The sequence below is a fragment of the Larus michahellis genome, chromosome 18 (genome assembly GCF_964199755.1).
Source record: "Larus michahellis chromosome 18, bLarMic1.1, whole genome shotgun sequence".
NCBI lineage: Eukaryota > Metazoa > Chordata > Aves > Charadriiformes > Laridae > Larus > Larus michahellis.
In genome coordinates, this window is record NC_133913.1 from 1719971 (window position 1) to 1991088 (window position 271118).

General features: G+C 57.1%; 18 protein-coding genes and 1 non-coding gene across 42 annotated transcripts in view; 11 read left to right on the forward strand and 8 right to left on the reverse strand.

The window, feature by feature from the left end:
• Positions 1–1396: 1396 nt before the first annotated feature.
• TRNAI-UAU (transfer RNA isoleucine (anticodon UAU)) lies at positions 1397–1487 on the forward strand. Its single transcript is given in 2 exon segments — positions 1397–1434; positions 1452–1487. It is a non-coding gene; the product is annotated as a tRNA-Ile (tRNA).
• Positions 1488–4434: 2947 nt separating this feature from the next.
• CACNB1 (calcium voltage-gated channel auxiliary subunit beta 1) lies at positions 4435–17015 on the reverse strand. 4 transcript variants are annotated; one of them, XM_074561931.1, is made up of 14 exons: positions 16384–17011; positions 14566–14652; positions 12783–12902; positions 12109–12231; positions 11840–11976; positions 11671–11747; positions 11202–11347; positions 9456–9536; positions 9304–9362; positions 8366–8475; positions 7348–7499; positions 7139–7234; positions 6239–6424; positions 4435–4990 (listed from the first exon to the last, which is right to left on the reverse strand). In XM_074561931.1, exons 1-14 carry the CDS (start codon positions 16468–16470, stop codon positions 4598–4600), a joined length of 1854 nt encoding a protein of 617 aa, XP_074418032.1. In that variant the 5' UTR covers positions 16471–17011; the 3' UTR covers positions 4435–4597. The 4 variants fall into 4 exon arrangements, with proteins under 4 accessions (XP_074418032.1, XP_074418034.1, XP_074418035.1 ...); XM_074561933.1 differs by lacking the exons at positions 14566–14652; positions 16384–17011 and adding an exon at positions 14026–14163; XM_074561934.1 differs by lacking the exon at positions 4435–4990 and having other exon boundaries at positions 5282–6424; positions 16384–17015.
• Positions 17016–20268: 3253 nt separating this feature from the next.
• RPL19 (ribosomal protein L19) lies at positions 20269–23293 on the forward strand. The gene is made up of 6 exons (XM_074561951.1): positions 20269–20508; positions 20943–21049; positions 21491–21613; positions 21842–21962; positions 22326–22436; positions 23094–23293. Exons 1-6 carry the CDS (start codon positions 20504–20506, stop codon positions 23215–23217), a joined length of 591 nt encoding a protein of 196 aa, XP_074418052.1. The 5' UTR covers positions 20269–20503; the 3' UTR covers positions 23218–23293.
• Positions 23294–25085: 1792 nt separating this feature from the next.
• On the reverse strand, positions 25086–28954 carry STAC2 (SH3 and cysteine rich domain 2). Of its 3 annotated transcripts, none has more exons than XM_074561867.1 (11): positions 28865–28954; positions 28044–28254; positions 27832–27929; positions 27383–27464; positions 27163–27254; positions 26999–27068; positions 26845–26897; positions 26475–26572; positions 26302–26353; positions 25966–26055; positions 25086–25824 (listed from the first exon to the last, which is right to left on the reverse strand). In XM_074561867.1, the coding sequence occupies exons 1-11, from the start codon at positions 28934–28936 to the stop codon at positions 25729–25731; spliced, it is 1014 nt and encodes a 337-aa protein (XP_074417968.1). In that variant the 5' UTR covers positions 28937–28954; the 3' UTR covers positions 25086–25728. The 3 variants fall into 3 exon arrangements, with proteins under 3 accessions (XP_074417968.1, XP_074417966.1, XP_074417967.1); XM_074561865.1 differs by having other exon boundaries at positions 25966–26103; XM_074561866.1 differs by having other exon boundaries at positions 25966–26103; positions 28044–28236; positions 28865–28947.
• Positions 28955–30086: 1132 nt separating this feature from the next.
• Positions 30087–33917, forward strand: LOC141732706 (transcription factor CP2-like protein 1). Its single transcript, XM_074562003.1, is given in 15 exon segments — positions 30087–30169; positions 30282–30433; positions 30541–30614; positions 31496–31601; positions 31679–31785; positions 31870–32022; positions 32239–32349; positions 32436–32533; positions 32609–32663; positions 32803–32896; positions 33002–33092; positions 33210–33317; positions 33319–33508; positions 33694–33745; positions 33835–33917. Coding segments are annotated over 15 exon segments (1557 nt in total).
• Positions 33918–37571: 3654 nt separating this feature from the next.
• Positions 37572–80173, reverse strand: FBXL20 (F-box and leucine rich repeat protein 20). Its single transcript, XM_074561523.1, has 15 exons — positions 79970–80173; positions 63464–63525; positions 55367–55421; positions 52913–52987; positions 50421–50515; positions 49903–49971; positions 49655–49750; positions 48266–48392; positions 46129–46203; positions 43872–44002; positions 42381–42441; positions 41796–41840; positions 40336–40392; positions 39078–39290; positions 37572–38183 (listed from the first exon to the last, which is right to left on the reverse strand). The coding sequence occupies exons 1-15, from the start codon at positions 80009–80011 to the stop codon at positions 38076–38078; spliced, it is 1311 nt and encodes a 436-aa protein (XP_074417624.1). The 5' UTR covers positions 80012–80173; the 3' UTR covers positions 37572–38075.
• Positions 80174–80779: 606 nt separating this feature from the next.
• On the reverse strand, positions 80780–97460 carry MED1 (mediator complex subunit 1). 3 transcript variants are annotated; one of them, XM_074562553.1, is made up of 17 exons: positions 97267–97460; positions 95330–95436; positions 94419–94497; positions 93919–93973; positions 93661–93793; positions 92872–92900; positions 92422–92493; positions 92040–92114; positions 91393–91466; positions 90939–91028; positions 90084–90195; positions 89636–89760; positions 89307–89425; positions 88460–88661; positions 88169–88264; positions 87956–88061; positions 80780–87119 (listed from the first exon to the last, which is right to left on the reverse strand). In XM_074562553.1, the coding sequence occupies exons 1-17, from the start codon at positions 97292–97294 to the stop codon at positions 83870–83872; spliced, it is 4752 nt and encodes a 1583-aa protein (XP_074418654.1). In that variant the 5' UTR covers positions 97295–97460; the 3' UTR covers positions 80780–83869. The 3 variants fall into 3 exon arrangements, with proteins under 3 accessions (XP_074418654.1, XP_074418656.1, XP_074418655.1); XM_074562555.1 differs by having other exon boundaries at positions 92872–92971; positions 97267–97455; XM_074562554.1 differs by having other exon boundaries at positions 95349–95436; positions 97267–97440.
• Positions 97461–97694: 234 nt separating this feature from the next.
• CDK12 (cyclin dependent kinase 12) lies at positions 97695–125307 on the forward strand. Of its 4 annotated transcripts, none has more exons than XM_074562556.1 (14): positions 97695–99306; positions 105415–106299; positions 110140–110316; positions 111848–111987; positions 112653–112823; positions 113643–113832; positions 114755–114811; positions 115378–115479; positions 116881–116958; positions 117451–117567; positions 118168–118299; positions 119096–119310; positions 121086–121535; positions 123993–125307. In XM_074562556.1, exons 1-14 carry the CDS (start codon positions 98255–98257, stop codon positions 124688–124690), a joined length of 4464 nt encoding a protein of 1487 aa, XP_074418657.1. In that variant the 5' UTR covers positions 97695–98254; the 3' UTR covers positions 124691–125307. The 4 variants fall into 4 exon arrangements, with proteins under 4 accessions (XP_074418657.1, XP_074418658.1, XP_074418659.1 ...); XM_074562557.1 differs by having other exon boundaries at positions 124020–125307; XM_074562558.1 differs by lacking the exon at positions 123993–125307 and adding an exon at positions 122442–122883.
• A 20903-nt stretch (positions 125308–146210) lies between these two features.
• NEUROD2 (neuronal differentiation 2) lies at positions 146211–151121 on the reverse strand. Its single transcript, XM_074562276.1, has 2 exons — positions 150391–151121; positions 146211–149174 (listed from the first exon to the last, which is right to left on the reverse strand). Exon 2 carries the CDS (start codon positions 149167–149169, stop codon positions 148093–148095), a length of 1077 nt encoding a protein of 358 aa, XP_074418377.1. The 5' UTR covers positions 149170–149174; positions 150391–151121; the 3' UTR covers positions 146211–148092.
• An 11259-nt stretch (positions 151122–162380) lies between these two features.
• On the forward strand, positions 162381–168363 carry PPP1R1B (protein phosphatase 1 regulatory inhibitor subunit 1B). 2 transcript variants are annotated; one of them, XM_074562296.1, is made up of 8 exons: positions 162381–163742; positions 165001–165061; positions 165609–165631; positions 166113–166188; positions 166364–166492; positions 167368–167439; positions 167724–167873; positions 167973–168363. In XM_074562296.1, exons 1-8 carry the CDS (start codon positions 162381–162383, stop codon positions 168059–168061), a joined length of 1962 nt encoding a protein of 653 aa, XP_074418397.1. In that variant the 3' UTR covers positions 168062–168363. The 2 variants fall into 2 exon arrangements, with proteins under 2 accessions (XP_074418397.1, XP_074418398.1); XM_074562297.1 differs by having other exon boundaries at positions 163413–163742; positions 167371–167439.
• A 695-nt stretch (positions 168364–169058) lies between these two features.
• On the forward strand, positions 169059–189630 carry STARD3 (StAR related lipid transfer domain containing 3). Of its 3 annotated transcripts, XM_074562072.1 has the most exons (17): positions 169065–169139; positions 171086–171281; positions 171631–171801; positions 174606–174885; positions 177736–177813; positions 178100–178177; positions 178271–178324; positions 178427–178544; positions 179673–179771; positions 180522–180577; positions 181373–181465; positions 182882–182944; positions 183986–184081; positions 184654–184733; positions 185171–185275; positions 186627–186720; positions 188576–189630. In XM_074562072.1, the coding sequence occupies exons 4-17, from the start codon at positions 174670–174672 to the stop codon at positions 188678–188680; spliced, it is 1335 nt and encodes a 444-aa protein (XP_074418173.1). In that variant the 5' UTR covers positions 169065–169139; positions 171086–171281; positions 171631–171801; positions 174606–174669; the 3' UTR covers positions 188681–189630. The 3 variants fall into 3 exon arrangements, with proteins under 3 accessions (XP_074418172.1, XP_074418173.1, XP_074418174.1); XM_074562071.1 differs by lacking the exons at positions 171086–171281; positions 171631–171801 and having other exon boundaries at positions 169059–169139; XM_074562073.1 differs by lacking the exons at positions 169065–169139; positions 171631–171801 and having other exon boundaries at positions 171156–171281.
• A 955-nt stretch (positions 189631–190585) lies between these two features.
• On the forward strand, positions 190586–192103 carry TCAP (titin-cap). Its single transcript, XM_074562202.1, has 2 exons — positions 190586–190749; positions 191415–192103. The coding sequence occupies exons 1-2, from the start codon at positions 190601–190603 to the stop codon at positions 191668–191670; spliced, it is 405 nt and encodes a 134-aa protein (XP_074418303.1). The 5' UTR covers positions 190586–190600; the 3' UTR covers positions 191671–192103.
• A 769-nt stretch (positions 192104–192872) lies between these two features.
• On the forward strand, positions 192873–196805 carry PNMT (phenylethanolamine N-methyltransferase). The gene is made up of 3 exons (XM_074562203.1): positions 192873–193374; positions 193655–193862; positions 196230–196805. The coding sequence occupies exons 1-3, from the start codon at positions 193221–193223 to the stop codon at positions 196663–196665; spliced, it is 798 nt and encodes a 265-aa protein (XP_074418304.1). The 5' UTR covers positions 192873–193220; the 3' UTR covers positions 196666–196805.
• A 555-nt stretch (positions 196806–197360) lies between these two features.
• On the reverse strand, positions 197361–201614 carry PGAP3 (post-GPI attachment to proteins phospholipase 3). Of its 4 annotated transcripts, none has more exons than XM_074562263.1 (8): positions 201372–201614; positions 200410–200507; positions 200185–200337; positions 199684–199746; positions 199457–199518; positions 199211–199347; positions 198879–199083; positions 197361–198049 (listed from the first exon to the last, which is right to left on the reverse strand). In XM_074562263.1, exons 1-8 carry the CDS (start codon positions 201568–201570, stop codon positions 197986–197988), a joined length of 981 nt encoding a protein of 326 aa, XP_074418364.1. In that variant the 5' UTR covers positions 201571–201614; the 3' UTR covers positions 197361–197985. The 4 variants fall into 4 exon arrangements, with proteins under 4 accessions (XP_074418364.1, XP_074418363.1, XP_074418362.1 ...); XM_074562265.1 differs by having other exon boundaries at positions 197848–198049; positions 199211–199305; XM_074562262.1 differs by having other exon boundaries at positions 197722–198049; positions 198879–199305.
• Positions 201615–203303: 1689 nt separating this feature from the next.
• Positions 203304–214040, forward strand: ERBB2 (erb-b2 receptor tyrosine kinase 2). Its single transcript, XM_074561958.1, has 27 exons — positions 203304–203450; positions 206176–206327; positions 206418–206604; positions 207020–207157; positions 207278–207346; positions 207885–207997; positions 208091–208232; positions 208327–208443; positions 208627–208753; positions 208839–208912; positions 209001–209091; positions 209221–209420; positions 209521–209653; positions 209794–209884; positions 209974–210134; positions 210240–210287; positions 210431–210569; positions 210671–210793; positions 210874–210972; positions 211057–211242; positions 211322–211477; positions 211587–211662; positions 211757–211903; positions 212003–212100; positions 212177–212347; positions 212751–213024; positions 213130–214040. Exons 1-27 carry the CDS (start codon positions 203363–203365, stop codon positions 213471–213473), a joined length of 3744 nt encoding a protein of 1247 aa, XP_074418059.1. The 5' UTR covers positions 203304–203362; the 3' UTR covers positions 213474–214040.
• Positions 214041–214359: 319 nt separating this feature from the next.
• Positions 214360–217140, reverse strand: MIEN1 (migration and invasion enhancer 1). Its single transcript, XM_074561963.1, has 4 exons — positions 216968–217140; positions 216272–216369; positions 215707–215783; positions 214360–215268 (listed from the first exon to the last, which is right to left on the reverse strand). The coding sequence occupies exons 1-4, from the start codon at positions 217048–217050 to the stop codon at positions 215185–215187; spliced, it is 342 nt and encodes a 113-aa protein (XP_074418064.1). The 5' UTR covers positions 217051–217140; the 3' UTR covers positions 214360–215184.
• Positions 217141–218373: 1233 nt separating this feature from the next.
• On the forward strand, positions 218374–226635 carry GRB7 (growth factor receptor bound protein 7). Of its 3 annotated transcripts, none has more exons than XM_074561960.1 (15): positions 218374–218412; positions 221658–221811; positions 221953–222097; positions 222219–222375; positions 222471–222592; positions 222706–222783; positions 223256–223393; positions 223471–223581; positions 223700–223798; positions 224858–224938; positions 225026–225142; positions 225255–225315; positions 225459–225546; positions 225953–226046; positions 226124–226635. In XM_074561960.1, the coding sequence occupies exons 2-15, from the start codon at positions 221666–221668 to the stop codon at positions 226268–226270; spliced, it is 1584 nt and encodes a 527-aa protein (XP_074418061.1). In that variant the 5' UTR covers positions 218374–218412; positions 221658–221665; the 3' UTR covers positions 226271–226635. The 3 variants fall into 3 exon arrangements, with proteins under 3 accessions (XP_074418061.1, XP_074418062.1, XP_074418063.1); XM_074561961.1 differs by having other exon boundaries at positions 225258–225315; XM_074561962.1 differs by having other exon boundaries at positions 224891–224938.
• Positions 226636–227058: 423 nt separating this feature from the next.
• On the forward strand, positions 227059–230086 carry LOC141732755 (retinol dehydrogenase 8-like). The gene is made up of 6 exons (XM_074562093.1): positions 227059–227207; positions 227320–227481; positions 228264–228443; positions 228545–228638; positions 228744–228927; positions 229632–230086. The coding sequence occupies exons 1-6, from the start codon at positions 227078–227080 to the stop codon at positions 229869–229871; spliced, it is 990 nt and encodes a 329-aa protein (XP_074418194.1). The 5' UTR covers positions 227059–227077; the 3' UTR covers positions 229872–230086.
• A 4938-nt stretch (positions 230087–235024) lies between these two features.
• Positions 235025–271118, reverse strand: part of IKZF3 (IKAROS family zinc finger 3) — a 37051-nt gene continuing 957 nt past the window's right edge. Inside the window, exons 1-8 of one of the 6 annotated variants that reach the window (XM_074562189.1) lie at positions 269975–270114; positions 266759–266812; positions 265406–265516; positions 252357–252617; positions 251489–251656; positions 249662–249778; positions 243258–243374; positions 235025–238146 (exon numbers count right to left, since the gene is read on the reverse strand). In XM_074562189.1, the coding sequence (XP_074418290.1) occupies positions 237443–238146; positions 243258–243374; positions 249662–249778; positions 251489–251656; positions 252357–252617; positions 265406–265516; positions 266759–266812; positions 269975–269984 (1542 nt within the window). In that variant the 5' untranslated portion in view covers positions 269985–270114 and the 3' untranslated portion in view covers positions 235025–237442. Of the gene's footprint in view, positions 238147–243257; positions 243375–249661; positions 249779–251488; positions 251657–252356; positions 252618–265405; positions 265517–266758; positions 266813–269974; positions 270115–271118 lie in introns of those variants that run through there. The other 5 variants (XM_074562190.1, XM_074562192.1, XM_074562191.1 and 2 more) reach the window with 5 other exon arrangements.

Below are 271118 nucleotides of genomic sequence, written 5' to 3' on the forward strand. Positions count from 1 at the left end.
GGATCCCGGGGAGGGGGGGGGCGGGGGGCGCTGGAGCCCCCCAGGCGCCGGAGCCAGACTGCTGGCGGGGGCGGGGGGGGGCTGTTTACTTTGGGGCTGCGGCACCCAGCCAGGGGAAGGCTGGCAATTATGTTAATCCCTTAACCCCTGATTGCCTCCTCCTTCCCCATTAGGTGGGCAAACAGTTTTAGCAGCGGGGGACAAGATAGGCCATGGGCTACATAAACCCCAGGCCCCGGCCACCCAGTGCCACCCGCCAGCAGCATGCCGATGTCCCCAGCCGTCCTCTGCCTCCCGATGTCCCCGGCCACCCTCTGCCTCCTCGCTTCCCTCCTGCCCCTCGCCTCCGGCTACCTCTGGGCCTGGATGTACTCCTTGCCCCAGCACCTGCCCCACGAAGCCACGCTGGGCAGAAGCGCCGGCCCCGGGGACAAACTGGACGAGGTGAGTGGTGGGTGGCACCCCCCGGGGGGGGGGGTTCCTGGGGGAGAGGAGGAGGAGGAGGAGGAGGATGGGGTGCCATAGCAGCAGGGGTGGGAGCAGGGATGGGCGCCGGGTTTACAGGCAGGGGTGGGAGGTGGGTTTGGAGCAGGGTGGGAGCAGAATTTGCAGTGGGGGTTGCAGCAGGGGTGGGTGCAGGGGGTGGGAGGGGGGTTTGCAGCCGGGGTGGGAGCAGGAGTGGGATGTGAGGGTGGGAGATGGGGTGGGATCTGGGTTTAGGAGCAGGGGTGGGTGCCCAATTTGCAGCTGGGGTGGATGCGTTTGCCTTGGAGCTGCGGCAGGGCAGGGCTGGGCAGCTGTTAGCGTGTGTTAGACCCCCCCAACACCGGCTCAGACTTGCCCCCCCCCCCCCCCCAAGTTTAGGCAGAGTCCCTCCAAGGCAAACACATGCAAAGGGTGGGAGCCGGGGTGGGTGCAGAGTTTGCAGGCAGGGTTGTGGCAGGGTGGGAGCCGGGTTTGCAGCAAGGGTGGGTGCAGAATTTGCAGTGGGGGCTGCTGCAGGGGTGGGTGCGGGGGCGGTGGATGGGTTTTCAGTAGGGTGGGCGCAGGGGTGGGTGCAGAATTTGCAGTGGGGGGTGCTGCAGGGGTGGGTGTAAGGGTGGGAGGTGGGTTTGCAGCAGGGTTTGCAGCAAGGGTGGGTGCAGAATTTGCAGTGGGGGGTGCTGCAGGGGTGGGTGTAAGGGTAGGAGGTGGGTTTGCAGCAAGGGTGGGTGCAGAATTTGCAGTGGGGGGGTGCTGCAGGGGTGGATGTGGGGGTGGGAACCGTGTCGGCAGCCGGGACGGCAGCAGGGGTGGGCTCTGGGTGCAGAATTGGGAGCGGGGACGATCCCGGGGGGGGCGGCGGGGGAGCGGGGGGGGCCGGGAGGGAGCGCGGGCGCGGCGGGCGGCGCCGGGCGCTCCAGTGGCGCAATCGGTCAGCGCGCGGTACTTATAGGGCAGTACGCGGAGCAATGCCGAGGTTGTGAGTTCGAGCCTCACCTGGAGCAGGATTTTTACGGGCTTCGGCAGCCGCTCTTCCTTGCGTATCCCTGCACCGGGTTTTCTTTTCCCGAGAGAAAACCCTGGAACCCCTGTCCGGGGGGGTTTTCCCGCGGGGACAAGTGTCCCCAGCTTGGCAGAGCTGCTCGCAGCCTTCAACCCACCTAAAACCTTCCCACCTCCGGCCCTGTTTCACTTCCTAATGCGCAAACAGGCAGTTTTTGCCCCATGCTGCTGTTTCTGGCCTGGGATGGGGTCGGGGATGGGGTCTGGTCCCCTGAGGTGCTGTATGTCCCCCATGCAGGTGACGGCGTGCAGCCCGGCCACCCCCTGCGCCCACGGGCACTTCTGCGATGAGCACTTTGGGCTGTGCCTGCCCCGGCGTCCCGCGGGACAGTACTGCCGCCGCGACACCCACTGCGCCCACGGCCTCCTCTGCATGTTCGGGAAGTGCCAGCAGCCCGTGCCCGACGGGCAGGAGGGTGAGCAGGGGTTGGGGAGAGGGGGGGACACAAGGGGCAGCCCCCCCCCCCCCCAGCCTCAACCCTGGGAACTGGGGGACGTGATGATGATGGGGTGGGTGCCGACATCCAGCATCCCCCCCCCGCGATGGGGCAAAGCCAATGGGTGCTGGGCGCATCCAGCCACATCCCTGTCCCCCAGCCTGGGGACATGTTGGGGTCACCCTCCCTCTCCCCCAGCCTGGGGACAGAGTGGGGGTCCCCCCTCCCCTAACCCCGCTTTCCGCCCCGCCAGGAGCCCGGTGCCGGCGGGACGAGGACTGCGGCGCAGACAGCTGCTGCGCGCGGCAGCACGGCGAGCGGGTGTGCCAGCGGCGGCTAGCGCTGGCCCAGAGCTGCCACGTCCCCCCCGGGGGTCTGGCCTTCAGCATCAACCAGGTCTGCCCCTGCCAGGCCGGGCTGGTCTGCCGGGCCACCGCGCCAGGGCGAGAGTGAGTATGGGGACCCCCGAGCTGGGGGAGGGCAGTGGGGGACACCCGGGTCCGGATGGAAACGGGGCTGGGACCGAGGTGCCACCGACGTCCCCGTGTCCTCTCCGCAGGAAGGCGTTCGAGTACTGGCCGGAGAAGAGCGAGTGGAGGTGCCGGCAGCCCTGAGCCGGCAGCGCTGTATTTATTCCCTGTAAATAGCGTGTCCAGAGCCGGCCAAGCGCCGAGAAACCCGGCTGAGCACCGACGCTGAGCCCGCCTGCCGCAGGCGCCCGTCACCCCAGCAGCGGGGCGGCAGGAGCCCCCCCGAGTCCCACTGCGGGTCTTCGCCCCTTCCCAGGAGCCGGGCAGGTCCCAGTTCCGTCCCCATCTCAGCCTCACTGAAGGTCCACCCCAGGAAGAGACATGGGGGTCACTGCAGAGCTGAGTTGTGCACGGTCTCAGCGCTGGCCCCAGTGGCTGCGGCCCCCATGCACATGTGCCCCCCCCCCCCGCGCAGACCCCACCAAGCACCGCCGCGGGGCAGGTCTCACTGAAATGTTTATTACAAAGAACCAAGCGAGCGGGGCGAGTCCCCCCACACACCAACGAGAATAAATAAATAAAATACACTTTGTTGGGTCTTTTAAATAAAGTTTGTGGAGTGACATAAATACAGGACGTCCCTCTGCCCGCGGGGGGGCCCACTGCCCGGACCCCGGCCGCCGTGGGGGCGAGCACTGGGGCAGGTGGGTCTCAAAGCACTTGGCAGGCAGTGACACCGAGTGTGTGTGTGTGTCCCCCCCCCAAAAAAGGGGAAACTGAGGCACACAATGGGCAGAGGCAGTTTGGCAGCGGCAGAGCTGGGTGCCCCCGCGCCCCCCCCGACCTGGGCTGGCAAGGCTGGTGGTCTGGGTAAGGCAGTGATCCCGGGGACCCCCAGCATCACCCCGGGGGGGCGGGGCAAGGGTCTGCCCCATAAGTGGGACGAGCCCATCCCCACGGCGAGGGCTGGAAGTGGGGTGTCCCCACCCCGCCATGGTGTGGTGACCCCCGCAGAGGTGGGGGGGGACGAGGGACGCTCCAGGGCGGGCGCAGGAGAAGGCAGTGCCCCAGGGTGCTCGGGGTGGGGGGGGGGCAAAGGCAGCCCTGCTGGGCAGGGGGGGACGGACAGACAGGCTCACGGACGGACGGACAGACGGACACAGCTGGATGGGGCGAGAGCGGACAGGCACGGCGGGGGGGTTGGCACAGGGGGGGCTGGGGGTGGGAGAGGCAGGACCCTGGCGCTGCCCGGCACACCCCGGTGGTCCCAGGGAAAGGGGGGGCAGGGGGCGGCACAGGGCCCCCCAGGGCAGAGGGACCCTCTGGGTGCTGCCACGGCTGCGGCAGGCCAGGGCTGGGCAGCTGTTAGCACGTGTTAGACCCCCCCCAAAACTGGCTCAGATTCCGCCCCCCCCCCCCAAATCCAGGCAGAGCCCCTCCAAGGCAAACACATGCAAACTGCCCCCCCACCCCGGGCAGGCAGCACCCCGGGGCTGGGGGGGGGAACAGCCTGGAGCACCCCGAAGCCCTGCAAACACCACACACGCATGCACACCCCCCACCCCCCCCACCCCCCGATGCTGGGGGGGGCTGTGGGTCGCAGCCCTGCAGGGGTGCAGTGCCGGGCTGCAGGCACTGGCTGGGGGCGCGGGTGCGGGGGACGGACCGCTGGCAGGGACCCCCCCCCCCGCCTCGACTGCCACCACCAGCTCAGGGGTCCCCCTGCAGCCGGGTGGCAAACAGCACCATGGAGAAGCGGCGGCACCCGGGCCGGGGGGGGGGCAGCCAGCAGGCGAGGGCTGGGTGGGGATGTGGCCCCCCCAACCCTGTGCCCGGGGGACGGGGCCACCCCGGCTGCGGGCAGAGCCCCCGGGGTCCCCTTTGGTCACTTGCTCTCCCTGTGGGGCGGGGAGGGCCCGAGGCACCGTGAGATGCTTGGGGGGGGGTGGCTGCAGCAGTTGGAGGGGGAAGACCCCCCCCACACCGAGGAGCGGGGCAGGGGGAGCCCATGGGGTGAAGCGGGGGCTCCCCACGGCACGGTTGGCCACGCTCTGGGGGGGCACAAAGGCAACCGGTGGGGGTGTCCCCCACCCCAAAGCCAGTGCTGGGAGGGGGGGAGCCATCCCCTGCCTGCACCCCCTCACCCTAACGGATGTAAACGTCCTGGCCCCAGCCCTCCACGTCGCTCTGCTCGAGGGTCTCCGGCGGGTCGGTGCCATAGCGGTCCTGGCCCTTGGCTCGGTGCTGGTGGCCGGGGGGGCCACGGGGTCCGGCACGGGGGGGACCCGACGGCTCCTCATCGCCGGGGTCCGTCTCGATGTCCATGCAGCAGGAATCGCCGGGCTCCGTGCCGGCCGAATCCCGGCTGCCCGGGGTCTCCGAGTCAAAGGTGTCCTGGCGGGACAGGCTGCGGGGGGCCGGCCGGGCGGGTGGCGGGGGGGGGCGACCCTGCCCGTGGCCCCCCACCTCGCCCGGGCCCTGCCGGAGGTGGCCGGGCTCCCCCTCGCGCGGCGGCTCCCCGGGCACGAGGTACGGACCCTGGTTAGGAGAAGCAACCACACCGTGCAAGGAGGGACGGACGGACGGACGGGGGGGTTAGTGGGGGGGTGGGTTAGCCGTGGGGGTGGCGGGGGGCACATGCGCTCCTGCCCAGCCTGGCCTGCCCGCACCGCACCGCTCACTCAGGACACGACGGCGGCAGGTCTCAGCCCGTCGCCAAACGGTACCGGGGATGGGGGTGGGGGTGGGGGGGCAGGAAGGGGGTGATGGGGATGGGGGGGCGGGGGGGGAAGAGCAGCGCAGGGAGGGCTGCGGGGGGGGTGGGGGGGGTTGGCGCGGCAGCAGCGTCCCGCTCGCTGGAAAAATTAGCGACAGACAACACAGGACAGACGTCCCTCCTCTGCCTCCTGCCCCAGGGGGTGCTGCGGCTCCCCCTGGGCTCAGCACCGTGAAGCCCACCGTGGGAGGGGGGGCTCTGCACCCCACTTCCAGCCACCCCTCGCCCACACCAGGACACCCCGTGAGCCCTCAGCACTTCCACGGCCCCCCCAGAGCTCCAGAGAGACGCGGGAGGGGGGACTCTGGCACCCCGGCAGCCCCCAGGGAGGCACAGAGGGTACCCCCATACCCAGGGGGTCTTGGAGGGGGCAGATTCCTGGGGGGGTCCCAATTCCCGGGGGGGGTCTGGGCCTGGGATGGGGCACAGACCCCCGGGGGACCCTGACTCCGGGGTTGGCACCAGTCCCAGGCAGGGAGCGGATCCCCAGGGCTGGTTCTAGGGATGGCCCCAATCCTGGAGGTCCCCAGGGTGGCCCCGATCCCAGGGGCGTCCCCAAACCTGGGGAGGGGGAGCAGGTCCCCGGGGGGGGGTGTGATCCCAGGGACGGTCCCATCCCAGGGGGCTGCAGCTCCCCAGGGTGGCCCCAATCCCAGGGGTGTCCCCAAACCTGGGGAGAGGGAGCAGGTCCTGAAGGGGGGCAATCCCAGGGACGGTCCCACCCTTGGGAGACTGCAGCACCCCTGGGGGGGCCACAGGTCCCCAGGGGGGGTGATCCCAAGGATGGTCCCACTCCTGAGGGGGGGGGCCGCAGTTCCCCGGGGCATCCCCAATCCCAGGGATGTCCCCAGCGGTGGCGGGGCTTGGGGGGGGGGGGGGGGGACGGGGACATCCCCGCTGCCGTCTCACAGCGCGTGCTCCTCGAGGGGCGTGGGGGGGCTGGGGGTGGTCTCGGTGCCCCCGCGCCCCCAGAGGCCCAGGTTCCTGCGCAGGGAGGTGAGCACCTGTACCTGGAGGTTGGAGACGGGCGCGGGGCTGGCGGCCAGGGCGGCCGTGGCCATGGTGCGGTTCAGCAGCGGGTTGGGGGGGTTGCTGCTGGGGGGGTGCGTCGCCTTCCAGTAGGCCTCCAGGTACTCGGCCAGGTGCTCGCAGGCCTCCTCCAGCTGGTTCTCGTCCAGCACGATGTCGAACATCTCCTGGGGGCAGGAGGAGGCCATGGGGCAGGGCGGGGCAGGGCGGGGCAGGGCAGGGTGCCTGGACCCGGGGTGGAGCCGATGGACCAGGGCGGGGCCGATGGACCAGGGTGGGGGTCAATGGGACAGGGTGGGGCTACTGGACCCAGGGCAGAGCCTACGGGACAGGGCAGGGCCAATGGGAGAGGGCAGGGCCACTGGACCCAGGGCGGGGCTACCGGACACAGGGCAGGGCTACTGGACACAGGGCAGGGCTTCTGGACCCAAGGTGGAGCCTATGGACCAGGCTGGGGCCACCGGACCATGGTGGGGCTACTGGACCCAAGGTGGAGCCGATGGGACTGGGTGGGGCCAATGGACCAAGGCAGGGTCAATGAGAGAGGGTGGGACCACTGGACCCGGGGGGGGCTACTGGACCCAGGGCAAGGCCAATGGACCCAGGGTGGAGCCTATGGACTAGGGTGGGGCCACTGGGACAGGGCGGGGCTTCTGGACCCATGGGGGGGGCAACAGGAGAGGGCGGGGCCAATGGGACTGGGTGGGGCTTCAGGGCCCAGGGTGGGGCCTGTGGTCCCTGCTGGGGTGGTGGGAGGAGCCTGCAGGGGCGGGGCCTCTGACATCACTGTGGTGGTGGGTGGAGACTGGCCACGAGGGGGCTACAAAGGGGTGGAGCCCAGGGGTGGAGCCCTGGGGTGGGGCAGGGCGGGGCACACTCACGGGCGGGCACTGGGCCAGCTTGTCGGATGCCACCATCTGCACGTTGAGGTGCTTGGCCTGGGACTTGCCCCGGGACTTCACCAGCCGCTGCAGCACCTGGGGCAGGAGAAGGTGGCCCGGGGTGGCCGCAGGGACCCGACCTGCCACCGCCTGGCCCCACCCATACCCCCCCGGCACAGCCCCCCACCTGCCCCGGGGTCCGCGCCCACCTTGGGGGAGGTGATTTTGATGTAGACGATGATGGGGGCCAGGGACGTCTTGGCCAGCTGGGCCGGGTGGTTGATGGTGTCGGCGTCCAAGGCCACCAGCTGCAGCGTCCGGGCCAGCTCGAAGATGCGCTCGGTCTCGCTCTGGACCTCGGCTGCCAGGGCAGGGAGACAGCAAGGGTCAGGGGGACAGCGGGGGGGGGACGGGAGGGCACATGGGGGCTGTGGGGACAACCATGACAAGGGGAAGGGGATGGGGACAGGACCAGGAGGGGTCTTGTACTGGGACTTGGCCACTCCAATGTCACTCCACACCCAGGGACGGGGGGGTTCCCTGCAGAAGGGAGGTGGCAGAGGGCTCCCAGCGCTGGCACCGTCTGGGTGCGGGAGGGGCAAAGCCCCCCCCAGACCACACGCACTTGGGGAGGGGGGGTCAGATGGAGCTGTGTGACCAGGGTGTCCCGGGCCCCCAGACTCTGCCGAGGTTGTCGGGGTGGCCAGGCTCCGCGGTGCCCCAGAGCCTGGTCACAGCCAGGCTGGGAAGGTGGGGATCCAAGGGGACACGTCCCCCTCTGCCCCCCCCACCGCGGGCAGGGGGCTGCCAGGGGTCCCGGCGGGTCCAAGCTACATACCCAAGACATCTGTATCAGGAGCAGGGGAGGAAGGAGCAGCACGGAGGGGAGGAAACCCAAAGGAAAGGAGAAAGAGGAAAGGAAAGAAAAACACAACAGAGAGAAGATAAAAGGGGAGGAGGGGGAGAGAGACTGAGTCAAACCGGCCGGGGGGGTGGGCGCAGGGCCCCGGCCCCCCCCCGGTGTGAGTCACCCCATGGTGGCGGACCCCCACGTGTCACCCCCCCGAGCTGTGCCCCGGCGCGGGGCGGACGAGCACCCCGGGACGGACGGGCTGGGGGACGGGAGGCTGCGGGGCTGATACAGATGGAGGCTTGGGGGGTGGAGGGGGGTGTCACGCTGCCCGGCCGCTGTGGGGGGGTCAGCGTGGGGCGGCCGAGCCGCCTTACCCAGGCTGGAGCGCGTGCTGGAGCGCTCGATGATGGTGTGCTTGCTGGGGTTGTTCAGGACGGAGCGCTTGGCCAGGGAGATGTCGGCCGTCACCCGCGTGATGGAGATCCTGCGAGACGGAGGGGGCACGAGCGGGTGGGGGCAGCAACAGTGGGTGCAAACCGCCTCCTCCCCCCCCCATACGCAGCCACCTCCCTGGGGGGCAGAACGGGACCCTCCTTCCACCCCCGCCCTCCCACCCCACGCACGGGGCTGCCCGCAGCTGGAGCCACAGCACTCCTGCTCCTCGGGGCAGAGATCCCCCCCCGATGGCAGGGACCATGGGGCAGGGCTGAGGGTCCCCCCACGAGTTTAGGGGTCCCCCCATGGGGTTAGGGGTCCTCCACGGTCTTAGGGGTCCCCCCATGGTCTTAGGGGTACCCCCATGGGATGAAGAATCCTCCATAGGGTTATGGGTCCCTCCACAGGATTAGGGGTCCTCCATGGGGTTAGGGGTCCTCCATGGGGTTAGGGGTCCCCTATGGGGTTAGGGGCCTCTCCATGGGGTGAAGGGTCCCCCTGTGGTCTCAGGGGTCCCCCCATGGAGTTAGGGGTCCCCCATGTGGTTAGGGGTGCCTCCATGGGATTAGGGGTCCCCCCGTGGGATTAGGGGTCACCTTGTGGGATTAGGGGCCTCTCTATGGGGTGAAGGGTCCCCCTGCGGTGTTAGGGGTCCCCCCATGGAGTTTAGGGGTCCCCCATGTGGTTAGGGGTCCCTCCACGGGATTAGGAGACTTCCATGGGTTAGAGGTCGCCTACGGGTTTAGGGGTCACCCCATAAGATTAGGGGTCCCCCCATGGTTTTAGGGGTCCCCCATGGTCTTGGGGGTCCCCCCATGGTTTTAGGGGTCCCCCCATGGGGTGAAGGCTCCCCCGGCCACGCAGCCGCCTGTCTCACCTGCCGTCAAAGCGATGCTTCAAGAAGTCAAAGAGGGCTTTCTGCATCATGTCCGTGACCTGGGGAGGGATGGAGGGAGAGCGTGGGGCCAGGGTCCCCCCTGTATTCCCCCTGTATCCCCCACCCCCACCCCTGTGCCCCCCATTTCTCACCTCGTAGCCCTTCAGCGACGGCCCCACCAGGATGATGGGCCGCATGGAGGGCACCACGTCGTACGGGGGCACGTGCTCGGCCTGTGGGGCAGAGCGGGGCATTAGCAGGGCCGGGGGTGGGGGGGGGACGCCGGGGGACGCTCGGCTTCGCCCCTGCAGGGGCAGCTCTGGGGCTGGGGGGGGGGGGGGCTGCAAGCGGGGGGCACCCCACCCCCTCCCCGCGGGCCCTCCCGGGGGGGGTCCTGACGCTACTCACCGATTTCTGCTTCTGCTTCGCTACGTCCCGAGAGGCCGCGCGGGGCCGGGGAGGGGGGGGCGAGAGAAGACAAACAAGGCATGCGTGTTATCCGCGGGCGCGGGGAGCGGGGGCACCGAGCTGGGCTGGGGGGGCTGGGGATGTGCGTGTGTCCCCGGGGGGTACCCCAAGGGATGCGCGTGTGTCCCCCCCGGGGGCTGCCCCAGGGGATGCGTGTGTCCCCCCCCGGGGGCTGCCCCACGAGCGTGTTTCACACGAAGCATCGCCCTGCTTTTTGGTTAATTTGGGGTAAAGGGGGGTCTGAGGGGCTCAGAGAGCGGGGATGGGGGGCAGCGGGGGACAGCTTGGCCCCCGCAGGGTTGTTCGCCCCCCAGAAGCACTTGCAGCCCCCCCGCCCCGGGCTGTGGTTGCGCCCGAGCCCCCCCAGCTTCTGCCCAGTTTGGGGGGGAGGAACAGTCCATTCCCATCCGCGGGGGGAGGCGAGACACCGGCCGTGCTGGCACACACCATGCGCACACTGGGGGACCCCCGGCCACGGGGAGGGGGGGGGCCACAGGCTGATCCATCCCATGGACCACGGGGGGATGCAGCCACGGACTGATCCATCCCCTGGACCACGGGGGGAGGCAGCCACGGACTGATCCATCCCCTGGACCACGGGGGGGATGCAGCCACGGACTGATCCATCCCCTGGACCACGGGGGGAGGTAGCCACAGACTGATCCATCCCCTGGACCACGGTGGGGGGGATGCAGCCACGGGCTGATCCATTCCATGGACCACGGGGGGGATGCAGCCACGGACTGATCCATCCCCTGGACCACGGGGGGAGGCAGCCACAGGCTGATCCATCCCCTGGACCACGGGGGGAGGCAGCCACGGGCTGATCCATCCCCTGGACCACGGGGGGGATGCAGCCACGGACTGATCCATCCCATGGACCACGGGGGGGATGCAGCCACAGACTGATCCATCCCCTGGACCACGGGGGGAGGCAGCCACGGACTGATCCATCCCATGGACCACAGGGGGAGGCAGCCACAGGCTGATCCATTCCATGGACCACGGGGGGGATGCAGCCACGGACTGATCCATCCCCTGGACCACGGGGGGAGGCAGCCACAGGCTGATCCATCCCACGGACCACGGGGGGAGGCAGCCACGGGCTGATCCATCCACTGGACCACGGCGGGGAGGCAGCCACGGGCTGATCCAACCCCTGGACCATGGTGGGGGGGATGCAGCCACGGGCTGATCCATCCCACGGACCACGGGGGGAGGAAGCCACAGACTGCCCCCCCCCGGGCTCATGGGGGACAGCCCCGCTGCCCCGTCCCCTGCAGACGCTCATGCCCATGCTGCGGCGCGGGGACACGCCGTGGCGGCGCAGGCAGGTTGCTCGGGCAGCGCGTGGCCCCCGCCAGCCCTCCCCAGCAGTGTTAGGGCAGGCAGGGTGCAGCAGGCGAGCACGGGCCGGCGGGTGCCGTTACCTTCCTAAAGAAGGGGATGCGCTTGTTGTGGGCGGGGGGGGTGGTGACACTGCTCACGCTACTCTTAGGGGAGCGGTGGGTCTCCATGGCCTCCTCCTCCTCTAACTCATCGGGGTCAAAGGCAAAGCTAGGCATGTCCAGGGCACCTGGGGACGGAGGGGCAGCCGGAGCCGGGGAGAGGGGAGGGAGAAAAGAAGAGTGATAATGGCGATGGAAGAAGGGAAAAATGGAGATGGCGGGGGGGGCCGCTGGGAAGAGCGGGAGGGTGGTGGGGATGGGAGAGGGGAGAAAGAAGGGAGAGGGGGTCCCCAGGGGAGGGGGGGGTGCACCCGCCTGCCTGCAACCGGGGGCGGAGGGGCCGGAGCTGCGGATGAGGTGGGGGTTTACCCAGCTTGGGGGAGGAAGGACCCCCCCGGGCTAGACCTGCCCCGCTCAGGCCAGGGGCTGGGGGGACCCTGGACACCCTTACCGCTGGCCGGGGGGGTGGGCCGGCGGGTCCCCATCACCACATCGCCCAGGCTGGAGCTGGAGTTGTCCCCCGATTTGCTGGATGGGGAGAAGCACAGAGAGGGGGACGGGGGTGAGGGTGGGATGGGGGGGGCCATGGGGAACCGGGGGGGGTCGGGGACGAGCCTCACCTCGAGCTCAGGCGGTTCTGCCTCATCTTCTGCTCCTGCAGCAGCCGCATGTTCTCCAGCTTGACGGGGCTGGGGATGAAGCCCACCTCGCAGCCCTCCTTCACCAGCCGCCCGATCCACCAGTCGTTGTTGTACTTCTGCGCCGGGGAAAAGGAAAAGGGGGGGGGGGAAACACCTGAAACCCCCAAATGCCCACCCCCAGGGCTGCCATCCCCAGAGCGACCCCAGTCCCGTGCCCCCCTGCCGGTCCCCCCCAGTCCGCTCCCCACCTCCTTGATGTGCAGGAAGTCTTTGGGCTCGAAGCAGATGGCCATGCCCTGCACCGGCATGTCGTCGCTGGCGGATGGGTTGTAGCCGACGTTCGTCCGCACGGCAAATGCCACCGGCTTCGTCTGCCAACAGGAGAGGGCTCAGCATCTTCCCCCCTGCACCAAAACTGCAGAGACCCCCACCCCACCCCCAGCAAGAGCAGGTCCCCCCTCGGGCCAGGCAGGTGCTGGTGGAACCGGCCGGGCAGCGGGGCTGGCTCGGCTCCGATGGGCACCGCGGTGCGGCCACTCGCCGGAGCTGGGCTGGGGACACTGTGGCCACAACACCCTGGGAGCTAATGAGGGGCTCGTTAGGTAATTGCCCTGGATCCACAAGCGAGGTGCGATGTGTTCTCAGCCAAGGCAAGGACCCAGGCATCCCGGCTCCCAGCTCCACCCAGTAGACCCCACTGCCTTCCCAGTGCCACCCAGTGATGCCGAGACCACCACTTCAGGGGACAGGATGCCACGGGGATGGAGGGCAGGGGTGAGACCAGGGGGGTCCCCATGCCAGGGGTCAGCCCCTTCCCCCAGTGGGTCCCATCCTGCCAGGGCCGGGGGGGTGGCAGGGGTACCTGCCTGCAGCCGGGGGGGGGCGAGGGCAGGCAGGGGGGTCTCCAGCCCGGCTCTCCCACCTTGGCTTTCTCCAGCTGCGCCATGGCCTGGCGCTCGGCCTCTTTGCGCAGCGCTTCCCGGTCCTCCTCCAGCGACACATCCGAGTCCGAGGGGCGGCTGGTGTAGGATTCCGCCGAGCCCTGGGAGAGCAGGGAGAGGAGTCAGCCTGTGCCATCCCCCCACAAAAGTGGGGATCCCAAGCCCCACACCCCACCCCACAGCCGTCCATTGCCCCCAGGACCCCCTCGCTAGGGCTGGTGCCCATCATCATGGCCTCTGGGCACGCTGGGGACAAACCACCCCATGAAAGCTGCCTCCCCCCCAAGCGGGGCAAATCCTGCCCGGTGTCATCCCGGCGGGGTTACGGCAGGCCGAGGGCCGGCACAGCTGTTCCCACTGCTCCGGGAGGGAACGTGATACCGAGCCGGTGCCTGCTCCCATCCCGCTGCCGACGGGCCTCTCGTTAGAGCCGGGAAGGCAATGAGGACCCCCCCCCATGCCCGCCCGCCGCCCCCCAGCTGTCACCGACCCGAGGGGAGGCCAGTGGGGACATCACCGTCCCCCCCCAAGGGGTCCCACGGCAATGTGGACAGGGCGCTGTGGGGTGACTCGGGGTCACCCCAGGACAAGGCTGGAGCTGGGGTGGGGTGGGAGGCCCCCTGCTCACCCCCCAGCCCCTGGGGCCAGAGACTGGGCGGGGGACAGCGGGGACACCCCGGGCTCCTCCAGCCCCAGGGCAGTGGGTTCTGTGGGGGACGGCGAAGGCACCAACCCCCCCCGGGGGGTCTGCTCCCCCCCAGCCCCTCTATAATCCCCTAAACCCCAGCAGAGCCCCCCAGGAGCCCCCATCCCCAGTTTGCCCCGTCCTTTCCCAACACCAGGGAGGTGGGGGCCGCTCTCCTTTGCACAGACCCCTACCCCCAGCTGTGGGGCAGCAGCCCCCCAGGGGACCCCCCCTCCCCAAAAGCCATGGGGCAGAGATTGGCTGCCCCGTCTCCAGCTGCTGTTGGGGGTCTGGCCCTTCTTGAGCCCCCCAGCCCCATGGTGAGACCAGAAGGGCCTTTGGGAGGGTCACCTGGGGTCCAGGCACTGTGCCCTCACCCCACAGACCCCCATGGGTCCCACCAGCTCCTGGGACCACCCTCTCCAACCCCCCCGGAGGCAAGGGGGACGCTGCACCGAGGGCAGAGCCAGGACGGGAGGGTGCTGGGGGCCGTGTCCCGGGTGCCGGGGGGCTGCGGGGCTGAGGGGGGGGATGCTCACCGGGGCGGCGGGGTGGTCTTTGCCGGCTATCTCCATGGTGGCAGGGCCGGGGGCGAGTGGGTCGGGCGCTGGGCTGGGGCACCCGTGGGTCAGGTTTCAGCCCTGGGACGTTCGCAGCCGCCCCGGGTATATTTAGCCCGGTGCCGGGCAGGGGGTGGGGGCCGGGGGGGGGCCGCAGGGGCCGCTGCCAAGGCAGCAGGGCGGACAGGGCTGGGGAGGGCGGCTTCGATGCCAGCTGGGCGATGCCAGGGCTGTGTGCCCTGCCTGTCACCCCAGGAGGGGCAGGGAACCCCTGGGGGGGCTACAGGACCCCAAATGCTCCCAATACGGGGGGGACGACTCCCCCCAGCACCCACCGCAGGGCAGAGGGGGGACGGGGGGCACAGCCGGGTCTGGCTCAGCCATCGCAACGCTCGCACTCCCCCGAGACTGGGCTCGGTTACAAACCTGGACCCCCACCTCGGTCCCTGGGGGGACAAGGACCCCCACGGGCAGGCACATCCCCCGGGACCCCCCAGGACAGCTGCTCCCCCTTCTCACCTGCCGGACGAAGCTGTTGGAGGTGGTGTCGGACGAGGTGCTGCCATCCGAGCGCTTGAAGCGGCTCTTGCGCTTGCTGTACTTGCCCTGGGGAGAGGAGGGGGGGGGCAGGAGGGGAGCGCTGGAGCCCCAGGACTTGGGGGCAGCTCTGACCCCCCAGCCCCAGCTGCCAGGGATGCTCCATCCCCCTCTGCCCCCACCCCGAGAGCAAACCCAGCTCCTGGGGGACAAGAGAAGGGAAACTGAGGCAGGGACCTGGCATCGCGCCGGGTGGGCTGGATCTCCGATCCGCATGGGGAGGAGAGGGGGCTGGTGGGGCTGATCGGATTTGGGGGAGAGCCTGGCTGCAGCCCCCAAAATCCATGCCCCCTCCCCCAGCCAAACCAGAGCCCAACCAGTGCCCTGGGGAGGTGGCCGCTATGGGGGGCACCCCACGCCTGCCCGTGTCCCCACACTGCCACCCCTGTGCCCAAGCCCTGCACACGCATGTGCGTGTGTCCCCCCCCAAGCATGGGCACGCTCTGTGTAAAGGAGTGCACACATATCTGCACCCCCGCGCCCACCCCCGCCAGCCGGCACCCACCCTGAACCCCAACGGGACCCCCCCACTTCCTCCAGTGTCTCTTGCTGGGGTGGACTGGGGGAGACAGGGATGCCCCAGTGCCCCCCCTGCAGCACCTCCTGCGGGTGGGGGGGATATCGGAGCATGCCCCGGGGGGGGACGAGAGGCTGGGATATGCCGGGATGAGTGTGACTGTCACCCCCCCTCCCCGGTGTCGCAGAGGGACAGCTGGGCCCAGCTGCCACCCAGCCCAGGGATGGGTGGTCTCCACGCCGGGCAGCACCGGGTATTTTTAGGTCCTTCGCCCCCGGTCCCCCCCCGGTCCCCCCCCCATCCACCGTTCGCAGCAGGGAATGGACGTGGCTGGGCTGAGCGGTGAAGGTCCCTGGGGTGGCGACGGTGGCCCCGTTGCTGGTGGGGGGTTCACTGCAGCCACCCAGGGACACCCCCCCCCCCCGCCCCGAAGGTGGGGGAGAGACACCCAGCCCTGCCTGGCTGGATGTGGCCAGGGCCTGTGTCTCCATCCCCCGTCCCCCCCCCAAAACTGTAACCCCAGCTGGTCGACGCTCCCCAGGTCAGCACAGAGGAGGAGGGGGGCTGTCCCCATGGGGGTGTACAGGGGGCGGGGTGGGGGGGACACACGACACAGTACCCAGCCAGACCATGAAAATGAGCTGCTCCACTGGTCCACGGTGTCCCCCACCCCACTGGGACCAGCTGGGGGCACATCCCTTTCCTTCCCCCCCCAGGGTGAAAGGGATAATCTGGGGGCGGGGAGGGGGGACACCACCCCAGCGGAGTTTTCCCAATTCCTAAAAGTTTCCCGGTGCGTGCAACACCCCATCGCACCCACCTCCCCCCCCCCACCCCGGGGTGCTCCGGGGGAGCAAACCCCGAGGCGGGGGGGAGCAGTGACACAGCAAGCAGCACAGACACCCCCGCCCTGCTCCATGCACTCCCCAAACCTGGGGGCTGGACACCCCCCTCCCTGGGATGCTTGGTGTTGGAGGAGGGGGGGGACTGCATTTGGGGTCCCTCCTGGGGTAGCGTGGTCATGGGTGGGGGACACCGTGCTTTGCATGCTGAGGGGGGGGAATCACCACCGTTACGGGGTGGAGGGCTCGGGATGGGGGAATTGATGGGGCTCACCCCCCCACACCCCGCCCCGCCATGCACCCTGGGGCTGTGGGCGATGGTACCGCTGCAGCCTCCCCCCCACACACCGTCCCCCGTCCCCAAATTCCCGGGGGTGTCACCTGGAGGGTGGCGTTGTCAAAGACGTCCATCTGGATGTCCTGCGTGGAGCTGTAAGGGGTACGGGCCATGCCGCCTTCCCGCACCATGGAGCTCGCCGGGGTCGGCGGGTTTTGGGGTGGGGTGGGGGGACGCACACACACCCCCCGAGAGGGACAAGACGATGACGATGACGATGGAGCCCAGGCCTGGCCTCCGCCGTACCGGCCCCCGCGGTGACGGCGGCCCCGGCGTGCAGCGAGCGAGAGGAGGAGGAGGAGGAGGAGGAGGAGGAGGAGAAGGAGGAAGGAGGAGTGGGGATGGCGGCAGGGGGGGACGAGGGATGGCGGGCAGCCGCCTCCGCCGCTCCCACCGCCTTCCCGGGAGGGATGGGGGATGTGCCCCCCCCCCTCTTCCCAGGTAGGGTACCCCCAAAACGACTCTTTCCCCTGGGGGAAATAGAGGGGGGGGGTGATGAGGATTCCCTCTCCCCAAATGGGGGGGGCACAGCGGTGCTCACCGCGGCTTGCACACCCAAGCCTTTAGCCTGGAGCAGACTTGCTTGCTGGGGCTGGGGGGGAACCCCAAAGTGAGATGGGGGGGTACACAGGGCACCCAGCCTGTTCTGTGGCTTGGGAAGGGGGGGACATGCAGGGACAGCTGTGCCCCCAACCCCAAATGGGGCTCTCAGGATAAGGCTGCCCCTAAAACTCCAGCTTCTCCCCCCTGGACCCTCCCCAGCTGGGATCCCCAAAGCCTCAGAGTGACCCACCCCCCCCCCCCCGCCCCCGAGCCACTCTGCTCCCCAGGAACATCCACCCCCCCACCCCCCCCCCAACCCATCTGCATGCCCCATGTGAAGCATCCAGGGAAAGCATCCGGCAACCCTGCGGCAACGGGGGGAACGCCCGGGGCTGGTGGACCCCACGTGCAGTGGGGAAGGGGCTGCACTTGGCCCCCACTGCCCCCCTGCGAGGCTGCAGCTGCCCCCCAGGGACCCCAGCACCGTCCCTGCCTTCTCCTGCCGGGGGTCCGAGGGGCAGACCGCGCGTGCTGCTGGGCGAGGGCCGCTGGCAGCCTGCACGGGTGCTGGCGTGTGCCGGGCAGGACGCGACTTGCCTCTGCCCCCTCCCCAGGGAGCCCCCCGATAGCCTCCTCCCCAGGCAGGACCCGGCTGAGACCTCCCGCACTCATCTCACGGCAACTGCGCCGCAGGAGCCGCCGCTGCCGGCTGTTGGAAAGTTAAAAATTCCTTGCCCCCTCCCTGCTCCGCGCCAGCGGGTCTTTTCCTGCTCCAGTCCCAGCTCCCGCAGCTGTGGGACAATGCGCTGGGGGAAGCGGGACAGCTGACGCCACATTTTCCATTATTAGCCCCCATCCATCACCTACGACGGCACTGGCGGGCGCTTGGTGGCAGCCGGGCAGGTGGGGAAGGGAGGTTTGGAGGGGGACGAGCTGCCCAAGGTCACGCAGGCTGGCACCACCGACCCCGCGACACCGAAACCCCCACCGTGCCCAGCTCTGCGCCTTGTGCCTGGCCAAGCTCCGGGTGTCGGGGCTTCATCCACCCCCAGCACCAAAGCCTGCCCACCTCCCGCTTTGCCCCCCTTGCCCAGGCCTGGGCCACACGGCCGACGCAGGAGCATCGGGGGGAATGCGGGGGGAGAAGAAGGTGGCAGTGAGGGCGTTTTGGGGAGGCAGCGCCGGGTGCCAGGGCAGAGGCAGCGGGGGCCCTGCCAGCGGGGAGCCTGCCCGGAGGCGGAGGGCGAGCGCACCATTCCCAGGCAGCTGCGTGGGAGCGTAACGCAATTACTGCATCTCCCTCTTCCCGCTGACGGAGCTGCTCGGCTCCCCGGGCTCCCCCCCCTCGCTGCTGCCTGCGCTGCCAGGGGCACAGCCCCCCGCGGGGGCTCACCGGTGCCAGCTCTGCCCCTGCTCCTCGGCGGGCACAGAGCTACGGACATGCCCGTCCAGCGCGGGGGTGGGACGGCGCGGGCAGAGGAGGGATGGGAGGTCTCTCCGGACCTCTCTGGAGGGGCTCGTGCACCAGCAGCAGGATTGTTCCCCGGGGTTGAAACCTCTCCTTGAATTTGGGGCCAGATCCGTCTCCTCATCCCTACCCTCCCTGGAAAGCACGGAGCGCAAGGTGACGCTTCCACAGGGCTCGGGGACACGCACCCCGTGTCTCACACTCACCCTCCCGTCTCCAGCCCACGCAACCGGCCAAAAGCTCTGGAGGATGTCGATTTCCAGCGGCAAAACCCCGGAGCCGGTAACTAAAACCCAGCCGCTCTCCTGTCTCAGGAGCCTCCAGATTTTGCTATTTGTTTTATGAAAATGATGAGTCAGTTTTTAAACAGCAAAAGCCTGTGTTTATCTGTGTTTTTCTCTCAAAATGAACCAAAAATCTGTTGCCACCGGCTCCTCTTCTCACGCCATATGTTAGACTCTGCTACGGCCGCCAGATTCAAAAAGGAGCCGTTAGCATCTTGTCTTGGGTGTTTAACGAGGCGCCTTGGGGGGCCTTCACTCTCCAACCACTCGCAACCTTCAGCGGTCGAAAGGAAGGAAGGAAAAGAATTGCTGCAAAATGATGAATTTGGGCGCTATTTAACACTGGGGTGGTTAAAAAGCAACACTGTCGCTGCACAAGTTTGCTTTAAAGTGGGAATCGAGTCACAGAGAAACCCCTGTGTTTTTAGGCCAGTTACAATCTATACGTTACGATTTTGCAAGCTTTCCCTTCTTCCAGGAACTCGTCACCAATCTGTTCCTGGAGGGGCTCCAGCACTTTTCTGGGTCGTTTCTCTGACGCCAGGGACGCCAGTTGCCACCGGGCCCGTTTCAAGCTCACTACGGCTTTTTCTGGGGAGGCGCTTCTGGCTGGGAGAGCCACGAGACGCCGCTCAGCCTCGGTTTTCCAGCTGCAAACGATGCCACCGGCACGTCCAGACCTCACTTGTGTCTTTGACTGCAAATTGCTGGGAAAGGAAAATGCTTCCTGCCAACCCCAGCCCTTGCTGCAGCCCTGTTACTACCTGTATTAACAGGTTACTTCATCACAAAACACAAGTGCCCCCTTTTCTCAGCAGCGCCACGACCCAACGACCGCAAATGAAGTGGAACTTGATCCACATGTGGAAATGAAGCAGGACGCCAGCTCGCTGCTCTCCTGCACCAACCTCGGGACGTTCACGCCACCCTTTAGGGTGACTTCTTGGGAAACAAGGAACGACCGCAGGCGAACGCTGGAGAAACGGACATCCCACTTTTTACTAGGAAAAAGCAATGGGATGACGCTGCCGTTAAACTCTTCCCAACCTACGGCTGCCTGAGTAGGGTGAGGAGGGACAACCTGTGCCCAGTTTTCCTGGGGCACAACGAGGTGCCTGAAGCGGGGCTGGGGACAACCTCCTGCCGCCCCTGGTGTGAGGGGAGGCCCGAGGGGCCTGTGGGCCCGGGTGCGAGGGGAGGCCTGCGGGCCCTGGTGTGGGGAGAAGCCTGTGGGCCCTGATTGCAGGGGGAGGCCTGTGGACCCCGGTGCAGAGAAGGGCCTGTGACCCCGAGTGCGGGGAGAGGCCTGTGGACCCCGGTGCAGAGAAGGGCCTGTGACCCCGAGTGCGGTGGGAGGCCTGTAGGCCGCCCGTGTGAGGTGAAGCCTGCGGCCAAGGCAGGCCTTGCACCCCTGCCCGCCCCACGCAGGCCCACCGGCGGGGAGGGGGCATCTCCCCAGCTCCCTGCAGCCCCCCAGCCTGCCCCTGACCCCCAGCTCCGGCGCAGCGGCCCCCAGTCCCCCCCCCCCCCCATGTGCCTCCCGCAGCCTCCCCGACGCCACCGCGCATGCGCCGAGCCCGCCCGGCCCTGCCCACGGCGCAGGCGCGGGCTGTACCACCCCGCGGGGCCGGGGGGGGGGAAGCGAGGTGGGAACGGCGTCTCTTCTCCGCCGTCCCGAGCTGGGTCCGGTTCCGCGTCCGCCCTCTCACCCGTCTCACCGCCGCGGCTCTCCTCTCGCCGCCGTTCGGGCCACCCCGGAGCCGCGGGGACGGAGCGGGGCGGGCGCGGGGTGGTACGTGCCGGTCCCCGCGGCGCTGGCTGTGGGCGGGGCCGCGCCCGCCGCCTCTTCCTCTCCGCCCGGCCGCCGCCATGAGGTGAGGGCCGCGTTTCGTTGTCCGCCCTGCCGGCCCTGCCTCGGCCACCGGCGGGGAGCGGGGGCGACCGGCGGGGTGGCCTCAATAGCGGGGGATGCCCCGCCGCGCTATGGCGGGGCTCTGGGCCCTGTGAGGCGGCTGCGGCCTCCTCCGGCCTCGGGGGAAAATGGCGGTTGGGCCGCCCTGGGGAGGGGGCGAAATGGCGGCCGGGGCCCAGGCGCAGGGGTGCGGAGGGAGGGAGGGGAGCGCTGAGCGGGACTGGCCTCGCTGCTCGGGGGCCCTGTGGCCCTTGGCTGGTCCCCCTTTCCCCGTCGTGCTGTTCCAGCAGCGCGGTCTGTGCCCGGCGGGCTCCCTGGGGGCTGTCCCGGGCCTGGAGGCCGTCCCGGCCGCGGGAGGGAGCGTGGCGCTGAGCTGTGTGCGTGGTTCATCCCCAGTATGCTCCGGCTCCAGAAGAGGCTGGCCTCCAGCGTCCTGCGCTGCGGCAAAAAGAAGGTCTGGCTGGATCCCAACGAAACCAATGAGATCGCCAACGCTAACTCGCGTGAGTGGTCGTCTCTCGCCCACGGGGCCCTGCCATGCGTCGCTCGCGTTGCCCGGTGGAAGAGGGATGGGTTAGTGATATGGGAAGAGGCTTTTTGACTAGTTCCGTACAGCAATGAGGCAGGCTGAGGTAAAATTCTGGCATTTGAGCAACTGCTTTGCACTTCAAAGGACTTGCAAAGCTCCACAGTGCACTGACAACAATGAGTGGAGTGCGGGTGTTCTTGGTAGCGAGTTTAGTACGCGGTGTCCTGTGAGATAGCTAGTGAGGGGTGAATGGTAGGGTAAAAGTGCAGCTCCAGTAGGATGAGAGGCTTTGGGGGAAAGTCTGGCTTGTCCTTTGCATTGGAACCTTTCCATACAGCCTGGGTGTGAATCTGTACTTGCCTAATGTGTTCTCTCATTGCGCATAAGGTGTTGAACATGCAGTTTCTTTCCACAGGTCAGCAGATCAGGAAATTGATTAAGGATGGTCTGATCATCCGCAAACCTGTCACCGTCCACTCTCGTGCCCGATGCAGGAAGAACACCTTGGCCCGCCGGAAGGGCAGGCACATGGGCATCGGTAAGTGCTGGCTCCCAGAAATGTCTGTTTTGCATGGTATGGGGTCCACCTACAAGCTTATATTGGGCAATGATCTCCAAGAGTCTTGTGGCAGGGCCTAAAAATACATAGTTTGTATGTCAATAGTTTACTTATTGAAGTAAAGAGAAGGATTAAACTCTCCAGCAAAAGCGCTTTGTTCAACTTGCAGAGATTTGGCCTCATTCTCTTCCTGTTTTCCCTCTCTAGGTAAGAGAAAGGGTACGGCCAATGCTCGTATGCCCGAAAAGGTGACCTGGATGAGGAGGATGCGAATTCTGAGGCGCCTGCTCCGCAGATACAGGGAGTCCAAGAAGATTGACCGTCATATGTAAGCCTGCTGTGCTGCGTCCAGCTCTGGGTCGCGTCTCTGCACACTTAGATACCCCTGTGTTGCTGTATGCAGCTTCCGCAGCCAGCTCCTTGCTGTGCGGCTGGGTGAAAAATAAATCCTCTCCAGGGCGCACAGCTCCAGAGAGCTGCTCCAGAGTAATCCTGGCAGTTCTCCAGACAAGCCCTCTGCCTGCGCAGAGGAGGGAAGAGGCAGCGCAGGAGCTTCGGAGTGACCCTGCTCCTCGCAGCCACGCTTGCGTGTGTTGCTGCTCTGTGCCGGGAGGGGTGCAGGGCACCTGGAAGCTGCGCGGTGGTTTGATCTCCCGGGTGGCCTCATTGACAGTCCGTTCCGTTCCGTTAGGTATCATAGCCTGTACCTGAAGGTCAAGGGCAACGTGTTCAAGAACAAGCGGATCCTGATGGAGCACATCCACAAGCTCAAGGCAGACAAGGCTCGCAAGAAGCTCTTGGCGTAAGTGCTGCCCGGCTGTTACGATTTGCTCTTGCAGTTTGTGGAATCAATTTTCTTTAAATAACTCTACAGGCAGGTAATTCCAGGCGGCTGCTGCCACTGGTGGCTCTGTCTGGAGCCCTGGTGAAGAATCAAACCAAAACTGGGTAGGGCTGGCTGGAAGCAGAGAAATGGGCGATCCTGGCAGAGCTTGGTGCGTTCCACCGCAGGCGTAGCAGATGGTGGTTGCCCATAGAGCTGTAAACTGGTAGATCTACTGATCCAGCCACTGGGATCTGTAAATGATTGACAAGGGGAGGTGAGGAGGCATAAGAGCCAATGGATTTCAAAACGCTGCTGGGTGCTTGGTGAAAAAGCCGGTATCTTAACCTTGGTGTCTCGTAAAGCTGTGTGCCCCCAGCCAGCCCGAATGGGGCAGCCCCTGGAGCCAAGAACCCCTCGGGGAGGGCAGCAGGGCCCGGTGTCCTTCCTCGGGGCTGAGCAGGACCACGTTGGAGCTGTGGGTGGCCCATGAGCGCTGGAGCAAAGCTCACTTCAGCGGCTGGTTGGGTGGACCAGGCTCCTGTAGAGCGAGAGGAGACCAGGGCTGGTTAAAGGCTTTTTTCGAGGCTGTTTGAGGCGATTCCTGCGCATTCATGAACTCTTAACTTCTTGCAGCGACCAGGCCGAAGCGCGCAGGTCCAAGACCAAGGAGGCTCGTAAGCGCCGTGAGGAACGTTTGCAAGCCAAGAAGGAGGAGATCATTAAGACCCTCTCCAAGGAGGAGGAGACCAAGAAGTAAATGCTGGCTGTCTTGTGTACATAGTGTTTTCCATCCACAAGTGGTCAATAAAATGCCACATCCAGGACTCCTCCCACGCAGGCTTGCGCTCTCGCTCTCTCCGGGGTTTCTGGAACCGGGAGGGAAGGGCTGGGGTAGAGCTGCCGTCCCCCGTCTTGGTGCTGGGTCTGCTCTGCTTGTTGGGAACTGAGGGAGTTGGTCAGGCGGTTCCTGGTGTGAGGATGAGCCGGGCTGGTGGCAGGGGAAGGACACGGGTTGGAGTGTTGGTTGCAGGCTGCGGAGGGCCAGCGCCGCAGGCAGAACCTGGTTCCTGCGCCGGCAGCGCCTCTGCGTGCAGCCTGGTCTCCCAAAGGGTGGCCCTGGCTCCAAGTCTTCCCCCTCCTGCTGAGCTCCAGTGGGGGAAAAGGGGTCTGGGGGCTGCCACCGCCACCCACAGCACCCTGGAGCCCATCCTGGTGGCTCCCAGGGACAGGCAGCGTCTCCTTGTGGGCTGTGCTGGGGCTTGGGCACTCCCTGCTCAGCAGCATCTTCTGCCAGAGGTTCTGTCTCGGCAGGAGGGGCAGGTTGGGACTGTGGAGTTCCTTGGGCCCACCCTAATCCCCCAGGAAAGGGCCTGGCACCCCCTGGTCACCCCAAGTCACAGCGGGAGGTGGCCAAGGGCAGAGCTGGGTGAGAGGTGGGCACAGAGCCCCCACCCTCCTTTTAATGGCCAAGAACCATGAGCCCCTCAGAGCTGCCTCTGGGGTGACCTCGGCTGGGGAAGGAGCTGCCTGCGGTGGCCTTGCTGGGGGGGGGGAACGCAGCTGAAGGCAGCGCTGTGTCCCTGCTGCCCATCAAGAGACAGCACCGAGATGCCCAGGGTGGGGGCACAGCCCCAGAGGGGCTTCAGGCTGCGTGTGCGCCCCCAGGAGCAGGAGGCCACTGAGCAGGGGGACACGCTGCAGCCCCCCTGCCGCTGCTGGGCTCCTGTCAGAGCTGATGGACAGGGAAAGCTTTTTGGGGGGGGGGGGTCTGTTCCCACAGCTGCCCTTGGGGCAGCCCAGCCGGGAGCAGGGCAGGAATGTGCAGAGGGGGAGGACACTGAGGGCTGGGGTGGGAAGGGGTGGGGGTCTGCACACCCCCAGGCACTGGGACCAGGGACCACAGGTCACACCAGGGAACCCCCCCAAGCCGGGTCCGGCCCCCCCAGGACACCCCACACTCACCCAAGCGGCTCCTTACCAAACCCATGCCAGCGGGCGCTGCCATCTCCGCGCTGGGGACTGTCCTCGCAGCACGGAGGCTCATGGGGAGCCTCCCCCCCACAAGCTCTGCCCCATCCCTGGCCCCAGCCAGGGCTTTTATAAGCTGGGGGGCGGGTGGGTGTGTGTCCCCACCCATAGGAAACACAGCTGAGACCCTCCCACCTCATCACACAGGGGATGGGACCACCTGGGGACGGGGCTGGAGGGGTCGGGTGACCCTGCTGCTTGCCATGCGCCCCGTGCGATGCCCACGCACCATGTCCCAATGTGTCACCCACACCACACCCCCCCCAGTGCCAGCCCACCCCGATGTGCCCCCCCCCCCCCGCCCCGTGCCCGCTCCGTCCTTGGCCTCGCAGCCGCCTCCACCGACAGTGACTCACCGCGGCCAAGCGTGGGGTGACTCACGCGGCCGGAGAGCCCCCGTGTCCACGGCGGGTGGCACGTGGTACCCCACGGGGACGGCACCGAGACGAGGGGACGGGCACCCCAGCAGCGCTCGGGGGGGGGGGGTGTGTGTGTGGGGGTGTGTGTGCCCACCTGTGTCCCCTCTGCCCAGACACGTGGCAGCACCGAAACTAACTTCTCCGGTTGGCGCAGACAAATGACCTGGTGGCACCAGCACCGCGTTGGCAGCAGCGTTTAATTTCGCCTCTTGGGCTGGAGCATCCCGGAGCGGGGCCGGGGGCTGCCCGGGCATGGGGGGGGGGGGGGACGGTTATTGCTTGGGCGAGCCGGCTCCAGTGGCCGGGCAGGGCACACGCGTGTGTTAGTGCACGGATACAGGCGTGAACAGCTTGGGGGGGGGGCATGTGGGGCTGCACACGCGTGTGTTAGTGCACAGATACAGGCGTGAATGGATGGGGGGGCACGTGGGGCTGCACACGCGTGTGCTCGGGCAGAGGCGTGTGCCCTGGTGTACGCACGGGGATTTGCACACCCGTGCTGGTGTGCACACCCACACACACACCCCCCGCCAGCTCACACGGGGGTTCAGGAGCATCCATGTGTGTGCCCCATCCGTGTGTGTGCCCCATCCATGGGCAGTGCCACCCCGGGGGCCACCCCCATGTCCCCCGCCAGCCGGGCACATGCCTCAGGCCAGACCCCAAGGGATGGGGACACTGGGGACGGCCCCCGGGCACGGCTTGGGGTGTGGGGGGGGTGACGTACCACCCGGAGGGGACTTCCTGAGGTGCGGTGGTCCAGGGGAGTTGGCGACGCCGGGATGGGGACGGGAATGCCGGAGGTGGCCGGAGGTTGCCCCTCAGATCTCGGTGAGCGCCTCGGCGGGGACCAGCCCCCGCTTCCTCCCGCTGGTCACCCGGACGAGGCCCTGGGTCCTGCCCACGCCAACGCAGATCTGGGGCGGGCGGACAGACAGAGGGATGGCACGGCCCTGCCATCGTCCCCCCCTGCTGACGACGGACCCAACTCGGTGCACCCCAGGGCAGTGAGGTGCCGGCTCCGGCAGGGTTTCCCCCCCCACACACTCCCTCCCTACCTGGTTCTCCCTGAGGCTCATGCGTCCCTGCTCCCTGTCGCCCTGCACGGCCCGGCAGCTCCTCCAGACGCTCTCCCCGGGACGGACGCGCTGCACGAAGTTGGCCGGGAAGAAGCCCAGCCGGTCGCCCACCTTCCCCTGCGGCGCGGCCGAGCGGCGGCTGAGACCCCCCCGCACTCGCTGCACCAGTGAACGCACCCAGCAGGCAGCGGGGCCACACGCGGCCACCAGCCCCTGAGGCTCCCCTGGCCACCCATTGTGTCCCACTGGCCACCAGCCCCAGGGCTCCCGCGGCCACCCCAGCGTGTCCCACCACCCCCCAGACCCCCCCCTGACCTTCCACCAGTCCTCGTTGGAGTCGTCCACCAGCGTGACCCTGTCCCCGGGCCTGGGGGGAGGGAGGCGTGGGGCAGCGTGGGGTTGTGTGTGTCCCCCTCCCAACGCTGCCCCTATAGGTCCGGTGTGTGCCCCCCCCCCGCCCCGGCCCCGCTGGCCCCCTCCCCACTCACTGCAGCGCCAGGTCCTGGTGCTCCTGGGGCACGAACTTGTAGAGAGCCACGTAGGAGAACATGGGTGCCCCGTCCCGCCGCGCCGGCCCCCAAGCAGCCTGCGGACACAGACAGCCCTGCCCCACAGCCCACGACCCCACAGCCCTGCCCCATGGACCCCCACCCTGCCCCACGGCTCCCAGCCCTGCCCCATGGTCCCTGGCCCGGACCCACGGTCCCCAGCCCCGTGCCAGTGTCCCATCCCTCTGCCCCACAGCCCCCTTCCAACACCCCATCCCGCTGCCCCACATCCCCACTGCATCACCTGAGCTCCCCCCCCACCCCCAGGTCCCCACCCTCCATCCCCATCCTGCCCCCCCTGGATCCCCACCTGCTGCCCGGGGCTCTTCTCCCCCACATCGTCCCTCTCTGCTGGGGTGACAGCTGCTGGCACAGACAGACATGGTGGGGGGGACGGGACGGGATGACACAGAGTCAGCCCTGACCCCCCCAGTCCGGCCCCCACCCCAGTGCCACCCCCTTACCGCCATCCCTCAGGCTCCCTGCACCGCTCGGGGTGTCCCCGCTCTCCTCCTCGGCCGCCGCCTTCTCACCCTGGGGCAGAGGGAGGGTTTGGAGGTGGGGAGGGGTCCCGCACCCCTCCCCTACAGTGCCATGTGCCCCCCCCCGCAGCCCTCCCGGGGGGTACCTGGGTGCTGGGGGGCAGCTCCGTGGGGCCGGTGCCATGTGCCAGGGAGGTGCCGAACCGCAGCGCCTCGTACACCGGGTCCACACCGGGGTCTGCGGGGGGGGGGATACACACACACACACACACGGCGGGTGTCAGGGACCCCCCCCCCCAGCCCAGCCTGAACCCCGGGGGGAGGGCGCGGGCTGGCTCCGCGGCGCAGCTGGAGTTGGGGGCTCACCTGGGGGGGGCTCACCCTGCACAGAGCCCCCCTGCTCCGGCAGCAGCAGGGGGGAGCTGAAGTTGCGGCGGAAAGAGGTGGCCTGGGGGAAAAAACAGGGGGTTTCGGGGGAAAAAAAACAGGGGTTTTGGGGAAAAGGGGCACCCAGCACCCCTGGGGATGGGGCGGGGGCAGAGCTGGGTGCCGGGACGGAGGGTGCCCCTGAGGCTGAGGACCCCCCGCGTGTCCCCGGTTGGGCGGGGGGGTGTCGGTGCTTGCACACGCGCCGCCATCCCCGTGCTCACACGTGCCCCCGCACGCGCATCCCGGTGCACACGCGTGTGCGCAGCCCCGCTGCCGGCAGCCCCCCCCGGGGACAGGGCTGTGTCGGGGGGTTCGGGGGAGGGGTTGGCAGGGCTGTGTGTGTGTGTGTTGTCGTGTGTGTCCCCCGTGTCCCCCCCAGCACGTACCGGTTTGCCGGGGCACTGCTGGTGCGAGATGCCCTGGGAGCACCAGAGGTGCACGCCGGCCTTGCACGCCTTGCACCGCAGGCCCTGCCGCGAGTTGCCTGCAGGCAGCGAGGGGGGGGGGGATGTCACGGCCAGGGGCAAGGGGTGCCCCCCCGGCCTCCTCCAGACCCCCCCCCCGGACCCCCCTCCCCCCCGCACACTCTGGCCCCCACCTGCGATGAGCTGCCGGCACAGCTCGCAGGGGCAATGCTTCTTGAAGACGTATTGCTGGAAGCCGTGTGTCCGGGGGGGGGACGGGGGGGTCCCGGCTCCCTGCACGCCCCCCCCCGCCCGCGGGAAGAGGCTCTCCATGCTCTTGCTCCGCAGCAGCGTCCGGAGGGACAGAGACCGCTTCAGCCGCTGCATCTGCCGGAGGGACCCCCCCTGGGATGGCGGGGACACCCCCCAGGGGTGACAATGAACCCGGGAGGGGATGGGGAGACCCCCCCAGGGGCGGCAGTGACACCCCACCCCCCCCCAGGGGTAGCGATGACCCAGGGAGGGGATGGGGAGACCCCCAGGGGTGGCAGACCACCCCCGAGGGGTGGCAATGACCCAGGGAGGGACCCCCAAGGATGGCAGGGACCCCCCCAGGGGTAGCGATGACCCAGGGAGGGGCCGGGGGGACCCCCCAGGGGTGGCAATAACCCAAGAGCGGGGCCCGGGGGACCCCCCCAGGGGTGGCAAGGGACCCCCCTGGGATGGCATGCCCCCGCCCTCGGGTGGCAATGAACACGGGAGAGGACGGGGGGACCCCCAAGGGTTGGCAGAGACCCCCGACCTCCCCCCCCCCGCCTCCGCTGCCACCCCCGCTGCGCCAGCCCAGCCCGGCCGGGGATGCGGGGCCGGGGCTGGACCCCCCCGGGCTGGGCTGGCGACACCCCGAAGCGGCTGAGAGCTGCCGGGACAGGGTGCGCGGTCACCCCCAGTGCACAGACCCCCCCCCCCCCCGGGTGCACAGACACACACCCCCACCACCCCCCCCCGCCCGTACCTTGCTGCCGGGCCCGGCGGGGGGCGGCTCGGGGGGGTCCGCCGGTTCGCTCTCCCCGGGCGGCTCCGTCATGCGCCCGCCACGCCCCCCCCCCCCCGCCTTCTTCTTCCTCCTCCTCCTGCTGCTGTCGCGACAGCGCCGCGACCCGGTCGCGATAGCGCCGCGCTGGAGCTGCCGCCGCCGGTCCCTCCCCAGCGGGGGGGGGGCGGGGGGGGGGGAAACGGAGAGGTATGCTAATCCTTGGCTGCCCATTGGCTGCCATCCCCCATGGGGGCGGGGCTTGCACACACACACACCCCCCCCCCGTCACCAGGCATCACAGATGGGGGGGCACCGGGGTACCCCCCCCCATTGACAGCCTGCGGGGGGGGGGGACACGACCACTGGGGGGACCCCCCATTGACGCTTAAGGGGCAGCACCCATTCGCCCCCTCCGATATTCCGGGGGGGGGGAATCAGCGCTCATGGACCACCCCCCCCCCCCCCCCCGCCCCCCCATTGCCCTCTGGGGGGTGCAGCACCCATAGAAGCACCCATAGACCCCCCCCCCCCCCATTTGCAGCATTGTGGGGGGGAAGAAGCACCCATAGACCATAGACCCCCCCCGCATTTGCACCCTTTGGGGGCGGGGGTGTGTTAGCATCCATAAACACCCCCCCCCCCCTTTGGCTCTCCATATCCCCCCCCCCCCCACCTTTTTCTCCCCAAAATGAGCCAAATCTGGGCGAAATTAGCGGAATTAAAATGCGGCGGGGGCTGGCACAGGGCGGCCTTGGCTTGTGGCCCTGGACAGGGTGGACTGGAATGACTGGGGGGGGGACACACACACACAGAAGGTGAGGGGGGGGGCAGATGTCCTTGGTTGGGACAAGGGGGGGGACACACGCGGGGGCTGCTCACAGGGGGGGCTCCAGCCGGCCGGGAACCGGCCGGCTGGAGCCCCCCCTGTGAGCAGCCCCCGCGTGTGTCCCCCCCCCCTAAACCCCCCCCACGCTTTGTATTGACAATAAACACATGGTGGGGACACCCCCCCCCCCCCCCCCGCCACTATTTACTGTCAACTCCCTCCCCAAACTGGCCCCAACTGGGCCAACCCCGCTCTCCCCAACCCTTCCCTGCGCCTATAAAAGCTGGGGGGGGGGGACACACACACACACAGGCGTGACACCAACCTTGTGTGTGTCCCCCCCCCTCGCAGGACAGCCTCCCCCCCCCCCCCATCATGCTCTTCTGGCACGGTCAACCTGACCATTACTGGTCCAGTACTGGGGAGATGTACCCCATCTCCGGCTCTGGGCTGCTCAGGTAAACCCCCTCCCTTGTTTTTGGGGGAAACTGAGGCACGGTTGAGTGCCCGCCTTTGGGAGGGGGGTGTGGGGGTGTGTGTCTGTGTGGTTTTTTGTTTATTTTTTTGTAGGGACCCCCCCGCGTTGCCCTACCTGAAGCAGGAGGAAGCCAATGGCGTCTCCACCTCGCAACCCCCCTGCCCGGCTTTCCAATACGTCCTCTGCGCCCCCACTTCTCCCGCCGTCCGGCACCACGAGGAGACCCTCACCTACCTCAACCAGGGTGAGACGGCGGGGGGTGGGACGACACCCCCCCCCCCACCACCCCCCTCACCCTCTCTGGGGGCTCAGCACCCACTTTTACGCCCCCACGTCCCCCCTCCCCTCCAGGGCAGTCGTATGAGATCCGCATGATGGGGAGCCCCCGGGCGGACCCCGGCGGGGAGGGACGGAGGATGCTCAAGGTGAGACGGGGGTGGGGTGGGGACCCCCCCAAAAAACGTGGGGTGAAGCCTCGGGGCACACCCTGGGGCAAAGCACTGAGCTTAAATCCCAGTTCAGCCCCAATTCAGCCCCTGCTCAGCCCCAGCTCAAACCTAGATCAGCCCCAGTCCGGCCCCAGTTCAGACCCAGCTCAAACCCAGTTCAGCCCCCAATCCAGCCCCAGTCCAGCCCCAGTTCAGCCCCAGTCCAGCCCCAGCTCAGCCCCAATTCAGACCCCGCTCAGCCCCAGCTCAAACCCAGTTCAGCCCCAATACAGCCCCAGTCCAGCCCCAGTTCAGCCCCAGTCCAGCCCCAGCTCAAACCCAGTTCAGTCCCAATCCAGCCCCAGTTCAGTCCCAACCCAGCCCCAGTTCAGTCCTAGCTGAGCCCCAGTCCAGCCTCAGCTCAGCCCCAGTTCAGCCCCAGCTCAAACCCAGTTCAGTCCCAGTCCAGCCCCAGTTCAGTCCCAACCCAGCTTCAGTTCAGTCCCAGTCCAGCCCCAGCTCAGCCCCAGCTCAAACCCAGTTCAGCCCCAATTCAGACCCAATACAGCCCCAGTCCAGCCCCAGTTCAGTCCTAGCTAAGCCCCAGTCCAGCCTCAGCTCAGCCCCAGTTCAGCCCCAGCTCAAACCCAGTTCAGTCCCAGTCCAGCCCCAGCTCAAACCCAGTTCAGTCCCAGTCCAGCCCCAGCTCAAACCCAGTTCAGTCCCAGTCCAGCCCCAGCTCAGCCCCAATCCAGTCCCAGTTCAGCCCCGCTCCATCCCCGTCCCCCCGCTGGCCATGGCGGTGGCCATGGTGGTGGCGGTGGCCGTGGGCTGAGCCGCAGCGGTGGCGGGCGGCGGGGCCCGATCCTGTTGGGCAGAGCGTGGTGCGCGTGGTCTTCCACGACCGGCGGCTGCAGTACTCGGAGCAGCAGCAGCTGGAGGGCTGGCGGTGGAGCCGACCGGGCGATCGCATCCTCGACATCGGTCAGTGCCGCCGCCGGCGGGGGGCTGGGGGTGCCAGCGGGGCCCGGGGGGGGTCCATGCTCACCCCCCTCCTGCAGACATCCCCCTCTCCGTCGGCATCCTCGAACCCCAAATCCACCCCACGCTGCTCAACACGGTGGAGTTCCTCTGGGACCCCTCCAGGCGGACCTCCGTCTTCGTGCAGGTGGGAGCCAGGCCTGGCTGGGGACGGGGGGGGGGCGGGGGGGGTGTCTCAGCGGCCACCCCCGACCCCGCTGTCCCCGGCCAGGTTCACTGCATCAGCACCGAGTTCACGCTGCGGAAGAACGGGGGGGAGAAAGGCGTCCCCTTCCGCATCCAGATCGACACTTACGGGGTGGGGGGCAAGGGGGACCCCCCCGAGCACCTCCACTCTGCCAGCTGCCTCGTCAAGGTGTTCAAGGTATTGGGGGGGGGCCACCAGTGACCCCAGGGTGACCAGTGGTGTCCCCCCCCCCTACCCCCTGCAAACCCCGCTCTGAGCATGGGGCTGGGCGCGGGAGGGGCTGGGTGCGTGGGGGGGGTGGGTGCAGGGGGGTCTGAGCACCCCGGGTGCCCGGGGTCCCTGTTGGTTGCCATACCGGTGGTCCCGGGGCTGCGCTTACGGCCGTGGGTGCAGCCCAAGGGGGCCGATAGAAAGCAGAAGACGGACCGGGAGAAGGTGGAGAAGCAGCCGGCGCCGGAGCGGGAGAAATTCCAGCCGGCCTACGAGAGCACCGTGCTGGCCGAGGTGGGGCCCGGCCCTGGTACCCCCCAGCTGCGGGCTGGGGACCCCCCAGGGACCTTGCGCCCCCTGACCCCCCCCTCCATCCTCAGTGCGCCCCGTGGCTGGACGCGCTGGGTGCACCCCACAGCCCCCCGGGCACCCCGGGGCTGCCGTCCCCTCTCCCCTGCAAGCTGCTGAGCCCCGAGAGGTAAGTGAGGACCCCCCCTCTGCATCCCCCCCCCCGCCGGGGTCCCCCGCTCAGCCCTGGCCCCTCTCCCCGCAGAGGGTGCGTGTCGCCTGCCTGCGCTGCCGAGAGCCCCGCGGAGAGTCCCGGCGAGGTGAGGGTGCCGTGGGTGCAGCCTCGGGCGCCCCTATAGCCCCCCCTGCGACGCCACCCCCCCCAGGAGAGGCTGGCTGGGCTGAGAACGTGCCCGCTCGGTGCATGCCCCGGCTGAGGCTGGGTGCCGCATCCGGCAGGCGCTGAGCCCCTGCGCATCCCCCCTGGAGACGCAGCAATGGCTGCACAAGCGCCGCTTCTCCGCCTACGCCCGCGTCTTCGCCAACTTCGCAGGTGAAGCCGTGGGGCAGCGCCGGGCCGGGGCGGGGGGCAGAGCCGTCCCCCGCGGCTGTGACCCCCACCCTGAGCCCCCACCCTGAGCTCCCCCCCTGTCCGCAGGCGCCGACCTGCTGAAGCTCTCCCGCAGGGACCTGATCCAGATCTGCGGAGCCCCCGACGGCATCCGCCTCTGCCACGCGCTGACGGGCAGGTGGGCTCCGGCGTCCCGTCAGGCTCCTCGGTCCCTCTTTTTGGGGAACGCCGGGACCCCCCCCCAGTGCCTGGCAAGACCCTGCGCCCCCCAGCAGACCCCTCTCTGCCCCCGCAGGTGCCCGCGGCCCCGGCTGACCCTCTACGTGTCGCGGGAGCCCACGGTGGGGGCCGAGGGCGCGGAGGACGGATGCTCAGGTACCGGGGTGGTGGTGGGGGGTGCGGGGAGGGGGGGTCCCCGCTCGCTGCCCTGTCCCCGTCCCATCCCCAGGGCTGTACCAGGAGATGCACCTGGAGGAGCTGACGGTGGCCGAGCTGACAGGGAAACTGGCCGAGCTGCTGGGGTTGCCCGCGGGCCAGATCCTGCGGGTGTCCCGGCAGGGACCCTCCGGCATCCACATCCTCGTCAGCGACGTGGTAAGGAGGGAGGGGGACACCTGGGTGGTGATGGATCCCACGGCCATCCCGGCCCCTCGCGGTCCCTGACCTGCTCCTGGCCAGGCTCAGCCCCCACGGGTGCCCCTCACTGCAGCGGGGCGGGGGTCCGGGCTGCGGGATGGGACACGCAGCCCCAACCCGGCCCCCTACATGTCACCCTCCAGATGATCAGGAACCTCCTGGATGAGACGTGCTTCGTGGTGGCCATCAGCAAAGGTAACGTGGTGGCCAGGGGCCGCGGGCAGGGGACGATGGCCCCGGCTGAGCCGCGTCTCTGGGCAGCACGTGGCCCCGAGGGGTTCCAGCTGCTGCTGCGGTAGGACCTGGCCCCCCGCGCTGCGTCGCCCCCGCCAAGGCCAAGGGACATCTCCTGCGGTGCTGGAGCTGAGCGGGATGGAGAGAGGAGCCGGAGGCTGGCGGGAGCCCGAGGGGGCGAGGGGAAGGGTCCCGGCCTGGCTCCCGTCCCGCCTCCGTCCCTTTCTCCCCGCGCCGATGGCGGCTGCGTCCCCCACCCACCGCGTTGCCTTCGCCTCACCCCCATCTTGTGTTAAGGGACGGAAGGAGCCGGCCCCGAGCGCGGCCTCGTCCCCTGCGGCGCCTGCTGGGCTGTGGGCGAGGGGTCCCGGGGGGCTGGCACCTGCCGTGGGGTGGGAGCAGCCCCACGGGGCGGGGGGGGGGTTTGGGGCACAGGGACACCGGGGCAGAGCCAAGTCCTGTCCCAGCCCGCAGGGACGGGGACGGCCATGGCAGCCCCCGCTGGCAAACCCCCGAGAAGTCTCATTTCTGCGCTTTTGGCTCGGGGAAGGGGTTGTTTTTCACACCAAGTCCTTCCCCTGAGCGCTGCCCGGTGCAGGGGTGGGGGGGAGGTGCAGAGCTGGGTGGGGAAGCGAAGACTGGTGGGGGGACACCTTTGGGAGGAAGCAACTTGCGGGCAAAGGATGGGTTTGGGATAAAAAACCCAGCAGGAGCTTCCCCAGAAGGAGGAGGGAGGCGGAGAGGAGCCGGGGGACGCGGGCGAGGAGCGGGGAGGGCACCCAGGCACCCATCCCTCCCCCCCGGAGCCTTCATCAGAAGAGGACAAGACGCTTTAAACCTCATTTTTGGGGCAGACGCCCCCCCCCCCCCCCGCTGTAGCGAAGAACATTGTCATACCGACCCCCCAGCCACCCCCCGGCCCAGCAAAAAAAGAAACCCAAAAAAACCGCGACAGCAGGGGCCACCCGTGGACAACACATTCAGAGTAAAATTAAACAAAAAAAAAAAAAAAAAAGGAAATTACAAGTTAGACAACAGGAATTTGTTGAAGGTTGTTTTTTGGTTTTGATACCCGTGGTGACAGCCGCGTCCTCGTGGGGAAGGGTCCCCGGGGTCAGGATTAAAAAGTGCCGCCGTTGTGTCTCCAGAGACCAGAAAAAGCCTTATTTTTGGTTGTGTTCACTCTCCTCACCATCTCCCCCACGGCTGCCACCAGCACCCCCCAGGGAGGTCGCCCCGTCCCCGCACGCTCCTTGGGAGGGCAAGGAAAAGGGCCAGCTTTTGGCCAACAGCTCGCGGCCTCGACTGGCCCAGCCGGGCGAGTGCAGGGGCTGGGAAAGCTGCGTTTGGCACAAATCCGGAGCTTGAAAACCGACCCGAGACGCTGTCAGGGCTCGCTCCTCGCTGAGCTTTCAGCAGAGCCACCGCTTTGCATCACTTACCCCCCCCGAAAGGACAGGACCGGGACATTCCTCTAAATGACGGGCCCTGAACCTCAGCCCTCAGTGGCCTCTGTGGCCACCAGATCAGACCCCCCCGGCACCTCGCGATGCTCCAGCCCCGCAAAACCCACGGGCACAAACATCATCCCAAACGCAGCCCAGGGCCCGTACGCCGCCACGGGCAGCGGGGTTTTTGCTCTACAAAGGTATTCCTCCAGTAAGACAGGGCTTGGAAAATGGTGTTTATTGGTATTTATAAATACAAACATAAGGAAGAGTCCATTTGAAGACGGATAATTGACTTAAAAGGACACTGTCAAGTAGTTCGAAGCTACCTTAATGCTGTCACCCTGTTTGGAAAAATAAAATAAAATAAAATGCTTTGGGTTCTGTATTTTTTTTGAGTTTTCCCTTGAAAACTCTGCGGCGGTACAAAGAAATCAGTCGGGCAACTCCACCCGGGCTTGGAAACCACCCCCTGTTAGCCCTCCCCGGCCCCAGCGCGAACCGAACCCAGCGCGTCCCTCCCGGAGCTGTGCAAATGCTGCGAGCGGCGGGTGCTGCCCCGGCTCCTGTGTGTGTGTGTGTGCCGAGCCCCTCTGTGCCCCCGGGACACGCCATCGTCTTACGCCATCGTCTTCTGCCACCGTGCAAGTGGGAGAAAGGAGCTCTGGAAGCGAAGTACAGGACCCTGCTCGGCCAGGAGAGAGAGAGAATCCCCGGCGCTAAAGAGGATTTGAATAAATATCACGGATTAAAGAGCATTCTACAGGACAGGAATTGACAGTATCCTTTTAAACGCAGCGTGCTGGCTTTCCTCCCAGCAGCCTGTGCGTCCGCGAGACTTCGTTAAGCATATACAGATGGGTTGGTGAAATCTGAAGTTGTAGATGACGGGGAGGGTGGATAGAGCTTCGGTGGCACTAAGTGACCCGTCTGCCTGCCTGGAGAGCTCGGCCGGCGGTAAGAGAGGGGGGGAAGCAACACCCTGTCCTCAAAGTGGAATAAAACAACCCCCCACCAGAGCCTAAACCAGCCGTTCCACCTGCTGCACCCCCCTCTTCCCCCACCGCCAGCTGCCCCAGCAGGGAGGGGAAGCATCGCTTCTCGGCTGCTGGCCCTTCTCCCGGTCCCGGGCAGTTGGGAGCCATCCGTAAGGACGCGCGCTCCATCCCAGCCCGGGTGCAGGCAGAAGGATGAGCGCAGTTAGCTTACACGCCAGCTCGTCTTCCACACGCCTGTTAAAGAGTCTGAGCAAGTTCTGCCCCATTAAACCCTCGGCGTCTGCCCATCTGTTCACAGGTTTCAAACCGGGCGTCTGGAACTGCCAGCACCAAGGAACCGAGAGCCGGGAGCTGAGCCGGGAGCCGGCCTGGGCCGTCTGCGCTCCTCTGTGGCACCCGGGCTAATCCTGCCCGAAATGCCCCTAAACCAGCCGCTGTGAACACAACTGGGAAGGACCGGCACGTAACAAACCCCCGCCGCATTCCGGTGGTTCCTTCTCCAGGGCAAGACACTTACCTGCCAAAGAGGCAAAAGTCAGCAAGAAAAAAAAAAAAAAATAAAAAAAAAAATCACCCAGCGCTCGCACCTCAGTGCGATAACAATCGAGGGCGTATTTCAGACCTGCCGCTCCTCCCGCTCCCGATAGCGAGCCGTTATTTCTCCATCAGGGCAACCAGCAAAAAGATTCTACTTTGCTTTTCCTGGGGGGCGGGATGAAGGGTCGGAGGGAAAGGACAGGGGGAGCAGCGAACTTACAGTCACTGGAACAGGGAATACAACTTTTTCCCCCTATATCAAGAGTTATATCCTCGTCACCGGGATAAAACCTGAAACGCAAAACAAATTCGGACACCCAGTTGCGGATAGAAACAGGCCACGAAGCCAACGGGAGCCCAGCCTGCAGCGCAGCTCGCTTTCCTTTTAAAAAAAAAAAAAAAAAAGAAAAAAAAAAGTCTTCCGAACAGGTCATTACAGGCTCAAGCTTCTAACGATAAAAAGGTTTTGGTTTGGTTTTTTGTTTTTTAAATTTAAGTTATCGATTCGTAAGTTTGGTTTGGTAAATCTCCCAAAATTACTGAATTAGAAATCTGTAAAAAAAAAAAAAAAAAAAAGAAAAAAAAAAAAGGCAGGATGTAGGGAGGGTAAAAAACCAAAACCTGAGCCTGACATTAGAGCCTTGAAGCTAAATCACAAGGCTCCAGAGGAAGCCTCGGAGCTGGACGCTACGGAACACAGAAGCAGCAGATGAACCTCCACTGTGAGCATGCTCAGGGTGGTCAGCAGGGACCGGGACGCGGAGAAGCACAAGTAAATCATGTCTCACAACAGCTGCTGCTTCATTCCCTCACTGAAAAACGGACGCAGAACTTGTTGGGATTTTCAGGCTTTTTTTTTGTTTTGTTTTTTCCTCTTCTGGACAAGGGATGCAGGGTTAAAGCACGTTCCTTTCCTCTCCCCCTCTCCCCACTTCAAAGGACTGCGGTTCCTATTCCGACCTCAACAGCAGCAACAGTCATTCCAGGGTCACAAAATCCTCCCCGCTCCTTACCGCAAGGATTTCAGCTGAGCATGCCCAGGAGGGATGGGTCAGAATGAGACCGATCCACCTACAGAAAAAGCCAACCCAGCTCCAGCTCCCGTACGGCCGAGTTCGTCAGTTCGCTGGAACAGGCGGGGGGTGTATATGTGTGTGTATGGGTGGCTACAGGGGGCCTGGCACCACAGCCCTGCTCACTGGCCCTGGCAAATGACACTGGTATCGCTTTCCTTGAAGATACTGGTGTCCACCGTAATTCTACAAGTGTAATTAAATACTCAGTCTGCAAGGACGACCACTTCCAGTGTCATAGGATGATGCAACATCTGCAGAAGCGTTGTCTGCTGCCCCCGACCGACGGAGGTGGAGTCACCGGCGCGAAGTAGGCATGGACTTTAATATTGGGTAAATGGGTCTGCAAAGACAAACACAAGGTGTGAAGTGACACGGGCAGCGGCAGCGCAAGAGTCAAACAGAGAGGCTCAAAGAAGGCCCGGCTGACTCGTCTTCAGACTGCAAACACGCACCCGCAAACTGGAGGGGAACTCTCTCAGTTCACCGGCGTCGTTTCCCCCCAGAGTGTGGATTTACAAGTTCTTTCTGTTTCCACAACACAGTTACAGGGAATACGAGTGATGCTCCTCCCTCCCATTAATCCTGCGCTAGCCACGGGGAACAGAACAACGTCCAACTCTACGGATCCGTGTTCTCTTTGCAAAGAAAACGTTACTGCTCCTCTTTTACGGAGAGAAACAAACTCGGGAGGGAATCACTGGGCCACCGAGTGCCTTGGATGACCAGCAGCCAGTGACAGAGCGGCCCTGGCTCTGTCTCGCTCCCAAGGACACGCAGCCTCCCCCGCAGCAGCCTGGCTTTGCTACGGGATTAGCTGGAGTTATTTCTGCGGGAAGTGGCAGTGGGAAGCGCACCAGAATCTACGCTGAGCACAGAAAGCAGGGGCGAGGAGGTGCCACTCTACACATTCGCTGCGGCACCGACTCTGGGTCCCACCTTTCGAAGGGCACTGTCCCGTGCGAGCGCTCATAAAATGAGCTCTTGCTCGCTGAGTCCTTTCCGCTACCGCCCAGCAAACACAGCGATTCTCTCCCCTCCCTGCCAGCTACCGTGCTTCCCCACCCAGCCTGCGCGCAGGACAGCTAGTAACGTCACAGGCGATGGTTCTCACAGTACTTTTAAGAGTGAGAACCACATCACGAGGAATCCAAAACCTCAGCCCTCCCTCCTCCCCGCCGGATAACGTGTTCAAGTCATAGCCTTAGCGGTGTTTTATTATTATTTTTTTTTTTACCCTGAGTCTCTTGATCCCTGCCCGCGTGATTTGCTGACAGTCGTACAGTTCTATCCTCTCCAAGCTGTGGCAGCTTTTCAGGTGCTCCAGGGAGGCGTCTGTGATCAAAGGGCAGTTGTCCAGCTCGATCACCTCCAAGCGGTCGTGCGCGCAGGCGCCGTTGCCCAAGTGACGAATCCCATCGTCCGTGATCAGCTCACAGTGGGACAAACTCTGCATCCAAACACAGCCAAGTTAGCAGCCTCTGCCATAGGCATGGAGAAGCCAACACCCTGACGGGGGACACTGCGGGACAAGCGAGAAGATGGCCCACATTTCACTGGTTCGGACTGGTTTGCCACGCTGGTGTTTTGTACAGGTCTTTACTCCCCGTACTGGAGCCATGGCTGCATTCCAGACTCCGGGCACTGGGCTCCATGGGCCTCCAGTGACTAATGTCCCTGGAAAGGGACAACTCCCACAGCTGAAGCGCAATGGGAAAGGCGACTGCTGGAAGACGAGACCCACAGGGCCAGGACGGCCAGGACCTCTGCTATTGAAGACACCACCTTTGTAAAATCTGTGGCCTTACACATCACGGGAAGGACGCCGTCACTGGGGCTAAGAAGCAGCAGAAGCGTAATGTCACCTACTCAGTGCACTTTTTTTTTTTTTGGGGGGGGGGGGGGGGCGGGAGCGGTTTGCAACTTAAAAGTTCTTGAGGAGGAAGCAGGGCTTCAGCTAGGAGACAGATCAGCCTGTTGCTTTGTTGAGGGGCTCAGCGTGCGCAGGAGAACCCACAGACTGATTCCCCCACCTCCCAGGGCAGGTTCTCTCGTGCTGACAACTGAGCAGTAGATACAGAGGAGACCGAGACTAAATTCCCAGAAATTTAGACCAAGAGGAACGTTGCTTTCCAGAGCCAGCAAGCCTTCCAGGTCTCAGTTCCCAGCTCCGCACTACAGGTGAGAAGGGCCGCCGTCTCCTCTCCTGCAGACGGACTGACAGCCCGGGACCGGCCGGGGACAGCCAGAGGCTGGGACCAGGAGAATCCAGTGTCCTACAATTCATTTTCAGGCAGCTGGGGGTGCCTGGCGTATGATTAACGCTAGCGGTAGGGGAGGGACAATAGGTTCTCCGGGGTCAAGTTTCTAGCCGAATTCTTCCAAAGCCTTCGCAACGTGTCTATGAAGTCAAAGAGACAAATCCCCACAGGCAGCGCTTAAAATCCCTTTGTTTATGGAAAGAAAATGCTGAGAGGCTGACTTATAACACTCACCAGAACCTGAAGCCGCGGACAGTGTATGGAAAGCTGGATTAGCGTACTGTCTGTTATCTGGAAAAAAAGAAAAAGCCCTTTCACGCCGAGTGCTTTGCACAAGGACTTTTTTCCCCCCTGTGAAAGAAAAACTGCAAGTTTTTGCCTAATCGATGACAGCATTCCCCTCCTGAGCTCCTCAGGAGCTCATCTCCTGCGTGACAACATCTCAGATATACAGATTGTTCCACTCCCTTACAGACATCAACTCATAGCCTTAAAGGGCTGTTAAGACCCAGGTATTGCTGGTTTTTTTTGACTTTTTACAGTAGCTCTTACAAAATAAGCTCACAATTAAGGGAAAGAAGCACGCAGACTTCTTCAACACCACAATGTCTCCTAAATGCTTGTCTCCCAAAGTACCAGAGGTGTTCAAATCCCCTCCCAACAGCCTGGGGGATTGCGGAATTGTTCCCCTTTATTCTTCCAAAGAGAGAGACTCCACACAATGGCTTTCTAATCTGAAAGCATTCCGAAGGGAACTTGCTGGGCTGTCTTTGTTCAAAGCAGTCAGTCCAAGGACACAGCCCAATCTTCCTCTTTTGGGTTAACTTTAAATCACTTCCTGTCTGGACTATTGTCATTTCCTCTTGTGATCTCCTAAATTTCTGCCCTGTAACCATCAGGAAGCACAGAATACTGGGGTCACGCTGTTCTCGTGGCAGGAGGCAAAATCCTACTACCTCCACTGTCTTTATCTGAATCAATTTCAACGCCATCCTTAGGGATAGAGACTTTTTTCATGGGATCTTGAGTAAATTCAACTATTTTCCCTAAAAATGCTCCCCTGAAATGGTTATCAGCTTATGGCACACACCCTACAGAACAGCGTGTAGTGATATATGAGACCTCCTTAAAACTCATGAAGGCGGCTGCAGCACAGGGTTGAACGAGTCGACAATAACGGACCCATGACCTTACATCCCCCTGTCTGAGGAAGGCTAACGGCACCCCAGTTTCATTTATTTATGGGCACCCCAGTTTTATTTCAAGTTGTTGCCATGCCATGTAATGTCACTGCTGTTCAAACAACCTGGCTGTGTTTTTCTGAAACAGAGAATTTCCATTATTCCTAGCAATGGATGAAGGACAAGCCTTCCCCTGCCTTACAAGATTTTACTCTGGGATTTGGTCTTGTGTCAAGGGTCACAATTCACACATCTATTACATGACCTTCAGGACACATCTCTCACTATTAAAGGTTTTTTTTTTTTAGTATTTACAGCAGCAGTCATTACTATGAAATATGAACACAGGATCAAGCTACAAAAGCAGTATTTTCTTATCCAAATACATCCAATTTCCTTGTTCGGGATTCTAAATCAAGCTCTCCTTTGGAGACCGTCTATTACCTTCTCACCATCTTCCCACCCTGCTGGGACTGTGCTAAAAGAGAAACAGCCAGAGGCGGCACCTCCTACCTGGACGCACTCTTCCAGGTCCATTTTTTCAAGCTCATGGCAGTTCTAGGAACAAACAAAAGACCAAACACACAAACTAAGGGCAAAGTTCAGGCAGCAAATATAAACACAATTACAATAAAGACAGTTCTTTTTAAAAATGAAGGGTTTTCCTCCATGAAACATCATGACTGGAAGGCAAGTTTGCCGCTTCTTTACAAGCGGCACCAAATATAGTAAAGGAAATCTGGGAATTTCACTCATTTAAAGGCACGGAGGTTTTTTTTAATTCATAGAAAGTGAAGGCAGTTAAATTCAGGGTCACTTGGACACAACACAGATTAAACCAGAAAAACAAACAGTAAAGTTTATAACTCCCAAGTATTTAACATTTCATTGTAGTTTGGATGCACGTCCTCCCAGACGTGGGGGTCAGGACAATGCGAAAGATTACGCACGACCTCATTTTTGTAACTCAGCTGCCCCTCAAAGGCTGAGATCTAAAGCATTATAAAAATCTACGCTGAAGAGAAAGCTACATTTGTTCATATCTATCGTGAAAAGAAAGCAAAGATACTCGATGAAACAGTGGAAAGGAGCACTTACCCTAGCTAGAGTGGTAAAGCCCACATCTGTTAGTTGAGAACACCTTGCAACTTCTAATATTCTGCACAGAAAGAATTTATAATAACCATGGTGGAGTCATTTTGCTTTTCAGAGTGTTTCATTAAAAGCTTCCAGCAACCCAGAAAAGTCTGACCCGGTTTAGGCTGTGCTCTCTGAGAGGATAATTTGCACAGAGCATCCACCCTCTATACCTGAGTGTAGGTCACAGGGAAAGAAAAGAAGAAGTCAGGCGAAAAGGGAACTCCACGGGCCACCCGGTCCATCCCCCGCTGGGATTTGGGGGGGTCTAATCCCACAAGGGTTGGACTAAGGCGCTCTTAAAAACCTTCATTGCTGGACACTCCACAACCTCCCCGAGGGATTTCCTCTGGTTTCCACCCAAAACACAGATCTCGCCGTGAAACAGGGTGTAACACGCGACAGCCTGGCAGCTGAGCATGACAGAATAAATATTTAATGCCTCGACAGAACAGTCTGAAGTCTTCTACGAGGCGAACCGCTTGCTTCTGTGACACCACAAACCTTCTGGCAGACAGCTACTGCAGCTCTCCAGAGGTTTGCTTCAAAATATTAACGTATTTATCTACCTTTGTAGAGAAGGAAGCCAACTTGCCTAAAGTGCGTTACGCGTTTTACTGCACGGAGCTTAATGCTACAAAGCTGCAGCTGAACATAAACACAGAAACCATTTGGAACCGGAATCGTGTTTTACCTTCCTCTTTCACACCCGCTTTGCATACATACACGTGTGTGCCACACTTTGAACCCATCGTTCTTTAAATGAACTTATATTAGAAAAAAGTTTGGGTTTTTTTTTTTTCCCCCGAAGACATGCATTTTATGCCATTTAAAAACAGGCCACTCAGCTGTTACAGATGTCAGAGAATAAAACTGTCTCTTCTTTCTGCACCTGGCCATTTTCTGAATTATAGTGAAGTCTTCCTGAAGAAACTCGTCCTAATAAGAGAAAGTCTTAAAAAATAATAATAAAAGAGGCAAGCACCTGCAGGGACGTCGCTGGAAGCCCACTCTGTCAAGCAGAGTGAAAGCACAAATTCCATCTGCTACAAAAATCATCGTGAAAACCCCGTTAATATCATGTGTCAAGAGGAAACAATGTTGTTTAAATGTGTTTTCGGTTCTCAATACAAAAGTAACCTAACCTCAACTGTTTTTCATAGAAGAACAAAAGCAGATAGACAATGGCGTAAGAGGAGACGGCGACTAACGCGGGCCCACGGGCAGCGCGCGTCCCCACGGCAGGGAGCTCTTCCACTGCTCTTTTACTCGCACGAGGTTAGAAACCAGAAGTTTGGGTAGAGCTAAAAAGCTCAGGGATAAGTGGTGCACGTGCAGGAAGACCTGCAGAGTCTAAAGCAGCTCAACTATTACGTGACCCTGTCACCAAGATCCTCTGCTCGACGCGCAGCGGGCGGCCGGAGCGGGGGGAGCTGCGCAGAGGGGACTTACCTAAGCCGCGGGCAGTTCTGTCCCAGGGCGTTCAGGATGGCATCTGTAATGTTAGAGCAGCCTGAAGCACACAAGGATTGTAACTTGTGGCATCCTCTGCATATTGTAATGAGACCATCATCTGTTATTTGCTACAAGAAAAACAATAACAACATCACAAGCCATAACAACGTAGGTGGAGGTGCAAGGCGCTGCGTATTTCCCTTCTCAGATTTCCGACCAGGCATTTAACTGAGGCCAAGTTACGCTGCTTTCAACCCAAAAATGCATTCAAATATTTCACTGGAGCAGCCGAAACAGGATAAGCCGCATTGAAGTGACTTGTAAACATTCGGAAAGTGATTCCACATGCATGGAAATGTTTCCGAGCTCGGGCCATGTGAGCGATGGGGGAAAGCACAGTAGCCACAGGCCCAGATTCGGTCTCCTGCCTTCCTCTGCTGCCCTTGCTCGTACAGACCTTCTTGGCCAAAACTCAAGACAAGAGAGCACCCAAGAGTCAGAGCTACCCATAAAATAAGCAGCAGGTTGTTTTCACGAACAGCCTTTTAAAAATATACACTGTGGTGGTTTGGGACCAAAACCTGAATGGTGAGAGACGGGCTCACAGCCCAAACCACGTTAAATCATAGAATCATAGGGTTGGCAGGGCCCTCTGGAGATCATCCCCTCCAACCCCCGGCCAGAGCAGGGTCACCCAGAGCAGGTGGCACAGGAACGCGTCCAGGCGGGGTCGGAATGTCTCCAGAGACGGAGACTCCCCCACCTCTCTGGGCAGCCTGTGCCAGGGCTCTGCCACCCTCACAGCAACGAAGTTCCTCCTCCTGTTGAGATGGAACTTCCCAGGGGCAAGTTTGTGCCCGTTACCCCTTGTCCTGTCCCCGGGCACCACTGAGAAGAGCCTGGCCCCATCCTCCTGACACCCCCCTTGAAGTATTTATAAGCGTTGATAAGATCCCCCCTCAGTCGCCTTTTTTCCAGGCTGAAGAGACCCAAATCCCTCAGCCTTTCTCCATCAGAGAGCTGTTCCAGTCCCCTCAGCATCTCGGTAGCCCTTTGCTGTCCCCTCTCCAGCAGTTCCCTGTCCCCGGGCAGGTCCAGCCCTGCCTGCTCTGCTCTGGGACGGCAACGGCACACGAAGCTGCTCCAGATGTTCCCCAACACGTGCAAGAGCACATGGGGCTGGGACTCGGGGTGGATGTGTCCCAGGAGCCGCACGTGACCAAGAGGGACGAGGGGAAAAGGGACACGAGGTGGCAGGGGCTGTGCGTGCTGGGGGACCAGGTTAAACCTCAGTTCTCAGGTTCTGGATTTTCAGCGGCAGCCAGAGGCCAGACTCCACTCCCACAGAAAAGCATCAACCGAGGGACCGGCGCTGCTGCTTTTAAAACAGCAACCAGCAAGTCTGTGGGCTGGTACTGGCGCTGGAGCCCGTGGAAACAGAAACCGAGCAGAACTTGGTATTTTCAGTTAAGGTGATCAAGAACCTTCTTAGTTTTCTTCTCCCTTCCGCCTGTTCGCCTCTCCCCTTCCTGCCTCTCCATAGACGCAGGTCTGGAGCTGGCGAACAGCCCAGCTCCTCCTTCGCAAGCCCCCAGTCCCAGGTGGACAGGCACCAGTCTCGAGCCAGCCCAGTAACTGGTAAAGCTACTCCTTAACCAGGTCTGGGAACAGCCCCACAGCCCCCAAAGGCCTTGCCCGCTTCCGTGGAAAAAGGAAGAGATCATCCCGTTACTCCCTGTGTCAGACTAACTGCACCATGGGACATACAAAGAGCCCATTCCAATTTCTTTTTTGGCATAAATACACATTTTTGGCACTGCGGAATAACTGGTTTAGAGCCCTTCTGTGCAGGGAAACGGCATTTCTTGGTTCAATTTTACAAAGGAACCAAGGAAACGGCATTTCTTGGTTCAATTTTAAAAATCACACCCCACCGCTCCAGCCCCACGGAAAGAATTTTTCCAGCTCATCCAGTAAATGGGTTTAGAAGCCCCGTGGGCAGGGCAGAGACACAAACAATTCTAACAAACCGAATGCTACGACACTGTTTCGGGGGCTTATTCAACATCACTGCACGCTACCAAAAAGCTGGTTTTCATCAACTATTTTTAAGAGTCTCGTAAATATACAATTGCCCTGTCTGCAGAGATGACGGTATTTCTGGGATGGAGCACATTCTGCACGGTTCTGCTCAGGGACGGCCTCGAAACACACGCTGCTGGGGAGCTGGGAAATCAGAGGAAGCTTTACTTACTAAGCATGTCTGAAGGTTTAAAGTCACCAGCTCGGGACAATGTGCACCGATGTATTTCAGAGCTTCATCCTCAAGCTGGAAAGAAAAATTCAGAGACCGAAGCAACCCGTTAATACTTGAAGCGATATTCAAAATCAAGCTTTGAGAACAATAACACGTCCGTGGTTTGGACACTTACGGGGGAGGAGGGCAATGCGCTGCAGTCTCAAGAAACACAGCAAAAAGCCATGTCTTTTTGGTTTGGTTTTTTTTTTTTTTTTTTTTTTTTTTTTTAACCATCTCAGGAACAGAGTTCAAAGGCTCACAACACAAAGTTACTCATTTAAAGAAAAGCTGATCCGGTCAAACACGCGTAATTAGCAACCAAGTAGTGAAATCAGAAACTATTTACAGGAATTAAGGAAACGCTTCACTAGCGAGGCCCTGTAAGTAACACTGTTTTTATACTGCAATACTGGAACTAAAAAAAACCCACCAGCCTTATTTCAATGTGAGGAGCACAAACACATCCAGGTTGCTCTCTGATGATAAAAAAGCCTGCGATTCTTAAATCTATAAGAACAGATGGCAAGTAATTGATAACAAGGAGGTATTGCCATCAATATTACTCACGACGCCATAAATTACTAGAAACTCAAGCTGTTTCTATGACCTGAATTCTCAAAATAGGCTGAGATTGTTATATCTTTAAGCGAGTCATTTTTACAGCCATGTATACCCATCTCACATCTCAAAAACCCAACAGGAGCATAAATTTAGAAAAAATTACTGACTATAGCCCTTACAGCTGGGCTTTCCGGTGCACACAAGGGTACTGGCGCCTTCTGCACGTCGTCAGCGCATTAGTGCTTTGCTCACCCTAACAACCTTTCAGGACTTTCTGCGGTCACGCACAGGGGAAATAAGGGTTTGGGGGTTTTTTTTTGGCAAAATAAAAACATCCAGCTGTTTATCTACACACAGCAGCCAAAAATGCCGCTTATTGACTCGTACTTAAGGAATCCCCACCCCAAGAAAAAACCCCAAATCCAACCCGAATACACGCTGCAAATGTTCGGGTACAAGGACCTAACACAGACCAGAGATGATTTCCCAGGTTTGCGCTGAGGCTCCTGAACTCTTGGGAGTCTCTGGGTCGCAAGTTCCGATTGCTCCAGGGTCAGTTTTATTCTCCTTTTTCGAGGACAAGATTCCAAGACACACATTTGCTCCTTTCTAGCCTATCTGTCTGCATGAAAAAGACCCCAGCCCACGTAAGTAAAAAAACCAAGAATTAGTCCCCACATTCTTTGCAAAATAGCTCTGCGAGGAGCCATTTCTCCTTAAAAGAGTAAAGCTCAGGGTCGACGTTCCCCGCGCCCCAGTTCGTAATTGATATAAACCCTCAGTAAAGTTGTAATACAGGGAAGTATTTAACTTACTAAACTTTTCAATGACTCACCAGGTAAGACAGTAAAGAAAGATTAAAGGAAGTTAGTCTAAATAACAAAAAGCATAAGAAGGGGGTAAAAAAAAACACCCCTTTGAGCTTCACCATTTAGTGCACCATTTATATATTCCAAAGTACAAACATCACTTTGTGTCTCTGCCCTCTTCAAAATACACTGTTCTAGCTCAAGAGAGACGCTCGGGGGAATAGTCCTATGCTCCTGAGCGGCGGCAGAGGTGTCTTTTCAAGGAGTCGCGTACACGGCGATTCTCTTTGATGAACTAGAAGATCCAAACGACACGCAGAGGAAATTCTATCACCAGCGCAGATGAAAGTCCTGTCATGCTTTCTGAAATTTTCTGAGCCTTCAGAAACGGATGGGTCTAGCCATGAATAACAAAGTTATCTCCTCTTTAAAAAAAAAAAAGTTTGCTCAATGTGTTCCCGATGGGGAAAAAAAGAAGAATGAATGATTCTACAGCTAGATATGCCATTTGTTCACTGTCCCACCATTCACGCTGAGCTCAAAGCTATTAAAGAATTTCAATAAAGGCAGTTAATCTCCAACAGACAGATTGTGAGTAATTTCAGTAACGTAACGTTTCTGGAAATAGAAAAATCCACAATACTTCATGCCCGTACTTTCGGTTACAGGAGAAACCCGCCAGCTGTTATTATTCAATCGGAGCCCCCTCCGTGGAGCCGTACCTGCGTGCAGCCCTTCAGAAACAGGGCTTTGAGTCCCCCACAGCCTCTCACCAGCGCCTGGATGCCATCCTTAGTCACTTGGTCGCACCAGGAGATATTCAGCTGCTCCAGCAGTGGGCATCCCTCGCTTTGGGGGTGAAAGGGAAAGCACGGGGAAAACTTGGTTTTGTTTTGGAAAGAAAACCTGCTTCAAGCCAGAATCTAGGAAATTCCCATTTCTGGAACCCGCCTGAGCACAGATGACACCCGCACCCCCGCAGGGAACGCTTGCCCAACATCAGCTCCAGAGGCAGTACCAGGAAGTCTAAAGCAGGGTATCAGTAGGGTAAAAAAAGCCTGATTGATCCCATTTCAGACACCGCCCAGCTCCTGTACAAGCACGGACACTGGTTACACACTTTCTGGATCTGAATACCACCAAACCCCCAAACGGGGTTGGTTTCTGCCATGCTGCTTCTCACTTCCCAGGTGTAACTTGGCATTTGCAAACAGCTGCCAGCAGGAGTAACGCTCAAGTACAATTTGTAATTAGGAAGAGCTACACATGCTATCGTGTATTTAAGACAGCTGCAGCACAAATTTGACCTTATGAAATTAGAGACAAGAATGAAGACCCTCAAGGGAAGGAAAAACCAGGCTCAAAGTATTCTAACGTAGCTACAAAAATAATTTAATTATTCATTTGTTCTTTCAAATCCGTTTTTTCTTCTGGTATCTAGATTCACCCCTCCAGTATTTTTTTCCCCCGTGATACAGCTTTCCAGTATTTTCTTTTATTCCAGTGGTATATCACTGATTTTTTTTTTTTAATAGCTTGGCCTCTATTGTTACCTTTAGGGGTCTTTTTTTGCCTCCTTTTCTCTGTCCCAATATCTTCCCACCAATGTCTGTCTGTCCCTTCCTTTTCTAGATTACTTGGCAATTCCATTTAGCAGATTTAAGCAGTTATATGTCTCCTAAGCAGTTTAAAAAGACAGATCGTCACATGTTGGTGATGTAGCTATGTAAACAATCACTCTGTACGCGATGGTACACTGACAATGAAGATGACGACTGTTGGTAAACGAGCATTTTAAAAAGGCAGACTAAGACCTTTGTCTCCCCCAAAATCCCTCCTCCGCAACTTTAGTAGAATATAATTCTTCTTCTACTGCCACTAACCACCAGGATGGATAAAAACAAGGTCAAGGGCAGCTTTTGCTGAGTCCTCCGTCTGCAAACCAGGAGGCACAAGGTGTGAGTGCTGAGCTCTGCCGGGGAACGCCTGAATTCTAGTCAGAGTTACACCTCAGACTATGCCAGTCTCCTCCCAGGCACACGAGACACGGGGCAACGGTGGGTCACACGATCTGGAATTGACCAGCAAAAGTCAGTGCTGTTGACTCCTACCTCAGTGCTTTCAGAGACAGGTTGGTTATGGACGTGCAGGAAGCCAAATCAAGGTGCCTGAGTTTCGAGCAGAACTTACTGAGGCTGGTACACGTACTGAAAGAGAGCACACAGGACATTCATGCAATAAATTCATTCAGAGTCATGTAAGTCTCATACGACATGCATCGTATCATCTTAAAATAGAGAATGTAACACGGCGCACACAGAAAAGGGGACAACGGGGCAAACATGAGAATGTTACTCACGCATCCGTGATCTTGGTACAGCCATTTAGGTTCAATACCTCAATATTTCTGCAGTTCTGTGCAAATGTCCTTTAAAGAAAAGGAAAGACACAGCATTTTTCAGCCAATAGATTTCCAGATGTTTTCCAGCATTTATCTGTAGCATCAGATCTAATTTTACAAAATTGTCTCAAGCAAAATTAATAAGTAAAGAAAATAATTTACGTTGCCCTATATCTTGCCTTGGGATTTCCCAGCCGAAAGGCAAAAGTTTGTAATTCAGCACCAATTACCACGTAGCCCGTAGTAGCAGAAGGCATTATTTTAATGAGAACTGAGAAAAATGGCTACTGTGTGAAGCTAAAAAAAATGATAAATTAAAAAGGCTTGTCTGTTATCGCTCCTGATGTTTGAAGTTAGACACACCGGCTAAGATCTCAGTTTCAAAGTGTTCATAAATTATTCTAGTCCTCTGCGGTTGTAGAAACGGAATGATTCTTTACATCACATTTAAGAGCAGAAAGAAGCCATACCGCTACCTTAACGCATTGTCTCCGACCCCTAGACAGCCACGCAGGCTTAATTTCCGCAAGAAACCCCCACATCTTTTAGAGATATTCTCAACTACTCGGCCCTGTCGGAGACAAAAAGAATTATGTTAAAATCCAAAAGTGACATCGGCATTCAAAAAGTTGAAATTCAAAATTTTGCAGATTAACAACAGTTTGTTATTCTAGGTAAAACAGTGCTAAGGAAACAAAACAAAAAACCGCCATGACAATAACCTAAGGCAGGGAGAGGGAGAATTATTCAGCTTCTGAAGATGGAGAGATGAGGAACAATTACCTAAAGCCAGAGTAGGCAACCTCGGGCTAAGGACTGGGGAACTTCCCCCCGTTCAGAGCTGCCGGCCATCGGCACGGAGCGCCCAAGAGAGGGGGAAGAAGCAACGCCACTGCGACAACACGGCAGCGAGATTTATAAATAACTAGAGTTAATGTACTATAAATGAATATACTTAAATTTCCATTCGAAATAGAGATGAGGCAGAACCAGCCCGTGAGTTTCACTCTCGTGGAAAAAGGGATTTAGAAAAATTTGTGTTGAAGAGATCTAGAAAAATGCTTTTTTAATTTCAAATCTGTAATGGATGGAAGCCTCCAAAGACCCCACTACAAGCTAGCATGTACCCAGCTATTTCTCACTCCGAATGAAGCCCAAAAACCACCGAGAGAACATTTGTATCAGCGTCCAGAAATTCAAAACCCTTCCCTTCCACTTTAGTCTATGTGGCTGCTCGTCACAGAAAGGAACGTCACTCAGTTCTTCAAGTACTAGCTGGCATTTAAGACCTCTATAATGATGAAGATATTCTACGATAATCTTTTTCCGAGCCAAAAAAATATCAAGCGCAAGGCTTGGAACATCGTAATACCACAATCGAGAACGGGAGACCAAATTTAACAGGTCTCTGCCTGGGGTTCTGGTGACATCTGGTGACATCTGGCCACTGGCTGCGCCAGGAGCAGCTCCGTGGCCGCCGTCCTGCCCAGGCCAATGCTCGACCTGCACGTCCGTGTAGAAGGGCTGGAAAATCGGGAGCAGTCCGGGTGGTTTTGCAATTCCTCTAGCAAGCCCATGAATTCATAGGCTTGAATTAGAGAATTGAAACACGTTTATATGTAGAATTTACATTCCTTTAAAGCAAACAACGCTCAGGACATCAGAAAGCCCAGCTGGTACTTTCAGGTTAGGTACAACATATTCCAGCAGTTTGTTTTAAAAGGGGAAGTCCGTGCTTATGCAAGAACACGTGTTTGATGTACAGAGTGGCGTTGGAGAACAAAGAGATGTTAAAACCATGCAAAAAGCACTCAAGAACGAGCAAAGCCTGGTTTGGATTCACGGCATCGCTCCTCCCTCCCTCCTCCACAGCAGGGCTGCTGCCTCCACGCACCAGGCACCCCCGACAACTTTGCTCTACCTCCATGAAACTAAATCGTGATATGGGTCTGGAACTTTCAAGGCATGTTAAAGAGATAAAAGTATTTATTATCAAGACCAAAAATCACACCATTTACTTCCTTCAAGAAGCCTGAGGCCACCCCGACCCCCGCAAGCAGAAGTCACAGTGCCACGGGCCTGTCCTTTATCCTTGCGTCCCCCTGTCTCCTTAGATACACTTAGATACACAGCTGGCAGGAAGAGATTATTTTAACTCTTTCCTCCACAAACGACGTGTGTTATTTCCCACCAGTTCTCCCAAGGTGCGAATCTTCAGTCATCACCCGCTTTATGCCTCTGTCCGTAACGATTTAAAACGAGACACTCTCTATCTCCCTCCTCCAACATGTTTTACAGAGGATATAACAGTCTGATAAGAAACTTAAGGGTTGTTTTTTTTGGTCTCTTATCCTGATTAATGCAATTTGAATTTTCAGAAGAGCATGACAACAGCCCCCATCCCTACCAGTGCCGAGCAGCCCCCAACTAACAGATTTATAACAGCTACAACGAAGCTTTTCCACAGCTGCGTCTTTTAGGAATAATTTTGACCTCGTCCCCCTGAATCGCCTTCACTTAAGTTTCAATTTTTGACATTAAAAACAGAGAGGAAAGGATAGATATAGTGCAGGCCGTGTTTCAAAAGGCATTCAGTCTTAATGGTTGATGTCAGTGCCACGTTAACGTTTCTGTGAGCGAAAGGAAAAGTAGCCTAAATTCTGCTGTACAGCAGCCGGTTTTCCACAAGAACACACCTATTTACTTATTTCTGTGTTCAGAACACACACAAAAATACCTCCCTTCTATTACTACCTTGAAGTCTTGATACAGATATACAATTCTGTCCATTTTCAAAAGCTGAATGGATTGCCAAGACTTTAAAGACTCCCTGAAGCTAAGAAGAACTGAAATTAATGATTTCTATCTCCAGGGAAGGTAAAAAGGGTTACGCTGGGAGTATTAATCCATTCTAGGCTGTAATTACATTTTAACAAGAAAAATGGGTTTGTATGTCACTTAATTATACCTCAATATCCCTCTGGAAATCAAACAGGTCAATTCGCTGCCAGTTACTGCCATCCAGGGCCAGAACATTCCATGCCTTTATCGGGGGAAAAAATGTAAATGTGTTGTTAATATGAAAAAAAACGCCAGTGGGGACCCTAGTTACAGTTTGCTCCTTTTAGAAACAACATTCTGTCTCAGACGTTAAAGCAACAAGTAATTACAGCCAACAAGGAGAACTGTGCAGTTACCAGAATCGTCCCCTCGCCTACCGGCAACACGTTGCAAGCCCGCGCCGCCCCGGCCACTTCTGCTCCCTCGGGAGCGGCGCCGCTGAGCCCAGGACGGGAGGCAGAGCTGGAGCACGGGCATCTTCACGGTCCTGGCTGGAATCTAATTCCCTCCGCGGCTAAACCAACGCCTTTAAAGGACGCCGGCAGGACCACCACGGAGATGGAGGGTACCAGGACATGGGCGAGTCCCAGAGGAGACCCCACCCCAGGCACCTACGCTGCCACGAGAATGACTCTAGTCTGAGGACGCGGAGGACTCGGTGGCGCTGGGACGGAGGACTATGCGGTGACATCCCGTATGCGGCGGGTGAGGCTCTGGTCTCGCACACCTTCTCTCTGGCCTCCAGCAGAAAGAGGTGCTCAAGGCAGTTCCACAGCTCGGTGCACGGGGTGCCGCGTCCCAGGGATGGAGAAAGTCAAAGCTTTGTAAACATCCAGATAAAGCAGCCAGCTCTCACCCGAGACCTACCACCAGTGCCCGAGCGACAGTGTTTGCTACCGCCGACTTCAGCGTTTGTTTTGGCTTTTTTTTTTTTTTTTTTTTTTTAAAAAAAAAAACAAAACAAACAAACCAACCTTCTCACATAGCTCATGCTACAAAATGAGAACCAGGAACTGAACGTTAGTAATTCTGCCCTTAATGAATCAAAAGGGTTGTCAACAGAGTACTATACTTGACATTTTAATTACATAATCAAAGTAAACAACCAGATCTCATAATAACCGTGAGTCCATCATGGTTATGACAGAGCGCATGTATACATAGGCGTATTTTTATCCTACATCTATGACACGCACTAAGCTGCGCCTCCATCACAATACGTATCCTGGCTCTTGTGCAAGCCACGTATAGACTTACAACAGAACCGTGAGCACTCATTTTCTGCACTTTACATCTCACTGCTGATGTTTGTTTTAAGGTCTAGTTATTGCCCTGAGAAAAGTAACAGCTCCAAGGGAAAAGAAACGCACCAGTGGATGCAAGTCGTAACAGTGTCCTTGAAGGTGTAACGCAGGGGATATCACACACAGCCTCTCAGCTCTGTGCAGAGGCGTTCGTTAGTCCTTTACAATACACGCTGTGTCACATAACGACTAACGTGTTCCCTGATGCCCCGTGGACTGTGTAAACAGGAGCAAGCAGCAGAGAATGGGAGTACACCTTGACCTTGGCAACTATCTTTGACAGCCCATTTTGGCCCATATTGTTCCGCTGGAGCAGTGAATTTCAGCTGGAAGATCTTTCACTAGAAGACCTACGTTACCCAGAGACCACGGGATGATAACCGTGACGCCTACACGTCACACAGGATATTTTTTTTAAGCAATTAAAAATGTTTCAGCATAGTCTTTTTTATTCTTATGTGTACTGAATAATGACACAAGTCACCGTTTCAATTCGGAACCCAAGGTTGCTCTGTTTGTACAGGTGTCACGCAGCACCGGCTCTGCCAGCGCGGTGAATGCACCACTACAAACACCCTTCTGCATGATCGACTTTCCGCTCCTGCCGTAGTAATGCCTCCTCTGCGTCTCTTATTAGATACCGGCAGGATAAAGTATCTGAACAAGTCTGGGAGCTCTAGACAACCGGACCTGCAGCTGAAGGAATTTTCCTAAGTGAATAATCCAAGCTGGATTTCATTAGCTGAAGCCCACAAAACTATGAGCTACTTAAGGGGAAAAAAACAACCCTGAAGAAAACAGACACTTGCTTTTTTCCCCCCACGCTTACATCAGCTACATCCAAGTAGGAAAGTAAACGCTCACTGACTGTGTAGCATCTTGGTGAACCAAAATTTCTATATTTCCACCAATACCCACAAGATGCCATTAGAGACTCATGCAAGTTTGGTGTTTTCCCCAGCGCAGGCTCTGGTACAAACCTGGGCTGACTGGAGAGTTCTGGGACAAAGGGTGAGCCACCTCCCCTTGGAAACCCGCTCGGGCCTGGGACACCGGGAAAACGGTATTCAAGCTTCGAGTCCCCCTTCACCGGTGCCATCAGTAGTTTCTGGTATTGCGGTGTTAATTCAGGACACTAATTAACAATAGTTGAGTTGCGCAAAGCTCCCTGGTACAAAACCTCCCGGCTGGACGTGCCAGGGAAGGCTGGGGCAGGAGGATCGTCACCCAAACCCAACCAACTGTGCAAATCCCCCAGCAAGGAGGAAGGTTCTTACCCGCGAAACTTGAGCGCAACGACACAGAGTGACCACATCCAGGAAAGAGAAAATTCTGTAACAGAAATAAAAGATACTTTATCAGTTATCGGCATTTCAAACAAAGAGAACATGGAAAACAAAAGCCGGGGGGGGGAAAGGACTGGAGACAGCGAAACTCCTTTGTAATTCAGTTGAAAGCTGAACTGTGAAAAGAAGCGCAGAGCCAGCAGTTAACAAATGGAAGCAAAACACAGATACCGAGCCACTGTGAAATATTCATCTCGCACCTCGTAGTCTTTACTGCTGGTAAACGGAACAGCCGTTTATCAAACCAAGACGCTTACAGGTATCGTGCACTTTAACAGTCAAACCTCCAGTTAAGGCAGGACACGGCAGAACAGAGAGCTGCACTGAGCCGTTTGGGCTCCCGTTTGTCACAGGAGCATCGCGGTGCCCAGCACCTCTGCTCAGCAAAAACATCTTTAGCAACAGCTCTCCAAGGCAGGCGGTGCAATAATTAACAGTTAATAGTTCAAAGCAACGCCGCAGCCCCATTTCGGTGCAGGGATCATTTCTTTTTCACACAGCTGTGCTAAACACGAAGTGTCGTTAACACGGAGGCAGGAGGAGCATTTTGCTCTGCCACACTGCAAAGCAGCTTTGCGGAGCCGGATGATTTGTTCGCTGGAGCGGGTACAGTGTCTAGGAGAGAGGGTTTAGGATGAAGGCGATGCGGTCGCTCCTCCGCAGTATGTCATTCCTCTGCCAGGGCACACCCAAGGCCAACACCCCGGTGTTGCCGTCCTATTTATCGGGATAAAGGAATTAGACAGTAATACTTTGCAATGCTATACTGGGCTAAGGCATCCAGCTTTTCTCTTGGGCATATACACCACCGTCTGTGATCGCAGGAAGTACCAAACCCATTTAAAGCTCCCAAATCTGCAGCAATTTATCAATATGGTTATTTCACGGCTTATAGTATTCAAACAATCATACACCACAAAACAGAGCAGGCCAAGTGGAGGGCAGAACAACAGGAAGGTTTCCTTCTCTTTGCTAGCAAATATAAAACCATAGGATGAAATGGTTTTGCAAAGATAATGCAAACATTTGACTACTAGAAAACACTTGCACATATGCTTTAAACTCGAAGACCACCAGAAAGAGAAGGTGGATGCAAGCGATAAAGGTCTGGGGCAAGCAATTTTGTTCCAATGCTATATGCTATTTTATAAAATACTCATCAGATAAAGTGCGGTTGTCCAGGAGAAATTCCGAGAACAAACAAGACTCCACTGCCCCCAAAACCCCCAGACTTTCTCAGGAGAGCAGGTCCCTTCCGACCCCTACCGTTCTGTGATTCGGTGATTAGCGATCGTTTGGACACCTGCAGCACTTGAGTCATTTTCCCACAAGCCTGGGGGCTCGGGGGGGGCCATACATAAGCTTTCCCCGATTCTCAGCAGACCTGCCTGTGCTGGCAAAGACTTAGAAATGAGAAGACATTGCTGGCAGCGTGTTCTTTTCGTGTGACTTATAAACACCCTGTACTACCGTGCTACCGAAACTCTCATGTAAAAACCAAGAGAGCTGCATGATGAATCCATCTCCCCGGATAAGTACAAAGAATACATTTGAATAAACAGCGCAGATACTGGAAAAGCCAGGGGAAGAGGCGCTGAGAACAATGAGCAAACATTGTGTGCATCCCAGGTCAACCGCACTTTGTCCTAGAGCTGAACGAGGAAGGGCTTATCCCGGCTTTTGCTGCTGACACCAAGGTTTGTGCGCAGTTGGTATGTGCCGCACACCTCCAGACACGCGTGGATCTGTATATTGTTATATATGGGTAGCAAATCCTGGATTTTCAAATTTTAGGAGAGGACACAAGCAAGGCTGAGATGATACGATTCAACTATCACACGGCCAAGCTTTCTTCACTGGCAGGTATATAAGAAGCACTTTAAGTACATCAATGTTGGTGGAAGAAGAGAAAAGGACGCTGCCAATAGAGGATGAATGCAGATTATTCATCAAAACACAGATGCTCACAGGTATCACGTAGCTTAACGCTCAAACATTCAGCTGAGTCAGGATACAGCAGAATAAACGGCCACGCGCTCTCCTGTGTTCCTACACTGCCCAAGATACTCAGGTTCAAGGGGTTTGGTTCAAGATAGTTCTTGTCTGTCCCTTATGCATCTCATCGTGAGACAAAATGTCCAGTGACACGCTGAGATAGACGCAGTTCAGAGGTTTGGGAAAGAGAGAGTATGTGCTTTACCATAACTCTGTTTTGGGAACCCCCTCCCGGATTTCAGAAGCAGCCCCGTACTTGCTCTCAACTGCTTATAGACAAACCTTCCCCTGGAATTAAATGTCAGTTATTCATGCATGTATGCGAGCACCGAGGATTTATTCAACACAATGTCAATGTACAACAATACAAGGAAAGCCTGGGGAAATGATAGAAGCTAGGGAAAATTCTTACTTTCACCCTAGGTTCCCATCATAGGAGCAAAAAACCACCAAACTCCATGGGAACAGTGGCTAGGTCAGTAACTACGCAAGCTTTCTATATTTTCATTAAAACTGCTTTCTCCATGGAAATCCCAGGCTATTAATAACCATCTCATCCCTCTTTCAGAGCTATTAGGTCTTGCTCAAATTCTTTTCCGCTTCCTGCTCCTCCCTTCCCAGTCTACCCACACAGCAAAGGGATGTCAACGCAGCGAAACGCTCGTCCCTCTCCCCTCGGAGGTTCAGGTTGCTGAGCTTCGCCAGGAGCTCCCGTCTTGTCCAACTTGGAGACTTTGGCTCTGAAAAGCTCAAGAGCATTTTCCAGCATTGTCTGAACTGCACTTGCATTTGTTCAAGAGTATTAAGCCAGTGACTCAGCACAATCAGACGGCTAAAAAAAATAAAAATCACTCTTTCAGCAGCGTTTTGATCGTTTCAGAATTGGCTCCAACTACAACCCTCCGCATGAACTGGAGAGAACAGCAGGAGCACAGTTAAAATCTCGCTGACACAATGACCCAAGCTAAGTTTTCCAACACAACCCTGAGGACAGGCTTTTTCTTCTCCAAGGAGCTTTTGGGGAACACTTAAAACAACCCAAAAATCCCCAAACAAGCTGCCCACGTGGGTCAGCAGTGACCGAGCAGACACCACCTTCCACCAGGGGAACAGTACGGGGCAGAAACGCTGGGTCTATTTTCAGCAATCTGCACGGTATAAAATAAAGGTAATCTAGATGTTCACTTGTGATAATATGCATTCTTGCTATTACCCTGGGGCTCAATTAAAACTGGACTCGACAACAAGGAAACACACTGAGCTGACAGGTAATTTGGATTCAACTTTGCTTAGTCGGTTCCAGACCCTCCCTCAGTAATACAGGGACAATTCCTCCTGGAACTGTCCCAAAGCACAAAATCCTTAGGAAATACCTGCCGCTCTGGTCGGATTCAGTTTATCTGGTGAAAGAAAGCAGAGAAGAGTCAGTAGCAGCGGGCTGACCAGCACTACTTGAAAAATGGTTTTCCTGAGTCTCTTTAACAGATGAAAGGACACGTAGCTGGGGTGTTTCTTTTTCCATCCAACCCGCAGCATTTCTGCTTTGCTCGCAGCTCACTGCTGTACTCTTACGTCGGTCTTTTTACTCTTCAGGGTTGACAGTAAGAAACTAATCCACACCAATAACTTCAGCATCAAACAGTGATGACAGGGGAAGGCAGACTGAGTATTCCAAACAGGAATTAAAACAACTCTGGTATTCCAGCAGATTAAATTATTTCCCTGCAAAACAACTCACTACGTGTAGGACTTTGCCTGAACAGTCCAACACTGGATAATTTATCCAAAACACATTGTGGTTAGAGCATTTTTCAGGTTTCAACCTTTTAATCCACTCAGGGTTTTCTAGGACTCCTCACTTTCCCACTGCCGCTCTAATTAGATTAGGGTCAAGACTCTAATGAAATCCCTGGATGCTGCGGGCTTTGAGGTGAGCTAGAGCTTAGGCCTTTAGCCTTCTAAAATTATCAACACCAATTTATGTTAGCGACCCACCATTCAAGTTAAATTCTGCTCCACACTCATTTTACACCGATGGGCCGGCCAGGAGCAGAGAAACACCAACTTTGCTGCCAATTCATCGGTCCCCCGTGCGCTCCCATCGCTTCCATGTCCCAAGCCGAACTCAAGCTCCCGAGGAATAAATCAACACGGGGCTTGAAGGTCAGATGGCAAAGCCAGTGCCGGTGACTGGTTGTGCTGGAAACGGGCGAGCAGGCAGCAGGAGGTGGCATGGAGTAAAAAGCTGCTTACGCCACGAGAGAACTGAAAACTTGCTTGACCTGCCCATGAACCAATACGGAAAAGCCGAATTCCCGCAGCCCGGTCTGCTTCCCCCAGCCAAGCGTAAGCTGTTCAGCAGCCCCACGTCGCGCCAAGAGCAAACCTTCTGCAGGAAACCAGCAGAGACCACCAGTGCCACAGAAAAGCCAGGCTTGGGGCTGGGGTTTGGCTTGCGGACAAGAAGCGACTGGCAGGCAGCCCTCCAAGGCTGAATGCACCTTTTCAATGGGGCATCATTGGTGCCAGCACGGGGAAACAGGGACACGACGCCCTTTCTGGGGAACGGCCACGGCCAGAGCCAACGTGGACCACGGGTTCACCCTTCAGAGCCACCGAGCCAGGTGCTGCCCAAAGAGAAGCTGGCAGCAGCAAAAGGAACTCCACTTTTTGCTGATTTGGCTCATTTTTGACTTTGTAAAGGTATATTCAAGTATAAAGGTGTAAGCGCCTAGAACCTCAGCTAGCAGGAGACAAAGGTGAGGCAGGCACAAGGATTTTAGACCCATCAGCCGATCTCTCTCCCCACGTGCCGCAGGACAGCTTTGTTTATAGAGTCCTGCTCTCGGGGAAACGCAGGACAAACAGCATGGCCACCAGTCACACGGTAGGACAGAACACGACACGACAGCAGAAGCACGGACACGTGTGAAGGAGAGATTTCTGAGGACAGCCCTCCAGAGCACTTTACACCTCCACCCCATCCTCCCAGCGAGAAGTGTGACTGGAGTTGCACATTTCTGTATCTCGGGGTGTGACAAAGGCTGCTGTTCACCCCTTTCATACCCTCCTACTCTTTATTTTGCTCAAGTACAGCTTTCCACTTTGCAACCACATACATGAGACATCAATGCCATCTGCAGAATGAACAAACCAGAGAACAAGACATTACACAGCGGCACTGCTTAAACACATAAGTCTTTGTCTTGCAGACAGTGACACTCATTTACGGGAGATTCCTGCAGATAAACGCATCCAAGTTTCTCTTTCAAAGGCTGCACTGTCAATCTACGCTAATTAATCTTCACAGTATGCTAACAGTGAATTCCAACTCTCAGAACCGTTACTTATGAACTTTAACATCTATAAACTCCGTCTCCTGATTTTGCCTAGGTTCCACGCAATCCTGAGCGCTTGCTGTTTTACAGCAGGTGAGGATGACTAGTGATATCAAGGCACAGGAGACAAAACCATTTCCGCAGGGCAGAAGCGCGCGTGCTGCTAAGAACTCAGCCACACTGTGGCTTGTACTGATGAAATTCCCTCCCTGGCGCAGGACCTTCCCTCCTACTTACCACAAATCCTTTTCCAACTCTCCAGTAACGTTCCTCCACACACCAGCTACCTCCTACAGCCCAAGATGAGCTTTTGCTTCCACACAGGATCGTTCCACTTAGACCAATCTGCCAGAAATCTCACCCATGCTCTCATCAAGGTCCTGCTCCCTGGGAGCGCAGTGACCACACACCCCCTCCCCTGAAGCCCATGCAAAATCTCAATTAAATTCCACCCCCCCGACCTCTTCCTCCTTACCAGATTCCCCACGTTCCCTGTGCCACGCACACTCCTTGCCTCACACCAGTGCCCTTCACAGCCTGTCCCCAGCCTACCCACGTCTTATGTCATAGAATCATAGAATTGTTGAGGTTGGTAGGGACCTTTAAGATCATCGAGTCCAACCTTTAGCCTACCCTGACAAGAGCCACTTCTAAACCATGTCCCTCAGTGCCCCATCTACCCTTTTTTTAAACACCTCCAGGGATGGTGAATCCACCACCTCCCTGGGCAGCCTATTCCAATGTTTAATAACCCTTTCAGTGAAAAAATGTCTCCTAATATCTAATCTAAACCTCCCCTGACGTAACTTGAACCCGTTTCCCCTTGTCCTATCACTTGTCACCAGGGAGAAGAGGTCAGCCCCCGTCTCTCTACAACCTCCTTTCAGGTAGTTGTAGAGGGTGATAAGGTCTCCCCTCAGCCTCCTCTTTTCCAGGCTAAACAACCCCAGCTCCCTCGGTCGTTCTTCATAAGGTTTGTCCTCCAGGCCCCTCACCAGCTTTGTAGCCCTTCTCTGGACACGCTCCAACACCTCAATGTCCCTCTTGTAGCGAGGGGCCCAAAACTGAACGCAGTACTCGAGGTGGGGCCTCACCAGTGCCGAGTACAGGGGGATGATCACTTCCCTAGTCCGGCTCACCACACTATTCCTGATACAGGCCAGGATGCTGTTGGCCTTCTTGGCCACCTGGGCACACTGCTGGCTCATATTCAGCCGGCTGTCAACCAACACTCCCAAGTCCTTTTCTGTCGAGCTGCTTTCAAGCCACTCTGCCCCAATCCTGTAGCGCTGCATGGGGTTGTTGTGTCCCAAGTGCAGGACCCGGCATTTGGCCTTGTTGAACCTCATACCATTGGTCTCATGTCACCTCACCACAAGGGCAAACCCTGGTTTTGTTGCATCTGCAACACCAGCACCTACTTGCTCCCATCAGTAAAAGAATCCCCTCTCAGGAAACCCAGCAAGACACTCTTCTCACTCTTCAAATTCCCCTTTTGCTGCAACACCTCCATACCAACGGTTCAGGGCATGCGCTGGGGGAAGACAACTGCTGTCACCTGTGAAAAACTGCATCGGTTTATCTGAGCAAGGGAATCCTGTTGTGTTTGCGACTTCATCCCGCTCCTCCCACAGGTTGCTCGGCTCTCCCAGCTACACGATGCTGATTTTCACACAGCAATCCCCGTACAGCATGGACAATCACTTCCCTGTAGACCAGGCTCAAAAATCAAACACCCACATCAGCAGCAAGGAGGGCTTTAGAAGCCGTACATCTTGCTCTTGGATGAAGAATACTGGAATAGAAGAGACCAAATCAGATTGGAGATGCCATCGCAGAGAACAGAGGAGGCAGTGCAGTCAGAAGAAAAGTCAGACTTCTTTTTATTTGGTTTATTTCACAAGTGAGTTAGCAGCAGTTTCCTGCGTCAGAGCTCTTCTCCCCAGACTTTTTCTTGCCATTAAGTGTTGACAGTACCACACAGTTTCTTGCAGCGTAAGAATTTTGTTTGTGTTAATAATTTAAGCTGCCACCTGCAATTGCCTTCACCGTTTTCAGTCTAGCATCTAGGCTTAAAGCGCTGATGAACATGACTTTACTTCAAGATGACAAACTGTGACGACTGAGGTACAATCGCACACACGTCACGCTACTCCTGTGCCGGGGAAGGCAAACTTCAGAAGGTACATACGTGTGCGCATGCAGAAGGGCAGCACAGGGAGAGGGCAGAGCCCTCTACCCAGATCCACAAAGCCTGATCCGCTTGACCTTTTCCAACAGGAGCATCCTGCCCGGTTCCTCTCTTATTGACGAGGAACAGGACAAAGTCTGCTCCAGCATAACTAGACCAGAGGAACTAACTTTTTTTAAATGGAACACTTTAGAGACAGGCAGAATCCTATTCTACTCATTAGCCCATACTTACCATTTATTTTCATTAAGGACTTACTCAGTCCTTAGTTCTTCCATCTACAAAACAGGCAACCAGGAAATTAATTTAACATTTTAAAAACCAAAACCCAATAATATTTCACATAAACTGCTGCTGCTGCAGACCTTTGATCTGCCTCTGTTTGTCTATGGCTTTCCAAATGACCCAATCCAAGCTCCTGATTTATGAGCAAAGCAGCAAAATCAGCTGCTGGCTGCAAATAACAATACGCCCCCCCATCTCCCAAACGGAAAGGCGGCTTACCGAAGCAGCAGCTCTTTTGGAAGTTTTTTGTTGATCGCAGCTTCATCATTGTTTGAGAACATCTGTAAACAAAAACAAATTTAAACATTTTAGCCATATATTTTCATGAAGTAAACAAAGCCTACTTTACTCTAGGGAAGAAGCCGCTGGTTAACGAGGCCATTTCAAGAGAGACATCTGGCCCGATAAATTATCAAAAGATAAACTTTGTGCTCAAGCTTTCAAACTCCTGGATTAGACCACAGTTGGATGGGATAGCACATCCAATACAGTTTAAAAAGTGGTCCAAGAATGCTCTGTGGGATTGGTAGATTAAATATAAGACGGGATTTTTAATTTATCTATTAAATGATAATGAGGAGGTGCTTGTGGGCTGGCAGTGACTATAGGAAGGTATCACCCGCAGCGTTACTACAGGGTTCCATCTGTGCCACGGTTCCGTGTGGGTACAGCAAAGCACAGGCACTTTAAAACCGTACAGTGCAACTCCGCATCAAACAAGCACGCGGCAAACGGGCTGGAGGGAAGGGCTACGACGAGAGCGATGGAGCAGCCCCGACCTCCAACAACGGGAGGCTGAAGATGCAGGAGCAGCCGGACCGGTTTTCATAACAGAAAAGGCCGCAGAGTGCTGGCAAACAGGAGCCTACGAGAAAGTATTACAGCGCCCGTACGGTCCTCGCAGCCAGCTGGACGGGAGCAGCCTCAGGGGCTCTGGGGAAAGAGGCAAGCAGTATTTTTTTAAAAATCACAAAGCACGGTTTAAAGGGAGACGTGATCTTTGGTGCTGCATCAGGAGGAGAGATGATTCTAGGAAAATACCACGTTCTTCCATGGCAAGGAAGCCAGCGCTGGTGGTTGTATCCCGTGCAAAGCATTGGCACAACAGCCAACAATTTACAAATCTGAAACGGACTTATGGACCAGCTAAAATAACCCCACTAGCTGCAAGAGTGAGAGAAGCTTCTCTTTTCTACAGAGTGCTAAGAAAAACAGACAGCAAAGCCTCACGTGCTTCTTGAGGAATATCTACATGTATTTAAGAGACTTGGTATTGTCTTGCCATGGTGAAAAAACAAACAAACAACCAACCTCCACACACTTATGCCTGTGGGAGGAATGATTAGCGCGATCTGCTGAGCGGTGATGCCTCATTCCATTTAGAGGCATGCTTTCAACATTTCCAAAAGCAAAGCAGGGAACAACAAGAATGAGCTTTAATTTCATTAATAAAGTTTCTCTTTAACCTCTGGAACAACCAAGAGCTCCGAGCCACATATCTGGTAAAAACTGCTGCTGAAATTACAGTCTGAAAAAGCCGATTCTAATCAGTTGATTAAGTGGTCTGAATCAATTTAGTTGTATGTATGCAAAGCAAATAAACCCAGCATCAGCTAGGTCGCTTAAGTGGCAGAGGATCAGATTAAGAGTTAAAAAAGGAAAGTAAGATCTTCGTGGCTTATGAAGCTGTACTGGGCCTCACCGGCAGACAACAGCTTCTCCAGCCAGCAGATATTCCATACGCAAGCACCAGCCCAACCCTATCACCTCGCAAAGAAACCACCACTGCTTAATGGGAAAAGCTGCCGCGCTGCCGCTAAATTGTATTTTAACACGCACCGATCAGTGCTGACAAACTGATAACACAATAATGCCACCATCACGAGCGAACACCAAACCCAATGCTTTTAGAGTCAGCCAAACTTAAAAGCTTGGTTTCTAAATCACAGGTTGCTTTTTAATTATCTCCAGATACCAAAGCATGATGCTGAAGTGGGACACGAACTCTCCAGCATTCTTTCCCAAAATGTCACACAGAAGAAAAGTGTTGTTTTCCCCCCACAGATGCTTTTATCACTTCCCACCAGAAGATATCACAAGTTAACAAGTCCTAAATGGTCCACTAGACAGGCGACTACTCAGCCCCTTTTGCAGATAATTAAAATTGCCATTTTAATGGCAAACTGGGGAAGTTTTGCCATTTCCCCAGCTAACACAAATTCTGTGAAGTCTGGTCCCTCAAGACTAGGGCAGAAGAGCATCTCCTTGAATCAAGGACCACGCTCAGACCCGGCCACTGATGCCATCCGGCGCCTGGCAGATAACCGGAGTGTTAACGGGACAGGATAGACACTGGCCAGGGTGTGAAAGCAGCTAACGCGTGTGCGCATCCTGGGACTGGATCTTCTAATTAGACGGCTTAGCTGATCAGCTGGGAAATTAAGGAAATTCTGGAGAAAGCTCTAATGAAGGAGAAATGCAGAGGAATTATTCATGGGAAAATAAGACTATGATTCCCCCCGCCTCCAGTTACACGAACAATAGCAAAGAGGCAGATCCATCCTCCTTCCCATTATTGTCCAGGCCAGAATTTTACATCTGACCCAGCACCCTCCACCCCCTCACAAAAACGGGTACGAGAAATTAAAGGAGCAAATCAGATAGCAGTAGGAGACTTCCGAAAAGGAACCAAACTAGAAGAGACCAGGCAAGGGGCAGGAAGTATTAAAATAGAGATTCCAGAAGCAGCCAGCCAGCCTTTTCTGTCTCATCTGTATTGGCAACAAAGCTTTGTCTGAACGCAGGCACTAGTCACTGCCTGTTGTTAACTGTGATCGTACATCAGGGACACCCAAACAGCTTTGTGCAAAACACAGAGTTTTTTCTTGACTTCTGCCCATTACATTGCTCAGTAGAAAAAGCTTACCTTGATTCCAGTGCAAATCAAAGCCTTAAACTGGTTTTCTGAAGACGCAACCCTTTGACCAGTACTACACTAAAGGAACCTTTGTTTTTTGTCTTACTAAAAAAGTCCTTGGACTGAAACGTGACAGTGCCGCGGCAGGATATGCTGTGTGGGAGATCCTCGGCTCTGGAATTCCCCCTCCCCTGGAAGGCTGGGAAGTGCCAGGCTGCATCACCAGACCTCACGATTGTATCAAGCCTTCAACGTGGTGCTCGGATGACAGAAGCTGGGTGAAAACAGGCTGGAACTGGGATATCTTGCTAAGTCATGGCAGAGTATACAGCTACTTAAATACACCAGTGGACGCTTTGACTTTCTGGCAAGTCCATGCAAGAATAAAACTAGTCTGAAAAAGCGTTAGAGGGTATTCTAGACTTCCAGGTTTTTGAAATTACTTCTAGGGATAAAAACTAAGTGTTCTAAGTTTGCTTTTCCTAACATCTCTCCCAATATCCTTTAATACGAGGTGTTATGCAGTAGAATAAGTTATTCTTGACACGATACAGAATAACATATCTTTCTCATACGTAAATTTTGCAGTCTATATAAGACACAGAATCTTCCACAAAGCACCAAGTTTGCTGCTGTGCGAAGCCACATCCCTTGTACAGAAGAAAGGGAAGTGGGGAAAGAACGAAACCCCTCTCGCCCATCCACCCATCCGAGACGCAGGCAGACCGGCAGCGTGCTCCTCTTCTGAAACAGCCTTTTCCAGCTACAACAGAAGGGATAAATCTGGAACAAACACCACGGAAGCAGATAATAGACTTTAAAACTTGCATTAAATTAGTATAGGTTGCTATAATCTGCTACAAGGCAAAGGAAAACATGTCCTGCCGGAACAGCAGAGCCGGACAGAGTTTATTATCTGCATTTCCTTGCCATTTTACTCTAAATCTCTTACTGGTCTTCAGAGCAGCATCTCCAGAGAGTGGAAGTGCTGGCTTCGCTGCTCCGGACAGCTGGAGCTACGCGGGACCACAGCACACCCAGGGTTTGGTCATCGCTCAGTTCAGATGATTTGATTTTCCTGCAAATATTGGATTGCCCAGGAAATGGGCAGAACCTGCAGAGTTTTCCAGGGCATGCGTCTGGTAGCAGTTTTACACAGAAAGACGGTTTACAAACTCTGAGATATTTTGCATACACACACTTCAACAGCACTGCACGTGGAAATACCACCCTGTTCCAACGGGGGCTCAAATGGGAGAACAAACAGGATCCATCTAATCGTTACCTCCAGGAGCTCCAGTGGTCGGTTCAGCGCCAACTTCACAAGCCCAAAGAAGTGACAAAACTGGGAGGACTTAATCCATAAATCAATCCTTTGTCTTGCAAACATTAATGAAAATGTTAACACACCATTTGCTACTCAATAAAAGGCTCCCAATTTACATCAGTCCATTGCATTCAGCATTTGAGAGCTGCACCCAGAGAGGCTGGTTTTGGCATGGTTTTTTTTTTTTTTTTTTTTTTTTTTTTTACAAGTAGGTGGCCAGGGGAGCTAGCAGCGAGGATGAGGATGATCCAGCCTTCAGTCATCCCCAGGAACTCGCCAAACGCCCCTGAATTCAAGTCCTTTTTCCTGCGCTCTCCCACACCAGCTGAAAGCCCGGAGATTATAACCCAGCAGACAAAAACCTGGTACTTCCCAGGATGTATTTATGGGCACAGCCAGGCTTCTCTCCACAGCACTGTCACCCAGAAGCACCCAAATCAACCAAGTTTATGAAAACAAATGGACAAAAGCGAACAAAAGAATACAGTTCTCGCAGCCTTACACTGAAGTCACTTAAGACGTAATTGTCCATTTGTTTTAATAATTCTTCCCTCACCTTTCTGCATATTAGAAGTTTTGCAAAGTGGCTCAACCCATCTGGTTGCCCAGTCGGCAAGTGCTGTGTGCGGGGCTAATAGAGATATTTATCTGCCAACAGTGTAGGAGGCAGAGCTGCTCCTCAAGCATTGGTCACCTCAGCCACTCCTTACTGGGCAGAGCAACCCAAACTGGGTCGCCTGCGTGACATCAACACGGGATCCGGATGACAGCACTTCGCAGCCGAGTGCACAACGGGTGACAGCGGATAATTACGAGTGTCCCTGCACAGAAACACCTACATACGCACCATGCTCATCAAACATGCAAAGGGAGACAGGAACAACAGTTGATGCAAGCTCCCTACGTGAAGCAACTCTTCGCAGGCATGCATTATTGGAGTTAAAATATAGAGTATTGTGTCATTATTGCAGCCATTCATTTAGCTTTTGAGTAGTCTTACGTCGTTACGGATCAGGCTTCAAAAGCCATCCAAGACTTGTCTTGGTGCTCTCCTCCAGGTCTGGCGCCACATTATCACCCTGCCCAGCGGGAAGTGATGCGGTCAGTACTTAGCATGTAAATGAGGTGTCCACACGCTGGACCGATTCAGCCGCTGCGTTCACGGAGAGACTGTGCAACTTCTCCCCAGTACATGACACAAACGTACGTCACCAGCAAACGCTGCTGCAGAAGGTGGGACAGCCAACACCTGCAGCTCCTCTCAGGGAATCCACACCCAATACACATTTTGTTATATTTTAGAAGCTTCCATCTGACCAGACAATTGCTTTATCAATATGGGGCTCTTAATATCAGGTTGATCGACTTATTCCACAGCAGCAAGTAAAGGCTTCTCCAGCGAGAAGAGCGTTTATTCAAGACTTCCTGCAAAATTTAAATCTTTGCTTCCAGAACAGTTACGCTCCCCATACCCCGTGGCTCCACAGAAAGTCTACAAACACACGTTGGCACGTCGTCGTCTTTCCTGGCTTAGAGAAGCGGAGAAACCCCCCAGGAGCTGCCAGGGACCCCGGCTCCGGGCAGCCGAGCTCGGCTGCGGTCTGGGCTGGCACGGACTGGGGGGGACACACAACGCTTTCCTGTAAATGTCACATCTGGTAATGGGTTCAATTTTATTGTTGGGGAAAGGCTGGAGGGGTGTTTCCTAGGAGGAACAAAAGGTTTGTTTTTCACTTTTTTTGTGTTTGGAAAAATACACTTGAGAAGTTTCTAAATGAGTTATTTCAACATTTGCAGTTTACTGGAAGTAATTAGGAATATTAACGTACAGAATACAAAGCACATTTATTTCACTTTACCCTAAATGCTCAAGACTACTCCCTGTAAGCAATTCTGAAGTTACTGGCTGCATTTTTAAGAGAACAACAGTTTACTCATCTGACACACCAAAAAGACTTTCCACTGGAACAGCAGCAGGGACCTTTTTCAATAAAGCGCCGTTTGGACATGAAGACATACCAGAGCGCCTTGCCTATACAACAGCAGACGCCAAAAAACACCATCAATTCTTCCCAACTTTTTGTTCCGCAGAGTTTTGCCCACTAAAGACACAAGGAGCAGAAAAAGGACAGAGCTGATCTGCAGCGTAACGCGGGTGGTCTAGAATTCAGGCTCCTCTCTAAGATACACAAACACTCAACATGCTCCAGGCAGCTCCAAGGCTGGAGCTTCAGAACCCGGACTGACCCACACATGGTGCCACGTCCCGGTACCACCAAACCCCTACTTTGTTAACAAACATGGAGGAATTTACTGGTATAGAGTTTCAAGGTTGATCACAAGGAGTCATTCGCTTTCAATCTGACTGTTTGCAGAGCTTGTTTCTGCTAAAAATGTGCATCGTTATGGGCATGAGGAGGACAGAAGCGCCACCCCTCCCCGTGTTCCTTTACCCGCACACAAACACGTTCGCACACAGAGGCGGCGGTATGCAAGACCCGTATCATCTTGAAACATAAATAGTCGTATGTTCAGTTGGACCAGGAACAGGCTACCATCAACATTAACGGGAAATCAAGTAATTGTCCGTGTTTGTGCTGAAGGCAGGCTGCACGCCGGCGAGCCAGCAGAGAGATACAGCTGCTGCACACATCAGCTCGGGTGGGAGTATTTACTGGAGCGCTGACAAACACAGCTGGTTTTCAATCCAGCCCGCATCTGGCACCAGCACCGGGAGGGGGATGGTTGGTCTTAAAAAATATATAAAAATCACATGAGGCTTTACTTCAGAAGCATCAGCACCGAAGCCAACAATTGAGCACACAGTGTTAGCCTAGATGCGGACTTTGAACTCAAACACTTTCCTTCCAAAGCGGAAAATTCAAAGCTCAAAGGACAAAAAGGGACGAAGCTTATCTGGAGCTTTATGGAATGAGTGGCTCCAAGGCTAGCAAAGGCACCCAAACCAGTCCTTACACCGACACCCACCGATATCCACCTTAACCTTCACTCCAGCGAAAAATAACCCGGGGTATCTGGCACACCCAGCTCCTTGTGAACCCAGACTGAAAATCCTCAACAGCCCAAGAAGCACTAACAAAACCCGCTGCCATGGCCAAGGACACCATCAGGATGGCACAGAGAGAGGGAGAGGAAGAAGATGGACATCCATTTTCCGTACAAAACCAACCAACCAAGAGACATCTGTACAGGTGGGCAGCAGGAAGCGAAAACTATAAACATTTCTGAAAGTAAGCACAAAACACAACCAATGAAGTGTTTCATGTCTCTATATAAAGCAAACCTCACGCAAAATAAATAATACAGAATTCAAAAGCATACCCTCTCAAAAATCTATGAAATATTAGTAAATATCATCATTTAAAAATACTGCAACTTCTTCACTTGCCTAACAGAAATGGCGTTTCTGTTACAGCAGCTTCACAAGCACAAAAGGAGAAGGTAACCGCGTGCTGAGGACAAAGTTTTAGCTGGTGTTCAGACCTAGAGCTCACTGTCCTCGGCCCACAAGCAAACGCTGGCCAGACCCTCCACGACTGCTCATAACCACAGGAAATTAAGCAATTAAAAGCAAGACAGAAAACAGACTGCAATTATTAAGAATAAATAATACACTCTGGAAACTGTTTTTAAGCCAGGAAAGGTGGGGAATCAAGAGTTGCCATCATAAATTAAGGATTACATATGTAGCTGGCGTATTTTGTCCGTTTACATCCCCACCCAATCTGTATCATCGCGGCGCTTTGGAGATTAACCTTCAGAGCTATAAAAGAGTCTTCGGCTATTCTGAGGTGAAAGAAATGAAACATCTGCGCAACTTCATTCAAAGAGTTTAAACCCTGACGAGCCCGAGATGCCCTGGGAGGGGGCGTTCAGCTCCGCAGCTGCTGGCTCACACCCAAAAAGCCAGCATTACTGGTAGTATTTATTTATACCACTTTTATCTGCTATGGTCCCTATGGAGAAGAGGAACAAGCCCAATACGGAGTCATTGAAAGACGACACGACACACACCAAACCTAGCTCATAACACACAACTCCAATCTGGTAAAAAAAAAAAGCTGAGCATAAAACACAAAACACACAAAAAAAGCGGAATTCATTCTGTATTTCCTTTGGAACAGCTCAGTGAAGCTTTGAAGTGACTTCTTACAAGCAGTGTCAGTATGTACTAACACTTCGCCTCTAGTTCTGTTCATTCTGGAAAACAATTCTACTACTGCTACAGGGCTCCAATAACTGAAACGTAAATGATACGCAGTGATTTAAATGATACGCAGCGAGTACTGGTTGAGAAGTGCTCCTTCCCCAGTACAAGACACAAGGGGAGCCGGAGTTTAAGCAGGCTGAGCTGCCTCACTGGAGGCAAAGAAAAAATTACACTGCAGAGATAAGTCACACAGAAGTGACAGTGAAATACATGGCTCTTCAGAACACACGATACAAAGCATAAAGTTGTTTACATCCCCGAGCTGTTCAGACTGGGTGAATTTTCCTTCGAGCCTTTAGTTACACAAGGACTTTTTTTTTTTTTTTAAAAAACAAAAAACAACCAACACACATCCAGTTTAATCTGTGTTAAATCTCCAAGGAAAATGGCTGGCTGTCAAATAAAGCTGCGGCTGTGACAAGCTCCGGTGTCTGCAGTCGCGTCGCTCCGGCGTTCTCCTGCAGCATTTGTGTCGGTGGGACTGGGGATGGCGACGCATCCGTGCCACCCTCCTGCCACGCACCGTGTCACCCTCGCCCCGCCGGGCTCACAACCAGGGCTCCAATCAAACAGAATCATGACTAAGCAGCACAAAACCGAGAGGAAATAGACCCTGGCCGAAAAGGCTTATTATAGGCTTAATACTCCTAAAAATAACTCAATAGGCAATTTACTCCACATCCACTGTCAGCTCACTTCTTCCTCATCTGCTTGTCATTGCTTTGGAAAAGCTTAAATTTCTGCTGGCGATAAAAAGCTGGGGTATGATGAGCTGCCTTCCTGTGCAGCCTGACTCTACTCTGCATTCAGTAACAAAGTTAAATAAATAGCCTCTTTTTTTTTTTTTTTTGAATCAGCAATGCTAAAAGCACAAGGATGAACAACAACAACAAAAAAAAGAAAATCAGTAGAGCTCCACAGATCTCAAGCCCCCGATAAAGAACAGCCTGCTGCACACAGCTCTGACGTAGCGGTGTAACGCAGAAACTGCTGCGGAGAAGAAATTCATCAGGTGATTTATGGGCAAACACACAAGGTCGTGTTGTTGCATTCAAAAAGTTAAAAAAAAAAAAAGGTCAGATACGCAGTGCAGGCGAGATACTAGAAGACAACTACTGATTTAAGAAATACCATTTAAACTGGAAGAACGACATGTGCTATTATCCTATTATTGTTTTTAAAAAACTAGAAGCTGCTGTCAGATACCAGAAGCGCATGTTCATAAGCTTTTTGTTCACCTGTTTTGTTCTTCTATCCCAGTCTTGGCTCTGAGACAGCTTTCCATAAACAAAGCATCCCACAACTACACCTAAAAGCCCACTGCCTTTATTTTTAAATTGCAATTGAAAAGACCCCCCCAGCACTAGCCATTCTCAGCGGTTTAGTTACCCGACTGCTCCCGGCTGCAGGGGACGCACATGGGAGCAGTGTCCGCTGGAGAGTCCTGGCAGGGACGCGGGGCAGGCCCTGAAGCAGCCCGGTGACAGACTGGGGAGGCAGAAGCTCGCAGTTAATCGGCTTTGTCTTTACCAGGAGTTGTATCTGGTGATGAATGAAAAACACCCTCGGAAAACGTCAGCGGTGGCTCGCGCGGCCAAGAACTGCAGAGGTCAAAATGAGTTGGCATCATACCTTGAATCGATGGGGCGAGAAGCAAAAATACCACATATGCTGTCATCAGAGCTGGTTTGGAGCGTCTACTTTTTTTAGCTCCATTAAAAACCTCAGCATCCTAGAGTGGTCATCGGGTATTTTATGGCCTATTACAGATATTTGATTTTAAGATGATGCTACTTTCTCACACACACCCGTCAAAGCTTTAAATATACACCTTTGCCCACAAAACCAACATCCCAGACCAAAAAAGAAGGAGAATGTAAGACAAAGACTTCCTGACTTCACAGGGACACAGCCTATGGCCATGGACTGTGCTGTAAAACACCCACTATCACTATTTTTTTTTTCCTTTAGCCTTTTTAGCAGCTCATTTTAGCAGGGTAGCAGTTTACTACAAATACCCTTTGAAAGGATTTATTTATTTAAAAAAGCCACGAACTGACACGCTTCGGTATTTTTCAGGACAAAAGTGAGACTCCTCTAGCTCTCCAGGTATGTACCAGAGCTCATCACAATTTAAATAAGTTTCTTTGATAAAGAAATTTCTTGTAGTTCTGCCTCTCTCCAAAACCTGCAGTTCTAGGTCAGTGGCAATAAGTTTTTTTTTCACTATTGGGTTTGCATTCAGCTATTATCAAAGAGATGACGATGGTATTATTGGGATTACTTGGAAATAAAGTCAAACGATGGCGTCTCAAGAAAATCCCTACCTGAGATGAGGTGTGAAGGGCATGGGGCAAGTGTCCCACACGTAAAAGGATGGTTGATCTGAAAGCAAAACCGATGGATCAGCCTGGCACATACCACCACCAGCCACACAAAGGCCTGGGCCCCTCCGCACCGCTGACACGGTGTGGTGTGTCACACCAGATCAGTGAGGCTAAAACATTCCTCGGGTCGGCTTTCACAATGGAATGAGTCAAATGGAACACACCGCAAGGGAAGCCAACAGTGAAAACAATAATTACCTGATCTATCCCAGGCCTCAATTAATAATGGTATCTAAAATAAAACGAGACATACCTGTGCGTACAGGCTCTCTCACTCCCTTTCCTGTTACGCAAGCCGCGATGCGAGACGGACGCAGCCCAGGCAGTCGGGCACCTCTCCCTGGGAGCACACACGGACCCCGCAGTGGCTCCTCCGACTGGCAGCTCCCAGTGAAACCGCCTCGGGGAACCCTGTTTTGGCACCGAGGAGGGCATTCACCCAGGTAACCTGCAAGAAAAGCCCTCACCACCACCGCACACAAACAGCCCAGACACCGTGAGCTGCTTGTCACACAGCTCAGGCCAAAGCAGTGACGAGTCCTGCGCGGGTGCTGCCCAGCATCCTGTGCCACACCAGTGTCAGCAAGGGACGGGGGAGGAAATACAGGTTTTCTGGCATTTCTGCTTATATTTCCTGCTGAAATTACTGCTCGCCAGGGCCAGCATTTCCACTGTTGCCCAACTTACAAGCACAGCTCCTTGCAGAGGATGATAATGCCATTTGGGAAAAAAGAAATAATAAAAATTCGTGACACAAGCTTGGTCTCTCAGGTGACACGGGCTAAGGTCAAAGCACGCACATAATCCAACACTTGTAAAGCTGCTGCTCTACCTAATTATGGCAGGGATGTGCTTGTGGCTGCCTAGTCCAAAGACTAAAAGGTGAAGGAGCTGGGAGAGCTCCCCAGCGCCAATTTAACAAAAAGAAATGAAAAGCAATCAGAAGTGGTTTCTGAAATACCCGTTTTTTTAATCAGCGAGTCCCCTATACTATGCCGCCTTTGGCTTTGGTAACTTGCCTGTATGGCGAAATATGGCACGTAGACTGCAAAGGAGAAATTCAGAGCAACAAAGATTTCCCCCCGCTGCCCCCTCCTCCAACAAAGAGCCATTTTCCTGGTTAAACCTCCCTGGTCTCCTTGCAGTGCCTGGGTCAAGTATCTTTTGCGCAACCAATTCGACTTTTGCTTCCAAATCTCGCTGAATTCCTCTTTCCTCTACTGGTATGGAGCAGAGCGGGGGTGTGAAACACAAGTTAGGGTTTACATCCTTTACTGTCTTAACGTTTAAGCAACCACTTTGTACACAATAAAGTAAAATTTTATTATTCATCTGCCAAAAAAAGAAGAGCTGGCTTAAAAAGTATTACACATAAGTGTGGCATGAGATAACACCCAAATCAAAACAATAAATGGGGGTGATGGGAGTGAACGAGAGTATGTAAAAGCCATCAGCTTTGACACCACCCAAATTATTTTTTATTTTGACAGCATTTCTCGTGACTTACGCACCACACTGTTAGATACCTGCCAAAACAGAACTGTTTGGATTCATCTGCGCTACCTCACGTCTTCACTGCCTTACGTCAGCAACAGTTTCTCTTGCCATATAAAATGAAACGCTGTGGTTAGTTTAACCTCAGTTTTTGCAAGTTTCTGCAAGTTTCTGCTAGAAAACAGCAGAGAGACACACCATGGGATGCAAAGAGTTATCGATACTCCCTGCCCGCTTTGTTTGTGTCCCTCTGTTGACACAACCTCCATTGCTTGAAATAACAAAGCCCTAAGCAGAAGGGCAGAGAAGACAACCCCAAAAGGATCAGCTCTAAAGTGCAAAGTCAAGCAACCCTGAAACACAGAAACGGCATTTAAAAGCCAGGAACCCAGCAGATTCAAAAATGGGATTAGGGTAATTGGGATTATTCAATTCAGCTTTCTCAACGCAGACAGGATTAATTATTAGAAGGCAACTCAATTTTGGAGCATTTTAAATTTCTCATTTTGCTTTCAGCTTACCTCACTTCACAGCAGATCAAAACTGCAGCAAAATCTAGGACCTACGGGGTCCACCAGCACAGCTCAGAAGAGTTAGAATGCCCTCACACCGAAGATCCCGAATCCTCAGGAGAGAAATGCTGTGAAACGCAATGGATCGACGCGTTTGTCCTGCTGAAGGTGCTCGCAAGGCTCACACAGACGCTCGTTCCTCAGATACATCCCTGGCGTGTGCATTTTATTTCTTTTAATAGGACAAACTGCCCCATAAAGAAACCCTTTACAGCCAGAATCAACTCCTGCTAATTGGAGGTTTTGAAGACTCCCTGAGGAAGCTGGAAAGGATGGTGCTTTTTTTTTTTTTGTGCTGTTGTTTTTGTTTAAGGATGTAGAGGAGACTACATGTATTGCTCACAGTCTGGGAAAAAAAAGCAACTATAATTATTTAAGCCCGACAACGTGGCTCAATGGAACACAAGACTTTGCAGAGCATGAGATCCCTGCACGGGGAAAGATTAAAAGCCAGGAGTCTGTTCATGCTGACAATCTCTGCAATTTGTCCCACGGTTGGTCTAATACCAAAGAAGCCACCGTTTATATAAAACACTGCTCCCGATCGCAGGCAGGTAGTTTTGTGCCAGATGGTCTCTCTCAGCTCTGTGCACGCATCTAAGGAAGCGCTAACCATCTCCGAGCGCTGCCGCCTGACCACATCCACTCCACTCTGGAAACCAGCAAGCTCAGAGGAGTGCTCTGCCCTGGAAGACACTGCTTATTTTTCGATGACGAGTTAGTGAGTGCAGTGAAAGTTAGTGAACGCGAGCCCAAAACACTCGGTCTCCAGATGCCATCCCAGGCCAGAAGGGCGCAGATGAAACAAACTGAAGTGATGAGAACCTGCGCCTCTGGAAGGCAAACAAGCTCTCAAAGGGTAGGGTACCCTCGGTCAAAAGCATCAGTGACATCCCCTCCTCTTCACTATTATTTAGCTGTAGTTCATCAGGCATCACGTACGACAGGAAGCACAGAAACCCCAAATATGAGCCAGGATTGTGAACTGTCAGGGCATGTTCCATATTAAACCAACACCACAGAAAATTAGGAGTCAATCTGGGTAATGTTTTCCCTTTTCGTCTGCTTTGCTACAGTAAGTGGTTATTTTCTCTGTGGTGGCCACACCTCCTGTAAAGGGACTTATTTAGAATATGCTCGTTCGGCTGGGCATGCCAGAGTTCATTCTTTCATTTAAGAGTTCCATTCTTCCTGGAACGGATGGCTGGCTACACGTACATACCAGAAACCCACATGCAAGTCACATTTAAGAAGCTTAGCCCATATTCCATTACCATATTTTATTACTAAAGTAAGAAGAAATGACTATTAAATCCAATCTAGATTGGATTTTAAAATTGCCCAACAACAATAGTTCAGGAATCTGTTTACGCAGCTTAGCAAAAGACAATAAACCAAGTCTGAAAACCCAAACCAAACTCCCCCTCAATAATTCACTCGTTATTTAAAGTCTGAAACAGACACAATATACATTAGTCACAACTCTGCATCGAGCTATTTTTACCCCAAGATAAGACTCCAGACACTCAAAGGCCCTACTTACCACTCCTCAGACGGGGAAGCTACCCCGGCAGTCACCTCCGTGTCTAATCCGGAGGTAAGGCACAGGGCTATGGAGGAGGAGGACTAATCACTGAGCGTTCAACCCTGTGCCGTCTTCCGTGATCTTACAATATTCAACAACTTCGAACAGCAGCTCCCAGTCTCAACACATTTTTGCATAATTGTCCTTATGTCACATTAAATATGAACTATTCCACTAAAAGGCATGTTCTCGACAGTGAATAGGACTTTTACTTTTAAAGCAGAAACACTACAAACTGTTTTCTAGAAGGCATGGCTGAATTTCTACCCATACCTCCCCTCTGAAAAATAAATCTTTTTATAAGTGTGAATACACTAACATTTTAGAAGCTTTTCAGACCACATCATCTTCACTAGAAAACCATGTATTTAAAGCAAAAGAGTTCTAAACTCGCCCAGGATATATAGGTGAGTGGGTCACAGATAACCAATGCTAGGGCTAATAAAACCATGCCCTCGATTTACCAACCAAAACATATCCAAGAAATGGCATAATGCCTAAATGCACTTCTTGTAGCTCAAACTAAGCCTTTCTATAATACACCAACTCTTCCTGGACAAATATAGAGTAAAACCCCCATAATTTAGACCCCAAACACTCTGAGCATTTTGCTTATTTCCCACTTGTTCATTTTTTACTATAGGAAGAATTCCAGAAAAAAAAAATCCTACCCAAAGCAAACAAAACAAAGCTTTTCCCCACTCTTCTTCCACAATGAACTGGGTTAATCTTGTTTTAGTACAATGCTGATGAAAAGCTCTCCCAATACTGGAATGAACTCCAGTATTTCAAGACAAAAGCTAAGCTAGAAAAAAAGTTTGTTGCCATACGAGAAGACATTTCCCCACAGAAGACTGCTACCAACGTGTTTTTATTCTTTACTCTGCTCTGTAACCAGCCACTCTGCAGTAATAAAAAAAAAAAAGCTGTCAGAAAAAAAATAAAAAAAAATATCTGTGCAGCCAAGAACAGACTAGAACAGTAAAAACAATAAGCCCGGATAAAACATGTTACGCATGCAGCCTTCTCTTTCTGAGTTCCCAGCTTTAGTTCAATGTTTATATCATGTAGATGCCACAGAAACATGAATATTAGAACACTATTTAACCTGAAACCTTCCTAAACAGGCATGCTCCTTATTTACAGTGGCTGATATGGATTCGATAGAGGAAGAAAATAATTTCCTGTGCAATATTACAAAACCATTATTTTCTGCACCTTTCTCAACTCCGGGGGCAGTTTCCTGGGGAATTCAACGTTGTTCTCTACGGAATCAGACACTCTTCAGTTCACCATTAACCAGTATTTTCCCTTCAGAGCCTTCTCATCCCCTCTCTATGGAGCTGGGGGGACACAGCCGCATCTTTACCGTTCCGGGCTCTTTTCCTCCCATGTCGTCCTCGTACACACCACGGGCCAGGCGGGGAAGGAAGGCACAGGTATTTTCATCCTCCCCACCGGGCTCTCGCAGCGATGAGCAGCGAACCCCACTGCCGGTCTCCGCCGCCTCCCCCCCGGGGACACAGCTGTGACAACAATGCGGAGCTGGAGGCAGCCCTGGCCCCGGAGCCTGCTTTGTGCCACGGTCTTTGAATAGATCTTATTGTTTACCCTCTGCTCCTTCCGTCCTCTCCAGCCCCCACCTCCCCGGAATCAAATTTTTCCCGGTTACTGCCCCCGCCCCAAAAAAACCCGGCGTCGGGGCCACCTTCCCCTCCCCGAGCCCCCCCAGCCCTCCCGGACTCTGGTTTTCCAAGCTCCATCCCCCCCATCCCCTGCTCCGTCCTCAAACCTGTCACAACGCGTTGGCAAAACCCATCTTCGTGTCCCCCCCCGCAACCTCCCAGGGGGGTTATATCCGAGGGGGGATCGCGCACACCCCCAAACCGGACGGAGCGGGGGGGCGCGTTTCACACCAAGCCCTCCCACACGGCGGGTCAAAGCCCCGACCCCGGCCCTTCGCACCCCCCCTCCGACACCCACGGCGGGGCTCGCCCCACACCAGGCCGGGGGTGAACCCCCCCCAACCCCATTCATACACCTCCCCCCTCCCCCATGACGGGTTGTTACGGGTCGGGGGGGCCCCTCGCCCCACACCTTAACACCGTGAGGGGTGAGGGGAGGGACACACACACGCAGCGCGGCCTGGTGTGGGCCCCCCCCAAGCCGCGTCTCCTCAGCCGGGCCGGGCGGCCTCTCCGCGGGGCCTCACCTCAAAGCGGCTCTTAGTGACCCCGTTCATCTCCCTCCGCATGGCGGGGCCGGCAGGAGGAGGAAAAGGAGGAGGGAAGGAGGGAGGAAGGCGGGGGGTGCCGGGGCTCCGCGGCCTCCGCCCGCCGCCGCCGCCGCGTCTCCTCCGGCCTCAACTTCAACCCAAAACAAAAACACTCCGCACCTGCCAGCAACGCGCACGCTCATTGGCCAGCGCCGGGCGCGGCGCTGCGCGCGCGTCCCCGCCATTCCCACACCACACCACCCCCCCCCCTCCCAGCCCCGGGTTCCCCCCTCCTCTACCCCCGGTACCTACCCCGCAGGACACCGCCCCCATCGCCCTCCTCCCGGTGCCACCGGAGGGGGCTGAAAGGGGCTTTATCCCCCCCACCCACCTCCCCGCCACACCGGGGGCTGCGGGACACCCCCACCCCCCCGCCCGTGACATCCGGGGGCCGTGAGGACCCTCCCCCTGATATCCGGGGGGGCGACACCCCCTTGTCCTCCCACCCCACCGTGTGTGTCTGTCGTCGTCCCCCCCCCCCCCCGGGACCCCCGGTCCCCACGGACGTGGGGACCGGGGGTCCCGGGGGGGGGGGGGACGACAGACACACACACACCCCCCGGGGGTTGGGGGGGAAACTGTCCCCCGCCCCGCTGCTCCCTTCCGGGAGCTGCGGAGCTCAGCCAATCGCAGCCCGGCCTAGCATGGCGTCACAGTGATGTCATTCCCGCGGGAAAATCAAGCGTGGCGGGAGATTCCGTCCCCCCCCCCCCCCCCCCTTAAGAAACCCGAGACCTCTTTGTACCAAAGAGATTTATTTGCATGTAAATAAATCATTGCGATATCTCCCCCCCTCCCTCCCCCCCCCCCCCCCAAAAAAGCCGAAAATCCACTCTGCGGCCAAAAAAGTGGGTGAAAAGGGGGAGCTGTACAAAAAAAAAGCACATTTCAGCCGGCTATTTATTTACATCACCCCCTCCCCCCCCCCCCAAGGAATGAACCAGCTTCTTTTAATCTCCATGTACACGTCCCCACCAGAGATTAAAAGGTCCGGCTTTTATCTCGTTTATACACCTTTTTTATCTTTCCAATACTGAAAGATGTCAAATACGCGTCGAGAATAAGCAAAAAATAGGTTTAAAAAATAAAACACTTTGTCAGAGAGACCCGAGCATCAGCAGGCCTGTGCGGGTCGCGTACCTCGGCTCTCCTCACCGCGACAGTCTCGCTCCGCGCTCGCTCTCTCATGATTTCTGTCACACGACAGGGAAAGGGGACAGCGCACCAAAACGGGGCGAAAAAAGCTTTACACTGGTGTGGCTGTGGTCGGGGGGAAGAGCCATTCCCCGTCTCTGCCGGCGCGGCGATGCCTGCCCACCGCGTGGGAAATCCAGGATATCGAACTTAGGTCTGGGGCGAGCGGAGAAGGAAACTCTTGCCTTTAAAATGCAGTTTTGTGTTCATTCCGGAGCTGAATGGGATTTTTCTTCTAACTTTTACTGCGTTTCGTGCCGGTAAAACACGACTCCGATTCGTGCCACGTCCAGCAAACCGGACCGTGACATCCCCAGCCCCGATCCCACTCCAAGAGCGCTGCTTTTCGAAGGCTGCTCATGCCTTCGCGCAACCCGGATGGGATCAAAGGGCTTTTTTTTTTTTTAAGACAAAAATACTTAAAATAAATGAGAGGGGCAGCACGAAGAGAGGTGAGAATCTGCCGGAGTGTGAGCAGGCACCATTCTCCCGGTGCGGCCGCTGCAGCAAGGTCTCAAGATGACTTTATCTGGTCTTGTGTTTCTTACGTCCTCTTCAGAGGCGCCCCGCAGTCACACGAGTCCGACGCTGCGTGAGATAACGTCATTTGCCCCCGGTTTAGACTTTATCGACCATTTTCCCATCATCTCTGCACATGAAGGTGGGAGCGCTGGGGAGGGGGAAGCTACGGGGTGCAGACCACAAGGAGCAAGGGATGGATGGTGGAAAACAGGAGAAGGGAGAGTTCTCCAGAGCCGGGAAGGGGCTTTGGAGAAATTCAGGCTCCCGCGTTCTCCCGGAATTAAGCCGAAGGCAGGAGGAAGAGGTGAGAATTCCCTACAATTAGCTGAATAGTTGCCACCCTACTGAAAAGACATCGGCCTTGCTCTGGCTTTGGATGAGCCCGAAAAGGAGCAGCTTGCCTGGGGTCAAACCGTACGCAAACCTCTGTGGTTTAAAAGAAAACTTAAAATCCTTGACATCTTCTCAGACTGCATCCCCAAACGTGAAGTACAATCTCATTCCCACGGAGGAAATCCCAGCCTCCAGGAATCAATAGCAATATCCAACGGGAGCAGGATTCCACTCAGTACATGATTCAAAAGCAGATGTGTTTGCAGAACTCTTGATTTCCCACATTCCTCTTCAGTGAACCAGATTTAACTGCTTTTAAAAATAAAACGCTCTCCTGAGTCTCTTTTCCTTTCAGGGACCACAAGATAAGGAGGGCCACAAGTAGAGGATGCCTGAGTCATGCTCTTAACTCTAGCCAAAAGGGGAAAATCCATCTTTTAGAGGGAATCGCCGCTTCTGCTGCAGCGCTCACCCAGAGGAACCGGTCCGGGGCCGCGTTTCCAGCAGTGCCAGGGCTAAGGCCAGGACGCGGCTGGCTCACGCTGCCAGAGAGAAGGCAACGCTTGTGTGCATTACCAGAGTTACCGGCCGAGAACCACGCTGCAAGTTAACAGAAAAAAAAAGGCAAAAACCCAAATGAAACCCCAAAGGGCTCAGATTGCAAAGGCAAGGCCCATTTTTTTAACCAGGAACGCGCACCGGCTGTTCTGCCAATGGAAGTATCCGTGGTGGATAAATGAAGCACGGCTCTGAAGTGTTGGCAGGACGGGAACGCGTGTGGCTGACAGTCCATCGCTTCACAAACGCAGCATCAGGGCACTCCGGGGAAGCTCTGTTCGCCGGGCTCGCAAGGAAGCAACGCTCAGGTGAAGACGGTGAGTCCCATTTCAATTCCGATTTCTCCAACGCAGGCCAGAATTCCCCCAACTCCACCAAAGCTACAGGGGCTGCCCATGGGCAGAGCCGCCCAAATCCACAGGCTCTACCCACCTTCCCAAGTCCCTTTGGGCTCTGCATCACACAATTAAAACGGAGACTGCGTGAAAACAAGCAGCAGAAGGCATTCAGCTACGGACATAAATAAATAGCTAAAACGAAAGGGAAGTCAAACATAAGAGAGCAATCCTTCATCACCGGGACCTGGAATAAAATGCTGATATCCATCAGGATCCAGTGCCCGATTCCGCAGAGCAGCTCCTATCAGAGGAAGTTCCTCAGCACCGCGCTGAATCAGGCATTGAACGAAGAAATGCCACGAAAATAAATTAAAAAACTTTTTTGTTTGTTTTCTTCCAACCACCCTTTTAAAAAGAATAAAACCCAACCCTAACACATGCCCTAAAATAATTAGTTTAAAACTTCCTAAAAAAAAACCCAAAAGCAACTTATTCTGAATGGGAAGAGGGGCAGAGGAGCTCGGACTCTCCCAGAATTGCCTGTTTCCGTTTGCACCAGTTTGGGGGCTGCCCCCACACTTACACACACACTTAGCCTTAGCCCCATTAACTCTGACGGGGCTATTAATACTTATAAATGAAGAATGAGTGTAAGCGGCGGCGGGATGAAGGCCACCATCGGGAACCTGGCTTGCCAAACGAGCTGCTGGCACTTGCACTTTCTGTTCAGACTTTGGAGATCCTTGGAAATACTTTTTTTTTTTTTTTTCTCTCTTCAAACACACCCCGTAAAAATTGAGCATGGCAGGTTTGCACCGAACGGTTCCTTCCTTCCAATCTCTAGAACCTGCAGGTCCTGCGTACAGCTCATCTTTTAAAGATACTAAGAAAATTAATTGCCAATCAGAGCAACATCCATGAGATCATCATCTTCCTCCCCGATGAGAAACTCGGGACTAGCCCGGGACGGTCGCTCAGCCGAGAGGATGGCACTGCTGGCCATGGAGAGAGACTGGTCAGCCGAAATCGGGGACTTTGACCAGCTCTCCGGCTTCATGCCATGAGATTTCTTCTTGTCTCTGTCTTTATCTCGATCGCGATCTCTGTCCCGGTCTTTGTCTTTCACTTTTTTCTTCTCTTTTTTGTGCTTCTTGTGTTTTTCTGAGCTATATTCCGGCAGAGGCCTGATGCCATCGTCGGAGCTGGGGCTGTTCTGGTAGGATTTCTCTGCTATGGAAGAGCCCGACTCACTCTCACTGTCTATGTTTTGGGGAGTGTATGCTGGTGACTTACTGTGGCTGGGAGAGCAGCGTTCGTGTTTTGGAGTAGATCCACTGATTAGAGGGGACCCATAGCTTTTGGAAGAAGCCATCTGAGGCCTTAGACTATCCCCGCCTCCTTCCCCGGGTTTCTGCAAAGTTACTTTGGCTTTGATACTAGGGGAACCACCATCATGTTTGCTGATGATAATTTTGGCCACTCCAGTGCTTCCAACGTTTTTGGAATCTGAAGTCTTCTTGGAAGAGTCAACAGATCCTCCAGAAACAGAGACTTTAGATTTCTCTTTGTCACTCTTCTCACGTTTGCCCTGGAACTCACCTCCAGACATATTGTGTTTGGAGGACATTGTATGGCTTGAGGAATTGGAACTTGGCCCCATTTGTCCATCCATTGGGTCATCTCCACCAGGCCCGCTAGTGACAACCCCGTGTTTAAGTTTGTCTATGACTGCAGTCAAAGATGGCTTCTTGTTTCTGCTCGGAGACTTGCCTTTGGAACTTCCATGCTGGTTTTGAGATGAAGACATGGAAGACCCGCTGGATGAAAAGGAAGATGAAGATGCCGTTGAAGAATTTGATGAAGGTGGTGGTTTCTGCGACATAGACCCAGAGGATCCCATTCCTGAAGATGATTTCATACTTGAGCTTGATCCAGTCCCAGACATATGGGAGCCTCCGGAACCTGAACTGATTGGTGACTTTGCTTTAGACGATGGGGGAGTACCTGGGACAGGTTTCATGGGAGAAGCAAGCTTGTCAGCACCCCCTGAGGGTCTAGAATGAGACGGAGAGATGTTTGGTTTACTCATGGAAGGGTTCATAAGTGATGACGGTTTTCCTTGAGGTTTCATCTTGGTACCTCCGGAACCGCTGCTGAGGCCGTGTTTGGTGATGGGGGAGGATCCAGGCTTTCCCACCGACTGAGCGGAGCTTTTGGACTGACCTGAACTTGAGCCGCCTTGGCTTGAGTAGAGGCTGCTGCTCATCTTTGAGCCAGAAGACCCTTCTGATTTGCTGCTTTTAATTTTGCCTGAGGTTGAAGAGGAAGAAGAAGAGGAGGAGGAGGAAGAATGGCTATGATGGCTTTTGCTGCTGGAGGAGGTGACAGAGCCACTACTTGTATACTGGCCGTGTGAAGACGGTTTGCCAACAGTCACTGTTCCTTTTGGGATCTGGATGGTTATTTTTGGAATAGGAGGAGTAGCTACACCGGGAGGAGTCTGAGATCTGCCCGAACTCCCCGGAGATTTGGACCCACCTGTGCTTGCTGGTGGTGTGAAAGGCCTGTTTGATGAACTGTGAGATGGCGATTTCCCATCCGTCTCCTGCTTTTTCCGCTTTGGAAGTTTCTCTTTACTTTTACCATCACTGGACGGCGTCCGGCTGCGCTTCCCTGGCTTCCCGTCTATCCCGGGACCTGCCATGTTACTGCCAGAGCCATTGCCTTCCTTTACCCGTTTCTGAGACTTTTCTTTTCCCAAATCCCCTGTATTCAGTAAAGGGCTCTGACCTCCACTGTGATGCTCCATGAGGTCAGAGGACCCCAGTGCTTTGCTTGCAGCTGCAATAATACTAAAATCTACCGTATCGGACTGATTGCTTCCCTTAAATTTATTTTCCCCCCCATCAGCCCCCAAGACTTGCACCCCCAAAGTAGACAGAGCCTGGGACGCATAGCCCTTGAAATCATCAGTGTCTCCACTCTGACTGCTCTCATCAAAGTACTCCTCCCCAAAGCCACTTTGACTCTGACTGTTCAGCAAGTCAGGATTGAAATCTACTCCATCGGGAAAAAAATGGTTTGAAGAATCGCTGTTGGGGCTCACAGCAGCGTCTGCTATCAGGTCTGCTGGATCTGTGTACGGGTTCTCACTACTGTTCGTCTGAAAAACATCTGGGTCAAAGAGGGCACTTTGTGAATGTCCTGAACTAGAAGAGTCTCTTACTGGAGTACCAATGGGTGGACAGTCCTCATTAGTGGTGGGTAGCTTGGAAGCCTCCTCTGCTATATCCGAGAGGATATCAGTAACATCGGCCCCAATGCTGTCCGAACTAGAAAGTCGAACCATTCTCTGAATACTGGGCTGCGAGTGAGGTATAGGCTGTGGGTATGTAGTAGGAGGAGTGCTGCATTGGCTGGGTGCTGGAGTAATATGAGGGGTGTCCAGGGTATCTGCAGTCATGTTGACATCAAAAATGGGATTCTGGGAGTCAACATCCATTGAAAAGAGCTCCCTCTGGAAATCATCCTCAGTCTGATGTTTGGGCTTGTCGGCCGGCATGCGGGATTTTTTTTTCTTTTGCTTATTCCCCCCAGGGCCCATTTCCATTCTGGGGGAGCCAGAGGAAGAGTTCTGCCTTTCGAGAGGGCTGCTCCCGTACAGAGTGGAGAAATCCTGAGGGGGATTCTCTTTAAGAAGGTTCATGAGCATGGGGTGGTTCTTGGTGTTGCTTGCTGGTGAGGATACTGGTGGTGGTGTGTGATGGGGAGGGGTTGGACTTGAGCCAATGGTAGACCCCACATTCCCTGTGATCTGCAACAAACTAGTGAGAATAGGGTTCTGAGATACTTTGCTGAAGTCCTCCCCATGGCCCACCGAGTCATGCCTCTCTTTCATGCTTATGCTCATGTTAAACAAAGTAGTGATGGGCCCCCCAGGAAAAGTGTTTGTGGGGGTAGTGGTACCACTCATTGGGTTGCTGCCTGTGGTCATGCCATACCCTGGGCTGCTGGCTGGGGGAAGATTTTTCTTCACCATGTCTTCTACTGTCTCTGCAATGAGGGACAAGGCTGGTGTGTCTGCTTGAATGGTTTCTGCTTTTCTACGAATTGCTCTCATGGTGACGGGAATGGACATACATCTGCAAGACACAAGACAAAGGGGTGAGCGTCCATTTTGCTGCCCTACAGCAACGGTCACTGAGGACGTTTTAACAACTTCATCCGACAAGCAGTGAGACTCTTGGGAACAAGACAGCAATGGGTCCAGGCACTGTAAAGGCCCCGCTGTTCTGCTCGTATTTACACTTATCCCATCATGCTTATCTAGCCATGAGACAACTGTGCCTTTATGCATTGCCCTGCAATCACAAAGGGAGAATTAATCAATTAACTAATAACTAATAGCTCACAGATCATGATCTTGTAGTTGAAGCACACTGTAGTTACTCTGATTCTGCCAGAAAACACCTTTGTCTAAGCTTGGCAAACCTAATTTCCTGCAACCCCGTAAAACGCAATGACGATGCCACATTCTACTCAAGGACGACAAGCCTATAATGTTTTGAAAGAAAAAAAATAGTTATTCTCACTGAAGAGGTCTGTGTCATGCACTGTTAATGTTCTGCTGTGTTCTGAATGGTGGCTGGGGTGGAAGAACCTTAATAAAAGGCCTCCGTAAATGAGAAACTGCAGGGGAGCTCTTCCATATTTTACAAGACTTAGAAATGAACCAACTACAGGAGAAGGCATAAATAGGTAGGCGTCTTGGACACATGCCCAAAAATAAGTAGCTATGGTTCAGTGTCTGGAATGGAATTTTCAATAGGACTCCAAGGTTTCCTCTCTTCCAAACAACCACTACCAAAACTCACCCACAGACAGAACGGTTCCAAAACCGCTAGGATCAATATGAGACAGACACAGAGTTCATCTACACGATTTGGAGTGTATGGTGGCACAGAAAAATCCAGCTTACCTTTGAACAACTTTGGCAATGAAATCATCTGTACAGATAAGAGCATCGGACAGCCCTTTGTACAGCTTACAGTTCACATGAGTGGAGTCTTGCACATCCATTACCACTAAAAGAGAGAAGGTGTTTGGAAGAAATCAAAATCCTGGTTACAGTGGAAAAAAACCCTGCCTTCCTTCCCATAAACACACTCATGCTTTTACCGAATCCACTTACCACACACCAGGGAGTCGTTCACAGGATGCTGAAAGGATACACTAAAACAGGAGTCAGAGAGAGGACAAACTTCAAACTGCAGGATCCCAGGAGAATCTGAAAGACATGGGAACTGTTCAATTAAGGAACACAAGGGATGAACCAGAGGCACCAGCTCAATTCCCACATAGAGAAAAAAAAAAAGGGAAAAAGAAAAGCAGCACGGGCCTCATTTCTTATTCCTACACGTGGGAAAATCACCCAGGGTTTCTTACTATCCACACATTATATTCCACTTGATGCGGTACCCACCTTCTTTTAAAACTGTTCGCTTGACACAGCTGCCAATCAGTGTGTTGTACGCCACCTGATGTCTGATCAAATTGAGGATGAGAGGAACCCGCCCAGGGTGCTGGAAGGCGATTTTACTAATCAGAGTTCCTTGAAGGCTTCTTCCATCTGGGAGAGGAGCATCTTTGTTCAGAAAGTAACAGTGCTGCTGTCCTGGAAGAGCCTGACAAACAATTTCTGCTTTACTCCAACTGCTGCTGGGTACGAGGCAATAACAGACATCTAGGAAGGAAAGAGCAGGCCCCAAATCCAGCTGACACCAAGCCACCTTTCTGGCTGAAAATGACAAACAATGAAGACACTTTTCTTCCAATCCGAACAAGCAAAACATGATTTGGGCTCCTCAGAAGTAGTACTGCCAAACAGCGTTCTCTGTCCCTACCAAAACAGTTTCAATAGGGTATGGCTTCCCTTCTGAGGAAAAAGAGAAATCCTCTGAAGTTAACAGGAGATCTGTCATCGACAAATTTGGGAACTAGGATTTCTCCCAAAGCGATGCGATTCGTTCAGCCACACATTACAGACCGAACAAGAGGAAGGGACAGAACCTGGGAAGGCTCAGTCCCATACCTCTGCTGTCATTCCTGCAGCTGTACTTCAACAGCAATGGATTTTTCATTCCCTAATTTTCCTAATTACTGTGGTCATATCTGTACCTGAACTCTAACGCTTGGGTAGCGTAGTTTTTGCCTATGAATAAATGCGGTACCAATTTCCTTTATCCTACTTGAAAGACACCTGAAACAGATGAAAAACCCCAAACTGCTCATCTATGAGTGTAACGCCCTGGTTGTAACAACATACTTACTGCATAGAAGCGCATATTGTGGTTTAAAGGCAGAGGATCAGCCTCTTTGGATAACTCAAACTGTGTGATCAACTCATACAAGGGCACAAATGTTGGTGGCGTGTCGAACAATGGAATACCTGAGGGCAAAAGATGGCACAGAATGATGGCACCGGGGAGCCAGAAAGAGACGGCGAGCCACAGAAGGCGTTACCATCTAGTAAAAGCAACTTATCCAAGTTTTACTGAAAATAGCACAAAACCTTGAGCAACTTTTCTGGCACACTTTAAAAATTAGCAGCAGTTCATTAATAAAAACCTAGGGAGTGTCTGACAGATCTGCAACCCACCTGTGCAGCCCTGGAGTTTCTGAATGAAAGCTCGAGACACTGGAATGGGACGTGGGAATTTCAGGAAGAAACAAGCTGGTAAGTCCACACTGTTGGCACTGGTGATCGACGAGAAGGACGGAGTTCTGAAATATTGGGTTAATACAAGATCTTATCAGAGGCAGGGCACGACTCTGGCTTCTGCTATGAGCGCCAGACACTCAATTTACTGTTTGCTCAAATACAAACAGATTGTTATACCTTCTTCAAAATTAAGACACGCCTCAAAAGCACGTCACGTGCCTGAAATAGATATTTCTTGGCTTAAAGACAGCGCTTAAGTGCTTTATATAATGCTATGACATCATGCAGTCATCTCCCCACTCTCACTTCAACAGAGGACCCAATGCTGAATTTGCATCTAAACCCGGCTGCTGAGAAAGGCCTGGCAGACACGTCCTTTGCTTACCCTTTGCTGTCAACTGGGTGAGAGCCCATGATCAGTGGTGCAATTGGAAGTTTGTACATGGTCATGGTTCCCTCAACGGTTACCGACACATTCATACCCAAAGACCGAGGAACTGCAAGAGGAAGCAAGAAAAAAAACCCCAACATAAGCTGATGAAAAAAAACCCAAATCAATGCAAGCTTTACAAATTAAATATCACTATGGCGGAAATACCTTACTTCCTCCACAAGGCAGTTTTCAGTGTTCACCTTTATCACTAGATGGACTACAGCCAAACCAGTTAAGCTACCGAATACTCTAGTTTTCTCTTGCAAGGTAGACCAATTGCGTAATTCTTAAAGTACATTCCAAATATATTTGCAAGTTTGTAGTCTGCTCTTTACAAAGCAAAACAAATAATGATTTTGGACTATTTCACCCTCTCCTTTCCTGCGACCAGCCTCGATTTTAATTGGTGCTTGGTTTTGTCATTTTAGCGAGAGACAGATGTCCATGCACATGCATAAAAAATAATCGTCCAGTAAGATGGCAGAGACACAAGTATTTCCACATTAAAATAAATCCCATGTTAACGATGAAATTCAGCCTGAGGAAAAAGGCTCTGTCTGCACACCATCACCCCGTCACGCTTGGTAGCAGTCCAGTTCAAACTCCAAAATAGCCACGAGGCTGGAGAAGATGGTCAACTGAGCCAGCATTTGCACATGGGCTTATTAAACCTGCGTCCTCTGTAAGTCAACCTATGGTTTTCCCGTACTACAGGGTGCCAGCAGAGGGGAGCTAGCCTGATGGAATTCTGCTTCCTTCTCTCCTTCAGGCAGTAGTACTCCACACTTGCTTCTAAAGCCGACCTACCATTGTTCTCGTGCAAAATAACGGGGGCTCCAGTGCCGTCTTCAAACAAATCATAAGGCGAGACATAATACTTGAGATTCATCAGGAGACCTGTGGGAGAGAAGCTTTTGAACAAGCATCCTGACGATACAAATTAGCCCGATCATTATTAACCCCTGTAACCACACAATATTTGCACCGCAACACAGCACACCCTGTGCAGCACTGCTAGTGCATCTTGAAAGAGTTGTTCTCTGCTGTTAAAGACGCAGACGTGGCCATCTGCTAAAATTACCGTGTGTGGCTTTGTAACGAAATGCTGGGACTTACAAACACTCAACCACCTTGTCCCTCTTTTAGTTTGATTACTGTTTTCCATTACTGCCATCAGTTAATGTGAGACTAACATGCACAAAGGGGTCCCTGAACAACGCAATTTTTATTCTTTTATTTTTCAAGTGTTAATCAAAGATACCTCCACTCCTGGGGGTAAGATAGCCAACACTGCCATGAAGAATCTTGTCGAGGGGATTTGCGTTGGTGGCTTGCCTGCAAGAGAGGCAATCACAGGTCTGTAACAAGCCAGAGCCATACCTGAAGCCAAAATTCATGTGCTGATGGCAGTCTAAGATTTTAGCTCAATACACACACTTCTCGGTCACACAGAGGTAGCGCGATCATAAACTTCACACTGTTATAGGCAAAACAAAAGCTACTTTACTCTACAGCATGGATGGCTTATCCACTGAATCTACAGCAGTAAAAGATGGTCAAATGTTTCCCAATTTCTTACGGCAAAACACACTACCACTAATCCATCTAGTTACAAAATTGTTTTTTTGCCTTTCAGACTTTCTTTCAAATGAATTCAGCAGTTAAAAAGGAATTGCTCAGAAAGCTCTGAGCATTAAAATATATATAAAAATATAATTCCCCTGCTACCACGGGCCTTCTATAGCCTCAGCATTGTTCTTCTTAGCAATAATGTCAGCCTGTAAAGGCACTGATGTGACGCTTCCTGGGTACACAGTACTTGGCATGACCAGAATCAGCCAACATGATGCAGCGTTATTAAGAAAAAAACAACCAACAACAAACAACAAACTGTATACGTGTCCTTACCAATACATCCCTGCCATTTTTGAGAGATCCAGCTCTAAGGACTGCAGAGCTAAGTACATTTTAGTTTTAAGTTTGCTGGGGGGAAAAGAAAAAACAAGCAATATAAGAGCAATTGAAAGGAACTGTGAAATGAAATCCAACTCAGAACCGCTGGCTGACAAGCAGCAGTACTTGCCATCAGATTGAGCATTTAGAAATTACAACTTTTCGTTCTACCTTCCCGTTTCACATTAAATCCCTCCGACCCACTGTGAGCACATGCAAGCCATGGTGACGAAGTCAGTAGGCTCACACATAATGCAAATTTAAGTACAGAACTAAAGGCTTGTGGATGCGTTTAATTTTATATATGCGGATGTAAATAAATATATTCTAGACTTACTTGTCTCCTGGCAACTTATACAGGTTCACAAGCCCCCTTAGATGCTTAGAAAATTCATCAAAATTTTTCTCTCTGAAAAAAGGAGGGAGAAAAAGTTAACGTATTCAGCTTCATAACAGATAAGTTTTTGTTTTCAGAAGTTCTATAAATACAGCCACTAAATTACTTAAGGAAAGATTTTTGCTACATGAAAGCTACAAAAGATGTTCTTTAAGTGATCCAGTTTAATGATTCTGATGAATGTTGTGCTGTGGCTTCCCAGATATGATGCACAGCAGTCAGAATCAAAGTATCTGAACCAAAGCCAGAATATCCCCCAGAGAAGCAAAGGACTTTGTGGAGATGGAACTGGTATGAAATGTTTTGCATTTCCAGACATAAAATAGCATCAGATCAATACTGCAAAGAGAAGCTTGTCAGAAAATGCAACAAACAACCCTTGCTGCTCACCTCAGATGTTGCACCAATTCTGGACAGCTCTGAAAAGGAAAGAACATACAACGATATCAATGTCGAATGCAGCAATTTCAGTCTTTGTGCAGCACAGCAACTGTAAAATATCAGGACAGTAAAATTTCTGAGCATCAGCTTTTCATGAGAAGCAACACAATGTTCACAACTACACACTGCTACGGTTCAAGTTCTGCTTGTCAACCCCCTCTGGGACACATTCAAGCAATACTCTTTCCTCTTAAATGACTCATTTGAAATAAACTTTTAAAATTGCAAAGCCTTAGGTTGAAAACCTATGATCTTATAGAGAGATGTTCAGGAGAGTGGCTAGGCCAACGTAAACAGCAAGTTCTAGATCTCATACATGAGCTGAAGGGAAGTAAACCCATTTTCTTTCAGCATTCCACATTTTAGTATTTTTCATTCACAGATCTAAGTTTCATAAGATTAATTTCCCTATCCTTCTTCCAGAAATAAAATTCTCAGAAAGGCAGCGGTAACTTTCTCAAATAATTTTGCCAGTTACAAAACCACTCAGAGAAAGAGAGAGACCACCAGTAAAATGGTCCTTACACACCTACACTACATCGATCAGATGAACCCCCAAGAACAGAGTACTCCACAGAGGCTTTTACTTTCCACTAGAACAAGCAGCAAAGGTGCAATGCTAGGTCTAGCAGAACGTTAAATGCAATCCATCTCCTCTGCTCAAACAAAGGGGAGCCAAAATGGCAGTTCCAAAAACACAAAGGCATTATTACTCTCATCTTTGTCAGCAATACATACCACAGGGTTCTCTCCATGGTGAGCCACCTTGACATCACACAGCAGCCCTGTAGGATCTAACTGGACTTCCACATAGAACATGTCTGAAGTGATGTAACATTCAGTGCCATTTGCACTAAGGTGAGATCCAAGGCTTACATACAAAACAAAACAAAAATTGCTATGAGATGCACACAAAAACCAATCGAACCAGCAGTGAGATTATGATGTGTACAGATAAACAAAAGCCTTTGGCATAAAATAAAAGAGAAGACCTACCCATTCTGTCTAGCTATAGACTCCAAGCGATCTGTCATGGCAGGCAGAGAAGACACTAGATGGAGAGAGCAAAAAGCTCGGCTTAGTGAAGTGATTCAACATTTCCCCGGGAATAAGACATCAGCATTAAAAGCCATCTCAACTAGTTATTCCCTCCCACGTCTGCTCACACCTTCACCATAATTTACATTATTTGTACTCAAAATCCAGGCAGAACAATTTGCATAGGGAAAACCAAACGTTCTCAGAACTGCAAAGAGGGAAGGGATTTTCTTCTGCAAGTGGAATTCAGGTATAGGCATTTACAACAAAAGTAAGAGAGGCAATCTTGAGCGGTACTGACTGGCACCGAGACAAGCATATGCAAACGTGAGCACACATGCACTAGGAACACAGTGAAATGTGCTAGCAACAACCTTGCTTGCTTTTAAGATTTGGAGTATTTCCATAGCACATCACTGTTAAGCAGTTCGCAAAGTGCATGCACAGAATGTACCAACCTTTTAATGCCTTCTGCAAAGTCTCCAAACAGCTCACCAGATGTTGGTGCCCCCCAGAATTCATCACAACTCGCTTTTCCTTAGTCAGAAAGAAGAAAAACGCCCTTTTTGTGTATCACTCAGTAAGAGGGAATTATTGCAACTTTTGTTCAGTCAAGGGAGGTTTATTTAGGTAATTAAAAGCAGATTAGATTTCATCCCAAAATTACATCCTCATTAGGTTCCTGTAGAAGAACAGTATCCATTTTGGAAGTAGGTAACAAAGGCTGGTCTGGAATTGATTTATTTTCTTTTAAGCAACTTGCTCATCTGGAAGAACAGACTGTAGCAACTTTTTAGTAAGTATAAACTAAGAATTATATGAGAGACAACAGAGAAATAACGAGACAGGCCAACTTTTAACACCACAATATATGCAGGAACCTTTGATGTAGCTCTCCGCTGCCTTCTACTCCTCCCTCCCCTCACCCAGAGACCAGTATTTCAAACCCCTGTTTGACTAAGCCAACACGGAGTTTTGAATATCACTGAATGGCGAGCAAACTGCGTTACGAAACACAACATCCTGAAACAGCAAGCGGCAGAATGGTTTGGGCTTCTCAGCACCAGCTGAAACCACACGTTTGACCCTTTTCCTGCCGCTGAGTTGCCAGCTGCCCCATGGCAATTAGGCTATAGAGGGGGAGGCTGTAATGAGGGAAGGCAAAGCCACGCCAGGCAGAAAGGGTACGGACATCGCTCCCCTCCTGCATGCTGCAGGGTGTAAGAACTGCCTCAACCGCACTGGCCCAGGAGGAAGCCAAGGCTTGAACAAAACGTAAAGGACTTTGAAGAGATCTAACAAACCGACAACAAAATTATTACTAAAGAAACTTCAGAATCCCTGCTGCTGAAATCCCAACAATTCTCACCATAACTTGACGGACTAACTTCATGGTTTCTGTCCAAGGTCTGTTTTGGTTGTACTTTGCATGAAGTCTTTCTAAGAGGGCACTCATCTTATTCAGCTTCTCCGTTTCTGTAAGACAGGGATATTCAGAAAAAAGAATGAGACAATACTTAAAGTTTTACAAATAAAAAAGCTTGGCAGTTATAATGAAAATACTTTCCACCTTTAGGCTAAACATGGCTTCAAAAAACTTAGTGATGATTTATTCCTGCGACCTAGACCTCAAGGTTAAGTAAATGTTAATATCACAAGCTATCAAAACCTAAAGGACCATAAAATGCCTACGGGCCTGTTGGGAAAAGCCCAGCTCTTATTCTGCACAGACTCTGAATGATGTGGCCCCATCAGCTTAAGTTCCGGCATGACAGGAATATATCAGGGCACTGTTTGAAGATACTATGGAACAGTCAAAAGATGAAGCCTCCCTGGCACAGGAAACGAAGAGTGTAGAAAACATTGCGTTAAAGAAGCCATGTTAAGCTTCCTTTCCCGATTCCCCCTTCAACTCTCCAACTTCTTGTACAGCAAAGATCTTCACAGGCCCTTCCATCACCAAAAACCTCAACCAAATTGGTCTGATTGTCAGTTGTGACAAATTCTCTGACCAGACACACTCCTACCTCACGCTTAGCTTGAAACCCGAGGGCTGGTGTCTCGGTGCTGCCTGAGAGCCAGGGCTCTCACGGACCCTATCAGCCTTAACGAAACACCTCTCATATCCCACACGCTCCCACCTACTACCTGTGGTTCTGCAAGCTCATTTCTGTATATTTTAGAAAGTTCCACTGTTATGAATAATATCTCTTTGATGAGAGAACAGGAGGGATACAGGATCAGTGACCAAGCAAAAAACTAGTGTTGGACAGTTCAGCTAAAAAAGTTACAATATTAAATGGTTCATTTTTTCCCTACTCTCTAGTCAGACGCATGCACAAAAAGAACGCAGGTTTCAAGAGTACTATAATTTTGACTTTTTTTTTTTTTTTTTGCTAAGAGACAGCTCTTTCTAGACTTGTAGTTGTCAAAAAACCCCAGCAGACACCACTGCCAAAACAAACCCTGTCACTGGCAGCAGAAGGTCCACAGCAAACACATGTCTATGACATTTTAACCGCCACCACATGCACCCCTGGAAGCCCTCGCCTGCAAAATTCCAAGGGTTTGTTTTCGTTATTGATGCATGTACTGATCACAGACCTAATGCTGACCCCGTGAAATCCAAGCGTAAGAAATAAATAAATGCTTGCTACATGTTTTCAGACACTTTATACTCCTCAGCTATGGCAATCACAGAAGGGCTGAGGCTGTCAGGGACCTGTGGAGGTCTCCTGGTCCAGGCCCCTGCCCAAGCTGGGCCACCTACAGCAGGTTGTGCAGGGCCGTGTCCTGGTGCTTGAAGCTCTCCGAGGATGGAGTCTCCAGCACCTCTCTGGGCACCCTGTGCTCCTGCTTGGGCACTCTCACAGTGACAAAGTGTTTCCTCATGCTCCACTGGAGCCTCCTGCCTTTCCACTTGTGCCCATTGCCTCTGCTTCACCCCTCAAAGGAGCCGGGCTCCCTCTGCTTTACACCCTCCCCCCAGGTATTTATGGACATCGATAAGACCCCGTGAAGCCCAGGGTCAGGGAGAATTCTGCCAGATCTCATCAAAGTTAGCGCCTCATGAGGATATTCGCCTTTATTTCCTCCAAAAATGGAACCACCCCGCAGCCAGCACCAAGACCCAGAGGCCCGGCCGGGGGAAGAGAGTCCCGGCGCTGGAAAAAGCCCAGCAGGGGCGGGATCCTCGCCCTCCCGGCGGGGAAAATACCTCAGCCCCAGCCCGACCCTATGCCTCAGAGAGGCCGGGCGCTCCCCGGCTCCTCACGGGTACAGCCGCGCCCCTCCGGCGGCACTCACCCTCGGCGCCGCCCGGCACCGACTTCATGCCGCGGCCGGGGGAAGGAGGGCGGCCCGCTTCGGGCCGCGGCCTCGCGTCAGGCCGGGAGCGGAGGGGGAGGACAGAGCCGCGGCCGGGCCGCTCCGCACTGGCCTCACACGGCGGCGGCGGCCGCCATTCCTCCCCGGCCGCGCGGCGCTCCCGCCCTCTCGCGAGAGCCACCAGACTCTCGCGAGAGGGCGGGAGAGCCGCGCGCGCGGGGAGGGGTGGGCGGGGCGTGCCGCGTCCAATAAGATTTCACCCGCCGCCACTTCTCGCGAGAAGAGGAGGGCGCTCCCTTCACCCCTTCCCGTTTCCTCCGCGAAGTCTCGCGGGATCGGCCAGCGGCCGGTGAGGGCGGTGGCGGTGCTGCTGCTCCTCCTCTCCTCTTCTCGCGAGAGGTGGCTCTGGGTCTCGCGAGAGTTGGCGGGTGCCCCCCTTGGACGCGGAGCCGTTTCGCTTTGGGAAGTGAGCGGGTAGAGCGGCGGGCCGGGCCGAACCGGGCAGGGCTGGGGTGGGGGGGAAGGAAGGAAGGAGACACAGGCGGCGACGGTTCCCCTGTGGGCCTTCGGGCTGAGGAAGCCGCGCGGCGGCCCGCGGGGCCCGGGCGCCCCCGGTGCTGAGGGGGTGAGGAGGGATCGCGGGCCCAGGCCTCGCCTTCCCGGGGTGCCCCCCCTTCCCCTACCGCGGCGCTGCCCCTTCGGGCCTGGGCCCCTCGGATGAGGCGGTGAGGCCGGTGCCTTTCCCGCTGCCGGTTCCTGCCCCCCTCACACCCCCTTCCGCCTCCTCCGGGGCCTGGCGGGGCCGCGCTCCCCGCCCCGCTCCCCATGTAGGAGGGGGTGTCTGGCGGCAGGGAGGGCCGAGGCCGGGGTGGATGGTGGCAGGAGCGGGCGCTGAGGAAGTTTGAAGTTTTGGGGGTTTTGGAGGATTCCCCCCCCCCTCCCCTCTCTCGAGCACAGTGGAGGAGGAATGCCAAATCCGGAGAGACATGGGGGCAAGAAGGATGGGGGCGGCGGGGGGTCCTCGCAGCACACGCCTGGCAGTGGGAGCTCGAACAGCAAGGAGAGGCACCGGCTGGCCTCCAGGCACAAGAGGCATAAGTCCAGGCACTCCAAGGAGTCACCGCTGGCAGCCCAGGAGACGGCGGCACCCTTGGGCGCGATGATCAAGCCGCTGGTGGAGTATGATGATATCAGTTCGGATTCGGATACCTTCTCGGATGATGTGGCCCTCAAGCTGGACAGGAGGGAGAACGAGGAAAGGAAAGCAGACAGGAGTGAGAGGATACAGAAACACCGGCACCACCAGCACAAGCGCATTCGTGAGCTGATGAAGAGCAAACAGGCAGAAAAAGAGAGGAAGTTAGAAAAGAGCCTGGAAGCATCCAGCAGGTCCGGGTCCACCAAGGAGAGAATATCGGGATCCTCCAAGAGACTCCTTGAAAGCGAGGAGCACCCAAAGTCACTGTCCTCAAAGAGTAGCAACAAGGAGTCCCGGTCAGCCAAAGCGCACAAGGAGAAGTCCAGGAAGGATCGGGAGCTCAAGTCTAGCCACAAAGAGCGCAGTAAAAGCCATCGGAAAAGGGATGCTCCAAAAAGTTACAAAACAATTGACAGTCCGAAGCGGAAATCCAGAAGTCCTCACAGAAAATGGTCTGACAGCCCTAAATTGGATGACAGCCCCTCAGGAGCCTCCTACATCCAGGAGTATGATCTCAGCCCTCCCCGCTCCCACACATCCAGTAACTACGATCCCTACAGGAAGAGCCCCGGCGGCTCCTCGCGCCGGCAGTCCATCAGCCCACCCTACAAGGAGCCCGTGGCTTACCAGTCGAACACTCGCTCTCCCAGCCCTTACAGCCGGCGGCAGAGGTCGATAAGCCCCTATAACAGGAGGCGTTCCTCCAGCTACGAGAGAGGCAGCGGGTCCTACAGTGGGAGGTCACCCAGCCCTTACAGCCGACGGCGCTCGAGCAGCCCTTTTGCCACGAAACGGTCTGTGAGCCGAAGCCCCATCGCCAGGTGTGTGCTCTCTACGTTGCCCTGGGGAATGGGGAAGTGTCTTGGGGGGTTGGGGTGGCTCTGGGCACAGGAGGGGTTAAGCCCCTTCCTCATCTCGATGGGGGTCACCGGCTGCCTAATTGGGCTGCAGAGTGATTTGTGGGGAATTGCTTTGGTTGGGTTGGTGGCAACTCCCTTTGAAATGGTGTTCACACTTTCAAAAACACCTCCCTGGCTGGCGGGACGCAGCGTCCATGTTGGCTCTCAGCAGAGAGGCCTAGAGCTGAACGAGCTCCTGGGATTAAATTACACCCACCTCTGGAGGTGGCCCCTGCAGAAGGGCCCAGGCTCCTGGGGAGGGTTGTGCTCTGAAGGCAGACGGAGCCCTTCAGCTCCTGATGTGGCATCTACTGTGCTTCCCTGGCAAGAAGTCCAGCCAGAGAGAATGTTTTCACCTTTTTCTGGAAGCCTTTGTGTGTTTACTGCGTAGGGGAACTTGATTGTGCTTTTCAGGAGGGTGGCTTGTTTTGAGTGTATTTTACTCTTTCTGAACTGACTTGTCTTTTCTCTTCCCTTGAATTAGAGATGACCACGTGTAAACTCTAGCCTAAGTTTCTAGCCTAAACTTTCTTTTCTCAGTACTACAGTTTCTTGCTTCCATTCTGAAATCGGGGCGTTCTGGAAGGACAAGTAGGAACCAGCTGTATTTTGGCTTAACTATAATTTTCTCTTTTTTTTATTTTTTTATTTTTTCTTTAGTCAGTAACCTTGCTACAGAAGGGAACTATTATTTGAAGGTAGTTCTGTGTATTTTATTTCAGATGTTCGTTAATTATCCTGTTATTTGTGTGAATACATACATAGTCTAACGTTGATTCTTTTTTCCTAGCTTGAGCTTGTGTTAAGTGAGTTTCCTGTTGTCACCATGGGTGCTGTGGAGCTTTGGTTGTAGCTCCATGGCAATTAAGATGTGACCTGGAATGTAATAGCTATAGAAATGCTCTGCACTCTGTTAGCTGTACTGCATCCTCTGGTCCAAACAGGAGCTGCGAGAGAAGAGGCTGCCTCCAGAGCATGTTTATGTGATCAGCAGTTCCCAAAGAACTCAGGGCTTTTGGAATTTGGCCTTTGTTACTAGAGCTCTTAACTTCAGGAATACTGTCTTCCATAGTGGGCTTGAAATAGTGCCTTTGTCTTTGCTGAGAGAGAGGTGTATCGGTTTTAGCACCCTGGAAGCTGTTACATAAAAATTTACTCATTCTGCTGTGATTTTACATAGTGAAAATTTCCTGCAGGTTGTTTCTCCTCTGCCCTCTTTCCCCTGCGTGCACCTGAGAGGTTCTGAGGGATAGTTGTCAATATTTTTCTTCTCCCTCCTCTCAATCCTTCTTGCCCTGGTGGCACTGCTCTAACGCAGTAATTGCTAATACCTTTGGAGGAGTAAGAATATGGATGTATGCTCCATGATGTAATTGTGTATTGTGGCACCTGTTAAATGTCCATGTTCAGCCCTAACCAGGGAGAAACCACGTGGAAACTGGAGTGGTATACAGAGGTGTGGTTTTCTCTCCCCAGGTTACTCCACTTCCCAGGCAAACCTGAAGCTTACTCTTTCTGTAACTGGCTACTTGCTTCTGACTTGGGGAATCAAGCAGTTATCTTTTCCTGATTTCAATTATGGGAGCAACTTTGAAGTGCTTTGTGCTGCTTCCCTGAACTTATGTACCCACGTAAGAAACTTTTTAAGGGCATCTTTGAGTCGCTGACAAAATGCTAGACCCCAAACCAAAAGAGATTCCAAAGGTTACTTACTGTTTATGCTCAGCTTGTACTGAATTCTTTGAATCTCTGACTTTGATAACCTACTACTCTCTTTTCTGGGCAGATAACTTACTGCGTGATATATTCTTTTAAAGCAGAACGGTGATTCTAGTAAAGGGACAGAGGGAATTTTATGTGTTCTCCGTGCGTTAGGCAAATTGTGAGTTGTAATTCGTTGTTGGTTTTGCTTCACTGAGCTTGCAGCCTGTGCGGGGAGGCAGTTGGTGTAAGTTTATGGCCCAACATCTGCTCCAGAAGCCAAAGGTGGGGCTGCCCCTCAGCTGATGGCCCTTTGGGAGCTCACCTGGAGGAGCGGATCGGCTGAGCCTCTCTTGCCAACTTTGATTGATCTGCTGCAGACGAGTGTGTAAACGGAGGCAGCTGACTTTGCACCAGAGTAGCCGGGGAGTGACTGCGTGATCTCTTCTGTTGGCTCCTGTGGAGGGGCAGGAACAGTCTGGGAGAGAAAACATCTTTAACTGGCACACTCGCTTACGCAGTGAACATCTGACTATGGCTTAAATTCTTCAGAGGAGGTAACGCAGGCTTTTCTAGGACACTGAATTATTTCCACTGCCTGACAGTATGGGTTTTTTTGTGCATTCTGTGTTTTCTTTAATCTCCATGTCCAAAATACAGTGTTAGGGAACTGAATCCATGTGCTGTGCTGATTGGAGAAAATGCAGAGTGTTTGCATTTCAAATGGCTGTGCAAAACAACTTGCTTTCCATTTAGGCGGAAATGAGGATGGCTTGGTCAGTAGGGAAAATAGCAGATGTGGCTTGCCATTCCTTGTCGCAACTGTTGTCATTGCAGCTAAAACTAGAAGAAGAAATTCCAGAGTCCTTCAGCTTGCTGAAGGTGGGTTGTGCTCTGTACTAAGTATAGCAGCGAAGTGTGAGTGTGTGCATGTGCTGTTGTGGTGGCCACTGCTATGCAGATCCTCACCACGGCAAAAGGTCGTGGGGCATTCAGAAATAAGAAATGGCCTGCTGTTTGAGCTTGTTTCCTGAGCAATTAGAGCATGGGGCACGCGGTCAGGCTTCCCAGATACTAGTTTGCACTTTACTCTTACCTGCTCCAAGCCACAACAGAAGTTAAAATGTTTTAATGTCTGTAGATGTTCCTAGGAGTTTGTGTAGTGGGTAATATGGAAGTACGTAGATGTGGGGCTTTGTTGTTCTGCCAACCGCTTCAGGGTCACCACTGCCAGCAGCTATTAGCTGTGGTCGTTTCCAGCATGAGGAGGTCTGGAGGGTTCTAGCATTCCCTCCTCCAAAGACCATTCTAATCTTCTGATTATATCAGTTAATATAATCTAATAATGCTTTTTTTTTTATTTGGATTTTTACATGAGCCATCGTCTCAGAGTTCTTTATGTTAATTCACAGTTGTCGTGGTTAATATCTTGTATTTCCAGTGCTAGAGAGACAACAAGGTGGGGTTTTTTTACCCCAGAGCATTTTTATCCAGGAAAAAGAACTGCACATGAGACTGGATTGCCCCCCACCCATCCCGGATGATCTTGGCAAAGCAAGTAAGATGTAGAGTTAAGGGTGAAAGGGATAAAAGTGCTAACTAAAAGGCTACAGGTAAAGCCACGAAACGATCATTCTGGAGGATGGAAAGAGTATCTTTAAAAAGCAAAATCTGCCTGTGCGTCTTCTGTCTCATTGCATCTTTTTTGAGATATCCAGCAGTGATAAAAGCAAGTGTTGCTGTGGAAGACGGCCCCTCAGTAAGCACTGTAGCGGTGTTGAGGCCGTTGATGGTCTAATGATATGAGGTAAGATTTGTTGTAGAGTGGTTTATTACTGGTTGCACTGATAGAGCTGGGAAAACAGACGTGCTTCTGGATGCGGTGCCTCTTTCAGGTCTAACAAAGAACCTGTAAACACCAAGCTGGAAAATGGGCTTAGAAACAAGAGCTCTTTGTATAATAACTATAGGTAATTACCATTAGATGACTGAAGAGAAAAAAGCGTGAGTGGCGCCTGTGGAGCGAAGAAGACTCCTGGGAGGGAATAAGTGGATTTAGTCCTGGTGGAGGCAGAGGATGGAGGGTCAGGGAGTCATCCCCAGCCATCACCGAGTTGGAAGCGCTGGTTCTGCAGTGCAGCTCCTTCCTCAGCAACCCTCGTGTAAGGGGGTCCTGCCCTGAGCCGTGTGCTCTGCCTCCGCACCCCACCGCTTCCTCCAGCGTTGCCTTTCCCTTGCTCGTGTCCATGCAGGTGTCCTTGGCTGCATTTCTAATGTAGCACTTAAAAATAAGGTAAAATTGCACTTTTGGAGAAGTTTATTTTGTGTCAGATGTGCTGAGTGATCTTGTTGAGAATGTTGCTCTGCAACCGGTTGAATTAGAGTAGCTGTTGTGTGGAAATCATGGAGAAGGATGCGATACAGGGAGCAGGAAACCGAGGATCATAGCATCTTAAACAATATGTCCTGAAAGAATTGTAATGGGGAACGCTAACCCCAAAATTATTTGTGGTTGCAGTAAACTACATCCTCCCGGATTCATTGGGAACATTTTCCTCAGCCTGCGAAACTCTTTGAGCATAGTGAAAACCTAATAGCTTTTTCAGCTCCTGGCAACTTTGCACTGGGATGTGGCAGGTGAACAGCTATCCAAATGGCAAAATGCATCTCAGACCATTAATTCATTAAGTAGAAACCTCGGAAAAGGAGGTGATCCTGAGGCAGCATTCCCATTACAGAAAGTGTGTTGAAGGGGAAAATAGTTGAGTGACTTCAGATGGCACTTTTTTTCTTTCTCCTGGTTGTATATTTATTTTGTAAGTCTAAAGGTAAGGACTGGACTCTACAGTTGTAGTGTTCTTTGACCACTGTTAGCACAAGGTTTGGGGTTGTACTCACTAGTGAGAGGGCAGGGTGCTTGTGCTTGGCGTAGCAAGGGAAGAGGGCTCTGTTAAACTCCACGCCGCTGTGCGGCGAGACCCTTTGCCTCCCGTGCAGTCACAACTGTGTCTGTCCTTGAAGGCACTGGTGGTGTCCAGAGAGGAACCTTGTATTAGTCTGTCTCAGTTCCCCAGTTTATTTTCCAAGGGTTTGTTGTCTCAGGACACAGTATAAGCAGTTTAGATCTTGTTAATTACATTCCGAGTGTGGTTACAAGCGAGCCAGCACCTCCTGTGTTTAAACCTGCTTGCCCTTAGCTGTTCTGCATGACTAGCATGGAAATATAGGTTGAGAGAATTCCATATTTTCAAAACTAGATATGTTCTGAGCAATACATCACAGAATAAAGATAAACTTGGAGCACAGTTTTTATTATAGTATTCATAGGTTCTGATCTCAAAACTTCTCGTTTTCCTGTTGGCTCATGCAGCTTCTAAACCCATCAGAGCCTTCCACGTGTCCAGTTCTTGTGCCGTCTCATCACCTGCACAATATGAGCTCCTCCTGAAGTGGAGGAAACTGTTCTGGCTTGTCAGTAATTTTGAGACGGACACTGGAAGTACCAGTTTCCAATTCCATTTTATTATTTTATCTTGTTTCCACATCAGTCTCCGCTGAGCTTGTGGTTACTGCTGCCTTCTGACGAGGTTCACCCCGTGCTGGCGGTGCGTACCCTGATGGTGTGAGGTGTTTCCTGCCTTGCTTGTTGCTTATTTCATAACACAGATTTTCAGTGTGGTTTTTTTATTCTGCGTATATACCTATTTAGAGACCATTTACTGTAGAAGAAGACTGAGACCCTCTGGACATACCTCAAACAGAATTAAAATACCTGGGTTGTTTGGTTTTTGTTTTTTTTTTTGTTTTTTCCTTCTGACTCACAATATGCAAATTTAAGTTCTGATGGTAGTAAAAGAAGCCGGGGGAAAAATTAGCTTGAAGTGAGATGTTTCCTGAGGCGGCATTCCCGTGAGGGCAGTCATATTTTACCCGTTGTTTCCTTTAAAGTTGTACATAATTACTATGAAAGATTTGTAAACTGCCAACTCATCCTCTCGATTGAAGTCTTCTGTTCAGCGTGTGCATCTGTGAATCTCATCTTTACCTTGGGGCTTGTCCAGTCTTGATCCTTCGTGTCTGTCTCAACAGTGTGATTGAGAGCAGTCCTGACATTGGAAGGCTGGATGATGACATGAAACTTGTATTGCTTTAGTCAATAAACTTGTTTCAGTAGCTTTACTCTCTCCAGACAGGTGTTGTGGACTCTCTGAACTTAGTTGCCCAATAATGGAATGGAATTATTTTCAGAGAGAGCTACTGATGTTGGTGAGTAGCTCAGAGGTTGCGAGATGCTTCATTTCATTTTCCTTCTCCCCGTTCTTTCCACAGGAAATCTGTGAAGTCCCGAAGCCGAAGTCCTGGGTATTCAAGACACTCATCATCTCACAGTAAAAAGCAGAGGTCTGGGTCACGCAGTCGCCATTCCAGTATATCACCGACAAGGCTACCGCTGAACTCCAGTCTGGGGGCAGAACTCAGCAGGAAGAAGAAGGAGCGAGCGGCAGCGGCCGCAGCTGCAGCCAAAGTGGATGGGAAGGAGGCAAAGGGCTCACCTGTTTTCCTGTCTAGAAAGGAGAACAGCTTAGCGGAACTTAAGGAGTCTGGAACAGAACCTAAAAAGGTCATCAAAACTGTTAAATCTGAAAAATCATCTTCAGATACAGAATTAGTTAATTTACTGTACACGAATGCAGAGACTAAAGCCCCTGCAGAAACAACAAAAATCAAGGCAGAGGAGAACTCTGAGAGGAAACATCCTGTTCCAGTTAGAGATTCAAAACAGACGGGAACAAAAGACTTGAAGCCTGTAGCAGTGGTAGAGGACCTCCTATCTCCAAAAGAGACGGATGCAGCAGAGAAGGAGATTCCACCCCCACTACCCTCAATAAAATCACCACCTCCGCCTCTGCCGACAACCACACCACCACCTCCAACTCCACCATTGCCGCCTTTGCCTCCATCACCTGCTGTTCCACCTTTGCCGCCATCCCAGCCGACTCCCATTCAGGTCCCTACTTCAGCCCCAGCGTCTTTACCATCTTCTTCCCACCCAAGGACGTCTACTTTATCCTCTCAGGTGAACTCTCAGTCCTCTGTCCAAGTCGCTACAAAAACACAAGTGTCTGTGACGGCTGCTATCCCACACCTGAAAACTTCAACGTTGCCTCCGCTTCCGCTCCCCCCTATTTTAGTTGGGGAAGATGACTTGGATAGGTAAGGTCACACAAGAGTATCCTGTATGCATTTAAAAGCAAACCATTGAAACAGATTTTTTTTTTTTGGTTAGTTTGACAGTCGCTAGCTTATCCTGCAGTGTACACTGAAGACCGTGCCGCTGGGATGAATGCGCTGTTGCACAGCCATTCCTGGTATTGGCCTTGGCAGGTTTATGTGGAGGGTTTTATGGTGTTTTCCAGGTAGTTACATCTTATCTCGGGGAGAAAGAGAGGTTTGGCTGCTGTTATAATGCTGGTTAGTAAAGGTTTCGTATAGCTCTTTGTTCCTGTTTATTACGGCAATGAGACATGGATCTGGAATTGTGCACCCCTTGGCGTTGTAGCCATTTGCACAGGCTTATTTTGAAATGGCTTTTTTTGTTTAATTCCTCTAAAACCTTGTACTTAAGTAACAGGAAAGAGCTGAACAGTGCCAATACAAGAGAACAAACCAGAGCTATTTCTGTTCCAAATTCATCAAATGTGTCCACATGTGAAAAACAGCATTAGTTTAACTTAAGTAATGTCTTAATTATTGAATAACTAATACAATTCTTATTGCGTAAGCAGTAGGTACTGTTTGTTTGAAAAAGAGTTTAAAAATGGAAGGGTGAAACTGCACCTACTTCAGCTTTTTGTTCCCTGTAATTTCTAATCAAAACGTGCAGACTTAAATCTGTCCTGTGTCTGTAGCTCTCGCTGCTCTGGGTCTTGGCTGTGTTGGTCATCTGAAAAACCTTACTGTGGGTTTTTTAGTTTGGCGGGGGGGGGGAAGAGGAGAATGGAACGGAATATCCAAAATGGAGAAGAAAAACAAGTCTTTTTTCTTTTTCCTTTTGTAGCTGTTAGCATGTTGTAGTGCTGTTAACGTGAGGTCATCACTGATGTATTTTTTTTTTTACTTGATCTGCATAGCCTGTAGCTCCTGAACAATTTCCGTATCTTTCCAACCATCGCTAAGGATGTACTAGGTATCTGCTTGGTTAGTAAAGCGGGTTTTTTAATTAATGGTGTGTTACATGGTAGGTATGACTTGATATAATTACCCTGTGGTTGAAGAGAACGCAGTATGTTACATATTCTGATTCATTTAATTGATTTTCATGGTTTGTCCTGGTATCGATGTGAATTGGGATAATGTTGTCACTGCGATGAATGTAAAAGTTAGGCTTGTGCATGTTTATGTTGCCCTTCCGAAGCTGTGTAATGTTGTTCCGCAAATATCTATTTAGTTTAAATGCATCTGTGATGAGCAGTAGCTTTTAACAGATTGCAGATTTTTCCCAACTCAAATGCCAGTTTAAGCAAGATTCTGCCGCTGTGTTCCCTTATTTCCAAACACAGAAATTGTGCTGCAAATACTATATTTTATTTTTTAGCCGCTCACACCTTTTTTTTCTACCACTCAGGTGTGGCTTAGTTTTGTAAAAGTGTCTTTTATCTCTGCCATCGCTATGAACTTAGGAGCGCAGGCGATAATAGAGCTTAGTAAATGGATTTACAGTGACTTTTTCCCAAGAAAAGGATGGGAAATCCCACTTCATTTTGCTGAGCCTGGCGGCAGTTGCATATGGCACTGACTGTATGGAAGCTCACTCTTGATCAGCTGCCTTCATATTTATCAACAGAAGTGTTCTTAGAGTTTTGTTTTCATACACTGAGAGTGGGAGGATTTAGTTAGAGGCTCTTTAACCTTTCTTGGTGCTTTCTGAGTTCTCAAGACTTACCAAGGTGCACCGTGGGTCGCCTCGGCTGGCAGGAGATGGGGCAGGAGGAGGGGAGAAGCTGTTTAGGAGCAAGTGGTACAAACTTTGTCCGTGTTTGGTGTTGCATTCGGGTGTTATGCAGCTTCCATACGTTCCTGGGAACATCTGGCTGACTGTTCACAGCGCTAACGTGGTTAAAAATGCAGACCTGACTGATCGCATTCCTGCTATTTTTGGGGAGGGGAAGAAGGGAGGGAGCTTGTAGGAGTCTGTTAGGCAGTTGGCGTTTGCACTTTGTCGTTTTTCTGCTTGGGCAACTCCGGAGGGTCTGTTTGGTTTTCTCACTTGCAAGGAAATGCCTGGTGAAATGTCCAAACTTTTGGGGGGTAATCAAAGTTACAGGAACCATGTAGTAGCACTAGTGCTGATATGCAAATAGATCAACTAAGCTGTATGTGACTAAGCACAGCTAACAGTGTGTCAGGGAGAAAATGGGGACTGTTTGGTAAGAGGGTGATATGGGACCTCCTGGAAGGTTGGGCATCTGTGGATTAAACCTACAAACACACCTTCGTCCTTCCCAAGGAGTCTTGCGAAGAAGTTGGCTTTGGATGGTGTCTGGAAAAAGGCTGAACCTTTTTGACAGAGTCACAGGGCCTGAGCTTAGCACATACTGTTAGATATTTAAATACTATCAGGAGCAAAGGAATTGCCAATTAGAAGTGGATTAAACACAAAGTCAAACAACTGCTTTTTTTTTTTTTTTTTTGCTGTGAACATTCAGTCTGTAGGAACTGGGTGACATTAAATCAGTGCTTCAAATACACATATGAAAGCCATAAAGAAAGCCAAACCTAGTCGATCTGCCCTGTTGGAAGGAAGGCTCTTGCTTCTCCGTGCGGCTGTAGGCCCTGGCTGTCCAGATCCTGCTTTGAAGAACCTCTTTGGAGGTTTCACGTGGCTTCTGCCCTGGTGAAGTGACCCGGCTGGGAATCATTCTGCACATACAGAAACTGCAGTTAATGGGGGCTGAGCTTCCACCCATACAGCTCTCCTGCTTCTGGTATTTCTAGGATAGGTACCGCTGGCAGCAGTGCCCGTTGGTGGATGCTTTCCTGGAGGTCTGGGCTGGCGTGACGTGGGATTAGTTCTGCAGCTGCCCGCTGACTTCCTAGCAGTGGGAGAAGATGCTCCCCCATCTCTTACCGAAGATGTCAGAGCTCAGTGCCAGAACAGTGTCCTCCTTTGTCCTGCTATTTTCTTAACTATATTTCACAAGAGATTTTCATGCGGATTAGGCAGTGCCTAATAAAAAAAAAAAATTGGGAAAATGACCTACTTCCATCACTTCATTTCTGTGGAGTTCTCTGTGCTGAAGTGTTAGACCTGGTGATGCTGACAAACAGCAAACCTCCTGCTGGCTGCCCTAAAAACGAACCTTGGAAGGTCGTTCGGATCTCTTAATCTTTTTCTTTTCCTGGTGAAGCGGAGACTTGCATGGAGAAAAATTCCTGACTGTTCAGACCTAGGAATTCTCCCTGCTGCATACATGAGAGAAAAATTAGGCTCTGCTTATGAGACTCTTGCCAGTCTAAACCAAACTTCTGATGCCATTGGTAGTTTTGGATTTCTCAGTAATTTTCACAAGTTAGAGCTACATTTCAGTCCTTGCTAAGAAGTTAAAAGTTACTTATATAGAGAGATTTAATTCTGAGTTCATATTTATAGTGGTCCTTAACAAGTCATGCATTTAATTTCATTATGATAAATGGGGTAAATAGAGGAAGTAAGGGTCGGAACGTGGGTGCTGGCTGACAACCTGAACTGTCTTACAGGAAACTCAGAATAAGTACTTATCTGTGCAAATTGAGCAAGTCCCAGTAGCAGAGCGCGGTGTGTTTATTTGAAGACAGTGTGTTCAAACCTAACGCTTTTCTCTCCTGATGTATTATCGTTGTAAAATTTAAGGCTGTTTTGTTTTATACTTGGCTATGCTAATTTTGGGACTTAAACTTGGGCTCGTAACTTTACGCTCTCAGATAGAGCTGTTGTTTTACAGTAGGCTTTTTTCTGTTTGTTAAATTGGCTGTTGAGTCTGACTTCTTGTATTGTATTAACTTTTCGGAGTTTAGTCCAAAAGAGATTCTTCCTCCAAAACCTGTGAAGAAAGACAGAGAGCAGAGACCACGACACTTACTCACGGACCTCCCGCTCCCTCCAGAGCTCCCTGGAGGGGACCCATCTCCTCCTGACTCCCCGGAACCAAAGGCAGCCACACCACCTCAGCAACCATTCAAAAAGAGACCAAAGTAAGGCTGGCTTGCTTCTTTTTTTTTTTTTTTTGGTCTTTTTTGAGTCGTTAGGTTTTCTGTTTCTTCACACAGATGTTGGTCTAGGTTCCCAAAGCTTTATGTCTCGTCATATGCCGCAGCACTCCTAGAAGAGCTGACTGCGTGCCCTGCGCGGAGACGGTGCTGTTGAGAAAACACTCATGTTTGAAATCGAAGCTGGCAGCTGCTTTGCCAGCTCTCAGCAGCCTCCCCGCCATTTATTGCATGGGGAGAACACTTAAGATGCACCTACTTATACATCTTTAGCCAGATTTAGTTCAGTTTTTTAAATTCTTTTGTCCCCAGACTCGTTTGAGTGCTGTCTTTATTGAGGGAAGTGGAATACGGAGAACACGAGTTCGTATTTCTGTTTTTTCTTATGATATATTAACTGTTTCCTGTGGGTTCTTTCATATTTGGGCCACTCATAGTTGAAGGCCGCTTGCCCCATCTATTTGAGAACTAACAGTACAGCAGAAGAGGAGGTTGCGTAAATTGTGCACCAAATGGAGAGTACGGTTCAGGCTCTGTGCTGAAGCTCTGATGGATTCTGTTGCCTTCCCCTTTGACCCCTCCCATGGTAGAAATTGCTGGAGTGTGTCACACTCAGTCTCCAGCCACCTCTGCCCTCAGAGCGCTCTCATCTCCAGATTCAGCCTCTAGCCTGCAGGTCAAAGAAGCCTCCTGATGAGTGTCCCTGTATAAAACTTTTGGGGCTTCTAGGAATTGGTTATTCGGAATAGGAGACAAACAGCTCTTCTTCATGCATGATTGAATTATTAGTTGTGTTGCGTGGTGTACACAACTTCCTCTGACAACAAAATTTATGCAAGGAAGCAAGCTCCCTTGGTGTTTTGTACACAGAGTGCTAGCTACACTTTCTTTTAAATAAAAATCAAATGTCCAGTGTTTCTGCAAAAGATTCCAAACACTGATTTTTACCCTACTGTAGCATAACTCTTTGGTATTTTTGAGATAAAGATGGTAATTTGATTCTCCTTCAAGGTACCTTCAGTTAAAAGTACATCACGAGATCTTTGTAGAAATCCGTGTAGCTGACTGCGTGCCCCAGCTAGGGCGTAGTAAAATGGTTCTGTAGAATTGAGGTGGCATAATATCCATTTTTACTTGTCTTCCCCGCTCTTTGCGCTCCTTTTTTCCCGAGGAGGAACAATGTATTGCTCGTTAGCTGTATGCAGCTGATAAATGCATGACTGAAGTGAAAAGATCTGATAGTGAATGTGTTCTGGCTGGGGTGGTTTGGTATCTGAATGAAATAGAAGGATAATACTCCTGTGTAGCAGTGCCTGTATCTGGAGTCGTTGAGATTATATAGCATGATTCATTCAACTCTGCTGAACACTCGGTTGCTAGGAGCGTAAAGGCATGCTGCCTGATTTTTGTTTTTTGGTTTTAGGGTACAGCTTGAAAGAGTCGAGTAGGCATTTGTGCGTGTGCTGGGGGGCGAGGGGGAGCACTGGGTGTCTGACAGTCCTCTTCCCCCTTTCAGAATCTGTTGCCCTCGGTATGGGGAAAGGAGACAGACGGAAAGCGACTGGGGGAAGCGCTGCGTGGACAAGTTTGATATCATCGGGATTATTGGAGAAGGGACGTACGGGCAGGTGTACAAAGCCAAGGACAAGGATACAGGTAGGGATGCCAAGTGGCCTCAGGTTGACTCCGCTTCTTTATGGCCTTGTTACCGTGGGTGTGCTTAAAACCCATTCCAGCATTAGCGGTGTTGCCGGTTAATGACAAATACTTGTAGAACTAGAAGTGGTTCCAGCCCTGGAATAAGCATTTACATCAGGTGTTCTCAAAAGGGGCAAAAGAACAGAAGTTGTGAAATGCTGGTAAGTGTGAGTTAGTGCCCAGCTGCCCTCTCTGCTTGTGAAATCGCGCGTCCTGTGTGTTCAGTTTGACACACGCTCCAATGGTCGTGGCAGGTATAGCTATGGCAGCCATAGGTGCAAACTCGAGCCCTGCTTTTTAAGTGTGCCTTTGTCAGACTTCATTGTTGTAGAGCTTGTGAAAGGATCTGTGGTGGCTGCCAGGGTAAATTTATGTTCACCTGTGTGACTTTCCTCTGAAGCAGATGAGGAGGAGCACTGGTGTCATCTGTCTTGAGTTCTTGGCACGATAACTTCTGACAGAGCAATGGAACAAAACTTAGTAGGGTGGGAACGAAAGCTGCCTCTGCTGCTTCTTGGTGGATGTTGACTGTGCTCATAGCTACTTTCAGCGTCCCCCTGGAAACCCGCAGAGCTGTTAGCAGTGATGTGTGCGGGGGCTTTGACGCTGGCTTCTTCTGGCAGGTGAATTGGTGGCTCTCAAGAAGGTGCGACTGGACAATGAGAAGGAAGGCTTCCCCATCACGGCCATCCGTGAGATCAAAATCCTTCGGCAGCTGATCCACCGCAGTGTTGTTAACATGAAGGAAATCGTCACAGACAAACAAGATGCACTGGATTTCAAGAAGGACAAAGGTAGTACTTGCTGCAGGGTGTGGTTTCAATTAGCCAGAGGGGTGATGCAACTCCATTTGTTTATTCTTAGTGTAAAACTAAAAATATAAACTCTGGTGTAGATTTTCTTTTTTGCATTCCTCCTTGATACGTGGTTCCAGCAAGTTTGGCGTCTGGATTTGGCCTTACATCAAAGGATAGATTCCAGTTACAATGAGTTGTCGCACTGCAGAGCAGAGGTAGACGGGGGCTTAAAAGGATCCATTGCGTTCCTGTAGAGTCACAAAAGAGCAGCCTTACAAAAATCAGCTAAAAAACCTTTACAGGGTCACTTTTAACACTGATCGGTGCCAACAAACTCAGTAATTAAAGACTTTTGTCCTCTGCCACTGTGGAAGAGCGGCATTATAGTATCCCACTAGCTTTTGTTTGGGAGCTTCTCTTCCGTGAGAGAGAAGGGGACAATGCAAACACCAGTTTAAGCCGTGCGTAGTGGTAGTCTCTTAAACTAGCTTGAAAGAAAAAGGAAAATGGATGATCAGAATTTCAAAGGAATATATTTTGGGGGCGTATTTTGATTTTTTTGGATGTTCAGCTTGATGCATTAGAGGGGCTAGTTAGTTTTTCGGTTCTGTCGTTCCCCCAAGGAAAAACATTTCTTCTAGGATTCCCGCTAAGCCTTAGATATCACAAGGCTGTGTTAAAGAAAACACTAACAGAACATACTCAACAGTGCACAAAAAAAACCCCAACACATTTCAAAAATTGAATCTACTTTCCTGCTTTCTTTTCCTTAGTCTCTCCTCTCTGTCTTAAATCACTTCTCTCTTATTATACCAGGTGCCTTTTACCTTGTGTTTGAGTACATGGACCATGACCTTATGGGGCTGCTAGAATCCGGCTTGGTACATTTCTCAGAGGACCATATCAAGTCTTTCATGAAACAGTTAATGGAGGGTCTGGATTACTGTCACAAAAAGAATTTCCTTCATCGAGATATTAAGTGCTCGAACATCTTATTGAACAACAGGTAACCTGCTTGTACGGTTCTGTCCAAGCTCTTCCCTGCGCTCTCCCTAGACTCGGCTGAGAGCACGCGGTTGTTACCTTCACCTTGAGTATGCTTAGGACCAGGAGGTGTTGATCCACTGGAGGAATCAGCCCTGCGTGTTGCCACCAGTGGTGTGATGGGTGGTTATAATGAAGCAGTGGCTTTCCTGGGTGCTGCTGCTGGCTGAGGACACAGCTCCTGCTGTGAGGGTGAACAACCGAATAACCTTCTCCTGAACTTGCTGCAGGTAGCAGTCTCTCCGCGGGAGGCCCTCTGCTCACTGCTTTGTAGTTCCTTACAGTTAACCTGCGTTCATGTTGATGTGCAGTAAATGGGTCTCTGTGTACACTTGGTCTCCATGGTATTTTGGCAAAAATACTGTTTATTGGAAGTGCTTGTATGCAGAGAAACCGTTGAGGGTTAAGGTGGGAAGTAGCAGTTCTCCATGAATGCTCTCTCTTCTCTAGATAGCAATAGTTGGCAGTAAGGTGGTTCCTCACAGGATACATAACAATTATTCATTTGCTGTTAATCCTCAAGTCTCTATCTGGATACCCGTAAGAGAACTTCGAGCCTGTGAGAATAATACTACGCATAATTGCATCTGCATGTCTGGATATCCATCTAAAAAAATTCTCTGGGACATAGGCCTATTGGGAAGGGTTTGTGATAGAGACGACTCTGAACTATTGTTTTTTGGGGGTTGTTTTTCCCATGTTTCTTCGAAGCATTAAATAGGGTTTGAAAAATTAAGACTGGCGTATCCAAAAGTAATTACTGCAAACACTGCTTTATTAGGCCTTTCTGCTCCGTGGGGGGATTTTCTCCCCTCTTACTGCTGGCAGCATGTGAGCTTACCTGTGATTCAAACCAGTGACTGTTTTTTTTTTTTGTCTTTCAGTGGGCAAATCAAACTTGCAGATTTTGGACTCGCCCGACTCTACAGCTCGGAGGAGAGGTGAGGCGAGGCATAGTGGGGTGGAGGAAGGGGGAAGTGGTTTACATAGGCAGGACGAGCTCCTTTCTTCTTAATATCCACAAAGTCCCTTCACTTGAAAGTCCTGGCACTGCCTGCGAAATTATTTCCAGTGTAAGTGGTATAATGCAGCTCCAGCTGTCAGAAAAACATACTCCTGGCTGATATTAATAGTCTTTCATTAGACAAACCAGCTGATAAGGAACCAGACCGTCTTCTCTGCTTGCTGTGGACCTGCCATGGACCACGTCTTGCTCTGAAGTCAGTCACTATTCAGTCCTGGCAGCCTGCTGCTGCCTGTTGCAGGTCAGGATTTTTCAGTCTGGGGTACTTACAGCCTACTGCCTAGAGCACACAGACAGACCTGTAAAATCTATGATACCTCGTCAGCTTTGTTTTATCTCGGGCAGGTGCTATGGAAGTTTAGACTTTTGAAAGCCTACTGCTTCTGCTTACATGCCAAACTCTCCTGTTTGGAAGCAATAAATACAGTTTGTAAGGATTTTGTGGCTCTCGTTGTTAATTTACCTTTGTGTCTTACATTCCAGCCGTCCGTACACAAATAAAGTCATTACGTTATGGTATCGACCTCCAGAATTGCTGCTAGGTGAGGAGCGCTACACGCCAGCCATAGATGTGTGGAGCTGTGGGTAAGTGCCTGGTTTGTGTCTTTTGTCCTGTTTGGGCTGTGAACATCAGCACGTGAGTAGAATACTGCTAATGGAAGGCAGTCTTTGATTTGTGCTGATTTCTGAATCTGTATCTAGTCCAGCTCAGCAAAGCGTGGTGTGGTAGTGTAGGAATGCTTCCAAAATTCTGCGCTTTGGGGAAATAGGTGTGTGTCACCTAACTAAAGCTGTAGCGTTTAGTGGAAACCTCTAGAATGAGACTCTTCTTGGTATTGACATGTGAGAGCATAAAAGGTATCTTTTCCTGCTATTTAAAAAACAAACCAACCAAGCTCTGCTAATGATGTGTCACTAAGATCAGGAGGGTGACAAGCTTGCTCTGCTGGTCATCGCTGCAGTGTATGGTTTTAATGACCTGATAGAGAGTTTTTCTGTAACGTCTTCAGATTGCCCTGTTTGTCACCTGATTTTTTTTCAGCTAAACCTAGGAGACATTTTAAAGTAGAGATTTCAGGTTTCTGATAGCGTAGGGAGCCTCGTGAACAGGAGGAGTCTGGGCAGTTCGGCCACAAAAGTGAAACATTTTCCAAGTCATTCAGAACCAGAGACTCGAGGATTCAGCATTGAGAAGTGGGGCTGCGTTTCCCAAAGTGCGTACTTCCCATTGTGATACCCGCAGGTAAACTTCCATCAGAGCTTAGTATACAAGCAACAAAGGTTTGTGAAAGTCAGGCCCTGCTAATTACTTCTGGAAACTCTGGCCGTGAGGTCCAGTTGCTGTTCGGTGCCTGGTGCCGAGTGAACGGGGTTAGCCCGGTTCCAGCAGACAGGTGCCGGTATCAGCCCACAGCTATATTTGGCACTGATTGTCATTCCTGTCGGAAGGTTTAAGGGTAGATGTTAAGGACTGAATGAGTCAGAGTTGTCCCCTCCCTCCTTCTCTTCTTTCCCTTCCAGCTGTACAAATGTTGTGTGTGTGTGTGTGTGTGTGTACAAACGTTGTGTGTGCAAGGCTCCATCCTGTGCTTGGCAACGACAAACACTAAGGCAGCGGCAGCCGAGGATCATTGGGACCAGCAGATATCCCTCAGTAAAGTTGAAAAGATAAATGGGCTGAATGTGGAGGAAAATGAAATGCCTGGCTGTTTTTTCTTGTCGCGCTGTTGACACATCCCGCTTTCCCCGCAAAGAGTTAAAGCGGGAAGCCCGTGAGACGTTAACCAGCCTACCAGTGACTGGTATTTCCCAGCTGCGCAGGACTGGTGACTCTGTACACGTAGGTTAGTTTGTCAGTTCTCAACTACAAGCCCTGATGCAAATAACTCTCCTCAGGCAAACCTGCTTCTGAACAGAAATGCTGCAGTGTTCAAACGATCATCCCAAGGGTTTGCTGTCATGACCTCTTGCTTTTCCTCTTTCCAGCTGTATCCTCGGGGAACTGTTTACAAAGAAGCCTATTTTTCAAGCCAATCTGGAACTGGCTCAGCTTGAATTAATCAGGTAAAGCATTGCACATGCATGCCTATGAGAAGAGGTACTGCAGAAACTGCTCATGCACACAGTCTCTGCGCTATAAGAGCCCTCTTTCTCTAATCTGCCTGCAAAATAGGACGAACAAATGGCTGTAACTGCAAATGTGAATAGTTTGGCATCTCCGTGTCCACAGCTACCGTCCTGTGTAGCTGCTAATGTTATGTACCCTCAATAAACTTTGCTGCTGTTGGTTGAGTGCAAAAATAATGAACCTAAATTACATCTCGCACTTAAAATTCATTGTGTTGGATGGTTTATAAACTCAAGATAAGTATTTTTCCTCTTACCGATACCACCTTTTTAACCTGAGGGCTGTCTAGTCTTCATGAAATGTGCCTGGACCTAGGTTATCAGTACACTAAGTTGCTGAGAAAGGAAACGTTTTCAATCGGGTTGGTGGCTCTTCTCCTCCTAGCTGTGTTTCACCTGCTGATCCTATTCTGCTTTTCTGGCTCGCAGCCGGCTCTGTGGGAGCCCGTGTCCAGCGGTGTGGCCGGACGTCATCAAGTTGCCCTACTTCAACACTATGAAACCGAAGAAGCAATACCGAAGGCGCCTGCGTGAGGAGTTCTCCTTGTGAGTTTTGTTAGAAGAGAGGATAAGTGGCTGCGTGGGGGTTATGGCCTTCTGTTACATGGTGCGACTCATCTTTTATCCTTTGGCTCTAGTCTACCTGGCAGGGTAAAGCAGCGCTTTCCCCTTCTTGCCTTCTGCCCTCCAGGAGGGCTTCTCCCATCTGGGGAAGGCTGGAATAGGGTCATGGTCCCCTTTCTAAATATCTGATCTGTCGCAGGTGCCTTCTGGAGGGGTTCCCTGCCTCTGCACGTTCATGACACCTCTAGCTAGGGTCTGCACCTGGAAAGCACACTTGACGGTGGGGTTCTCACGGTGCTGAGGCTGTCTGACAGCAGAGACGCGCTCTCTGTGGAGAGTGTATAACTGTGTGATACTCTGGTGGGATTTGTAGCAGAGTTGCTCTTCATAAATGGCAAAAATTAGATTGACAGTACCGTATATCTGATGCTCTGTTGATGTCTTTGAGCTGCTGCATCGCTTAGTAATAAATTTTTGACTGCAGGGTTTTCTCTTGGGCCTGAGGTGTCTCTCTGAAAGTAGGCTTCTCCCCATGCTCAGATCAGCCCCTTAACTCAGCCGTGTTTCCAACTCTCTGTGCAGCATTCCTTCGTCTGCTCTCGACCTGCTGGACCACATGCTGACGCTGGACCCCGGCAAGCGCTGCACGGCGGAACAGGCCCTGCAGAGCGACTTCCTTAAGGATGTTGACCTCAGCAAAATGGCACCTCCAGAGTAAGTTCCAGCTGGCATCTTCCACCGCAGTGGGCTCTCTGCTAATGAGCTTTGGGAAGGAGCCACTGGCTTGGCCCTGGGTTTTTGCAGTCAGAATTTTGTTGTTATTTCTGGGGTTTTCTTTCTCGAATCTGCCCTTGCATTTTGTCATGCGGCTGAGCAAACAGCTCTTCCTGTGCTGTTGGTTTTCTGCTGGCTTTATAAAGCTCAGTTTAATGCTTACAAGGTGCTGTAAACCTCTGTTGGAGGATAGGTAAGAGTAGCATGTGGCATATCCCTGTCCTCTGTGCCACGGAGGACTGGCCAGGACTCATTTATGCTGCTTGTTAATTGACTAGAAGAGTGGCTGTTGAGCGGAGTGGCACTGTCTGCAGCTCTTTGCTCCCACTCCAAGCAGATTATAAAACTGCTGTAGCTGCTTTGCGTGCAGGTATGGCAGTAGCTTTTGAGATTCCTGTTTCATTCAGAGTTACTAAAGGCAGCTGCTTTCTTAAAGCCACCAGAAGCTTGGTGGACTTGTGTTCGTTGGGGCTCGTGTGCATTGTAGCTAACCCAGCCCATGCAAGGGTGAGATCCCAGTGCAAATTAAGTGATTCGCCATTATGGCAATTCACAATTCAAGAATTGCACTGCCTTTCCCGGTCCTAGGACTTGCCGCTTCTTGGTTTAATAGTATGGTTGCAGTCAGAGGAACACCTGTGCTTCTCCTGTGGCACTAATGACTTTCAGTGGTCTTTGAGGATTAAACGGGTTTTCTTGCCATGTGTCTTAACTGCCAAGTGTTGTTCTCTTCCAGCCTTCCCCACTGGCAGGATTGCCACGAGCTGTGGAGCAAGAAACGCCGACGGCAGCGGCAAAGCGGGATTGCAGTGGAGGAGCCACCATTATCAAAAGTTTCTCGGAAAGAAACTACCTCTGTTACAAGCACAGACACTGTCAAAAACAACAGCAGTCCTGTGCACCCACAGCCTGCCCAGCTTAAACCAGAGCCTGGTGTTGGAGATGCAGTAGGTCAGTGCCCAGTCTGGTCTGTAAAAGGCTTCTCCTGACACGTTACCTCTCTGGTCCAGCTGTGGGAGGCTTCTGTCCATTTTCAAGCCAGTCTGGTTCTTTCACTTTTATTTCGACAGAAAGGGCATTCCAGAATCTTCCTATCCTGATTTTTTTTTTCTTTTTATTTTTCCCCCTCTACTGTGAAAACTGTTGGCTGCAGAGCATTCTGGCAGGTCTTCAGAAGTCGCTCACTGATGAGCTGACTGTTAATTTGTTCTATGAGTTATATTATTGGTTCTGAAACGTGCTTTCACAGAATGATCAAAGGAGTCCTTGAGTCACTTAAGCCAGCGAAGTAACAGATAGTAGGCTGGAAGGTACAGCCGTGTAATGGGTGTGCGAATGAGCCGAAGTTCGATCTTGTTGATCAAATTAATAAAGATTAGGCATAGGATGTAACAGACTGGTGGGCAAAAGTGTACATCGTTGCACTTGCTTTGTTGCAGAAAAGATCCCTTGGTCATAAAGATTTGCAGGACCAAGACTTGTGCACTGTTTCCAAAACTGTGAGCAACTTCCCGGTGTCTAGAAAATAGTTGGAAGGGAGATATTTTGATCCCTGGAAATGTAGAGATAGACAAAGCTGCCCACACCATGCTGATTGTTCTCTAGAAGCCTTATAAAAACCCAGATATGGGCTAAAGCTTCTTTTGTGTCAAATGTTGTACTGACAAGTAACAAGGAAGACAGTTCTTGCTCCAGGGAATGTAGGATCCATGTGTTCAATGAAACATGGCAGATGGACAAAAGGTGGTGGCTGGATTAACAAACAGCTGAGAAAAGGGAGTGTCGCGTTCTTAGTTCCCTACCAGCAAGAGGAGCTTCATTTTAAGCTTCTAAAACTAGACCTTTGCACCCTTCTTCCCAAAAAGTTTGACTTAACGAAGTCAGTGTCAGTGTGAAGGGACAGCCTTGTCACTTGTCACTCAGAAGGCTCTGCTCCAGCGTGCTGCAGAGGGAGGTGATGCCACTCAAGGGTTGGATTTTAGACTAACCTGGATACTTGCGGGTCAGGGCAGAGTCCCCTGTGATCCCAGGCCAGCTTTCAGCGAGGAATTACCTTCTGCTTGACCTAATTTCTTCTGCTGCGTCAGTGGAACACACCCTTCCTCTGTCCCGAACAGCAGTTTAGCTCCATCCCGGGAAACCTGCTTTCCAGGGCAGGAGGGAGCGCTTTTATCCGCGGAGTGCAGCGGAGACCTGGGAGGGGCTGCGCTGCTGCCGGACCTGCTGCTCCCATTCCCATGGGAGTGGGCTAAGGGTTTCCAGTCTTCGTCACGCGTCCCTAGACTTGCTGGCATAACTGGTGGTCTGCTTGCTCACCAGCCTGATTCTTGGGGTGCCCTCGGTTGGCGACACAAGGAATGGGGAGGTTTGGCTCAACTGAGCTGGTTTTAGAAGCGGTTGCGTTGGTAGATTTGAGGGGGCAGTGAAGAAGCTTCCCTCTGCGGCTGCCAGAGCAGCTCCGGGCCCTGGGTGGGTGCAGTGTGTGCGCAGTACCACGGGGTGCTGCTGCAGTGCTGTTCGGAGCTCATCGCAGTCTGGAGGGGGCAAGCGGATGGTGGAAATGTGAGCAAACTATCCTGGAATCCTCCTCCTGGAGCCTCCGTGCCTTCCCCTGGCCCGGGGACACGGAGGAGAGGTGTTCGTTGGTACGTGCAGTGTCACAAATACAAACCCAGCGTCATGTAGCCTCGCCTAACCTTCTGTGACGCTGCTTGTGTTTCCTGCAGGCCTTGGAGAAATCACCCAGCAGCTGAATCAGAGCGAACTAGCGGTTTTGCTGAACTTGCTGCAGAGCCAGACTGATCTGAGCGTCCCGCAGATGGCCCAGCTGTTGAATGTACACTCTAACCCAGAGATGCAGCAGCAGCTGGAGGCTCTCAACCAGTCCATCAACGCTCTGACAGAAGCCACAACTCAGCAGCACGAGTCTCAGGCAGCGGCAGCAGCGGAGGAACCCGTCGAAGAGCCACCCGCGGAGGCCCAGCTACCGGAGGAGCCGGCGACTCCAGAAGCAGCCAGCGCTCAGGGAGATATGCAGAACGTGCTGGCCGTTCTGCTGAGTCAGCTGATGAAGAGCCAGGAGCCTGTTCTAACCCTGGAGGAGAGCAACGGGGAGAAGAGCAGCGAGCAGCGGGGGCCAAGGAAAACCCCTACAATGCATCCGGAAGAAAGTACAGGTAAATAGTCGTGACTTGTGCATCTTGGATGCCGTGCACTTGTTTGAACAATTAAAATATTCCCTGTGAGTGCCTCTAGTTTAACTGCGGCCAGGAGGATCCGAGACACTTGAGCGTGGAGACAGGGTGGCAGGGGGTGAGGATGGGAGGAGGAGGAAAGGTGCTGGAAATGTGGTCGAGTCTCTGATTTCAAGACTGAGAAAGACACTGACCCGCTCCCTGCGGTAAGTGCTGGACTGCTCAGGAGGTTTTAACAACTGCAAAAAGCCAAAACGCAAAAATACTACTCTGCTTCGCATCTCCAAAGCATATAAAATCCAGTAGTGCTCCACTGCGAATGGGTCAGTGAAGATTAAAGGGTTTGGTGTTTTTTTTCCCCAAAAATGAAAGGGGACTTGGGGGGGTCAGTTCTTCCTTTAACCTCCTGCAGAAATCAGCTTCCACACGCAGGTAGTGGTTTTGCACAGGACATTGGATCTCTGCAGGTTTTCCCGTCTTATTGTTTGTCCCAGCTTTCTTTTTCACCGTTCCCTTCCAGCCCTCTCAAAAAAAAAAAAAAAAAAAAAAAAAAAAAAGGCAACCCCAAAATAAATGCAAAGCTGATTTTTAAAGAACATGAGAGCTGAAATACTGGAGAGTGCTGGAGGGGAGGAATGGTGGCAGTTGTGTACGTAAGAAACTCGTGCATCTGGCTTGGCTGGGCCTGGTTATACGTAGCGTTGACTTTTATGAGTCCTGAAATTCAGCAACTTCTGAAGTTGAGCCGAAGGGCTGGTCCTTGTAGAGCAAGTAAGAGGCATGTTTAAAAGACCCTGATTGTATCGGTGAACTCTCGGATTTCCTTTCCAGAGGTGAGTGTAAATGTCTCCATGTCTTTTTGTTTCTGTTGATTTTTTGAATTATTAGCAACATCCTGTGACGACCTCACCAAATTCTAGAAGCGCCTCCTGAGTATGTCTCAGACTCTCCAGGGAGCCTCTTTTGGCCCGATACCCAACTCCTCTGCAATGTAGCTGAACGTGCTGTGTTCTCGTGCCTTCAACACACCCGCCCACCACGAGCCAGTTGTGATCGTGCTTTTTTTTTCCTTTTTTTTTTTTTTTTTTGCCCTAGTACTGGAAGATAACTAGGTTATTGTAGAGCAGATTCGATTAAATAACATTGTTCTCTGTTTATAATTATTTTAAATGATATGCTGTCCCCAGATCGGCTTGGGTTTTAAAATTACCTGAAGATTGTTTTCTGGATTTAAATACGATCTAGTTTTAAAGTGGACTGACTGATACGGGTGGAGGGGTGGTCCTGGAAGACTACTGGTTCTCACAATAAAGTTTGACCTTTTTAATAACCAGTTTTGCAAATGATTTGAGGATCTGATTGAAACCAGGCGTTCGTGGCCTCTTACGTCATCGCCAGCAATGACTTTAATCCCCATCCTCTTGTGGGCGAGCGAGATGGAGTCAGTGCAGTCGTGTTGCTCGGCAGGAGTCAGGACGGGTTTTGTGAGCGGAGCCGGGAGCAGGTCGGGTCCCGTGGGGAGCTGCGTCCTCCCCCCTGCGGTGTCACTTCTCGCCCCGTCCCACCGCCCGGCCGGGCTTCGTTCTTCCTCCTGCCTCAGAAGCAGGAACACCCAGTAGGGAGAGCGTGGTGATGGTGGGGGGGGCGCCAAGGGTGCTTTTGTCCTTGCTAGGAGGGGTCCTTTGGAAACCAATCCTTGTGACTTCAGGTCTGATTTGGGGGTGGGTCAGGGAGACAAAATCACTTCCTCATGCTCCAGGACAGCCTGTACGTTGCGTGCAGATATTTGTGGCTTGAGATTGTTTTGGGCTTGTGCCCTGGAAGTGTACTTTGTCATTGTCAGTGTACATCTGACAAATGTACGTTGTCATGAAAAAAGGTCATAAATCAGAACAAAGGGGACACAAGAGGGTGAACCCCCGCTCTTCGCTCTGTCGTGGGCGCAGTCAGGATCTGGTACGTGTGGGGTTGGGGGTTGGTTTTGTGTTATTTCTGAAGCGATACGTCAGGGCCATGCTCCGTCAGTGGGCATTGGCCCTGCTCCCGGCGCAGTGGGGCACGGCGTCCCTCGGCCGGGGGACACCCTGCTTTCGGGGAACACGTGCCGTCGTGTGGCTCTGCATCTGCCTCCTGCTCGGTGTTAGCATTTGATCCGGGAGCAGGAATTCCCTCCGTGGGGGCCCGTGAGTTAGGACAGCTGTTGCCGACTGGTTGGGAGTGTGGGGGCTGGGGCAAGTGCGGGGAGACCATTAATGAACACGTGCATTGATCTTGGAACAAATGTCAGCTTTTAAAACTCTCCGCCTCTTTTCCAGCGCATCCTAGAGAGCGGACTGTCTCAGTAGGCTGTTTGCTTTTTTTTTTTTTTCATATAAATGTATTTATATCTGTTCACGTGATGTTTTAAGATGGTGTTTAAAAGAAGTAACCCTTCCACAGCATGTCCTCCTCGCATTCTCCCACCAGAGAAGAGACCCCCTGAGCCCCCCGGGCCGCCGCCACCGCTGCCTCTGCCCGAAGGCGATCTCTCCAGCGCAGCCCAAGAGTTGAACCCGGCCGTGACGGCTGCGCTGCTGCAGCTCTTTTCCCAGCAAGAAGCGGAGTCTCTCGGCCGCACCACACACGAACACCAACCCTCCAGAGCCGCGGACTACGGCAGGTCCCACTCCTCCAGGACTTACAGCGCCGAGGGCTCAGAGGGGGGATTTGGGGCCGAGGAGCTGAATTCGGGCCAGACGCTACTAGAACCCTCTGCCCAGCCTCTGGGGAAAAGCAGGACCTTCTTGGGCTCCGTGAGCCACCTCGGGGAGACGAGCAGTTACCAGGGCACGGGCTCTGTCCAGTTTCCAGGGGACCAGGACCTCCGCTTCGCCAGAGTCCCCGTCGCCATCCACTCGGTTGGGCAATCTTTTACCAAAGCCGAGGGGAGCAGCAACACCAACAACACGCTGGTACATCCAGAGGCCAAAATTCAAAACTACGGCGAGCTGGGAGCGGGGACGGCCGGTTCCAGCGGGGCAGGAACGGGTCACAACTGGGGTGCCCCAACCCAGGCCACCTCTTCCTACGGGAAGGCGTATCGGGGGCCTGGCCGAGTGCCTCCGCGGGGGGGACGGGGCAGGGGGGTTCCGTACTGAGACACGCGCCTTCCGCGCCGCTCCTCCCCTCCCTTGCCTCTCTACCTTTAGTGACATGACTCTTCTTTTTTTTATTTTTTTTTTTTTTTTTTTTGTTGCCAGAGCAAGGTCTCGTCCGCATTTCAGCTGCTGCGAAGCTCCCTGTTGTATCCCTGGCTGGGCTGCCGGCGGGCACCCCGGTGCTTGCTGGCGGGTCCCCCTCTTGGTGGGGTGGGGGTGGGGGGGGGTCTGGCTGCCCAAAACCTCTCGCGCTTGGTTAGTGACAAAAAGAAACCAACAAACCAACCCCACGGCGGGTGGCGGTGAGCTTTCTGCCCTGAGCCAGCAGAGGAGGGGAGGTGGGGGGTAGAATTGTTTAAAAATAGGAGGAATGAAACAAACCCAACTGGGTGGGAAGAAGGAAATAAAAAGAAAACAAAACAAAAGAAAAAAAAAAAAAAACCAAACCACAAAACCCTGTTTCATGAGCTGGGCACGGGTGCTTCTCCCTGGGGGAAGTACGGCGCAGTGCTCAGGTAGGGCTGGGGGAGAGTCTGGCTCCCAAAGCGATTTTTGGGGGTTGTGTGTTTTGTTTTGTTGGTTTTTTTTTTTTTCCCCACGAATTCCCTTAAAAGAGGAAAACAAAAAAAAAAGGAAGGAAAAAAGAAAAAAAAAAAAAAAAAAAAGGAATATATTGATGTGGAGGCGCCTGGATCCCTTACCCTGGGGGTGGAGCCCCAGGATGTGGCACTGGCTTGTACTCAGTTTATCCGGCAGCGCTTTCTTTCCGTAAAGTGTCCGGCTTTTCCGTAAAGCTCCGCTCCGAGCCCTCCTGGGCGGCTGCGGGTCCAGGTCCTCTCTCTTTTTGACGGTAGCCTTAGTCAGTTGGCTTTTGTGAAGGGTCTCTTTGGGGTTTGTATCTCTCCTGCCGTAACTTTGCAGTGGGAATCGTCTTCTTATTTTGTCTTCTTTTTTTTTTTTTTTTTTTTTAAGAGCCGAAGAGAACACCTCACTTCCCAAGTACGTGTTTCTTTGTCATTCGTAACTTCCAAAACACTTTAAGAATTAAAGAAAAAAGAATAAAAAAAATAACCCACTTCTGGTGGGGAACGGCACCAGGCAGGAGTGTCCTTTGTACCCGCATCCTTCGGGGCTGGTGGTGGGGTCCCCCCCCCAGCAGCATCTCAGTACTTCGAGGCTTCCCAGGCGTTACTGTATCATTTCTATAAGCATATATATATATATATTTTTGTTGTTGTCAAGTATTTACGATGAATTTTCTCCTCCCGCAGAACGTTGCCATGTTGTCCATTTCAATGAGACTTAAACAAAAGAGATGAATAAAACAAAGGTACATATTTATGAGCTGCTTTTTCCTGAGTAGGCCTTTCCTATGGAAAACGTACGCTGCTTCGTTTAATTTTCGAGACGACAGTGTTCGGAAGTGTTAAACGGGGCGGGGGGGAGTCTGGGGCGGAGGGGGGGGAAGCTGAGAGACCTTCTTGCCACTGACAGGATTTGATTTCATTTCTTTTTATACAGAGATAAATAAAAAATAAAAGGGCACCTGAATAGGTGGCGCTTCTCGAGCTGGGGGAAAACCCGCCTTACACGGACCCGCGGCTGCAGCCGGCAGCTTTGCTGCGGGAGGAAGTAGGGGAGAGAAAATAAATATATATTTATATATATATATTTATATATATATAGACAGACTGCTGGTCCCGTGCAAGGCCCCCGCGGGAGCAGCAGCTCTCGTAGCCTTGAGTCAGCACCGAGGAGCGCTGCTCTTTGCAGAATTCCAAGTGTAAATTTGTTGGGTTTTGGTTGTGTTGGTTGGTTTTTGGTTTTGGTTTTTTTTTTAATTGCCGGTTCATGCCTGATGTGCAGGAAAGAGGGGGGGGGGGGGGAAAAAAAAAGAGAAGTTCTGCACTAAATAAACCAGTCACCTCTTGAAGGGGTTTTGTTTTTGTTTTTTTAATTTCTATATTTTTTCTTTTCCACCGCGCGGCTGCCAGCTCTGGGCTGCGGTGGAGCTTTTGTTGTTGTTGTTGTTGTTGTTGTTCAAGCTTTTCTTCCCGAGCCCATCTAAGGCGGAAGGAAAAGTCCTGTTCCAGCGCTGGAGCCTCTTAGGAAGCCGCTGCCTGTTTATTCTCTTTCCAACTTGGCGGATGCCCAAACCGCCTGCCGAGGAGTGAGGGCTCCTTACCCCGGCACCGCAGACCCCCCCTCTCGCTGCCCGTGTCCCCCCGGCACTGGGGTGCCCAGTTGTTGGCACAGTTTAGGGTGTTTTGTCCCAGTTTGGGCAAAAGCAAAGCCGGGCCTGGGTCCCCGCGGTGGCTCTCGGGAGCAGCCGGTCCCGCGGGGACGCTTCTGCCCCCCTTTATTTTCCAGTGGGGGTTGAAAAAGGTGCTGAGGACCTAAAGGTGTGTGCGAGGGTGGGCTCCCGTCCCTCTGTCCCAACCCGGAGCAAAGGACAGACGTCCCCAACTTCTGTCCCTTGCTCTGGGGTGGCCGATGGCACCTGCTGTCTGTCCCCGCGGGGCCAGGCCACCCCGGGGGCTGCCTCCGGGCTCCTGCGGAAGGTGGTTTTCACCATTCCCGTGTCCCGAACAGAGCTGCAGCGGGGGCCACCGCTCCCCCTCCAGTGGTTTTTCTTAACTGGTCCCAGCAAGAGGCTCTCGATCCCTGCAGGGGCGAAGGGAACAGCGCGGGGGGGGGACCAGGCAGGCCAGGACACGGGGGCCGCTTGCCCACCACCTCCCCTTTACTTTATGGTTTTTTGTTTTCCTTTTTCTTAAAGCATCTCTGTACGAAGAAGACAAAAGGATTTGCTGGGGGGGGGAACCATATGTGTTTAAAAGGATTTAAAATGTGGTGCGGGTTACAGAGAAGTGGCTCGATGGCAGCTTGCTCCCCCCCCCCGCCCCTTTCTTCCTCCACGCGCCGCGGGTTTGGGTTTAACGCCGACGGCCGACCCGCTGTGGCCAGTTCCCCAGCAGCGAAGCGCCGCGTAAGGCTCTTCCCACACCTCTCCCGAGTTCCCTTTTGAGACTGAGCGCGCCTTTTTTTTTTTTTTTTTTCCGGTTGTACCTTTGTCTCTGTACAGATATTTTGTAATATATTGAAAAAAAAAAACCATTTTTTTTTTTTTCTTTTCGGTTTATAAAAATGGAAAGTGGAGATTGGAAAAATTAAATATTTCCTGTTACTGTATTATTGCCTTTTGCTCCGTTGCGCTGAACGACCGCGCTGCTTGCTGTAGGCTTTGCAAATCACACGGTAATGGTGTTTTTCCTTTTAAAAACCGTTTTTCCCCTCGCCCTGCGCTCCCCGGCGCCCGCTGGTGAGTGAGCTCGGCCCCGGTGCCGGGCTGGCGAGGGTGGCCGGGACTTGACACCGCCAGTCCTGCGAGGCTGCGACCTCTGTCAGCCCCCAAATTAGCCCTCTGCTAATGGAGAGCGGGGGCCGAGCCCTCGTTAGCCCCGCGGGTGTCACCCATGGGTGCTGGTGGCCAGCTGGGTGGGCGATGCCAGCGCTGCCTCGGCTGCGGTGGGGGGAGGAAGGAGGAAAGACGGAGCGAAGCCGGGAGAGGAGACGGTGCTGGGGCGGGGGGGGGGAGGAAGGGAAGGGATGGGGTTTGTGTCTCCAAACATTCCCCTGGCTCCTGGCAGCCCCTTGGGCTCCGGAGAGGACCCTGGGGGACAGGTTCTGCTCTAGCCCTGAGGGCACGGGGAGGGAGCTGTGGTCGAGGGTCTGTGTCTCCATCCATCCATCCATCCATCCATCCATCCATCCATCCATCCATCCATCATCTCCCTTCTTTGGGCGTTTCTCCAGGCTGGTCCCAGCTCCAGCCTGGCTCCCGGGGGGGCTGGAGGAAGCTTTGCCCCAGCTCCGGAGCAAGGGAAGGGGCAGGATTGGGATGGCAGGAGCCATGGAAGGCGCCGGCGGTGGCCGGTCCTGCTCCAGGAGTTCCACTTGCTCTTCGGCATCAGCTTTTCTGCTTGGTGGAGCTCGGCCAGAGCTGTGCTTGCTGCTTCTAGTGCCCCTGCCCGGGGCGGGTGGGCAGCCCAGAGCGAGCCCGGGGCTGGGGGGGGTTCCTGATCTCAGTGCGGGGGTCTCCGCGTGATGGGGGTCCCCAGCCCGTGGCCATGCTTCCCTCTGGGCAGAGCGTGGCCATCATCTGCCGTTCCAGCCCCGGCTTTCTTGCTCTCCTTTAGCCTGGTTTAGCATCCCTGCCGCTGACACGTCTTAAAATATATCCCTGTGCAGATGGCGGGGGGGGGGAGGTGGGGGGGCGGAGGCGGCCGAGGCGCCGGGCGCTTTACTCTGCCTCTGAAAGCGGGAGCGAGCCCGCGAGCAGCCCCGCCGGCCGCCCCGCTCCTGATTTATTAGCGGGGCAGCTGGGAGCCGTGCAGTCGGCTGGGTACCGAATCCATCCTCCCGCTCCCGCCATCGCCGTGCCATGGCAGAAGGGTCCCTGCTCCGGCACGACGCCGGCCCGGGCTCCGTCGCATCCAGCCGCGGGGCAGACAAAGCCCCACCATGGCCGCGGCCATCCCCCACGTGGCCCCGCATTCCTGCGGCCCTCCCGCTCGCACGCCTCCGCCCCATCCCGAGGTGACCGGAGCCGTTTATTCCATTTCATTTCTTTTTCCCATGGAAACTTCCCCGGCAGCAGCTGCCATGCCAAATGGCCGGGGTTGCTGGGGGGAAAAGCTGCGCCGGCGGAACTGGGTGCCGTAAATCTCCGGCGCTCGCTTCTTCCCCCCGCCCCAGGTTGGGTTACGCTCGGCGGCTCTTCCCGGCTGCTGGGTCCCACCATTCCTGGCTCCGAGCGGAGCCGTCGGGATCCGGCACCACCTTCCTTTGCTCCTCGCGCCGGCTCATCCCGGCACGGGGATCATGGTGGGCTCCGTGTCTGCTCGGCATCCCGGCCGTCAACCGCGGTCATCCCGGCACGTGTTCGGTCCTTCTCCCAGTGTGCCGATGGGGACGGACCGGTGGAGGAAGAGCAGGAGGAGGAGGAGGAGGAGGAGGAGGAGGAGGATGTCCGAGCGCACACGGGCGCTCACGCGTGTCCGTGGACGCCAGTCACCAGGTGTCGCTCTCGGCACGGCCACCGCCTCCCACCGCGTCCCCATCCTCCTCCCCGGCTATATTTGTCCTTCCAGCTGCTCCGGCTGTCGGCATTAAAGGGTTGGGGTTTTTTGGGTTTTTTTTTTTGTTTTTTTTTTTTTTTCCCTTTGCAATTTAGACATTTCCTTCCAAAAATCCGTTGACACCTTTCCTTGGCATTTGTCGGGGAATGGCGGGGGGGAGGAGGGAAATAATAAAAGGGATCGAAAAAGAACCGGGGTGGCGGATAAAACCACCGAAAAAATGCGGAGGGTGTTGGAGGCCACGATGTGCCGGGGAGGGAGGATGGAGGATGAGGATGAGGATGAGGATGAGGATGAGGGTGGAGGATGGAGGATGAGGAGGGAGGATGAAGGATGAGGAGGGAGGATGGAGGATGAGGATGAGGAGGGAGGATGAAGGATGAGGAGGGAGGATGGAGGATGAGGATGAGGAGGGAGGATGGAGGATGAGGAGGGAGGATGGAGGATGAGGATGAGGAGAGAGGATGGAGGGTGAGGGTGGAGGATGGAGGATGGAGGATGAGGATGAGGAGAGAGGATGGAGGATGAGGATGGAGGATGGAGGATGAGGGTGAGGATGAGGAGAGAGGATGGAGGATGAGGATGGAGGTGGGTGGTGGCGTTGCTTTTTGGGGGTGAAGGATGTGTGCGTGACCCCCAGCGCTTCCCATCCCATGGTTTCCAGCATTTTCCATCCCGTGGGACCGGGATGCCGCGCTGGGAACGTGTTTTGAGGGCGCCGGTGGCATTTCGCCAGGCCGTGTCCCCCCCCGCCATGCCCTTTGCGCAGGGGATGGATGGGGTTTGCTGGACACGGCGGGTTCTTTAGGAAGGGTCCTTCCTCGTCCCCTGGGAGGGCGGCAGCGGGGTGACACCCTCCCTGTGCCACGGGGCCACCTGGCCCGGCAAGCCCCCCCGCGCCCCCGCCCCGCCGCACCGGCAGCTTGATTAAAAAGGCGGCGCGGGCGGCGCGGCACAGCTGGTGCCTGCTGCCAGCACCCCGAGCGGGAGCGGGAAGGCGCCCGAGATTAACATCTCCAATTAACGGGAAAGCGAAGCCGTCGCAGCCCGGGGGGTTCCCCAGCCCCCGCGTACCCCCCGGTGCCACCTCCCGGGGATGCTGCAGCCGGGCCGGGCTGTGGCTGGCGGCCACCCGGCCTTGCTCCGACCCCTGTCCCCGTGTCCCCACGCCCAGGCCATGGCCGTGCCAGCGCTCCCGTGCCCCTCTGCCAAGCAGGGGCTGCGCACCACTCATTTTTGGGGACATTCCCCTCATTGGCATCACCCCCGTCACCCCCTTCACCCCCACCATCACCCTCATCACCCCCATCACCCCCTTCATCACCCCCTGCATCCCCTTCATCTCCATCACCCCGTCACCCCCTTCACCCCCACCATCACCCTCATCACCCCCATCACCCCCTTCATCACCCCCTGCATCCCCTTCATCTCCATCACCCCCATCATCCCCTTCACCCCCACCATCACCCTCATCACCCCCATCATCCCCTTCATCCCCATCACCCCCTTCATCTCCATTGCCCCCATCTCCCCCATCGTCTCCATCACGCCCTTCATCCCCTTCATCCCCACTGTCACCACCATCACCCCCATCACCACCAGCACCCCCTTCATCCTTCTCTTCTCTCCCATCACCCCCATCATCCCCTTCACCCCCATCACCCCCATCACCCCCATCACCCCCTTCATCCCCATCACCCTCATCACCTCCTTCATCCCCATCATCCTCATCATCCCCATCACCCCCATCATCCCCTTTGTCTCCATCATCCCCTTCATCCCCATCACCCCCATCACCCCCTTCATCCCCTTCACTCCCATCACCCCCACCATCACCCCCACCAGCCCTTCGCCATGGCCCACCACGGTCCCCCCTTGCCATGCCCCACGTGCTGCCCACCCTGCAGGGAGGGGGGCACGGGCAGGGCGACCCCCTGATCCCCCTGCACCCCGGGGACCGCAGTGGGCTCCCGTATGGCGACAAGGCACCCGGTGGCAGCGGGGACCACCGCACCCCGACCCGGCGCGTCGCCCTCCCCGCCGCCGCCGGCGCAGCTGAGCCAAGGCAAAGGCGGGGGGGCCGGAGGAGGGCCTGCGCCTGCATGCTTTCACCTGCCATTTAATTGGATGTATTTTTAATTAATGGTGCCTCCGGGACCAACATGAGACAACACGATCTCTGAAGAGGGGCAGGGGAGGAATTGGGGAAGGTGGGCGGATTGGGCCGCGGGGTGCGCTTACCCGCCAAACGCTGCCATCAATCACCCCCTACTTTTCGGCTCTGGACTTTTGGCTGGGGCTCAAGGCGGGCGCCGGGGCCGCGGCCACCCCCCCCCCCACCCACCACCACCTCCCGGTGCCGCCTGGCACACGTGTGATGAGCGGCACGTCCTCAGCTGCAGTTGGCGGCGGCGGTGGAGGGGGTGGGGGCGTGCCAGCCGGCAGAGCCACCCTCCCCGCGGCATGTTCCCCGCTCCAACCCCGCTGCCGGGTTGCTCTTGCTGGGACCCCCAGGTCAGGGTGGGGGTCCCGGACCCCCGGCGCAGCCCCCAGCCCTGTCCCATGGCACAGCCCCTCTGCCCCCCGGCCTCTCCCACCACGGGGGCTCTCGGCGCCCGCTGCCCCCCACACCCCACCGTGCTCCCCCCTCGCTTTGTTCCTCCCACCCAGCCCCGGGAGGGAGGCGGGGGGGGGGCACAGCTGGTTGAAGCGCATCCCCCCCACACCTTCTGGCGCAGCCCCGGGGGGGCCGGGGCAGCTGCCCAGCCCTGCGAGGGGCCGGGGGGGGGGGGCCGGGGGGGTTCGCCCGTGGCAGGTGCCGCGGCGCAATGTAGGGCAGGCATTAATATTTAGTGGCGCTGGGGGGGCCGCGCCGGGGTTGCGGCACAGCTGCCTCCTGCGCTGGAATGCGAACCGCAGCCTGCGGGGGTGGCACCGCCACCGCTGCCGGACCCCCACGGCCCCCCACGGCCCCCATGGCCCCCCACGGCCCCCGGCCACCTCCCGCCTGCCTGGAGAAGCGAGGGGTACGTTGCAGGGGGGGCCCAGCCCCGGGCACCTGAGAGGTGCGAAACATGGTGGTGGCCCAGCCCCAGCCCCTCGAAGCCACCGGCCACAGGCTGGGGGGATGTGGAGGTCCCGGGGGGTTCCCAGCTCAGCTGTGCCATGGCACTGGGCCGGCTTCCTGGTGCTTGGGCCACTGGCCCCAATGCCACCGCTGCGTCGGGGTGATGGGGACAGCCGGTGGCACGTCACGCGTGGGGATTGGCCACCGTGTGCTGGCTTTGGCGTTTGGCCCTTTGCCGTGCGGTGACGGCGGTGACGGCTGGAGGCGTCGGAACCTTTTGTTCTGGCATCCCGGGATGCTTCACTGGGAGCGACCGAGGGCCTGTGCCACCGTCCCTGTCCCTTCTCCCTTGCTAGTGGCAGTGGGATGCTGTGCCCCGTGGCCAGACCCTCGCCCCATGGCCGGTCCCTTGTCATGGCTGGACCCTGCTCATGGCCAGACCCTCGTCATGGCCAGACCTTTGCCATGGCCGGACCCTTGCCATGGCCGGACCCTTGCCCTATGGCCAGACCTTCCCTGTGGCTGGACCTTCATCATGGCCGGACCCTTGCCCCATGGCTGGTCCCTTGCCCTGTGGCCAGACCCTTGTTATGGCTGGACCCTCCTCATGGCCGGACCCTCATCATGGCTGGACCCTTGCCCCATGGCTGGACCCTTGTCGTGGCTGGACCCTCCTCATGACCAGACCCTCACCATGGCCAGACCCTTGCCCTGTGGCCAGACCTTCCCTGTGGCTGGACCCTCATCATGGCTGGACCCTTGCCCCATGGCTGGACCCTCCTCATGGCTGGACCCTCATCATGGCCAGACCCTTGCCCCATGGCTGGACCCTCCTCATGGCCGGACCCTCACCATGGCCAGACCCTTGCCCTATGGGCAGACCCTCGCCCCATGGCCGGACCCTCGCTGTGGCTGGCCGGTGGCCGTGCAGGACGGTGGCCGTTTGGGGCGGTGGGGCGCGGGGCGGGTTTATTAGCGTGATTCCGGCATTGTGATGCAGAGAGAGTCGAGCACCAGCTGCTCCTGCCCGGGTGTTTATTGTTACCTAGAGACAGCCCCTGGCTCCCGCCCAGCGCCCCCCCCCCCCACCATGCAAAATTTATAGCGCGGCGGGGCCGCCTTAACCCTCTGCCTCCCGGGCGGGGGGGGGACGGGACGGGGGATGCCACCCTGCGCTGTGCCACGGCCTGCGATGCCACGCCACGCTGCACCGTGCCACACCGTCGTGTGCCGTGCTGTGCCCTGCCGTGCCATACCATGCCCTGCCGTGCCATACTGTGCCGTGCCATGGCGTGTCATGCCATGCTGTGCCGTACTGTGCCATACCAGGATGTGCCATGCTGTGCTGTGCTGTACAATGCCATTCTGCGCCATACCATGCCGTGCTGTGCCATACCATACCGTGCCATACCATACCATGCCGTTCTGTACTGTGCCATGCCATTCGGTGCCATACCATGCCATACCACGCCATCCCGTGCCATACCATCCCATGCCATGCTGTGCCATGCCACGCTGTGCTGTGCCATACTGTGCTGTACCACACTGTTCTGTGCCATACCATGTCGTTGTGTGCCATAGCAGACCGTACCAGGCCATACTGTACCATGCCGTGCTGTGCCATACCATGCCGTGCCATACCATGCTGTGCCATACCATGCTGTGCCGTACCATGCCGTTCTGTACCGTGCCGTGCCGTGCCGTGCCATGCAGTGCCACCAGAGGCCCAGGCCAGCAGCGCGGCAGCCCCCGGGGAGTCTGTATCCATGGCACGGCTAATCCTCCGGCCGGGCAGGGTGCCAGCCCATCCCTGGTGCCCGCCTGCCGCCCGGCCCGGCTGCTGGCAAGGACGCGGCCCCGGCTGCCCCCTGCCCCGGCTGTCCCTCCCCCACCGGGGGTGTCCCTGGGGGCTCAGTGCTGGCCTGGCCCCCCCAACCCTGTCGAAACTGCTGGCCGGGGGGACATGAGAGTCCCACCTTGTCCCGGGGTGTGAGTGGGTGGGCAGAGGGGCCTCGGAGACGCCGGGCGCCGGGGGGCTGCGGGGGGTCTGCCCACGGGGGGCCGGGAGGGATGGGGTCTCACCCTGGGCATCCACTCGGTGCCACGTGTCCGTTCTCCTTTCTCCTGCCATGGCGTGGCATGGCACGACTCGGCGTGGCACAGCGCGGCACGGCACAGCTTGGCATGGCACAACTCGGCGTGGCACGGCACGGCACGGCACAGCTCGGCACGGCACAGAACGCCACGGCGCAGCTCAGCATGGCTCTGCACAGCATGGTGTGGCACAGAGTGGCATGGCACAGCTCAGCATGACACGGCACAGCGTGGCACAGCGTGGCACGGCACGGCATCGAATGGCACAGCAGGGTACAGCCTGGCATGGCACAGAACACCAGGGCACAGCTCGGCATGGCTCTGCACAGCATGGCACGGCACAGCATGGCACAGCTCGGCACAGCGTGGCGTGGTACCGCGCAGCATGGCATAGCACAGCAAGGCATGGCACCGCATGGCACGGCGCGGCACGGCGCGGCACGGCTCAGCACAGCACATGGGGGTCTCAGTGCCACCGGGTGCCACAACCGGCCGCTTGTGACCATCTGCCCCCGCGTGACCCCCGCCGCGGCCGCTCCCTCCGCGTCCCCTCCCGCCGAGCCCCTGCCAGCCCTGGGGACACCGGTGTCACCGGGAGGGTGAAGTGTCCCCGCCACCCGTCCCCCAGCCCCGGCACCCCACCGGATCCTGCCCCGGTGCCCCCTCGCCGCGCCCTGGCAGAGCCCCCGCTCCGCCCCCCCCCCCAGCTCCCTCCACCTCTCAGCAAGTTTTTTATGTGATTACAGGCACTGCATGGTAATTAGTGCTAAACTCATTTGCACAACTACAGTTAATTGGCTACAACAATTAATTAATGTGTTGGAAATTTGGCACTGGGAAAAAAAAAAAAAAGAAAGAAAGAAAGGAAGAAAGAAAAAAAAAAGTTTGTCATCAGAGGGAAAAAGGGGGGAGACGCGGCGGGGGTGGGGGGGAAGGGGGTGCCCGCACCCACCTGCGCCCACCTGCAGCCGCGGCTCCAGCTCGTCCCCAAAGTTTCTCCCCCCTCCCCGAAGCCGCTGTCGCTGCCCTGCCCCGCGCTTTGTTTTCCCTTTTTTTCTTCTCCCTTTTCGTTTATTTTCTTTTTTCCTCTCTCTCCCCTTTCCCTTTTTCTTTCTTTTTCTTTCTTTTTTTTTCTTTTTTCTTTTTTTTTTTTTTTTTTACAACTTAAGCAAACTCATTTCCCTGATAAAATATAGCATGACTAATGACTGAAGCATGTAAAAATCATTGGGAAAATGTCCTTGGAAGACGAATGCATTTTCAGCAGAATAATTAACTTAATTAACAAATTCACATGCATATTCATCAGGCTATTAATGTCTTCTCAGCTCAGCTTGACGAACATTGCGGTAATAACCATCTCATTTGCATATTGCATTCTACTGCTATCCAAAAAAAAAAAAAAAAAAAGAAAAAAGAAGAAGAAGCGGATGCGCGTGTGTGTGCGTGCGTGTGTGTGTGTGTGTGCTCACGCGTGTGTGCGTTGCCCACCCCCCGGCTCCCGCGGGATCTGCCGTGGGTGCCGCGCTCCCCCGGTGAGGTTCGTGAGCCTCGTGCGCCGGTGGCCGCGTGCCGGGAGGTGTGAGGCGGGCACCGCGACGCCTGCCGCAGATGCCGAGGCCGGGAGCGGCGGGTACCGCCGCTCCCGGCCTCGGCATCTGCGGCAGGCGTCGCGGTGCGGGGCGCGGAGGGGGAGAGGACCCGTAGCAGCTGTCGGCCTAATTCGGCGAACGCGCTGTTCGTGGGCGGCTTAGAAAAACAGATTAGGCGCCTGCGACAGGCACTGATTCCTGACATACGCTCGGGGTCTGCGTCTTTATCGCCCGCGCCCGGCGACGGAGGGGATGGAGGAGGACGGGGGAGATGGGGGGTGATGGGGAGGGAGGGAGTGAGGAGGCTGAAGGGGGGGATGGGGGGGATGGAGGTGAAGGGGGTGATGAGGGTGATGGGGAGGATGGGGGTGATGGGGGTGAAGGGGGTGATGGGGAGGATGGGGGTGATGGGGATGAAGGGGATGAAGGGGGTGATGGTGAGGATGGGGGTGATGGGGATGAAGGGGGTGATGGGGGTTATGGGGATGAAGGGGGTGATGGAGATGAAGGGGGCGATGGTGATGAAGGGGGCGATGGTAAGGATGGGGGTGATGGAGATGAAGGGAGGGATGAAGGTAATGGGGAGGATGGGGGTGATGGGGGTGATGGGGAGGATGGGGGTGATGGGGGTTATGGGGATGAAGGGGGTGAGGGAGATGAAGTGGGCGATGGGGGTGATGGAGATGAAGGAGGTGATGAGGGTGATGGGGATGAAGGGGGTGAGGGAGATGAAGGGGGTGATGGGGGTGATGGCAGGGGCGAAGGGGATGATGGGGGTGGTGGGAGTGAAGAGAAGGACAAAGAGGGTGATGATGGTGATGGGGATGATGGGGGTGACAGCGGGGATGAAGAGGATGAAGGGGGTGATGAGGATGAAGGGGGCGATGGGGGTGATGAAGGGAGTGATGGGGGTGATGGTGGGGATGAAGGGGCTGATGGGGATAATAGGGCTGATGGCGGTGATGGGGATGAAGGGGATGATGGGGGTGATGAGGGTCAAGGGGGTGATGGGTGCATTGAGTGGATCCCGTCCCCTCCAGAGACCCCACTGCCCCCCCCCCCCCCGGCTCCACCCAGCACTGCCACACCCTGCTTGGTCCCATCCCCGGTGCCACACCCGGCTTGGTCCCACCCATGGGGGGGTGCAGCCCTGCGCGAGCGCGCAGCGCACAGGCGAGCGTGCACACCCCGTGCACACCCCCACGCAGGGAGAAGGTGTCACCCAATGGCGGGCACACACAGGGATTATAGGCCACCCAGAGGGGTTCCAGGTCACCCAACGGGTGTCACATGGGGGGGTTCCAGGTCACAGGGCAGGTTCTAGATCCCACAACAGGGGTGTCACCCAAGGAGGGAGCTCTAGGTCACCCGGGGGTAGGTGCCAGATCACCCAACTGGGTGGGCTGGGTCCAGGCTACGCTGCAGCACCACAGGGCTTGGCCCCTCACCGCAGGGGGGACACAGGCCCCCTGGGGACATGGTGGGACACGGTGTCCAGGGGGAGGGAGGGAGGGATGGATGGATGGATGGATGGATGGTGGATGGATGGATGGATGGATGGATGGAGGATGGATGAATGCATGGTGGATGGATGGATGGAGGCATGGTGGACGGATGGATGGATGGATGGATGGTGGGTGGATGTATGGATGGATGGATGGATGGATGGATGGATGGTGGGTGGATGGATGGATGGATAGATGGATGGATGGATGGATGGATGAATGCATGGTGGGTGGATGGATGGATGGATAGATGGATGGATGGATGGATGGATGGATGGATGGATGGATGAATGCATGGTGGGTGGATGGATGGATGGATGGATGGTGGATGGATGGATGAATGCATGGTGGGTGGATGGACGGATGGATGGTGGGTGGATGGATGAATGCATGGTGGATGGATGGATGGATGGATGGATGGATGGATGGATGGATGGATGGGCAGACGGACAAGCAGGCAGGTGGATGGCCGGGTGGTTGGATGGGCAGACAGATGCATGGAGGGGTGGATGCAGAGACAGACACACGGATGGGTAGATGGACAGACAGGTGACATGCAGGAGAGTGGACAGAGAGAAGGATGGCCAGGTGGGCAGAAGGATGGTTGGACAGACAGACACACAGGTGGGTGGATGGACAGACGGACGTGTGGGCGGGGATGGCTTTCCTCAGCCAGGAGCCATCTGAAGGGGCTGGTGGTGGGACCCTGTCCCTATGTCCTCCACTCTGGGTGGGGACAGACCTTGCTGTGGCCCCTCTGTGGGCACCCACTGACCACTGTAGCACTGGGGACCCCCTGGGGGACACGGGGCTGTGACCCCGGGCTGCAGCCGTGCACCCTGGGGACAGGGATGGGGAAGGGGATGGTGGTGGTGGGTCACCCAGGACACCACCACCCCCAGCAGCAGGTGACCCGTCACAGGGTGGCCACCAGGGACCACCCTGATCCCAGGGATGAGGACAGACCTCAGCCAATCCCCGTCCAGGACTCATGCCTCCAGCCAATCCCCTGCCAGGGGCTGTGCTGCTGACCAATCGCAGCCTTCCCTGCCCCTGGCCCCGCCCACACCGGGTATATAAGCGCCTGCCCAGGCGGTGGCTGCTCCTCCGGGGTCCCCTGGGGTCCATGGGTCCCTCCGGGTCCTTCCCCACCATGATGCCTGTGTCATGCCCCCCCCCGTGGCAGTGGATGGAGAGGGGCAGGATCCGACCCCGCCTGGCCCGGTGTCACTGTCCCCGCCACCTTAAATCTCTGAGGGGCCACTGGGCTCCTGGGCCACTGCGGTAGCAGAGGGTGGGGGACGTAAGGGATGGGGACACCCTGCCTTTGCTCATGGCTTTGAGGTGCCACCAGCCCTGCCACTTGCCTTGGGGACCTGCCTGTCCCAGTGAACACACAGGCGGGCAAAAGCTGAGCCCTTCCCCGTGAGGCGACGGGGAAACTGAGGCACGGGTCACCTGGGGCCACTGTGGGGACAGGGAGCAAAGCCACCTCCAGCCATATCCTGGGCTGCATCCCCCACAGCGTGGGCAGCAGGGCGAGGGGGGGGGATTCTGCCCCTCTGGGGAGACCCCCCTGCGGTGCTGCCTCCAGCGCTGGGGCACCAACAGTAGAAGGACACGGAGCTGTTGGAGCGGGGCCAGAGGAGGCCCCGGAGATGCTGGGAGGGCTGGAGCCCCTCTGCTGTGGGGACAGGCTGGGAGAGCTGGGGGGGTTCAGCCTGGGGAAGAGAAGGCTCCGGGGAGACCTTGGAGCCCCTTCCAGTCCCTAAAGGGGCTCCAGGAAAGCTGTGGAGGGACTCTGGAGCAGGGAGGGGAGCCGTGGGACGAGGGGGAAGGGTTTTACACTGGAAGAGGGGAGATTTAGGCTAGATCTAAGGAAGAAATGTTTTACGCTGAGGCTGGTGAGCTCCTGGCCCAGGTTGCCCAGAGGGGTGGGAGATGCCCCATCCCTGGAAACATCCCAGCCCGGGTTGGACGGGGCTCTGAGCGACCTGGTCTGGTTGGAGATGTCCCTGCCCGTGGCAGGGGGTGGGACTCGATGGCCTTTGAAGGTCCCTTCCAGCCCAAACCATCTGTGATTCTATGATCGTCATCCCCCAGGACCTCCCCTTTGTCCCCACGGCGGCTGTCCCCAGGTGCTCCCCCGCAGCTGCGCCTGCAAAAAATCCCCCAGCGATGCCCAAAATGGGGGAGACCTGGCGTGGGGCAGGGGGGGGCTGGACCCCGCAGCACGGGGGAGGCCCGTGGGGCGAAGGTCAGGTGAAGGGCGCCGGCGGCGGCGGCGGCACGCGAAGGGGCGGGGGATGCTGCGGCGCACGGTGCCAGCTGTATCCGGAGAAAGGCAAATAATTCAGCGGCACCAACCGGAGAGGAACCAGCCCGCCGAGCCACGTGCCAAAATACCAGCAGTAAAGTAGTTAAATGAATCCAGCGCGGGAGCGAGGAGCCTGCGAGAGCCGGCTTGGGCCCCCATCCAAAGGAGTTAATGTCCCACAGTATGATCGATTAGTTGTCAGATGTGATTTCAAACCAATACAAGATGAATGGCATAATTTTCCTTCTCTCATTTTAGGCAGAATTAAGAAGCCATTAGCTAACACAAATTTTTGGCAACTTTAATAAAAAAAGCTCCAACGTACATTTGTAGCAAACGTTCCCCAAGGTAACTGCGAGGATGCAAATAACCTCCCGCGTCCTGCCCGGCTCCGCGGCCGCGGTGCTGCCGGTGCCGGTGCCGGTGCCAATGCCGTGCCCACCAGCTCCAGCACCAAGAGGAGACACCGCCGGAGGATTTTCTTCCCGCTGGAGGTGCCCTGCCCGGCCTACGGCGCCGAGCCCTGGTGCCGGCGAAGGTCTGGCGTCACACGTGTGATGAGCTGGGAGGTCTCGGCTGCGGGCAGGCGGCGGGGGGCTTTGTGGCGGGGTGGGCAGTGCCGGGGCGGCCACGCGGGGACTAGTCAAGGACAAACCGCGCACAAGCTGCTCCTGCCCGCGTGCCCGCAGGCGTGAGGCCGGCGTGCCAGCCCAGCCGTGGCCATTACGGCTGCGCACGCCAGCTGTGGCCACCCGATCCCCCCCGCACCGTCCCCCGGGAGGCCACGGGGAGGAGGGGGGACCTGGGCACTGTGCCACCGCCCAGGCACAGGGGCAGAGCCCGGCAGTGCCCGGCGAGGGGTGACGGGGTCAGGCAGGGTGATGGGGGGGGGCGCTTTGGGGGCCGGTGGCCAAGGGCAGGGACCCCTGGGGTAGCCCAGAGCTGCTGCCAGCGCCAGCAGGGGACAAACTGGAGGGCAGAGATGGGCTGTGGACACCCCCCCCGCCCCCGGCCCCAGCTTTTGCTGCCGGATCACCGGATTTTAGGCACCAAATGGGGTGGAATTAGGATTATTATCACAGCTGCTCTAAATGTAATTAGTTTTGCTCTGAACTTGTTTGCTTTGCCGGGATTACGGCACAATCCAGCCGATCCGCCCGGCGCTAACTTGAGAAAGGCTTTAATTACTCTAATAAAGCGGATGCCGGGTTAATGTGATGATTCCAAAGGTGTGTTTTTCAATTACATTTAACAAAAAGATTTATAGTTGGGTAAAATTTAATTAGGAGTGCGCAGGAGGGCCGGGCCAGCCGGGATGCTGCTCGCCGCTGGCGGCCATCGGGCCGGGACCTCGGCTCGGTCCCCGGCACTGCCACCGTGTCCCACGCACCGACGGAGGCTGTCCGGGCATGGTGGATGGATGGATCCCATCAGCTCCATCCTGGGGTGCATGGATGGGGGATCCTGGCTGCGCCGGGGTGATGTGAAGCCACCCACATGCTGTCCCTATCCCCTGCCCGTGTCCCCTCCAGCCCCGTGGCCTCCAGGCGGGTGTTTTGGGGGCGTTGGGTCCCCCACATCCCGCTGCCGTGCACCGGAGGCATCACCCGGCGCTGGTGTCTCAGGGCCGTCAGGATCCGCTCAAAGCAGATGGGATCCAGCTGCGAGCGGCAGCATGAGGATCAGGCTGCCGGGGGGGAGCGGGGCCGGGCACCGGGGGCCGCGGGAGGGGGCCGGGTGCTCCCATCACCCGGCACAGACCTCCAGCGAGCCTGGCCGAGCCGGAGCTGCCAAGAGAAATGGGCAGATTATGGGATGAACGCAGGCCAAGGCAGGGCTGGGATGCAGCCGCCGTAAATCAGCTTTTAAGTAGCAACAAAATGGACATTTCCCATATGAAATGAGCCACCGCCTGCCACAGAGAGGGGGGAGAAGGGAGCCCAGGCGGGGTGCGGGGTGGGGATGGGCAGGGTGGTGCCCCCGGGTGGGGGCTCAGGGGGGGCCTCAGGGAAGGGAAGGGAAGGGAAGGGAAGGGAAGGGAAGGGAAGGGAAGGGAAGGGAAGGGAAGGGAAGGGAAGGGAAGGGAAGGGAAGGGAAGGGAAGGGAAGGGAAGGGAAGGGAAGGGAAGGGAAGGGAAGGGAAGGGAAGGGAAGGGAAGGGAAGGGAAGGGAAGGGAAGGGAAGGGAAGGGAAGGGAAGGGAAGGGAAGGGAAGGGAAGGGAAGGGAAGGGAAGGGAAGGGAAGGGAAGGGAAGGGAAGGGAAGGGAAGGGAAGGGAAGGGAAGGGAAGGGGGCCAGGCTGCCGCAGGGTGCTCAGGTGGGCACCACCTGCTCTCTGGTGCTCCCAGCCAGGGCCGGCCCCGCGTCTGCTGGATCCGGCCCCCCCACTGCCCTTGCTTGGGTTTTGCCCCTTTTCTCCCCCTGGGGCCTGGGAGGGGCTGGGAGACAGGTTCCCCCCTTTCCTCAGCACTTGGGGTTGCAGACCCCTGAGCTGTTCCCCATGCCCCAAGCCCTGGGTCTCCCTTTCCCTTGGGGAGCTACCCCCCGGCTTTGCTCCCCCCCATCCCAGCCTGTCTGTGCAGCCACCCCAGCACCAGCCATGCCCCACCGGGGTGTTGGGGCCTCTCCTCACCCCCCCCCGGCATCTCCTGCTGCCACCGCCCCCTGCTCCCGCGCCCCGGACGGTGATGGGGGCTCAGGACTCAGCCCCACGCTGGGTGATGGGGCAACGGGTAAACGTCAGGGGGGGAGCAGCGAGGGCCAGGGGGGTCCGAGAGCCCTATATTGGGGTTGGTGAGGACACAACGGGGACACGTGCATCTCCGTGCACCCACCAAGTCGGGACACTGCCCGGGGGGACGCACACACCCCCCTCAAGCCGTGAACACGCCTGTGCCCGGGGGGGAGCAGCCACCCGCCCTGCCCAGCCGTGCCAGGCACCCCCTCTCGCCCCACGGCCACCGGGGCCGGGCCGTGCCGTGCCCTGCGGGGGGGGCTGGGCCGGGGGCCCCGGGCTGGGCTGCAGGCGGTGCCGCATTCCGGAGAACCAGCATTTGCTGGCGGCCGGTGCCAGCAGGCGTTGGCAGGTTTGGAGCTTCGCAGCGATTCCAGGCACAGATGTCCTTGTTTTAACTCCTCTGCGATGGAGCCTGGCAGGCCGGGCGGGGGAGGGGGCGGCTCGGCAGCCCCCGGTGCGGCGGGGACCGCTGCCAGCCCGGCCCGCCCCGGCCACGGCTCCGGGGGCAGCGGCGACTCACGCACCCCCCCCACCCCCGCCGGGGCGGCGTTCCGGTCTCCCCATCGCACAAAACCGGGGGCAGCCCCCCCTTCCCAACACCCCCCTGCCCCCGACCCCCGGGCAGCCCCCGGCCCCCGGAGCGGGGCCGCCCGGTCCGGTGGCGGCAGCGGGGCCGCCTCCGCAGCGCGGCGGCGAGAGCCCAGCGCCGGGAGCCTCCGTTTTTTATGGTATCTGCAATTTTGGCAGAAATCTGTCTTTAATTTAGCTGTCCATATAAAAATCCGCACTGTATAATAATGAACAGATGCCATGAAATTTAAACTGAAGCAATGACTCCTCCTCCCCCCCCCCGGCTGGCACTCGCCGGTGGCAGCGGCGACCCGGAGCTGGCGCTCGCCCCGCGCCCCCGCCGCGCTCCGCCGGGCCGGGAGAGAAGCCGGGCCGGGCCGGGCCGGGGACACCGGGGGCGGCGAGGGGGGGGAGGTGGGTAAAAACCCACCCCCCATCTCATCCTGCCTTGAAATAGGAGGGCCGAGCTCGGGAGAACAGCGACCGCGGGGTCCGCCCGGTGCTGGCCCCGCTCCGGTCCCCCTGTCCGACCCGTGCGGGGTCCCCGGTAACACCCCCACACACCACCCCCCCCAGGTGACTTTGACCCCACGATCATGCAAAACCCTCGCAGAGCCCGGCGGGGCACGGCGGCGCATCCCGACCTCCCGTCTCCCGCCTCGGGAGCCGCCGGCCACCGCCGCTGAGCACCGGGACCGCGGTGCGGCCCGACCGGGCACCGGGGCCGGGCACCGGAGCTTTGTACCGGGGCCGTGAACCGCGGCCGTGCACCGGAGCTCTGCACAGGGCCGGGCACCGGAGCTTTGCACAAGAGCCGTGCACCGCAGCCGTGCACCGGAGCTTTGCAACAAAACCGTGCACCGGGACCGTGCGCCAAAATCTTCCACCGGGGCTTTGCACTGGAGCTTTTCTCCGGAGCTTTGCACCGGGGCTGTGCAGCGAGTGCGGGGCCGCATTGCGGGGCCGGTCGGTGCCGGAGCAGCCGGGCGGGTTCCCTCATCCTATCGCTTCGGCGGGCGCCGGGGAAACAAAAATCCCGGGAATTAAACCTAAACGACGGCCACGCCACGGGGACCGGCACCCCCCGGCACAGGAGCAGATGTCGCAGGCCCCCCCGCAGCCCCCGGCCCTCCGCGTCCCCCTCCCCTCCGCCGGGGCATCCGCCCTTCCCCGCCGCATCTCCGGGCCGCCGGCCCCGGTGCCGCCGGTTGCGGGTAACAGCCGAAGGGCCGCGCATCGCCCCCGCCCGGGCCCGCGGAGCCCCCGCCCGGGCCCCCAGCCCTCGGGGTTTTTTCCCCGGAGAAACGAGGCCTTTCCCGGGAGGATGCTCGGGCCGGAGCCGTCGGAAGAGTCTTCACTCCTCGACGAGGAGCGGCGGGCGGCGAGGCCCGGGCGGCCGGAGTGGGTCGGGGCGGGGGGGGCCGGGATCCGCGTTCCTCCGCAGCGGCTCGGTCCGTCCCGGTTCCCCGCCGCCCCCTTCCCCGGGCCGGGCCTGGCACGTCGGGGCCGCGCTGGAGCCGTTTCCCGTTTCCAGCCCCGGGCCCGGTCAGGCTGTGGGCGCGTTCCGGTCCGGCCCGGCCCCAAATCTGCCCCGATTTTCCCCGAAAGCGGCGGGGCTGCGGGGCGCGGGTCCCCCCGGCCTCTCCCGGGAGGAACTCGGGGGCTCCGTCCCCGCAGCCCCGGTGCTGCCCCGGTTTACGCCGCCTCCCGCAGGGAACCGGCCCCCGCGATACCCGTGGCCGTGGGCACCGGCGTGGCACGACGGGGACCCCGGTCCCCGTCCCTTCCCGGAGCCCGGGGCCGTCGGGTGGTGATAAGCCCTGGTGAAGGGAACGGTAAATAGACCGACGCCCGTTCGCCCGGGGAGGCGGCGGGGCCCCGGCTCCCGTTCAGCACCGCCGCGGCGGACAGCTCCGCACCGGGCACCGGCACCGCGGCCGGGCAGCGCGCGGGGCTCCCGGGGCTCCATCGGGCACCGACACCGGGAACCGGCACTGGCACTGGCCCCGCGGCCGGGCACCGCGCCGGTGCTCCCGGGGATCCACCGGGAACCGGCACCGCGACAGGGAGCCGACCGGTTAACGGTACCGCAACGGCCGAACCCGGCCTTGGTTACCGCCACCGGGTACCCTGTCCGAGGCCACCGACACCGCGGGCCGGTGCCAGCTCCGGCCACCGTTCTCCCGGGGGACCGGAGCGGTGTCACCGCCGCGGCTCGGCCGTAACGGCGGGGCCGGGACCGAGCCGGGCCGCCGCTCCGGATCCTGGTGCCTTTATTGGCGAGGGGGGGACACCGCCTCCCCGGTCCCGGGGGGGACACCCGTGGGGCAGAGCCGCGTTATATCAGCGCCGCCCCACCGCGGGCCGCGCACTCGGGCGGCGGGGAGCGGCGGAGGCACCGGCACGGCCGAGAGGTACCGGGGGCGGCCCCGGCGACGGGGCAGGGGGTCGGGCCGGTGCCTCCGGTGCCCCCGGGGCGGAAGGAAAGTGGCGAAGGCGGCGGAGTCAACATTGAATATTTATTAATCGCCGTCGAAGGACGCTCGGTAATTACAGGTTCGCCGCGAATCGCACCGGCGGCGGCTCGTCACGGCCGAGGAGTCCTGGCGGGGCCGCCCCGGCGGGGACCGGGCTGCGAGCGTCCAGCGGGGCCGGGGGGGGGGGGCCCCGGGGAGGGGGGGGTGCCGGTGCATGCAGTATCGCCGGGCCCCCCGGCCCCGCGCCCCCGCCGCCAAAGCAGCGTCCGCGGCGGCGGGGAGCGGGGAGCGGGGGAGCGGGGAGCGGCTCCCGGCGCAGGGGGGGCTCTTGCATATCGTTGGCCATAAATATTTATTAATCGAAATGAAACGGAACGGAAACACGAAAGCACTTCTGGTGTCGGACAGGCGGGTCCCCTTTGCTACAACGGTTTGTGGGTTTTTTTTCTTTTTTCTTTTTTTTTTTTTTGTTTTTTTTCCCGGATTTTTTTTTTTGCAAAACTTTTTTTTTTTTTCGTTTCGAAAACATTTCTCAGAAATCCTCCTCCTCCTCCTCCTCCCTGGTCTCTAAAAATGCTGGTTTCTCGAAGGTGGTGCGGGCAGGTTCCAAAAAAAAAAAAAAAAAAAAACAAAAAAAAAAAACAAAAAAAAAAGAAGAATAAAGAAGAAAAAAAAAGAAAAAAAAGAAAAAGCGCGTTATCTCGGCTTTTCGGCGTCTCCCGACCGGAGGAATGCGGCAAACCGGGGCGAAATCCCACGGGCCGGGGCCCGGGCGCCGCGGGGAGGGGGGGGGCGCAGCCCCGCCAGGCCCCCCCCCGGAGCCCTGCTTGCATAGCTGCGGGCCGCCCCGCCGCGCCCGGCCCCGGCTCCGCCAGCTCGGGAAAACCGGGGGCGGCTCCGCAGAGGTTTGGGGAGTATCGGTTTTTTTATTTTTAATTTTTTTTTTCCTTTTTTTTTGTTCCTTTTTTCTTTTTCCTTTTTTTTTTTCTTTTTTTTTTCTTTTTTTTTTTTTTTTTTTCCCGTTTCAAGTTTTTAAAACAGGTAAAAAACGTCCTGACACACGCGCTGCGAGAGGAGCTCTCCCGGGGCCGGGAGCGGGGCCGGGGCCCCCCCAAAGCAAAGTGCATCTCGGAGCGTCCGCCGGGCCGGGCCTTGCTTGCATAGATAGAAATGTGGGTTCCTCCCTTCGCCTCTTTATTGCTTCGGAAAGTTTCGCTCCGCGCCGCTGCGCGGGCTCCTCTCCCTCCCACGGGCCGGGGCAGCGGGTGTCCAATGCCGGGGGGGTGCGGGGGTGTAGGGCGGGGGGGGAGCGTCACGGCGGCGGAGGGGAGAAACGGCCCAAAAATGGAGGAGGAGGGAAGGGAAAATTAGAAAAAAAAAAATAAAATCTCTCTATAAAATTAAATTAAATTAAAACGAATTAAAAAGGAAACGACGCGGCTCGACCCAGCGGGCCGGGCATCGGGGGCGGCTCCGCAGGGCGCTACCGGGGGGGCCGGGGGGGCCGGGGCCGCGCTGGGAGCGTCACCCCCCGGGGAAAATAATTAATAATAATAATAATAATAATAATAATAATAATAATAATAATAATAATAATAATAATAATAATAATTCGACAATAGTAATAATAAAAATTTGACTAACTAAATAATAAATAATAATAATAATTTAAGGAAAAGGGGAAAATCCTCCCAAAAAAGCACTTTGTCCCCACGGGGCGCGGGGACCCGCCGCCGGGGCCGGGTCCCCATATTGCACCAAAGCCCACGGCGGAGCCCCGGGGGCCGGTCGGCGGGGCCGCCGCGGGGGTGTGTGTGGGTGTGTGGGTGTGTGGGTGTGTGTGTGTGTTTTTCCCCCCCTCCGCCCGGGGGGGGGGACGGGGCGGCCGGGCTGCGGGGGGGATGTCAGTTGTGGAAGAAGGCGTTGAGCTCCTCGTACATGGGGCCCCGCTCGTGCGGGAGGTGCATGTCGTAGGGGAAGATGTTCTCGGAGTGGACCCCCCCGCGCATCCCCGCCGAACCGAAGACCAGGTTGTGGCCGGCGGGGCGGGAGCCGGGCAGCGCCGAGTAGTGCATAGAGTAGTGGTAGCTTTTCTCGTGGTCGGGGGAAGAAGAGTCCTGCTTGAGGGAGAAGTTGCCGTTGATGCAGAGGGGGGGGCTGAGCCCCCCGTCGTACTCCGAGCTGTTGTAGTCGGGGGAGGCGTTGCCGTAGAGGCTCTCGTAGGCGGAGGAGCAGTAGCTGTGTGTCCTCAGCCCGTGGGAGCCGGGGCCGGCGGCGGGCGGGCACTGCGCCGCGGCCAGCCGCGAGCAGGGGTAGGGGTAGGGGTGCACGGCGAAGGAGGCGTTGGGACCGTGGAAACGGCCCCCCTCCTGCCCCTGCTCCGTGAGGAAATTGCGGGAGTTGAGCTGCAGGCAGCCGGCCACCAGGTTGGTGGTGGGCTGCGACAGCCCCTTGCACAGAGTCTGCACGTAGGAAACCAGGTCGGGCCGTTTGCCCGAGCGCAGGATCTCGGAGAGAGCCCAGATGTAGTTCTTGGCCAAGCGGAGGGTCTCGATTTTGGAGAGCTTTTGGGTTTTGGAGTAGCAGGGAACCACCTTCCGCAGGTTGTCCAGGGCCGCGTTCAGGTCGTGCATGCGGTTGCGCTCCCGGGCGTTCGCCTTCTGCCGCCGCAGCTTGGAGCGCTCCAGCCGCGCCTTGGTCATCTTGCGCTTCTTGGGGCCCCGCTTCTTGGGCCGCTCGCCCTCCGCCTCCTCCAAGCCTTCCTCCTCCTCCTCCTCCTCCTCCTCGTCCCCGCCTAGCTCCCCTTCCTCCTTGCTCTCCCCCAGCGAACCCTCGGGCGGCTCCTCCGGGAGGGCGCAGCCCTTCCCCGCCCGCTCCTCCTTCTCGCTGCGGGCATCCTCCTCCTCGCACTCCTCGGCCCAACCGGCGAATTTCGGCACTTCGGGGACCAGGCTGGGCTCGCTGAAAAGTCGCGTCAACATGGTGGCTGCAGCGGGGGGCAAAGAGCCAGGCGTTACCGGCGGCCCCGCCGCCCCCCCCCCCCCCCCGCCTCCCACCGCCCCCCCCTCCCCCCCCCCGCTCCCCGCCCTCCCCGGGAGCGGTTCCGCGGCGCCGGGGACCGGCGAAAACGAATTGAGAGCGGGGCCGCCCGCCGCCGCCGCCCGCCCCGGCCGCCCGACCCCGGGGGCACCGGGGCTCCCTCGGGGCGCGGCGACGTCCCCCCCCGACGTCCCCCCCCACCGGCTTCCCCGCGGCCGCCGCCCGCGCCCCGCTGCCCCTCTCCTGCGGCCCCCCCGCCCCCGGCCCGGCCGCTGTCCCCCCCCCGCGGTGCCCCGCGGGCCGGGCCCGGTGCCGCCGGCCGTTATTTGACGCCTCCAACTTTTCCCCGCCGCGGGCGCGGAGCGGCCCCGGTAGCGGCTCCGCCACCGCCGTCCCGGGGCCGGAGCGCCGAGGCACGGCCGCCGCCCCTCCTCCGTCCGTCCCCCCCCGCCCCGTACCCCCTCCGGCCCCGTCAGCCTCGCCCGGGGTTCCCCCCCCGCCCCGAGGCTCCCCCCCGGCCACCGGAGCGCGGCCCGTAAAATGCGGCGGCATCAAACGGCGGCGCGGCGGGGGGCGGCGGGGGGCGGCGGGGGCGGCCGCGGCCGGGGTCCCCCCCCCCCCGGGGGAGCGCGGGGATCGCGGGCGGCGGCGCCGCCGGGGTCGCCCCCGGGGCCGGGCGGGGCGGCGGGGCAGGGGCGGGGGGCGCCGCCCGGGGCGGGGGCCGGGGGCGCCGCGGGGGAGCGGGGAGGAGGCTCCGCCGGGTCGGGGCCCCCGGGGGCGGCGGAGCGGCGGCTCCGCGCCGATTTCGTTGATGCCGCTTCGGCCGCCGGTGCCCGCTCCGTCCCGCCGGGACCGCGCCACCCCGGGCGCGCCCAGCCGCGGGGGCGGGAGGGGGGGAACCGGTGGAGGGGGGGACACGAAGCCCCAAAAACCTCCCCGGGGGGGGGAGGGGGGGCTGGGGGGGGCTCCGGGGAGGGGGGGAAAAAAACCCCATCGGCGGGGCCGGTGCGGAGCGGGAGAAGCGAGGGCCGGGGGAGAACGAAAGACGGGGGGAAAAAAGGGCGAGACGTGGCGGAGAAACAAAATCAACATGGAAGTTGCCTTTTCTCCATTCAAGTTTCCTCCGCTGCCCTCCCAAGCCCTCCACTTCTTACATAACTCACCTTCGGGCGGACCGGAGGAATTCTTATTTCATTGTTCCCAGCATCTTCTGGGACGGGGACGCGGCTCCTTGAGGTGCTCCAGCCTCCTGCAGTCCTCTATCCAAAAGGAGGCGAGAGTGGCATCTCTACCCAGCAAAGGGGGTACCAGCTCTGCTGCCAGTGCCATATGGTTGGCACGTCATGCGCGAGAGCTATCACATGAGAGCTAATGATTGACATGCGCTTGCATTCAGGGAGATTTGTCTCTCTGGGGAAGGAGGACTCGCCATCTGTCACTCTGTACTCAAAAAAAAAAAAAAAAAAAACCCACCAAAAAAAAAAAAAAAAAGAAAAAAAAAACCTCTTCCAAATCTACAGCTCTGCCTACACGCCGCAAAATGGGACCCGGGCAAGATGCAGGCGATGGCGGGGCCGGGCTGAACAATGGAGCCAGCGGCAAGGCGGCGGGGGAGACCGGCCATCCCGGCCAGGCCGAGCGTGTCAGGGGCGGCCGGCGGGCACCGGGGCGAGGGGGGAGACGCCACGGGGGACCCTCGCTGGGAGCTGGCATCTGCGGCTCGCCGCAAAATACCGCGGCGGCTTGCCCGGGTCCGTCCCCACCCTCAGCCACCAGCTGAGCGGGGATGGATGCGGTGCCGAGGGCCTGGCGCGGGCAGGGGGCTGCAGCCGGGCAGGGCCCAGGGGAGGCGATGGCGGTGGCGGTGCCCAGTTTGGTGGCACCTGCGCGGGCAGGGGATGCAGGGGCAGGCGTGGGCAGGGCCGGCGGCTGCGGGGCTGTGGGTCCCCATGTGGGTGGCACATGGCCCCTGCATCTGCCCACCGCCCCATGGCAGCCCCTCGGCCGCACGGCCACGCCAGCCTCTCTCCGCAGCCCCGCGGCACAGCCCGGCGCGCACAGACGCCGCCAGCCTTCGGCACACTCCTACGTGCACACCGAGCGCACACACACACGCACACGTGCACACACATGCACACGCATGCCCGCCGCCGTGCAGACGGGGGGGTCCAAGCCCCCCGCAGGTGCGGGTCCCACGGTGGCAGTGGCGGTGGCCCAGCCATGCCGTGGCGCAGCCGGTGAGGCCTTTGTCTGCCAGGCACCTCCTCGCCTGCAGCAGCCCCACACCCCGGCCTGGCAGCACCCTGTCACCCCCCCGGCCTCCAAATCTGTCCCCGCCACGGGGCACGTGCAGCCAGAAATTGCTGCTGCCGTTTCCCTTGTGCCCGCAAACTGGCGGCGGGCAGCAGCAGGGCCGGGCAGCCTGGAACGGGTGCGTTGTGTCCCTGGGAGCCAGATCGCATCACCCCGTGCCCCGTTCCCAGCCGCAGCCTTTGGGGATGAGCCACGGGATGTCCCCGTGTCCTGCATCCCCTCTGTCCCCACGACCTCAGGGGGGTCGGGACCTGCCCAGCTTGAGGGGTGTGGGCGGGGGAAAGGGCAGCAGGTGGTGGGTGCCGCACACCGGCACATGCTGGCAAGGGCGGCACGGCCACGGCGTGGGCACGGCAGGGACGTGGTGGCAGTGGTGGCCGGGGCTGTGCCCACACGCAGACAAAGGGCTGGCCGTGCCTGGCCGCCGGGGCTGTGGCAGCGGCGTCAGCGGCGCCCACTCCCCCGGTGCAGGTGCTGGGGCTGGCACGTGACGGAGGGGCCTCCACCGGCGGTGAGCGTCCCCCCCGCACGCTCCCATTGCCGAACCCTCCGACTGTCACTCACGGCTGCGGCCGAGCAGATGGCACCTGGGCTGGAGCTGGCCCGCGGGGAGGCAGGGCCCACCCCAGCCATGCCGGTGCCGGTGCCGGTGCTGTGCGGGGGCACCGATTCCTGGGCAACCTCCCGGCACGTCGCAGCCCTTCTCCGCGGCACCCGGTCACCTCCCTCTGTTGTTGCCATCTTCATTTTGCCGGCGAGTGCCAGGCGGGCATCACCGTTGGCCCTCAGGAGCCAACCCTTGCCTGGTGCCCGCGGCACGACGGCGCTGCCCGTTCCTGCCGGCTCTGGGTAAGTCCCCACTCCGCTGCCCTCGGTTCCCAGCCCAGGGGACGCCCAGCTCCTGGCGGGTGGCATGCCCGGCGTCAGGGCAGCAAAGTCGCCGGTGCCCTGATTCCCGGCACCGGGATCACCACCCGTGGGGGCACCGGAGCTGCCTGAGGCCGAGGAGATGCCCCAGCGTGAGCGGCCGGGCTGGGGACAGGGATGGGGACAGGGACAAGCCGCAAGCCCCCGGCCCGGTGCATCCGTTACAGCCTAATTAGCAGCCGGCGAGCGGCGAGGGTGGGCGCCGGTGTGAGCCTCATCAGCATGCACAGCGCTTGGAGGGAGAAGAAAGTGGAGACATGAAACGGGGAGAGGAGATGAAAGGGGAGCGGGGAGATGAAAACCCAAACTGCTGCATTGTGCCGGGGCCGGGGCGGTGCCGGGGGCCCCCAGACGGCCTGTGCCGGGACACGGCCTGCAGTGGATCCCAGTGCCATCCCCATGATGTCCCCTCCGCCACGGCTGGTGATGGCACAGGGCAGAGCGGGGCAGGGACAGCCCCGTCCCGCTCCCCGGCGGGGATCCTTGGGTGCCTTTTTTGGGGGGGTTCATCCAGGGTGGCGAGTGGGGCTCCCAGCATCATGGCACGGGGGCTGCGTGAGCAGGATCTGGCCCCCGGGGGAAATGGGGCTGCCCTGGGCAAGGGGAGGTGAGGTCGGGGGGACGCTGGGGCCGGGCGCAGCTTGGGGGGCGCAGGGTGGGATCTGGGGCAGGGCTGGGTGCTGGTGCTCTGGGTGCAGGGGCTGGGTGTGGGGGGGTTTCTCCTGCCCCAGGAGGTTGGGGCTGGGGGAGCTGGGCCCGGTGACCCCGGGGCTGTGGTCCCCATCCTGCTGCTGCTCCTCGTGTGCGGGGACCGGCCGGCTTTCCTGGCACGGCCACCTCCTGTCCCCGGCCACCCCAGCCAGGTCCCTGGGTGCCTCGCTGCCCGGCAGGCGCAGCGGGGCGTTGGGCTGGTGCACGAAGCTCTTTCCTCCTCCAAAATTCATCCTCCGCGTCCCTTCCCCTCTCTCCGGCAGGAAGGCGACGGATGAGGACGGGGACCCTGCCGGGAGCGGTGGCAGCGGAGGTGGGTGCTGGGGGACACGTGGCATCCGGAGGGACACGGCGGGGGCATGGAAATGGGTCGGCACCGGCAGAGCCGGGGGTGGGAGCTGGGTGCTGGGTGGTGCCGGGACGCGGCTGGGAGCCAGCTGGGCCCGTGCCGGCTCCCGGGGGCCCGCGTGGGGCGAGTTTGCCGGGGCTCAGCCGGCTGCCGCATCCCCAGCGTGGGGCCGGTGCGCGGTGGCACCGCAGCCGGCTGCCTCGGCGAGGCCACGCCGTCCCTCCCCAGGGTGGGCTGGGGGGCACCCGAGCTGGCCCCCCTCGCCAGCGGGGTCCCCATCCCCCCTCGGCAGGACCCAGCCACCCGGGGCCCGAGCGGAGGAGCCGGCTGTGGCGTCTCCCCGCGAGCAGCGGCGGGGGGAGGCGGGGGCCGGTGCCAGATGGAGCCGGCTCCGCGCTGCAATATTTCTGGGAGGTGAAGGCTGGGGAGAGATGGATGCGGTAACGCGCGGCGGAGCCACCGCCGGGGAATGTCAGCCGAGGGGACGAGAGCGGCGGGAGCGGGAGCCCAGCCTGTCCCCGTCCCCGCTGTCTTCGGGGACGAAGTGGGCCCCGGAGCAGCTCTCCCTCGTGGGACCCGTCCCTGGGCATCTTCCCGTCACCGGGTGAGCAGGGCCTCGTCTGCGGGTGGGGGTCCATGGGGGACGGGGATGGGGGTGGGGGTGCCCTGCCTGTTCCTGTGTCCCTAAAGGTCCCTGCGACGGGGCCGGCAGGGTCATGGGGGGGCTGGGGAGCCTGGGAGAGGGAAGCTGACGGTGGAGGGAAACTGAGGCAGGGAGGGAAGAATGGGGCGGTCCTGACTCAGCCAGGATCGGGGGCGGGGGGAGCTTTCAGTGAACCCTCTCTTGCGGCAGGGGGACGGGGAGGTGCCGTGCCGGCCCCAGGGCTGCGGTGCTGGTGCCGAGCAAAGCCCCCGTCGCCGTGGGGTGACGGCTTCACCTCCCCCGGCCGGATCCTGCCCCCGGGGCAGCCGCACCCCCCGACCCATCCGCCGGGGACTCGTCCTGCGGTTTTTAAGACACACGGTGTTAATTAAGCAAACGACGTCCTGGGGATTGTCCGGTGGGAAACTGCCGGAGCCACGGATGCGCACGGGGCTGGGGATGGAGGGTCCCAGGGCGGGAGGACGGGTGGCCCCAGGGGACTTGTCGTTCCCCACCTCATGCTCCTTTGTCACCCGTCGGTCACTGGCTTCGCCCCTGCTGGGGTCGGATGCTCTTTGGGGACCGTGGAGGAGCTGGGACAGGGGGACCCTGGCCTGAGACCCAGAGCCGGAGGGGGCTGCCATTGTGCCACCAGCAGAGCCGGCTGCTGATGAGGTAATAAGGCCACCCTGGTGAGGTCACAACAGGCTGTGACATCACAACCACCGGACTGTGATGTCACAAGGCCCCAGGAGCGGACAGGAGGCCCCCTGTGGCCACAGCATCCCCCCCATGGCTGCCCTGGCCACGTCGCGGGGGGGGCACACAGGGCCAGCACACAGCCCAGCGGTGGCACCGGCGTGGGCACGGCGCGGCGCGGCTGAACGAGCGCTGCTGGCACCGGCCCCCAGCCCCCCCGCGGCAGATGGCGTCCGCTTGGGCCCGTTTCAGGGAGACGGCGGGGCGCAGTGGCGGGGGGACGTGGTGCGCGGGGGCGGCGGGGGCTGCCTGCAGCCACGTCCCCCTCCATCGCCCCCCTCGCCTGTGCCCCTCTGCGCTGGTGTCCCCCAAACCAAGGCGGCCGGTGGCTCTCCCAGAAATGCACCGAGTGGCGTCCGGCCTCAGCGGGGTGGGTGGGCACAGGGGCCACAGGGGCCGCAGGAGAGGGGGGACGGGGGTGGCACCAGGGACAAAGGCGAAGGGCCGGATTCAGGGCTGTGGGTGCCAGACCACTCTCTTGGGCGGGGTGGGCTTGGGGCCCCCACCCCTGGGGGCTGATCCAGCCCGGTGCTGCCATGGCGGGGCTCGGCTATCCCTGCCAGCCCCAGAGCATGGGGGGGGACACCCGGTGTCGGGCACTCTGGGGACCTGACCCCCACCCCGGGGTGCTCCCATCCCTGGGGACATCGGGGACCTCCATCCCGCATCCCGGGTGGCTTTGGGGACGCCGAGCCCGGAGCGCGGCACCCCCATCCCAACACCCCGAGCCATCGATGTCGGGGGTGGGAGTGGGGGGGGAGGACCCGGCAGGGAGTGGATTTGGGGGAGTTGGTGTGTGTGTGGGGGGGTGTCTCCATGGCGACAGGGCGCCGATGACGACAGTCACCATGGCGAGGCTGCGTGGCCCGGCCCGTTGCCATGGCGATGCGCCTGGCACTGCCAGTCGCCATGGAGATGGCCGAGGGATGGAGCGGTCCCCATGGCGGGGGCCCAGGGCCAGGCCAGGGCTATGGGGGTCCCCGGGGCTGAATGTGTGCCCTCCGCTCTCCACCCACCCCCCCTCCCCCGCCACCACCACCCTTTCCCACCGCCGCGTCCCACGCGTGGGGCCTCGCGGTGCCCGGCGTGGCGGCGGCGTGGGGCTCGTGCCGCCGCGTGCCGCCGCGTGCCCGGGTTCATTTGCACGAGGCTTTTTCCACTCCAGTTCACACTACCATCTGACAAGCCCAACTTCTCATTTTCAGAGTAATCACTCCACTGCACTAATTGCACATGCAAATATGCAAATTCGTATTAATTAATTACTATACTAATTAGTTCTGTGGTATTTGCGAGTAATAAATCATTCGGAGGGAGCGGGAAGCTGGAGACCTGGCCCATTTACACTTCGCATAAAATTTTAATAGGCGCTCCGGCTGATCCGGGACAGCCGCGCCGCACCGCGCTTAAAGGCGCAGAGCTGGCGTGGCACGGCCTGGCCACGCTGCCCGGCTCGGGGGGCACCGGCCCCCCCGGCCCCGGGGGGCAGGAGGGGACGAGGGGACGGAGGAGAGGGAGGGAAAAGGAAAAAGCGAAGGAAAAAGGCGATGGAGGAGGCGGGGGGAGGTTGGGGGTCTCAAGGGGTGACGCGGTGGCTCTGTGCCCGGCAGCTGCGGTAGCCCTGGGTGTCTCCTGCTGGGGAAACTGAGGCAGGGAGCGAGGTGCCCCCTCCGGGCTCCCCCCACCGCAGCGCCCCGCACCCGGGGGCTCTCCCCCCTGCACCTGGGAGGTGGCTGCTCCCTCCTGGCATGGGGACACCCCCGAGGATGCGGCTACCCCGGGGGGGGTCACCCCGCTCTGCAGCTGCTCCGGCTCCTGCCCAGCCACCGCCGCCGCGCCGGGGACCACCACCACGCCGGCGCTGCCACCCCACCAGCACCGCCGCCACCACGCTGGCACCGCCACCAGGCCGGCACCGCGCAGCCGCTCCCCGCCGCCACCTTTGGGGATTTTGCAAGCCTTTAATTGTCGTAAGCACAGATTAATTAAGCAGCGATAAACACAAACCCATGCATTATTGATGAATAAGGGTGAGTTCAGGTTGGTGCAAACGTTGTAATTAAATATAAACCTCAAGCTGCCCATTGTTAACGTACAAATTACATTACTATTGCGACACGTGTCGGGGCGCGCGCGGCCGGGAAGGGGCTCGTGCCCGGGCACCGCAACCCCGCTGCACCCTCCGGCCCCGGGGAGGGGAGACGGGATGGGGGGGCTGGGAAGGGGGCAGGAGCGGGGACTCCACCGCCCGGCCCCCTCGCCGCGGCCATCCCTGGTTTCACCGCAGCGCCAGGGCCAGGCCCTTCTCCATCCGCATCCGTCCGGGATCCGTGTGCGATGAGGATGCTCCGTGCCAGGCCCAGCACACGCCAAGGGACGCGTCACCAGCTCACGGCCTCGTGGGGACAGCAGCTCCCCTGGGAGAGACGGGGTGTCCCCGCTCGGCGCCCGGCTCCGCTGGCGTGGGGACGTGCACGGGCACCCTGCACGCTCCTGTGCGTGGACACACGCGCACACACACACATATGCACACACATGCACATCCCTGGCACATACACGCGTGCACACGCTTGCACATCCCTGACACACACACACAAACACGCACACACATGCATGCACACACATGCACACACTCCTGTGCGCACATTCGTGTCCCTAGACACACACGTGCACACGCACGTACACACACACACACTCCTGTGCACGCACACGCGTGCCTGCATACGTGCACATCCCTCACACGTACACACACACACTCCTGTGCACACACACGCGTGCCTGCACACGTGCACATCCCTCACACGTACACACACACACTCCTGTGCACGCACACGCGTGCCTGCACACGTGCACATCCCTCACACGTACACACACACACTCCTGTGCACGCACACGCGTGCCTGCACACGTGCCCGCAGACGTAGATGCACACCCACGGCACATCCTCGCCTGCACGCGCTCACACGCGCTCCCGTGCACGCACACGTGCATCCCTGTCTCACAGACACACATGCCCACACCCACGGATACGCTTCCGTGCGCACACACACGCACGTCCCTGACACACACACGCATGCACACACACGTGCATACGCTCCTGTGCACACACACACACTCCTGACACACACACACACACACCCCTGACACACATGTACACCCCTGACACACACACACACCCACCCCTGACACACACACACGCTCCTGACACACATGTACACCCCTGGCACACACACACACACACACCCCTGGCACACACACACACACACCCCTGACACACACACACACACATCCCTGGCACACACACACACCCACCCCTGACACACACATGCACCCCCCTGACACACATGTACACCCCTGACACACACACACATCCCTGGCGCACACACACACACACACCCCTGACACACACACACTCCCCCGCTCTGACACACACACGCACAACCCTGGCACACACGCACATCCCTGACACACACACACCCCCCTGACACCCATGTACACCCCTGACACACACACGCACATCCCTGGCGTGCACACACACACACACCCCTGACACACACACACACACACACACCCCTGGCACACACACCCCTCCCCCCCTGACACACACACGCACATCCCTGGCACACACACACCCACACACACCCCTCTGACACACACACGCACCCCCCTGACACACACACGCACACGCTCCCAGCACACACACACACACACCCCCCGCAGCCCCGGTTCCCACCGCACCAGCACCCACTGAAACGTCCCACCCTGAACAGGGCATCCCCCCCCCCAGCAGGGACCCGTGTCCCCACATCCCCACGTCCCCGTCCCCCTCCCCTGCATGAGCAGAGCCCCCGCCCGGGCACCTTCCCTGCCCAGGGCACGCTCACCCTTATGGGTTTGCACCCGACAGTCCCTTTGTTGGGACCCCCCCCCCATGCCGGGCGCCACCCTCCCTGCCTGCACTGGGGTGTCCCCGACAAACCCCGGCCCCCTGGGCAGCCACATCCCCCGGGGGACCCCGGGGACACCCTCACTGGGACAAGTGACAATGGCACCGGGGGGGGCAAGCGAGCCCGGCTGGCAGCGCGTCCCCGGTTCCCCGCTCGCCCCTCGCCCGGGCGGAGGGTGGGGGGTTGGCAGCTGGTAGCTATTTATTAACCAGTCATGGTTAAATTGGTTTATAAATTAACAGATGTTTTAACTTTATTCTTTCTTCTGGGAATGGAGGCAGCAAACTGGTCTGTGCTGGCGGCCGGGCGCCGGCCGGGCCCCCTCCCCGGGAGGGTCTCATCGATGGGGACGGGGTGGGGGGAGCGGGGCTGGCAGCCCCCCTCCCCTTGCAGCCCACCCTGGCAGGGCACCGGGGGTGACACCGGCACAGGCTTTTGTGTCACCGGGGGTCACACCTCGCTGGGGAAGGGGGCGGATGGGCACTCGGGCTGTGGAGGGCACGTGCTACAGGTGGGTAAACTGAGGCACGGCCGGCACTGATGTCCCCCAGCAAGAGAAGACCCCCCGGGCTGCCTCCCCTGGTCTCCCCTCTGCACCCCCTCCCTCCTCGGGACCTCCGGGCTTTGACCCCCCCATGTCCCCCCACCCCAGGTTCAGACCCTCCCAGGGCGAGCAGCCCCCCGCACCGGGCTCCATGCGCACAGACCCCCCCGAGCTGGTGCATCCCCCACCTGAGTTGGGTGCCCACCCCGGGGGGATTGTCCCAGGACCCCCCAGTGCCCCTCAGCCCCTGTGGCAGCCCCCAGTCCCACCCCGGGGCGCGAGCTTTGGCATGGGCTGGTGGCCGGCGGCTGCCAAGCGGGACGGCTCCAGCCGCGGCTCCGCTCCGGCCACCCTGTGCCAAAGCCCTTGAGCCCGTGCCCAGGCCTGAGCTCGCCGCGCGGCCGTGCCAGCACCGGGGTGGCCGTGCCAGCCCAGCCATGCCAGCTTCGGGCACCGCCATGCCAGCCGCGCTGGGGATGGCATCTGCCATCAGCGGCCACGGGGCCCACGGGCAACGGTTGGGCTGGTGAGGCCACCGGGGCCAGGCCCAGCCCCAGGGGGACATGGGGACACAGCCCCCTCCTCATCCTGCTGGGGTGCGGGGATGGGACCCTCCCTCATCCTGATGGGGACACGGGCCCCCCCATCCTACTGGAGGGGTGGGGTTGAAGCCCCCCATCCCCCTGGGGGTCCAAGGACTCGTCCCCTCCTCACACCGGGGTTGGAGCCCCCCATCTTCCCAGGGATGCGGGGTTGCAGCCCCCCCCCGCCCCGTCGTGCTGGCGTTGGAGCCCCTCCATTGTACTGAGACCATGGGATTGCAGCCCCCCCGCCCTGCATGGTGGGGTTATGGGGGTGCAGCTCCCCCCCCCCCCATTCCTGCAGGGTTGGAGCCCCCCCATCGCGGTGGGGATTTGGGGTTTCAGCCCCCGCCCTGTCCTGCCAGCGCTGCTCGGTGCCTCAGTTTCCCCATGGCACCGAGGGGGTGTCACCCTCACCCCCCCAGTGCTGCTCTGGGCAGTGACATTGGCAGCAGCGGGGTGCCACCGTGGGAGTGTCCAGGTCCCCGGCCCCCCCCATGCAGCCCCATTTGAGGAGGGGGCCGCCCCCACGTCCCCCTTCCCCCCTGCGATGCTCCAGTTTTGTCGCTGGGGGGGGCTCCCAGCAGGGAAAGGGTTAAGGCCCCCGCGGCCCCCCCCCCTCCCCCCCGCTCCCCACCGCCCCCTCGGGCTCCCACGCGTGTTCCCACTCCCGGCACCTCCTCTGCGCCCGGGGGGGCACCGGCCCCCGCCCGCCGGCCCCCGCTGCAGCTCCGGAGGGGTCACGGAGCCCCGGGGGGGGGCGGGGTGTGTGTGTCTCTACCCGGGAGGGCTGCGGCCACGGTGGGTCCTGGGGTGCGGAGCGGGGGGGGGCTCGGGGTGCGCAGCCCGGGGGGAGCTGGGGGGGACCCCGGGAGTCGGGGGGGGACACACACACACACCCCGGGAAGATCCCCCTGCGCACCCCCTCCCGCAGGGCCGGGCAGGGGACCCAGGCGTCCGGAGGGGGATACACAGGGTGGGGAGCACTGGGGGGGGGGGGGGGGGGCCCAGCACCCACCGACACCCCCCCCCCCGGCTTCCCCGGCCGAGCCCCGCCCCTCCATGGCCCCGCCCCCTCCTCCGCACAGGCCCCGCCCCCCGACACTCACCTTTTGGGCCGGCGGCCCCGTGTCCTCTTGTCCCCACGATGCTCCGTCCCCGCCGTGCCCCGTCCCCAGTGCCCTCCTGTCCCCGCCGTGCCCCCTCCCTGGTGCAACCCCCCCACCACGGTGCTCTGTCCCCACCACCCCCCGTCCCCATGGCACCCCATCCCCAGCATACCTTGTCCCCACGATGCCCCGTCCCTGTGGCACCCTGTCCCCACTATGTCCCCTCCCCAAGGTGCCCCAGCCGCGGAGCCCCCGTCCCCCCATTGCAGCCCCATCCACCTCGACGCCCCAGCCCCACGGCACCCTGTCTCTCCGGCCCCGTGTCCGGCCCGATGTCCCCACCGTCGCTCTGCCAGCGGGCAAAGGCTCCTGCTCCTCGCCGGTGCCCGCTGGCGGGGGACGAGGAGGCGAGTGCTGCTTCCCCGAAACCAGCTGCTATATTTACTCTCTCTGCAGGAGGATTCGCTGCTGCGCAGAGCTGCAGCCCCCGCCACACGGCACGGCATGGCACAGCACGGCATGGCATGGCATGGCATGGCACAAGCACCGGTGGCTCTGCCCTTGCCCGCCACGGCGCATCCTGAGTGCCCACAGTGCCAGGATGGGGCTGGCACGGCGAGGAGAGGGGCCATGTGGGGCACACATGCCCGGAGCCACGTGGCACGGAGGGGGCTCGGGCACCGTGTCCCCTCCCCAGCACGGTGCTGAGTGCTGGGCCTGGTGCGGTACCCCCCTGCGCCGAGTTGCGGGTGCCACCGGCGGGCGCAGGCTGCGTGGGTGCGGGCGCGGGCGGCGCGTGCCAATCCCGGGGGGCTGCGGGTGCAGCCGCTGCCGCAGCGCGGGGAGGGGAGGGGACCCGGCCACCCCCTCGCACGGCGCCTTCGCGGGTGGGAGGAACAGGAACGGCAGCGGGAAGGAGCCCGGGAACCTGTTGCCATAACGACGGGGGTCCTGGGCTGGGATGGGGATGCTCAGAGCCCGCCATGGGCACCCCCGGCACAGGGCCAGCCTGGGGTGACCGAGGGACCCCTCGCCCCCTTCCAGTCCCCTCTGTGGGGACGCAGGCTCTGCTGGTGGCCGTCCCTGGGCTGTCCCCACTGTGGGCAGTGCCACGTGGGGCTGCGCTGTGCCACCGGGCCAAGCTTGCCCACCCAGAGCCCGGCTTTGCCAGGCTTTGCCACATTTTGCCAGGCTTTGCCACGCTTTGCCGCGCAGAGCCGGGCTTCGCCGTGCTTTGCCGCGCGGGGCCGGGCGGGCGGGAGGCTGGTCCATGGCACGGTGCCACTCGGGTAAATATTTTGCTGGAGCGATGGCTGCTGGCCCGCGGCCACCCGCAGCCGTTGGAGCACCAGGAGATCCGGGGGCCGGAGCCAGCTCCCGGCTCCCCCTTCCTCAGTTCTCCTCGGAGGCGGCTTCCTCAGCGCCAACGCCACCGCCCCGGCCCTGTCCCCTGGCCAGGACACCCCATGAGGGGACGGGTGCCACTGTGGGGGCTATCGGTGACACCGCCGCCCCCCTCAACAGGGACCCCCCGTCTGTCCCCCTCCGGAGAGGTGCCCTCCGTGCCCGGGTCCCTCCTGGCAGGGCCACGGCAGAGCCTGGCATGTGCAGCGCCAGGCACCGGTGCCAAGCAGTGCCCAGGCAGGAGGTTGCACCCCGGGGAGGGGGGGGGGGGGCGAGATCCCACTTTCCCTGGGGGAAACTTTGGATTTGGTGGAATTTTCCAGCAGGAAATCCACCGAGAGCTGGGGCAGAGCCAGGGCAGCCGGGCACGGTCCCCGGCGAGGGCACAGTCCCCTGCCTCTGGCACACCCTGGTGTCCCCAGGGCTGCGGCTGGTGGCCGTGCGGGAGCCCTGGCACACGGGCGATGGGACATTTTGGGGGGTCCTGTGTCCCCTGGATGCCACCCCTGCAGGAGCAGTGTCCCTGTCCCCTGGGGTGGGAGCAGGGCATTGGTGGGGCACGGAGCAGCTGAGGGGATTTTCCTGCTGCCCCTCTGAGGGTGAGTGCCCCTGTCCCTGTCCCTGTCCCTGTCCCTGTCCCTGTCCCTGTCCCTGCCTGCGGCTTTGCAGGGAAACTGAGGCACGAGGGATGGGGACTCCCGCGGAGGCACCCTTTCCCTTCTCGTCCCCGTCCCGTCCCACCTGGCCACCGCGATCAGGGGACACCCTCCCCACCCCCCCCGGCAGGGAAGGGGTTAAAGGCCCCCCCACGGCTCGGCTGAACCCCCTCGGGGGCTCCCCAAGGGCTCATTACCGCGGCCTCAGCCCCCCTGCCCGTGGGGAGGGGGGGGGGGGGGGGATGAATAATTCAGCGCCTGGTAGGAGACGTGTCCTCCCTCCCTCTCCTTCCTCCTCCTCCTCCTCCTCCTCACCGGCTCTGCCTTCCCCACCTCCCGCCGCTCTCAGTCCTCACCGTACCGAGCCCCGGGTGCTACCGAACTCCGCTCGGCACCGGTGGCAGGGACCCCCCACGACCCCCCCCAACAGCTCCCACCCCCCCCCACCCCCCTCCGTCTCCGGTAGCGGCGGTGACAGCGCGGTCAAGGCCATGGACCCCAAGGACCGCAAGAAGATCCAGTTCTCGGTGCCGGCCCCCCCCAGCCAGCTGGACCCCCGCGCCGTCGAGATGGTGAGGGTGGACATCGGGGTACGGAGGTCACGTCGGGGGGGGGTCCCTCGTCGCCCCGAGGTCACCGGCAGCGCTAGCGCTGCCGGTGACCTCGGGGCGACGAGGGACCCCCCCCGGCGTGACCTGGAGGGATGGAGGGGGACGGGAGAGCCCCAAAGGTGCCGGTGTGAGCTGTGTCCTGCGGGAGGGATGGGGACAGATGGGACGGGATGGGGACAGAGTGGGACGGGAGCGATGGGATGGGAGCGGGAGAGCAGGACGAGGGGGATCGGAGGGGACAGGAGGGAGGGGATGGGACAGAGGGGATGGGACAAGGGGGGTCAGAGGGGACAGAAGGGACAGGAGGGAGGGGATGGGACAAGGGGGATTGGAGCGGACAGAAGGGACAGGAGGGAGGGGGTGGGACAGAGGGGATGGGACAAGGGGGATCAGAGGGGACAGAAGGGACAGGAGGGAGGGGATGGGACAAAGGGGATGGGACAAGGGGGATTGGAGCGGACAGAGGGGACAGGAGGGAGGGGGTGGGAGCGGGAGAGCAGGGCAAGGGGGATCGGAGGGGACAGAGGGGACAGGGAGTGGGACGGGAGGGACAGAGGGGACAGGACTGGATGGGGGACGCAGGACGGGACAGGGGAGAGACGGGGACAGGACGAGAGAGCTCCAAAGTCCCTGCGTGAGCCGTGGTCCCATGGAGGAGAGTCGTACAGGGGGACAGGACAGTGACAGGGACGGGACAGGAGGGATCAGGGATGGGACAGAAGGGAAGGGATGGGACAGAGGGGACAGGATGAGGACAGGGATGGGACAGAGGGGACAGGACACGCTGGGGGACGGCGCAGCCACCCCCAGCGCGTTGTCCCCAGCCTGAGTGGATGTCCCCAGTGCACATCGGACCCAGAGTCCCCGCAGAGGGGCTCTCGTGGGGCTGGGAGAGACTGGGGACACCGTGGGGACCCCAGGATGGGGCTGTGATCCCTCTGTGGGGCACTGTGCCATTCAGTGGGGCTGGCTCAGCAGGGACCCCTGCCCCGGCCGGAGCCGGGTGCCCCTGTCCCCTGCTCCCCGCTGGCAGCCCCGGGCTGGGTGCCCCCCTCCCCGTGCCGGGTGGGTGCATGGCCCCGCACCCGCGCTCACACACACACACGCGCGCTCACACGTGTGCAGGCATGTGCATGGGGTCTCGGTCCTGGGGCGCAGGGCAGGGGACAGGGGACCCCGGGTGTCCCCAGCTGGCCGGTGACACCCCGCTGTGCCCCAGATCCGCCGGCGGAGGCCCACGCCGGCCATGCTCTTCCAGCTCTCCGAGCACTCCTCCCCAGGTGAGCGGGGCAGGGATGGGCACCCGCCGGGGGTGGGACACGGGGCAGGGATGGACGTGGTGGCAGGGAACATCTGGTCCAGGGATGGGAGGTGGTGGCAGGGATGGGACGTGGTGTCACCGATAGGATGGGGTGGCAGGGAGGGGACGTCGTGGCAGGGATGGGATGTGGCGGCAGGGATGGGGTGTGGGGTCATGCATGGCATGGGATGTCTGGGATGGGACATGGTGGCGGGGAGGGGACATGGTGGTGGGGAGGGGACATGGTGGCGGGATGGGATGCGGTGTCACTTATGGTATGGGATGTCAGGGAGGGGACATGGTGGCAGGGAGGGGATGGGGTGTGACATAAGGGATGGGGTGGCAGGATGGGATGCGGTGGCAGGGACGGGACACGGTGGCAGGATGGGACGCAGTGGTAGGTCCCTGGTGGGCAGGGTAACCCCCTCGAGCGGGGGTCCGGGGGTGGGCAGGGACCTGCCCGGCTCCGCTGGGGGCCAGCAGCCCCCGTCCCGCTCACCCCTCTCTCCCTGGCGCTGCCGACCCAGAGGACGAGTCCCTGCCCTACCAGGTGAGTGGGCGCCAGGGCCCCCAGGGTGGCGCTGGGACCCCCGGGGCAGCCCCGCTCCCCCGTCCCGTGGGCACCGGGGGGTTATCGGGGCCCAGCCCAGGCACCCGCCGCCCCGTCCCGACCTGGCCCCGGCGCTTATCGGTCCCCGGGACGCCACGGGCACACGGCGCCAGCGCTGCGGGGACGGGGACACAGAGCCAAGCCAGGCTGTGGCGCTTGGCCGTGGTGCAAACCGTCTCGTGACCATCACGGGGACGCCACCCCAGGGTCCCCAACGCCACATCCCCATGACGGGGTCCCCAGCATGATGTCCCCAACACAGGATCCCCATTGAGGGTCCTCATCCCTGGGAGGTCAAGGGCGGGGGGGGGGGGTCAGCCTTGGGTCCCCTTTGCGAGACCCCTGTCACAGCACCCGGGGGGGGTGCCAGGCTCCTCCGGGGACATCGGGACCCTGGCCCCAACTCTGCTCCCTCCCACAGCGCGCCTCGGGCGAGGGCTGCCTGCTAAAACCAAAGAGGACCAACCCGTGTGCCTACACACCGCCCTCGCTCAAAGGTACCGGCCGAACAGGGAAACTGAGGCACGGGGGCTGTGCGGGGTGGGCTGGGGGCACTGGGTACGCTGGACCACCCCACGCCTCTCCCGGTGCCGCGTGGCTCCGCGGGGAGACCCCAGTGCTCCCAGTGCTCCCAGTGCCCGCAGTGGGGTCCTGACGCCGGTGCCTCCCCAGCGGTGCAGCGCATCGTGCAGTCCCACCTGGAGAGTGGCCTGGGCGGGGGCGACAGCTCCGACGGGGAACCCGATGACGGGGAGCACGAGCTGGCCCGCGCCTGCGACCCCGACAGTGCCCTGGAGCCTGGTGAGGGGGACACAGGACGGGGGACGGGGCTGCTGGAGCCCGGGGGGGAGCATGGGGACAGGGATGCAGGAGCCCAGGGGACATGGGGAGGGGGCTGCTGGAGCCTGGGGGACATCAGGACACAGGGATGGGGCTGCTGGAGCCCGGGGGGGACATGGGGACGGGGTTGCAGGAGCTCAGGGGACATGGGGACAGGGCTACTGGAGCCAGAGGGGGAGATAGGGATGGGGATGCTGGAACCTGGGGGACATGAGGAAGGGGCTGCCAGAGCCTGGAGGATGTGGGGACATGGGGACGGGGCTGCCGGAGCTCGGGAGACATGGGGACAGGATTGTTGGAGCCTGGGGGACACAGGGACAGGGCTGCTGGAGCCAGGGGGGGACATGAGGAGGGGGCTGCTGGAGCCTGGGGGATGTGGGGACATGGAGATGGGGCTGCTGGAGCCCAGGGGAGACGGGGACAGGGCTGCCGGAGGCCAAGGGACATGGGGACAGGATTGCTGGAGCCTGGGATACACGGGGAGACGGGGACGGGGTTGCTGGAGCCCAGGGGACATGGGGACAAGGCTGCCGGAGCCATGGGGATGGAGCTGCCAGAGCCCTGGCGTGCCACCGTCCCCTGCCACCCTCGGGGACAGGGTGGGTGCCCGGGGGGACACAGGCTGCTGCTGCCCAGACCTGCTACACGCTCGCCCCGAGCTAAGCGGGTCCCGCGGGGCCCACCACGTCCCCCCGCCGAGGAAGCGTCACCGTCCCCCGCCGGGGCGGCGCTGACACCAGCCGGACCCCCGGCCGCTGGGCTGCCATGGCGGTGGCCGGCTCCGGCGGTGCCACGCGTGCCGTCCCCTGCCCTCGGCTCATCGCCGCCCGCCCCAGCAGCCCCAGGGAGCCAGGCCAGAGCCGAGCGGAGCTACTTCCCCGCCGGCCCCAAGGCGCACAAGCGGAAAGGTAACGGGATGGGGATGGCAGGGGGGGACAGGGGACGGCGAGGGGACGGGGATGGCGAGTGGATGGGGACGGCGAGTGGATGGGGACAGCGAGTGGATGGGGACAGCGGGGGGACATGGCTGCCCACCCGCCCGCCGCAGCCCCCCATCCCGGGGATGCTGGGTGATGCCGGGGCTCAGGGTGCCGTGCCCCCCCCCCCCCGGCGCTGCCCGGACCTGGGCGGTGGCAGCGGGGTCACCCCGGAGCTGGGGGTCCCCGGGGGCCACCGTCCTCGTTGCCCGCAGGCGGGCAGAAGGTGTCCTTCGCCGGCGGCATAGAGGAGCGCGGCGAGGACCTGAAGTCACTGACGGTGTCGGAGATCCCCGAGGACCCCGAGGGAGCGGAGGGTGACGAGGAGGAGCCGGGACGGGAGCAGGAGGACGGCGGCACCGGGGGTACGCGGGGTGTCACCCTCCGCCCCCCACCCCGTCCCCGGTGGCCCCGTTGCCGGTGGCCCCCCGCGCCTGACCCCGTTGCCGCCTTTCCCTCCCCAGAGCGGCGACACGTCGGCTTCGCCGAGGTGCCCTCACGCCCCATCGGCACCGAGCGCCATTCGCCCACCTTCCCGCTGGGCAACAGTTAGCCACCACCGGGCCACCGGGCTCCCGGCCCGCAGCAGCTTCGCCCGCGCCCCCCGCCTCGCCCCGGCTGCCCCCCATGGCTGCTGCCTGCCCTGCCTGCGCTTCCTCCGCCATGCCCGGCCACCCGGGCCACGCTTGGGTGCCGGGGGTCCCGGCGAGGCCTCGCGTCCCCCCCCAGCACCCGCAACCCCGGCTGCCGGGACCCCCGGGGGCGGCGGGGCCTGGGCCCCCCCCCCGGCTGCTGCCCCCCGGCCCCCGTGGAGCTGAGCCCCCCCCCCGCCCGCAATAAACGGCTGTACAGAGAGGCTGGAGGCTGCTTTTGGGGGGGGCCCTGGGCCCCGTGTTGTTGGGGGGGGACAGCCGGGGGTGTGGGGCAGCGGATGGGGGGTGGGGGGGGGAGTCTGGGTATGGTGGGGGGGCGAGAGAAGGGAGCTATGGGGCAGAGCTATGGGGTCGGGCCCGTGCCCCGCGGACCCCCCCCACCACCACCACCACGGGGAATGGGCTCTCACTGCCCCACTGACCCCCCCTCCCGTGGGGAATGGGCCCTCCCAGACCCACCGACACCCCCCCCCCCCCCCTCCCGCCATGGGGAATGGGCTCTCCCAGACCCACTGACCAACCCCCCCCCCCCGGCTGGGAATGGACCCTCCCAGCCCCACTGACGCCCCCTCCCGTAGGGAATGGGCTCTTCCAGCCCCACTGACGTCCCCCCCTCCCCCCCCCGAGGAATGGTCCCTCCCTCACCCCACTGACCTCCCCCCCTGTGGGGAATGGGCTCTCCCAGCCCCACTGACCACCCCCCCCCGGCGGGGAATGGACCCTCCCTCACGCCACTGACCCGCCCCCCCTCCCGTGGGGAATGGTCCCTCCCAGCCCCACTGATCCCCCCGCCGGTGGGGAATGGTCTCTCCCGCCCCCTCCCCAAGTCGGGACTGCCCCCCCCCGCAGCCGGCGATGGTCGGCGCCGGCGCAGCCTCGCTCTGGCTTTTCCCTTCCGGGGTCAGAGGTGGCGGCGGTGCCGGAAGCGGCTCGCGCCGGGGTCTGCTTCCGGCGGGGACCGGCACCGGGCGGCGGCAGGTACCGCGGGCGGCGGCAGCAGGGGGGGCTCGGCCCTGCGCGGCCCCGGCCGGCCCCGGTCGCTCGGCCCGGGCGGGGTGCGGTGTTCCGGAGGGGACAGGGCCGGCGGGGGCCTCGGTACCGTCCCCAGGAGTGCGGCCGCCGGGGAGGGGACTGTCCCTGGCGGGACGCGGTGTTCAGTCCTGGGGGTCTCGTCAGCGGCTCCCCGCAGGCTTTGGGCCCGGGGAGCGCCGGGCGGCCCGCGATGCGGCTCCCCCGAGGCCACCTTCCCCAGGGGAGCCCCGGCTGGGCCGGGGTCCCCGTTGTGCCTTTTGTATCCCCCGCCCCGGCTTCACCCTCGGGTCCGAGGCACCGGCTGCCCTCGGGAGCCCTCCCCGCAGCTGCGGCCTCGCCCCGAATCTCGCTTGGGCTCGTTGGGAGGTCGGAGGGGCTGCCAGGGGGGCGGCAGAGGCGCTGTTGGAGGGACTGTCGGGGCAGCGGAGGGGCTTGACGGGGGTCGGAGGAGCTGCCGGGGGGGAGCAAAAGGGCCTGTTGGGGGTCGGGGGGGTTGTCGGAGGGGCTTGGGCGTTCGGAGGAGCTTGTCGAGGAGTCGGAGGGGCTGCCGGGGGGGCAGAGGGGCTGCCGGGGGTGCTGGCACTACCCTCACAGTCCCCTGGCAAATGCCAACCTGGACGACTCCATCCGGAATACCCTGCGGTGATCCCGGTGCTCCCGAACCGGGGTAATTTGCATCCCAGGATGGCTTGAGGGCTGCCAGGCTGCTCTGGGAGGTCTATGCCAGTGGTTGGCTCATGCCGTTAATCACAGATAGGTCTGGGGGCTCCACAGAGACACCCCCCCCCCCCAGCTTTATGCCTCCCCTGTGAGGGACCCATCGCCTGGCACGCTGGAGCCTGGAGCTGAGCCATGGGGAAGGCCGGTGCTCTGTGGGGCTGGTGGCCATCCCAGCCCTCCGCCAGCCCTCGGAGCCCCTTCTCTTCCCCGCTCTGCTCCGCAGCATGTCACGAAACCGGCTGTGCAGAACCGGGCAAGACGTGGCAGGGGTTTTGGTCACAGCACAGGGACACCAGATGCTGCTGTGGGGTCCTGGGGGAGGAGCCCCCCTGAATGTTCAGGCAGGCTGTGCCTCTCGCTGCCTTCTCGAGCTGGGGGGGGGTCCAGCACCCTCCGAGGGCCCTTGGGGCCCTCGGAGGGTGCTGGACCCCCCCCCCAGCTCGAGAAGGCAGCTGGTGCCAGCTGGGGGTTCAGGCAACCATGTTGCCACCAAAGCCTTCTGAAAATTAAGTGTGATGGTGCGAAGCGCTAACGAGGAGGGTGCGCGGGGTGGAGGGGATGTGGACTGTGGGGGGGCTGCGGCCCCACGTTGGGTGTAGAGGGAACTATGGGCCAGCAACGGGGAGCCACGGGCCAGTGGCTGGCATGTCTTTGCCTGTGCGGAGAGGCAGTTCCTGGCCCCGGGGCTGGCTCAGCCCTCGGCGGGCAGCGGCTCAACTGAACGGACACGCAGAGCTGGGGGAAATACGGGTCACTGTGGGGTTTCACGGTGCTTCCCGAGGTGGTTGTGGGCTGTTTCCCTGACACGTGGTGCAGGAGCAAGAGAGCGGCTCGGAGAAGCGATGGCTGAACACTGCCTGCCCCCCTGGGCTGAGCCGCTCTGGCCCTTGGCACAGCAGGCACCGAGGGGCTGCCACGCCAGGAGCCCCCTTCCTCGTGCTCCCCAGGTCCGGGCTCACAGGGGAGGGGACTGGGGCAAGGGGATTGCAAGCGAAAACAGCTGAGGGCTGCGCTGGCTCTGGGGAAACACACTTTTCACGCAGCCCTCCGAGTTTCCCTGTTTCTGCCTGCCGTGCCAGGGAGGGGACGGGCTCCCCAGGGGTCTCTGAGCCCGCACCTCGTGCCTGCTCGGACGCTAAACTCGGGTAACGGAAGCTCCCGGCCTTTTACAGGAGCGGCTGTTTGCGGACAGACCGAAGCACGGCCCCGATCCCCCTCGTCGCTCTGCTTTACCGCGGCCGTTGCCTGTCAGTCTGCTGCTCTGCTCGCTGTCACTTGTGCCACTGGTGCTGCTGGGAGCCGGCACGTTAACGTGCCCGCCGGGTGACCTTTCTGAGCGCAGGCACAGGCTCGGATTAGCCCTGGAAGGTACTTTAGGGAAAGCGACAAACTGGTGCGGGGACAACGCGCTGCGGAGTTCCGCGCTGTGCCCTTGCTGCGGGATCTCGGCGGCATCTGGGGGTGCTCAAAAACCAAACGGCCTTGGCCCCGCAAGGTCCTGGCCGTGAACGTGATGGGGCCTGTCCAGTGGCTTGCTGAAGACATTGGATCACTCCATGGTTTTTTTGGAGTGAGTTTGGGCATCTGATTTACTTTAATATTGACCTTTTTGTTTTAAAGGCATCTCTCCCTGCTAGGAAGCTCGGACGCCTGTTAGCGTCTGGTAAAACACCCGCAGTTGGTGTCTCTAAAAGGCCCCGTCCCTCTCGTTCTCCAGGAATTTTCTCTCCTGGCGCAGCGTTTGGTGCAAAGGCTGTAACTCTCAGAAGAGGTGACATGGGAATTAGCTGTTGAAGTCGTCATGTGAGCTGAGAAGACACATTAATAGGAAGTCGGGGGCGCAGGAGGAAAGGAGAAGCAATGTCACAAGATGGAAAGGCTTCTTACTGTAAGACATGTCATTAACATGCAAACGTGTGCTAATGAGAAGCTTGTGATTTGAATCTAATAGACTAAAAAGCTAAAGAGTGGAAAGGAGTGACACTAGGGAGGGGGTGACAGTGAGGAGGGGTGACGCTGGGGCTTCGCAGGGGCGGCTCTGGCCTTTGCCAAGGGTGGAACACATCTCTCGGCACTTGTTTTGGTGCCCGGCGTCCCGTTGGCGCTGGGCTGGGATGCTGGTGTTTGGCGCACAGACCTCTGTGGCAGCGCTCGCTGGGTATTGACGTTGTCCCAGGATTTCACCGGCCACCTGCCCTGCACGTTTGCTTCCCACTGGGATTTATGGGGCTCGCTGCTGGTGGTGGCATCACCTTTTGTCCCTGCAGCCCCTCTCGCCTCCCGCTTTGTCCTCAAAACAGGAGAGCTCACCAGCAAAAAGACACCAAATCTTTCCACAGAGTCTCCAGAGTCCTTTTTTTTTTTTTTTTTTTTAATCAGAAAAGCCCTGAGGGGTCCCTGGTGCAGGTGCCCCTTCGCGCTGTGTTACTGTCACCCGGGGTGTCCCGCTGGGCAGCGTGTGCCACTCACACTTCCCCGGCCTGTCGTGTCGGCTCTTGGAGCTGCGCTGCTCGAGAGCCCCCGAAAGCGGCTCGGCAGCCGGTGCGGGCTGCGGAGGATGTCTGAATGCATAATACAACACCGGGGCGCTCAATAATTTATCTGTCACCCAGAAAAAGGCACGTTTATACACGCTCACATCCAGCCCCTGCTCTTTCTGCTCTGAGCTTTCTCCTGCCTGAGGGAGCAGTCCCAGCTGGGGGAGGGGGGGGGCTCATCTGGGCTTAAAATATTTCTGCCAAACCCTGCTTTATCCCATGTTGCTCTGAAGGTAAAGCGCTTGTCGCCGGTTCTTCCCCAGAAGTCGGTTGTTGCCGGTAGGTTTGGGATGCAGGCGCTTCTGAAGCGGTGTTAAACCTCCCCGGGCAGGCGGGGATTTAGTGACCGGTGGCTTTAGGTTGGCTGAGCTGCACGAGGGCTCTGCCGTGTCCCCGGGCTCTGCCGTGTCCCGGCACCGCGGCGTGGCCTCGGCTCTGCCTCGTCGTCAGGGGAGTGGGGCCGGTGAGTCTCGGCGGGTGATTTTAAAGCGCTGTGAAAGTTGCGGGGGGCTGCCTAAGTGCAAAGTGGTGTTTGAGGGAAGGAGGCGGCGACACCCTGCCGTAGAGGAGGAGGCAGCCCGTGCATGAGGTGATGTATTATTTAGCGCTCACAGATGTCTTTAACTTTTCTCAGTTTGAGATGGGCCCCTCGCTCGGAGCAGCGAAGGGCCGTGATCGTTGCGGCTGATCCAAAGTGACAAGTCTTCCAGCTCCTTCCGAATCGCCTCCGAGAGAGACTAACAGGGACTTGACAGGAGTCCAGCTTTGTTCCCTTTCCAGCCCCAGCTCTCCTCAGGGGCTGGGATGCAGAAGCCGCTGGTGCAAAGACCCAAAATTGCCCCAAATCACGCTGTGCTCAGCTCTCGGAGTTGCTCCATCATAAGGTGGGGCTCGGCAGCACTTGGGCTTTGTGTGCCCCATGGATTGCCCCTTCCCACAGGTCTGGGCACAATCCCGGGGCTTTTTTCCTCAGACGTTGCATGGCTGCAGCCGCCTGGTTGTTGCGAGCGAGATCTGTTGTAAACAAACAAACCTCGCTCAGATCCCGGAGGATGCAGGACTGCTGGGGCAGCGGCGAGCGCAGCAAAGATTCTGGTATATTTGGAGGCGAACCGTCCTTGAGCGGGAGTATTTTGCGGAGGAGGAGTTTGTCACGGTGCCTTTACCGTGGGTGACTCGGAGGTGGCAGAGCCAGGGACTGACAGATCCCTGGCCTGACCTGTTTTGGCATCCTCTTTCCTTGTTTGTCTCCAGCGTGTGCTTAGTTGCGCGGTCCATTAACATAGTGGCCTCCTTGTGCCGTGCTGACGGAGAGGAAAAATTTTAATACAATGGTTGGCACGGGCTGCGTGAAAACAGCCTCCAGACCTTAACACCTCGCTCGCGCCGGGGTTGTGTGCCCGGCACTGCCAGCTGCCGGGCCGGCACAGAGGCCGGCGCTTTACCCTGCTGCCTTCCTGCTGCTCCGCTGGGATGGAGTTGGGCGTGAAACTCAGCGTCCCGTTCCCGAAGCGAGCGAGCTCCTTTCTGGGCCATGCGGGGATGGGATCCAACGGGATGACCAGCTCCCGAGGCTTTGCGGTTTGCCCTCGAGCGAAAGCATTGAGCCCCTGGGAGCTTTGCATCCCTCCCCGCGGAGGTGGCTCCAGGATCCTGGGGACTGCTCCCTTTTGGATCACGGGCCTCCACGGAAACACCCTGCGGCCCCTTTTCCTGCTGCCGCGGCATCTCCACGGGGTTTGCCATCTGCTGTTCTGGCCGCTGGCGGTGGCCGCCAGCTTGGCTCGCTGTGCCGCGAGCCTGTTCTGGGTGGCTGCCTCTGGGTCCCAGTGACACTTGCTGGTGACTCCGCGGACTCCCTGCGCCTCTGAGCCTTTCGCAGCCAATTCCTCCTTCCCTGCGGTGAGCGAGAGGGAAGGAGGGTCCCTGCTTGTGCTGCTGAATGTGGGGTGCCGGGGTGAGATGGGGCAGCCCTGGGTGTCATCGCTTTGGAGAGGGAAGCTCTTTGGCAGCCCAAAAAGCCAATATTAGCCTTTTCCCTCGGGAACTGTATAAAACAGGATCTGATTTTCTAATAGGAATATTTGCCCCTAGAAGCGGGAAGAGGAGAAGGGGTATCCAGAGACCTGAGGGTCCCCATTGTGTCTCCCCACAGGTGACGCGCTGGCTTGGCAGATGTTGCCCCGATTGATGTAGGACCCAAGTCGCTTGGGCCGAGGATGAGCAAGCCCACAGACCTGCAGCACGACCTGGAACGAAGCCTCCCAGCCATAGCGTCCATCAGCACCTCGTTCTCCCAGAGCCAGGGCTTCTCCCCGTATTGCTACTTCTCTCCGGAGAAGAGGAAAGCCATCTCAGATGTGAGGAGGACCTTCTGCCTCTTCGTCACCTTCGACCTGCTCTTCATCTCTTTGTTGTGGATAATTGAATTGAATGTGAGTTGGGGGAAGCAAATCCATGGAGTCTTTACCCTGTTGAGTTGTGCTTTTTAAATTCAGTTCCCTCCGCCTTAATTGCTGTGTTTCAGAAGTCTTGGGCCAAGTCTTTGTTTGTTCTTCCCAGCGCTCTGATTTGTGCTGGCTGAGGAACCGCTGTGCAGTTAGTGTAAGCTAAAGTCCAGCTCGTTTCCTGCGGCCGGGCTCTGTTGTGGCTGTCCAGGGTCGTTAACACCGCGGCGTGTAGCGCTCTGGGTTGCAGTGTAACAAGATCTGGGGCGCGTGGAATCGCCAGGTTGAGCGGTTGGCCAAATTTCTCTCCTGCCCCCCTTGCCTTACGTGAAGCTGCTCGCTGTGTTTGCCAAGCAGCTGCCAGCTTTGCTGCTGCAGCGTCTCGGAGGAGGATGTGCAGACCCTCCTCTCGCCCGCCCAGCTGTTGGGCAGAGACAAAAGGGGCTTTGAGCTTTGGTCCCACCACGCTGCTCGCAATCTCAAGCTTCTGAGCCACCGCATAGGGGACTGGCGAAGGGGAACACGAGGGTTTCGGTCCCCTCGGAAGCGGCTGCACTGTTGCAATGACCAGGGAAATGCAGTTTATTTACCTCTAGTCCCATCAGGTCGAAGTTACTCCCTGAGCTGTATTTTGTTTATTTTTCCTGAACTGGTCCCAACTGGTTTCAGCCGTGCCGGGGGTGGGTTTCAGGTACTACATGTCCTCCTGCGGAACAACCTGAGCAGAGAGGCAAGATGAACAGATAGACCCCAGCGCTTCTGCGTGCGGCCCTGCCGGTGTCTGGCCTTTATTTATCAGCGCTGGATCCTGCGCTCACTTAACGACTCTTATCTTTGCCCTGTTTATCTCCTGGGTGTCTGCACTTAACAGATTGTCTCGGCCAGCAGCTCCCTCACCCTGCCCACTGCAGCCAGCCGCGCGGTGTCGAGAGCCTGAAGAGACCCTTGCTCCCCCCCTGACTAGGAAAAAGCATCTCTCGGCCAGCATTCCAGCGATGCCGATGGTGTCCTGGACGCCCGGCTTGGACCCCGGCCTCCTGCTCTTGTCCCTGTTCTCTGGGTTCTCTGGAGAAGTGCTGTCCACAAATCAAAACATCCAGCCTCGGGGAGTTAATCTGCCAGCGCGGTCACCAGGGTGATTCTGAGCATAGGTCTTGCAGGTAGCCATTAATGAGTGACTAACTGCTGATATTTGGGCCCTGAGCTGAGATGCTGCATATTTAAAGCTATTAGGACAGCTTATTTTCCTAGTTATGAAGAGCAATGATTTTATATCATGACTAATGCTTTTTTTATCAAACGGTTTCCTTCGCTGCAAGATAAGCAGAGCAAATTGGCCCTCGTTAAATGTCTGTTGCCTGCAAACTGTAATTCTGCGGGCTTGCCGCTCCCAGAGACAGAGAGGTGCCTCAGACGGTTCTTCTTCCTTGTTCATGGCAGTGGCCTGTATTTAAACTGAAAACACCTCCCAGAAATCGTAATCCAAAGCTTTCCTTGCGTCTCCTTCCTCCGGTGGCATCTCGTAGCGGAGTCCCGGTGTGGGGAAGAGGCTTTCAGAGGCAGCTCAGCAAAAGCTGGCTGGCAGGAGTCCTGTAGCCGCAGATCAGATAAAGCAATAGTGCAGAACCGCTTTGCCTCCCCCCTCCCTGAATATTAAGCACCAGCTCTGACCTAGAGGGACCGCTTCCCGATGGCTGCCTCTTCTGTCCTTGGACTGTCTGACAAGAGGGTGCCAGGACATCGGGCTGCCAAGAACTGGCCTGAGATCCACCAACTTGTTTCTCACAGATCATCAAACAGCTGTCAGCCTATACCAGCTTCCAGGCCAGCTGGGCTGCGTTCAAACCAATAGCCTAAAGGTGAAGCATTTGTTCCAGTTACCTGAGCCATCCGCTTTCTCATAAACAGCGATTCCGGGCTCCCGAGAACAGGATTTATGGTGTCAAAAGTACGAGGGCTGTCGGACCCCAGATTGTCTCGGGGTGAGGCAAGAGAGCTCTTCTGTGAGCTTTTTCCATACAATATCCCAGAGAGCGGTGTTGCCTCTTCCAAATTTCCTTGCAGTCTCTCCGTGTCTGCGTGTCCCTCGTCCTCCTCTCCTCCCTCTTCCCCTTTGCCAGTAGGTTTGAACCTGCTGGTTGCCTTCCTCTGTCGGATTTCCTGGAGGGCAGCTCAGCACCGCTGCGAGCCGCGGGAAGCCAGCTGGCCTGGAAGAAAGGAGAGGGGACCCCTCGGTGCTTTGCGCGGCGAGAACGATCGCAGCTTAAATTCCACCAGGTTGCTGCGTGACCCCCGAGAGCCCCTTTTGATTGCCCGGCTGTGGGAGGCGCTTTGCTCAGTGTGTTGCTGAAGGTGCTAAAGGAGCAGTTTCCTGTGGTTTTTTAATTTTTTTTCCGCGTCTCCTCCTGTACAGCTGAAGTCTGTCACCTGAAGCCACACGTCTAAGCGGTGGGCACGAGTGGGAGGTGGTGTCCGACCGAGGGCTTTAGGCTGTCAGGCTCGTGGTCGGTAGCGCTGGATGTGCCGAGCCGAAGGAGCGTCTTTTCAGCGTTACAAAACCTCCGCGTAGAAGTGTTTAATGTACCCACGCGCTGCTCCAGCTCTGGCTGCCCGACTCGCGCTCCTCGGTGTGAAACCGAGGGTGAAATGGGCTGTTGGATCCTCCCGTGGTCCTGCCTTGGCAGATGAGCCGGCGTCGTGCATGCGGCAGGCGTTTGTATGCCTGATGCATAACCTGACCTGGCGGTAACCTCTGGTCACCGCTTGGCCGGGTTATTTCTGCCATTAGTTTCTTATCAGTGCACTTAATAGCTCTCTGCTTTCCTGTCTCCCCTTCAGACCAAGGATGGCATTCAGAAGAACCTGAAGAATGAAATCATCAAGTACAATTTTAAGACCTCTTTCTTTGATATATTTGTGAGTATCGCAGAGCGCTGCAGGTGAGGAAACGGCTTTGGAGCTCGGGGTGGTGCGGCCGAAGGCTACGCAGGGAGGGGCTGCGTGCCGGGGGGCTGGGGGCTCCCTGCAGCCTTGCCCCTCGCCCGGCTCAGCGAAATTGGGCAGGTCGCAGCCCGTCCTGTTGCCTTGACCCCATCTGTCTAGGTGGCAAGGTCCTCGGGAGCTGGCGCGCGTCTGTGTCCTCCCAGCACCTGGCAGAGGGACAAGGGCAGTGATTAGTGTCGATGGCTTTTTGTTTTTAAAGGTCTTGGCTTTCTTTCGGTTTTTTGTGTTGCTGCTGGCCTATGCAATCGTAAAGCTGCGCCACTGGTGGGTCATAGCGGTAAGAAGGCAATTTTTGCTTTCCTGTTTTTAGTTTTCTCTCTCCGCCTGGAGTTTGCAGGGATCTGAGCTACGTAATAATTTTATTTTTCAGGTCACTACATTGGTATCCAGTGCCTTCCTGATTGTGAAGGTCATCCTCTCCGAGGTTGGTTTCCTTGGGCTCACAGGGGATTGCTTTGCGATTACTCGATGCTGCCGTTTTCCCGTTTGTGTAAACTCCCTGTGGTTTCTCCTTTCTTCCACGCAGCTTCTGACCAAAGGGGCTTTCGGCTATTTACTTCCTATCGTCTCGTTCGTCATTGCTTGGCTAGAGACTTGGTTCCTGGATTTTAAAGTCCTAACTCAGGAAGCAGAAGAGGAACGATGTGAGTATTTTGCTCCTCTCTGGTAGGAGTTGGCAAATTTGACTACCAGGCCTGGGGTTTCTGCTGCTTTGGCAGCACCTTGACAGATATGACATTTATGGAGAAGTGGTCTCCAGGCTGGCTGTGACGGCAAGTGCCTGACTCAATTCTGTTATAGTATATAAGTCCCTTCAGGGGAAGAAAATACCAGATTATAAAAAGCATCTTTTAATTGAGTGGAGAAAAACGTGCCAAATTCCCCAATGTCTGGATCCTGGAAGCCAGACACGTTGGAAACGGAGCTCACCTCCGCATCGGAGAAAATGTTTTGAAACAGTGGGACAGCTGCCAGGCGGACTGTTGGACTCTCCGTCTCTGGATATCTGTCTTTGGATCTGGGCTGGGGACCTTTCGGAGAGGATTGCTTCAGTCGCAAACACATCGCAGGGGCGCAGCGTGGGTTACGGTGTGTGAAATCTTACAGCCTCTGGTGGCTGAGGTCAGACTAAATGGAGATCGGGCCTGACCTAATGCTTTACGAATTCCCCTGCGGTGCTGGGCACCTCTAACTTCCAGGGGTCCTGCCAGGGAGCGGGTGCTCAGCCTTGACTGGTGTGGGCCCCCCCCCCCTTCCTAAAGCAGCAAAAGGAGTTTGTCGCTCTCCCAGGCTTCGCTGACGTAAGAGGACTTGGGAAATGGCGTGTCAATGAAGGAGCATTTGTCAAGCGGGGCTCGATCAGAAACGCGCTGACTGACTGGAAAGCACCAGAGGATGTTTTGGGTCTTGCAAGGAGGCTTTAAGATGAAAAATGATCAAGTGTTTAATGCCTCTATTGGATTAGGCTCAGGTTCTAAATTGCTTCCAGGGGAAGCTCTTATTTAATTAGACGCTTAATCGCCTTTGGATTTGACAGGCAAAAGAGCCCATTGATCTCCATGCAGATAAAATGTCTCAAACAAAAGATGAGGCAATAGGAGCTGAAAAGCTTGTGGGCTGGCTGGTGTCAGTGCGAAAAGACCGGCTGCGTCTGGAAGAAAGTGGCTGGGAGGGTGGTTGAGTCGGGGTGGACGTGGTGGGGGGGTCCCAGCACCCCTCGGTGTTGAAGCGTTGGACTCCGTGTGTGTAAAACCTCCTGCTTTGGTTCGCAGGGTACCTGGCAGCCCAGGCTGCAGCCTCTCGCGGCCCCCTGCTCTACCCCAGAGCCCTTTCCGAGGGGCAGTTCTACTCCCCGCCGGAGTCCTTCGCAGGTAAGACGTGCTGTCCTCCTCTTCTGCCGTCGTCACCTCGCTGGCAGCCGGGCCGCCTCATTTCCCGACCTCGTTCCCTTCGCAGAATTCCTCCTGGGTCTCCTCACCTCTATAATCGCCTCCTCCCCGAGCTCTTGTCTCGTTATCCCGGCCCTTGGCAGCGGCGGGTGGCGGGGCCTCCAAGAACTGACACTGCAAAACGGGCTCCCTTCTCCTCGCGCTGCGCCTGGGCGGGGGGGGACACGGCCATGCTGTCTCCGTGCCATCTGCAGAGCGGAGTTGGGCTCGGCCCCGCGTGCCTGGCTTCAGCCCTGTGGGAAACCGGAGCCTTTTGTGGTCTTGGGATTAAATGCTGTGGCTAAAGTACTTGAAAAATGCTGCCCTCGGCATGAGGGCACGGGGGCGAGTTGCCACAAGCAGGTGAGGATAAGAGCTGGCAGCACGCCACTGCCCTGTGACACCGCTTCGTGCCGGCTCCGGAGACCTCCCCTGCTCGGGAGCAAGGAGACGTCAGCCGGAGCAGTTGTTGTCTCGGTGTAGCTGACACCCGGTTCGTGCTCAGCCTTCGGGAGAGCAGGGCAGCGCCTGCCAGCTGGCTGCGGAGCGGGGACTGGGGCTGTGTCGGGGTCGTCCCCGCTGACAGCCCTTCCCGTCGGACAGGGCGCGGGCATCGGACGCTGTCTGTCGGAGGGAGATTGTACGAGTGGGGTCTTCATCAACTGTGTGTTAATTGTGTGCTTCCCCCACTAGGGTCGGACAACGAGTCGGACGAGGAAGGTGCGGGGAGGAAGGCGTTGACAGCTCAGGTAAACAGAGGCAGCGTGGCCTGAGGCCGGCCATCCCTGTGTCTGCGTCAGGCTGATCCGGGCTTGTGGGAGGCTCTGACAATCCTGCGGCCCCATCAGAGCACCAGAGGCTGCTGCCACTCGTTTCGCAGCCGTCTGTTCTGGGGGCGTTTGGCTGAGGAGCTCTGCCTGCCCCTCGGCACCAGGCTGCTCCTCGTATGCCCTGGGACCGCTGGCATCGTGGCCGCCGCAGGAGGAGCTCCTCGGGGTAACACCCGACGTGAACCCACTTCCCCGCAGGGATGGGATCCTGGCTCCGCCACCTGCCTGTCCCTCTCTCCCCTTCCCTCTTCGGTCCCTGGTTACATGGTCACGTACCGAGAGGGCCATCGCCTCCACCATCCCCACTGAACTGTGGCTCGCGGGGCGGCCCTTCGCCTCCCCGAAGCCTGGCTGGGCACAGGCTGCCTTCTGCTCTTTTCCGAGTGGTTCTGCTGCCGTTCAGCCCCGGTTCTGGCACCTCCGCAGAAGGAAGGTCTGGGCATCTCGTAGCCCTTTGCCTGCTGGAAACCTTTACGTTAAGGCGGGAGACTCGCTGGTAGACGCAGCTGGTGTGTGGATACAAGCCAGGGCGGGGAGCGTGACTTTGAGCTCCAAAATGAGGCCTCTGTGACCCAAATTAAGAGATTTCTGCGGTGCGGTGATGGGAGATACCCCCTTTCCCTCTGCCAGCCCTGGGAGGGGGGTAGCAAGCCTCACACGCGCTCTTCAGGCTTTCTGCACACCCGGCTGATGAAATGCTCCCTTCTCTCCTAGGAAAAAGAGTATGTCCGACAAGGCAAAGATGCGATGGAGGTTGTGGACCAAATCCTCGCCCAGGAGGAGAACTGGAAGTTCGAGAAAAACAATGCAAGTGTCGTGTCCCCCCCCACCCCACCTGCCGGGCAGCGCTGCCGGCAGAAAGCACGGATGGCTTAGCAAAAACGGGAGGACAAATGAGGCTTTTGAAACCTCCTTGCGACATGAAAAATTAACAAGCGTTACAATTACCTGATTGAATTAGGAATCTATTCCAGTTCAGTTAAATGTAAAATCCCCCTCTTATTTAATTAGACGTTTAATTGCCTTCCCGTTTGACAGGAGAGAGCCCATCACTCCTCCCTCTAGACGCAGGCGGGCAGGGGCTGACAGCTCACCTTTGGTGGGCGTTGGGTTGCGGAGCCCGGTGCGGGAAGGAGTTGGGGACGTGCCGGCCCCACGGTGCTGCCGGAGGGCCCCGTGGCGGCAGGTTCTGCCCTTGCTCCGCCGCAAGATGCCTTTGAGCATCCCGGGGGGAGCTAGCCAAGCTGGGGGCTGGCCTTTCTGCCCGGCTTTGGCCCAGGAGAGCGTGGGGCACAGACTGCGCCTCCCACCCCCCAAGCTGTTTGTGTCCCCGCTTCCCCAGGATGGGGACCTTGTGGGTGCTGGAGTGTAAATCAGGGACGTGTCATCTTTCCACTGTGGCTTTGCCAAAGGGATCTGCAAGTCGCGCCTCTTGCTTTTTGGCACACAAAGCAACGCGGGCCCTGTCCTGCCTCTCTCCTCACTGCGCTGGTTCATTCCCTGAGCTACAGCAGAGTTTCCGGGGGTACCCAGAGCTCCCCAAAGGGTGGAGAGAAAGGGGCAGTGCCTCTGCCCCCTAAACCCAGCCTTGCTTTCCGCTTGTGGGTTCGCAACACGGTTGAGGTGAGAGTCTCGCAAACTGCAGTCTCATCTGGTGTTTAAAATTCCCCTGTCAAGTGATCCATTGTCTGATGCCAAACTAGCTGGGCAGATTGTTTTCTTTATCCAAAGGGGGATGGATTTAAATAGACTAATCGGAGTTTAACACAGGGCTAATGATGAAAGGTTATCATCTGTCCATCCCTAACCCCTCCAGGGAGTCTCTTCTCAGATGTAGGTAACAACAGCGGTGTTGGCAAACTAACCCCTTTCCCTTACCCTGGCGTTGGTAGCTCGCTACAAAGAGAATTTGACCTTGACGTGGAGTTTGCAGGCTGGCGTGGGGCGGATTCTTTTTCTGTCTCACCGCTGCCGCCGCTCTGGATATTGTTTTGTTTATGGAAATTCATGCACGTGCGTCTGAAATGTGCTCGGTGCGGTTCCCATGCTGGGGTCGCTGCCTGCGGGGGGGACAGACAGGGGCCAGTTGAGGGCTGGAGAGGGTCCCTCAGAACGTCATGCGAGGCGGGACGGCTCCTGCAGCCCCGGCGTTTGCAGCCTTTACCCCAGATGGAAGCGATTTATTTTGCTAACGTAAATGTAACTTTCCTGTTTCTTGCACAGGACTTTGGTGATGTTGTTTACACTTTTGAAATACCGTTCCATGGCAAGACCTTTATTTTAAAGGTAAGAACCTTCCTGGATCACTTTCTTAGTTCTGTGTGGTACAGGCAAAGAGCGACTGCTCTGCTCAGGGCCACGGCTCCGCTTTCACGCTCTCTCCTGGCCCTGGCAGGACAGGTCAGGCTGCAGAGCGCTCTCTGCTTGAGACAGATGAACCGCGCTGCACGCTCTAGGGAATCTCTCCAGGAAAGCCCCTTGGCCGGCAGACAAACTCCCCAGCAAATATGCTGGGCCCCGGTCTCTGCTGGTAGAAGTGGGAGCAGGTGACTGCAAGACTCGCTTCCAACCCCAGCGTCTAGGACTAATCTGACCAAGGAGGCTAATTGCAACTAATTGCCAGCAAGACCAGGGCTGAGCGTGCGTCTGCTGCTGCCTGGCATTGGGAAGAGCTGCTCGGAAGTGCCTTGCTCTGTGCCCTCTCGCTGGAGTGGCTTGGCTGTAAACCACGCTTTAATGAAGCATTGGTGCTGCGGTGGCTTTTCTTTGTTCCAGTGCATATGTTGCCTCGCTGGCAGGAGCTGCCAATGGAGCAGCTCTGTATTCGCGAGGAAAAAGCTTGGATGGTCCCACTTTACTGCATTAACCGTTTGCCTCCAAAGATCCCCTGTCCCCCGGGGAAGCGGAGAAATGAACGTTGTCTGTGCTGGAGCTCAGAATAGCTTTTTCAGCGACTTCCCGCAGCAGAACTGCTGAGAAAGTGGGGTGAGGGGGGGGAGAGGAGCCAGCCCCAAGGTCCCTCCGTCTGGCCATGTCACGGACTGACACTTGCCCTCTCTTACAGCAGCAGGGACCTTGGCAGGCAGCAGTTCAACAGCCGAGGTCTGCTCTGTCCTCCCTGGCTCCACGCGTCCTTCCAGGCCCCTGGGGACGAGAGCGCTGTGGCAGAGGGGTGACAGCCTTGGCTTCGCGTGTGCCTGAGCCAGGCCAACCTCGCCGCTCCCCTCCTGTGTTATCCCAGTTGTTCTTTGTGATCTGCCTCGCGTTCCTTAAAAATGATCTTACTAACTAACTGCTAATGGCTAACTGCTCTGGCTCTGTCCTCAGGCTTTCCTGCAGTGCTCTGCTGAAACAGTTTACCAGGAGGTTATTCTCCAGCCTGAGAAGATGATCCTGTGGAACAGAACAGTGGCAGCTTGCCAGGTGAGCGTGCCGGACAAAGATGGCTTAATCACAGGAGCTCCTTGGAGCGGAGAGTTGGAGCTTCCCAATCCAACACCGGCTGTCGGCGGTGCCCAGGCCCTACTGGAGCTTAGCTGGATCCGAGTCACTGAGGCGTTAAATCTCCGTCGCTCATCCGTACGATCCGAATGCTCTGCGGTAGCCAGCTGCATGCGTGTGCCCATCCAAAAGCCCATGAGGTGGGCAGGGAGACGGGCCAGCGGCGGAGCCGAGCCTGCTTTTGCTTGGTAGGGTTTGGGCGTTTTGCGCCGTTGGTGTGGCGGGGGTCCGGAGGCAACGCCTGTGTGTCCCCCCCCCACGCCAAAAAAGGTGTAGGGACCAGTCCCAGGGCAGGAGACAAACCTGTGCACACACTGCCGAAGAGCTCATCCCCCTCGGCCTCAGATCAGCTGCTAAAGACACTCCGGTTGCTGTGAATCCTGCTGCTGTTTTAGGGGGGCGTCCGTATCACCCAGCTGTTGGCACCTGCAGGCACAGTCTTGAGGAAATCTCTCTTCTTTTTTTCTCTCCCCCACCCCCCCCCCCAACCCCAGATCTTGCAACGAGTTGAAGACAACACGATTGTCTCATATGACGTGGCAGCTGGGGCCGCAGGCGGTGTCGTTTCCCCAAGGTCAGTTTATTCCACTGTCTGTTTTGTACTGAGCCCCTAAACACCCTCCAAAAATACGGAGAGAAGCGTCTGACGGTAGTGAGAGGGCTCTGCCCCAGCTCTGCCGCTCTTCGCTGGCCGGGAGCTCCCGGTGTCACCGAGGCAGGGCTGGCTGGCTCTGCGGTTAACGCTCCCAAAGGCAAAGAGCCCCTGAATTCTCCTCCAGACGTTCCTGGCAGGAGTCTCGGAGCTCAAAATCTGTCTCGGTCGGTCGGTCGGTCTCCCTGATAACGGTGCAGCGCTGTGCTTTGTCCGTGTGTTGACATACCTCTGCCACAGCTTTTCCCAGCAATCCGGAGAGCAGGATCTGCTCCTTCAAAGTCCCGTTGCACATTTTTAAAGCCGTCCGTGCCCTTTGTGGGTTTTTGTTGTTTTGTTTTGTTTTTTTTTTTGCTTAGGGATTTTGTGAACGTGCGCCGGATCGAGAGAAGAAGAGACAGGTACATTTCCTCAGGGATGTCGACCACGCACAACCTGAAGCCTCCGCTCTCCAAGTATGTCAGGTAAGAGGCAGGTTCTATTTTTTTTTATTTTTTTTATTTTTTTTTTTTCCCCCCCGCTGGTATCTGACACGCGCGCTTTGCTTAAGCTTAGGGCGAGGAGCCACTTAAATGAAAACCCTGCTGTCTTTCTGGCAGCGCTTGCAGGAAACTAATCTATTTGTGGAACTAAACCTCGCTTCCCTTGTTCTTCTTCCTTTGTTGAAGAAACTCGCCGTGCTGTTCGGTGTTGCTCGGGCGTTTCCCACCTCTCTGCTCAGGGGAGTGGAGGTGCCGACCAGGAACAGCACAAACCCCAACCCAGTCCGCATCCTGTTTGTGTGACAGTTAATTCCCAAACAGGGCCGGCTGCCATTTCTGAGGGGCGGTAAACAGCTGACCGTGGCTCGCTTTGAGCCTCTCGGATGCCTTTTGCTTCTCGTAAGCCAGTCACTTACTGACTTTAAAGGCTGCGGACGCTGAGAGATGGTCCCGTGGGTGAAACGAGCTGCGTCAGGATGGACTGGCTCCCAAAGCGGTGGCAGGTCTCTGCCCTCTCCCCTTCCGAAGGGACAGCTTTGCCCGGCTGGTGATGGATCTCGGCAGGGTTAGTCTCATCAAACAAGGACTCCTTGTTACTGTCTGCTCCGGTGCCTGGGGCCCAGCTGTGCCACTTCGCGCACTGACTTTGTTTTTCCTAATAATCTGGTTAAAGTAATTGACATTTTAACTCAGAGCCGTTATAGCTGCCTCAGTCTATTTAAGAGCTGGGGATTTCAGGGCCTAGAAAAATCTTTTTACAAATGTATGCAGCAAAAATAGCGTGTTTCTGAACAGAGGAGTGAAATCTGTATTTGGGCTGCGTGTGTGAGCACAGCTCTTGTCTCTGAGACGGATCAGATGGTGCGAGGATGGATCTGGGGGCTGTAGTGACAAGGCTCCCCGCGCCGAGCCTGTCCTGACCGCGCAGGGCTTCCCTGGGACCTGCTTGTTTGCACCCATTTCCGCAGGATTGTGCCTCAGAAACCTCCCGACGGCGAAGGGTCGGCGTCGGCTGGGCTGGCGGAGTTCGGAGGCAAGAGGCTGCTTCTCAGCTCGCGGCCCTGCGGCAGCCCTGGCACCGCCGCTGCCAAGGCACCTGTGGGAAACCTGCCTTGCCGTGCTCGCTCGTGTGCCTGCAGCCAAAGCAGACGCCTTCCCGGGCACTCTGCGCATCTGCTCTTACCCCCCTGGGCTCTAATCCTGGCTGCCAGGCAGAGGGGGTGGCTGCTGCTGCAGGAGCTGGCGCAGCGTCGGCGCGGTGCACCCCAGAGCGTTAGAAAATGGCTTTTCAACCGGCCCCGGCTCTGACTGTGTGCTCTTGGTTCCCCCGCAGGGGCGAGAACGGACCGGGAGGATTCATCGTACTGAAGTGTCCCAGCAACCCCAGGGTGTGCACGTTCATCTGGATTCTCAACACGGACCTGAAGGTAAAGGCAGGTCTTGGCTGATGCGGGAGCGCTGTGGCCGCATCCCGTCTCCAGCAGAGATCGCCAGCAGGCTCCGGCATCGCCTGCGTCGTGTCACCGCGTGCTGGGGACCCGCTCTCCGTTCCCGGCGGCTGCCGTCCTGCCAGCCGCTTCCGAAAGCGGCTCAGTATCAAAGGCTGCCCTAAAGGGACTCGAGTTTTGCTGGTGGAGGTTAAACGCTACCTGAAAATCGCCCTCTTTCCCCTTGGAGTTGCCCCAGGGTGAAGGGGAGAAGCTCTCCCTTACCTGGCAGAGATCTTGCTTTAGGGGTTTCACATCTCTGCGTGCAGGACTGGGGGGAGAGGAGATTTTTATCCTCTTGGGAGACCAAAAATAGTTGGGGGTGTGAAGTGTTGTCTGGCTGCTCGCTGCTCCCAGGGACCCGCTGCAGGGGGGTCTCACTTGCCCCTGCTCCCGGCCACCCCGGGACAAACACGGCCATCCCGGGCTGTGTCCGCACCCGGGGCAAGGCGCTTCGGCCGCGCGAGATGCCCCAGGTCTGGAGCTGTTTCCCTGGGTCCAGTACTTGCTGGTGGCCCAGACAAAAGGCAGCCGGGGTCGGGCGGATGGGGGGGAGCGGAGCTGGCCCGTTTTCTTCCTCCGCTGAAGGTTGACGTGGTAACGGCGCTGCAGCAGCGAGCACAAAGGCTCCATTCATCAGCGCTTTGCTGCAAAGCTGCGCGGCCCCCTCCCCTCCCACGTCCCTCCCTCCCCACAAAGTACATCAGCTCCGGCTTGGGAAACGCTTTGGAAAGGGATTGCAGCGGCTCTTGCCTGGGCAGGGTGAGCAGGGGCAGAGCAGAGCGCGGCCTCCTGCCCTTTTTGCTCTGGATCCGTGTTTTCTTTCCATCGCGGATCTGGCTCCGCTGCCTCCTCCGCCCCTCCGTAACGCGTGGGTTTGGAAGGATAACGAACCCACTCGCTTGTGCAAGATGGGGCTCAGAAAGGAAAGACGTTCCTTGTGTTTCCCGGGCCGGAGAGCGCTCGCCCACTGCCTGCCTCCGCTGCTGGAAGAAATGCCGGAGCGGCCGAGCTATTAATAACCCTCCTGTCAACTGCTTCCACCATCTTCCTGAAGGGCCCTGCTGGTGCCCAGACCCCTCTTCTCTGCTGCCTTGCTATTTCCTTTGGCCCTGGAGAAATATTTATAGCACATGGCTCATCCCTTCCTGCGTCGAAGGGTGAGAATTACACACACGTGTGTGTGTGTTTGTGCCCGTGACGGAGCTTCTCCCCGGAGCTCCTTTCAGGGAGGTGGCTGAAACGGCCCCTGGACCAACGGTCCCACAATCTCCTGCCCCCGTGGGGCAGAGAAAACCCGCTCCGGGGAAAAGCCTGTGCCTCCTGCCCTGCTGAAACACCTCAATCCGCGGTGGGGGGGGGGTCTCCCCTGCCTACCTGAACCCCCAGGGCAGCCAGCCAGCCCTCCCTGCCTGCACCCGGGACCCTGCACGAGCCCCCGCCGCTGCTCCCGGCTCCCTTCCCCCGCAGAGCCAAGGATTTTATATATATATATATATTTTTTTTTTTTTTTTTTTTTTTTTTTTTTATGCCTCTCACATAATAGAGCGCGGGCCGAGGCGGTTGGGGTTGAGTCGTGCAGGGCTTTTTTAGAGAAATCAAAACGCGTTTCAGTTCCTCCCCCGGAGCAAACTCCTTGAAAGCGGCAGCTCCCCGCTGCGGCGCTCCTGCGTCCCTCAGCCCGGCCTGGCACCCCCGGGTGGGGACAGGGGGGCAGCCCCGGGGTGTCGCCGGGTAGGGGGGGCTGCCCCCCCCCCAGTGAGCAGAGGCTCACGGCTCCTCTGCTTTCCCCCAGGGTCGCCTGCCCCGCTACCTGATCCACCAGAGCCTGGCTGCCACCATGTTCGAGTTCGCCTTCCACCTCCGCCAGCGGGTCAGCGAGCTTTCCGGCAAGCCCTGAGCAGCGGGGGACGTCCCCTCGCCGGACATTCCTCTGCCCTCTCCCCTCTGCGGCCGGGGGGACAGCCGGGAGGGGGCCCTGCAGCCCCCCAGGAGAGGATGCCCCGTACTAACAGCGCTGAGATGAGGCCGGGGGGTGCTCAGCCCCCCTCCCACCACGGTTCCCACCACGGTTCCCCCTAACCGGGGCCCTGAAACCACTGACTGTTGCGTGCCAAACCCCTGCCCTGCCCTCCTCTGGGTCCCCCCCCCGCCCCTGCCCCTCACCCAGGGCTTGGGGGCTCATCTGTGACCCCCCCAGACTCCCGTTCTTCTGCCCCAGTTCCATCAGAAAGAAGGACCGGGGGAGAAGGCCACGTTCGGGTGGGGACAGGGGTCCGTCCCCTCTCGCTGTCTCTCCAGCCGAAGCCCGGTGCCAGGCTCTGCCCCTCCGCACGTGGGGGCGAAGGCGCAGCTCGTGTCTGGTTCCTGGCCCTTGTCCCAAGGGCTGTGCCCCCGAGCTGGCTCCCTGCAGGAGGGGACGGGGTGGGGGTCTGTCCAGGGGACCCCTCCGGGGCTGTTCCCTGGTGCTCGGGGCTGCCCAGACCTCCCCACGCTGCCCCGGTGGGGCTCGGCTGAGCTCCTGTCCCGTCCCCCCCACACCTCGGCGCAGGCAGAGCGTGATTTGCCTTAACCAGAGACTTTTATCCTTTTTGGGGGGTTGCGGGGGCGACTGCGGTTTCTTTCTACCTGCGAGCGCCGGTGCCGTGTTCTGCGCTATAAAGGGAAACAGCGCGGAGCCGCCCGCACGCGGGGGCAGACACCGGCAGCAGCGCTGCGGGGAGGGGGAAGCGCCCACGCCGGGCCCCCCCAGGCTCTCTGTGTGTCCCCCACCCCATCCTGGGGGTCCGGCCCCCCCCGTGATGCCTCTGGCCGGCACGTGCCAGAATTAAAAGCCTTGCACTGTTTGCAGCCCGTTGTCTTCCTCGTGCCCTTTGGAACCCGAGCGAATAAAAGCGGGGAGGAAGGCTGGGGCAGGAGCAGCCGCGGGGCTGGGGGCAGCTCAGAGCCCCCCAGGCTCGAAGGACGCGTCCTCCAGGCTCCTTTGGCCACTGGCCGTGGGTGTCACTGTCCCCCATCCCGTGGTGGCACTGGCAGCTCCCGGGCATCAACGTGGAGCATCTGTGTCTGCGCTGGTCACCCCGGGCAAAGGTTTCCCCGGACATCCCTGGGGTTGTTTTCCTCGGCTAGGGACCACCGTGGCCGCGGGATGGTGGCCCAAGGGGCTGGAGGCCTGCGGCCATCCCGGCAGCAGCCGTGGCCACGTGAGCCCCGGCCACTGGCACCCGGCGAGCGCCCGTCTGTTCGCAGCCCCCATCTGTTGGCCCTACAAATAGCCCGGCTGGGGGGGGGCCCGTGGCCAGCACCCTCCTGCTCCCTCCCCTGGCACAGCCTGTCCCTGGGGGGACGTGCCGGGATGGGACCCCGATGGCCCTTTGAGGGTGGCACGGCCACCGCGTTGGCAGCAGGCACCGGCAAAGCCGTTAACACCTCCAGGGGCCATCGTGTTCGCTGGTGCCGGGGGCCAGTGCCAGGGCCCTGGGGGGGGGGGCAGGGAAAGGCCAGTCGTGCCCTGGGTGGGGGCCAGGGGGTCCTGCCGGTGGGGTCTGCCCCACGTCCCCACGGGGGGGGACACAATCCGTGGGTGCCACCACGGGATGGTAAATCACCAGTGGGCACATGGGGCTGAGCGTGGCCGGACACACACACGGGGTGACACACGTGTCCCCGGTGCCACCCCCACCCGCCCCCCCCCAGCCTTGCTTGCCCCGAGGGGGCCCTTGGCACCCTCCTGTCCCCGCGGTGCCAGCCACACGTCCCAAAATAGCCTCGGCGGGGCCATATAAGCGTGGCGGGCGGGCGGGGGGGGGGCAGCGGCAGGATGCTGGGGCCGAGCGCGGTGGTGCGCAGCGGGGGGCTGCTCTCGGCCGCCCGCCTGGGCTGCCACGTGCGGGAGGAGGACGTGGGGCGACGCGAGACCTTCAGCGCCGAGTGGCTGGACCTGGAGCTCAGCACTCGGCCCGAGGAGGGGTGAGGGGCACCCCACCGCGGCGGGGAGGGGTGGGGTGGGGTGGGGTGTATCCTTTGGGTGCTGGGGGGCAGTGGGTGCGTGAGGGTCCCCGAGGGCTGGGGGGGTTCCCGTAGGGTCTTGGGGCTGGTGGGTGCCTCTAAGGGTCCCCGTGGGGCCATGGGGGATGGGGGGGGGGGGGGGTTTGCAGGGGTCTCTGGGGTCCCCAAAGGGCTGTGGGGGGGGTCCCTGGGATCATGGGAGCTCCAGGGAAGTGGTGGAGGGGGGGGGTGTCTTGGTGGTTGCTGTGGGGAGATGGGGGTCTTCATGGGACTGGGGGAGGCTGGGCATCTACGTGGGGCCATGAGGGATGTGGGGGTCTCCACGGGGTCCCCATGGGGTGGGGGGTGGGGGGTCCCCATGCAGCTGCGCATGTCCTAGAGGGTCCTCAAGGGTCCCCATGGGGTTGATGAGGCCGTAGTGGGGAGGGTCTCCAAAGTGCCGGTGGGGACACAGGGACCTCCGAGGGGTGGGGGGTCCCCATGGGGTGCTGTGGGACATTGCGGGTCCCCAGCGCTGCCCGCGGGGTTGGGTGTCCTCAGTGGGGCAGAGCAGGACGCGGGGGTCCCCGTGGGGGGGCTGGGACCCCTGCCGCCGCCGCCACCCCCCATGAGCGCCCCGTGCCCAGGTGGTGCCGGCGGGAGGTGGACGAGCAGCACCGGGAGACGCTGGAGCATCGCGGGGAGACGCGGGTGCTGCAGCAGCGCTCGCCCTGGGGGCTGCTGCGGGTGGGGTGCCTGGGGCAGCCCCTGGCCCAGCACCTCCTGCCCTACGCCCGCACCCTGCCCCTGCCCCTCTTCGCCCCCCCGGACCTCCGCGGCGCCAAGGCGGGGGTCCCCCGCACCCTCTCCCGCTCCCTCTCCCACGAGGCCCAGAGGGGCTGAGGGTGACGGTGGGGCTGGGGCGGGGGGGTGGCAGGGATGGGGGGGTTGGGGGGCAGGAGGCTGATGCTGGGGGGTGACGGGGGGACCCGGCCGCCTGGGTCCTCTCGGCCACCCTGAAGAGCAGCGCAGGAGGGTGGGGGCAAGTGGGGGTGGGCTCCCGCTCGCCCGGGACCCCCACCCCGCAGCAGGTGTCGTGGAGGCCGGCGGGGACGGGGCGCCCGTGGTTCAGGGGACTCCCAGCAGCACCGGGCGCGACTCAGTTTCCCTGGCAAAGAGAAGGGGGTGCAAGGATGGGAAGCGCTGAACCTTCTTCCTCCTCCCCCCCCCGGAGCCATTGGGGGGGCTGTGGAGGGGCGGGGGGGGCTGCGGCAAGTCGCTCCGTGGGGTTGTACAAACAATGGTCTTTGTACGGCAATAAAATGCCCGGCCTGGACCGGTGGTGTCATTTCAGGGGGATGGGGGGGTTGGGGGGGGGGGGGTGGGGGGGTGGGTACGAGGCCCCCATGAGCCAGTGGGGGGGGGGGGGACGACAAGATTTCGGGGGAGACAGACCCTGCTCGGGAATGGGGGAAACTGAGGCACGGCGCTTTGCCGGCAGCTGGAGGGACACGGGCGTCCTGCAGGGGCTCAGGGTTTTTCTGGGGGGGGGGCTGTAACCTTCTGCTTATATAACTGCACACACCCCCCCCACCCCCACCCCCCCCCCCCCCACCCCCCCCTCCATCGCCAGCCCGGCCGGTGCCAGGGTCCGTCCCGGACCCAGCGCCAGCGCCCAGATTAGCTGTTCCCGCCCGGCCAGATCCCGCTGTCCCTGGGCCACCGCCAGCCCCTGTCCCCTCCCTGTCCCTTCCTCCCCATGAGCCGCCTGCCCCCACCACCTTTGTCCACTTACAGCTTCGGCATAGGTGGGATTCGGGAATCTTTAAAACACCCCCCGCCGCCCCCCCCCACAACCCCCGAATCCCTCTCCCCTTCCCTGTAAGTTCCAGGGTTCCATCCTGCCCCTTATCCCGGGGTTCTGGGAGCACTGCGAGCTGCCAGGGTCTGGGCTGAGGCCCGGCACACTCAGCTCACTGATGACGGAGGCATCAGGGAGAGCTCAGACAGCCCCCCCCCCCCCCCCCCCCCCCACCGCCATCCCAACCCCTTCCCATCTCCATCCCCACCCTGTGGCACATTCCCGTGGGATGCTCATGGGGGTGGGGGGGGTAGTCACCGCTGGGACACCCACATCTTGGCGGGGGGGGTTTAAAAGCTTCAGGCCCCAGGGACTGGAGCCAGGAGTCCTGGATCCTGCCCCCCCCACACACACCCCCGCCATTCCCGGTCGGAGGAGTTTTATCGCTCAGCGCAAGGCCGGATCCGGCAGCGCCAACTGCAGCCCCCCCCCCCCCCCGGCCCCGGGGCGCTGGCGCTAACCTGGTTAGCCACGATGGATGGCCACCATGGCCATGGCTCACACTCCCCCCCCCGCCAACCACCACGAAGCCCGGCCGGGGATATAAAGCGTGTGCGGGGGCGGGCGAACGCGGCCGCCGCAGCCCCTCGCCATGAGCAGCCTGGCCGCCCTCCGGGAGGGCTACGAGCGCTTCGACCCCCGCGCCTACCTGCGGAACAACTACCTGCCCCCCCGGGCCGACTTCTCCTCCGAGGAGTTCGTGGTGCCCTGGAAGCTGCGATGCCTGGCCGAGACCTTCGCCAGCGGTGAGGGGCGTCAGGGAAGCACCCCCCCCCCCCCAGCCCCGAGCTGGGGAAACTGAGGCACGGGGGAGGGTGGGGTGGGACAGCACCTCAGCAGCCACCCTCCCTGCCCCCCCACCCGCCTCCCTGCTCCACAGACCCTTCCCAGGGTGGGCCCCACACCCCCCACACACCCCCCGGTTCTCCTGTCCCCACCCCCCCCACCAGTGCCTGGCTCAGTGTGGGGATCCCCCCCCCGACACACACAATGTCCTTCCCCCCCCCCCTCCTCCCCTCCGGCCAGGTGAGATCCGCGGGCGCACGCTGATCGACGTGGGCTCGGGCCCCACCATCTACCAGCTGCTGAGCGCCTGCGACCACTTCGAGGAGATCGTGGCCACCGACTACCTGGCGGTGAACCGGGAGGAGCTGGGGCGCTGGGCGCGGGGGGAGCCCGGCACCTTCGACTGGAGCCCCTTCATCCGCCACGTCTGCAAGATCGAGGGACGCGGGTAGGACCTGGGGGGGAGGGGGGGGACACGGATGTGGGGGGACCCCGGGTGGGGGGGGGGGGGGGGGGTGACCCAGTGACAGTGGGATCCCGGCGGCATGATCCATGGGATCACAGCTCCCCATCCCTGCGGAGATTGGGCTGATCCCTGCAGCATCATGTCCCCAAATCCCATGGGATCACAGCCCCACATCCCTGAGGAGATTGGGCTGATCCCTGCAGCATCGTGTCCCCAAATCCCATGGGATCACAGTTGCACATCCCTGCAGGTGATGGGCTGAGTCCTTTAGGACTGTGTCCCCAAATCCTATGGGATCACAGCCCCACATCCCTGCGGAGACTGGGCTGATCCCTGCAGCATCGTGTCCCCAAATCCCATGGGATCACAGCCCCCATCCCTGCGGAGACTGGGCTGATCCCTGCAGCATCGTGTCCCCAAATCCCATGGGATCACAGCCCCACATCCCTGCAGAGACTGGGCTGATCCCTGCAGCATCGTGTCCCCAAATCCCATGGGATCACAGCCCCCCATCCCTGCGGAGACTGGGCTGATCCCTGCAGCATCGTGTCCCCAAATCCCATGGGATCACAGCCCCCCATCCCTGCGGAGACTGGGCTGAACCCTGCAGCATCGTGTCCCCAAATCCCATGGGATCACAGCCCCACATCCCTGCGGAGACTGGGCTGATCCCTGCAGCATCGTGTCCCCAAATCCCATGGGATCACAGCCCCACATCCCTGCGGAGACTGGGCTGATCCCTGCAGCATCGCACCCCCAAATTCCATGGGATCACAGCCCCACATCCCTGCAGGTGATGGGCTGATTCCTTTAGGACTGTGTCCCCAAATCCTATGGGATCACAGCCCCCCATCCCTGCGGAGACTGGGCTGATCCCTGCAGCATCGTGTCCCCAAATTCCATGGGATCACAGCCCCACATCCCTGCAGAGACTGGGCTGATCCCTGCAGCATCGTGTCCCCAAATTCCATGGGATCACAGCCCCACATCCCTGCGGAGACTGGGCTGATCCCTGCAGCATCGTGTCCCCAAATCCCATGGGATCACAGCCCCACATCCCTGAGGAGATTGGGCAGATCCCTGCAGCATCGTGTCCCCAAATTCCATGGGATCACAGCCCCCCATCCCTGCGGAGACTGGGCTGATCCCTGCAGCATCATGTCCCCGAATTCCGTGGGATCACAGCCCCACATCCCTGCGGATGCTGGGCTAATCCCTGGAGGATCATATCCCCCAAATCCCCATGGGGTCACAGCGCCGTGTTCCCACAAATGCCGGGCTGGTTCCCGTAGGATTGTGTCCCCAAATCCCATGGGATCACAGCCCCACACCCCTGTGGACTCTGAGCTGATCCCTGCAGGACTGTGTGCCCAGGTTTCCACAGGATCACTTTCCCGCATCCCTGCTGATGCTGGACTGATCCCTGCAGGATTATGCTTCCACACCCCTTACAGACACCAGTCTGATCCCCATGGGATCCTGTCCCCTTGTCCCTGCAGACACCCGGCTGATCCCTGCAGGATCCTGACCCCTTGTCCCTATGGATGCTGGGCTAATCCCTGCAAGATCTCATCCCCGTGGTCCTGTCTGTGCTGGGTTAATCCCTGTGGGTTCCTCTCCCCGTGTCCCTGCAGAGCCTGGGTTGATCCCTGCAAGATCCCATCCCTGTGTCCCTGTGGATGCTGGGTTTGTCCCTGCAGGATCCCGGCCCTATGTCCCTGTAGATGTTAGGTCGATCCCTGTGGGATCCTGTTCCCACATTGCTGCAGATGCCGGGCTGATCCCTGCAAGATCCCATCCCTGTGGATGCTGGGTTGATCCCTGCCCCATGTCCCTGTAGGCGTCAGGTTGATCCCTGCAGATCCTCTCCCTGCAGATGGTGGGTTGATCCCTGCAGGATCCCGTCTCCATGGATGGTGGGTTGACCCCTGCAGGATCCCCTCCCCATGTCCCTGCAGATTGGGGGGTTGATGCCTGCAGGATCCCATCCCCATGTCCCTGTGGATGGTGGGCTGATCCCTGCAAGATCTCATCCCCACATCCCTGCGGTTGCCGGGCTGATCCCCGTGGGTGCTGGGTCGATCCCTGCAGGATCCCATCCCCACATCCCTGCAGTTGCCGGGCTGATCCCTGCAGGATCCCATCCCCATATCCCTGCAGATTGGGGGGTTGATGCCTGCAGGATCCCGTCCCCATGTCCCTGTGGATGGTGGGCTGATCCCCGCAACATCCCATCCCCACATCCCCGCGGTTGCCGGGCTGATCCCCAGGGGATCCCCCCCACAATCCCCGGGGAATCGGGTCCCCGCTGACGCCCCCCCCCCCCCCCACCTCTTGCCCCCCTCGCAGGGAGCCCTGGCAGGAGAAGGAGCGTCGGCTGCGGGGGCGGCTGCGGCGCATCCTGCCCATCGACGTGCACCGTCCGCACCCGCTGGGCGCCCCGTTGCGCCCGCCGGCCGACGCGCTGCTCTCCGCCTTCTGCCTGGAGGCCGTCAGCCCCGACCGCGACGCCTTCGCCCGGGCGCTGGCCCACGTGGGCTCGCTGCTGCGGCCGGGGGGCCACGCGCTGCTGCTGGGGGCCCTGGGGGAGTCCTTCTACCTGGCGGGGGCCGCCCGCCTGCCCGTGGTGCCGCTGGCGGAGGACGACGTCCGCTCGGCCTTGGCCGGCGCCGGCTTCGCCCTCCGCGACTTCCGCTCCTACGCCATGCCGCCCGCCCTGCGCACCGGCGTGGACGACGTCGACGGCGTCTTCTTCGCCCACGCGCAGAAGCCGCTGGAGGCCTGAAGGACGCCCCACCCCCCCCACGCACCACCCCAGGGGGGGGAACCTGCCCCCCGTCACCCCAAAAACCAGATTTGGTGGCCCCGATCCCGCCCCCACCCCCGGCTCCAGCCCCGCGACACCCCCAATAAAGCCCGAGCTGCACGGCACGGCCTGGCATCGCCTGGGATGTGGGGAGGGGGGGTGTCCCTGGGGAGGGGGTAACCATGGATCCTGGGGGGGGCTCAGGGAGCTGAGGGTGGCGGGGGGGGACAGAGGGGAGGCTGCGGTGGGGGCTCAGGAGAGGGTGAAGATCGGGGGGGGTGCAATGGGAAGGGTGTGGGGTGGGCGGCAGGGGGATGGGGGGCACGGAGAGGGGGGTTTGGGGCAGACTGGGGGGGGGGGGGGGCGGGGCATGGGGCACACGGGGGAAAGGATGGGGGGGGGGGGCACACAGGGGGAGCCTGGGGGTAAAAGCCGGGTGGGAAATGGGGTGCCCCACGGGGGTGACAATAAGGGGAATGGGGTGACAGCAAGGGGAATGGGGCACAAGGCTGGGGAGGGGGGTGGCAGGGATGGCACGGCAGACACAGGACGGGGAGGGGGGGGGCACACAGTGGGTCTGGGGGGGGTGTCACAGAGCAGGGGACAGCATGGCCAGGCAGAGGGTGCCCATGGGGCAGGGAGGGGGCACGGGGGGGCTGACGGCCAGGCAGGGCCCAGGTTGAACTCAGCTTTATTCACATCCCACAGCACACTCAGGCGAGGCCGGGGGGGGACACACAGCCCCGGGGGGGGGCACAGCCCCTCTGGCAGAGGGCGGGGCGGGGGGCACCCCCAACCCCAAGGCACCGCTCCAGCCCCACACATTACACCCACCCCCCCCGCCCTGCAAAAGCCAGCCAGCAGCCCCCAGCAAGGCCCCCCCCCAGCCCCCCCCCCATGCACACAGAGCCCCCCCCCCACCAAGCCACCCACGTGTGTGTGTGTGTGTCCCCCCCGGCAGTGTGGCCCCAGCAGCCATTGCCACCTCGCGGCTGTCGCGCTCCACGGCAGGGAGGGCCCCTGGCTCAGCACCGGCAGCCGGTGGCGGGTGGGGGGGGACACTAATGGGGGGGCTCAGCTGCCCTCAGCCCCTGTGCAACCGGCAGCGGGGGTGCCCGGCCCCCCCTGCACCCCGGGGAGGGGAGATGGGGGAGGCGGGGGGGCATGGAGAGAAAAGCAAACCTCAGAAGGCAACCGAGGGAAGGAGCCCGTGGCCAGGGGGGGCCGGGGGTTCGCTTGGCACAGGGCAGGGCAGGACCCCGGGGGGGGGCGAAGGGCCGCGCTCCCCCCCCGGCAGCTCTAGTCCGCTTTGAAGAGGTCGGAGTTGGCCTTCAGGAGGTAGAGGCTGTCGTCCACCAGGAAACTGCAGAGAGGGAGGGGGAAAAGGTGGGGGCTGGGGGGGGGGGGGCTGGGGGGGCCGCAGCACCCCAGCCCCACGGCCTTGGGTCCTTCTGGTTGTCGGTGCTGGGTGGGGAGGGGTGGGGGGGGGAAGCCCTAAACCCCCCACTGAGCACAGCCAGACCCTGGGGAGCAGCAGCAGCAGCAGGGTCCCCCCAGCACCCCACGGGCAAGACGGGGGCCCCCAGCATCCCGATTTCAAGAGGGGGGCACAGCGCACCCCACGGACCAAAGGGGGGGCCTTTAGCACCCCAGTTCCAAAAGGGGGGGCACCCAGCACAGCATGGGCAAGAAGGGGGCAGCCAGCACCCCGTGGGTGACAGCGGGGTCCCCTGGCACCCCAGTTCTGAGGGTGGGACCCCCAACACCCCATGGGAAAGAGAGAGACCCCCCCACGAACCCTGGGTTCAAGAGGGGGGGGGCAGCCAGCACCCCGTGGCTGAAAGCAGGGTCCCCTGGCACCCCAGTCCCAAGGGTGGGACCCCCCAGCACCGCAGGGAAAACAGAGGGGGGCACTGAGCACCCCATGGACCAAAGCGGGGGCCCTTTAGCACCCCAACTCCAAGAGGGGGGGCACCCAGCACCCCGTGGGTGACAGCGGGGTCCCCTGGCACCCCAGTTCCGAGGGTGGGACCCCCAACACCCCACGGGAAAGAGAGAGACACCCCCCCACACCGAACCCTGGGTTCAAGAGGGGGGCACCCAGCACCCTGTGGGCAAGACTGGGGTGCCCAGCACCCCTGTTTTAAGGGCTGGGGGGGTGTTGGGGTGGGGGTGGGGGGAACGACACCGACCTGTAGAAGAGGACGTTGAGGGGGATGGTGCCGATGTGCCAGAGCGCGTGGGCGTCCAGCACCCAGAAGAGGGGGGGGAAGTCGAGGAGCTCCAGCAGCGCCAGCGCCTGCAGCAGCAGCACCACGGCCGCGCACTTCCAGACGTGGGGCAGGCGCGGGCGGTTCCGCAGGCACCACCGCAGCCACCACGCCAGGTTGAGGAGCCCTGGGGAGACAGGGGAAGGGGGGCAGGGGGGGTAGGGGGAGAGGGGGAGCGCCCACCCGTAGGGCACGGCCCCCCCCCTCCACCCGCCTCCAGCCTCTTCCCCCCCCTCCCCAGGTGCCGGCCTCACCGATCGCCGCGTTCGCAGCCATGTTGTAGCCGTAGTCGAAGCGGACGAGGGTCAAGTAGGAGATGTGGCAGGCGAGGAAGAGAAGGAGGAAGGCCCTGAAGATGCTGATTAAGGCTGGCCGCTGCAGCCCCAGCGTCCTGGGAGTGGGGGGGGGGGGGGGGGGGGGGTGAGGAGGAGGAGGAGGAAGGGGTCGCTCACGGCCCTGGGGACTCCTGTGTCCCCAGCGCCCTGCCCCACGGGGCTCACCTGACGCAGCACAGGTACACGGAGTGCAGGACGACGGCCGAAGCGCAGAAATAATCCAGTTTCTGTGGGATCGGGGCCGGGTGAGCCGCACCGGGGTGGGCCAGGGCACACAGCGTCCCCCCGTCTCCCCCCACCACCTCGAGCAGAGCTGGGTGACAGGACCCCAGCCCAGGTTTGGGGACAGAGGGTCACAGCATGGTCACGGCATCTCCGGGGGTGCCACTCACCTCTGTCACAGCCGTGTCCCTCGTGTGGAAAACGGTGGACCAGAACCAGGCGTTTAAGGAGACCTGCGGGAGAGGCGGAAACCCGGAGTTGGCGGTGGGGGGGGAAGATGTTAAGCGGCCCCCGCTGCCAGCTAAGTGCCAGCTCCCTGGCTGGGTCACGTTCCCCCTCGGCAGCTCGTCAGCCTCATTAGGGGAGACGAGTGCCCTGCAAATTGGATGCGGAGGCGCCGAGGGGCCGGAGCTGTGCGGGGTTTGCTGAGCAGCTGGTTACCGAAACTCCCCCCGGGAGCCCGGCGCTGGCAGAGGAAGCCCGGGAAGCGCTGCCGGCCCCGTGCGGCTCCGCCAGCACACGCTGTACCCCCCCCCTAGAAACCCGTGTCACCCTGGAGGGGGGTCCCTGCAATGAGAGGAGACCTCGGGGGCTGCAAGAAGACCCTCAGATAGAGCAAACGAGGAGGTGGGGCGCAGCACAGCCCCCCCGGGGAGGGGGGGGACACTCACCCAGGCGAAGGCGACGCAGGTTGGGTACATGGGGGAGGCCGGGGGGACGGCGGCTTTGTAGCGCAGCAGCATGATGAAGCTGGCCAGGCCGTTGAGGAAGGAGGCGAAGGCGGAGGCCGGCTCCTGGAAGAACAGGAACCGGGAGAAGGGCCACTGCAAGGGAGATGAGCGGCGTCAGCGGGCAGAGGGGGACCCCGGCCCCCCCCCCGGCCCCCCACTGCTCACCTTTCCATGGAACTGGGGCACCCTGTGGCCGCCCTGGACGTAGAGGCGCACCGTCAGCCACATGCACTCGTACTTGCAGTCGTCGCGGCAGGTCCAGCCTGGGAGATAAAGCGGCGGGAGGGGGCGGCCAGCGCAGCCCCGGCCCTGGTCGCTGAGTCCCCCCCGCCCCCGGTCACTGAGTCCCCCCCCCAGTCCCTCCCAGTACAGACCGTCAGGCTGCATGGTCAGACCATGATGGGTGCTGGGAGTGCCATGATCCAGCCGGGGTGCAGGGGAGCCGTGTGGGGTTCACCACGGCCGGGAGACCCCCGCCCCGTGCTGGGCGCAGCACGGCACCCTGGCCTTCCCTGCGTGGCTCCCAGTACCACGGCCCAGCAACCCCCCGTATGTCCCAGCGTCCCCCCAGATGGTCCAGTGACCACCAAACCAGCACAACAGAGGCCAGCACCTCCCCCAGCAAAGCCCAGTGGGCCCCCAGTATGGCTCAGTGTCCCCCTAGAATGGCCCAGCATGGCCCAGCACAGCCCAGTAGCCCGCTACACAGCCCCAGTGCCTCCCAGCATGACCCCAGAATGGCCCAATAGCCACTAGCATGGCCCGGTGCGCCCCAGCACGGCCTAACGCCCACCGGCATAGTCCAAGGCACGGCCCAGTGACCCCCCAGTACAGAACCAGTGTGGCCCAGTGCCTCCCAGTACAGCCCAGCACTCCCCAGTGCCTCCTGCCTGGCCCCTGTACGGCCCAGCACCTCCCAGCCAGGCCTCGGGACACCCTAGTGCTCCCCAGTCCATCCCAGTGCCTCCCAGTCCGGCCCCGCCCGCCCAGCAACCCGACGGGGGGCGTGGCCTCTGCGGAGGCGTGGCCTCCTGGAGGGCGTGGTCTTCACCGAGGGGCGGGGCCTGCTTGGCATATGTGGGCGGGTCCCGGCCCGCCAGCCAATGGGCGCGGGAGGGGGGCGGTACCTGTCAGGCCCATGTAGAGCGGCTGGCGGGCGCGGAAGTGCCGTAGCGCCGCCCCCGAGCAGTTCTGCCGCTCGCAGCGGCCCAGGCACTCCCGGTACAGCGGCTCCCGGTCCCCCTGCGAGCCCCGGGCCGGGCCCGGCGCCGCCGCTGCCCCCAGCAGCAGCAGCAGCGCGGCCCGTGCCGCGCCGCCGGCCGCCATCGCCGCCCGGCCCGGCCCCGCCACTTCCGGCCCACCCCGGAAACGGGGGCGGCGCGGGGCACCATGGGATATAGCGCCTCCGCGGGGATGATGGGATACATTCCCCGGGGCGGGGAGGCTCATGGGATATATCCACCCCCCCAGGCGCCCTCCGCAGAGGCTCATGGGATATATCCCCCCCGCACGGTGTGTCCCGGGGGGTGTCAGCCCCGGGGGGTTGCGGGGACACCGGGGGGCTGCGGGGCCCGGGGCCGGGCCTGGGGCAGCGCGGCCCGGGCTGGCCCCGTCTCGGGGGGGGCCGTGCAGGCCTCAGCCATGCGGGATCCCGGGCGGGGGCCATCGGGCGAGGACCCCCAGGCAGGGTGCAGTGGCTGGGGATGGGGGGGATGTGCTGCCCCCCTGGGACACGCTCCTGGCTTGGGGTGGCGGTGACGCCTGGCTCCCTGCTCCCGTCCCCACGGAGCTGTCACCCCTGGGCAGACGGGGGTCCCGGCCCCCTGGCACTGGGGTCCCTTCTCCGGCCTAGCCGGGAGCCCTCAGGGGCTGCGGGTGGCCACGGTGGCACGTGTGGTGGCCGATGGGGACATGGTGGGAGGACCAGCCCCACGTGGGGGTCCTGGCCTGGCCACCCCCCTCCGCTCTGCCCAGCCAGGGGTCCCTGTTGCGGGCTGCGATGCTCTGGGGGACCCCACGTCCCAGTGTCCTCCCCCCTACACCCGGGGCAGGGGGTGAAGGTGCCCCAGTGGCTTGTACCCAGGGTGGGGGACAAACGCCAGCCCTGGGCCACCTCACTGGGGACCCATCGGATGCTGCTGGACTGTCCCCACACCCCAGGACGGTCCCCAGGCCCTGGCGTGTCCCAGTACCCTAGCCCAGCGCCTCCCAGTATGACCCCAGAACGGCCCAGTGCCCACCAGCATGGCCCAGTGCCCACCAGTACAGCCCGAGTGGCCCCCAGCACAGCCCCAGCGTGGCCTAATGCCCGACAGCACAGCCCAGTGACCCCCCCCCGCCCAGTACAGAACCAGCACAGCCCAGTGACAAGCCCCCCGCCCCATGCCCGGGGACTGTCCCCCTGTCCCCATACCCCAGGACTGTCCCCGTGCCCTGGACTGTCCCTGCACCCCAGGACTGTCCCCCTCTCCTTGTACCCCAGAATTGTCCCCATACCCCAGGACCACCCCTGGGTGCCAGGCTTGACCCCCCCCACACCCACAGGACTGTGTCCCCCCCCCCCCCGGACCCAGACCTGGGAGCAGCATCACCGCCCTCCCTCCCCCTGTGACAATCACAGCCCCAGCAGGGCAGGTGAGGGGACAGGGACGGGGGGTCATCCCCCCCATTTATGTGCCACCCCCCCCCCCGCTTCCCTGCAGCCCCCCCGGGGTGCAGGACCCCGGGACAGGGCAGCACTTGGAGCGGGGGGGAAGCACCGGGGGGAACGTGCGCTGCAACCGGGGCAGCCCCCAGCTCCGGAGCCGGGGGAGCCGGGGCGGGGGAGGTCCCTGGTGTTTCCAGGGGATGCGGGTTCCCCGGTTCTCCCGGTGTATGGAGAATCCCCGGTGCTCCCGGGGGATGGGGGTGTCCCCGGTGCTCCGGGAGGGTTCGGGGGCGGCGGGAGCGGAGGGAAGGGGGGGGTTTGGGGAGGGGGGGCGCGCCCTCGCCCGGGGCCGGGATGGCGGCGCGGCCCCGCGAGGCGGAGCCCGGGAGCGGCGGGAGGCGGCGGCTCCGCACCGCAAACTTTCCCGGAGCGGCCGGCGGGGGCCGTGGGCCGCGGCCCGGGCTCAGCACCATGATCCCCGCCGGGGGCTGCCTCTGCGCCGGGCTACTGCTCGCCGCCCTCCTGCTCGCCGCCTTCTGCCCCGCCGCCGCCGCCGAAGGTGGGTCCCGACGGACCGGGACGGCGGGGACAGCCCGGGGCGGGAGGGGGGAGAGGGGGGGGAGACGCAGCGGGGACCGGGGGGACAGCGGGGACAGCGGGCCGCGGGAGCGTCCTCTCGGCGGCGGGACTTTGCGCAAAGTTTTGCACGGGAGCGACCGGCACCGGGAGCACCGGGAGTGGACCGGGGAGCACCGGGAAGGCAGCGGGAGAGGACCGGGGGACAGCGGGAGGGGACCGGGAGCACCGGGGAGCACAGGGAAGGCACCGGGAGAGGACCGGGGAGCACCGGGAGACAGCGGGAGGACACCGGGAGGGGACGGGGGGCAGCGGGAGGGGACCGGGGGGCACCGGGGAGGACCGGGAGGAGAGCGGGGGGCACCGGGCTGCGGGGTCCGGCGTGCCCGCGGGCTGCTCGGTTGCAAGCGACGGGACCGTACCCCCCCCCAACTCCCTCCCTGATCGCCCCCCCCGGTGCCCCCTCGGTTCCCCCGGTTCTCCGGGCAGCGCGTCCCCGCAGGGGCTGGACTGGGAGGCGCTGGGTCGGACGGGGGGCTGCCCGTCCCGCTGCCTCCCGCCCCCCCCCGAGCGGGACCGGCCCCGGGAGGAGTTTGGGGGGACCCGTTGCTGCCCCGAGTGGGGACCCCCCCCCCCCCGCCAGCTGCAGCCGTTCCCAGGGCTCCCGTAAAACACCCGGGGACGGGGGGGGGGACACACGACCCCCAACTTCGCGGGGTTCCCGGGGCCGCGGGGAGGTTTTGGGGCGCGGGGCAGGCGCGGTGCCCCACGGAGCGGGTGGGTGGGTGGGTGGGTGGGTGGTGGGTGCGTCCCCGTCGCTCCCATCCACATTCTCGACGTGCCGCACCCTGCCCAGCCCGGGAGAGCGGCCGGGGAGGGAGCAGGAGCAGCCCGGGCAGGAGCCATGCCTGTCCCCAGGCCTCGGCCGGGCAAGCGGGGACGAGGACAGGGCTGGTGGCCCATCAGCAGCCCCAAAAAGCCACCGGCAGGGTTTGACCCCGCTGCCTGCTCCGGGGCTGCTGCCTCCGGTGCAATCCCGTGTCGGGGGGGCAGGTCTGCCACCGGGGGGTTTGGGAAGTAAACACCCAGTGAGGCCGAGCCGGCGTGGGGGCGTGGGGCAGGGACGTGGGGACACGCTGGGTCCCCTCCGCTCCTGGCACCCCACGGCTCGCCCTGCTCTGTGCCGGGGAAGCTCCAGGCTTGGGAACCCACCGGTGTGTCCCCACAGCCCCAAACCCGTCCCTGGGGCCAGATCCGTGTGCTGGCCGGGGGGGGGTGACCGGTAGCCCTGGCTGGGGGAGCTGTGGGGCAGCCCCGTGGGCATGTGGCCGATGGGCTTTGCCGGACACCTCAGTGGCTCCCTGCGGGCAGACGGGGTGACCCGTGCTGGCACTGCCCTCCAGAGCGCGCCAGGCAGGACGGGTCATTGACTGTCCTTCCCGGCGCCTGGCCGGGGACCCGGAGGAGCTGGCAGGGACGGAGCCCACAGGACGGAGCGAGGATCCCCCAGGATCTGTCCCTGCCGCCATTCCCCGTCCCGCCTGCCCTTCGCCTCTGCCCGCGCCATGGGGCAGGCGGAGGGCAGACCTTGAGCTTTGGCCGCTCGCCATGGTTTCCTCCCGTGGGGACCCTCCGCTCCGCAGCCGAGGCCATTGCGGTGGGGTGAGAGCTGAACCCCAAATTTGGGGGGCTTCCCCCACCCCGGCTGCGCCCGCGGAGGTCTCCCTGGCTCGGTGGCCCTGGAGCAGGCAGAGGAGGTGGCTGCCAGCCTGGTCCCCCAGCCATGAGGCCGTGCAGGCAGCTGCCGGCACCGGGGGCTGTCACTCAGCTGCGGCACGGCCAGCAGCCCCCTCCAGCCAGGGACCGGGACACCAAACCCCTGCCTGACCCCCACGTGCCTCGGTGCCCCCCTGCCCCATGCTGGGGACGGTGGCGGCTCAGGGCTGGTGGCACTGGGGCGGTGGCAGGGTGGGTGCCGGAGCTGTGCTGGGGTGGGTGCCGGAGCCGTGCCGGGGTCGGGTGTAGGGGATGGTCCCGGGGGGGTGGTGGGGCGCCGGGGGCCGCGGGCGCGCCGGGGCTGGGCCGTGCCCGCCAGCCCTGCGTCACCGCTGCTCCCCAAACACGCCCGACCTGAAAAGGCGGTTCCTGCTGGGAGCGGGCGGCCGGGGGCCCCGTGCCACCCGCCGCCGTGACTCACCTGCCCGGCCTGAGGGCCCCCACCCCGCACCCCCCACCCGGCCCGGTGCCCCAGGGGTGGTCCCCTGGCCAGCAGCCCCCCGCGGGATGGGGCCGGCTGGGCTCCGGCAGCCGTCGCCGCTCAACAATCGGGTCTTGTCTCGGCGTGGCTCCCCCGCCGGCGTGGGCAGAGCATTCCTGCCCGCAGCCCCCGCTCCGGCCCCCCGGCACGGCCGTGGGTCCCAGCAGCACCCGACACCCACCGTGGGCACGGGGCGACGTCGGCCCCCGGCTGTCCCTCGTGCGGGGCCGGGTGCCAGAGCGGGAGCAGCTTTGCCGCGTGCCGGGGCAGCGGCCATCCAGGAAGCCCATCGGAAGCTGTTGGGAGCAGCCCCGGAGATAAACGGCCGCCGCCGGATCCCTGGCGTTTCCTGCGGAGGCCGGTGGCCGCTGCCGGGCTCGGTTTGCCGCGGGGGCGAGAACGGAGGGGCTGGGCGAGGGGGACCCGCTGAGCTCCCGCTCCGTCCCCGCAGTCTGCACGGGGACCGACATGAAGCTGCTGCGTCCCTCCAGCCCCGAGAGCCACTACGAGACCCTGCGGCACCTCTACCAGGGCTGCCAGGTGGTGCAGGGCAACCTGGAGCTCACCTACCTGCCCCCCGACGCCGACACCGCCTTCCTCAAGGTGTGCAGGGGGAAAAACACACTGGGTTGGGTGGGGGGGGCTCATGGCGGGGGTCCGGTTGGCCCCTCACCTGCGTCCCCTCGTCCCCAGGACATCAAGGAGGTGCAGGGGTACGTGCTGATCGCGGAGAACCAAGTGAGCCAGCTGGAGCTGCAGAGCCTGCGCATCATCCGGGGGACGCAGCTCTTCCAGGAGCGTTACGCCCTGGCCGTGGTGGGCAACGCCGGCCCCACCGGCGCCCCAGGGCTGCGCCAGCTCGGCATGCGGCACCTCACAGGTCGGGGACCCCTCCCTGGGACCGGGGTGGTCACTCCCGACACGGGGCGCTGGGGGCTGCGGGTTGGTGCTGCCGGGGCTGGGAGATGACAGGTCCTGCCTGGGGTGGGTGCACGGGGGCTACTGGCCCTGCCTGGTCCCTGCTCAGGGCTGCTGGTCCCACCTGGAGCTGCTGGTCCCCAGCAGTCCCTCCCTGGAGCTGTAGGTCCCTGCCTGGGGCTGGATCCTCCCCATGGGGTGGCAGGTCCCCATGCAGGACTCGGAGTCCCCTTGGGGGCTGCAGGTACCACCCCCCGTCCAGGGCTGGGTGTCCCCATGGGGTGGGAGGTCCCTGCCCAGGGCTGGGTGTCCCCATGGGGCTGCAGGTCCCCCCCGCAACGTCCCCATGCTGACCCCCGCCACCTGTCCCCATGCAGAGATCCTGAAGGGGGGAGTGCGCATCGAGAGGAACCCCCAGCTCTGCTTCCAGGAGACCATCCTCTGGTCCGACATCTTCCACCGGCACAACGAGCTCCGCGGGGAGACCCAGGTGGAGAGCACCCGCAGCCGCAGCTGTGAGCACCGGCACCTCGGCTCGGGTGGGGTGGGGGGGTGGGTTATACCCAGGGAGGGGGTTCGGGGGTTGCCAGCCGGCCCCCCCTGGCATCGCCCGCTGACGGCTTCCCCCGGCGCAGGTCCCGACTGCCGGGCGCTGTGCGCCGAGGGGCACTGCTGGGGCGAGGGGCCGCAGGACTGCCAGACGCGTGAGTATGGGGCTCTGACCCCCCCCCAGAGACCCCCAAAGCCCCTGCCCCACAGGCTCCTCCAAAATCTCTGGGAACGCCCCCCTCCCTTCACATGTCCCTGCCCCATTGACCCCTACTTGCCACCTAAATCCTGGCCCCAGAGACCTCCTGGACCTTCTGCTTGTCCCCCCCCGGCAACTCCCCCTGGGCTCCCCAGAATCCCTGCTCTGGAGACCCCCACTTGTCCCCCCAAATCCCTGTCCCATTGACCCCTACTTGGCACCCACATCCCTGCCCCAGAGACACTCCCCCCCCCACAAATCCTTGCCTTGGGGATCCCCACTTCCCCCCCCCCGCCCCCGCCCCAGATCCCTGCCCCACTGCCCCCACTTGGCACCTAAATCCCCACCACAGGGACCACCCCCCCCCCCAATCCCTGCCCTGGCAACCCACCTACCCCCCAGCTCCTCATCCTGGGGACCCCCATGTCCCCTGCGGTCCCTGTCCCCACCATGTCCCTCTCATTGTCATCGTCCCCCCCCCCCCACCCCCACAGTGACCAACAGCATCTGCCATGGCTGCCCGCGCTGCAAGGGCACGAAGCCGACCGACTGCTGCCACGAGCAGTGCGCCGCCGGCTGCACCGGCCCCAAACACTCCGACTGCCTGGTACGCACCGGGGACTCGGGGGGGTGGTGGTGGGAGTCCCGGGGAGGGGATGCTGGGGTCTCACACCAGCCGGTCCCCCCCCCCCCACCCCAGGCGTGCCTGAACTTCAACCGGAGCGGGATCTGCGAGCTGCACTGCCCCCCCCTCGTCATCTACAACTCGGACACCTTCGAGTCGGTGCCCAACCCCGACGGGCGCTACACCTTCGGTGCCAGCTGCGTCAGCCAGTGTCCCTGTGAGCACCCGCGACGGGGATGGGGGGTGGGTGGGGTGGGGTGTCTGGTGCCGAGCCGCCATGGCCCTGACCCCCCCCTTCCCCGCACCCCCAGATAACTACCTGGCGACGGAGGTGGGGTCCTGCACCCTGGTGTGCCCCCAGAACAGCCAGGAGGTCACCGTCAGCAACGTCCAGAAGTGCGAGAAGTGCAGCAAGCCCTGCCCGGAGGGTGAGCATCGCCCCCGCCTCCGCCGCCTTGGGGGGGGGGGGGGCTCTGGGTACCTCAGGGGTGCTGGTGATGCCCTGGGGTGGGGGGGATCCCTTCAGGGCTGGTGGGGCGGGAGCAGTGAGGTTTGGGGGTCGCGGCGGAGCACCCCAGCCCTGCTGTGTCGTCCCCCCCCCCCCCCCGCAGTGTGCTACGGGCTGGGAGTGGATTTCCTCAAGGGCGTCCACGCCGTCAACGCCTCCAACATCCAGCACTTCGCCGGCTGCACCAAGATCTTCGGCAGCCTGGCTTTCCTGCCCGAGACCTTCGCCGGGTAAGCGCCCTGCTCCCCCCTCCACGAGCCCACGGGTGGCCACCGGGACCCCCAGCCCCTCCAACCTCCCTCCCGTCCCCGACAGCGACCCCAGCACCAACACGCCGCCCCTGGACCCCAAACTGCTGCGGATCTTCGAGAGCCTGGAGGAGCTGACGGGTGAGAGCGGGGGGAGCCGGGGGCTGGGGGCTGCGGATGGCGGGGGCTGGGGGAGACACACAGGGTGGTGACGCTCGGCTCCCTGCAGGCTTCCTCTACATCGCCGCCTGGCCACCCAGCCTGCAGGACCTGGGCGTCTTCCAAAACCTGCGGGTCATCCGGGGCCGCGTGCTGCACAAGTGAGCGGGGACAGGGACGCAGTGGCGGGGGGACGGGACGGGATGTGGGGACACGGTGGCGGGGCTGGGGGGGGGGGGGGTGGGGGGGGTGGAGACACCGTGCGCGCTCACCCGGCGGTGTCTCGGCAGCGGCGCCTACTCGCTGACGCTGCGGGACCTGGCGGTGCGGGCGCTGGGGCTCCGCGCCCTGCAGGAGATCAGCAGCGGGATGGTGCTCGTCCACCACAACCCCCAGCTCTGCTTCCTCCAGAAGGTGCCCTGGGACAGCATCTTCCGCAACCCCCGCCAGCGCCTCTTCCAGACCCACAACAAGCCCCCCGAGCAGTGCGGTAAGCAGCATCCGTGGGGGGACAGGGTTGGGGGGAGCCGGCGGAACCCCCCTGCTCCCCGTTTCTCACGGTGTCCCGTTCCCCCCCCCCCAACCCGCAGAGAGCGAGGGGCTGGTCTGCTTCCACCTCTGCGCCCACGGGCACTGCTGGGGTCCTGGCCCGACCCAGTGCGTCGCCTGCGAGCGGTTCCTGCGTGGCCAGGAGTGCGTCGCCTCCTGCAACCTCCTGGACGGGTGAGTGGGGAATCCCGGGGATGGTGGGCAGCGACACACACACCCCCCCCGGCCCCGCAGAGGAGGGAGGGGTCCGAGACCCCCCATCCCTGCGTCCACCCCATCCCTGCGCCCGCCCCACGGTCCCCTTCGCCCCGCAGAGCCGTCCGGGAGCACGCCAACGGGACGCGGTGCCTGCCCTGCCACCCCGAGTGCCAGCCCCAGAACGGCACGGAGACCTGCTTCGGCTCGGTGAGGATGGGGTGGGGGACATGGCGGGTGGCGGTGGGGGGTGGCCTCGGGCCCCTGGGTCCCTCAAACCCCCCCTTCCTGTCCTGCAGGAGGCGGACCAGTGCGTGGCGTGTGCCCACTACAAGGACGCGCAGCAGTGCGTGCGGCGCTGCCCCAGCGGGGTGAAGGCGGACGCCTCCTTCGTGCCCGTCTGGAAGTACCCGGACGAAGACGGCGTCTGCCAGCTCTGCCCCACCAACTGCACCCACTCGTGAGTCCGGGGCTGGGGGGCCAGGGGGGGTCCAGCCGGGCACGGGCAGGGGGTCACCGGGGAATTGCTGCTGACGGGGGGGCTGCTGCACGCTGTGTCCCCCAGGTGCACGATCCGGGACGAGGACGGCTGTCCCGTGGACCAGAAGCCAAGGTAGGAGCGCGGGTGCCCTGTGCCACCCTGACTCCCCCACCCTGGGTGCTGGGGGGCTCTTCCAGCTGGGACCCCCCCACCCCGTCACCATCTCCCCCACCCCGTCACCATCTCCCCCACCCCGGTCACCTCCTGTCCCGCAGCCAGGTGACATCCATCATCGCCGGCGTGGTGGGGGCTCTGCTGGTCGTCGTCCTCCTGCTCATCACCGTCTTCTGCGTCAAGCGCCGGCGGCAGCAGGAGCGGAAACACACCATGCGGCGTCTGCTGCAGGAGACCGAGGTGGGGACACCGGGACCCCTGGTTCTCCCCACAGGGGGATGGACCCCCGGTGCCGGCGGGTGCCAGGAGCCCAGCCCCCCCTCATCCGTCTGTCCCCGCAGCTGGTGGAGCCGCTGACGCCCAGCGGAGCCCTCCCCAACCAGGCCCAGATGCGGATCCTCAAGGAGACGGAGCTCAAGAAAGTGAAAGTCTTGGGCTCCGGTGCTTTCGGCACCGTCTATAAGGTGAGGGTTGAGGGGGGACGCTGCCAGCGGGCTGGGACCCTCCCCGTTCCGCGCCCCCTCACCCGCCTTCCCCCTCCCAGGGCATCTGGATCCCCGACGGGGAGAGCGTGAAGATCCCGGTGGCCATCAAGGTCTTGCGGGAGAACACGTCGCCCAAAGCCAACAAGGAGATCCTGGACGTGAGTGTGCCAGCGGTGCCGGCGGGTGAGCGGTGGCGGCAGCAGCCCCCGCCCAGCCTGACACCCCCCTCCCCGTGCCCGCAGGAGGCCTACGTGATGGCAGGGGTGGGCAGCCCCTACGTGTCCCGGCTGCTGGGCATCTGCCTGACCTCCACGGTGCAGCTGGTGACGCAGCTGATGCCCTACGGCTGCCTCCTGGACTACGTGCGGGAGAACAAGGACCGCATCGGCTCCCAGGACCTGCTCAACTGGTGTGTGCAGATCGCCAAGGTAGGACGAGGGGGGTCCAGGGCGATCTAGAGGGGGACCAGGGGGGGCCGGGGGCCAGCCTGACACCCACCGTCCCCAGGGGATGAGTTACCTGGAGGAGGTGCGGCTGGTGCACCGGGACTTGGCCGCTCGCAACGTCCTCGTCAAGAGCCCCAACCATGTCAAGATCACCGACTTCGGGCTGGCCCGGCTGCTCGACATCGATGAGACCGAGTACCACGCTGACGGCGGCAAGGTGGGGCTTGGGGACGCGGGGACAGCGTGATGGGCACCATGATGCTTCCCCTCGGGGACAGCCAGACACCCCCCAAGTCCTGCTCACCTCTCTGTCCTCCCTGTCCCAGGTCCCCATCAAGTGGATGGCGCTGGAGTCCATCCTCCGCCGGCGCTTCACGCACCAGAGCGATGTCTGGAGCTACGGTACGTCGGGGCGGCCCCATCCCCAGGCTTGGTGCCAGGAGAGATGCACAGGGGGTACCTGGGGCACCGCTCACCCCCGTCCTTGTCCCCCCAGGCGTCACCGTGTGGGAGCTGATGACCTTTGGGGCGAAGCCCTACGATGGGATCCCTGCGCGGGAGATCCCCGACCTGCTAGAGAAGGGCGAGAGGCTGCCGCAGCCGCCCGTCTGCACCATCGACGTCTACATGATCATGGTGAAATGTACGGTGGCGGGGGGGTGAGGGGGACGACAGGGACACATCCCGGGGCACCACGGTGGCACCTCGTTCCCGGCCCTGACGACGCCTGTCTCTGCCCCAGGCTGGATGATCGACTCCGAGTGCCGGCCCAAGTTTCGGGAGCTGGTCACCGAGTTCTCCCGCATGGCTCGGGACCCCCAGCGCTTCGTGGTCATCCAGGTACGGGGGTCCCCGGGGGTCCTGTCCCCCCCGCCAGCACCTTGGTGCAGACACTGACCGCTGTCCTCGTCCCCAGAACGACATGGTCGGGCTGCCCGGCTCCATCGACAGCACCTTCTACCGGGCCCTGCTCGAGGAGGAGGACATGGACGACCTGGTGGACGCCGAGGAGTACCTGGTCCCTCACCAGGGATTCTTCAGCGCCGAGACCTCCACCACCTACCGCAGCCGCATCTCCTCCACACGGGTAGGTGGGCTTGGCGGGGGGAGCAGGTGGGAGCCCCCCTTTTCCTGGCAGAGGTGTGGGGTGACCCAGTGCCCAGGGCAAGGCTGCCCCCCGGCCCTGCGCTACCCGGGGACCTTGTCCCACACCGGGGGGAGGGCGCTGCAAGCTCCCAACTTAGACTAGATACAGGGCAGATTTTTTTTACGCTGAGGGTGGTGAGCCCCTGGCCCAGGTTGCCCAGAGGGGTGGGAGATGCCCCATCCCTGGAAACATCCCAGGCCAGGTTGGACGGGGCTCTGAGCGACCTGGTCTGGTTGGAGATGTCCCTGCTGATGGCAGGGGATGGGACTCGATGGCCTTTAAAGGTCCCTTCTCACCCAAACCATCTGTGATTCTATGACTCCATGCCCTCTCCCGCACCCAGAGCACGGCGGAGACCCCGGCCGATGTGGAGGAGGGAGAGGGCTTGGCCGCCTTCCCCTTCCCCCCGCAGGGACTGGCGGAGGGGCCGGAGGGCCCCGTGCCGGAGGCGCCGGAGGGGGACGGCGGTGCCAAGGCGGCCCTGCAGAGCCCGTCGGCGCGGGAGCCCAGCACCCTGCCGCGGTACAGCGAGGATCCCACCGTGCTGGCAGCTGAGGACAGCGAGGGCCTGGACCCCGAGGGCTTCGCCGCCCCGGCCCCCCGCACCGCCATGCCAGGTAGGGAGGGGGTGGTCGGCTGAGCGTGCACCCTCCCCGGCTGCCCGCTCACCCCATCGCCCAGCCCGGCCACGGTGGGCCCTAACACCTCCCTTGTCCCCGCAGAGTACGTGAATCAGGCTGGGGAACAGCGGTCACCGCCCCGGCACCCCCACGCACCCCCGTCCCCACCGGACAAGCCCAAGGGCCACCAGGGTAAGAACGGGCTCATCAAGGAAGCCAAGCACCCCTTCCCAGGGCCCTTCGGCCACGCCGTGGAGAACCCCGAGTACCTGGCACCACTCAGCCCGCCCGCCCCCGGCCCCTTCAGCCAAGCCTTCGACAACCCCTACTACTGGAACCAGGACCCCCCCAAGGCCAGCGGCTCCGAGGGTGGCCCCGGCATGACACCCACAGCCGAGAACCCCGAGTACCTCGGCCTGGCCGGCCCCGACGACGTGGCCGTGTAGGGCCGGACCATGGAGACCCCCCCTACTTCGCCGAGGCAGCTTAGGGAGGGACGGCACGGCAAGGCAAGGCAAGGCACGGACACGGGGCTGTCCCCTCTGCCTGGTGGCGGCCATGCTAACGCCGCAGGGTGACGCCAGCCGCAGAGGGCTGGGAGAGCCCAGGACGCTGTGGGACAGCGCGGCAGCACATGTGGGGACAGAGAGGGGTCACCCTCCGTGCCAGGTGTTGCTCTGGGCCCCCCCCCCCCAGGGCTGGGCACTGGCAGGGGTGACCCACAAGCCATGCTGAGCCGGACGGTGCTCAGACTGCGACCGGGAGCAGCCCGGAGAAGGACAGCCCGCTCTCGTCACCCCAAAAGCTCCTCTGCCACCATCCACCTCTCCGGGGCTGTCCCGGTCCGGCTCGCCCCATGAACCTCGCCACCGCCCTCCCCCCCGGCGCCCCAGTCGCGCCGGGACACACGGACTTGCACTGAGAGCAGGCGGACACCGGGCCCCCGTCCCGGCTCCTCCTGGATTCTTTTGAAGCCGACTGTATCGCACCGAGATGTATATTTGATAATTGTACATTGTTGGTTTTTTTTTTTTTTTTTTTCTACTCTGCTTGTCTGCGTGGTTCCCTCTTTTCCACGGGCAGCTGGCACGGGGCAGGGGAAGCCAGCTCCGTCTCCTGGGGACCATTGTGTCCCTTCCCTCCTGGCCTCAGCTGCCGCCACCTGAGGAGGTGGCGAAGGGCAGGACCCGCTTACCTGGAGGGTAAAAGTCCTGATCCCGCCTGGCCGCCGGCCAAGGGCAGGGCAGGCTGGAGACGGGACCTGATTTAACCCCAGCTTTCGCGCCTCGATGCCCATGTCCCACACCCATTCTCGAGGGACACGAGAGGGGCCACGTTCTCCTCTGTCCTTTATTCAGCACCGGGCCGTTGGGTTTATACACAGTATAGAATAAATAGGGGGCCCCTCTGCTGGCTCAGCCGCCCCGTGGCCAAGGGCAGAGTCATTACAGGCAGAAAGCGAGAGCCGAGAGCCTGAGAACGGGGAGGACGGGGAAGCTCGCGGCCGTTAAATAAACCTCTTGGCCGTGGGGACGGAGCCAAGCCGGGGTTCCCATGCCCGGCCGGGGCAGCCGGTCCCTGCTGCCCTCGCACCGGTTTAAACAGTGACAGGAGAGACTTTAATCATTAACGAATCACGCTAAAGTTTACGGTGAGTGTTTTTGTCTCTGCATTAACCTGCTGGGAGAGCTACAAAGTCTCCTCCAACGCCCGGCCTGGCTCCCCCCAGGGCTGGGCAGAGCGTTCGCGGGGGGCCCCCAAGCCCCCTGTGGCTGAGGGAGGGGAGAGACACTGCCCCCCCCCCGCCCACTGCTGGGCATGGGGGGAGGCAAGCGCAGAGGAAGGGGGAAGGCAAAGGCAGGCAGAGGATCCACCGCACGCCACCGCTACCCACCACCGCACATCAGGCACAGCGGGGACACGACCCGAAGGGATGGGCCAGAATGGCCCCCCCAGCACGGCCAGCCCAGTGACACCAGTACCACAGCTCTGCCCATCCCAGCTCTCACCCCCAGTGCCACAGTGGCATTCCCCGGGAGGCTCCTTACGCTCTCGCATTCCCTGGATATCCCCGGTCGTACAGGAAGCTAATGAAGGCGGCGAGGAGCAAAGCAGGGGGACGCCGAGGGGGCCGGGAGATCCCAGCTGGGCGCCGGGCTACAAGATGACACAGGGGGGGCGGCTGTTGGTGATTTTCTCCAGCGGTTCCCCATTCCTCGCTCTGCGAATTGCTTCGATAAGCTGAGGAGACAGAGAAGAGGGAGTCATGCTCCGGGCTGGCCTCGCTGCGAGGTCTGGCAGGGGAGAGAGCACCCAGAGGGAGGGGAACGCAGCGGTTGGGAGCACTTGGATGCAACACGTGGAGGCCAGGCAGCACCGCAGGCCCAAATCACGGACACACTGGGGCAGGAGCTCCAGGAACCATCCCCGCTCTCCCCACAGAGCGGCGGCTCAGGCTCGCACCATACTGCGGCAGGACCTGGAGTGGGTCCCGGCAGGGTGGCAGGAAGGGGAAAAACACCCGATGGGATTGTGAAGCGTCGCTGGAGCTCGGGCAGAGCTAGCAGGTGATCATATGGAGACATCAAGGGCAAAAACCAGTCACAGGGGAGCTTCCCGCAAAAACAAATCTCCCCACAGCCTGGCTGAGACAAGGACCCTGCGGGGCCGAGTACTTACATCCTTCTCGTACGGAAAGCCTCCATTCTCCAGTTTGGAGAAGACCAGCTGCCCGTTGATCTCAATCTCGAAGGCACCTTAAACGCACACAGAGCCAAGCTGTAAGCTATGCTTCTGCCCCATGTGGTGCTGCCAACCCCCCGGCCCGACCTGCAGCCGTTCCTGCCACACCAATCCCTTGTGCAAGTGTCCAGGAGGCAGAAATGTCACAGTGGTACCCCCAGACCCGCCAGGCCGTACCCCCAGCAGCAGAGCTGGGCTGGTAGAGCACACAGTGCACCCCTGGAGAGCCTGGGGGGCTCCTGCCCTGCTCCTCATAGGCCCCCAGGCTCCAGAGTCTCTGCACTCCCCAAGACCTCGGTGAGGGGCAGCCCCTGCAATACGCAGCGCTCAGGCAAGCGAGGCACATCCCCTCCAGCCTCACAGCAAGGTTTGCACCAGCTCATCCCTCCCCAAAGACAGGGCTGGCACCCAGCACTGCAGCGGGGACAGGCCGGGGTCGCCCCAACCGCAGCACACCCCCAGCAGCGACCCCTACATGGCGCCGAACGCTGCAGGCCCTTACCTGTGCCCCCCAGCCTGGACTCGATCTCGATGTCGGGGTACTCCTCCTTCACAGCGCTCGCCAGCTCCTGGTACGTGGGCTCGAAGCCGCAGGGCTCGCTGGGGGCGGGGAGAAGCGGGTGAGAGCTGGGGCTTCACCACAGGGAGCCCCCGACAGCACCCCGCGCCCACACACCCCCCGTCCAACCTTAAGGAGCCCTAAGGCCCCAAACTAAGGAGCCTCCCCACACCCGTCTCCCCTGCTACTGCCGGTACCCCCACCCCCTCCACAATAAGCCCCACGCCCCCCAAACCCTCCTACCCCTCTGCACCCCCTCACTGCTCCCCACCAGCTCCTACGCTACCCAGCTCCCTACACCTCTCGGCACCCCAGAACTCATTCCCCTTAGGCTCACGCACTCCCGTGCAGCTCCCTCCCCCTCCCCCGCAGAATCCCCAGCTCCCCCGCCGAGCCCTCCAACAGCCCACACCCCCCCAGACTCCCCCCCGGCCTGAAAGCCCCGTCCCAGTTCCCCCAGTTGCTGCCCCCAGCACCCCAGTATCCCCTTCCCCAGACCCCTCCGGGTCCCTCCCGCCCCTGAAGGCCCCTCGGTCCCGCCATTCCCGCCGGTTCTTCGCCCCCGGCGCCGCCGGCACCCCCTCGTAGACGGCAGAGCGGCACCGGGGGGAAGGAAGCCGGCACCGGCGCGGCGCTCACCAATACTCCACCACGATGCGGACCCGCCGCTCGGCCTCAGCTCCAGCCGCGGCCGCCACCGCCTCCTCGGCTCCGCCGCTCATCGCCGCCGGTCCCGCCGCTCGCTCGCTCGCCCGCCGCTTCCGGGTGGCTCCACGTGACGCGGCGCTTCCGGCCGCGCGGCGCCGCTCCTCTTGTCTGCTCCGGGCGGGCGGCGCAGCGCCACCTGCTGGCGGGAGGAGCGCACAGCGGCGGGGCCGCCCCCGCCCGCCGCGTCCCCACCGACCCGCACTGGGACCCGCACCCACCCCCGCCGCAGCTCTATACCACCATGGGGATCCCCCACAGAACCATGGGACCCCCCCACTGACCCCCTCTGGGGAGCCCTACGGGGCCTCGGGACCCGCGCAGGGGGTCACCCACGGACCCATGGGACCCCCAGCATCCCCCACACGGACCCCCTGAGCCCCCCATGGGGACGCCTCTGGGGACTCTGTGTCCCCATGGGACACCCAGAACCCCATGGGGAGACGCCCCCCGCTCATGGGGACAACCCCTCCCACCCACACCCCTTATTGGGCCACCCACAGACCCCACGGGGCCACCCACGGGGCTGCCACCGCCCCATGGATGCTCCCACAGCACCCAGGGGGACACCCCATGGGTCCCTCCCCATGAGGACACCCACAGCTCCCATGGGCACCCCCCCCAGCACCCATGGAGACCCTCAAGGGACCCCACCCTCTGTCCTCTGGGACCCCCCAAATCCCCTAAGCGACCCCCACATCTCCCACTGCTTCCCCCCGTTCCATACCCCCCCACACGGGGTCCCCACATCCCTCCAAGCCCCAGGGGACCCTGCCACCTGCATGAGACCCCCATGAGACCCCCATGAGACCCCCCCCACCTGCCTACGCTGTCCTCACTTGCCCCAGTCCCTGGGCTGACACTGTGGGACCCCCCCACCCCATGGGGCCCTTCCAGCCCCACATGTGTGGGGTCTTTGGCGTCCCACAACCCAAATCCCACAGCCTGGGTTCAGGGACCCCCGGGGGGGGGGGCGCGGGGTTGGACCGTGCCGGACCCGCACCCCAGGACACTGTGGGGGTCCCCCCCCCAACCCCAACCCGGCTCGGCCGCTCCTGGGGTCACCCCAGTGCATTGTGGGAAACTCCCCATCACCACCGCAGGGTGGTGGGATGCGGCTTGGGGGGTGGGATCCCCCCCCACCCACCCTGTGCTGGCACGGGGCCAGGCTGGGTGCCCCCATCCCGGGGCTGGGGAGGGGGGTGTCGGGGGGCACCCTTGGGTGGTGGTGGTGGTGGTGGGGTGCCGGGTGCTGGGCGGCCAGCCCGGGGAGGCATGATGTCAGGCGGGGGCGGGAGCTGGCGCAGGTAGATAAAGCCGGGGAGAACAGGAATCCCCGGTCCGGCGGGAGGGTGGCGGGACGCGGCGGGCGCCTGCAGGTAGGAGCCAGGCCGGGGTGGGGGGCCCCACCGCGCTGTGGGGCCACTGGCCGTCCCAGGATGGTGGCCTCGTCCCACCGGCATGACCCCGGACCCCCCGTTGCGCCCCCACGCCTTCCCTCCCACCTTCCTTCCGAATCTTCCTCCTCCTCTGCCGCCCCGGCACGGCCTCGCCGCTGCCCCGCACTCCCGGTCCCGCAGCCCCCGTGGCCCCAGGGAACCCCGTCTCACCGCCCCGGCACCCACCAGCAGCCCTGCCCACAGCTGGGGGCCCTGGGACCCCCTCCCATAGCCCTGGTGGCCCTGGGACCCCATCCCTTAACCCTGGTGGCCCTGGGAACCCTGCCCTATAACCCTGGTGGCCCTGGGACCCTATCCCTTAGCCCTGGTGGCCCCAAGACCCCATCTCTTAGCCCTGGTGGCCCTGGTTCCCCTGCCCTATAGCCCTGGTGGCCCTGGGACCCCATCTCATAGCCCTGGTGGCCCTGGCACCCTATCCCTTAGCCCTGGTGGCCCCGAGACCCCATCTCTTAGCCCTGGTGGCCCTGGTTCCCCTGCTCTATAGCCCTGGTGGCCCTGGGACCCCATCCCTTAGCCCTGGTGGCCCTGAGACCCCATCTCTTAGCCCTGGTGGCCCCAGTCCCCCTGTTCTATAGCCCTGGTGGCCCCGAGTCCCCATCCCATAGCCCTGGTGGCCCTGGTTCCCCTGCCCTATAGCCCTGGTGGCCCTGGGACCCCATCCCATAACCTCAGCATCCCCCAGTCCCCCTGCCCCACAGTACTGCTGGCCCTGGGATCCCATCCCTTACTGTTGGTGGCCCTGGGTCCCCGCCCCTTAAACTTGGTTGCCCTGGGACCCTGTCACTTAATGTTGGTGGCCCTGGTCCCCCTGCTCCATAACCCTGATGGCCCTGGGGCCCAGCCCTATACTTCTGACACCCTCCAGTCCCCCACCCCATAACCGTGGTGGCCCTGCTCCCCTCGTCCCACAGCCCCAAGGCCCTGGTCCCCCTGTTTACCCCAGACCCCAGGGACACCCCGTGTCCCCCCCTGCCACCATCACCACTCCATCAGAGCCCCATCACGGCCACTAGGACAGGGCTGGCATTGAGGTGACCTGAGGCCACAGTGATGGGCTGGCGGGTTGGTGGCAGGGCTGTGCCACCGTCCCAGAGCCCCATGGGGTCCCCATCCATCACATCCCCTGTCAGTCCCTCCGGTGCCCCCTGCGTGGCTTGGCGTGGCCCTGCCACCGTGTCCCACCGCGGGCAGCATCACCCCACGTGACCCCTGGCTGTCCCCCGTGTCCCCGGGTCACCCCAGGGCCCAGACAGGCAGGGAGACCCCGGCCCGGGCAGGGAGCGGGGCTGGAGCAGAGGGTCCATGCTGGTGGGGTGGCCGGGGCAGGGACGGGGACGTGGCAGGGACGGGGATCAGATGGGGATGGTGGTGGCAACCATGTGATGGCATCAGTCCTGCCTGGCCGTGGACTTGGACCCTGAGGTGGCCAGGAGTCAGGGGACGGGGACAGGGACGGGGACGGGCAGCGAGCGAATGATTAACCCGGCCCCGCGCGGCATCCCGGGAATGGCGAGGCCCGACGTGAGCGTGCCCGTGGCTACCGAATGCCGCCGGTGCGGCCGTGGGCACCACGCGTGTGTTACGTGTGCCACGTGCCGGATGGTCCCGCGCCGCCACGGCCGGGCTATGCCGGCCCCTGCCTGGCCAGGGCGACCAGGGCCGGCTGTGCCGAGCCGTGCCGAGCTGTGCCGCGCTGTGCCGAGCCGTGCCATGCCACGGCAGGGCTGTCCCAGCGCCGTACACATCCCGCAGCCCCATTGAGAATCATTTTGGGGCCGAAACCGGAGCGCCGGCCGGTGTCCCCGCGTCCCCCGAGCGCGGCGGCACCGCGTGGGTGCTGGCACCGGGCACCGTCGGCCTGACGTGGGTGAGGGGTGACGCCGCAGCGTGGGGGGCCGTGCCGGCGGGCCGGCTCGGGGCAGTTCCCACGGCGGGCGCGGGCGCCGGCTCCCTCGCCCCCGGCCTGCCGGTGTGGCCGCCCCGGCCCGGATGCCAGCGCGGTGAGGTGGAGCTGGGAGCGGCCGCCAGAACTGGTTTGGCCGGACCCGAGGAGGTGTCTGGGCTGGGCCGCCGCCACGCTCCGCTTCCTGCTCCCGCCGGCGCCGCGCTCGCCCGCCACGGCTCAGCCTGGCACGGCTCAGCCCGGCATGGTTCAGCCTGGTAAATCTCAGCCCGGCAAAGCTCAGCCCAGCACGGCTCAGCCTGACATAGTTCATCCCGGCAAAGCTCAGCCTGGCACGGCTCAGCCTGGCACGGCTCAACCCGGCATGGATCAACCTGGCATGGCTCAGCCTGGCACAGTTCGGCCTGGCAAAGCTCAGCCTGGCATGGTTCAGCCTGGCACGGCTCAGTCCGGCACGGCTCAGCCTGACATGGCTCAGCCCGACATGGCTCAGCCCGACATGGTTCAGCTCGGCATGGTTCAGCCTGACAAAGCTCAGCCTGGCACGGTTTAGCCCAGCAAAGCTCAGCCTGGCATGGTTCAGCCCAGCGTGGCTCAGCTGGGCATGGTTCAGCCTGGCAAAGCTCAGCCCGGCACAGTTCATCCTGGCATGGCTCAGCCCGGCACAGCTTGGCACAGCACAACCCACCTCACTTTGCCCCGTTCAGCTCAGCCCATCTCGTCCCCAGCCTGGCTCATCCGGTGTCTCCCGGTGCCACCAGGCTCTCAGGGGTGACGTGGGGGCACCGGAGAGGGTCCCGTGTGGGGCACGGAGGGGCTGGGGGATTCTCGGTTGTCTCGTAGGGGGCTGTGCTCACCCTCTTGGCCCCCAGCTCCTGCGTCGGGATGGGGACACCCCGAGCCTTGGCAGCAGCGTGGGGCTGGGCTGGACCCCCCGTGGGGCTCGGCGGGACCCCCGTGGGGCACGGGGGGCCGGGGGCAGTCGGGGCGGTGCTGAGCGCCGCCGCCGCGCGCTGACTCACCGCTTGTCTGGGCGCTGGCAAAACACCACCAGGGCGGGTGCTGAGGTGGGGGGCAGCCCCTGGCAGCGCCGTGGCACCCACTGCCCGCGGTGGCGGCGGCGGCTGGCGGCGTGGGGCCCGTGTGGACTCTGCTGTGGCATCCCGTGGGGGCTGCCCACGCGTGGCCACAGACCCCCGGCCCTGCTGGGGACGAGGACCTGGAGCCTCGTGAGGTGCAGGACCCGCTCTCTCCCCCCCAGATAATGCCATGGAGGGGGGGGCTCAGCAGAGCAGCCTCCAGGAGCCCCCCGGGCCGGGCGGCGCGGAGCAGGAGGGGGTCCCCGGCGAACGGGATGGGGGCGAGGGGCCGCCCGAGCTCAAGCGCTCCCAGCCCCTCTTCATCCACGGCAGCAGGTGGGTGGGGGGCCCGGACCCCAGGGCTCTCCTGCGGAGGTTGAGGGGGGGCGTAGCGGATTGAGGGCGGGGGGGCACAAGCGTTGGGGATGGGGGCGCAGGACTCGGCGCTGGGGGAGCTCAGCCCCTCTCTGCCCGCAGCCGGCAGCTACCGGGGGAGGAACCGCGCGCCTCGTCGTTGCCCAGCATCCCCAACCCCTTCCCCGAGCTCTGCAGCCCCTCCAACTCGCCCATCCTCAGCAGCCCGACCCTGGGGCAGGGACCCCCCCGCGAAGGCGCCTCCCACGTGAGTCGGGGGGCAGAGGGCTGGGGAAGGTGGTGGTGGTGGTGGGGGGGGGGCTCAACCCCCAAGGACGCGGGGTCTCCTTCCGCCGGGGGTGCCCTGACGCCCGCCCTGGTGCCGGCAGGTGGTGAAGGTGTTCGGCGAGGACGGCGCGTGCCGCTCGCTGGAGGCGTCGGCGGGGACGACGGCGCGGCAGCTCTGCGAGACGCTGGTGCGGAGGACGCGGGCGCTGCAGGACCACAGCTGGGCCCTGGTCGAGCTGCACCAGCACCTGGCCCTGGGTGAGGCGCCGGCACGACGCGGCACGGCGTGGCACTGGGACACCCCCCCACCCCCCACCACTACTGCCCCGCTGAGCCCCGTGTCCCCCCCGCAGAGCGGTGCCTGGAGGACCACGAGTCGGTGGTGGAGGTGCAGAGCTCCTGGCCCCCCGGCGCCGACAGCCGCTTCGTCTTCCGCAAGAACTTCGCCAAGTACGAGCTCTTCAAGAGCAACGCGGTACGTGGCCGGAGCAAAGCCCGCGGGGATCCGGGTGTCCCCGCAGGGACCTGGATGCCTTACGGGGACCTTGAGCACCCCACGGGTAGCCCCTGACCCCCCTGTCCCTCCAGCAGTCCCTTTTCCCTGAGGTGATGGTGTCCAGCTGCCTGGAGGCGAACAAGAGCATGGCACACTCCGAGCTCATCCAGGTACCATGCCCGGCCGTGCCGTGGGGGCCCAGATGCGCCACAGGGACCCTGCTGTGCCGTGGGGACCCTGCTGTGCCATGGGGACCTTCCTGTGCCACGGGGTCCCTTGCTGTGCCATGGGGTCCCTGCTGTGCTGTGGGGACCCCACTGTGCCATCCATGGGAACCCTCCTGTGCCATCGGGACCTCCCTGTGCCATGTGGTCCCTTACTGTGTGGCATGGGGTCCCTGCCATGCCGTGGGGACCCCACTGTGCCATAGGGTCCCTGCTGTGCCATGGGGACCCTGCCGTGCCATGGGGACCCCGCTGTGCCATGGGGACCTCCCCGTGCCATGTGGTCCCTTACTGTGCCATGGGGTCCCTGCCATGCCGTGGGGACCCCGCCATGCCGTGGGGACCCTACTCTGCCACGGGGACCCCACTGTGCTGTGGGGACCCCGCCGTGTCCCTCAGCCCTCGTTTGCCCCCCCAGAATTTCCTCAACTCCGGGAGCTGCCCCGAGGTCCAGGGCTTCCTGCAGCTGCGGGAGGCCGGGCGCAAGGTCTGGAAGCGTTTCTACTTCTCCCTGCGCCGCTCGGGGCTCTACTACTCCACCAAGGGCACCTCCAAGGTGAGGGGGCGGGCGGGGGCACGGCCGGGGGGGTGCAGCAGGGCCAGCCCTGACGTGTCCGCCCCCGACCGCCCCAGGACCCCCGGCATCTCCAGTACTTCGCTGACCTCACCGAGTCCAACATCTACTACGTGACGCAGGGCAAGAAGCTCTACGGGACACCCACCGAGTTCGGCTTCTGCATCAAGGTGGGGATGTCGCTGCCTGGGGTTGGGGGTCTTCCGTGTGCCTTCCCCTGCCAAGGGGTCTCTGCCCCCCGAGAGCCGGCCGGGGCTGCCCCGTGACGGCTCCGATCTCTCCCCGCAGCCCCACAAGGTGCGGAGCGGCGTGAAGGGCCTGAAGCTGCTCTGCAGCGAGGACGAGCAGAGCCGGAGCTGCTGGATGGCGGCTTTCCGCCTCTTCAAGGTGGGCCCGGCACCGCCGAGGTGTTACCGGTCCCGTGCCGTGCCGGGGGGATGCCGGGGGGATGCTGGGGAGATGTTGGGAGATGCTGGGAGATGCTGGGGGACGCTGGAGGATGCTGAAGGGATGCTGGGGGATGCTGGGGGGATACTGGGGGGATGCTTGGGGGTGCTGGGGGATGCTGAAGGCATGCTGGGGAGATGCTGGAGGGATGCTGGAGGGATGCTGGGGGGGATACTGGGGGATGCTCACATCCCTGTGCTGGGGGGATGCTGGGGGGATGCTGGGGGGGATACTGGGGGATGCTCACGTCCCTGTGCTGGGGGATGCTCAGGGGGATACTGGGGGATGCTCACATCCCTGTGCTGGGGGATGCTGGGGGGATGCTGGGGGATGCTGGGGGGGATACTGGGGGATGCGCACATCCCTGTGCTGGGGGGTGCTGGGGGGATGCTGGGGGATGCTGGGGGGGATACTGGGGGATGCTCACATCCCTGTGCTGGGGGATGCTGGGGGGATGCTGGGGGGGATACTGGGGGATGCTCACGTCCCTGTGCTGGGGGATGCTGGGGGGGATACTGGGGGATGCTCACGTCCCTGTGCTGGGGGATGCTGGGGGGGATACTGGGGGATGCTCACGTCCCTGTGCTGGGGGATGCTGGGGGGGATACTGGGGGATGCTCACGTCCCTGTGCTGGGGGATGCTGGGGGGATGCTGGGGGATGCTGGGGGGGATACTAGGGGATGCTCACGTCCCTGTGCTGGGTGATGCTGGGGGGGATACTGGGGGATGCTCACGTCCCTGTGCTGGGGGATGCTGGGGGGGATACTGGGGGATGCTCACGTCCCTGTGCTGGGGGATGCTGGAGGGGTGTCCCCATCCCCGTGCTGGAAAAGGTGCAGGATCGGTGTCCCCATCCCCACACTGGGCAGATGTAGCCGTCCCCATCCCCACGCGGGGTGGACGCAGAGGTCCCCATCCCCGTGCCAGGCGGGGGCTCCCCCATCCCCCACAGGACCCCCCCCCCCCCCCCAGCTCAAGGGGCTGTTCCCCCCCCCCAGTACGGCATGCAGCTCTACCGCAACTACCAGCAGGCGCAGGCGCGGCTGAGCCAACCCTCCTGGATCGGCCCCACGCCCCTGGTGAGTGCCACCCCCCCTGAAGCCCCCCTCCGGTGGGGAGCCCCCACCCCCCGGGTGACCCCCCCCACTCTCACCATCCCCCCGCAGCGGAGCGTCTCGGACAACGCGCTGGTGGCCATGGACTTCTCGGGGTGCACGGGCCGGGTGATCGAGAACCCCAACGAGGTGCTGACGGTGGCCCTGGAGGAGGCGCAGGCCTGGAGGGTGAGTTGGGGTGCAGGGGGGGGTGTGGGGGGTGTGTGTGTGTGGGGGGGGAGGCTCCCCCCCAATCCCGAGCCCACCACCCTGACGCCCGCTCCTTGCTTTGCACGGCCAGAAGAAGACGACGCACCGGTACAGCCTGCCGGCAGCCTGCCAGAGCTCCCCGCTCAGCGCCGGTGAGCAGCGCCCAGCCACCGGCTCCCACCGGGGTTGTGCCAAGAGTTGGCGGAGGGGTGTCCCGGGGGGTGTGTGGGGGGGGGGGTGTCCCTGCCCCGGGCGGGGGTTCCCACCCCCGCGCCTGACGCCCAATTCCCCGCAGCCATCCACCGCACCCAGCCCTGGTTCCACGGGCGCATCTCCCGGGAGGACACCCAGCAGCTCATCGGCCGTCAGGGCTTGGTGGACGGGTACGGGGGCGCCGGGGGGGTTGGGGTCCCTGGGGTTCATGGCGGTGGAGGGGGGGAGATGCAGGACCCCTGGGGGGTACATGACCCCAGGGGTTATAGGGCCCTGTGGTCCACGGGGTGATACAGGACCCGTGTGAGATGGGGGGAGACTTGCCGGCGGGGACACAGATCTCAGGGGAGTTGGGACCCCCCCCAGGGTTTGCAGGGGATCTGCAGCCCCCCAGGGATACAGGAGCCTGGGGCTGGCTGGGGGGGACACGACAGGCCCCCGGGGCTCGCAGGGGGATACAGGGCTCCTGGGGCTACAGGACCCCAGGGCTTGGGGAGGACCTGGGACCCTGGGGAGGACACGGGGGTGGCAGAGGGGGCCCAGGGCTGGCAGTGACACCCCCCCCGTGTCTCGCAGCGTCTTCCTGGTGCGGGAGAGCCAGCGCAACCCCAAGGGCTTCGTCCTGTCCCTGTGCCACCTGCAGAGAGTCAAACACTATCTCATCCTGCCCGTGAGTGCCGGCGGCGGGGGGCTGGGGGGGCGCCGGGGGTGCGAGGGCCTGACCCAAGACCCTCCCTCCCCCGGCAGAGCGAGGAGGAGGGACGGCTCTACTTCACCATGGACGACGGGCAGACCCGCTTCGCCGACCTCATCCAGCTCGTGGAGTTTCACCAGATCAACCGCGGCATCCTGCCCTGCAAGCTGCGGCACTACTGCACCTGCGTGGCCCTCTGAGCCCGGCACCACCCCCGCCCAGTGGCATGACCGGCACGGCAGGGCTCGGCACAGCCTGGCATGACCGGCACGGCATGGCTCGGCACAGCCCAGCACTGCTGGCATGGCTCGGCACAGCCTGGCACAGCCCGGCACGGGGTGGCAGGACTGAGGCCATCTCGGTGCAGCGAGCACGGGGTCAAGGACGGCTCCTCTGCCACCAACCGCCCACCCTGCGCCCCAGTGCCGGCTTCGCCCGCAGGGTCCTGGGGTGCTGGCGGAGCCGGGGCCCCCCCCACACTCAAGCACTTTCTTCCCCTCCATCCCCCCTCCACAGCACCGGCCCCGAGTGTCCCCACGGGCTCCCGGCACTCCGCACCCTTGGGCCAGGCAGGTTGGGGTCCCCCAGCCTCAGGAGAGGGGTCCTGGGGGGCGGGGGGGGGGGGTAGGGGGGGCACCCACCACCGCGTCCCCCACGTCCCCGCGAGGCCAGTCGAACTGTGACGTGTTTTATACCAGTGAGAATAAAGGTTATTTTTGCAGAGCTCCCGCCTCGCCCCCTCTAAAGGAAAAGATGGGGGCACTGGGGTGGGGGCTGCCCCCAGAGCCCCCCGCTGCCAGCGGGCGCATGGCTGGCAGCGTCCCCACGTCCCGCCGTGTCCCCGCGGTGCCCCGCATCCCGCACAAAGGCCCCTCTGTGCACCCCGGGCACCACGTGCGGCTCAGCCACGCGGCCGCTGGCAAATCCCGCTGGGATTAGCTCTGGAGGGGGGGGATTAAGAGCCTGGATTTGGGGGGGCCGGGGCCGGGCCAGCTGCTATTAAAGGCATGGGGGCCGGTGAGCAGGGCCGCGGCCGTGCCATGGCTCCCAAGACGGTGCTGATCACCGGCTGCTCCTCCGGCATTGGGCTGGCGCTGGCCGTCCGGCTGGCGCGGGACAAGCAGCACCGCTTCCGAGGTGAGCAGGGTGGGGGTGATCCCCCCCCGCCCGCCATTCCATTCCAGGGGGCCGGGGGAGGGAGGGGAGGGGATGGTGACCCCGCTCGGGGCTGAGCCGCCTCTGCCCCCAGTCATCGCCACCATGAGGAACGTGGGCAGGAGTGGGGCGCTGGCGGCGGCGGCGGGGCCGGCGCTGGGCCGGACGCTGGAGATCAAACAGTTGGACGTCTGCGACGAGGGCTCCATCCGCGCCTGCCTCGACAGCATCCCCGGGCGCCACATCGACATCCTGGGTGAGCCCCGGGATCCCCCTCCCACCGCGTCCCCCTGGTCCCGTGTGCCGGGGAGCACCCCCCGTGCTGGGGACCCTCCGTGCTGGGGACAACTCCTGCACCAGGGACCCTCCATGCACTGGGGACCCTCCATGCTGGAGGCACCCCCTGCACCAGGGACCCTCCACGCCAAGCATGCCCCATGCTGGGGACCCTCCGTGCTGGGGACAACTCCTGCACCAGGGACCCTCCATGCACTGGGGACCCTCCATGCTGGAGGCACCCCCTGCACCAGGGACACCCGGCACCAGGGACCCTCCACGCCAAGCATGCCCCATGCTGGGGACCCTCCATGCTGGGGACCCCCCCTGCACCAGGGACACCCTGCGCCAGGGACCCTCCATGCCCTGGGGACCCTCCACGCCAAGCATGCCCCATGCTGGGGACCCTCCATGTCAGGGGCACCCAGTGCACCACGGACCCCCAGCCCCCATGCACTGGGGACCCTCTGAGCCGGTGACACCCCGAGCAGCAGGGACGGTCCATGCACTGGGGGACCCTCTGTGACAGGGACACGCTGAACACCAGGGTCCCCTGACCCCATGCACTGGGGACCCCCCCCATGCCAGTGACATCCTGCACCAGGGACCCTCTGTGTGCTGAGGACCCCCTGTGCTGGGGACCCCCCCCTGCACCAGGGACCCTCTGTGCACAGGGGACCCTCCATGCACCGGGGCCCCTCTGGGCATGGGAGACCCCCCCAGCAGAGGGGACGCCCCGCTGACCTCCCCGTGCCCCCGCAGTCAGCAACGCCGGGGTGGGCATGGCGGGTCCCCTGGAATGCCAGAGCCTGGCGGCCATGCAGAGCCTCATGGACACCAACTTCTTCGGCCTCGTCCGCCTGGTCAAGGAGGTGCTGCCCGACATGAAGCGGCGCCGCGGGGGCCACATCGTGGTCATCAGCAGCATCATGGGCCTGCAGGGTAAGGGGAGGAGGGGGGGGGGACGGGGTGCCCCCGTGGGACCAAATCCACCCCCCCCCCAACCCCAGCCCTGACCAGGACCCCCCCCCCCACCCATCCAGGCATCGTCTTCAACGACATCTACGCGGCCTCCAAGTTCGCGGTGGAAGGTTTCTGCGAGAGCCTGGTGGTGCAGGCGCTGCGCTTCAACGTGGCGTGAGTGCTGGGGGCTGGCGGCCAGAGCGGCCACCGCTCCCCCGCCGCCGGGGCTGGGGGGGCTCTGGGGGGTGCCGGGGTCCCCAGCGCCCCATCCCCGGGCAGGATCAGCCTGGTGGAGCCGGGGCCGGTGACGACGGAGTTCGAGGCGAAGGTGTACGAGGAAGCCGAACGCGCCGACTACTCGCGGACTGACCCCGAGACAGCCGACATCTTCACCAACCTCTACCTGAGGAACTCCAAGGACGTCTTCGCCAGCCTGGGCCAGACCCCCGAGGACATCGCGGAGGTGACGGGCGGGTCGGCAGGTGGCCCCACCGGGCTGGGGGCTGCCCTCTTCCCACCCCGAGCCTGGCAGCCCCCGGCTGGGCCGGGCTGGGCTTTCTAGAGAAGCCTCAATTAGCCCTAACGAGGAGTAGCGGCCCCCAGCTGGCAGCGGGACAGGGGTCCTGCCCTGAGAACTCCTTCCCCCAGCCCCAGGGTCCATTCTGATGGGGCTGAGCCTGGCTGGGAACAGGGATGGGGATGGAATGGAATGGAATGGAATGGAATAGAATAGGAATGAGGATGGGAAGGGGGTGCAGGTGGGAACAGGATGGGACGGGGTTAAGGGTGCAATGGGGTGGGATGGGGATGGGAAGGGTTTGGGATGGGGATGGGAATGCAATAAAGATGGGAATGGGATGAGAATGGGAATGGGGATGGGAAGAGGGTGGGGATGGGGACAGGATGGGATGGGGTTAAGGATGCGATGGGGTGGGATGGGGATGGGAAGGGGATGGGATGGGGATGGGAATAGGATGGGAATGGGGCTGGAGATGGGGATGGGAAAGGAATGGGATGGGGATGGGAATGCAACAAAGATGGGAATGGGATGGGAATGGGGATGGGGATGCACTGAAGACAGGAATGGGATGGGAATGGGGATGCAGACGGGATGGGGATGAGGAGGGGATGGGGACAGGAAGGGGACAGTAACGTCCCCACATGCAGCACACGCTGCGGGTGATCGAGGCAGCCCGGCCGCCCTTCCGGCACCAGACCAACGCGGCGTACACGCCGATGGCCGCGCTGAAGCACGCCGACCCCAGCGGCGCCCTCATGACCGACGCCTTCTACAAGCTGGTCTTCAAGTACGACGCGGTGCTGCGGCTCAGCCTGCGCGCCATCCGCCTGCTCCGCTGGAAGGCCCAGAAGGTGAAGGAGGGCGCCCGCCTGCTGGGCTTCAAATAGCCCCCGCGGCCCCCCAGCAGCCCAGGGCACCGCGTCGGCGCAGCCGCCCGGCTCATCCCGCTGGGGGGCTGCTCGGAGGCCGGGGTGGGGGTTGAGGGGGGGGAGGCAGGGGGAAGCCACCCTGCGCAGGGTTTCAGGGTTTCGCTTCCTGCTCCCGGCCCCAAATAGCGCCCGCCGCCGCTGTATTAAAATCGGGAGTGGTATTTTTAACCAGCGCCGGGTGAAAAAGCAGAGCGGCTTCCTCCGAGAGCGCAGCGGCCGTGACGGGGCTGGGAAGGGCTGGCGGCAGCTGCCCTCCCCCCCACGCCCCCCCCCAAGCCTGCCTCCCGCTCCCCTGTCCCCGTCCCCCCCCTCCCAGCCCCTGCGTGTGGCACCCGCTGGCATGTGGCACGCCAAAGCTCTAGCCTGTTTGCCCCACACGGCCACCAGCGACGGCTGCGTCCTCCCCCCTGGGCTCCCCAGCGGGGTTAGCAATGTCCTGTGTGTGTGTGTGGGGGGGTCCTGTACAATGGATGGTGTCACCCCCCCACACACACTTCGGCACCAAGCCCCGCGGCACTGGGGCAGCACCGGGGGGGCTGCAGGGCACGGCAGGGGCAGCTCGGCTGCGGCGGAGGGTGCAGGAGGTGGCGCGGGGACGGGAGCAGCGGGGGGGCGCAGAGGGTGCACGGGGGGGGGTGCAAAGGGGCTGGCGCAGCGTCGTGTGGGTCGCACGGTGAAGGCTGGGTGCGGGGCGGGGAGGGGGGGGGTGCATGCCAGGCACCGGGAGCCGAGGGGACCCCATGGGGGGGTCCTCTCCAGCTCGGGGGGGTGATGGCGGGAGGTGGGGGGGGGGGGGGTGCAGCCTGTGCCACCCCCCGGGCTGGGCGCAGGGTGCTCGCGTGTGGGCGCTTGGCGTGACTGCGCCGGGAGGTGAGAGCAGGGGGAAACCGCAGGGAGGCCCGGCATGATTCAACCCCGTCGGGCCGTTTCTCAGAAACCTTCCTGGCTCCCACCGCGCTTCCCGGGCCGGCTGCACCGGAGCCCGGGACACCCCGTGACCTCGCCGGTGCCCGGGATGGAGGGCGCGGGGATGCAGGTGCGGCACGGATGCAGGGTCCCCGGTGCAGCCCACCCCCCCCCCCCCCAGCCACACACACCAAAAGCCCTGCCAGGACCCCCCAGCCCCGGGTGCGAGGGGCTGGATGGCGGCACCGTGCACCCTGCAGCGCGCACCAGCCCGTGCCGCGCACGTGGTCCCCCCCAGGCCCGACGGGCTCCGGGCACCTTGGGGACAGGATGGCGAAGCCGGGGGTGGGGGGGAGAGGAAATATTTTTGCATTATCCCCCACTTCTTGCACAAGTTAATGGCAAAGCGGCGGTGGGGAGGGCGGCCCCGGGGCTATGGCAACGGCGCAGCACCTGCGGGACATGCAGGGGTGACATCAAAGTGGCGGCGCAGACGCAGTCTCCCCCCGCCCCCCCTCACCCCCCGCTGCGGTTTCTGCAGATTTGACTAACTTTCTCCGCTCCGGGGGGCAGGGACGGGGGGGGGCTGCGCCTAGCCCCGGGGAGCAGCAAGGAGGGGGGCCTGGCTGCGGCTCGGCCCCCTCCGCCCCCCCCCAGACTCAGAGCCACAGCCATGGGAAACGGGGCCAAGGGAGGTCAGGATCCCCCAGACACCCCCAGCTCCACGGTGCCCCCCGGTCCCCAGGGAAGCAGCAATGGGTCTGAAGCAGTGGTGGGGGGAGCAGGATTGTCCCCAGCGCCCCTCGGGGGCAGCGGGTGTCCAGGGGCAGCAGCGCTGCGATGGCCTCAGCCCCGCTCGCAGCCCGTCTCGCCAACGCTCGCGGTGGGAAGGGGGTCCCGGGCAAAGCGGTGGGGGAACAGGGGGCTCTGCCGTGGCCTGGGCTGGGTCAGGGGCTCCTCCATCGGTGGGGGACACCTGGGCCGTGCTGAGGAGCATCATCTCCAGCCTGGGAGCACCTTCCCTGGTCACGGAGCACCAGTGCAGGGCCCAGGAGCGTCACCCCCGGTCGAGGAGCATCGTCCCCATCCCACCCTTCGCTGTGTCCCCGCTGGGTGCCAGCAGGGGGGAAGAGGCTCTGCCTGAGGGGCCGAAGCCGCTCGGGTGGGAAGCAGGTTCTTCTAAAAACAATCGTCTGCCGGGACTTTCCTCGCGCCGCCGAGCCTGCGTGTGACAATTGGCAGCCGCTCCCCGCGCTCTCGCTCCCCCGAGGATTTCGCCGGCCGCCCAGGTGCGCCGGTTGGCCGCGATGCAAATGCGGCGCCAGATATAACCCCGCCGAGGGAATGGCGCGGGAGCACGCGGCTCCCCGGGGGCTTCACTTCCCTCCCGGCCAAGCGAGGGGGGGGCATCAGGCGTGACGTGAACCCGCTGCCCCCGCCACGGTGCCGCCGGTGACCCCCCGTGTCCCGCAGGGCGTGCAGCTGGGAGCCGCGGGGCTACCAACTCCCCCTTGGTTGCCCCAGCACTGCTCAGCCCCCCGAGGGAAGGGGGCACAGAGGTGGCCCCGTGTCCCCCTCATGCCCTGCCCCCCAACTTTTGGGGGGTGCGGGAGCCCGGCAGAGCCGCCCAGCCCACGCGGAGAGCTGCCGAAGGCCGGCGGGGTCCTCGGCGGGATGGCGGGGAGGAGCGTGACTCAGTGAAAGGCTGGAGAATTGGGACGAGGAGGAGGTGGCGGTGGTGACGGTGACTCAGTCCTCCCTCACCCGCTCTCCCCTCCCCGTGCTCCCCGTCTTCGGGTGCCCGACGGGTCCCCGAGGGGGAGCAGGAGCCGGCCGGGATGCTCGGAGGATGTAGTTCAGCGCCCCGCAGAGTTTTATGGGATTTTTTTTCACGCCATACGAAGCGTGTTTCAACACGACGGGGGAAACGAGTTCCTCCCTGCGCTACCGTAATTACGGCATATCAGCAGATAAGGATCTCTCTGTCATAACACCAGCCCAACGTTTTTATCCCCCTGGTGCTTTAAAGGGGGTTTGGTTCCAGGCAGAAAAGGGCTGAGGGACGTTTTAGCACCAAAACAGCTCTTGTGCAGGGAAAAGGCAGGGGATGAGCTGCGGGACTCACTGCCCCTTGTCCCCTGGGCTGCGGGCGCTGGCACCGTTTCACCCCGTCCTTCAGAGTCACCTGGCAGCGTCACAGCGAGGGGAAAATAACTCTTGGCGCTTGCGTTTCACCCAGGCTGGGAAGGAAGTGAGGGTAAGAGGAAAAAAAAAAAAAAAAAAAAGGATCCTCTGACTTGCTTTTTTTGTTTCGTGTCGGTGGTTCGAGCCTGTCCAGCCTCCGGTGGTAGAAGGTGTCAGGAGAGTATGAAATAAGCGTGAACAATGTCAACCTGCTCAAACAGGTGCTAAAAAAAGGGCCGTGGGAGGGTTGGCGTGAGCCCTCGCCCTCCGCGCCCGCCGGGATGTTTCCGTCTGACTGATGTGCTCCGGCAGGGGTGGGCGCAGCCCCCGGCGCCCCACGGAAACCCTGAGCCCACCCCACACCCGCTGCGGCCCCCGTGCTTCAGGCAGGTCCTGGAGCGGGTGCAGGCACGTGGGGTTGAGTGTCGCCTTTGCCCCACGCAGACGTGTCCCCATGCAGATCACGGCGGGGGGGACACCAGCGATGGCTGCCGGCCTTGCCGGGAAGAGTGGTGAGAGCGCGGCTGCACGGGGAGGAATTTGAGGAGCCCGTGGCCCTTCCACTGTCCCCCTTCCCCAACGCTGGCTGTGAGGGGGACGCCCTGCGTGCCGGGGGGAGGGCGGTGTCCCCCCACTCGCCCGGTGTCACCTGCGGATCGCCTGGGATCCCCGGCGCAAACCTGGATGCAAGCATTTGCCAGCGCCGCGGCTCAGCAGCCAGCCGAGGCCACCACTGCGCCTCGGGGCTCCTCCGCGCTTCTGCCGGAGCCCCGTTTCGCTATGACTGCGCTCGGTAACACCAGGGCGAGGAGGACGGTGCTCGGTGACACATCACGTCGTCAGCGAGCGAGTCCCCAGGCTGGCAGCATCTCCCTGCCCCAGGGCATCCCGCGGGAATCAATTCTGCTGGACCCAGGCACATTCGGGCCGTTCCCCTCCCTGGAACACGTGCCCTGGGAGACAAGGAAAGCCGGGGCAGCCCCGGCTCGGAGAAGGGCAGGTTTCCCTGGACCCTATCGCTCATCCATTAACCAAAACTAAAGACCGACACCATTTTTCAGCAGCTAGAGGAGCAGACGCCCTTATCTCTAAATCTCGGGGTGTATCGGCGCTGCGCTGAGTAACCGGTTGGTGTTCTAACCACAGCCCTCGCCAGCAGCCCGGCAGCCCCGGTGGGAAGCGACGCGCCGGGCACGGGTTTCCTCACACCTTCGGGATCTGCAGATCCCAGAGGCGACAGGCGCAAGCGGCCGCAGCCCCGGCCCCGCTCCCCTCACTCCGGCTCATCCAGAGCCTGCGCTTCGCCGCTCACGTCCCGGCTCCGAGTGCTGGGATCCCCTCTGCTTTCGTGGCTGTAGGGAAGGAGCTCCGGTGTGGGAGGGCAGTGAAGCACCCGGGTCCCTTCAGCTATGACATACATGAGAGTTTATTGGAATTTTTAAAAAATTCAATAAACGTTTAAGCACAAGAGGCTCGTTTCTTTATGCTAAAAGCCCGTTTCCTGGTCCTCCTCCCTGCTGCCCGCTGGTTACCTACAATTCGGCAGTAAATAAAGAACCCAAGCGAGACAGACGGAGCAGCTGGAGCGCGTTCAAAGAGAACGGCCCAAACACAAATTTGTTTCGTACCAAAATAACCAAACCGGGAGCAGAATAAATCAGGCTCACAACAAATACTGGCATTTTCCCCCCCTCTGTTTTCCCAGATGAGGTGATTTGCAAAGCTCCTCCGAGCTCAGCGACCTGCCCAAGCCCTTCGACCTACGGGCAGGGCCCAAGGGGCTTCCTTGGCACGGCCGGGGCTCGGCCCCCAAGGGAGGGTACCCGGGGAGGTCCCCCGAGGCAAGGGGAGGCACAGGGAGGGGACTGACCCTGGCACCGCACGGGGCTGGCTCTCCAGCTTTCCAGCCCTGCTCCCGGGACACAGCCAAGGCCGGCTCCGGCGCCGGTTCAGCGAGTCGCAGGCACCCGCTTGGGGAGCATCACACAGCAGATAAACAGCACTCCAAAATATATTCTTTGTTTTTTTTTAATAAATGACTGGGTTGAAATTCCATAACATGTGATTTTTCAACAGCAGTGCTGTAACGAGGTGATCGCTCCTCAACTCCAGACAGAGCAGGGAGCTTCTTTTGGTTCAGCCCATCTTGAAATCCGGGCTCTGCCCCAGCAGCGGTGGGAAAACGGTGCTGTCTGGGCCAGACACTGCGAAAACCTCCCTCCTTCCTTCCAAAAACCGGGCAGTGTTGCTCAGAGGCGCAGCGGGTGATTGCTCACCTCGCCTGTGCAGCAGGGGTAGACAGCTGAAGCCCTGCCTGGCGGGAAGTGCAGAGGGACAGTAATCTGAAGAGTGCTTTCAAGGATCGGGTCGCGGCGTGAGAAAGGCACCGGCGGTGCTGCCTGACACACATTCGGCAATCTGGGGAGCTTCCTGTGCAAACAACAAGTTACGTTTTACTGTGCGCAACCTTATTCATTTCTGGCGAAGCGTGAGGAGCGTTTTCATCAGCCACGATGTGCGTGTAACTCAGGCGAGTTCTCCCCCAGGAGAAGGCAGCGGGAGAGATGGAGTTACCGAAGGATTTACGGTAACCGAGGCAGGGAATCGGCTGAAGCCTCCCCAAGGCCAGGCAGCCCTCGGCCAACCGGGTTAAGCCCTTGGTGGAACCGCAGCATCACCAGCAGAAGGATCGTTGGTCACGCCATGACAACGGGTATTCGTCAGGGAAGAACCAACATCCACCCGCTCACTGTGTGTTCTTCCCGGTGGGGAAACTGGCTATTGGAAAAAACTTATTTTATAACCACACACGTAACGTCACACAAGGTAGCAAAAGAGTTCTCCTTCCCCCCAAGGATCAGCAGGATCTAGCACTTCTACAGCACTTTAGATACTCGAGCACTCCACAGACTAATTTATCCTCCTTCAGATGTACCCTTATCGGGGAAAAATGAATACCATTTTCTTTTTTGTACCATAAAATTCAGGGAGGGAAAAAGTATTTGAGCCAAAAGAGCGAGCCCAGGTCAGAGGGAGGAATGAAATTCAGTATTTCTGAACCCTCAGCACACCCCCTGTGTCTCTGTGCCCCGGCCTTCCCTCACGGAAACGGATGGATGCCCACGGATAGTGGCACGGCAGCATTGAAAAAGTACAAAAGCAACAGAGATATCAAACCATACAATGGATGCAAAAAGTCCATCAGAACACACTTAACTCTACATTATACAAAAATACTTTGCAAAGAATAAACATTCACTCAGCAAAACTGTTATCAAATTCATATCTTCAGCACAGTGACTAATAATACAGCTGCAGAGCAATGATTAGATTAAAAGAACTATTTTAAAAACCAGCTTCAAAGTAATGGTAAATACTCATTTTGCAAAACAGCACATTTCACTCCGAGGGATATCCCCACGTAAAACCAGACAGCGTGATTGAGCCGTCAGCTCCCACACACTCCTGTATGCAGATTCTCACGCTGTCTGCTGCCAGGACGGGGTGACTCCCGCTCCGTGCCCAACGCCGCCCGCCCTCCGCAGGGACGCTGCGTGCCAGGGCTGGCCACCCACTGGATGGCACGGCCACCGCTTCTGCCGCAGGGGCTGAGCAGGAGCAGGGCGGGGGCACAACGCCCAGCACAGTTTTGTCCTCCTTCTTGGCGTCCATCAGAAAGGAGGACTTTCCATCAGTGAAAAGCTGGATTTCCCCCAGACTGCATGGATGAGCCAAGCAGTGATCTCACGGGGTATCCCAAAAATGCGTACTGTTAAAAAACCCCAGCCCCAAAATAGGGCTCATTTCTTATTTTGCTATTACCGAGTAAGATGCATGTGGGAGTGACTTTAAAGAAAGCGAACAGAGGGGTAAGAAAAATGAAAGTGTGGTTGGGCCACATGCTCTATAATATTTAGGGGAAAACCTTTAAAGAGGAATTAATAATCCCTCCCAGACGCGTGTTTTCCTTGTTTCGGTGATCAGCCGTTTGAAGACCATTGGGATTGTAACAGCTCAAGAAAGCTCCTCCTACGCGCTTCTGACTCTACATCTGACCAAGCAGGGAACCCGGCAGCACAGCATAAAAACCTTTTGCGCTGAGTTAAAGCACACATTATAAAAAACAAACACACGTTAAAAAATAAAAACATCCTAAATGGCTCTTAATTTTCACAAAAATAAAGTTCATATAAAAATCGGGTCTCTGCTCCTGGTATTCTGTACAGGTACCGCTCACCACAGCAGCTAGGCACAGATGCTACAGAACACTGAATTATTTGTAAAAAAAATTTAAAAAGGTGTCACCTTCCTGTGAAACTTATTTTAAAACCTGGCATAGAAAAATATTCAAGAAATTTCTTTATACTAATTAACAAACAAACAAGCAAGCCTCCCCTCCGATCTAAACCAAAGCCTTTGACCTTGGAAAACCTGTCCTTTTATTTGAGTACTACTCTGTGCTCTCCTCGTGCTATGTGCGAGGAGAACTCGTATCGGTCGTGGCTTCTGTACCCGCAGACGTTGCACTCAAAGGGATCGCGGAACCCGTGGCAGCCCATGTGGATGGTGAACATCACGTAATCCAAAAAGAGCACGCGGCAATGGTCGCACCGGTAGACCCCGATGGCTTCCCCTTCCTTGTTGATGACCTTAAAGGCATCGCGGGGGCATATGGCGGGTGGCTTGATTATGTCATACGGCCTTGGGAAATCCTTCAAGGACTGGAGGCCGTTGCGGGCCTGAGCGGGGATCACCTGGCTCTGATGGAAGGTGGGATTCTGCCGCTCCTCGTGGTTGCTGTCAGTGTCTGTGGAGTCTTGGCCACTGTTGTTTGGGGAAAGACCTCTGTCGGAGGACAGGCTTTTGTCCCTGAGGTGGCCATGGCTCTTCTCCGCATCCTGCGAGCTGCCGTTCGGCAGGTCGGGGCGGGTCAGCGGAATGGGGTACAGACTGCTTATGACAGGGACCATTTCGGAGGTGGGAGCTGGTGGGGTCTGCACGAGAGGGCGCAGGGCTTCAGCCCCAAGGTAGGTGATGGCATTGTTTATGGCCTGGTCCATCATGCGTCCTTGCATTATGTCGCTTTCCTTTTCGTACATGAAACTTGAATTATAATTAACATCAAAACTATGTCGTTTCTCACCTGCAAGAGAGGAGAGGTATTAAATTACCCGGGTGGGTAGACAGGTATTTAAACTCTGTGATGCCCTTTCTAAATGGCAGTAGTCTATGGAAAGTACAGAGGCATGAAATGTTCTCTGCTGAAAGAGGCCGTTCATACATAAGTAGCTTTTGGGTGGGGTTTTCGGAGGGCTTGTTATTTTTTTAAAGCCCAGGCTTGAAAGCAAAAGAATCTAATAGAGGAGGTGGTGAGGATGCTTCCTGGACAAATCATCATTAATTTTTTTTAATTAATCTGGGACTTAAGGGGAAGAATATTATCAAAGCTACCATAGACTAACTACTCTCATCTTTTTTCTGGAAAAAGGCACATAATCATAAATGAAAATACCTGTAAAAAAGCTAATGGACAATGAACCAAATTATTCCATTTTCGGTACCCCTCTCTAACAGAAACAGTGCAGACATGGGCCGGCTGAGATCTGATGCACTTTTCACTACTTTTACCCATCTCACAGAGTCTTCTTTTATCTGTCCTTGGACGCTGAAGTCAATTTTCCCCACTGTCCTCTGACAACTACAGCTTCCTCTGCACTACGCCTGGTTTCTTTGACCTCAGCACAGGTTTTCAGACAATCTAACCCTGTCAGCTACGCACATATGTATAGAACAACACATTTAGGGTCACTTGATACGGGGCTAGCGGAAGAGGAGTGAAACGCATTCCCCTCTGGGTGCACTGCAGCTTTGAAAATTCTAGACTAGACAGAAAGGGAGGAGAGCCAAGAGACGGTACCTGAAATTCCGCTCACGCCTCTTCTAGCAAGGACTAAGGCAGGGGAGGGTGGGCTGGGCAGCACACTGCAACTAGTTTTCTCTATGCCAGGTGCAGGGAGGAAATAAAACTGCACCCCAAAAGGACTAAAGTCACTTTTTTGATGAATGTCTAACAATAAGTAACCGAATTCTGTGGTTACATAAAACGTAAAATTGTTTATAGCTCTAAAAAAAAAAAAAATGGACCAGACCAAATGTTTCACGTGCAAGTGACTTGCAAACATCAGATCCACTAATCTTTTAGTTACGGTAACTGGAGTAGTGCAGATGTTTATCAGTCACCTGTCAACACCATGACTCAATGTATATGAAACTCATTAGGTTTCACTGCAGAGGCAGAAAACCAGGAGCTCACGTTTCTCTTATAAAACACTCAAAAAGGTTAGTGAACCACAAGAGTGTAACTGCTTCCAACCCTCAACAAAAACTTGCTATCCAACTTTACACAGAAGGAAACAAAACGATATAGCACATTTGTATGACTCATAAAACCAGCTCCAGGCAAGTGAAAGATGTGAACAAATTTGAAATTTAAAAAAAAAAAAAAAAGGGGGCAACAAAAGCAAAAATAGACAGGACTCCCTGTAAATTTTGGGTTAGGATTGACTGTCATAAGGTAAGACACAAAAAAGGCAACGTATTACCACTCAGGCTCTCACAGTATTCTGTTACTCCACTATCCTGGTGGCTTTTTAAAGTCCCCACAGTATCCCAGCCCGTCTCACTAAAATTACCAGTTATATCAAATGAAATGCAAATACCCAAATGCTCTTCTGACATACGTTAACGTGTCACCTTGCTGTACATTTTTAAAAGGCCACGGCACATCAGATGCGGACTCCTTACATGAGAGGTCAAGAAATGAGGCTGCAACCAGACCGTGACATTTCTAATGTACTTTGGGAGGAAAAGCATTACATAAAGAATGGCTTCTCTCTCTCTCTCCCCTCACTGTCTCAGCAGACACCCCAAGGCAAGCACGCGTCTGACTTCGATATCTGAGTAAGAAGCCTATATTTAGGTAGGCTGAATCTGTATGAAAGTGCCACAGAAAGTGCTAATCGTACATCCAGAACGACAAGCTATGGCACCGCATCGCAATCAAGCGGACGGTGAAATACAGCAAACCTTTCCATGGAGAGAGACAAAAGCCAGAGCAGTGCTTCACTCCAAACCGACAGCAATCAGTCAGGATTTGAAAAGGGGAAAGGAGTATATGGGGACTGAGGGGTGCGTAAAATGGACCGTGCCAAAAGCAGTTGATGTTTTATCTCGGGAGCCGGCAGGACAATGTAATAGATTATTCTGAGTTAAGCTGCTATCTGCACCAGGCAAAGTGCCACAAAGTTACTGAAAAAACACTACATTAGAAATGAAATTACAGGTTCTCTAACGTTCATTTACAAAGCAGCCACTGGTTAGCACATCTTTCCTTTTTTTTTTTGTGTCTCAGTGCAATGCAAAAGCTTTCCCCTTCAAAATTCACACATGAGCCATAGCATATGACACATGCTCATGTGCTGCTCAGTGATGCTTCGCTTACTCTAAAATGTAAGTAGATTTTTGTAACCCGATGAGGTGTGGACACTGGGAACAGGGAGTGAACCTGCTTCTGGCTGCTGTGCTAACCAAAGCAGGCGATTTCTCATTAAACTTCGCACACTGGGGGGTCATGGTGGCTGTTACTGTGTCAGAACTGCACTAGCACTTTTACCACCATCGGAAATAGATTTTTACTCCCGATCTCAGGGTGAACTTGTTTTTAAAAAGGAAGAAATAGAATTCTGTGGGTCAAGATGCTCAGCTGATGTAAACTGGCAGAAATGCATTGACTGCACCGGTTACTTCGCCTTGCGTCAACCGAAGATGCAGCCCCATGCGTGTTTTATACAGCAGCAAAGTACCACCAGCACGGGTATCTGCTCTGCTGGGCTATTTTCATTTGTTGGGTTTTTTTTAAAAAAAAATCTGTTCATTAATCAAACCAGGAAGTACAAAAAGACAGGGTTTGTAGATTTGGTCTATACGCATGCAAAATAGAAATCCACAGCAAAATAGGAAACACGAAGTCATAAACTTCCATTCAAAGCCTTGTTCTCTCGTAACTAAAGGAAAAGCTGAGGACAAAATCTTTGCAGGAGAAGCCTTTGAAGGAGGGCTTAGAGGTGAAGAGGCAAGTATATGGTCTGCTGATCTGTGTCCCTGTTTGAGACCTATATTTGTGCACATGAAGTAGCTACTGAAGATGAAAATGTGAAAAAATGAAGTGGGCAAGACTCCTGGTGCTTGTACGAATCTCTGTAGAGCCCTCAAATAATAATAAAGGGTTGGGTTTTTTTTCCAATCAATAGACTTCATTCACAGAAATGAGCCAAACAAAGATGCCTTGTGAGTATACATCTCTATCCCTTCTTCCTGACAAAATGAAAAATCAGCAGCAGTTCTGAGAACGCCGTTTCCCAAGAAATCACAAAGCTGTCCCGGCAGATTTGCACTCCTACACATGCAGTTCAGAAAGTCACAGAAGTCAAATCAAGGTCGGACAGACCGCTCCTGCAAACATGCTTCCCAGGGATAAAAGGGACCAAGCAAGTAAGTTTTTCCACACATTACCTAACAAGAACATGCCAATCACATAGGTTCTAGAAAAATCGTAAGTTTCAGAAATGGGCTATTTTGTTCCTTTAGGTGAACTGCCCTGGGTCCTCCAACTTCTCCACAAAAACCCGTGCATGACGCAGTATCAGTTCATGCCATCTGCAGACCACGTTGAGCACAATCACAAGTCAAAAAAGGATCTAATCCATACGGTAACTAGTATGCTGGTAAAACAAATCAGAAAAACACTAGTGCTTAACTCTAAGCATATGCTGAGTGGTTGCGTCCTGCTGCAGGATGTGTTTAATAAAATACACAAAGATTGAATTGGTAGCAGTTGTAAAACACGAGAGGGTGAAGCTGATCTCAGTGCTAAAAAAAAGGTAGCTAAAGATTTTGAAAAACATTTGCATTAGTATTACTGTTTGAATCACAGCATGACATGTAAGGTCTAAATCACATAGTCAACAGTTTCAATATTAAGTACCCAAAGGCACTCAGATGGAGCATGCTGGTGTTACTTCACTCCTGTATAAAAAGGTGACCTTTTTAAAGCCATAATAAGATGTCTAAATAAAAGTTATCGGTTTTCATAGATGAAAGTCCGTTGCTACACACTAAATCCAGTACGAGCTACGTTACCTTCAAAAATCAGGTTGCTTTTATGGCTTTAGCAGCATACCTTTACCTAGGTTTGGCCCTTAGCCCCAGACGTTCGAGCCAGGTCCTGAGAAGGTCCCTCTGCCAGGTGGGTCTGTGTGACAGCGGCTGGTCCCTCCCTGCACACTCAGCCCCACGCTTCTCCCCTCCCCAGTCATGTGTGACAACACCAGCCCCCACACAGGCCCCCATTCTGAAGGTAAAGTTTAGAGTAAGAAAAATAAGCGCTCAGTACCTTATATAACCATACGGAATATAACATTAGGCATTATTAGTACTAATATTACAGAACTGCTGACTAAGTCAGGTCTTTGCCCAGGACACAAGAGTTGCATTTTATTTTCTTAAAAGGCAAGTTAATGAAATAAGACTAGCCAAGAGGATCAGGCGTTCACTGAAACACAAAACCTGCCAAACTAGTATTTAAGATCCCCAGCATGCAAAACTCTGATCATATAAAATTAAATGCAAAGAAAATGCTATGGAAACATCTTGTTGCTTAAATTACCACAAGAAAGGATTTGATATTTTTTTAATCATATTCAAATTCAGAAGGATGACTAACAAAATCCAATACTTTTCTGTCTTTAGGCCTTATTCCACACATGCATCCTGCAAGTATCTTCAACTCCTGCTGACTAGAAAGAGCTCTCAGCTCTTAACAGCATTAAGCCTTCCTGTTCTTTTCCTGTAAAGAACCTAGCAGAGAACATTTCAAATGCACAGGTACAGAAAACAACACACGCAAGCTCACAAAATATATTTGTACATTGCCTGCACAAATGGACACAAAGCACAACAGCAGCTCCCATCCAGTTTAAGTATCTAACAGAATATATTCTGTTACTTTAATCAAAACCCTACAACAAATCCCTAAAAGCATATCAGAACAATCAAAGTTACTTTATTTATATTCTTTTGTATTAGACTAGATTATAAACTTGAGAAGGATATTTAAAGTAAGCAGAGGCATTGTACCATAGGTTACCAACTTGCACATATTTAACTGTTGCAGATGAAAAGGTTTTTTGTTCTTACCAATAAATTTCTGAGGCATTGAGCTTTTTCGCTTTGCCACGTTGCTTGCTAGCCTGTCCAGCACAAGGGCTCTTTCACTCCCCATCTCTGCCTTGATGTGCCTTGCCTCCACGCTTGCTAGTTTGGAAAATGTGAAAAGAAAAAAAAAAAAAACAACAAAAAACAACACGTAGGTGAAAAGGAAAAAAAGGCAAAAAAAAAAAAGAAAAAAAAAAAAGGAAGAGATGAATGGTTTAATCTCCGGAGTTTGCCACACTAACTGGAAGGAAACAGTTTGGAGATCTGATGTAAACTTGTTTTGCTTTTTCTGTCGTTCTTGCTCTTTGCGTCTTGGGCACCAGTTGCGGTCAGTGGAAGCAAGCACAGAAACAGACACTAATCTTGCAGTCCTGAGCTCATGCAAGGAGAGCATAAACCATACAAACCCAATATCTTCATTAGCAAGAGGAAGTGTAAAATAAACTGGCTGGAAGGGTTGGTTACAAAATGTAGATATAACCTCTGTCAGCCTTTCTTTTTTATTCTGAGTAAGACTGTGTGACACCTGCAGACAGGCACAGTGCTTCAAAACTTCAATATAAGATATTCAGTGCTCTTGCTACACTTTTTAGATATCAGTCATACCTAGATGTCTTCCTAACTAATCACTAAGAAACTTGTATAAAGCATATCAACATCAACACATCAATATAGTCTTTCAATATTCACTTCTAACTCTTGTTTTTCAGGTGTCATTATCACTGAATGCTGCAGCTAGAACTCATTAAGAATGTTTTCTCTCTGGCACACTTGTAAGCATTAGCATTAGGTGTTTTAAAGCTCATTGTGACCTCCAGAATTTCTAATTTTAGGAAAAGTACACGTGCCCTATGACCGCTCCCTTGAGCCTGGGCCACTGGCTGTTTTAAGGATCATCCCATTTTCCAGAGTTCTCCTTCAGTGCCTGCCAGTGCCCATCATTTCACGGAAATTACTGCTCGCTCTCACCTCATGGAGGCTGCGCAGGCTTTTGAGCTGGATCAGCCAAGCTGAAGGACTGCCACCTCATATCACTACTGCCAGACTAATATTGAATATAACTGCTGCGGCTTCCCCCCAGAAAGCTTGCTCTTGCCTGAAGAACAAAGTACCGGTAGTGGTACTTTTATATTAAAAAGTAGCACTAGGAGTTTCAGTATTAGGGACCACTGTGGTGAAAACTAGACCCATTTTAAGAGGCTGACCATGCCTTTAAGAGTTAGTACCCAAGTAGAGGAAAACTGAAGACAAGGAAGGGTGATCTACTCTCCCAAGGTAATACAAAAGGTCAGATCTCACCGTGAAAGAATCCTGGCTGCTGTTATTGTGCTATTCCACTAGCATACCTAAATATATGAAGCGTAATCTACATAAGAGGAAAATGCCAGAGGAAAATGATACAAGCACTTTGGTATCACTTTAGTCCTGCTAAATGCAGTTTTATTAAGTATTGGACTTAAATTGCAATTTGCTAAGTACAGCAAGTGATAAAAATGCCGTATCATCCTTCCATAGCCTAGTGTGCAGCACTTCCCTACACATTTCAAAGTCAGACACTCCTTACCTGTTTATTATTGCTGTTATTGATATCATATGAGCTTCAGTCAGCACAAACCATGACTCACCAAACCTCAGCCAGAACCATTTGTTAATGTTTGTTCAGCATTTTGAAAATGTAAAGTGCTTCATAAGTACTCGATGCCACAAACTCTAGCTACAAATATGACTCAGGATGAATGGGATAACAGGGCTCAACTCAGCCCTACCTGAGTCCTGTTTCATCAGGCTGTAACCCCATGATATACATGATAACCAGACCACAGAGGGCATGCATGCACAATGCCTTAGAGGTAATAACACACTACTTTTCTAGTCTGGTTTTTATTCCAAATTACTCTAGTATGTTTAGAGACTTACATAAATACGTTCATCAACTGCTAAAACACACCTGCTTCCAGCATGAAATACCAAGACGCTACGTAAGAGTTTACATGAAGTGAGACAAAACATCAGATTAAGTTGAAACTCTAAGGGAAAGTTAGGTAGGCAGAGCATAATCATCCGTTTGGATTTTGGCCAGAAGCTCTAGTTAATTCTTGAGAATAATGTCATGGGATTTTTAATTTCAGAACTTCTGTTTAACTCTCATGCTGCAAAAACCAGAATATGCTTTCTGAGCTCTTTATATTATCTTTAGATAACTAAAGTTCAAGGTTTGAACTATCCCCAACCTAGAAAGCTCATAATCTGGACAGGATCATTGCACAAGTCATTAATAATAGTAATTTAAATTTTAAAAACCCCAACAGCCCACAACTACCCTGAACAAGGTAATAATACAAACAGTGCTGTATATTCAAAAATTTACATTGTAAAGAAAAAGAGAAAGAAGGAAAACACAATTCATCCATGTCAGAAAAGCAGGTCCCTGGTCTCTACCGTTTCTTCGTTTTTCTTACTCTTCTAGTTCCTCTTTTTCTCAATCTTTAATTTCATGAGTTGTACTCATGTTCTTTTAAAGCTTTAATTTCACATTTTCAGAACCTTTTTCCCTGTCTTCCGACAGAACTCAAAGAGTGAAATTTCTGTACGTCCTTTAGCCAGCCCTACAGACACACTGGAAGCTCCACGCAGCGTATCAGTGACTACTTGTCTTGTCAACGTTATTTATGTGCCACCAAGGGAACTTTATTAAATTAGTGTCAAGAGGGCAGACAAGCGGCTTCCTGCAGAGGTAACAATAGTCTTTACTCAGACAAGATTGCTGAAAAGACAGTAACTATTGACCTACATAATATGTTCTGGGACATCTGCAAGTACCAATCTTCCATCTTGATGTCTGTCTGCCATTTTATTTTAACGCTGAGGTTCTTTTCTTTCACATTTAGATTTTCTACTCCTTGCTAATGGCCATTTTTTCCTAAAGAAAAAAAAAATCTCTATTTATGGGCCACAAAAAGTCTTTGACAGTGTCTTCATAATACAGCCTTCGGGACACAGTATCTGCTGCCACTGAGACACAGGTGGTTACACGGGTTCTCTCTCACAACACTGCTCTCTCTACCCAAAAGCTAACTTAAAATTATCTCACCCACCTCTCCCTTCTGGACCACTTACTAAACAAGTCAAGAATAATATTTAGTATTTAGGAAACATTTTTTTTAATCACTCAAAATTCTCTAAAGACTTCTTGACAGAGAGAAATAATCATGCCCTGTCTCCCTCTTCAATTACCTTACCCACTGGGTGATTCCACTGCACATCGTGACATTAGTTTAAAGAACTAATTATCTAACTATAACATGTATCTAAAAATAAATTTCAGGCTGGATTGACAGAAATGGTCAAGTGCTTTGCTCAAAGTTACACTGAGAAAGAATAATAGTTATAAGGAAAATCTAGACTTCCAAAGCACTTAACCTATTTCAGCTTGAGATCTTGCAATGTGCTGCAAGTTAAATACTCCTGATGGTTCACCTGCATGGCCAGAGAACAGCTGAAACTCTAAGGATACTGAAAGAAACTCTGCAGAACAAATAACTCATCCTCTTCGCTCCACTTCAGATCTCTGATCACTGTCTCGCGTGTGCCTCTGGAATTACATGGAAAGTAAAGCTCCCAAACATTGTGTTTTAACACAGTAGTGGGATGGGGTTTAGCTCCAATGTCATGACCACTTTTAAGCCTGGGTCACCATGTCCTGCTCAGCCAACACTAGCGACGGACTACAGCCTTCCCTCCTCACCACCTGAGGTGTCTCTGTGGTGCTTCTGAGGGCTGTTGCCTTCCTCAGTGGTGTGTACGCTTCAGTTGTGATTTCATGTTTATAAAACACTTCCAGAAGAAAATTTTTGTACAAATGTGATTTATCCATTATGAATGGCTACTTATGTTTTCTTGGAATCGCTGGCTGATGAACCGCCTCTCTACAACAGTGCTGTCACCTGGCCATCATATCATTCAGTAGAGGTACAGAGAGCGGATACTCTTCTCCCAGCCCAGAGTACAAACACACGATCATTTAGCCTGTACTGAATTGTTTCCATAATGTGGTTTCTGTCACACCATCAATGTAAGTATAATTTTTAGAACATGCGGGCATCGTTAACAAAACCCTAAAGTACTAAGCAGAGCTCAAATTAGAGGCATTGCTTCCTGTAGCATCTCTATGTGGTCACTAAATAATGGAGAGTGGAACAGAGAGGTGGGTTATTGTGCAATGAGAACAATGTGACCAGAGATTGTTATCAGGGACTGAGCAACACTCTAGCAATATGGTTACATAAACCCTTTCTTTCAGAAATATTTCCACACCGCTACATTTGGAAGATGCAAACCTCATACTAAAAAGTAACCAGAATGGTTTTCAATATTTTAATTAATTAGTGGATGATGGCATGGAGAGTGTACTTGCGTTTAAAGATGGCTCCATATGAGAAGGTTGCAAGGACTTCAGAAAAGTACCAAAATTCAAAGTGATGCGGATAAGTAGGAAAATGGTCAGAAATCAAAAAATGATGTTCACTAAACACAAGTGCAAAATGCTACACTTAGGGGAAAAAACAAGTCAAACACAGTAAACGAGCTCCTGAGGTCCTTTCCAGCCTTCCCTCTCGACGATTCTGTCATCTAACATAGTGCTGATACCAGAGAATTGAATGGAAATGCCTCAGCAAGACTGGAGTTCCTGTTTTTCATAAAACTTACTACTCCACTAAAAACACTGCAATATTTTTAAAAGTGTGAAGGTCTTAAAGGCATAGGGTGCAGCCACATCATGTTGTACTGGAAATTTACATTTCCTCTGTGACCAATTTAAGGCATACTGTACTACTGCTGTAAGAACTACATAGCAGATTCTGGATAAGTGAATTGCTGCTATTCTGAAATGAATGTAAACCATGAGAATCATTTAAAAGCAGAAATCTATAGTAGGTATCATGTTTTCCATTTTCACGTGGTGGACATCTCGGAGTGATTGCCATCATGGGAGTACGTACTGTAACATAAAACCACAGTTACAATATGTATGGGTTCTCATGAAAACCAAAACTTGCTGACGTTCTGATAACCATTTACTTTTACTAATGCTCTAAAAACATGTCATTTGCTGAAAAGAAGATAGCCCACGAAAAACTATAAAACTCTAACTTTGTTAAATCTTTGTTTGCTTATGGCGGTTTTTGTGTGTGCATGTGTCATAAAGGCTGATACACCAACCTACTCACTCTGCACAGAGTAAGAACTCTTGTACCCACATAGTCGTCATCATGTATCAATGGCTTGTGATGCCTGCAGAATCCTTCCTTGATAACCATATGCTAAATAATTATATATTTTTTAATTACTAAAGGGCCTTGTCATCTAAGTATATTTTTACATTTTAGTTTTCTTCTCTGAAAACTCAGTCTAACTTTTTCCTTGTAAAGAAAATTCTATTTGAAATTCACAATCAAAACTAGGAAGCTGAAGCCCTTATTGTTTAGTTGGTTTTTTTAAGGCTGCATAGCAATAGAATGGGAACCTGAATTCTGGAATTGTAGCCTCAGCTCTGCTACAGATCAGTCGTATAATCTTTTGGGAGGCCACAACCACTCCCTGACTCTGAATGAGAAAAGTAATTCTTTCCTGACTTACTGGCATCTTGTGGGACTTAAATCACAAAAGTTCATTTTAGGATTTGAAATATTCAGGTGAAGTAGGCTCAAAGATTATGGCAGTTATTTTTCACCAAAGTCTTTTCAGAACTGCAGCATTGAGACTGTGAAAAGGAAAATAAGAAAAACTGTGTTTTGATACATTTTACCTTCAGCCTTTTTCAAAGACAGCTCTGTACTTACAGAAGTCCTTTACCTCTCACTGCCTCCTAAGCTGACCTATCAGTGATCTCCACGGTAGCACCCCATTTCCATGCCCTAGATCCACGCCACTAAAACTTCTGCAAATTCTAACCGATTCTGACCAACAGATCTTATCCTAAAGAAAAGGAAGCATCAAGTACTGAGACATATAAACAACTGTTGTCAACAACCATGGGCATCAACTCATCCAATCAAATAAGCCACATAATGGCATTAATGTAGGAATAATTTAACTTACTGTGAGTGTCACCTACAGAAATGCTGTGTACAAGGTATTTTAGAGGTTTTATTCAAAGTAACTCTGAAATAAAAAAGTGATTAAAATAAAAGCATTCTTTAACTAGTTGCCTGAGGGATGCATTAAACCAGACCCTTTTATAAAATGTTACAGCCCCTTAGGTTATTGAAAATGACTGTAGTAAAAACTGTTCTCAGGCTGTGAGTTAACAGCTCACCAGATGCCCTTTTTTTCAGAACTGTGACGTACCAAAAAAACCCAAAACCACTGTAATGTTATGAACTCACCAGCCTCGCACATGCCAGCATTCTGCAAATAAGTACGGCACCGCTCCTTGTGCTCCTCTAATGAGCTCCTCTGCTTGTAGCTCCTTCCGCAAAACTCACATTTGTACGGCTTCTCCACTAGAAAAATAAGAGAGCAGCATAAAATAACCACAAGAGACTACTAAAACACTGTCTCCCTGCCATTCAAGTATACAGCTACTGATAGCACATGTTCAGCTCATGGAGAATGCTTTAAATTTCTGTTAAGTTTATGAGCACTGTCATCACCACAAAATTAGGGCTACAAAAGGGTGAAACTCCTTGGACAGGTAGAGTTCTCTCTTCAGTGCCCAAGCTCAGCATCAGAAAAGGACTCGCAATTAGACACTGTCCACAGGAGCTCAGGTTCCTACAGCCCGCCTTTAGCTGGCAACTTCTTTTGGTGTAACTTCCCTAGGGAAGACCAACTGTACAGCTGCTAAACCAGGACTGCAACTGTCCCAACTGCCTGATCTATGTCCTGTCTAGGCAGGATTTTTCAAGGATTTCATGAAACTGATACACTTAAACCAAACCAAAACCATACGTGAGGTTCATTTCATTTCCAAAGACATTTATTGTAAAGCAAATAATGTTCCTGATTCATTTAAACTAAAGCAAACCTGTTTGAAACTCAAGATAGCCACACAGCCTTCCCCAGTGCCTCATACGCAAGGACTGGAAGCACTTCCTAAATTATCTCATTACTGTTTTGTGAGCAGACATCCTCTAACACACCCAGGCAAAATATCATCCTTGTACAGCACAAATATAACTAGCGTTGCATTGTATACTGTGCAAAAAGACCATACTCCCTACTGCTAATGCAATTGTTCACTTATAATGTGATTCACTTGAAAAGATTTTCTTTATACTGTTTAATAAGCCAGCTCTTAAAAACTTCAGTCACAATAACCACACAATGTGTTTGAAGCATGATGTTTTTAGCATTGTGCTGGTGGGGGACAGTCACCACCACGGTGCTGGGTCTTGATTAAATCAGAATCTCATTTATCCATGTCAGATAATCTCATTTTTAACTTTGATTCTTTGTGAGGTTGAACTTTTTTTTTCTGTACAGTGCAGTGCAGAGATAACATCTATCATTTAGAATAAATGGTTTTTTTCATAGGCCCCTGTATAACACAGGATATACATAAATCAAAGAGTAAGCACAACCTGGCTCTTGCAGAACTGGGGAAACTAAGATCAATTTATACCTGGCTTGTTATTCAAGTCACCTCAGCTCTGTGCCTCCGTTTCTCTCATCTGTAAAATGGATGGAACACCCTACCAGTCTTGAGAAAAACCACTGACATTTGTTGAGCATGTTAAGACCTTCAGATGAAAGGCACTACACAACAGCAAGGCATTAAATGGCAATAGTTGTGCTGTCCTGGATTGTGCACCTACAGCTATCCCAACAGCTCAGGATAGAAACGGAAGGAAGTCCCCGCAAAGCATGTCTTCACGCTACTCCTCACATTCAGAGCCTGATGGCATAGCTCGCTCCACTCACTGGAAAATACCCAGGAGTTATTTTGTGCAAGCAGGTATCGAGGCTGGCCATTTCTCACAGCACACAGCTGTGACAGCGGGTTTCCCTGTGCCCTCCTTCAGCATCAAGACTGGAGCCGAGTCCTGAGACAGTTCCACCAACACAGCAGGCAGAGTGAGTGGTCACTGCTATTTGTCGACTCTTCAAAACTAGAGCGGCTGAGCAAACTTTGCTGACTGACTTTGTTTTCCATGCCTAGTGTCCTACTGACACACATGTAAAACACATGAAGTGTCTTTGAAGTCACTTACCAGAATGTGTCCTTAAGTGACCTGTTAGCGCATCCCTCCTTTGGCAGGCATAACTGCAAAGATGACATTTAAAAGGTTTTTCCCCTGTATGTAGTTTAATGTGGCGGAGGAGGTTACCCTTCTGAGTAAAGGAAGCTCCGCACTGATTACACTGGAATGGCCGTTCACCTTAAAATGACATACAAAAAAGGACATTTAATGGTTACGTGGGTATCATGCTATCCTCATACCCTTTCCTTTTTGGAAGAGGAAAGAATGAAGTACTGGATCAATCTCTTTCTATAGAAACACACACAGCCCTTCCGTTGACTTCAGTGGGAGTTACATGCAGCTCTGGTGTCAGAGCTTCTGGTAACATACATATAACTATTGAAAACACTGTACAGTTTTTCCATGGAAATAAGTGTTCTGGAGGAGGCTGATTCCAACAAGCTAGCAATTTTTAGACAAAAAAAATATTTAAAAAAATCTTATCTTACTGCAGGTCAAAACCTAAGATGCTCATTTATTTGTTTGTTGGCAAAGTATAGCACAAAGACAAATGCACATATAGACTGGAAATGGCAGCACAAAACCAATCTAACTTGTGTTTTGTGCCTGAAATACTTAAATGACATAGTGCCTTTCATCCAAAATTCTTAAAATGCCTCACAAACATGCTTTTACTAACATTCAATCCTGATAAGAAGAGAGGTGGGTAAAGTGAGGCACAGAAAAGTGAGTAACTTGCTAGGGATCACATGTGGCCATCAAGGACTGAATATGGAAATCTGGATTTTGGTATTCTTTTTTAAAATAAGTAGTCTAAATTACAAATTATTATCCTTTCAGTATTCAGTTCTAACAAGAATAATATAGGGATATTTACCAGTGTGGCTACGCTTATGAACCATCAAGACATTGAGGCTAATGCAGGCTAATCCACAGATATCACAATTCATTTTTCCACTAGCTGGCCTGACGTTGTCATATGAACCAGAGTGTCTTTCCAGTTTAATGCTTTCATATTCGTTATATTCTCTGGGATAGGTATAAGGCATTTCAGATTCTTCTGGGTTTTCCATAGGCTCTGAATTTAAAGCACTCTCCTCTCTTTCACTGTATTCACCTTTCACTTTAACCACATCATCTGCAGGCAAAAAAAAGCACAAAAGTGAAAAAATGCTCATCTTAGCCACAATGAAGTATCTTAGGAAAAAACTCACCAAAAATTACATAAAATTACATTATCAATCTTCCTTAAAGTTTTACTTAAACACCCAAAGATGAAGAAATGCAGTTGAGACATGAATCTTCATGGATCATGTACTCTTAATGACACTCACAGTGAGAAAACCTTTAAAAATATTGACCTGCCTGTTAATTACCTTTGATGGATAATTTCATTCTACAGATTATAAAAGTATAACACAGTACGAACGTCTCCTGCAATTACAGGGTACTATTCAGAATTCAAAAGAAAATACTTGTTCCCACAACTCACAATTAGCATATAGAAATTAGTGTCTCAGGCTGTTCCTGTGAATTGGAAATACAGAAAGACACAAATTAAAAAAGGATACTTATATCTTCCTGTAGAACCTCGGCTGCTTGAAACATGCCTAAGAAATATTTCTGATCCAGTATAAGACTTCCAGTGCTCCCATGGTATAGATTCTCATCAGTCAATCCTAATCAATAAACCTATTTTTCACTTGGAAATTACAATTTTTATCCAAAGATCTCAAATGTGGAGTAGCATCCAATAATCTTGATACCTGTATCATAAGGTTACTATGTGACTAAAACTAGCAAAGGCAGGGTAAAGACTTCCTGGTAAATAAATGTAACCCAGAAACGTGAAAAGATTTGTCCAAAGTCATATTGGGAGTGTGTGGCAAAGAACCCAAAGACTCACGAAGATCAGCATCCATGGCCTTTGAATAGGTTCCTGGACCTGGAGCCACGTCCAGAGAAAACCAAAGACATTGCCTTAAATGAATGCAATTTCATGACAAAAGGAGAAAGTAACAAGTAGCTAATAATTTACTAACAATAGTGCTCCCATGTAAAAATATAAGCAAATTGGTCACACTATATAAACAGCTGATGATTCCCAACTTACGTTGCAGAATTTCCTTTCCACTATTAACTCCAGCATTACCAGCACTCGCATTCAAACCCTTACTAATTGACAGGACAGCTTTTTTCTTCTTAAATCTGACTTTTCCACCTAGACATGAGCTAGACTATGGCTGAAACTTGAGTTATGCCTCAAGCTACCAAGCAAAGAAAAGCACTAAGAGATAAAATACATAGTTTCCTGTTTGAAAGTATTGTTCTCGTGGCCACCTGCTCCTCTCTCAAACTGAGGGTTAGACAGTTAAATATGGCACTTAATCACTTGTCCTTTCTCCAAAGTACAGAACATGGACTGCTGAATATGTATTAGCTCTGGTTCTGAGTAATAAACCACATCAAATGCCAAGAACAAACAATGGGTGACAGCAAAAATGAGGTAGCAACATAAAATCAGCACTGAAAAATAAAGATGTGGCAACCCATACTTTCATGAAATCAAAATTTTCATCTATATTTTAGTGATAAAATCACTCCTCTATCCTGAATGTTTGCACTAAACCCAGACAATCTAGCTCGCTTTGGGTTGAGGTGAGGGGGAAGAAACACGTGGGTCATAATTTCTTCATCCTATGCAAGAATCCATGGTAGTGTGGAAAACTCAGAGGTTCCTCATGGTGCTCTCCCTAGATGATGATATCCACAGAAGGTTGGCTTTTTTCCCCCATATTGTGTGTTTTTATCCCCCTAGCCTAGATGTTTTTTAGAGTTTGGTACTGGGACTGACTGCCCTGGTCCAGAAGAGCTCACGCAGGTTTGGGTCTTTGCCGTCACAGGGAGGTCTGGATTTGCCTCCAAATGGGCCATTTTTTTCTGCACTTTCTTCAGAACCACCTCTGCTTTCCATCCCAGGGATTCCTGCTTCCACTGAAACAGGGTTTCCTCTGCAAGTACCTTCTGCTCCCAGCTTCACATCTGAGAGTACGAGGGTGATCCTGCTATCAAGACTCCTTCAAAATTAGTTTATCCATCCATTTCCATCACTCTAAGGAAAAAAAATTGCCAGTTGCTGAAAGCAGCTTTCAACAGAATCTCTTTTCCCAAAAAAAAATATTTTTTTGGCAGGTTTGTTGGTTTTTTTCCCTCTCAAAAGGAGGCAGTTCCAAAATAATTTGCTACATCCTGCACAGCATAGTAAAAGGAAGTACACATTGCAGCTGCACCTTGTTGGTACTTTCAGAAACAATTTCAATTCCCACTTTCTACTTAACGTCTCACCTTTCGTCTGCATCAAATGCACTTGCTTAGCAGTGGAGGGCTAGTTGTAACCTCCAACTGAGACGACTTCTCTACCGTTTTCTACTGTTTCTCACCACAAGTTCATGGCTCACAGCTTTTCACTCTTTTACGGAGTTATGCCAGTGTAGCATAGCATGAACGCCGGTTTGAGTTCCCCATGGCAAGCACTTGCTGACTGGCCCAAACTGGGCAAGCCATCCTATGGTTCCACTGAGGAAAATAATACCTCTGCATTTTCCACATTGCACGCTGACTGCTTGCAATAGTCGCAGAGAAGGACACACCTGAGTTCTGATCACGGCTTTTCCACCACTGCCTCCCCCCAGTAAACACCATCGCTCCAGCTGTCAGTGACATCCCACCAAAGCCCGAGTGCTTTTCCGTTTGCATGTGGGCATTTGAGAAACCTCAACGGAAAAATTCACCTTCTGATGACTGAGAACCACAGACAGCAGAAAGGAAGAGTCTCTTTTTAACCAAACAAATGTTAGAAGGGTTGGAATTTTTCTGTCCTAACACACCTGTTATTGTTCATAGAGTCTACTCTGCCTTCCTGACAGCAATACAGAAGCAGTCAGAGGAAAAGACAGCTCAGTACAGGCCAGCCAAAAATTAACCAAGTGGTTGCAGAGGGCTGAAGCAACCAAATGCCTTTTCCAGCCCTGACTTTTGCTCTGTGTACTGGCACGCACAGGGAATACCGTGAGATCAGGAGATTGGCAGCTGTGTGGAAAGGTTTGTATCTGTCACTTCGAAATCATATCAACTTATTTTAATGAGATTAGGGAGTTTCCAGGCTGGTCCAACGTAACCAAGAGGAAGGTGGCTGTAACTTCAAGTAGAAAAGGGAAATTTAGCTGAGGAAAAACACAATTATCCCTAACGATACTAACAAAGTTCTCCCAGTTAAAAAAAAAGAAGTGCTTAGGAAAGCAAAGAGGTTGTAAGACTAAAAAAACATTCATGGTGTCCAAGCCAGGGAACTATTTTTCTTGAGGCAGTTCATGAAGGTAATGTACACTGCAGAAAAAAATGTAGATTTTACACAACAAAGTACCAGTGTGATGCGTTAAGGCTGATGCACATGGTTTCATTTCCTGGGGAGATGATTACAAGATGAAAGACATACTCCAGAGTAATATTTTTGTTTCACCTGAAACACTGTAAAAACAATGGGTTCTGGAAAAAATCCAAAATAAAGCTGTGGTGGCAACTTCAGACTGAGTCACCACATGAACAGTGTTTGTATATGTTCTATAAAATGCATGAATAAAAAAAGAAGTCAATAGCAGCAAATAATTAGGGCAAGCTAGAGTATTGTCTTAGCTATTCTCTCTAGGAGGAAGTCTCCGAAGGAAAACCCCCCAATTACTATATTTAATCCAAGACCTTGGCATCAAATATAGAGAAAAGAACGTAAGTTTTGTACTGTTGTTAAGCAAAGTTTGCCAGCAGTGTTATGAAAAGCACAAAGAATGAAAAACAGAAGCTATTAAAGACAACGGCACAAAAGGGTGATGTTGCTCAAGTGTTTTACAAGGAGTGGGGTCATAATCATGAAATCCTCAGCACATGCAAAAAGTCAACTGGATAACAAAGAAACTTAATCATCTTAATGTGGCATTTTAATGATGCTGCTGATTTGCTATGCCAATTCAGAGATAATGAGCCCCTAATGCTACAGATGTTCAGCCAGACTAAAGGAAAAAAAGAAAAAAGAAAAGCTTTCCTTGTATGCCATTTCCTAACTATCCAATTAAACAAATTGTGAAAGCATATAAATAGTTTACCAGGTTTTGACAGCTGTTAATAGGATTCAGATGCCGAAGAACAAGAAGGGAGTCTACACATGTGCATATCGAAGGATTCTTGTGACTACCTGGATTTGACAGGTATTAACCGATGATTCATCACCGTTATCTCCACAAAGTGTCCCCAGAAATAGCAGTATAAAACCAAAATCTAGTGTACACATACCAGAGTTGGTCCCCTCCCAGAATGCGAGATTCCTTTACCTAAATCAGCTTGAAACAGAACAGGCGTACACGGTGAAACTGAAAAAGTCATCGGAGTTTCCAAATTAAAGTCAGAATCCTGCATGTTTATGAAAAACACCTCTACAATGGAATTCACGCACTGTAGGGGAAGATACGTCATGAAGCAAACACACCCCTATTCCTGAATGAATATAGAGAGGTTTGCAGTACATCCCATCAAAATTGTAAACTGAAAAAAAAATCAATGCTATATCTAAGCTTTTTTTCCTTAAATAACAAGAAGAAAATAATTACACGTGACATAAATGTATATATTGAAAATTTGGAGACTATAAGTAAGGGGGAATTATAAAACGTGAAGCAATAGTAACATGAGATTATTTTTTTTCATAGAGGCAACACAGTCAGACATAAAGCAACTTTTCTCCATGTCTGTCTTCTACACCACTGCAGATATCAATTCTAGGGAAAGGAGTTCAAGCCTTTTGGGCCCATTTGGCTTTGTTTCTTCCACTGACTCCAGTGATAAGCTCACTTTTTTACAGCAGCAGTGATGCTTTTGTGAGATCATTGTTTGACAACAAAGGAAGAAGCAATCACCTAGCAGCAGCTCAGCCTTCAGCTAGACAGCAGTGGCAACACCAGTAACGAAGACACAGTGGCAATAAAGGAGTGCTCCCTCATACAGTGTGTACGCCGCTGGACTCGTCCCACTCAGGCATCCCCGCAGCTGAGATCCCTTTTTTGTGTCACTACAGGCCAAAGCATATTCTTCTGCACTAAAAATCCCAAGGGCTGCGTTCAGGACTTTCATTCTACAATGCACTGGAAAACCATAGATTTCACTGCCTTTACTTACTAAAAATTATTACTTGGACATATTGGCTTTGATTTTCTTTTATCTTTGTGCCTCCCAGTATTTTTGTAGTACTGTTGCTCGCTATCCGTTTTTTTACAAAACCCAAGCATCTATTTTGTTCCGATACTCTATAAAGCATACTCGAGCGGTAATTCCTAAATGAACCAGTGCAGTATGCACCTGGTGGAAATTTCATTTCTAAAAATAGGAGAGAGTTTCACAATTCCCCTTTGTGGAGTGTATGCTCTATGGTAATGAGTTTCCTTGTTTTTATTGTGACTTGAAACAAAAATAGAAACAAATCAAATTGAAATGCAGCAATGAGAATTGGAAAGAAAAAAAAAACCAAACCAGACATCATTTTCCAAGCGCTCGGATGTGTATTTTCTACTTCATTAATACCAATGTCTTTCTATCATTAAAACACAGTATAATTTATCCAGTTGTACAATTAATTACAGAAACAACAACAACAACAACAACAAAAATCAAACACCACACATCATTTTTAGGACTTCCATTCAAAAGGCTCCCAAAATTTGTTAAAGTTATACTAACAGAAATAGCAATAAAACTGAGTACTGCCAAAGCTGGAGTTAAACAGGACAACGGCACAGCAACACCGGGCAGCACTAGGCCATGGTTTTGGGAAGGAAATGAAAAATAATGCATTTAACTGACACTACAAACAGAATTTGGGGAAGCAGAATGTTATTACCTGAGACAACGTGACTGGGAGCTAGAAAACTATGGCTAGTACTATGTTAAAACTATCACAGGATTTGTTGGGGTTTTTTTAATTAAAAAAACTGTCAATAGCTTTCTGCTTTTCCTCTACTGCCGATAGCCCCAGCGCTGCACAGGAGCACAGAGGATCAGAGGGAACGCCATCCCACAGCCCTGGGCCTACAGTGCCCAGATTTTCCAAAGCCTGTCCCAGATGAATTTTGTTTCATTTATGACACCTGTTAACATTATCCTTTCAAATCTTAATATCTTTAAAGTCTCCCTCTTACAAAAAAAGAAAAAAAAAAAAAACGGAAAAAGAAACTGTACGAGTTCTTCCCTTCTGTTACAGTGAAGATAACATCACTCATAGAAAACATCTCTAAAATTACAATTCCTAAAGTCCAGAAAGCCAGATACAATCACAACCGTTAAATCAGACTTCAATTAGACAGTTAATCAGAGAACATCTGGACCTAACAGTCAGACTGAAAAAGGCCACATGTTAAATTCAGATAATCGCCTTCATTAGTTATATCAAGGGACCTATTACTAATACGACCACTCAGGCATGATTGTCTCTGGTCAACTGCTTTTTCAAATGAACTTCAAATCTGAGAAGTTGAAAGTGTAGTTTCATTTAGCCTTTTTTAATTCCTCTCCCAAAAGTCTTTCTTACAATGCAATATGCTTTTGCGTTTTACACTAGAAAAATATAATATGAAGAGAAAATATAATATAATATAATATGAAGAACAGGGAAATATATGATAAACATCAGTGGAATTTTAACACCTATAAACCGAAGACAGAAGCTTGGTTAAGACATTGCTCAAAATCCTCGAACACCATAATCTTCACAAAACTAAGCGTATTGATTTGATTCAACTATAAAAAAAAAATCCAGTAGTAAGTAATCTAGATTCCGGTAATTGAATTTCAGATTACAAGTCCATTCTCTCCAAATTGAGGTTTTTATAATTAAATACTTGTGTTTGACTTTTAGCCTGGTCTTCTATAGAAGCATATCCATCCACTCTGTGTTCCCTTAGTGACGTTCAGATCTGTACACCAAACCCAGTCCTATCTGGCAGAGGGGAAAGTCTTCTCCCAATTACTCAATTCTGACAGCTGGCTGTTCCCCAGATGGCCCAGGGGTACCTGCATCTCCCCGAACCGCTCCTGGAGGTGGTGCTCCTGCATCAGGAGAAACAGTCGTGGTGCCTGGCACACTGGGCAAGTGAGGTGCAGCAACAGACTGTTCAACAAGGATCTATGGAATTGAGCTCTGCATTACACGAAGTTCATAACAGATCCTGCAGAGCAGCAAGAGGAACAAAATAGGAACAAGACCTGGAGCACTAGAATGCAGTGTGATGGGAGACGGTGTTGAGAATAGGGCAAGGCTAGCCTGAGGTACCAGAAGTAAAACACCACGCAAACTTTGCATAATTCCATTAAAAGTCATCCAGCAACAAGACACAACCCCACTGGAAACCAAGCTTCATCAATTCCAGCGCTCATGGAACTATTTGCTGCGTTTTAGCAAAGTTTCGACTCTTGTGGATTTATTTCTGCTTTCCGATACCTTTCCAGCAGCACAAACAGTAGTAAACCTGCCCCTTAAACTCACACATTTTGTGCCAAATGAACAGCCTAGTTTGGGGGCAAAACATGAGTCATCTGAATTAACTGATTGCCTTTCCACCAACCCATATTTCTAAAAATGGATTATTTTCTACAGTGATATGTGATTTGAATTCCTAGGGCCATTTTCTTCATTTTCACTTATTTCTTGCTGGGGGGGTGGGGAAGGAACATATGGCAACTCATCTGCCCTGGACTAGATTTTGTTTCAATGCCAAAGGAGTAAGTATTTCTCCCACCTTTAGTTTCAAGGATTTCTTTTGAGTGAATCCCAGATGCCTACTGTAGAAAATGAAGTTTTAAAAGTTATGGAAAGGAGCCCATCATCTATTGAATAACGCTGTGCATCCATTCTCCTTCCAGAACTTGTCTGATAGCTTAGACCAACAGTCAGGATACCTCAAAAGCAAATTCTTTTTTCTGCTAACTATAATGGATTAATTAGAGTAAGAAATCGCTGCACTTTTCTGATTATTTCAAGGCAACCGGAATACCCGAGTTTCTGTGTCAGCCCTGGGCTACCCATCGTGCAAGATAGTCCGAGCTGATGTCAATCATTCACAGGCTGTGGTGACACAACTGGCTGCGTTGATGTCACCGAACGTGCTTGGCAGCATTCCTGCCGCTGACAGTACAGTACTGTAGAGCTAAAACAAAGTCAAGAGGATCTTTTGTTGATAACACTCAGATGCGACTTTCAGTTCATGCGTAGCCACCAAAGCAGAGAGACCTGACACAGTTAAGCAGTACAGACTCCTTGCCTGGTTTTAACACTTACAGAAATCCCCTGTTAAGTGAACTTCTGCAGCACGGTGCTGCTGATGTTGTGAGATAACCCCTGAGTCCCATGAGCGGCAGGGCTCGATCTGGGCTTGGGAGATGTAATATTCTGATAAAAAACGGCACTTCCTTTTCGAGCAGATAAGTGCGTGTGCTAGCAGCACCACTGGAACCTCAGTACGCGCCTAAGCGAGGGTTTGTCATCCTCTCCTGTCTCACTCCAGCCTTTTAACCGCCCCCTTTCGCACACCTAAATGCAGCAGCAATTAGCATCCATAAACCACAAATGTGGCTTCTATTTCTTTTTATTTCACAACCATGAAAGCTAGCTAACATTCATAACACCCAAAAAGTTGTCTGCCTCAACAGAGGAGGGAATTAAGACATAATTAAACACTTGCGCTTCACTGTGACTCCCATAGGAGAGAACGTGGGTTTTTTAATTTAATTTTTACGTTAAGGACACTTCAACTTTGGCCACCAAAAGTAACAGTGTCAGGGGCACATAAAGAAACAAGGGAAATAAAGTGCCTCCTCCCCTATCTGCCTCATTGCTTGTCTCTTTTCAGACTAGATACAGGAAGCACCATGGGAACAGCGTATTTTTATGGTTGCAGACAAGCGTACACCATGTGCACCACAGCGTGCAGCCTCCATTCCCTTGAGGCAAAAAAAGGTTTTTTCTTTCTTTTTGTTTTTTTTCTTGTTCTCCATCAAGCTTTTAATTATCATATCACTATAGCCTTCTGCCTGATTGCTTGCCCTATACTTAGCAATCATCATAGTTGAAGCCCTTTTAAAAGGGGTGTATGATAGGACATGAATTGTTTTCATTGAGTGGCATCTCACCTCTGTCGGTTATGACACGGACAGAATGAACAACACATCCAGCAGTGTGTTTGCATGTGCTCGGAGAAGTACAAATATGGAATTGTTTGGTGAAAAAGTGAATTTTCTTATACTAAAGAGCACCAGTTGTGATGACTTTTCAGCCCTATACTCTAGTTTATTTAGTGCCTTTATGAAGCTTCTGTAGCCTTTTGAAAGGGTCACAGTACCACTTTCTGCAGACCGAGCATAAACGGCTCCACCAAACTAGAGTTAGACAACATCTAGATTGGACCAGGCTCCTACTTCTGCCTAAAGTCTCAGAAGAAGTCCCCACAATGTATTTAGAGTGTCACCCATTAAGAATGCAAGAGTCACAAAAAATGTATAGTCCAAGAAACTGGAAGGTTACTACTTACTATGAATGCTTGACGAAACACGGAAAAGCCAGACATAATTGTACAGAAGAAAAACACACTATAGACATATTAAGGCAGTGGAAATCAGGCTATCAAATGTTTGATCTCACTCTGAGAGTCAGTGGCCTCATGTTCTTATGAAGGCCTCCATCAGATGGAACAAACCCTGTGGGCATGGATCATGCAGGGCTTCGGGATTAAAAAAAGGAGAGATTTCTGTGACGCAGACTATCACCAACAACAAATTGTGAAGATGCTGAAGTGGAATTGCTGACTGACAAAAGAGGTAGATCACAAACACCACGATTAACATTTATGAGAACCACACAAAGGTTTTTCATTATTTCTCTTTAAATTTAATATGCAATGAACATATTAGAGATCACACCTGGGAAAGTACCAAATACAGGTGGTTTTTTGTTTTTTCTTTAAACAGACTGACTTTTCAGGTGTAGGCAGGACATAATCCATTTCCGAAGAGCCATCACCGATACTGACAGCATTTCTATTCTCTGATTCTGGAGAATACTATATATTCATTTTTACCAGGGTTAGTGATCCCTGTACGATAATACTCCCACCAAGGCAGCACTGTCAGAATGTGGTTTCGCTTATCTAGAAGACAGACAGATAGTTACTGACCCACAAGGACTGCTCAGTGACTAACGTAGCTGCTACTGTTGATCTGCAATTTATGTAGTAGGCATGATATGAAAGCTAAGATTATTTCTGAATTTTAGTATCCAACAACAACTGAACTGGCGTTGTTAGGAAGAAATTTAAATGCACCTACTGATATTGGCACAGCCTAAAGTTCTAGCACAGCGTGCTTAAATATTTAAGATTTATTGTGCTTCCGGTATCAGAATGACTGTAGAGAAATTTATGTGAAGCAGTAAAGTAAACACAATGTATATATTTTATTTTGTGCCATTTTACACTGAGATACTGTAGGTATGTTTTTTGTATATTTAAAACAGCTTTCTCCTAACAATCATCTCTTTATTCCTGCAGTGAAAATCAAAGAATAGAGTGCTGCGGTACTGAGTAGGTTCATACTCACTTTATAATGAATGAACGCTCTAATGGTAAGGCAGTCTATCAGAGAGTGACCTGACGTTTTCTTGATAGTTATAGCATTATCTTTGAGGTGTGAATTCTCAGAGGTTGCATTCCAGAACAAATTATAAAGAGACTTTACGAGATCAGCAGCAATATAAAAAAAAGAATGGTATACAGGAGCAATATCAATATAAACGTTCTCCCACAAGTGTTTAAGTTGCACCTGATATAAATGTATGGAAAAGAACCTGAAGCTGAAGGGCATAGGACAGTCAAGGAATGGAAAAAAAGACTTGCTTGACGCCATGACACTGTGCATGCCAGCAGAATAGACAGGGCTTCTGGTGGGGAGAAGACCGTACCTCTTGTATGGTCAATGTTGAGGGGTTTGTGAAAGAAACCCTGTCCTGGCTTCCTGTATCCACAGCTTAGTGACGAGGAGGAGCAGAGGGCACGGCCACTCGGAAAGCAGAGGAAGTGAGCTAGCGCAAAAGGAAATGCCATAAGGGATGGACAAAGAGCTGGAATATGGCTGTGAATATTTTATGGGCTGTGGAATCTGAAAGAGAGATCAGATGCCTTGGATGTAGAAAAGGCTCAAGTCTTCCATGTTCTGTGGATAAAAACATCAAGCTTCTCTTTTTAGGGTAAGCAGAGCAGAACTCACCTGCAAAAGCTAGATTCTACACCACAGGCATCTATACTAAGCTACTCTCCACTATAAATGGAGTTTTGCTGAGAAGCAGCTACTCTGGGGACATGAGGCATTTCATCCTAAATCAGACACCCAAATTTGGTCAGAAAATCTGCGTGCTCTCTCTCCATCAACTGTCAAGAAAGGTCAGAGACCATGACAGTTCTAGACACCAGTGCTGTAGACCTAAGTGAGATTAATTTCACCCTCCTCATGGACTCCTTTGCTAGCGCAGCACCCCCTTGAGTGTTTTATCTTGTTTTGTACTTTGTAAATAAATAGAAAAAGTTTAATCTTTAATAATGCAAAAGTTTAACCTCTGAACATTTCATTTTAGTCCAAAATAAAGTAATCACATTTATGTTACAGAGAACAACCTGTTACTTGGGCAACCAAACCAGAGACAATTCTTTAGTGATTTACTTGATTCATGTGATATGTAAACGCTACCTCAAAACTACTAACCAAAGCCACAGAAAAAAATTGTCTTGACACTGCTGTACTGCCATGGACATGCAGTACTTGAAAGGCAACGTGAAACTGGTAAAATACTGTATGTCTTTTCCCCAGTATATGTATACCACATCCTTTACCAGGCAGCATTTTTCACTGTTTGTGGTTGAGAACTGGCATAAATGAACATGCTCAGCTCACTGGCAGGAATGGTTATTAATGCTGTGATTTCAGTTTATGAGCTTCTACATCAAGGAGGAAATTCAAAGTCTCTTGCTCTGAATCTATGTCATATACACATAGACAAGTCCTGAGCTCTGAAGGCCTGTAAGATTGCTGAGTTCAGGAGCTGCGTTTTTTTTTATCTTTTTTCTATTAAGTGAAGAGGGCCTACTAGTTTTTAAAGATACACATAAATACCCATTTATGTAGGAACTCTTAAATAAAAAATAGTACATATCGGTTTAATATTTTATTCATACCTGTGTCTTCTTTCAGAGTTGTATAGGAAGCAATTACTGTTCAAATTAAACCATAAACACGGTAAACTGTCCAACCTTCCGTTCACCCACAGTTTAAAGCACAGGATTGCTGCTACAGTTTTAAATTTTACAGGGCGGAGCTGCCCTCTGAATTCAAGGTAACTTGTCTTTTCTTTCAAAAAAAAAAAAAATATTGCCAAGGTTTTTTTTTCAGATATCAGAGTAGGTGAACAACATCAATAAAAAGTGCAATCCTAACACACACATTTGTCATATGCAAACTACTTTTAAGAATTTGTATGCTACAACACAAACACACATTAAAAGAGCTCACCATATGTACATGCTTTTTTATCTTGCTATCCATATTTCATAGATCCTGTAAAAGTGGCCTTAATAAAACGCACATGAGGTTCCCTGATGGAAAACACTTGCTCCTCCTTTAGAGCATGTTGAAATGCTCTAAACTAGTTGTATTGTTATTCCTTTTACAGTGATGCAGGAAAACTAGTGCCATGATGCAGAATAAACTTTCTAATCACTCTCATAGCATAATCAGATGAATAAAAAGACAAAATCACTATTATTTTTCAGAATTCAGTCTCCACTTTACCTCCTGCTTCTTCATTAGACTGATTGTGTTCCTTCATATCTTCCGCATTATCCATACTTTCCATTTCCTGGGATTTGTTCAGATTACAGTCTGTCAAAACCTCCTGTCCTTCTGAAAAAAACAACAAACAACCCAATAATTAACTCTTTATGCTTCAAGAATATTTCCAGGCAATTACCTCCAAGCATCTGCAAACTCCCAGTGTTGCTCAGGATGCCACAGTTGTTCCTATAGATGCATTAGTTGCAATTTGGTTGAACGGATTTGCTTCCCAAAGTTCTATACAAACTCTCACACAGAGTACACACCTTTAACTAAGTCTGAAATCTGAGAAAAAGCTTAACTCTTCTTTAAATTGTTCTAAATGACAACAAAACAGGAATAAAATCCAGTATATGTAACCCTCTACATCATACGTACTCTGACAACTGCTGCTAGCAGGTAAGCAAGCAAGCTCTTCAGAGCATGGAAAAGGAATCACAGCTCTACTTTATTCATTTGGGCAAAATATTAATCATTCTGGCCCCAGGCCAGGAAACAGCTCAGGCACGTTTCATCAGAAACCTCTTTGAACCCAGTTGCACTTCTCTGCTTATTCCATATATATCTTTTTAAACATCAACATTATCAGAAAGTTTTCTGCTGCTCACCATGGCAGCAGTACATCCCAGAAATCCCAGCCTCTCTTCTCTGAAATAAAGCCAAATTTTTAACTATAGTGAAGTTTATTTGGGTGAAGTTTTTCAAATAAAGAGACTTTCATAAAATCCATGATACAGACTAACTCAATATTATGCATATTTCTGTAAATTTCAGATCAGTATTTTCTTTAAGAAACTGACAGTGTTTTCTTTCAACAATCCTGTGAAATTGCTGCTAAAAATTGTTTAACTTATTGACAGTTGGATAGTAAAAAACCCAATCCTTCTCAAGCTAAATATAACATTGGATCTGAAAAAAAGTTTTAGTTTTTGATTAACAAGGAAGTAAAACAATTGCCCGACTCAGATGAGAGGTTTCTTTTCATATTTTCAGAAAAGTAGCCAATCGAAGGAATCACATTAGTCTTGCTTCCCTAATCAAATCTTCCAGCTTTCTTCTGAAAACATTTCCCTTCCTACTACACAGTCTTTTTTTCCCCTTTAGTATTGTTTTCCAATATTATATTGAACTTCCACAGTTTTATTTCAATTCTAGAATTTACTTTTTGCCTTCAATGCCCATCTTTATATTTGTGACTGTGCTAGTCAGTGTGCTGGGAATCTAAACAAGCTGCAATACATATATTTTTCTCAATTTAAATATAAAATTTTCTAGAGAGGGTGAAAGAACATAATTTGAAGAGCACGGTACCTGCAGCCATGGGCTGTTCCTGAGAATTACTTAGGTCCATACCTGCCTGTGAATCTGCAAAAGACACAAAAAGCAGTCTGAGTTGCTTAATATTTAGAACCATTCGTGACAGATTTCTTATAATCTTATAAATTCCCACTTTCTTGACTGAAAGCAAAACGGAAAAATGCTCAAAGAAATAAATACCAAATAATCATTATGTTTCATTGTACAACTTCTTTATATCTTCAGCACTGGCATGTGCACAGAAAAGGCGTTAAGTATTTTCTATCTTATAAAAATTATAGAACAGGATAACTTACACTTTTGATTTAACATCTCATTTTGCACCCTGTGAGCACAGCATAGCGGCAGTAACTCTATATGAAGTGAATTTCTATAAAGCACAAAGTACAAGGTATTTTTACATTCCTTTTCCAATACAAAGGGAAAACCCTATTATCTTCCCAAGACCTACTTGGTTTGCATGGCAATGCAAGTCTAATTCCCATTTAGAAATTCTGATAAGGATCATACATCTGGAATTTTTAAAATATTTTAGCAGATGACATGTGGCCTGGTTTGCAAAAGTGCTGAGCACTCGGCAGACCGCTCCGAAGACAATAAAAGCTGCAGGTATTTACATCTCCCACTCTCCCAATTTAGACTGGCGAGTTTAACTGGAGGCACGGATCTGACCTGTACAGTTAACTCTTTACTCCACGCCCTGCTGTCTTGAGATTTCATTGATATGAGTGCTCAGTGTCACAGCTACCTGCTTCCTTCCTCCTTTCTTTCCTCCTGCCTTTTTTTTTCCCCTCTTCTTTTTTCCATACCAGAAAATCTTTTATCATCTTTGAACATAAAAAAGAATAGCTCCAGGACTCGTAAAATTCATTCCTGGCAGTTACATAACAGAAATACACATGCAGTGGCCATGAGGTGTTAACCACGAGTGACATTTACCCCATAATTATCTATCTTTACCACCACTGCATATGGAACATTTTTGTGGTCTCTGCAACGTCAAAATGTAAAGCTCTGTTAACTCTACAGCAAAGAAGCCCGGTATCAGATGAAGCTATCCAAAAAAACTGCACGAATAGAGATCCTGATGCATCCAACAAAATAAAGGCAAACTCAGAGAAGAAAAAAAAAACAACAATAGAACTATCCAGGAAATCTTTTTAAAATGTTTGGGTTTGTTGTCTACTAAATGAAAGCATCCAGCTCCCAATTCTCAATAATGGGTCTGAGAGTTACATTATGCATGTAGATCCCATTACTCTTAACTAGCTATTACCAAAGAGCAGCAAAAAAACCCAACGCATTTAAGGATGGACTTATTAATGATTCAAGCCATCCAGCAGTGGCCTGAGCTCTTCAGGGTGTAACTCCTGACTGAAGGCAAGTTGTTAAGCTATTAGCACTTATGAAATGTATCCTAAAATTAAATCAGAGCTCCTACCCTTTCATGCAAATTTAGCACGAATGCAAGCTTTTCATTAAGTGTAATTTAATAGAGGTAAAAATGTTGCCTGGTGTCATAAACAGTCGCAGAATTAAATAACAAAAAGTTCAAATATTTACTAAATCTGGGTTTTTTTAAATAAATAACATCAAGGAAATCCATAGTTACGGTTCTTAATTTGTCTTTGTTTCATTTTATCATACCAGGAAAAGTGAGGTACAGAGAAGCAAACAGACCAATTTATACTGCAAATAATGATGGGGAAACATCAGTAAATACAGGGTACATGAACAAAATTCTCTCTAGTATTGATTTTAATTTTACATTGCAATAATAAATTACACAAACCCTTGTAATTGTGCAAATAACTGAGCTTTGGGCAAGACAATGAAATCCCCATTATTCTGTAATACTTGAGTTCGACTTTAATTGCATTCAGAAATCCTGTGCTGTTGCCCCATTTGGGCGATAAAGCACTGAACTGGTCAAAGCCCCAGCATTAAGGAAAAAGGGTGCCTGCTGGGTGGGTGGAGAGGTGTGGCTTGGAATCTCTGCAGCAATACTGCATTTTTCGGGGTTGCCAGGAGGTCTTGAAACAAAGAGTTAGAGCCCTTACATGGCTGCTTCAAATCAGATAATTGTGCATATATTCTGGTATAAATATATTGTTTTAGAAACCAGGACATCCCCCGAGCACACAGTCACTCCACTAAGGATGCGTACATTGCTCTAGCTTATTGGGTAAATGGCATCAGCACAAGCTTCTGTGTACAGGGTTCAGTGCAACACCCCGAGCAGCCGATGAACTGCTCTGAGCAGCTCCGAACCGCAGCTCCAGGACAACTTGCTGGAGAACAGTACTGCCTGAGCTGTGCGACAGCCCAGCAGGACCCGTTCAGCCAGTCCTCCGACACTCATCTGTTTAATTTTGAGATCATCTCTGCGTATTTATTTACATTTTGTCGAGCAAAACAGGTTCCTGTCTGTGATGGGCTGCTGGGCACTACAATCCTTCTAAGGAGATAAGAACAACGACACACTATATAACGTTTCTCTTTTCTGTTGAGAAATATCCCAGTCTTTGTATCACTTTCAAGCCTCCAACATCCACGCATCAGTACCTGGTTTCTTTATGATATTAGTCTCAAGCAGCTTCTTACAGCCTTAGTGGTCTCTTAATATTTAACCTCCTATCTCTTTCCCGAGTATTTTAAGCCAGATCCTTCACTGTGCCCCATAAGTGCGCTAGAAGGAGAAAGTCTAGGAAACTTCCATCCCCGATTCTGTACAAATAAGACCATATTTCTACCTAACATTCAGAAAAGCACAATGCAGGAAATCACTTACAGAACACGTTAGTCTTCCCAAGCTTCAGAGAGATCCACTGACTAGGGTGCATGGAAGGGAGACGCTCGTCCTGTGTGTGTTGCAGCTGACGCACAATTTTCATTTACAAAGCAGAAGTAAAATTCATGTGCTTTTGAAACCAATCCTTAGCCATCCTGTGTTCTACGCCAATAGCCAAAGTGAGCAAAAATATTCAAATAGCTTGCTAAAAAAGTGCTCTGGCATTTTAAAGCATAACTGTATTAATAGTTTATCCCGGTATTTGACCAGTTAATAGAAGCAACAAAACAGCCTACCTGTATTTTAACCCCGCTAAAATGGGTGTTTTTCAAATAAATGATAACACTAACACCCTTCTATCATCAATACAGCTGTAGGCAACAGCACAGGAGCTACATCTTGAATTATTATAATCTTACCTGTTTGCATCCAAAGTGAAAACCAGAATGTTGCCTTTTTACCGCCAGCTGCACTTTTCAACCCAACAGCACTGCACAGGGGACATCTTTTTAAATCCCCTATACCCTTAGTCCCTCTATCACGGCATATGGAGCAAACACAGCTTGTTTCCTTGTCTTTGTGCCAACTTGAGAGGCACAAAGAAGCCAAAGTTAAACACCAATCTTGGCCACCGCCCTGCAGGTTGACTCCCACAGCCTTATCCCTAAATGCTCACAGCGGAGCCAGTGCCTTTGCTATGTATAGCAGTCAGCCCCTGTCACCCCAGCACGCTCTTCACCTTCAGCCTGCACTGTACTATTAAAGAGAGAAAGCCTATCTAATTTCCCCACTGAATGGCCGCTTTCAGCATTTACAGTCTCAACGGCTTTCTGAAGAAGGTACCTGGACCAAATAAACTCTTTGCACTTTTAATAATAGCATCTCTAACACTTTGCTGCTCTTAAGTGCCATGTAATATTTGAAACGACATGGGCATTTTAAGTGCACATGTCATTTTGGGAAGAAATCCTGATCAGCAACATGTAACTTAGGGTGACATTTTTCAAATGTAGCATATGACCTCCTGAAACCAGCAGAATATCTCCTGGTAATTCAACATGTTCATCCCAGTACAGCAAATGGAAATGAGAGCATGAGGTCAGTTCTTGTGATCGTTGCAAAAATAAACCAGTCATGAAGAGATACAACCCAGTAAATTGCAGATTTGGGCTTCCTAGACTGAGGTCTCAAAGTCCTACTCTTGACAGTGCCTGTCTCCCGGTCAGTGACCGTACTGAGCCTCCTTGCACTGAGCACAGAAACTCAAGGACAGAAGTGTTACCCCTTTGTCCTCAATGGCAAATTTCACATCAACTCCAGTGGAACTGAGATTTTCTCAAGACCCATGGAAACAGAAACACTTGGCAGTTACTGTATCCGGAGATAATAGAGTGTATCACCATCTTTTACATTAACTCCATCCCAAACATAATAAACTCAGGCACATTAACTGATCCTCATAATCCCCACTACATGACTAAAATCTGAAGGATTATTTGTATGTTAACTCTAAGTGTACAAGAAATAGGAACATAAAAAAGAGGCTTCTCAAATAAGCTCAGT

Excerpts from the sequence above, each read along its gene's own strand:
- CACNB1 (XM_074561931.1), bottom strand. The coding sequence starts at position 16,470 with ATGGTGCGGGAAGGCGGCATGGCCCGTACCCCTTACAGCTCCACGCAG. Across the intron at positions 11,348-11,670 it reads GCCCACCCCCCCGGCCAGCG|GTGCCCTGGACATGCCTAGC; the intron begins GTAAGGGTGTCC and ends CTCCGTCCCCAG. Across the intron at positions 9,363-9,455 it reads CGTCGCTGAAGGGCTACGAG|GTCACGGACATGATGCAGAA; the intron begins GTGAGAAATGGG and ends ATCCCTCCCCAG.
- RPL19 (XM_074561951.1), top strand. Across the intron at positions 21,963-22,325 it reads AAGAAGATTGACCGTCATAT|GTATCATAGCCTGTACCTGA; the intron begins GTAAGCCTGCTG and ends CCGTTCCGTTAG. Across the intron at positions 22,437-23,093 it reads GCTCGCAAGAAGCTCTTGGC|CGACCAGGCCGAAGCGCGCA; the intron begins GTAAGTGCTGCC and ends AACTTCTTGCAG.
- STAC2 (XM_074561865.1), bottom strand. The coding sequence starts at position 28,936 with ATGACGGAGCCGCCCGGGGAGAGCGAACCGGCGGACCCCCCCGAGCCG. Across the intron at positions 28,255-28,864 it reads CCGCCGGGCCCGGCAGCAAG|GGGGGGTCCCTCCGGCAGAT; the intron begins GTACGGGCGGGG and ends CCGCCATCCCAG. Across the intron at positions 26,354-26,474 it reads CACCAGGACCTGGCGCTGCA|GCCCGGGGACAGGGTCACGC; the intron begins GTGAGTGGGGAG and ends CCCTCCCCCCAG.
- FBXL20 (XM_074561523.1), bottom strand. The coding sequence starts at position 80,011 with ATGCGGAGGGAGATGAACGGGGTCACTAAGAGCCGCTTTGAG. Across the intron at positions 48,393-49,654 it reads CTGTCTCTGAAAGCACTGAG|CGAGGGATGCCCACTGCTGG; the intron begins GTAGGAGTCAAC and ends TCACCCCCAAAG. Across the intron at positions 42,442-43,871 it reads CAGAACTGCCCGCGGCTTAG|AATATTAGAAGTTGCAAGGT; the intron begins GTAAGTCCCCTC and ends CTTTCTGTGCAG.
- MED1 (XM_074562553.1), bottom strand. The coding sequence starts at position 97,294 with ATGAAGTCGGTGCCGGGCGGCGCCGAGG. Across the intron at positions 89,426-89,635 it reads GAAACTCCAGGGCTGCACAG|GTATTCCATTGTTCGACACG; the intron begins GTGGGTTGCAGA and ends TTTTGCCCTCAG. Across the intron at positions 87,120-87,955 it reads ATTGCCAAAGTTGTTCAAAG|ATGTATGTCCATTCCCGTCA; the intron begins GTAAGCTGGATT and ends TGTGTCTTGCAG.
- CDK12 (XM_074562556.1), top strand. The coding sequence starts at position 98,255 with ATGCCAAATCCGGAGAGACATGGGGGCAAGAAGGATGGGGGCGGCGGG. Across the intron at positions 99,307-105,414 it reads AGCCGAAGCCCCATCGCCAG|GAAATCTGTGAAGTCCCGAA; the intron begins GTGTGTGCTCTC and ends TTCTTTCCACAG. Across the intron at positions 115,480-116,880 it reads ATAGATGTGTGGAGCTGTGG|CTGTATCCTCGGGGAACTGT; the intron begins GTAAGTGCCTGG and ends TCCTCTTTCCAG.
- NEUROD2 (XM_074562276.1), bottom strand. The coding sequence starts at position 149,169 with ATGTTGACGCGACTTTTCAGCGAGCCCAGCCTGGTCCCCGAAGTGCCG.
- PPP1R1B (XM_074562296.1), top strand. The coding sequence starts at position 162,381 with ATGGCACGGTGCCACTCGGGTAAATATTTTGCTGGAGCGATGGCTGCT. Across the intron at positions 163,743-165,000 it reads ACCCCCGCGCCGTCGAGATG|ATCCGCCGGCGGAGGCCCAC; the intron begins GTGAGGGTGGAC and ends GCTGTGCCCCAG. Across the intron at positions 165,632-166,112 it reads ACGAGTCCCTGCCCTACCAG|CGCGCCTCGGGCGAGGGCTG; the intron begins GTGAGTGGGCGC and ends TCCCTCCCACAG.
- STARD3 (XM_074562071.1), top strand. The coding sequence starts at position 174,670 with ATGAGCAAGCCCACAGACCTGCAGCACGACCTGGAACGAAGCCTCCCA. Across the intron at positions 174,886-177,735 it reads TGTGGATAATTGAATTGAAT|ACCAAGGATGGCATTCAGAA; the intron begins GTGAGTTGGGGG and ends TCTCCCCTTCAG. Across the intron at positions 186,721-188,575 it reads TTCTCAACACGGACCTGAAG|GGTCGCCTGCCCCGCTACCT; the intron begins GTAAAGGCAGGT and ends GCTTTCCCCCAG.
- TCAP (XM_074562202.1), top strand. The coding sequence starts at position 190,601 with ATGCTGGGGCCGAGCGCGGTGGTGCGCAGCGGGGGGCTGCTCTCGGCC. Across the intron at positions 190,750-191,414 it reads AGCACTCGGCCCGAGGAGGG|GTGGTGCCGGCGGGAGGTGG; the intron begins GTGAGGGGCACC and ends CCCCGTGCCCAG.
- PNMT (XM_074562203.1), top strand. The coding sequence starts at position 193,221 with ATGAGCAGCCTGGCCGCCCTCCGGGAGGGCTACGAGCGCTTCGACCCC. Across the intron at positions 193,375-193,654 it reads GGCCGAGACCTTCGCCAGCG|GTGAGATCCGCGGGCGCACG; the intron begins GTGAGGGGCGTC and ends CCCTCCGGCCAG. Across the intron at positions 193,863-196,229 it reads TGCAAGATCGAGGGACGCGG|GGAGCCCTGGCAGGAGAAGG; the intron begins GTAGGACCTGGG and ends CCCCCCTCGCAG.
- PGAP3 (XM_074562261.1), bottom strand. The coding sequence starts at position 201,570 with ATGGCGGCCGGCGGCGCGGCACGGGCCGCGCTGCTGCTGCTGCTGGGG. Across the intron at positions 200,508-201,371 it reads GCTCTACATGGGCCTGACAG|GCTGGACCTGCCGCGACGAC; the intron begins GTACCGCCCCCC and ends TTTATCTCCCAG. Across the intron at positions 198,050-198,878 it reads CTCAACGTCCTCTTCTACAG|TTTCCTGGTGGACGACAGCC; the intron begins GTCGGTGTCGTT and ends CCCTCTCTGCAG.
- ERBB2 (XM_074561958.1), top strand. The coding sequence starts at position 203,363 with ATGATCCCCGCCGGGGGCTGCCTCTGCGCCGGGCTACTGCTCGCCGCC. Across the intron at positions 203,451-206,175 it reads CCCCGCCGCCGCCGCCGAAG|TCTGCACGGGGACCGACATG; the intron begins GTGGGTCCCGAC and ends CCGTCCCCGCAG. Across the intron at positions 209,092-209,220 it reads CGGGGCCGCGTGCTGCACAA|CGGCGCCTACTCGCTGACGC; the intron begins GTGAGCGGGGAC and ends GTGTCTCGGCAG.
- MIEN1 (XM_074561963.1), bottom strand. The coding sequence starts at position 217,050 with ATGAGCGGCGGAGCCGAGGAGGCGGTGGCGGCCGCGGCTGGAGCTGAG. Across the intron at positions 216,370-216,967 it reads CGCATCGTGGTGGAGTATTG|CGAGCCCTGCGGCTTCGAGC; the intron begins GTGAGCGCCGCG and ends CCCCGCCCCCAG. Across the intron at positions 215,784-216,271 it reads GTCCAGGCTGGGGGGCACAG|GTGCCTTCGAGATTGAGATC; the intron begins GTAAGGGCCTGC and ends TGTGCGTTTAAG.
- GRB7 (XM_074561960.1), top strand. The coding sequence starts at position 221,666 with ATGGAGGGGGGGGCTCAGCAGAGCAGCCTCCAGGAGCCCCCCGGGCCG. Across the intron at positions 221,812-221,952 it reads CTCTTCATCCACGGCAGCAG|CCGGCAGCTACCGGGGGAGG; the intron begins GTGGGTGGGGGG and ends CTCTGCCCGCAG. Across the intron at positions 223,582-223,699 it reads AGTTCGGCTTCTGCATCAAG|CCCCACAAGGTGCGGAGCGG; the intron begins GTGGGGATGTCG and ends CTCTCCCCGCAG.
- LOC141732755 (XM_074562093.1), top strand. The coding sequence starts at position 227,078 with ATGGGGGCCGGTGAGCAGGGCCGCGGCCGTGCCATGGCTCCCAAGACG. Across the intron at positions 228,639-228,743 it reads GCGCTGCGCTTCAACGTGGC|GATCAGCCTGGTGGAGCCGG; the intron begins GTGAGTGCTGGG and ends ATCCCCGGGCAG. Across the intron at positions 228,928-229,631 it reads CCCCCGAGGACATCGCGGAG|CACACGCTGCGGGTGATCGA; the intron begins GTGACGGGCGGG and ends CCCCACATGCAG.